This window comes from Camelina sativa, chromosome 6 (assembly GCF_030686135.1).
Source record: "Camelina sativa cultivar CO46 ecotype springtype chromosome 6, ASM3068613v1".
Lineage (NCBI taxonomy): Eukaryota > Viridiplantae > Streptophyta > Magnoliopsida > Brassicales > Brassicaceae > Camelina > Camelina sativa.
The window spans coordinates 18090315-18349844 of NC_141885.1; the positions used below are offsets into that span (position 1 = coordinate 18090315).

A 259530-nucleotide genomic window follows, 5' to 3' on the forward strand; every position below is an offset into this window, starting at 1 on the left:
GTGACGAGTCAAATGTGATAAGAGAAGTTGAGAATATGTTGAAGTCATTGCATTGGGATGTTCATTTAACCTTCTCCAAACATCAAGAAGGAATATTAAGTGCCCAAAAAGGATTCTGGAGACCAAATACTTCTCAATGACAAGTTCTGAATCTGCATTTGAAAATAGCAGAAGCATGCATCAGCAGCATTATAATACATTTATCACACCCATATATATCTATGATCCCAAAAATATTCTTGCTTGTTGCAAGAATTGGATAAAGAATTGTCCAGTATAAGCAATAGTGTTTAGTCTTCTTAAACTATATAGACTAATTAGAACAACTTTTTTTTTCCGGCTTCTACACATCGTTCTCTTTAAATATGGTTACGATGATCTTCTTCTCTTGTTAACTTCTCTTGTTAAAGGCTATGACTTTGAATCATTCGGTGGGAAAAAGTAAGAACACAAACCAAATAGTAAATGAAATTTGTTCCAACAAGTAGAAACATAGCAGTCTTGAGTATGATGGTTTATATATAAACTGATCAAGATTTTTTATCATAAGCATACCACAAGCCATATTGACACCAAATTCAACATATTCTCAACTTCTCTTATCACATTGGACTAATGCATAAACATATATAAGGACTAAAGCAGACATGAAACCAAAATTTTTTTAATCTTAAGAAGACCAAATATTAATTCAGTAGAGAGGTAAGAAAGAAGAGAATATGACAGAAATGGGCAGTAAGAGTTGTAGAATACGGTGTTCTGTACATTTGAAGCTTCTTCGTCATTCGCAATCGCCGAGTACTGACTGTACAACCCGTTTGAACTGAAGAAGACGGTATGCGAAAAGCCATATTGTTTGTTATTGAGAGGTTTAAAGTCGTGAAATTTCAAAAAAGCCCAGCCCAATAATGGATGTTATTGGGTAACATAAACTTAAAAAATTGTGAAAACGGTACAGTTTAGTTCGTATTCATCTCTAGTTTCCCACTTTCCCAGTAAACGTATACGTTTCGAACTAACAAAAAAAAAAAAAAAAAAAAAAAGTACAGATTTTTTATACGTTTTAGCCGGTTGGGTAAAAAACTTCTCCACCAAAGAATAATAATTAACACTTTTTTAAAAAAATCTTTAGGAAAAATTGGTTCTTGGGAAAAGAAAAGATTGAGAAATAAAGAAGAGAAACGAGCACTTTTGGTTTAGTAAGTAGAGAGGGGAGAGGGCTTGGGGGGCACTACCTCATATTCAATGCTTTACCAAACTCACCTCTTCTTCTAAATATTCACACTTTACCACCACCACCACTACTAGTCTACTACTACCCTTCCCTTCTTCTTCACCGACTTATCTCATCTCCTCTCTCTCACACTCTGTGTCTCTCGTCTCAGGTAAATTCCAATTTCTTCTCCAATTTTTAGGGTGAAAATGAGATTCTTGCTCCAGAGGGTTATTATTCGTCGTCGCATTGTAGTAGTAGTACCCACTGGTTTGAAAATTGACATGGAAAGAATAAAACTTTTACTTTGTTTCTGTCTTGTGAGAGACTTAGTCAAAAATCATGGTTCGTTCTTTCCAAAGTTATGGCTTTTCACTTTTTCATTTTATTTTTTTTTCTGTTTTGAATTGGGAAATTAAAAGGAACGGGTTTTTTTTTTTCTTTTTCGGGGGGAGTTTTTAAGTTTTAAGATAAAATTTTGGTGAGAGTTTTGATATCTTTGAGGAGGAAAGAAATTAAAAAAAAAAATTAGGTTTTTTTTTTTTTTTTTTTGGTAATAGGGAAAAAAAATGGAGAGTGTTGTTGAATTGGCGTTGAAGAACAGTAGTATAACCCTCACCAACGGCGGCGCTCATAATGGCGATGATTTCTCCGTCGACGATTTGCTCGACTTCTCTAACGAAGACGAAGACGAAGACGCTCTCGTTGAGGATGAGACTGACTTGAAGAAATCCCAACGAAAAAGAGGACTCTCGTCTGACGAAACTACCCTTCACTTGACCAACGATTTCTCCGCCGTCGATTTCCCCACCACCGAGCTCGCCGTTCCGGTAAAATTACAATTTCTTTTCTTTTTTTTTTTTTTAAATTTTTCACAAACTTTATCCGTAAAATTGAAAATGTTAATTTCTTTGTTTTTTTTTTTTGGGGGGGGGGGTTTAGATGGATGATTTAGCGGAACTTGAATGGTTATCAAATTTCGTAGACGACTCTCTCACTCCGTATTCCTCGTTGGCTCCGACGAAGAAACCGGTTTGGTTAACCGGGAATCGAAGACGTTCTGTACCACCGGTTAAGGAGGAGACCTGTTTCAAAGCTCCTCCTCCACCTCCGGTTCAAATCAGGCCCAAACGAGCCAGAACCGGAGTCACCTTCTGGTCTCATGGTTCGCCGTCGTCGTCTTCGAGCTCTGCGACGTCGTCCTCGTCTTCCTCTGGTCCTCCTTCGAGCCCTCTATGGCTCTCCGGTTTTGAGTTGGATTTGCTTGATGAACCAAGGGTTAAGAAACAGAAGAAGATGAAGAAATTAGCTGGTCAGACGCAGACGCGGCGGTGTAGTCATTGTGGCGTTCAGAAAACGCCTCAGTGGAGGGCAGGACCAAAGGGAGCGAAGACGCTGTGTAACGCGTGTGGTGTGCGTTTCAAATCGGGTCGGTTGTTACCCGAATACAGACCCGCTTGTAGCCCGACGTTTTCGAGAGAGCTTCACTCAAACCACCACCGTAAAGTCATTGAGATGCGTCGGAAGAAAGAGACCTCCCAAGAAGAGGGTGATGATGATGATGAAACAACCGGTTTGAACCAAACGGTTCAGGCACAGCCTGTGCCGAGTTTTTGAAGATGTATTAGACCAGAATTAGGATTCGACCCGGTTCAGATTTAGCACCAGTTTAGTTTTCTCATTAGCTGTTATTGCGTTTATGTTAAAAAGGATTTGACTGATTATGTATGCTTTTTTTGTTTTTTTGTTTTTTTATTTTAAGTTGGGCTTTGTTCGTTGTTAGTCGCAGTAGGTTTTTAGGAATTTAGTAACTGGTCAGGGTTTAATACTTTTTTAAACTCTTAAGATTGTTACTTAATGATCTCGTTGGTTTCTTTTCTATTTTATAATCTTTGGTAGACGACTGATGATAATTATCAAAGCTCAATTTGAAGCCCTAATGAAATTTTGAATGAGAGAAGCCAAATTAAGAGGAGGCTGGAATATAGGGTTAGTAGTAACTCCATAAATTTTGTTGTTGTTGTTACTTGTTATTAGCCATCACATCTTTTGTATTTATAAAATTGACATAATATGACTGAGAATTGGAAAATGAAATTACTTTTTGAAAATCGTACTGGGCACACTCTCTTATTTTTCTGGCTAATTTATTACTCTGCGTATTTTTGGAGGTTGAATACGACTTCCAGTGACGTGCAATATATCCAATTTTTGCAATATAATAAGATTCGTTGACCATATCTTTTGAGATTATCACAAAATTACCCAAAATATTAGTAGACTTTTTATTCGTTTAAATTAGCAAGCTTTTACGTGTCTCGGTTTTTTGAATGTTGCATAATACATAATACAGTAAAACCACTATAAATTAATATTCTATAAATTAGTAAACACTATAAATTAATAAATTTTGTTGATCCCAAGTCGGCCAGTGTAAAAATTAACAATATTCGATAAGATAATAAAATAATAATTTTTTCAAAATCTCCTTATAAAATATGGTCCCAATAATATCATAAATTAATAATTATGTAAATTTATATATATATATATACTGATATAATAGTGTATGTTTCTCCTAAAGCTCAATTCTATAGAACAATTGTAATGTTGTATTTTCAACCTATAATAATATCTCTAAAATATTTTATAACATGTCATACAAATAATTAAAATTTAAAGTTTTAATTTTTAAATATGCATCATTTACAATTTGATAATTTGACAGATTATTAAAATAGTAGAATTGATATTATTATTCATAGATTTGAATTTATGTGTCTCATGTGTATAAGTCAATTTGTCTATAATATTTGTAATTTATTGTAAATAGTGCTTTCTAAATATTACAAGTTCAATTCATAAACCATAAAATTTATAACATCCGAAAGTTTAATCTTATTTTGCTATAGTTGTTCCAATTCATAATTTTTTAAAAAATAAACAATTAAAAATATATCTATAAATTAATAATTATTAATTTATAGATAAATTAATATCACTATAAATTAATAAAATGTGTTAGTCCCAACATTATTAATTTATAGAGGTTTTACTGTATGTAACTTTAAAGTTAATCAATTATTTTATCAAATTATTAATAATGTAAGCTAATGGAACGCAAACTTAGGTTCTAGTTTTGTGTGTATTGCCGTCATATGCCATTCGATCTCTAAATGGGATCAAACGTACATAACGCATTTGAAAATATTATTTTGTACAAAAAAAAAAAAGCAATTGTCATCAATACCACTAAAACTAGTTTTTATTTAACAAATACCACAATTTAGTTTTTTTCCAGAAATACTATTAATATGTAATTTTTTCCAAAAATACCACATAATTGAATTAAAGTTATAATACTAAAAACTAATCTCTAAATTCTAATACTAAATCCTATCCCTAAAAACTATACCCTAAAACTAAATGTGTCAATCCAAACCTTAAAAAAAAATTACATCTTTAAAATTCAATTTTTGTGTTTGTGGTAATTTTGGAAAAAAAAAATTTGTGGTATTTTTGAAAAAAAAACTAAAATATGGTATTTTTGGGAAAAAAAAAAACTTTTTTAGTGATATTTAAAGGAATTTCTCAAAAAAAAATGAAAGAATTAAAACCCAAATTAATTTTAAATGAGGGATATGTTAATTACAAGCATGGAAATGAATTGCTGAGTTTTTAACAAAACGTGTATGAGCTAGCGGTGACGTATACACCTTCAACGTAAGTACAGTAATTTAGAAGAGACTATATGATCTATTGATCTCTCACCCCATGTTTTCATCTTTGTGAAGGAGAAGCCTGAGACGTGTGTTAAGGTTTTTCACCCCCAAACACGTAATAATGCATATTCCACAAGGAAGCTTCCTGTGCTAGTACCCATTCCCAAGTTTAGTGGATGTAGAATAAAGATGTAGCTAGGGGGCTTAAATTCTTTGATTAGATGAGATGTGGTTCATCAATTTAGTATTGATATATACAACTAGAAGTGTAACATTGCCTTTGTCACAAGAGAGTTGTATAAATATCAGATAGAAGTGTCACATCTCTAAGAAGTTAAAACCTTCATTGTCCTTTGCTTCCATAGTTCCACTAAACTTGGGAATGAGTAATTGCAGAGATGTTTCCTCCCCAAAGTTGCACTGCGTGTTTGTGGAGACCAATCCTATAACATGTGCTTCTCCTGCACAACGATGGATCTTACTCTCTTTTAATTTGCTAATTAATTCTCTTACAAGAAATCACAAGTTTGTTCTTATACATACAAATTATACAAGGAGCCAGCATAAACAAGGTTTTTTTCCAAAACTTTGAGAAATTTACTAATAATTATCCGTTGAATTGTATTATACATTTTGTTTATACACATATCGTTTCAATTAACCATTGGGAACAAATATTAATTAAGACGTTGTGCAATGCGTTTCAAATGGGGTCGGTTACTACCCGAACATGTCCCCCAACATTCTTGAGTAAACTCTCCATTCCAGCACCGAATGAAAGATTGTGAAATCCCCTTCCGGAGGATGATTGTATTCACAGGCTTTAAATATCCATAGAGGTTACAACGGTGTCCTATATACTTGGGATACATGAAACAATATTAACAATATAAACAACAAAATATTCTATCACCCTCCCTCAGTTGAAGCTTCGGGACTCCGGATGGTTAAATTGGCTCTAAACTCATTGAAAAGGCAGGTTGGTAATCCTTTTGTGAAAATGTCTGCATATTGAAGAGAGCATGGTACATGTATAACTTTAACCTCGCCAATGGCTATCTTCTCGGGGACAAAGTGGATATCAAGCTCTATATGCTTTGTCCTATGATGTTGAACCGGATTGTTGGCTAAGTAGACGGAGCCTATGTTGTCGCAGTACACTAGGGAAGCTTTTCTCAGTGGTAAATGTAGTTCCCGTAGTAGATTGCGCAGCCATGTGAGTTTGGTAACAACATTTGCTACTCTTTTGTATTCTGCTTCTGAGCTAGACCGTGAAACTGTTTGTTGCCTTTTGGCTGACCATGAGACAATGTTCGAACCAAGAAAAACGCAGTAACCGGATGTGGAGCGTCTTGTATCGGGACAGCCGGCCTAGTCTGCATCTGTATAAGCCGTGAGAGTTGTAATGTCACCTCTTACAAGCTGCAAACCATGTTTCACTGTCCCCTGCAAGTAGCGGATTACACGCTTCAGAGCATTCATATGTGGGATGCGCGGATCATGCATGTAGAGGCATATTTGGTGGACTGCATAAGCTATGTCTGGGCGTGTGAATGTGAGGTACTGGAAAGCACCAGCCAAGCTTCTGTAAGTCGTCGGATTTGGTATTGGTTCCCCATCAGCAGCAGAGAGTTTGGACTGAAGATCCACTGGAGTTGCGCATGGTTTACACTCAGTCATTCCTGCACGATTGATAATGTCTTAAGCATAGCTTGGTTGACTTAAAAACACACCTTGTTTGTTGTAGTCAACCTTGATGCCCAGAAAATGTCGTAGCTTTCCCGCATCAGACATTGGGAATTCATCTTTTAGCTTGTTTATGATTCGCTTGAGGAGTGCTTCAGAAGAAGCAGTTAGCATGATATTGTCGACGTAAAGCAGGAGATAGGCAAGGTTTGAACCATTTTTGTAGACAAACAAAGAGTTTTCCGCCTTGCTCATGACAAATCCTATCTTGGTTAGATACGTTGTAAACCGTGAATTCCATGCCCTTGGAGCTTGCTTTAACATATAAATGGCCTTATTGAGCTTGCAAACATGATTTGGAAATTCTTTGCTCACAAACCCTGGCGGTTGGTGCATGTAGACTGTCTCATTCAAGTCCCCCTGAAGGAATGCATTCTTTACATCCAGCTGATGCATAAGCCAGTTCAAAGCAACACCAACATCCAACACGGCTCGTATTGTTGCAGGTTTGACAACCGGACTGAAAGTCTCGTCATAATCAACCCCTTGTTCCTGTGATTTCCCATTTGCGACAAGTCTTGCCGTGTGGCGAGTTAGAGCTCCATTGGCATCATATTTGTGTTTAAAAAGCCACATTGAGCGAACGATATTGACCTTTTTGGGCCTTTCAACCAAGTTTCAACTTCTAGTTTTAATCATGGCACCATATTCATCAGTTATAGCAGGATTCCAATTAGGGTCTTGAAGGGCATGGTTGTGACCTTTTGGAAGTGGTGATTTGGTTGTAACATTAAGAGACATAACTGGTTTTGGTTTAGCTATGCCTGATTTTGATCTGGTGGTCATTGTATGGCTAGGATTGGTTTTTGATGTTGTGGTTATTGGTGGAGGGGGAGCTGGAGTTGGTGTTTGTTGGTGAAGAGGTGTTTCCAGTATTTATTTGAAAATTGGAGGGGTATCATCAACAACATCGAGGAATGTGTAAGAAGAAGGATGATGAAGCTGTGTATCTGCTGCTGGAAATGTATCCTCGACAAAAAGAACATGTCGCGAGATAATGATTCTCTTTGTTTTCAAATCTAGACAGCGATATCCCTTGTGTTGGGTAGGGTAGCCAAGGAAAAGACACGGGGTTGATCTTGGTGAGAGCTTAGAGAGATTGTTATTGTTTAAGGAAGGGAAGCAAAGACACCCAAAAACTCTAAGATGGTCATATGTGGGAGGTTTGTTGTACAGCAAAGTAAAAGGAATTTTGTTCTGAATTGCCGAAGAGGGGAGAATGTTTAACACATGAACAGCAAAATTCAAAGCTTCTACCCAATAACATGGTGGTAAGCGAGCCTGAAAGAGGAGTGCTCGAATAGCATTATTTATTGTTCTGATCATTCTCTCAGATTTACCGTTTTGTTGAGAGGTATGAGGACAAGAGAACCAAACTTTAATGCCATTTTTCTCAAAAAAATCTTGGAATTGATTGTTATTGTACTCACCACCATTGTCACATTGGAAACTTTGAATGAAAGCATCGAATTGTGTTTTGAGCATATTTGAAAAGTGTTTGAATTTTGTGAAGACATCACTTTTTCTGCGAAGTGGATACACCCAAAGGTGATGAGTGAAAGCATCTAGAAATAAAACATAGTATTTTATCCCACTTATGCTAGAAACAGGGGAGGTCCAGATGTTGGAGTGAATGATCTCAAACGGTCTAGAAACTGTGGAAACAGATTTAGCAAAAGGCAATTTTATTTGTTTTCCCAAATGACAAGGTTCACAAGAGTGAGACAACTTTGTTTTATTACAAAAACCGAAAGACTTTGAAAGAAAAGAATCAAGAGAAGCCGATTGAGTATGAGCTAGACGTTTATGCCAAAGAGATGGAGTTGAAGCAAGGAGAGCTGTTGAGTTGGGCACTGTTTTATTGAGGGATGCTGGAAGGGGGTATAGGTCACCTTGGCTATCACAGCGGAGAAGAATCCTCTTGTGTTGGAAGGTCCTTCACAGAAAAGACAAAATGATCAAATTCAACCGTACACCAATTATCAGTGGTAAATTTTTGAACAGAAATTAGGTTTTTGACAATTTGAGGTGTAACTAGCACATTATTGAGGTTTAGAGGACGGGAAAGGCTTTTGATGGAGGTAGAACCCATACAAGTGACCGGAATTTTAGAACCATTGCCTACTATGACTGATTGAGTGATGTTATGACTAATGCTAGAATGGAGGTTACATGGTGTGGAGGAGAGATGAGCAGTCGCACCTGTATCCATGATCCAGGGATAAAAATTCGGGTCCGAGATGCTCGCCGTCATCGGATTCGCTGGTGGGAGTTCAGTAAGGTGAGCTTGCTGGTACGACTTAGCCGAAGAGGATGGGAACGATGGTCTGTATTGTTTTTGTGGCCATTGCCCATAGTAGTTGGGCCAAGACGGGAATGAGCCATGCCAAAATGGTGGTGTGGCCCAATTAGAAAAATTAGGTCTTGACTGATTGTTGTGTCGATCGCCTCCTCTTGTTCGATTATTCCGGCGATTACCTCTGTTGTTGCCAAAGTGCTGTCGTGGATTTACTGGAGATGAAGGACGAGGTTCCGAAGGTGGGGCTGTGATGGTGAGAGCCGTTGTTGAGGACGAATGATCAGTATGCGTGGAGATGAGACATTGGTTTTTTTTAGACGTGATTCCTCAAGTTCCAGCATTGATTTCGCTATTTCAAAGGTAGGGAACGGGTCCTTGTGTTTGATTACATTGATTATGTAATCAAACTTTTCATTGAGACCATTCAGCATGTACATGACCAAGTGACGTTCATTGACCGGAGCCTCGACATTGGTGAGTAGATCGACAAGGGATTTGATTTTCTGACAATACTCCTGAATTGAACGATCGCCAATGACCATGGTGCGAAGCTCGTTGTCCAGCTGAATTGCCCTGACCTCCTTGTTGTTGCGAAATTGATTTTCAACACGTATCCAAACATCACGAGATGTCCTACCAGTTTTGAAAGAAGAACGAAATAAATCTGGTGCTAGAGTACCGTAGATCCAGAGTTTGACCAAGCCATCATGCTTGTACCAAGCAGCATCGTTTGCATTAGTTGGACGTAGGGTCCCGTCGATGTGCCCAAGGACATCAAACGTTAGGCAATGAGTGAGGAAAAGCTCTCTCCAGGCGTCGTAGTTGTGGTCGTCGAGGTATAGTATGAGCCGGATGTGAGACTTGATGTTTGTAACACCAAAGGCATGCTCATAGGGACTTTGAGGAGCAGCCATAGTTGATAAGAAGAAGAAAAAAAATGAAAGAAGAAACGAGAACGAGAGAGATGGAAAGAGAAAAGAAACGGAAGCAAAAAGGATATCAAGAGCAAACAGGCTCTGATACCATGAAAGATTGTGAAATCCCCTTCCGGAAAATGATTGTATTCACAGACTTTAAATAGCCATAAAGGTTACAACGATGTTCTATATACTTGGGATACATGAAACAATATTAACAATATAAATAACAGAATATCCCTATATTCTATCACCGAATTTAAACTTGATTTCTGTTCGTGTACGTAGTTGTTCAGATTTTAGTAACTGGTCCAGCTTTAATTTAAAAGTCATACATATATATCATTTTGTTTTACAATGTCATATATAAAACATATGTAACTCTCTTTTTTTCAACTAACAGTTTGAATTTTTGAATGGATATGGTACCATGGACCATGGAGTGAATATGAAACCGTTCGAAATTATAAATAAGTGACACTAAGACATGGGGACATTCGACGACACCCATTGATCTAATTCATTATTTAAGTTTGTTAATATTACAACGCCATGATCTCGTTGGTTTTTAATTTGTAATAATGTATCCTCGATAATTATTGAAAATCTGATATTTGTTATCTAATAAAATCTATTTTGGTATAAAGACTAATAGTTTTCATTTATCAAATATGTAAACACAAGATTGATCGACTTAAATCCGTAGTTATTAGAATGGAAATGAGGAAATCCAAATTTACATGGAAGCTTTATTTTAGAGCTAGCTAGGTTTTATTGTTGTTACTTGTTTCTACCTAAAAAAATTGTTGTTACTTCTTAATAAGTGATAACCATCACGATCGTTCACATTTTCCCTTGTATAAAACTGACGTAATATAAACTGAAAAAAAAAATGAAACTACTACAAAAACGTACTGGGCACACTCTCTCTTATCGACTAATTTTATTACTCTGCGTGTATTTAGAGATTGAATGCGACTTTTAGTGACGTGCAATATATCCATTTCTTGCAATATAAATCAAAATGTTGAAATATACTACTGGAGTAAGTTTTTATATTTACCATATTTCTATAATAAACCTTGGGACTGGTTTTGGTTGACTAAGCTGTTGGAAAAATTAAAAAGCTTTTACTTTTCTCATTTCATGAATGCCGCATAACATGTAAACTTAGAAACTGTACAATTCAAAACACTAATTAATTGCGAAGTTAGTATTAAGTAGAAATGTAACTTACTGATTTGTGCTAGTGTACATTAACTGTTTTTCTGTTTTAGGGTCGTTATTGCACTAGATATATTGCCACTACCTGGATTCAAGCTAGCATAATGTATTTAGTTGATTTTTTTTTTGTTAATACCAAAATATTAAAACTTCCAAGGAAAAAATACAAGTATTCAAAACTAGGCATAATTTACAAGCACGGAAGCTAAATGCGTGAATATTAACACATTTTGAAGATATTGGAACATCTTCATACAAAGATACGAAATGTGGAATGATGTCTTACCAAATTGCTATACTTTGAACATAATTGTTGATAATTGAAACTTATAAAAAGAGGACAAAACCAAAGAGAGACGTGGGGGAGTCACGTGATGAGCATTTCCCACCCGATTCAACTATTTTAGCTTTTATATTAGTGTGGTCCATTGCCTGTAATTAGTTCTCTTATCATAAAGTTTCAACAAAACAAGCTTTAACACTACTAGCTATAATTCCACATAAAATTGGTAGATTTTTAAAAGTTCGACTATAAAAAGAGAGTAATAGATAGATTGGTTCGACTCGAGTTGTGTGCCCAATTGTTGGGAGACCCTTGATCCAAACAACACATGTCACATGTGCCTGTGCCACTTTCTCATCTTTGACATTATTTCTTTGGTTCGCTTTACGTTTCCACGACTCTCTCGTCTATTGCTAAGTAGTCAACACAACACCCAAAACTCGCCTAATCTATTGACTTTATAAAAGGCAGTAGTAGTAAATAAGCAGTACACGCCTTTCCTCTAGGCTACTTTCATCATCGCATCGCAGCCCTTGGCTCTAAAAGCTCTCGTCAACGTCGAGTATGATTTTCTTTTCTTCGAGAGTTATCGACTTTTGTTATGTCATGAGGGAGAACTAACAACTTATACATCTCACGGGACTTGAGCTGGCCCCCTATACATTAAGTTTGTTGCCTCTGTCCCATTGAAGTCTTTTGTGACCTTTTTCCCGTGAAAGTACATCATTTACGTGAAGGGTTCAAATTTACTAGACTGGGTTAGTCTTTATTTCTTTCACATAAAAAAAAAGGAAGAAATAAAATTACATCAAACATACAAATAATGAACAAGATATGGAGCACAGACCAACATTTCATCTCGTGATTAGAAAAAAAAACAGCAAAGATGATGAGTTGGTCTTAAAACCGGCACACCGTCGAATGAAGTTACATGACGATCCGGAGGACAGCAAGACCTACGGCTGAGATGGAAACAAGTGTACCAATACAGTACTTGATCACCTCGTACTTGGCTGCTTCCAGCTGAGCTCTCAAAGTGTGAATCTCCTGAGAGATTGAAACAACATAAACAAAAACATAAACACTTTTGCTGCCATAAACAAACAAAGGCACAGAAACTAGAGATGAGAATACTGACACGGTCAAGCTTGTTTGTAAGGTTACAGGTTTCGGCGTTTTGATTTTGTAACTCATCTCTTATCCTCCTGCGCCATCATATAGAGACATGTCACAATATTAGAAAATATAATAACCTAAGAACAACCTTTAAAGGAACAAAGAAAGAAGGTAGTTGTTTCTCTGACCCTTTTTCAAGATTTAGGTCCAACCGTTGTCCTGCTGTGACTTTGTCAATCTCGTGTCTGCAATGTTACTGCAATAGTCAGTGCACTGATCGACGTCTATAGCAAGTCAAACCTAAGAGAGCTGACCTTATATCAGAGCGGATTCGCTCTATGTCATTGCGGAGTTTCTCATTCTCATGTTGCAGCAAAGAGAAATGGTGGTCCTATACATAACAATCATTCAGAAACAAGGTGTCACTATAAGAGGTAGAAGAGCAGCGGTACCATTTGAAGCTTAATTCACAGATTGAGAGCACAATAAAATTGTTCACTGAAAAGTGAAAACACAACTTACCAGTGAACTGTTAATCTCACTTTTGAACTTGGATAAGTTTGATTCCTGCGTCATTTCAGCCTACCAGACGCAAGAAGATAACAATTAGACCGAATAAAGCTGCTATAACCAGGTCATACTCTTTGGAATTGATGAGTGAACAGAGCCTTGTCATAACAGAAAAAAACTTACTTTCTGCATCTCTCCCTTGGAGACAACCAACTGTGAAACAACACCTAAGCTATCGTTAAGAACTTCAGTTATAGCAGCGGTTATTGCCTCGGCTTGCTTTGAAGGCAGGCCTTGTGCTTCTAAGCTCCTAACCTGATAAAATCGCATACCAAATTCCCCTTTGAAACTATATCTAAAAATAACGACCAGACATTTTCATCCTAGGGAACTCTGTGAGTCTGGTCTTAAATCCAACCATTCTATTGTCTCATTTCAAAAATGAAGGAAGATACACAAATTGTTTCACAGAAAGTTCCTGTAAATACACAATCTTGCCTAGAAATTGACTAAGAGATCAGACAATTCAAAGCAATTTTGTGTTAAAGAGAGACCAAGAAAGGGCTATATTACCAAGGTTTCCCATTGGTTTTGATAAGTTGAGATATGAACTATATGAGTCCGGTCTAGAATATAACCATACTATCGTCTCATTTCAAAATGAACCAATTATAAAAATGAATCGTTTCACAGAGAGATCCTTTGTTCCACAATCTTGCCTAGGAATTGACTAAAATAGATAAGACAATCCAAAGCAATAAGACATGGCAAACAATAATGATCTAAGAAAGATTCAGCAGATCACCATAGGAAAGTAAAACGAACAGAGCAAGAAAGGGTTATTACCAAAGCGAGTGTATCGACAAGAAACAAACGCTTCCCATTGGTTTTGATAAGTTGAGAGATGAATCTGGCGTGGAATTGTCTGTATGGTGAATATGATACTAACGGCGAAGAAGAGGAACGAAACTCGTGGTGATCGAACAGAGTCTTGTCAAATGTCGGGTTTGGAGAACCACCGATTGATCTGAGGGTCGACAGGTTTACTACACCTGAACTAGTTCCTCCGAGTCGTGCTAGCCGGAGATAATTCGCGTAAGCAGCCATCACAAACAAAACAAAAATTAAAAATTAAAAATTTCCCAAAATTGATTCGCAAAATTAAAACCTTTCGATGTTAATCGACCCCAAATTTGGATCGGGAAATCGCTGTTGGAAGAAAGATCAATAAGAGTTTCCCAATCGGGGTAAGCATGCAATGGTCAAAAGGAAAAGAAGAGAGAGAGAGAGAGAGAGGGAGAGGGGGAAAGAAGAAAACTTGGAAGATGGGTTTGGTTGGTATTTGGTCTTAATGAATATTCTGTTCTGTTCGTGGTGTCATCCATGGAAATCGCAGCACCATCAACAGAAACAGACGGACGACGATGATAGTTAGAGAAAGCGTGAGAGCCTTTGTCTTTTCCTAAATGGGCACTTTTCCCAACTCAACCTCTCTTTTACTTTACTTACTCCACGTGCTAATTTATCTCTTAAGTAAAACTTCCCACACTTGACCAAATAAATTGTCTCATAAGAAACTGATAACCTACTAAATTCGGCATTACCTTAACTTGGTTGTTATGTTCACATTTGAGAAAAGAGATAAAGTATTGTTGCAAGAGTTCAAATCTTATGTTTAGTCTTAGCAATCGAATCGTTTTGAGTTTCTTCTATCCGGGAGAAAGGTTGCATATGAATATTATCAGTAAACCAAAACTGAAGAAGGTGTACACGTTAATGTTCTCGTAGCCAGAACTAATCACTTTGGGGAATGGCCTGCTTAAAGATATCAATACAGCCATTTTTTTTTTTGTTGTTGCTTTTATTTTTGATAATTTGAGAGAATCCAAAAAGTGTCAAAATAAGATTCATATCCTGTCGTCTGTCACCTGTGCTTTTTTTTTTTTCTTTTCGTTTTTTGGATTTGTCTCTCTCCACATCTAATGTAAAAAGGTTTCTTCATTTTGGTCGCTTTCGATATGGGTCCAAGGAATCGTCCACGGTCTCTTTCACATAGTTACCAACTCTCTTCATGTTCTTCATCACCCCTGATGCTACCAGGCTTGCGTTTCTCGTGAACCTGATACATTCCCACGGAAACGAATATTGTGTGTCATAAGCAATGCCCATTTTATGACTCACATACAACGATCTATGGTAGATAAGACTAATTACTGTAGACCTAACGAGTTATCTAACTTTGAGGTGTAGTATTCACGCACAATCAATTAGGCAGTCAAGTCAAATACCAATGCCATTACCCATTAACCAACAATAAGTCAAATCTTAAAGGTAGACCATCTCCAGCTAAAGCAAAAAAGCTCTTCTTTGCTTACCTGGTTAAGAAACCGTTTTCTGTGTTTGTGGCCGGCGCTGGTTTATTGTTCTGGTGTTGAGGCTTTTGAGGCAGATCCCGAGATTCTACAGAACAGAAACAAAAAATTGATGAGCATATAAGAAGAGGCAGGACTCAGTTTCATGTCGTAAACTGGTGAATAAGAGCAGATTCGGTGTACCGTTTCTATTTTGAACACGGGCTGGAACTGGAACAGATGAAGTATTGCCAGCAGCTGCTCTTCTATCTGCTAGTATCTGCAATGAACATAAGAAAAATCGATGGAGAAAACAGAGATTGCAAACAGTACCAAGTAGACCATATTCCTTGCGAGTGGAGTTTATCAAGTTCAAAATATGTATTCAGTTTTTGCAGAAGATGATACTGTCTTTCAAAATAATGCTTACATACACATGGACCAACAAAAAAAAAAAAAACAAGCAGAGAAAAGAAACTAAATAGATTGACAACACAGCCTAACCATGGGCATAATTATCTAACTTTCAAAAGCAATGTAATGAATACTAGAGAAAAGGGATATGAATGACAAACCTCAAGGCCGACACAAACAGGAAGCTGAGTCTTTGTATGTTGCTTAATGGCAGATGAGTCTTTCTCAGTCATGTAGACCGAATACCCCAAACAGCCATAGTAAAAATCTGCTAGAGTCCTCCCTTCTTTAGAAGCTTCAGCTTCAGATTGTCCAACAACGTAATCAGGAACTACAAAGTTTATGAAATATAGTCATTATTACTAAATGCATAAAAACCATTGGAGCTAAAAAAATAAAATTGCAAAAGAGTGGTAACAAAACACCATGTCAATTCCGAAACCGTGATTAAAAAATGAACAAGCTAAAGCTAATAATAAAGCATACACGGCTTTGTTCTGAATCAGAGAATCTATCTCTTAACCAATTCATAGCCGTAAACTAATTTCGCGATATAAGTAAAGGATTCAATTACATGAACACTAATATAGCAGAAGCAGCCATAGATGATTCTCAATTTTACAAAAAAAAAAAAAAAAAAATACCAAATTAGGGAAAAAATTAGAGAAACACAGCGATCAATTCAATACCTTGACGGAGAGTGCGAGGGATACCGACGCAGCGAGGGTTCTTAGATTTGGATTTGAGAGTGGAGGAGTAATAGAGATAGCCTTTGCACGATCTTCCTTTCTCCAGAGATCCTCTCTGCTCCTGCTGCTGTTCCGGTTTCTCTTCCATAACCGTCCTCGTCACTTCTTCGCTCGAGCCTTCGTTCATCGTCTCAAAAACTTCACCTTCGTTTCTTTTTCGCAAAATCTCTCTCTCTCTCTACCTCTTGCTCTACCTCTTGCTCTACCTCTTGCTCTGTGTCTCTCTATCTATCGCTCATCCTCTCAAATTGTCGTCCGATCTGCTCGCGGGGTATTGTATTACGGCGGTGCCCTCCATCTTCTCGTTCCCATTTTTTTGTTTTTTTCTTTTATTTTCTAAAATTAATTATTCATTAAACTATTTTGACATGTTAAAATAAAAATAATGGGCCGAGATCCATTAAGACATTGATTTCGAGATATCCGAAGTTATATGCAATCTGTGTATTTCTTAGCTAAGTCTGAGTCGAGCTTGTTCACTTCACCTGTCTTAGTTGTTGACACTACGCCTCTCAGCTTATGATTAACTTTGATCTGCTTCTCATCAAAGTTTCCACTAATCCCAAGGTGACGACAGTTGAGGCCTTCCGGGTTACAGAAGGAATCATTCTTGGCTATATCGATCACCAAATCACGAACCATCATGTCATGAATCTTGCAAGTGATGATGGTTCCGCTATATATAGGTTTTGTCAACAACTTCTGTTAGACACCTGTTTGTTTATGAGCCCCCGTAGAAAGAAAGCAGTCTTCTCCAGATTCAGTTGCAGATCTTCCCTTTCTCAACATGACAAACCCTTCTCCAATCCATCCGTTTACAAGCTGCTGTTTTGGCGTATAACACAGTCTTCTGGATAGAGCGAGAGCGTGAGAAAGCATGATTTAAGATGGCAAGAGAGTTCGTCGCAACTCAACTGCAGAGAAGACATCACATTGTCAGTTTCCGAACTGTTTCCTCTTAGTTCATCTTGAAAATGCTCTTGCTATTCGTCTCCATTCATGTCTAATAGACATGGTCCTTGCAGTTGTGTTTAAGTGGCTAGCTTTGTACCATAAAAATCGAATATTGATGGCTTATATATGTGTTCATTTAGGCTTCATTTTTAGTCCGGGGTGCATTAATTTGAACTTTGTTTTTGAAATCGGTATGAGTGTCGTGTGATTCAGAACGGAGCTAGTGTAATCTTCATAGGGGTTTTTGTTTATGCTGTTCGAACATTTTATCATTTTGTGAGTTTAGTGTTGATCTCGTGTAGCATAATCACTGGAAACTGATTTTGTTAAGCTCAACTTGTGTTGTTACTGAAGAAGTGATATATAGCTAGAGAGATTCTGTGGTTGGTAAAATGGTATTGCATAGATGTATAGCAGATTTGAGGAAAATGCAGGTCCGTATGCATATGTTCGAACTTGCTATATCTCACTCAGCCCGCTCTTGACATGCCTCAGCTGCTATGGAAGGCATACATTTATTTTGAGGTATTACAAGGGGAACTAGACAGGACACAAGCGGCTCTTGGACCGTATAAAGCATTACAAGGTGTGGCTTAGTTTTGCAAAGTTTGAAGCTTCTGCTGCTGAAGACAATGTTAAAATTGAACACTCCAGAGGGATTCCCGACAAAGACAACCATACCACAATGTTTATCTCAAGATTCTTGAAGCTTAAAGTTGTTTTGCTTTCTTACTACTTTGTACTTCCTTGCTCATCTGTTCGACAAAGCACTCAATTTAAAAACATATGAAGGATCAGATTGCATTGGTTTTACTAGTAAATTTACACAGAGTTTATAGGTCACCCAACTAGCCTGCATTTTATTGAAAGTCTTGCTGAGAGGTAAAGAGCAAACAAAGAAGAAAATGGAATATTCCAACTTTTCCATACGTATAGCAGAATCTTCCTCGTGTTCTTCCTACATAGACTAGAGTCTGGAGACAAGACGGAAAGCACAGTATGTTTCCAACAACAACAACAAAAAGGGTCATTCTATGGAGTGGAACAGAAAACCGTCATTCTACTGGAGTCTGGTCTGCTGGATTTTGCACTTGGACGAAGCTCTCGGAAGCTTTAGGAGATCACTCATGAACTCTTTTCTAAGCTTCTTCCACGAGCCAACCTGCAGCAGTTGCAGAGATGTCAACTTACCCAAAAAATTCTTAAGCTGCTCCAGTTCAGCCACTGTGCCTCCCTCCGCTAAGTTTATCTTCAAAACTTCTATATTTGATGAAGGTAGACAAGAATAGTTTGACAAACATCGACAGACATAGCCATAGTCAGGCTCTTCCCCACAATGCAACCCTCCCTGTAGAAATCATTCATTTTCTGTTTATATGGTTCTCGGGGAAGGTTATAGAGACTGGAGAATGCGTTTTGGATCAATAGAGTCATACCTTGATGATGAGAGTTTTCAAATTTGGAGCCTTCTTCAGCAAGAAAGGAAGAAATTGCCAGCAAAATTCAACGTCCACATGGTTAAGGATCAGCAGGTTTAAGCATTCATATAGTGGGAATGATCTGTGGAAGAAGTTTAGTGCCTGAAACAATACAAAACAATTACGTAAGTTCAGGAAAAAAAAAAATATGTTAACTAACAAGAGAGAGTAAGAAAAAACAATTAACCTCAAAACTGAAAGAAGAGGATAACTCGAGTATCTTCACATGTCTTATCCCTTTGATAAGATTTGCAGGATTGCTGGAATAGACATCCTCATCATCTGGATATAGTCCATCCCATTGGGGATTTGGCACCAGTCGAAGATTGAGTTTAACTTCAACAAGTGAGTGGAAATTAACAGTAGGGTACTCATGCGGAACAAAATCACTGTAGTCCAAGTAGGCGAGACTTGGAGTGTTGAAAGAAATTCTCTGATCATGAGGCCCAGCAAACTCAGGGGAGAAGACACGAGTGATAGAAAGCCTCTAAAGACTCTGGCTGGACAAAGTGCCTGACCATTCCCAAGTTTCCCAGTACATACCATCTATGATTAGTTCCTTAAGCTCAGGGGAAGCAAAAAGAAGCGCCTGGAAGGCACAATCATGAAGATCATAGAAGCGAATAGAGTCAAGACAGAGAGTCTCAAGGGCTGGTAGCCAAGCATTCTTAGGAAGAAAATCGATGCCAAAATCTGTCCCCAGTTTCATCTTAATGACCGTTTTGCAAGTGAAGACTTCCAAAGGCAATGCGTACACGTTTTCACCATAAATCGACAACTGTAAATCCATTACACCGAGCTCTAAGACGTGTTTTAAACACTTGTTGAGAAGAAGAAAGTGGCCCTCTGAATCACTGTGTTCTTCCAGAATTAAACAGAAACGTCTAATCCGTGTGCCGATTACTGGGAGCGATAAGATTCTATCAATGAACTCTCTGGAACTTTCTTTCTTTATGTCGAATTCAGCATTCTCTAATATTGAGAACAGGTTTTGGAAACCTTTTGACACGACCGAAAGTCTAGCCGCCTCTTTTGCAGACAGAAACTTTACAATTTATTCCGAACAAAATCATCCGGTAGACTGCTGATTCTATCTATCTTTCCCCCAAGCTCCAGCAAACTGTGTTGAAAATATATGCCCATTAGTTTAAATGGAACAGAATTGAGAATATATGAATGAGAGTCAACAAGAAAACAGATGACTGATACTTACTCGTCTTGACAATACTGGATTGTGTCAACAGCAGAAGCTAATTCATCTCTTTCTCTGGTCCACGGTAGACTCTGGCAAGATATATTGTAATTTTCATTTTTGAGAGCAGCATCTACTTCTGCAGGTGTTTTCACATTTTCTGGTAGAATATTCTCCCAATATCCAATATCCAGTCTCTCTAATCTCAGACAGTATATCTTCTTTTAGCCTTCTTTCTATGATTTCTACCTGCAATGATGATAAAAACCAATCAATGAGACCGCATTTGCAGATTATTATTATTACTACGTGTGATTTGTGTCATACCATTGGACCAGTTATTCCAACATGCTTGAAGGTATCATCAACAGGTTTACTCAATCCAAATGGAGTTCCATTGATGTAAACAGTTGCTTCTTCTCTTTTTTATTTCTGCTGAATCCACACTGTCTTCATTAATCTGCAAACGACTTGGATTCCTTTGGCCAGGGGAGCACATTTTAAGTGTAGAACCTTTTCCCAAGACAGGACCACACCGTTTGTTGAAAACTGACTCCATCAATGCATCCCCGTGTTGTGCCTGCAATTCCTCCTGCACGGAAAATATTCAAAGATGTAATGTGAATATAAATAAAGAAAACATTTACTGTATTCAAGCCTGAAATAACTCACATGTACGGTAAAAAAACAGTGCGCTCCTCCACTTCTTCATGGCTTGCAGCACCTCAGGTTTCTGATGATGCAACCATTTTTTAAAGCTTCCGTCAAGAGTTTCTTTCCCAAGGTATGCTGCAAAGGCAATCAACCGGAAGTATCTCTCCAAGTACTCAGTGCCTCGGTTAAATGCAGCACTTCTTACTCTTGGCTCATAATTTTGTCGGTTGAAAACCTTCCTGTACTGCAGAACAGCTTCACGGATATTTTGTATATCGGAACATCTATCAATCACAGCATCTAACGCCTCACGAGATTCAACTCCATTATCGAATAGTCTGGTGATTTTCCACAGCAGAAGGAAGTCGTCTATTCCAAATACACGGTCGTCTAACTCGCGTACCTCCTCAGCTCTTTGTTCTGAACTATAAGTTCTTCTTTCATCATCCACAATTGGATAGGCAATATAAGTAGTACCATGCAGAACCTTAATAGGTCTTCCAGAATTGATGCGGAGCTTCACTAGACAGGCAATGACAGTTCCAGTGGTTGTTCTACCATTCCCCATCTGTGAATGACATGTTGAAGTGAAAAAAGGAAAAAAAAATTTGTCAAGTCGAACAGAAAAGCTCAAGAGGAATAATAATACTTAGTATAAAAGAAAAAAAAAATACAAAGGCAGATTTGGAAACTCAACCTGGCAATTGAAGACAAAAGCAGTGTCGCTAGCAGCAGAAGCAATATTCGATGTTAAGGTGTCAAAGTCTGAGCTTTTGAGCGCTTTACCATCAGTTATAGGTACACGCGCATACTTAATCGGGAAACCATCAGCCTCCAAACGTTTGTAGACCTCGAGGGGTGTTCGAATAGAACCAGCATCCACACGTTCACATGAGTAAAGAATTTGTCCATCTTCGGCTTCGTGAATGACCATTATGGCACCCTTATATCGCTTGGCTTCTGTCAGAATATCCTCTTTCAGACTAGCCTCCATTCCTTCTACTGTCTCCCGATCAATTCTCTGAACAAAGGTATATCTCTAAGCTTTTCAAGCAATTCATAAGAGTTAAAATATACAGAAAAGAAAGAAAGAAAAAAACACACACAGATTATATTACCTTATATTCTAGCATGTTCTTGTATGGCCTTTCAATGTGACGTACAACAAACGGTTTACCATTGATATACACAACAGGTTCTTCCCTCATGTTGTGCCAATAAACCGGCCGGATACCTTTTAAACTCCAAAACCCTTTTAATGACGGGCCCAATACCAGCTATAGTTGGACCACCATATATAGGGAATCCTCATGAATCCTCTCTCGTAGACCACCAAAATGAGAAGCAGAACAGTAATCAATCTTGAGAACGGTTTGACTTGACAAAACTGTCCCATTTCTAAGTGCAGCAAGGGCATGAGGGCGGCCATCAGTAGCTGCATATCCAAGGGCACCAACAGGATCTCTCGAGCAACTAAAACATAAGGAAAAAATAAATGAGTTTTCTTGAACTGCTTCTGCGAGACCTGAGGCACAACCATATATACAAGCAAGCAGATGGGTACCTGAGAAGAATGCTATAAAGCTCTGGCCTAGCTCGCATCCAATCAGTAAAACTGACACTGACATGGCTAAGCGAACCAGATTGGAGGAAATCACCCTCTGAATGCAGATATACAGCAAAACATATAAGGAAGTAATATCTTTCCAAGTACTCAACAAAAGATGTGAGTGATGCATCTATATCTTCTTTTCATCGAGGTGATCCCCTATGAGTCGACGCCAAATGCGATCGTGATAGACTGCAATTTGCCTCTCGTAAGTTCTGTAAGGTGATTAATGAATAAAATTAAGATCTTCTATCTTAAGTGAAAACCTATACGATGTTACAAAACCTACAGATTTTCTGATACTTGGACATACAAAATTAAAATAAACAAAAGATACCTGCACGGAACCACATTTGTCGATGACTTGGTCAACTAGCCTTTTGCCTTCTACACCACCCTGGAGTCATGAAAGCTGTAAATAGTTAGGGCAAGTAAGACGATCAGGTAAAGGACAAAAAGAAAGGGACAAAATACCTGTAAGACTCGCACCAAACTTCTAACAACTGCATATTCCCCACAGCGGAGGTCATACACAGAGGGGGGCAGATTAATAGTTGATTTTTCACCGTCGTTAAAGATTCTCCCAGAAGAGTTGTTTCTTGGGAATCTCCGATCTTTTGTTCCACAATAATATACCAAAGAAAGAAAGAGAAAACGACAGGTTAGTAGAGTCTTGTACAATAATGCACCAATCTGTTGGGACTCGTGTCTTGTTGTTTACGGATATGTTCCAGAAAAGGAGCCTCCTGAATCTTACATAAATGCATATATATAAGAACAACAGAGTATGAGTATGGGAGAAGACTAGGGTTGAGAGATGTGATTATTTGGCTAGTCTATACTGTTTCATTTCTTTGTGGAATATAAAACAACTCGATAGAATCGACATTCCAAAAGGCATCAAAAGTAAGCAATTCAAAACTTTGGTAATATTTGTTTCAAACGAATTTTTTTTTTTTTAACAAAAAAAGAGAAATTAATTATTCATAGAAACAGTATTTGAGTGAGACTCTCTCCTCATCTTCTTTGTAAGTTCAGTGGTCGGAGTAGATGAAGTACCTGATGCTCCAATTCGTTTGTAATAGACGAGCGTTGCAATAACCATTCCAGTAGTTGTAAGTCCACTTCCCATTTGACAATTGAAAACGATCTCTGTATTATTGTCAGCCGCCTGACATATCTTGCTAAACTGCAAGCACAAATGCATATTAATATATATATATATACAATGGCCAGGAAGATAGAAAGTGATGCACCTAGTAATGGAATGGAAAGAGATAAGATCATAAAAAAAATAATGATACGAGTCGGAGGAATCTCAAAGACTGGCCAAAGTTACCCACAAAAATGCTCTAAGCTAAGGCTGAAAATGTACCAAAGCATCAAAATCAGTTTCATTTGGTGACTTTTCATCCGTTACGGGAAGGCGTTCATAATGGACAAGGTAGCCTTCAGCTTGCAGTTCATGGTAAACCTGGATCCAGAGAGTGAGCGAGCGGATAAGCAAAACAAAAAAAAAAAAGAGAGAGAGAGAGAGAGAGAGAACAATGATGGGAACCTGTGGAAAAGTCATTTAAAGCAAAAGATAAAGGGGTGCATTCTCTGTATGATACACATAAGATACTTCATACCAATACCAATGGCGTACCTCAAGTAGCGTATTCAAAGAATCAGGTGAGACTGGCTCCCATTGGTCCAGCATCTGACCATCTGGCAGTTCATCAGTGACGAGTATCTTATTCCCACACCTGCAAGGCAAAAAATAATGGTCAAACACATGCCAAAGCAAGAAGAATGAAGTGTGCAAGGGGAAACAAATGTAGTAGACCTAGACGACTCCATGAGGATATCTTCTTTCAAATGTGCTTCCATTTGCTCTAGACTTGCCCTGTTCTGTTGAATCCCTGATCAGAAGCATAAAAGCAAAGATTAAAAGCAAAAACAAACAAAAGGTTCAGTTCCATCACGACAAAGGGGAAGCTCTTTTTTGGTACCTTGTAGTCAAGTTTGGTGAAAGGTTTCTGAGCATCACGCAGAGCGCCCATTTATGTATATCACGGGTTCATCCCTAAGACAAATCCAAAGAACTTTGCTTTCTCCGATATGCCTTAGAACTTTTCTAATCTCAGTCTCCGATATGCTCTCAACCCCATGTACAGGCACTATATACGATTCTAGAGAATCGGATGCTCTCAACCCCCAAATCTCACCTGAATCAAGAATCCAAAAGCAAGGGGGATCGGATCAGAGATCGGAATCGGAATCGGATCGGACATCGGAAAAGCATAAATTGATCGTGAACCTGGCGGTAGTTCGGAGCGGCTTCAGAATCGCTCAAGAGAATCGTTGACACTCCCTTCGTCGCGAGCATCGTTCTTTCTTTTTTTTTCCGTTGTTGATTGTAGAATTCGATGACTATTAGAATTCCAAGACTGTCACACGCTTATATTTCTTTTTTTTTTTCTTTTATTCCGAATCTTGTTATGTTTGCCTACGCCTCGACAAAATAGCCTCATCCGAAAATCCAGTAATTTATTAGTAATATTTATAATTTTAATAGTATAAATGTCTCAAATATTAACATTTTTAGATATTTTATATATTTTTAAGTATTTAAACTTTTTTTAATAGATTTGGATAAAAAAATACTCTAAATATTTGGATAGGTTGGACATTTTTGAATAATTTAGACAAATTTGGATACTTAAATTTTGAGTTTTGAAAACATCAGATAATCCGAATCCAAAATATCCGACCAAAACCCAAAATCTAAAAATACTCGAGTGGATCCTATATATCTCTAAAGCCAAAAAATCGAAAATCCAAAATATCCTATATGAACCCAAACAAGTATCCGAACGCGAACGGATATTCGAACCCAAAAAATCGAAAATCCATTCTTCCTTCTTTCAAAAATAATGAAATAAAATAAAGATACACCACTTTTTGTCTTTGTTTTATTTTTTTCATGTGATTCACCTTTTAAGTTTTTACAATGTTTTTAAAACCGGACCGGAAGGTGAACAAGAAGTCTTTCGGGTCACTGGATCAACCGGTCGGACCGGTTGAACGACGGGTTAATTAGTTCATTGCTTTGTTTACATTTTATAAATATCAGATTTATTAAAAGCACTAGTTCAATAATACTACAAGGTTTTAGACAAGCATTTAAAAAAAAAATCATGATTTAGTAACAATTGGCTTGTCATTTTAACACAAACCAATCCAATTATATTATATACACCCTCTTACATATTTTTTACATCTGATTAACTACATTCAGTTATTTGATTCCATATACTCATATTTTAACTCATACATATAAATTAACCAATAATGCTATTAAAAAAACAAATAAAAACAAGACTTCAGTGATAAAATATCTTATACAAATGATTTAGGTAGATTTGGTTAATTACTCTTGGTACTAGATATTATCAAGAAAATCAATACTATATATATAATTAAACACTCATTTTCTCTACTTAATTAACGCTATTGCCTTTGCCAAAATCAATTTCAAACTTATTAAAAGAGGTAATTAAAAATATGTGGTTGAATACATCCTCTAATCATCTTTTTAGATTTAGATGATTTTAAATTTTTTTCATCCTAATTTTTGTTGATTAATGATTACTTTTCATATACATAATGCACATAGCATGTACATAAACATCGTCAATTTTGGTAATTTTTCACGTAGTATTTACCATAAAGTATAGAGAGAAAGAAAAAAAAACTATGTATTTTTCCCTTTTATTTGAGCAAAAAAAATGATTCCAATATGTTGATTGAAAATACCCACTTATATATATTATTTGCGATTGTTTGACATATAACTAAATATTCGTTCTTGGATTGTGAACAATTTGGATGATAAATTAGTAAAAGTTATTTTCAACGGAAAAAAGCTATGTATTTGGTTATTAGATTCTCAAGTTTCTACAAGAAGAGTTTTTGTTTTTAGTAAAAAAAAAAAATTATTTGTATTTGAAAAACATGTATTTGAAAGACGATGCAATGAGAGGTGAAGTACGAGTGCAAATTCTAACGGAAGCTCGAGAGACGCAAAGGCAATAGCGTTAATTAAGTAGAGAAAATGAGTGTTTAATTATATATATAGTATTGATTTTCTTGATAATATCTAGTACCAAGAGTAATTAACCAAATCTACCTAAATCATTTGTATAAGATATTTTATCACTGAAGTCTTGTTTTTATTTGTTTTTTTAATAGCATTATTGGTTAATTTATATGTATGAGTTAAAAGATGAGTATATGGAATCAAATAACTGAATGTAGGTAATCAAATGTAAAAAATATGTAAGAGGGTGTATATAATATAATTGGAATGGTTTGTGTTAAAATGACAAGCCAAATGTTACTCAATCATGATTTTTTTGAAAGAAGGAAGAATGGAAGAATGCTATGGAAGGCATACAATGATTTTGAGGTATCCAAGGGGGGGAGATAGACAGGGCACGAGCTTTGTATGAGCGGCTCTTGGACCGTACAAAGCATTACAAGGTGTGGCTTAGTTTCACAAAGTTTGAAGCTTCTGCTCCTGCTGCTGGAGACGATGCTATTCTTGAACACTCCAGAGCCATTCTCGACAGAGCCAACACATACTACAAAGAGTCTAAACCGGAGCTGAAGGAGGAACGGGCTACACTGTTGCAGGATTGGCTGAACATGGAGAAGAGTTTTGGTGTGCTCGGGGATGTCAGTGCTGTTCAACTCAAGCTCCCGAAGAAGCTCAAGAAGAGAAAGGCTATCACAAGAGAAGACGGTTCAACAGAGTATGAGGAATACATTGATTATGTCTTCCTCGAAGAATCGTAGACGACCAAGATTCTTGAATCTGCTTACAAATGGAAGAAGCTTAAAGTTGCTGCTTTCTGAGGATTACGATTGGATTGAAGCTTTTTTTTCTTCTGTAAGTAAGAGTTGTTCTGTACATCCTTACTTTACTCATCTGTTCCAATATATAACAGTAACTTTAATCATCCAAGCAAAACTCTAAACGATTTGCTTTCTGTTTCTGTTTTTTTTCCAAGAAAGAGCCAGCCACAGCTAATTTATGTTTACAAAAAGGATGTTCGAGATGTATTAAATAACAAATAAATACAAAATACAAGAAATTCAAGGGTGCCAAAAACTACAAGATGCACCCTTTTTGCAGTTTCCACTCTCATAGAATTTACAAATTTTCAGCCCTTTGGGCGGATGAGCTGCGTACGAACCTGATCCATGGGCATAACCATGGCTATTGCTGTATGGCCACTGCCGGTTATTATGACTGTTGTGACCGTTGTTCAACCACTGCCGGTCCCTGCTGTGTCCGCTGGATCTTTTCTGCTGGCTCCCTCGTGGACTGCGCTCGGTGTTTCCTCGGGCTGAGTCATGATATGACAGTGCCCTAGGGCTTAGTTCCGAACCAGACTTGAGAAGCCTCTCGACCACTGGTCCAGCTTCAACTGTGGTTTCTGATCCCAGTCTGAGAGCTGTTGTCGTTAGAGTCAGGTCGTGAGTTATTGAAGCTGGAGCTGGCGCTGGCGGTGCAAAAAGCAGGAGCTCTGGACCAGCGGTTCCACAGTGGCTGAAGGGAGTGTTTACTTTTTCTTCTGTGCCCATTGAGCTTTTCCCGGCAGAGACATTTTCGAGAATACTCGCCTGAGAGACATCCATTCTGCATGTTTCAGGAGCGAGGGACATGCGTGCCACAGGGTTAAAGAAATCTTTTTCTGGTCCTTTTGTCAAATCATCGTCATCATCGCAGTGAAATGTTGAGGTAGGTGAAGAGGGCAAACCGTTCTGCTCCATTGCTTCAACTTCTGCTAATAGATCTGAAACCGATTCATCACACTCGTCAGGGTCAGCAACAATGGCCGGCCACCCAGATGACTGAGCCACTTGGGTGTTGTCTGAAGTCTGAGTAGTTGTGGCATGATCAGCTACCAAATCAATTGGCTTTACAGACGGTGCAGCTAAAACAACTGCATTCTGCTGAGTTACTTGAGGAAGCTGTCCTCCAGTTACCACAACACTTGACGTCGTCGTAGCAGAATCGGTGGTAGATGTGGTGGTGGTGCTCCATGTGACACCAGACGGTCCTTTGACCAGGACACATGAAGACAGAGACTGAATAGTCTCCGCCGCTTGAGCTTCCAAGTCTTCAGGGCTCGACTTAGGTGTAGGACTGGGGAAATCAGGGAAATGGCTTTCTTGATTCAGGTTTGGTGCATGAACAGAACCGTTTATGTAAACAGAACCACCATTTGATCCATCCTCCACAGTATTAGTTGTGCTATGGTTACCATCTGCCCGCACAACATTGAATAGATCAGATCCTGGAGTTTCTCTTACGTCAGGAGTAACCACGTGTCCTGTCACAACAGACATTGACGCCGGACAACTAACTTGAGGCTGGGGACAAACAGAATTACCATCCTCTCCAGAGCAAGCTACAAGAGCCACAACTTGTTTCTCTTTTGGATCGTCAAAATGGGCACTGACAGTGTAGGGAGAGGAGGTTGCACTGGTGTTAACTGGCGTATGATTCTTCTGAAGACAGTTCACATCCATGCCAGAATCATGCGGAGACGGTTTTGGTTCTTGGGGAAGAGAAGAGGAACTTGGCAAAGTACTTGCTTTATCAAATCGTCCGGCAAGAGCATCAGTCAGAAGCACAGACTCGTCTTGATTCTCATGCGCTTTCCATATCCTAAGATAAGGGGGAAAATGGCCACTAGATTTCCATCTGCGGAGCTGCACCATAGAAAACGGCCCCTGGGTCTTTCCTGTTGGATCTCGATAATGCCATATTTCACTCTCTTCGTCATCTTTACCAGTTTCCTGCAGTACCCAGAAATTTACATGACGTGAAACCAAAATAGAAAATCATGAGAGGTTACGTTACGAATGTAAGGTGGTATGTCAAACCTGGATATTTGATGAGTTGTTGTGGACCTTAGAACAATCATCTTTCTCACTATGCACAGAATTTCTGCTTCGCAAAATTGGTGCATCATATTTTTTTTGTGCATTATTTCCCATGTTGTTCAAGATAGCCCCTTTCTTGAGTGGACCTTCACTTTGTGCCGTTATGTGATTATCTGCAAATAAAAAGCATCGAAGATTGTAAATAGCATCCAACAATCAGGAATATTCATTATAATAATGAACAAATAGCTGTTGACATCCTAGGTTAAGGTGGGAGACCTTGATTCCTTGTACCCAACCCTGCATATTCTGATGATGCATGACTTGGATCCATGCTTGGATCTGTATGAACTTCTGGGACTTCCTGCAGACGCCGCTGACGTTCCTCTGGTGATTTTAGAAGCTCTAGCTTTTCTACACATTCTCTAAGCGTGGGTAATAGTTAAGAAAAAATTGATAAAACGCATCATTCCATGCAATCAGCATCAAAGTCTAAATGGGAAGACCGGGGTATTTGTCAAGTTGTATACTACCCAAACTGAATTATTCTTTGCGCGTATGAGCAGCATGGTCACTTTTCAATGAATAATCAACGACTTCTCAAAATATTATATATCAAGCAAAATTGCAAAGAGAAATAGCGCAATGAAATGCAACAAATATAGTATAGCAAAGTTCAAAAAGGATATTCCTTTCTATGACCCTTCTCACTGGCCCGATCACGAAGATGATTGAGCTTTAATGTCTCAGCTTCCAGAGACTACATCCACAAAACATCCATAAGAAACACGGTAGTGGACAATAAAGAACTATGATAATGAGGATCTTCAATATTTAATATGAAAGATATATGCTGTTTTTAATGAATCTACCTCGCTGATTCTCATGGCTTGCAGTGTTGCTGCCGTCTTCAAAATGTCACCCTGCCACCAAAACAACAAACACATGTTTCCAGCTTAGGTAAAATACACAATTTTAGGACGAGAAGATATCATGTGTGCATTCCTACCACAGTCAGACGTTTATTGAGGCCATTTTTTATGCTCTGTCGCAGCCGTTTGCACTCATCCTGAAAACCATGGTTATAAGTACATTAACGATAAAATTTAAACGTAATTACTAGAGCTACCTTATAAGATGGGTTCTACTCTTTATTCACAAGCAGAGAAAGATAGAGAAATCGATATTTTAGAGACGACTATATTCACCTCTGTGACATTCTGGTCCGATAATTGATCAATCGAGATGACTTCTCTCTTGTCTAAGTTCAGTATTTCTAGCATAACATCTGTAGTCTTTGGGCCAAGTTGGTAGGATGTTGTTGCCTTGCTTGTACCTGTTGGATAAACACAAAATCAGATGAGATGTTACTATTAAAACATTTGGGTCACTAATACCCATTTTCCTTAAGAAAGCATTAATATGACCATTAATCAAGTACCTACAACTTGAACGAGCCTGTGAATATCCAGCTTCTGATCGCTGCCAGATACCTTAATTCTCAAAATTGTGCCTACCACCTTTTCGTGAACCTTGTTGATATCATCAAGCAGAGACTCCAAATATTTACGTCTTAAATATATCAGGTTGATATTGTGAACATCAATGGCTGCATGTGCATCCAGATTTTCATTTTGTACTCTGCCATCAGTTTTCCTACGCATCTTCCGTCTTCTATCCTCTATTTGGCTAGGTGCAGTATGAGTACTTTCACCATTCGTGGTTTTATCATATTTCTGGTTCTCTTGAATAAGGACGTGAGACTCGAGAAGCTTGAGCATTTCAAAGTGACCCACTCGCGGTTTTCCAAACAACTTCCTAAGCATCGGGTCACAAACGACTTGGGACTTCTGAAGAGGATCTCTAAGATCTTTTTTCTTAATATAGTCAAGCACAAGACCCTGTACATCGAACTGTGAAAGAACAGATGTATCGCCATTTTTCATGAACGACACAAACTCGAGGAGTTCTTTTGTTGCCCAGCAAGTATCTCCAGGAGCCTTCTTTAGGATATTGTTTGGCTTTTTTCCATCCACCTTGCTGGGTAAGGTGGGGGAATCACTGGTCCTTCTTCTTTTCGTTCCGTTCACTGCTACATCTAAAACCCTGTTATTGGTCGGATCATTGCGTGACTCCACTATAGGAGCAGTGTTCGAAACCTCCTTCCAAGGATTATTTGCTCTAGTAAGCTCATCGACAGTTAGAGACAGATCTTCCTTCAGGCAAAGCCAATATACCTTGAATAGATACTCCCAACTGAGCTTGTCATCAAAATCCACCTTAACCTAAGAAAAAACGGAAACAAATTTAAGCTGCATACATTATGAATTTATGATAGAGTAAAGAGGATAATACAAAAGACAAACACTCAACTTTCTTAAGAGTATTAATGAAATACACCCGATTATCCCAACAAACCCTACTGCCCTTGTAAGAGTTAATTAAATAGGAAGCCCATGACTAACAACTTTGGAAAAACTCCCATCAATTTATTAGATAAGAAATCAATCAACCCCAAATCTCTAAATCTCCATGAGTACTGGCTTGTGATTGATTGCTATCATATTACCTATTGTGTCGAAACGTACGAGTGTCATGTGCACGACAAACTACGAGGGATTGTAATCAGGTTAATATATATGGAAACCCTTAGTATCTTAATAAAGAACAACCAAAGAAATGTAAAGCCCAAACAAGACTTAAATCAAGAAACCATATTCCTCGTTTCTTAATAAAGGTAACTGTGGCAGGTTGACAAATATTTAACTGGCGCCCGAGAAAATTATGCGGCTATAAAGTATTGAATGGAAACTATAGATTTGTGGAGGACTGTCTTACCGCTTCATTATCTCCTTGAGCAATATTCTCAATCAGCATGACAGGCTTAATACATGTGCCACAAAGACCCATGTTACCTCTCACAATCACATAGTCGGCATCTTTAATGCACCGCTTACAAACAGAAAAAGTGCACGTATAACACATGTAACTGGAAGCCTTCTGGCATGTACCACATATGTGCCAACCTGAAATGAATGAGCGAAACATCAGATTCCGAAGGATGTTCACGTCATTATGTATGTACGGTGTTTATAATAAAAAAAAAATGTCAGAACAATCAGTCTCTAGATTGCAAAGACAACATAGTAACATCATAGACTATACGGCATACCACAATTCCATTTCGCCGTTGTTCGAAAGAATGCCTCGTCTCTCTTAATACAAGCTGGATGGTATGCCTTGGGGCAATTCCTGGATGCACAAAACAAATCCATCAAAAACTTGTATATAACTCAAACCCCGTTGCTAAAGCCTTCATAAAAAGCTAATAGAACCCTCTTGCTTGCTTATTTAGCAATTGAGTAGCTCTAACCTATGACATTAACCAACACATAATCGATAAAAGGAATCTCAATGATGAGATAAAGAACATAGTTATTGCAAATCGTTAATATACCATAAAATGTCCAATAAAACTTAACTAAATTGAGTTCTTCTTAGTGGTAACTTACTAAAACATACGCCGAGGCTCTAATCTTCCTATGGAGCATACTATCTAACAGAATTAATAACTGTAAAGTGATAATCACTTACCGGCGATCACAGAGAACGAGGTCTCCACCGTCGAAGCAAATAAAGCAAACATCCTCTTCCTTGTCGTCCTTCCGCACGGGCGGCGGCGGCGGCGGCGGTGGCCGATTATGCAACGGCGTATTAGCCTGAGACCTTGGAGGACGCCCCCGTTTTCGTTTCACAGGGGCAGCTTCATCAATAACTTTAACCTCTTGCTCAGTGGACACAGGAACAGCAACCGTCCCAGAAACCGTCGAGGCAGATACAGAGAGAGTAGAAACTTGGTTAGCAGCACCGATCTCATCACATTGATCAACTCTCATAAGATCGATCCCCCTGACGGAACTCTCTTCTCGACCAGCCAAAGAAGCCAACTCCGGCACGCCCCGCTGGAGTTGCTTCTGCTGATTCTCCATGATTAGTCACGAATTCGAAAAAATTATGAGCAGTACTTGCAGATCAACTAGTGAAATAGAAACCCTAATCTGAGGTTCTTTGGGGATTTTGGCGATGATGATGACGATGATGGAGGAGTATGGGTGATGTGTTTAGAAAACGAAGACTAGTGGGGGAGAAAGAAAAAAAAATGAAATGGACTTTTGTTTTTGCTTTCTTTTTTATCTTTTTAATTTTTTTTTTCTTTCTTTCTTTTCCACTTCGTAGTCCTTACATGTGTTATGACCATTTTTTATAGCTAAAATGTGGTCACTTCTTTCTGCTTTTAGAAAATTTCAAAAATACTAGATTCCAAAAAACTATAATTCCTACATACCAAAAATGCTAGATTTTTTTTTCTATATTTCAATTAAATTTATTAAATCCAGTGTTGGATTTCCTAATTTAAGCCTTCAAATACCAAATAACATTGAGTTAACAATTTACAGCTAATTAGGTAGACAACTATTTTATTTTATTTTATTTTGACACTGGTATACAGCTAATTTATTTTATTTTGACACTGATAGACAACAATTTATAGTGTTCCAAGTTGGCATGACCAGTTCAAAGTACTTTCAAAATATTCATTTTTTCACACAAAATAGAATCCCATGGGTGAAAACAAGTACCCCAACCAAAACATGTATTTATGGAAAACATAAAATGTAGCCCAAAGGAGTGTAAATCCCATAGGATATTTCATGATTTGGTCATCTATGCTTAAATAACTTCATTCACCACACTTACATGTTATTGTAGCCAGGTAGGCTTTGTACCTTTGTTGGGCATTGTTCACGTGCCTTTTGTTATAAAGTATCGAACTTTGATATTTTCTTTTAAAATAAATATCCTTTTTGTAATTTCTAATACGAAATGTTACATAGACAATACGAGATACGAAATGATACATAGTCAATTATCGGTGTGATCTTGATTATGTTAAAAAGAAAAGAAAAAAAAAAGACATATATTTCAATATTTGGTAGAAACCGGTATTATAGACCTTTTGGCATGAAGGAAAACTGCATTATGCATATAATACACCATGACAGTCCATGCTTTCCTAGGTTTTTCAAGTTTTGGTTAGTGATTTCAAAATTTGGTTAGTGATGTTACTACTAAAATATGCAGCCAATTATGTAGTATCAAGTGTCCACCGAAGGAAGGAGGTCATATATCTCGATTTCAGGCTCTAACATGTTTTGGTAAGTGATGTAACTACTAATATTTTTTCGACTACGTGAAAATTCACTACGAAATTGAATAAATTTCTATTACTTATATATTCAAAGATTCAAACAAAAAAATGAAAGAAGTATGTATACACTGTTTTAGTATTGCTTATAACAAAATGAATCAATGAGAGATAACAAAAACATTGAAACGATGTGTCATGGTAGATCATATATTTCATAAATAATTGAACAAATCTATGTACAACCAACCATGATTACGTTAGATTGAATGGTCATTAGCAAAATTAATTTTCTCATAAGTTTATTATAGGTGTGTAGTGCTAATTGGTGAGAAAGTAGTACTATGCGTATATTTTGGGTGATACACGGACGGGTCAACAACAGCCCAAACCCGACCCGGAAACCCGTGAAACAAAAGTTTTTAAAAAGAAATGTGCGAGACGAACTAAAGTGGACCCGACTAAATTCAGAACTTCAGAAATCCAAAAAAAAATATATATATTATTCTCATTCTCTTCAAGAAACCGAATCCAACAAATGAAGGATTACTCAAAGATCGGCGATAAACTAGTGATGCAAAGACCTAGACGACGATGCGAAGGAACCGCCATGGGCGCCACCGTGTTCGATCTCCGTCCCGGCGTCGGCATCGGACCTTTCTGTATCGGTAATTGCAATTCTCTCCAAATTTGTAATCTCTGCTACTTTTCCTTTAGTTTCTAGGATTCGAAACAGAGTTTATCATCTACGCTGTGTCTATTGGAGTTGGAAGATAGCAAAATCGATTTTGCGATCGGAGATTGCGTGTTGTTTTGGGAATTGTTTGATTACATCGCGATGAAGTTCTTTGGTTTGGAATATACGATAAATTGCTGCGTTGTTTGATAACTGTTGGATCATCTTTAGTATTTAGCAAACGTTGTGTTAGCTTGGGTTAGTTCTTTAGCATACTGTTTCGTCTTCCGATCAGTTTGACCGACGATCATAAGTTTTGTCGTGTTGTTTTCAGGAATGCCGATTTGTGAAGCTTTTGCTCAGATAGAGCAGCAGCCTAATATATATGATGTTGTTCATGTTAAATACTACGATGAGGTTTGTTACTAATTAATACTAATCCATTGCTTATATTCGCCAATTCTTTCAACATATCTAAACTTATATCTGTGCTGGGGTTTCTATGATTTTGTTGCCTCATCCAGGATCCTTTGAAAATGGATGTTGTTATTAGCTTCCCAGATCATGGGTTTCATCTTCGATTTGATCCCTGGTCTCAGGTACAATTCTTTCCGTGATCGGAGATTGCATGTGTATGATTTAACCAACTTCACCGCTTTATAAGCTCGTGGATACAACTATTTAATAGTAGAGAACAATATCTTCATGTTTTTACCTACAATTGAGTATATTATTAATTGGAACATGCTTAGCTTTGTCTTCTGCTGTCTGTTAAAGAGACACTCTAGTTTATTATTCTTCCAATTTGTTTGCAGAGGTTACGCCTTGTTGAGATATTTGATGTTAAGCGGCTTCAGATGCGCTACGCCACTTCTATGATTGGGTGAGTCAAGGAATATTAATTTCTGGGTTTGGTGTAATTTACTGTTGTAACCACTGTCTGTTTGCTTGTACTTCAGGGGTCCATCAACACTGGCCACTTTTGTGGCTGTTTATGCACTTTTTGGACCAACCTTTCCTGGGATTTATGATAAAGAAAGAGGGATATATTCTCTGTTCTACCCGGTTAGCAAGAAATAAAATATGATCACACTGTTTTCCCGTAAATGTTTGAATCATGCTATCAATGTTTTAACATTTTTACTATGGCAGGGGCTATCCTTCGAGTTTCCAATTCCTAACCAATACACGGACTGCTGCCATGATGGAGAAGGTATGCTCACATAGTTACCTGCCTAGATAAATTCTGTTATGTTGATTACTTTGTTAGGTACCTAACTTCCTACACTTTATTTTCTCCTATACATAGCGGCACTACCATTAGAGTTTCCAGATGGCACCACACCAGTAACATGCCGGGTCTCTATATATGACAACTCAAGTGACAAAAAAGTTGGTGTCGGAAAGCTGATGGATAGAGCATCTGTCCCTCCTTTGCCATCTGGCAGCTTGTATATGGAAGAGGTCCATGTCAAGGTTTAGCTTATATTCAGATAGTTACTTTCCCTTTGTCTGTGTTTAATAGCTCTTAGTCTAACATAATTGGCAGTAGCCGTCTTCACATGACTTAATTAAATATTTATGCAGCTTGGCAAGGAACTATACTTTACTGTTGGAGGCCAGCATATGCCTTTTGGTGCATCACCACAGGTAAAATTTGTACCTTATCCTATTGAGCTTCTTCTTTGGACCTAATTATTTCATGCTCTGAGCAGGATGTATGGACCGAACTAGGTCGACCATGTGGGATCCACCCAAAGCAGGTGACTCTCTAAACTTGTTTGTATATGGTGAACAGATGCTTACATTAGCTTCTCTTACTATGGTGCCTGCATTAGCTGTCAGTTCAGTGCCCAATTGGACATTTAGATTTCTTATTCTGAATGTCCTTTGTGTTCCAGGTAGATCAAATGGTTATTCATTCCGCGTCAGATCCACGACCAAAAACAACTATATGTGGGGATTACTTTTACAACTATTTTACTCGTGGTTTGGACATCCTCTTTGACGGAGAGGTAGGAAACTCATCAAAGTTATATGTTCCCTTCATATGTTTTCGTTATTCATGGCTCTACCTTTTCTGCAGACTCACAAAGTTAAAAAGTTTGTTCTTCACACCAACTATCCCGGTCATGCTGATTTCAACTCATACATAAAGTGCAATTTTGTGATTTCTGGTACGTAATGCAAATGAAGCAGCTCATGTCAGTCAATTATGCTTTACTCAGATATATGCTGTCTTACTTTTCCAACAAAACTACGCTCTCTTGTTGCTTTGCAGTTGGGGAGGATGCGGCAGAAGCAAACAGAGGTGGAAACAAGATCACTCCAAGCACTAATTGGGATCAGGTTAAGGTAAATTAACTTCAGACCAAAGTGATATAAACATAACAGAAATTGAATGATAAAGCTAGTCTATGTTAGGCCTTGACCAATTGTCCCTAAAAGTTTTTATTGGTGTAAAATATCTTAACCAATCCCACCATTGCGGGATCCTATTGCATAATGGAAAGAACCTTGTGGGGAAGCATTGAGGAAGTGATCTAATGGATTATTACTTTCAGCATAATACATGACTGAACTGAATCATCAGTAAAAGTGAGAATCATAACAAATTGAGGAAAACATTTCTCTCATGAAACCTGGCTTTCACCTTTAGGAAATACTTGGGGAATGTGGCCCAGCAGCTATCCAGACGCAGGGGTCAACAAGCAACCCTTTTGGATCGACTTATGTGTATGGCTATCAGAATGTTGCTTTTGAGGTGAGGCATTTATTAGTAACCTTATATCAGTAAATTATGATCCTTGTTGTATATTTGCAAATTGTTAAGTGACAGTTTATGTTGGGTAAAAATATTTGCAGGTGATGAAGAATGGTCATATAGCCACTATAACTTTGTTCCAGTCATGATGTATCCTGGTGAGGTATGTCGATCTTGAGTTTGCCCATACATATTAATATTGCAAAGTTATGATATTGTAGACAAAATTGGCTCAAATTAATTTGTCTTGTGTTAGTTATATGCTACTGAATGAACAAAGCTTCTCACATGTGGAATATCAATCAATGTCTTTGTAGGGGGCTCAAGATCTTCCATCAGACTCTGTAAATCTAACGTCACAAGAAGCTACGAAACTTATGGATGATACCAAAAAAACTACAAATGTCGGAAACAAAATGTTGTACAGTAGTACGTTTGGCTAGTTACTATCACGGTTATAATAACAGTTACTCTGGTTTTATTCAGACTTTATGACTATATCCATTTAGTCATCAGTTGAGTGTCTTGATAAATTGAAGATTCAAAAAATGACATTGGAAAAAAAAACAAAGACCAAAAACCAAAAAATGACTCCGTCGCCGGGACTCGAACCCGGGTCTCTCGGGTGAGAGCCGAGTATCCTAACCAGCTAGACTACGACGGATTGTTGACTGGTATTGTCTTAAGCTTTATATAACTTATTGGTGTAGCTAAGGTTTCTTCTTGTCCGATATCTCTTCTATCCGTTGCGGTGAGTCGTGACAAAGGTTTTGTGAATGGTTCCAGGAAGGAAAGGGGAAGTGGAATTGTGGATTGTATTCATCAGCGATACGTCTCTTCTCCTCTGGTACTCTTCTCTTTCTTTCTTTTGATTCTCTTCTCCTTCCGTTTCGTTTCGACTTATGTAGAACTCCTAAGCTGCTTTTTAATTGAGAATTGCCTTTTCGTTCAATCCATGGGGATGCAAGTACTTGAATTCTCAAATAGTTCCGATTTCTCTTTCGTTGGATATTAGTTATTCGTTTTTAGCTGCGCTAATTTGATTTGGAATGCATAGTAGTAGTATTGGCGATTGGTTTAGGGTTTATGCCTAATTTTTGTTTGATTTTAGGGATTGAGAGTTGGTGGTGTGAGGGAAAGCTTCGGTATAGTTAGAGATGAATGCGTCCGGGTTAACTGTTACTCCGCCCAGATTTCACCTTCGATGGCGTTCAGATCGTTTTGGCACAACTCAGAGAAGCTCTCAAGCTTTTACTGTTCTAAGTAAACTTGATAATCGAAACTCAACTTGGCGTAATCTTAAAAGGTTAGTGTTTTTCTTTTTTTAGGGGGCAGTTGTTCGAATAAGCATATGCTAGTTCTTTCTTCATGGTTATCTGAAATGCTCTTTTGCACAGTTCTTGTTTGGCTCTTCCTACACAACGAAGCAATGCTATGATCGTCCGTGCCATGAGTGCTTCCTTTGGTGATATGGCAGATGATTCAACTGGTTATACATTATTCTGAGCTCTGCATAATGCTAATTTAAGCTTTCTAGTTATGGCCACATACTCATTACGCGATAATCTTGGGTTAAGCTTGTAAACCGTGCTTTTGTGTAACTTAGTAGTGATAGATTGGTTCTTTTGAATTGATCTAGCTGTCTATAGACGAAGCAATACCTAGCTAGCAATGAAATGCGTAATTCGTAGTTAAAAACTTGAACTTGACAGCAATGATTCAAGCCAGTATGATTAATGTTCCCTGCTACTTTCATTGGTTCAGCTGTCTTTCCTCGGATCAATGTGAAAGACCCTTATAAACGGCTTGGGATAAGCCGGATGGCCTCGGAGGATGAGATACAAGGGGCGAGGAACTTTCTCATTCAGCAATATGCAGGGCACAAACCCAGTGTTGATGCAATCGAATCAGCTCACGACAAGATTATCATGCAGAAGTTTCATGAGCGTAAAAACCCGAAGATTGACATATCGAAAAAGGTCCGCCAAGTGAGGCAGTCCAAAGTGGTTAACTTTGTTTTCGAAAGATTCCAAACTCCTGCCACTGCAGTCCTTGTCAAAACAGCAGTCACGTTTGCAGTTCTTGGCGTTCTAACCGTTTTGTTCCCTACTGAAGAAGGACCGACCTTTCAGGTTGCGTTATCACTAATAGCTACCTTTTACTTCATCCACGAAAGGCTGAAGAAGAAGCTCTGGACTTTCCTTTACGGGTAAATAAGCTGATCTAAATCATAAAAACCTTTGCTGCTACCTTCTTGATTTAAATTCGCACCTGATCAGATTGATGTTGTGAAACAGGACTGGAGCTTTCATCTTTTCCTGGCTGGTTGGGACATTCTTGATGGTATCTGCGATCCCACCGTTCATCAAAGGACCAAGAGGCTTCGAGGTCATGTCTTCGCTCCTAAGCTACGTTTTGCTTTGGGTGGCTTCGAGTTACCTCCGGTAGCGTTGTTCTAGCTCTGTTCTTTTCCCCTTGTTTGGGTCGCAAAAATCTCAAATTGTTATCTCGGATTAAATCAAAACAGACACAAAAAGAGAAAAATGCATCATCTTCTTCTGACATAGAGAGTGATATGACTTTTTTTGGTCTTGGAGTTGTTATTTCGCCAACTTTGTGACTTGCGCTTGCCGACTAATTTATTCAAGTCTCAGTCTCGATAGGGGTAATTGTTTGTCTTATTTTAGCCTCGTTCCATATTTGAGATCGTCCGGCAATGAGATTGAGATGAGATGAGAAAATAATGTTTTGTTTTTTTGGTAGGGAGATGAGAAAATGATGTTTCACTTTATGAAAAGTGACTAACATAAAAAAAAGAACTTTAGTTATTGACAGAGAACAAAAAAGTTATTACTGTATTAGTCATGACGTTACTTTTCGTTGATTCCGGAAATTAGTATGATTTGTAGTACTACTAGTAATAGACTCTCTCTTTGTTAAATGAAAAATTGGAAACATCGCCTCAAACATGTGCTGTCTCATAATAACTATGGCTGCATGGGTTTGGCCTGATCCATGGCCTCATTATGTGCATGATGAAAGGAAGGGTGAAGAACTCTAGTAAACCAAAAAGATGCGGCTCAAGATTATTACTTTATTGCATAAGAGCCTTGTTACTTCACATTGTAGATATATATACGATGAGAGCTAGGTTTTATAAGTCTGATTGTTCCCTACACATGTCATCATCTGCAAAGAGTTGGTGATCCAAGGGGAGCGTATCTTTTCTTTACTTGTATCATAGTGTGAGCTATCACACTTGCCTTGACTGTACTATCAGCTTCACATGGTGACAAGGGCAGTACTCTGCTACCGTTGGAGAAATCTTCTTTGCTTAAAATCTTGATGGACTTGATATTGTCAAGGCCCACTCTATTCCTTTGCTGGACCGAAACAACAAGTGATGTGTTGTTGTTGTTCAGATCTTCAAACACTCTGAGACCACACCAAGTTTGTACTTCAGATCTTCAAACACTGGAATAGGCAGGGACTTGGTAAAGATATTTGCAAGCTGATAGGCGGATGGGATGTGATATACGGTAAGGGAGCCTTTTGCAACTTGTTCTCGGACATAGTAGTAATGTGTCTTGAAGTGTTTGGACTTTTTGTGCAGAGTGGGGTTCGCTGATAGATAAACTGCAGACAAGTTATCACAATAGAGCTCTGGTGTTTGTTTAAGAGGCATACCAACATCTTCAAGCAAATCACGTAGCCAGTTTACTTCAGCGGCTCTGTTAGAAAGGCACTGATACTCTACTTCGGTTGAGCTCCGAGAGACGGAGGTTTGACGCTTAGCCAACCACGAGATGATGTTGGTACCAAGAAAGGTACAAAACCCGCCAGTTGAACGACTAGTGGTTTGGCAACCACCGCAGTCACTATCACTGTATGCTCGTAGAGTATAGTTAGTGTTATGAGTGAAGGAGAGACCATGATCGATGGTACCTTTTATGTATCGGATTACACGCTTTAGCAAACTGAAATCAGCTACCGTTGGAGAGTGCATCCTCTGACATACCAAATTAACTGCAAATTGGATATCTGGTCTAGTCAGAGTGAGGTACTGCAGTTTACCTGCTAGACTGCGAAAAAAATTGGTTGATCAAACAGTTCTTCTGACCCTTGACCTTTTGTAGTTCAGTGGGTAATGGTGTGGGAGCAGGTTCACAATCAGTCATCCCAGCTGCAATAAGAAGGTCCTCTGCATACTTGTGTTGGTTGAGGAACATGCCGTCTGGATGATGATGAGCTTGTATCCCAAGAAAATAACTTAATTTGCCCAAATCTTTCATACGAAATTCCTCACTGAGAGATTCCAGGAGTTTGTCAACCAGAGTAGGATTGGTTCCAGTTAGTACCATATCATCCACATAGAGGAGTAAGACCATAAGATCATTATCTCTGTTGTAGACAAAGAGAGAAGGGTCTTTGAAGCTGCATTTAAAGCCAAACTGTAAAAGGAACTTACTGAATTTGTCAAACCATGCACGAGGGGCTTGCTTTAGGCCATAGACTGCTTTGTGAAGTTTCCAGACATGAGAAGGATTGACAGTATCAACAAATCCAGGAGGTTGTTGCATGTAGCCCGTTTCTGTTAAATCTCCATGAAGAAACGCATTCTTCACATCAAGTTGCTTAAGTGGCCATTTGTTAACTATTGCCCCATGAAGAACAAGCCGGACTGTTGCAGTGCGAACCACCGGACTATATGTTTCAAGGAAATCAACTCCTTCCTCTTGATCATATCCCTTGGCTACAAGACGACCTCGAAGTTTGTCCAAGCTGCCATCTGTATTGAGTTTCTTCTTGAAGATCCATCGACATCCAAGAACATTCATATCTGGTGTTCGTGGGACTGAAGAAAAGGTGTTGGTTTCTACAAAAGTGTCAACCTCTTCTCCCATAGCTCCTGTCCATCCTGCATGTTTGAGTGCCTCAGCTACTGTTTTAGGCTCTTTAACAGTGTTGTGAGTAATTGTAAGAGCATATTTGGTTTTCTAACACCATCTTTTCTCCTGGTGACCATGGTATGATCATTAACAACAAGTGTGGCAAGTGGAGGAAAGTCATCCTCAGAGAATAAAGGTGCTTCATCACTCGAGTCACTTGTACTTGTTGAGGTTGTTATCGGAGACTCTGCAGTTTCTGGAGTTTCTGCAGGTGACTCTGCATCTGTGGATTCCGAAACAACAGGAGCTGTGTTGTTGTTGTTCTGTGTTGGTTCGAGTTCTGGAAGTGACAGAGTAGGAGCTGCTGGAAGGGGAACTGCAGAAATTGTAGAAACTGCAGAAACCGTTGATGCAGCAGGTTGAAAGCCTTTCTGCCATGCAGATAAAAGAGGTGATGTTGCAGTTGGAACTAAGTGAGCATAATCATCAGCAAATGGAAACACCTGCTAATCAAAGAGAACATGTCTACTGATATAAACACGTCCAGTGGGAGGATAGATACACCAATATCCTTTGTACTTGTTGTTATATCCGATGAAGACACATTTCAATGATTTTGGATCAAACTTATTTGCACCATAGGCTCGAAACGTGGGATAACAAACACTCCCAAACACTCGCAAAACCGAATAATCAGGCTTGAGTTGAAACAAAGCTTCATAAGGGCTTAGAGAAGAAGCAAGTACAGATGAGGGGAGAAGATTACTCAGGTAATTTGCTGTGAAGAAGGCTTCAACCCAGAATTCTTGTGGAACCTTACTCTGAAACATCATGCTGAGGCCTAATTCAGTTAAATGTTTGTGCTTCCTCTCTGCCAAACCATTTTGTTGAGGAGTGTGAGGACAAGAGATCAATTGCTTGATTCCACATGTTGCAAGATGAGTTTCGAAGTGTGTGCTAACAAATTCACCTCCACCATCACACTGAAACATCTTGATTTTCTGACTTAACTGATTCTCAACTAGATTTTGGAATAGAATGAAAACAGAATAAAAGTCTGATTTATTCTTCAAAGGATAAAACCAACAATAGCGAGTGTAGTTGTCAACAAAGATAACATAGTATCTAAAACCTTGAGCAGAAGTGATTGGAGCAGGACCCCACAAATCACAATGTATCCTCTCAAGAGGTTTACTAGCTACAAACAAAGAGGAAGTAAAAGGTAGCTGAGCACTCTTACCAAGCGTGCAAGACTCACAAAGCTTGTTGGTGTGCTTGTTTATTGTTATTGCTGCTGTAGAAGACAGATGCTGAAGTACTTCTGCACTCGGATGTCCCAAACGTTTGTGCCACACCTCATCACTACTTGCTAGCTGTCGATTTGAATACAAGGCTTCGAACGATGGATTCCCGAGCACATAATGATCTCTACTCCTGCTTCCGGTTGTGAGGAGCTGTTTGTCCTTTACACGCACACCATCAGAGTCAAATTTAACAGAGCAAGGATAGTCATCACATAGCTTAGAGACAAAGAGAAGAGACTTAGTAACATTTGGACAGACCATGACATCTTTAAGTGGGAGAAAATTACCTGATGTCGTCTGCAAAGGAACTGATCCAATGTGAGTGATGAGCCAGAACTCACCGTTTCCAACCATTACTGAGTCTTGACCTTGATATGGTTGAACATGATGCAGGTTGGTAGTGGTGTGAGTGATGTGGGCAGTAGAACCACTATCAGGCAGCCACTCATTTCCTGTGTGGTGATCTCCATCAGAGACTCGCATAGCCGCTAAAGCAGAGGGTAAAGACTGAGCAAATTCTTCATTGTGACCATATTTCCCACAAATTTGACAGGTTGGTCGAGTAGAGGAACCTCCGTTTCGGTTCTGGTTGTTGTTATGCTGTTGCAAATCTCGACCTCTTGTGGAGTAGTTTCCTCGACCTCTGAATCCACCACGTCCACCTCTGCTTCTGTTGTGCGAACCTCCTCTGTCGAAGTGTTGTTGTTGTTTCTCAGCTTGAAAGGCAAGATGTGGAGTGACAACAGGCGCAGTAGAGTACGCTTTTAGTTTATCATCAAAGGCGATAACTTTGAAAACAACATCTTCATAGCATGGAGGAGGAGTCAAATCCATGGAGTGTTCAATCACAGTAGCTACAGTCTTGTATTCTTTACCAAGGCCAAACAGTAAGCCATGGATTTTCTCCAAATCACTCATAGGGAATCCTATCGAGTCAAGCTGATCAAACACTTGTTTGAGTTCACTAAGATAGTCCTCCATAGATCTACCAGCCTTAAGACAAGCACGCAATTTGTTTTGCAGTTCAAACTTCCTAGAGGTAGAGACCCTATTGAATTTCTTAGCAAGAGCAGACCATACCTCTTGAGCCGACTGCAGACCGTAGACAACTCTGATGGCTGCTTCAGACAGAGACCCCAAGATCCGTGCCATGACCAGTTGATCATTACAAATCCATTTTGAAAACTCAGGGTTTGGTTCTTCAGTGACCCCTTCAGTACGAGTAACAAACCGTGTTGATGCTGGATGAGGGATTGAGCCATTAACGTAGCCAAGAAGCATTTGAGGAGACAGGAAAGACTCGAACTGAGTTTTCCATTGAAGATAATTGGACTCCGTAAGCTTGAGAGTCATAACCTGAGAGATAGATAACGAAGCGGAAAAGAAGGAATCTTCTGGAGCCATAGACCGTATTACCGGCGCTCTGATACCATGAAAGGAAGGGTGAAGAACCCTAGTAAACCAAAGAGATGCGGCTCAAGATTATTACTTTATTGCATAAGAGCCTTGTTACATCACATTGTAGAAATATATATGACGAGAGCTAGGTTTTACAAGTCTGATTGTTCCCTACACATATCATTATCTGCAGAGAGTTGGTGATCCAAGGGGAGCGTATCTGTTCTTTACTTGTATCGTAGTGTGAGCTGTCACATTTACTTTGACTGTACGATTAGCCTCACATGGTGACAAGAGCAGTACTTTGCTACCGTTGGAGAAATCTTCTTTGCTTAAAATCTTGATGGACTTGATATTGTCAAGACCCACTCTATTCATTTGTTGGACCGAAATAACAAGTGGTGTGTTGTTGTTCTGCCTTACACATGACCGTCTTATTTAGTATTTCTGTCTCTAATTTATGTATATCTCCTCAAAAAAAAATTAAACACATTTTAGATGAGAACATTTGTCAGCGTCACGATTAAATACTTGTTTTGTTATCTACATGTGTATAATCTTTTTGTGCAGTGTACCTTCCAATTTATTGAACGTTTTAAAAAACTTATAAAGTTTGGCCATCGCAAAGGTTAGTCGTTTCAAATATATATATATATACGCTAATATTATCTACTTTGACTAGATTGGATTATTGGTTTAACGACGACTGGTCTATAGACGATCTTTTTTCATCAAACCACTTTTTATATGTACTTAAGATGTTAGTAAGAAAAAGCAAACGCACATGCCTTCATGTGCTCTGCTTTTATATTTATTTTATTTATGTAAACTCATCAATAGTTATAGTGAACTCAAAATTCGTTTTCAATAGCTTAAAAACTCGAACAAAGTAAATAAATGATGATATTATTATACAAACTGTTGCTTAGAAAATCATATAATCTCTTTTGTGGTTATGATGTGATGTGCTATAAAGATCAAAAAATAATAATGTGTCTTCATCAAATAGCCAATAGGTGATGTTAATGATGCAAATAATCAACAACTTTAGACTGATGCTGGTCTTGAATATTATTACTAGCTATTCCCTTTTCTTTTAATTGATGTTTAAGGTTTTTACATATAAATTTTAAAATATATATTTATTTTTAATTTAGTTTTTTACATAAAAATACCATTTAATAAAATAAGTTCAACCAATAAAAAATATAAAATAAATTATGACTGGTCAAAAGAAAATTAAATATATTTTTTTGTATGTAAAATTGAAAACATTATTTAAAATAAAAATATATATATATATATATATTTTTGGTTAAATCATCACTTAAAAATGAAGAAGTATTAGAAAATTATAATTTTTCCCCGGACCCTTAAATCAAAATCAATGTGCATTATTATTATTATTATTTTGGAACAATAAAGAAATGGCCTAAAAATACTATTCTTATTCTTTATTATTAATAAAAAAAAGTCTGTGGGTAATAAATTGAGACACACATTTGTTTTTTCTTATTAAAAGATCTTAGATAAATTGTCTAATTTTTGCTCAAAAATAAAATAAAATAGTCTAATTAACCAGCAAACAACATCAACAACAGAGGAAAGGAGTCTACCAAAAAATCATTAGCCTGCTGCTCTCTACATTATGCTTTCTTTAGCTAATTCCTTAATTTTCACCAATGACGAATGAACAAAACCCAAAAAAAAAAAAAAAAAATAGCCATTAACGATTTAAACAGCTGCACAATTCCGAAATTTTGTTTTTGAAACACCTGAATTTTTTATTTTTATTTTGCTTTCGTAGGCTAAGCGAAACAGGTCGCCTGAGATAATCTCTGCTTTCTCCGAATCCCATCGTTTCCTGTTTCCTCCGTCGTAAACACCGTCTCGTTCACCTTCGCTTCCGTCATTGTTCTTCATCCCCTCGCGTTTGCTTCTAATTAATTTCCCCTACATCCTTCGCCGATTCGTAGGTGAGAAAATCCTCGTTGTTGATTCCTCTTTACATTTCTCCTCGATTCGTAGTTTTGGTTATGAATTTTTGCGAGATTCGTTGATTTTGAAGTTCTCTACTGTGAGTCGTGTGAGCCGGTGGTGTTAGGGAAACTTCGGTTCCGACGACGCAATGTCACACTATTGAAAAGAATTAAGAAAAATCTGATGATTAGTGCTGTTGCCTCGTATTGTTTTTTTATTAATTATAATTATAATTACTTCCTTGGATCTTACGGCTAAATTTGTGTTTGTTCTTTGTTGTGTTCATGTAGGCAGGTGTAAGTTAGTCAAAAGCTTTGTTTTCATCTCACTGCTCATGGAGTTTACTAAAGAGTCTTGGCACCACATTGAACATATTCTGCAGAAACGGCTGTGAATAGTATAATATCTAAATCTCTCTGGAGGTAACTGATTTCTTTAGTTTGGTCTTTGTGTGATTGTCTGGAATAAAAAATATAAGCGTAGCTGCGTAGGCTTGAAACTTTTTTTGACAGACTGTTTAGGATGGGGACCATTGTAGAAAACACCAAATCCTCTGCACAATCTTATTATGAAAGTTCGTTTTTTTATGTCTCAGACAATGTTGAAAACGAACCACGTTGTTGTTGATTTTGGTGTCCTTCTTTGCTGACATGTTTTGTATATAAAACACGTAGATAGAGTCAGAGACATGAAAATATACAAGTTGACTAAACTAGACTCATGATATTCAGTGATTGAGTTTGTCCTCTTAAAACCTGTTCGCTCTATATATATGTATGACATTGTTGTTATTCTTGTCCTGGTTTCTTTTGGAGTAGGATGCGTGAAGGGAGGTGACAGGTGAAGATGGGTATAGGAGAAGATCAGATGCAAGGACCAAGTGGTAGGGAAGAAAAGATTTTTGTTTCTGTTCGTCTGAGGCCATTAAGTGTGAAAGAAAGGGTTAGGAATGATGTGGCAGACTGGGAATGCATCAATGATGAAACGGTTATATACAGGAGCCATCTTTCTTTATCCGAGCGTTCTATGTACCCCACTGCGTATACATTTGGTAAGGCTTGCTCACCTTTTCAGCTTCTTGATTAAAGTTAATCCTCAGATTCTATCTTACTGAGCTTTCGTATGCCTCTAGACAGAGTGTTTGGCCCTGAGTGTTGTACCAGGGAGGTGTATGATCAAGGGGCGAAGGAAGTGGCTCTCTCTGTTGTTAATGGGGTTCATGGTAAGGAATGTCTCGTACTGCTTTATTTTTACAGTCTTTATCCACTTCGACTCATGTTTAATACAAATGGTTACAGCTAGTGTCTTTGCATATGGGCAAACAAGCAGTGGAAAGACATACACTATGAGTGGAATTACTGATTACGCCTTGGCCGATATATATGATTACATTGAGAAGGTAAAGTTAACAATGTCGTAGTCTTTATAGTTATCTTACCTCATTATTTCCAGTTCATTCAGTAACTGTCACCCTTTTCAATTTTTATGTATTTTCTGCAGCACAAGGAAAGAGCATTTATTCTGAAGTTCTCAGCCATGGAGATCTATAATGAGTCTGTAAGAGACCTCTTGAGTACAGATATTAGTCCACTCAGACTTCTAGATGATCCTGAGGTAAATGTTGGCGTTGGCATCTTATGGAATTGGTTATGCATAATCTTACTTTACTGGTCATTTACTTTGGGACAGAAAGGGACCGTTGTTGATAAGCTCACGGAGGAAATTCTGCGGGACTGGAATCATTTTAAGGAGCTTTTATCAATCTGTATTGGTATTGATTTTCCAAATGTGTATCTAAATTAATACCTTTGATGCTTTGGTCGCAAGTTTGACTAAGTATTATCTAATCATTGCAGCTCAACGACAAATTGGAGAGACAACTTTAAATGAAGTTAGTTCCCGCTCTCATCAGATTCTGAGATTGGTAAGGCATTTTGCTGTTTTAGATTAACGATGCAACACTGCAGTTTTCAGGCTGCCTTTGGGAACTTACTTTCGACTGATATCTTTTACAGACAGTTGAAAGCACAGCACGTGAATATTTGGCGAATGATAAATTTAGTACACTCACAGCAACAGTGGTATGTACTTTGAATCTTCCATTTTGTATTATCCTAAAACAAAAGATTCATAGACAAACTAATTATCCTGCAGAATTTCATTGATCTTGCTGGAAGTGAACGTGCATCTCAATCATTATCTGCTGGCACAAGGTTGAAAGAAGGTGGTCATATAAACCGAAGTTTATTAACACTAGGGACTGTCATTCGAAAGCTAAGGTTAGCATGTGTAGCACCTTTAGCTTCAATGAAAATTCCCTGACTTGTGCCACCTTCGTCTGCTCTTTATTCTTTCCCTGTATTTAAAAAGGGTTGAGCAGCTTTTCATTGTCTTTGAGAGTTGAGTTCCCAAGCTGAAATATAGGGCTTTGGCCCAGTAGCGCCACTTTACCAAGTTATTACTTCTTAGCAGATTGCTATTATTAACATCTAATGTATGCATTGTCCATTAAGTGGGTTCTTTTTACGTTACTAAATTATGTGGCTAGCTTAGTGCAGTAAAGGAAAAAATGGGCACATTCCATTCAGAGATTCAAAGCTGACACGCATACTTCAGACCTCCTTGGGAGGAAACGCCAGAACTTCCATAATCTGCACACTGAGTCCTGCAAGAATACATGTTGAGCAATCAAGAAACACATTGTTGTTCGCAAGCTGTGCTAAGGAGGTGACAACAAATGCACAAGTCAACGTTGTCATGTCTGATAAAGCTCTGGTTAAACATTTACAGAGAGAGTTGGCTAAATTGGAGAGTGAGTTGAGCAGCCCTCGTCAAGCTCTTGTTGTGTCTGACACAACTGCATTGCTGAAGGAGAAAGACCTCCAAATCGAAAAGGTAATGCGGTTTACTTCAGTCAACCTGCCAACATATCTATAAACCAGCTGCTGTATGAGAGTTCACTTCCCCAATTATATTTTTTTGACAACCAACTTTTGTATTACTAGTAGCTCATTCATACTGGTGATCTGACAATATGTATCTTTTTTCATGATCCATTCACTATAGAGACTTAATGTTCTTTTCATTACTTACAGCTACATAAAGAGGTATTCCAACTAGCACAAGAATTAGAGCGGGCGTATTCTCGGATTGAGGATCTTCAACAGATTATTGGAGAAGCACCACAAAAAGAGATATTATCAACAGACTCAGAACAGACAAATGTACGTTAATTCTATTTTTTTTTTACCAAAAGCACGATAAACCTATCAATTGCCCCATTTATATTCTTGTTTTTGTATTCCTCCAGGTGGTTCTGGGACGTCAGTACCCCAAGCTGCGGGTGCGTAGTTCATGGGAGTCTCTAAATATAACACCAGAAAGCCCTCTATCAGCGCGAGCATCCATTATGATGTCCCCACAATCAACCGAGCATGGTTCTGACGAGAATGTTTTCCAGCTTTCAGACTTTAGGTTAAATTCTGGTGCAAGTAGTCCAGCCCAACACCTTCCATTTGTAACTCCTGGAAAATTCACTAAAGTTCGACTTAATATTCGTGGGGCAGAAAGTAAAAACCAACCGCACAGTCGCAAGAGGGAATCTGCAGATCAGTCTCATGGAGACGAACCAAGTGAGGTAGATTCTGAAGATACGTGCACGAAACTTCGATGCGTAGAAACAGAGAGTCCCTGTATCATCATGTATCCAGAGCCAAACATGCTTCCAGACCGGTGCAAGGCTGTGAGTGTTCTTCCAATATGTGTACCCGAGTCAAAGAACTTAAGACCACCAACAGAAACTGAAGAAGAAGAAGATGATGAAAGAGTAAAGGAAATCAGTAGTGTCTCTATCCAATCAGCGGAAAAAAGTGAACCCATCAAAGTCTCTCCACACTGTGTTTTGTCACCTACTGACGAATCATTTCCTCATCAGTCTTCTAACCTCAGAAGAGACCCTACAGATCAAGATTTTGTCACTCCGTCTCCTGAAAAGCCTCTAGCTAGGAATCTTGAGAGAGATTCACAAACGGCAGGAGGCTTGGGGCTTACTAGAAGCCGAAGCTGCGGGGCAAGCTTTGTATCAAGCTCGTTCTTTTCTGTGTCTGAGATAGATGCTAACAGACCACCAGACTGGTATCAGAATGAAAGAGCTGAGAGCAACCTGAAATCGTACAACAACAAGAGGCCGCCATTGGCAAAGCATATTAGCCGGATGAGCATGCCAGCAACTTGGTTCGAGAAAGAGTTCAACCCCACCCGAAGAATGCCAGCTGCTTTAGATGGTGTTAATAAGAGAAAGTCATCACTGAATGGATCACAAGTTTCTCCCTCTAAATCTCATGTGTATGCACGCCAGACAAGTGGTGGAACTTTACTCAGCCAAGGCGAAGGTGAAGAGACTATTCCTCTGAGGGACAAGCGAATCATTCATCTATCGGTTAGTTTTACTAACTTGGTCAAGCAGAGCTTGCTTTCGTTTTCCTGTACTTGATACGACCTTTAAATATTGTCTTCATTTTGAGGACCACCTCTATCATGTGGCAGATGGAGGAGATAGAGCAAAAGTTCTTGGCTCTAAGATCGTCAAAAAGTTTCAAGGACGCTGCGGTTGACCCCATACAAGATTATTTAACCATGCCATTGGACTGGCCGTTGGAGTTCAAGAGACTCGAGATGGAGATAATAGAGCTATGGCATGCTTGCAACGTTTCCTTGTCACACAGAAGTTACTTCTTCCTTCTCTTCAGAGGAGATCAGAAAGATTGCTTGTACATGGAGGTCGAACTCCGCAGGCTAAAGTACATCAGAGAAACCTTTACCCACAATAGCAAGGCTATTGAAAATGGACGCACCCTTACATCAATGTCCAGGTATAGACAGTATATTCACCCAAAAGCACATTACCTTTATTTGACTGTTTAGATCAAGAATGTATTCGTTTTAAAAACTGTTTGGGCCGTGAAACAAAATAGCCTGAGGGCGTTGAACAGGGAGAGGTACAAGCTGAGTCAGCTGATGCAGAAGAAACTGACGAAAGAAGAGAGAGAGAACGTGTTCTTGAGATGGGGCATTGGGCTGAACACAAAGCACAGGCGTCTCCAATTGGCACATCGTCTCTGGTCAGAGAGCAAAGACATGGATCATGTCCGAGAGAGCGCCTCCGTTGTGGGAAAGCTCATGGGGTTCGTGGACATGGATTTGGCGTCCAAGGAAATGTTTGGCCTCAACTTCTCACTTAGACCCCGTCCTAAGAAATCTAGCCTTTGGAAACGCAGTGTTTTGTCGCTCTCTAATTTGTAATTAAATATCAAAAATCCAAGTGATTCATTCTTGAGCACTAAATTGAAAGTGGTGTGCCTTCTGTAAGAAATACATTCACAAATGTAAATTGATTTGGTTCTGAGACTGAGATTGCGCAATACCAAGTCTAAAATGGCAAATGGCAAAAATCATATAAAATATGTTTGTGCCCTCTAACTGTTTAGAGTCAGGTGACATCTCAATGAGGAAAGCTCTTGTGTTTGTCTTCCGGTTGCAAAGTCCATGCAGTTACTTGTGTGTCACATTTTCATTGAACTAAGAATGCTTCACACTTTCTCTCAAATGCCTCGCCTTGAACCTGCCCTTAGACTTATATCCCTTTTCTCTGTCAAATGCTTCATGTTCTGTGTAAGTGATATCTAAGTAACGTTTGTGTTTTGTAGATTAAGAGCCAAATCCAAGGGCAGAGAGAAAAAGAGTCGTTTCTCTGTTTAAAGTTCGCTTAGAGAGAGAGATTCATGAATAGAGAAGAAGAGAGGTAACAATACTGTTTTATAAAAGATTCTTTTCGCCCTTTCATACAAAATTCACTGCGCTATATCCTCAACTCATTTGAGGGGAAAGCAAATTGGATAACTTAAAAAGCAACAAAGAAACTAAAACATCGGAAAAAAAAAGAAAAAACAACAAATAATCATCAAAGCAAAAAAAAACGAAATGTAACTGATTAATGTAAACCCCTCCTCTTTGTATATTTTTTTGATCAAATCAAGGTTGCTGCTGAGCATCCATGTAACCAGCATCAGCAAGCACTTTCTCCCGCTTAGCAAGCTCAAGATCTTCATCAACCATCATCTTCACAAGCTTCTCAAACCCTACTTGTGGTGTCCACCCCAAGACTTCCTTTGCCTTGCTAGCATCTCCTTTGAGGTTATCTACTTCAGCTGGCCTAAAGTACCTCTGGTCAATCTCAACATGGTCTCTCCAATTGAGTCCCAAGTACCCAAATGACACCTCAAGAAACTCTTCCACTGTGTGTGCTTCCTCTGTTGCAACAACGTAATCGTCTGGCTTCTCTTGCTGCAGCATCAACCACATTGCCTCCACATAGTCCCCTGCGAATCCCCAGTCCCTCGCCGCCTGCAAATTCCCAAGGAAGAGCTTCCTCTGCAGACCAACCTTGATCCTTCCCAAGGCTCTTGTGATCTTCCTGGTCACGAAGTTCTCACCACGGCGCGGTGACTCGTGATTGAACAAGATTCCGTTACAGGCGAAGAGACCGTACGCTTCTCGGTAATTCACAGTGTACCAATGAGCAGCGCATTTGGAAACCGCGTAAGGAGATCTGGGATGAAACGGCGTCGTCTCAGATTGTGGAGGTGGAGTTGACCCGAACATCTCCGAAGATCCGGCTTGGTAGTACTTGATGGTCCGGCCACTGTCGATGGTGTAAGATCTGACGGCTTCAAGGAGACGGAGAGCACCGGTGGCGACTACATCGGCCGTGTAATCAGGGATCTCGAAGGAGACAGCGACGTGAGATTGAGCAGCTAGGTTGTAGACCTCGTCAGGCTTGATCACATCGAGCCAACGGCGAAGGGACGAAGCGTCGGTGAGATCAGCGTAGTGGAGCTTCATCAGAGCTTTGTCGACATTGTGTGGATCGATGTAGATGTGGTTGATCCGCTGGGTGTTGAAATTGGACGATCGACGGATCAGGCCGTGGACTTCGTAGCCTTTTTTGAGAAGGAACTCCGTCAGATACGATCCGTCTTGGCCGGTGATTCCGGTGATCAGAGCTACCTTCCTCGGCTGAGACGGCGGCATTTCAACGGCGGTGACGGCTTCGGAACTGGATCCGTTGTTTTCTGACGCCATTGTTTTGGGTTTTTCAGATCTGGATTCAGAGAGAGCTCAGCTCTGTGTTGAATCGAGCTGTTGAGTTTAGTTGGATTTAAATAGGAGTCAGAGAGGTTGAAGACGAAGGGGTGTTTTGGTAAAATCTATTGAGTCTTTGATTTCATTATTGACTGATTAAGAGATATTTTTCCTTGTTTATGTCTAACACGTTAATGGTTTACTAATTTTGTGGTCAATGCCATCAATATATTACTTATAGAATTTTCTTGCAAACTATTCAATATTCTATATATTTTTCAATATATTCATATCATTTGTAAATTTTCCAAAACAGCTACTCAAAACTATTTAACTTTTATTTTGTCACATAATAATTGCAAAAAAGAAAAGTAATGGTTTACTTTATTTTGGTGGTCAAAGCCATCAATATATTTTGGTTTTTACTAGTATTAGAATTTACTTGCAAACTATTCAATATTCTATATATTTTCAATAAATTTAAATCTTTTGCAAAGTTTCCAAAATATTGTTAATCAAAATTACTTAAAATTTTTTTTATCACATATAATATAATAATTACAAAGAAAAATATTGTGAAAACAGTCCAATTAAATATTTAAATATTACATTTTAATAAAGAAAGTCCCAAAATTGATACGTTAAGAAAATATGAAAAGCGTCATATTTTTGTATTGAGGAATAAAGAAGTCGGACTGTTTTTATTAATTAATTTAATGCTAAATATAAGTCCTATTTTAGTAGAGCTTTTAAGTATTTGTATACTGATTTGAAAAGATTTTTAAAAACATTATACAGTATATTGAATACATTTTTAGGCTTAGCAGTGTAAGTGTTGGTGTGTTGGATTGTGGAGGCAAATAGACTTAAAGTTGCAAGAGATCATGGATTAATATTAATCGACTCGAACTACACAAGAAGTTGTTCCACATATTAGAAGCTTTATAATATTTCTCGGCTTATATACGTTTATCCTAGTTAATAGACAAAACCTAAACGTGTGACAATTGATTGTTGTGTGGTTATAAAAACAAGAGAATATATATAGTTACTTCTCGTATATAAGCCGAGATATATACATTATTAGAAGCTTCTCGATGCATGGTACCATTTCTATCAAGCGTCGTTCCTACTGTTATGTTTGGTTCATTGCATGTTAAAACAAAGAAAAGTAGTTTATGAACTTAGCGGAGTCTCTAGTCCTTCAAAAACAAAAACAAACTCAGTGACAGAAATATAACATACTAGTCCTACTAGGGTACTACTACTAAGATTCAATCAGCATCACTCTCTTCTCCAAATCCTTCATCTTCTTCCTCTACATGTTTTTTACCTTTTTACCTTTCTTCGGCTTCTTATTCTGACTCTCACGTTCTTCCCTCTTCCTCTTCTTTTCTTCCCAATCCTTATACCGGGTACCTAATCATCAGCACACTTGTTAGCTGGTTATTTAAGTTAATGTTCATGTAATGTAAAAGAGGATCCTTAATTAGGTACTAACCTTGTTTACCTGTGGCATCAAAATACTTTTTGTCCATATCAATCAGCTTTTTCTTATGTATTTCTTCCTTTGCCATCTTCTCTTGTTCCCTCGCCTTATACAGGGGACCTCGTTTACCCGTGGCCTTAAAATACTTGTCATCCTCCTCAATCAGATAATTCTGATACGGCTTACCTAATCATCATCACAATTTCACAATTGTTGGTTAATTACTTGGTTAATGATCATAACAATTTCTCACAACTGCATGTTGGTAAGTAAATTTTCACGAAGATTTACATAAACTCATCACCTTGTTCACCCTTGGCGAGAAGTTCCCAGTCTATTGTTTTCTCAACCGCTCCAGTCAATTCTTTCTCGGCGTTCTTGTCGTGAGCGAGGATTACGGTATACTTCGATGCAGTCAAATCTCGAAGGCAAGTGGCACAGCGGACATCATTGGATATGAGAAGAACAGGGATTTCGGGGTTCTCGAGACAAAACTTATACATCAGCTGCTTGATAAGCTGATCCGGCCTCCTTTTCTCTGAGATATGAAAACACAGTAAATTATCAATATGGAAAAGCTAAGGGGAAGTATTGGTTTAGGATTTAGAAAGAATTTTAATGACTTTAAAAGTTAGGTAAAATATGTTGTTATTCAATCAAGACTTTTAAAAATTCTTTAAAAATTTGGTGTTATTGGTTGTGGATTTGTAAAAAGTTATCTAAAATCTTGATAAATCTAGTGTTATTGGATTAAGAGTTTTATAAAGTCATTAAAAGTTTTATGTTATTCAAGTAAAACAAAAGAATCTTGGATTGTTAATGAATTCAAATTTTATGTTATTGGTTTAGGATTTTTTATCATTTCCTTCATAACAAAAGTCATGAAAACTCTTTCATCAAATAGAAAGATTTTACAAGATTAGAAAAAACAAATCATCAAGATTTTAAAAAACTTCCTAAACAATCTCTTAGAATCCTTCATTTTTAACTTTCAATTTTCTATGATTCTAACAATCAGCAAAAACATAAAGTCATTAAAATTCTTTCTAAATCCTAAATAAATTCTTTCTAAATCCTCCCCCTAAGATTATAATGAGAATACGAGTTAATTTACTTACGTTTTCCTTCTAAAGGAGGGTCAGCGGAGATGACTGTGATGCGTCCTTTTACCAGATCTCTCCGCTGATTGATCTTCTTTTCAAAAAAATCAGGCTTGTGATAAGCCGTCATGTCCAACACACCGGCAAAACCGACAAGCTTAGGCAGTAAGCTGTCTATATGATTTCTAAGTTTGAGGCAAGAGGTAGATGATGGAACAGGACATGAACCTATGTCATAGAAGGTCTGTTTTTTTGTTACTTTGTTACTGCAACAGCCTCTTTCTCTCTAATCTCAAAGTTTCCTTAACTTCATTAAACACCTTCCATCACATATTTATACTTAGGTTAACACTTCAACCTATAATTTGTAGAATAACAATAACCCATTAACATGTGGGCTTAATTAACTAAGACAGACTCAATAATAAAACCATTAACCCTTCTTCTTCACTCACGACTTCTCTTCCGATCAAACACATCAATGACTCTTTCTTGATTCTTCTTCTTCCAAACTCTGATGATACTAATTTGTGGATTAATCAAAGATTGACTTCCAACACTCCCTCTCAATTCTTTCGATTAATCCCCAAATTCGGCACTAGTTTTTTTTTTTTTTTTTTTTTTTTTTTTCTGTTTTCCTCTGATTGCTCCCATTGATTTTTTTGTTCCACCACAATTCTCCTTTTCACAACATCTGCATAGCTCACAGATTTGTTCCCTTGCTCCCTCGTCAACTTACTCTTCATACTCTCATCAGAATTGATCTGACTCTCCACTTTCTCTGATGTGACTCTTGGCTTGATTCCTTCTTTATTCTTATCAATCTTAACTGAAACTTGATGTGTTTTCTTGTTATGCAGATACTCATGCGGCTGATTCAAATCATTGATCTCTTCCCTCACAGATAAATGATCTTTCTTCCTCATTGTTCCATTTCTCAATTGCATTGTTGTTCCTTTTGATTGCGTCACTTTACTTGTACTTGCTCCATTCTCATCTGCCTTTTGCTTTCCTTTGATTTTGATTTCCTGAATCTTCTCTTTTGTATGTAGGTTTGCTTCCTCTAGTGAAGCTTGTGTCTGGTCTCTCTCAGTTGTTCCTCTTTGGTTTGGATTTTGCAGTACTCCAAGTTTGAATCGTAGATATTCAAAACGCCTTGTCTCGAGAGGCTTGGTAAGAATGTCTGCAGTTTGTTCTTCTCCACTGCAGTGTCTTAGACTAATTACTCCATCTCTGTTTGCCTCTCGAACAACATGATACTTTATTTGAATGTGCTTGGTTCTCTTGTGGTGCACATGATTCTTCCCAATTGCAATAGCTGAAGTGTTATCGCAATAGATTGGAACTGCCTTGGTGGTGTCAACTCTCATTTCTCCCAACAGTCTCTTCAACCAAACTGCATGATTTTGTGGCCGCACACAACGCCATATACTCGGCTTCTGCTGTAGATTGTGCAATGGTGTCTTGCTTTTGCGTCTGCCAAGTAAACACAGCACTTCCCAAGGTAAAACACAAACCTGTAGTACTACGCATATCTTCTTTGCAACCTCCCAAATCAGAATCAGAGAATCCAATCAACTCTACTTGACTGGTCTCATGAAAACTCAATCCATAATCTATAGTGCCTTGTATGTATCTTAACACCCGTTTTGCTTCTTGTAGGTTATGTTCAGTGGGTTTAGATAAACTCCTAGACAAGTAAGACGCAGCAAAAGCAAGGTCAGGCCGAGTTGCTGCAAGATACAAAAGTCCTCCAACCATGCTTCGATACAATCTTGCATCTGGAAGGAGTTCACTTTCATCTTGGTCCTTTCCATTTGGTTTAAGAGGTGTACTCACATGATTGCAGTTGCTCATTCCAAATTTTTCCAACAACTGCTGAGCATACTTCCTTTGGCTCAAAAACACTCCCTCTTCAGTGTAAGTGATCTCAAACCCAAGAAAGTACTTGAGTTTTCCCAGGTCAGTCATTTCAAACGTTTTATTCATATTCTCCTTGAACTGTTTAATCATTTTCTCACTGCTCCCTGTAATAATAAGATCATCAACATAAAGACTGATAATCATAATGTCACCTTCGCATTCTAGTGTGTATATTGCTGCATCACAGTCACTTCTCTTGCATCCTTGTGACATAAAATAAGAGTCAATCTTACTATACCATGCTCTAGGTGCTTGTTTCAATCCATACAAAGCCTTCTTTAACTTGTAGACCATATTCTCTGCTCCCTCTATCTCAAAACCTGGTGGTTGTTCAACATAAACCTCTTCTGTGATTTCCCCATTCAAAAATGCTGACTTCACATCCACTTGGTGCAGGTTCCACTTATGTTTGGAGGCTAAGGCAATTACAGTTCTAATTGTGTCGTGTCTGGATACTGGAGCAAACGTTTCACCATAATCTTCTCTGTACGTTTGGGTAAACCTTCTTGCCACCAGTCTTGCTTTTAGCTTCTGAATCTGACCACCTTCATTTGTTTTCACCTTATATATCCATTTGACAGAAATCACTTTCTTACCTTCAGGTTTATTTACAAGCTCCCATGTCTCATTCTTGTTTATGATGTAAATTTCATCATCCATACCAATCCTCCATTCCTTGTTATTTATAGCTTCTTCAAAGGTAGAAGGTTCTTCCCAAGTAAGATAACACGTTTCTGCAACATGACTTACATCTTCTTCTTGTTCTTCTGTATCATGATACACATCACCCAATCTTCTGACTTTGTGAACGATTCGTGAAGAGCTCCCAGGCTCAGTTTCTCCTTCACTTAATTGAAACGGTATGGGGCTTATGCCTTGTCTTTCATCTCTGATATTTGTTCTGTTTTGTGGACTGGTTTCATTTCTCCTTGGTATTTCCTCATCCGTTTTCTAAGATGGACTAGCCTTATTGGGGGAGTTCTCACTTCTCTCTTCTACTTCTTCTTGAGTTTTCCAATTCCAACTCTTTTGTTCTTCGAAAACTACATCTCTTGAGACTTCTATCCTTTTGTACTTAGGACATACACTTTGTAACCCTTACTTATGGTGCTATATCCCATAAACACAGCTTTCTCTAATCTGTCATCCAATTTTCTTCTTCTGGCTGTAGGTATCCACACATGACAAACACAGCCAAAAACCTTAAGATGACCGACAGAGGGTTTGTGACCACTCGAGGCCTCAAGAGGTGTTTTCTGGTTTAGAGCCTTGGTGGGGAGTCTATTTTGAAGATAAGTTGCTGTAAATACTGCTTCAGCCCAAAACACATCTGGCATTCCTTTGTCTTTTAACATGCTTCTTGCCATGTCCAACAGGGTCCTGTTTCTGCGTTCTGCAACACCATTCTGCTGAGGTGAGTAGGCCACTGTGAACTGCCTCTCTATGCCGTTTTCTTCTAAAAATCTTGAGAATTTCTCTGATTTGAATTCACCTCCCCTATCTGACCTAATTTTCTTTATTCTTTTGCCAGTTTGAGTTTCTGATATGTTACGGTTTTGACTCACTTTGATCCCGTTTATTTGATAGTTTTGTAGTTGTTTGAGTCCTTTTCAGGTTATAATACGAGGCTAGGAAGCTAAAAGCAAGGATTGGAACAGCAGGAGCAATCGGAGCAGAAAGGAGTTGAATTGGAGCAGAAAAGCTGATTTTAGACTCAGGAGCACATGCTCCCGATTTCCGAGCACATGCTCCCAACTCTACGGTTTCATGACGACACGTGGCAAGCATCTAGGCGCCGATTTCCTGCCTAATTCTCCTTATTTTAGGCGATCCTTTGTGAGAGAAAGAGGGCTGAGATCGTTTTTAATAGGAAGATTTGAATTTAGATTCTTTCCTTATTTTTCTCTACTTGTATGCTATTTAACCTAGGGTTTTTAGGAGAGATAGGATATACTTTTTCTTTTTGGTTTTTGAGCGACGTTTTGTGAGGGAGAGGAAGAGCGGCTACGTTAGAGAAGCGATTCTGAACCCTTGTAATTTTTATATTTTTATGCTATTGAATTTCTCACCTATGTTGGCTATTCATTTCTCTATGTCTGAATAGTTTTCTTTGCTAGATTAGGGGTTTCAAAGGGGTTTCATGGGTTAGCAACAGAATACAAATAGGGCTTTATATAATCGATTGTCTTCACTATTGTTAGACTTAATGCTTAGGTTGATTTGATCACCCAATCTATGATTCTAGGTTTATCTATTCATCAAAAGTGTAATAGGTTGCTAGAAAAGACATTAGTGGGCAAATTATCCTAGACCTGCGAAAGTTGATGTGTAGGTGATTTGTGAACTTATCATTCATGTTCTTTAATGCTTGTCTGCGATTCTGGGTTCAAACGACAGTTTAGGGTTTATGGACCGCCGAGCATGTGCTCCGGATGTCTGAGCACGTGCTCCGCGTTTCCGCACAAAATTGATCAGATAGAGTTATTGATACCACGACAGTGGATCAGTTTATATTTATGTTTGAGTTCTAGACTGGTACTTAATCTATGCCCTGAATAGTTGTTTAGTTGCTATCTCTGAAATTCCCGAGAATCACCCCTGATCTAGTGTTTTGCTCATTGCCTTTTTATACCGTTTTAATCGCGTTACTGTTACCAAACAAACCCAACTTTGAATTGTCTTAGCTTGAAATTGAACCAATAGAACCATAGAGTAAAACTTGGTCTTCGTGGGATTCGACCCCTAAGTACTACTTCTTTGCTGTGCACTTGCAGTAGGAAAATAGGGTTTAAAACTCTGTGTATCAAGTTTTTGGCGCCGTTGCCGGGGACCAAATTTTTACCTTTGGTTTTCGGCTAGATTACTAGACTAAGACCTTACTGATTTGTCTTTCTGCTTCTTCTTTGTGTGTGTTTCAGGTGCATGTCAAGAAGATCTACAAGAAGAAACAACACCGAAGAACTAGTTGCTTTGTCAGCCGCAGAGCTCTCTTTAGCAGAAAGAACAAACCGCAAGAACAGAAAGTTTCAATCCGTCAACATGGGTGACAACAGAAACAATGAGGATATGGCTGCCGAGTTGCAGCAACTTCGACAACAGTTGGGGCAGTTGCTCCGTGCTCAACACGAAAGAGCCGCGCCGCCGCAACCGTCCATTGGGGACAAGGACAACCCGCATGTGTCCTACACCAACCGAGCGACAATTGTTCCTCCCACCATCCCGAACCAAGATTTTGAGATCAAGCCACAGATGATCTCTCTAGTGAAGCAACACCTATTTCACGGTCTCCCAGCTGAGATTCCGATGGACCACATCGAGAATTTTGAGGAGATATGTAGCACCACTGGTTCAAATGGGATACCGCCAGGCTTTCTGAAGTGCAAGCTCTTTCTCTTCTCTCTTGCGGATAGAGCTTCACGTTGGCTGAAGTCATTGCCACCTGGGTCTCTAACATCATGGGAACAGTGTAGGTCTGCGTTTCTGGACCATTTCTACACCAAGGCTAAGACCGCTGCCCTGAGGAACAAGATTTCATCGTTCCAACAGCACACTGGAGAAGCCTTCTGCGAGGCTTGGGAGAGGTACAAAGAGTACTGTAGAGAGTGTCCGCACCATGGATTCAGTGATGAACAGATTCTGGGCATTTTCTATGATGGAGTTAACTGGGACTATAGAAACGTTCTCAACTCGACCAGCAATGGGAATTTTATGACGAAGTCTAAGGAAGGAGCATATCAGTTGATTGAGAACCTAGCTGCAAGCTCCAGCAACAAGGCTCCTGAGTATGACAGGTCCGTGAAGGTCAACAGTGTCGATACGCAAAAGATTGACGAGTTGACAGCCAAGGTGAACCTTCTTCTGAAAGGGAGCCAGAAAACTGTCCATTTTGTCGATGAGACTGGAGACATGCCGCTAGCTCAGGAGATTTGTGATGGAGAGGATGAAACAATGGAGGTTAATTATGTGAGTGGGCAAGGTTTTGTGCAGAACAGGGGTTTCAACCCGAACTACAGAAGCCATCCGAATTTGTCCTATAGAAGCACCAACATGGAGAACCCTCAGGATCAGGTGTATCCGCAGCAAGGAGCTCAGAATCAGATGGGTTATCAGAAAACCTTCTCAAACAACATCCAAGGCAAACAGTTTGTGCCCACTCAAAACCGTTTCCAAGGGGGGAACCAGCAGGCATATACAAGCGCTCAGCAAGCACTGCCTTACACCAACCAGCAGTTGGGACCTTCATCTGCTAGCAGCTCTCAGGATGAGCTGAAAAACATGATGCAACAACTCTTGGTGAATCAACAAAAAGCTTCAGTGGAAATCAACACTAAGGTCGATACCATGTACAATGACCTTAATGGGAAGTATGAGGCAGTAATGTCACATGTGAAGAAGCTTGATGTTCAGGTTGCACAGACTGCTGAAGCCGTGAAAAGAACTCCTGGGACTCTGCCTGGAAAAGGGGAAGCAAACCCGCGGAACGAGTATGTCAATGCGATTGAGCTAAGGGGAGGAAAGAAGTTACCCCCTAGAGAAGCACCATCCGCTAAGATTGACAAGGGCAAGGGTATTGCTGAAGAATACCTTCCTCAACATGCTGCTGAGACTCCACCGTTGAGTCAAAAAGAAGCCGAAGCATCCGGCGAGCATGTGCTCCCACCCAGCGAGCACGTGCTCCCGACTCCCGATCAGACCGTTCCTACTGAGGTACCTCCTGCACTCGTGTACACCCCTAGGGTTCCTTACCCTGTTCCTCTTAAGAAATCTCGCAAGGATTTGGAGGATGCAAAGTGCAAGGAGATGTTGAGAGAATTGACGGTAAAACTACCCCTAGCTGATGCTGTTCAGATGATACCTGCTTTGAAGAGATATGTGAAAGGGTTGGTTTCTGGGAGAGTGTCAGAGGAAGAGAACGTGATGATGGTTTCAAGAGAGTGTAGTGCTGTGCTGCAAAACAAAGTGCTAAAGAAGAGAGATGAGACGCGGGAGGCAATCCTGACTGCGGGATGCGAGATGCTCGTCTGGCTGGCCCTGTTGGAGCGGTAGGGCTCCGACGATTCCGACGCCTGATCGCGGTTACACACACCATCATTGTCCTATCCGCCTTATTTTCTTTTCATTTTTATTGTTATCTTTATTTTTCTTTTTATCTAGGTCTCTCTTTGGCTTATTTTCACATCGGAGACGGTGCGAAGTAAGTCCGGGGGAGGGTCACCTATGACATTTGTTTTCTTTATTTTTCTTTTTATTGAGTCAGTTTGTCATGTGAGTCGAACCAAAACTTGTGGGAATTAGGACCGAAATCTGTGATGCTTTTAACCATTTGTGAGTTTGACCGTTTTTCCTAGTGACCATTGTTGCAGAACTAAGCGTACAAAGACGAGCTAATACCTCTTCACATTCGGACCCTTCTCCTGGCCAGAAAAGCTTCATCCCGTTAAGGTTTCACCGGAAAGACTTAGACTCTACTTTATTGGAACCTAACCGGATTTAAATTCTTCTCGTTTTGGGCATTAGGATAGGGAACGTGTCACATATTCAGGACTTCTTATTCATTTTGCCAATCTTGCTGATCCTGAATAGCTAGCTCATTTTAAGTTAGTACCCACCCCGAGCCTAACCTCCTTTCAAACCACTTGCACTTGTATTTTTGTTTTCTCATTCTGTGCAGCTATGTGCAAAATGGTCGGGGAGAGCAGGACTGACACAATCTCTAACTCGCTCTTGCTGGAGAACCAAAGAGGAAAAAGCCGGACGGACAGAGCACGTGCTCCAACCCAGCGAGCACCTGCTCCGAAATTATATACATCCGAGTCCGCAAGTTGTTTTGAGCAGAGAGAGAGCCTAGGATACGGTCCGCATGCTCCTGGGGCAATATCAGAAGAAGATCCGCCATCATCCTTCAATTCACCAAAAAAAAAAAAAAAAAAAAAAAAAAAAAAAACGTTTAAGGATGATGGAAAGGGACCAGAGCTAGTGTTACACACCCCCGAGCATGCGTTGTACCCTGAGGAGAAAAGAGAGGCTGAGTTTGAGAAGATAAGAAGAGGAGAGTGATTAGAGGTTGTGGACATCAATGAGTCCACTCTCCCTTACCATTTTGTGCGATATCCTGCATCTCTTTCGAAGTAATGGTAACCCCTAAAGACTCTATAGCTCCACCATTAAAACAGTCTTTCATCTACCAAGCCTTGATTTCACTAGCTTAATGCCCTTAATGAGAAGCTCACGCCAATTTTAATTGAATGTAAAGAGTCTTTGTCTGGAAAGTGATCTTTTTCTGGGTTTGATTGCCAATTATGGTTCTGGTTTTGGAGATGTTTGCTGGAGAAGTTTTTGGTATAGCTTGTTCTAACACATGTGGTCTGCAGGTCATGGTCTACTCACGGTTTCTGAGATTTTTGCGAGTTCCCACCTTGGCTCTCTTGGCGCTTGGTTTGAGTTTGTTTGAGGACAAACAAAGATCTAAGTCCGGGGGAGTTGATATGTTACGGTTTTGACTCACTTTGACCCTGTTTATTTGATAGTTTTGTAGTTGTTTGAGTCCTTTTCAGGTTATAATACGAGGCTAGGAAGCTAAAAGCAAGGATTGGAACAGCAAGAGCAATCAGAGCAGAAAGGAGTTGAATTGGAGCAGAAAAGCTGATTTTAGACTCAGGAGCACATGCTCCCGATTTCCGAGCACATGCTCCCAACTCTACGGTTTCATGACGACACGTGGCAAGCATCTAGGCGCCGATTCCCTGCCTAATTCCCCTTATTTTAGGCGATCCTTTGTGAGAGAAAGAGGGCTGAGATCGTTTTTAATAGGAAGATTTGAATTTAGATTCTTTCCTTATTTTTCTCTACTTGTATGCTATTTAACCTAGGGTTTTTAGGAGAGATAGGATATACTTTTTCTTTTTGGTTTTTGAGCGACGTTTTGTGAGGGAGAGGAAGAGCGGCTACGTTAGAGAAGTGATTCTGAACCCTTGTGATTTTTATATTTTTATGCTATTGAATTTCTCACCTATGTTGGCTATTCATTTCTCTATGTCTGAGTAGTTTTCTTTGCTAGATTAGGGGTTTCAAAGGGGTTTCATGGGTTAGCAACAGAATACAAATAGGGCTTTATATAATCGATTGTCTTCACTATTGTTAGACTTAATGCTTAGGTTGATTTGATCACCCAATCTATGATTCTAGGTTTATCTATTCATCAAAAGTGTAATAGGTTGCTAGAAAAGACATTAGTGGGCAAATTATCCTAGACCTGCGAAAGTTGATATGTAGGTGATTTGTGAACTTATCATTCCTGTTCTTTAATGCTTGTCTGCGATTCTGGGCTCAAACGACAGTTTAGGGTTTATGGACCGCCGAGCATGTTCTCCGGATGTCTGAGCACGTGCTCCGCGTTTCCGCACAGAATTGATCAGATAGAGTTATTGATACCACGACAGTGGATCAGTTTATATTTATGTTTGAGTTCTAGACTGGTACTTAATCTATGCCCTGAATAGTTGTTTAGTTGCTATCTCTGAAATTCCCGAGAATAATCCCTGATCTAGTGTTTTGCTCATTGCCTTTTTATACCGTTTTAATCGCGTTACTGTTACCAAACAAACCCAACTTTGAATTGTCTTAGCTTGAAATTGAACCAATAGAACCATAGAGTAAAACTTGGTCTTCGTGGGATTCGACCCCTAAGTACTACTTCTTTGCTGTGCACTTGCAGTAGGAAAATAGGGTTTAAAACTCTGTGTATCAGTTTCCACCATACTCTTGAACTTCTTGAAGGTTGCAAAAGTATATGACTTCAGCCTCAGAAAATAAACCCATAACATATGTGAGAAGTCATCTGTAAAGGTAAGTATATACACACTCCCATTACAAGATGGAGTTTGCATTGGACCACATATGTCTGTGTGAATTAAGTCTAGCACTCCTATGCTCTTTGTTTCTAAAATCCTAGGAAATTTTTCTCTGCATTGTTTCCCTTTTACACACGCTTCACATACCTCCTGAATTACTTTGAAGTTTGGTAGGCCTTTAGCCATTTGATTTGCCTGCAGGTTGTGTAAGTTGTGGAAGCCAGAATGTCCGAGTCTTTTATGCCAAATTTCAGACAAGTTCTCCTGTTTGGCCATCCTTACACTCTCCTCAGCTAACTGCATGCGCAACAAGTAAGCATTTCTTACTCTTTCTACTTCTGCAATCTTTTCCCTTCCTTGATTGTAGATTGTACATTTGTTGTCTTCAAACACGACCTTATAGCCGTTTCTTGTCATTTGTGGAACACTTAGAAGATTTTTGTCTATCTCAGGGACAAGTAGAACATCCTTGATAGCTCTTACTCCCTTCTTGGTCATCACTTCTATGTCTCCCTTTCCTGTAGTCATTATTCTCTCTCCATTTCCAATCCTGATAGGAATTTGAACACCTTTTGTCTATTTTTGTAAATAACCTTTCCTCCTTGGTCATGTGGCTCGTTGCACCACTGTCTATCAACCATATTTCATCATTGTTTGTATGATTTACCTCCTAAACTGCACTAAACAACCCATACTCCTCTTCTACTTCTGGTTGTATTAGCTTTTTCTGACATTCTCTTACTATGTGACCATGTTCTCCACACGCAAAACAACCTCTCCTTGGTCTGAATTGTTTCCTAAAGAACTGGGATCCATAGTTTTGAGAAAGGTAGCACTCACCTTCATTGTGGTTGCTCTTCTTACATATCTTACATTGTCTTCTCATGTCCTTCATTTGCGTTGTCATTTGTTCCATGAAACCTTGTAGAAACACGCTCACAGGAATCGACCATGCTCTGATACCATGTTTTTTGTTACTCTGCAACAGCCTCTTTCTCTCTTATCTCAAAGTTTCCTTAACTTCATTAAACACCTTCCATCACATATTTATACTTAGGTTAACACTTTAACCTATAGTTTGTAGAATAACAATAACCCATTAACATGTGGGCTTAATTAACTAAGACAGGCCCAATAATAAAACCATTAACCCTTTTTCTTCACTCACGACTTCTCTTCTTCTCTTCCGATCAAACACATCAATGGCTCTTTCTTGATTCTTCTTCTTCCAAACTCTGATGATACTAATTTGTGGATTAATCAAAGATTGACTTCCAACAAGGTCATGGGAGAGTTTTCGTTCAAAGGAAGAGGATGATCTCGGTGAGGAAGAGAAGGAGGCTGCTGTGGGACGGAGTCCCCTTGAACCAGTTTGAGGGCAGGACAACTACAATTATCCATTGAACAACCCACCACTCCGAGAGGCACACAGAAGAATAGACAAGAGATTTTTGGAGATCGATGGTGGTCACTTTTAGGGTTTTTCAATTAATATATTATACATACTAGTGTTATGGCAATAATTTTTATTTTTACTAAAGTTAATAATATTTGAGTCACTTTTGTTAAATGTGGAACGACGTCGCGAAAAAAACAAAATTCTATGGATTTCTCTTCCAATTATGGCCCCAAAAAATATAAAAAACCCCATAATATATTATAGTCTAATAATGAGAGAATCGTTTCTGAAACAGGGAGCCGAAGCAACGTATAAGGAACGATACGTGTCATATTTCGGTTGTAGTACGTACCAATCTGGGGACTTGACAAATTCAGACAAAGCAGTGGGTGGAATATTTGGTTTTGTCTTAATCAATTTGTTCTGTTCTTTTGATACTCACTAATCAAGATTTTGATTTTTCCTCACTAATCAAGATCACTAATCAAGATTTTGATTTTAAATCTCTATTAAGAAAGAGTAACACAAAAAAGCTGTGTGTATGTTGCAGGTTGCAGAGTTGTTTTTATCGAGCCATGGCTAAAGATCTTTTTAAATCTCTATTAAGAAAGAGTAACACAAATCTCATCCCTATTTATTATTAAAAAAAAGCTGTGTGTATGTTGCAGGTTGCAGAGTTTAAGCGTCTTCTTGGTGTTAAGCCAACACCGAAGAAGCATGATCCGTCTTGAAGCATTTCTTAGGTGTTCCTGTTGTTGCTTATCTGTCTTCTTGAAAATGAAGCTTGATCATTCTTAGATATGAGATGGAGTTTGGGAAACCTGCATTTATACAAGTCACTGATGCTGAGATGGGATTCAAGAAGATTTGTTAAGATTGCTCACTCTCGTAGGGGTAAGACTCATTTCGTTTAGTGTTAGTGCAGACTGATCTTGTTGGTGAGCCAGAACTAGCTTCAGTGATGCAGCGGTTTACTAATTTCTTATTACAAGTCATTCTGAATATGCCATGATCCGTCTCTATAGTAGCTCTATGCATTTGTTACGGTTTATTGTGGTTTAGCTCTGGTTTATTGCTGGTGGCTAACTGTTTTTAGCTGTTTCAAGATGTGAACGATTAGCTCAACAATTGATTTTATCATCTGATGAATATGGATTCTTCAAATCTGCTTTTATTATGAGTCTAGTGATCATATTAATTAATGATGAAGGATAACTACACTGAATTGAAATCTTACACAGAGTGGGTATGGTGATAAATCTTTTGTTACTGAAAACTCTTTTGTTTTCCTTTTTTCTAGATGAATGGTGATGACATCGTTGTGTTTATTGAATGCTTGCAGGTTAACCTTTGTTTTCCTAGCATTTGATGTGTTCTTTGAAATCTTTTGTGTTGTGCTGGCATGTCTTATCGGAATCGCACTCTGTTTCTGCCTCCTCTGCATTATTGCTCTTCTTTACGCAGTTGTTGGGCAGGTATGTCATCTGGTTTCTTGATCGAGCCATGGCTGATTTGTTTTTATCCAGCCATGGCTAAAGTCTCACTTTTATATCATCTGGTTTCTTGATCGAGCCATGGCTGATTTGTTTTTAAGCTTGATATAAATCTTAACTGTAAAAATGTTGTCACTTGGCTATATACAATCTTAGGTCTATGGTTGGGGAAGAGGAGAACATGCAAGGCTCGGGTTAGGTGACAATGGCAGAGGTGACAGTAGCCAACCATGTAGGCCGATTTGACTGGAGGGTAGAGGCTGGTCCAAATGGGGATGAATCTGATCTTTCTGAAGCCATTGGTATCGATGTTTGCCGCAAGTTTCCTCTCATTGCGTTTCCATCTTCTGTTATGCAAAATGCTTTCTCTTTCACCTCGTTTTGTAACACTAATAAGAAGAGTTGTAAGAATTGACAAACCTTCATTTTGGAATATAATTAAGCAATTGTTTAAGAAAAATTGAATTAGGATGATTAAGCAACTTTGATAGAGTTTCTCTAGTGGAATAATTATATGATTAGTTTAATTTAAAGCAACTTAATAGAGGTTCTGGAGTGGAGATGGTCTCACAACGTCTGTTCCGCCATTTCCATCTAAGAACCCAAAAATTACATTCTCAACTTCTCATTATATTGCTATCTTCTGTGAAACGACGTCGACTGTTACGTTCGCGTGATGAATTTTGTAGAAAACATGGAACAAGCAAACTGATAAACATGGAACAAGATATACATAACCATGTTGAAATTCATGAGAGCACTAAATCTGAAAATGTTTTTTTAAATACTTGTGAGATATATCCGGATCGGGATATTACGCAGCTGAACGACCTGGTTTAGCTCTCTACAAGAAACGCTACTACAAAGTTAGATTGTACAGTCAGATCAGGACGCATATGCTTAATAGTTAAACTTGTCATTTAGGACAACTTTTTTCTCCTTACACAAGCAAACACAACAAACGGTACCTCATAGCATTTCTATATTCTTCTACATAAATCTTTGTTTCAAAAGAGTATCGAATCTCTCACAAACACAGACACACCCACACTCACACATCAGACACGACACGAATGAGAGTAGTCGCTTATTCGGCAGAGCCTCTTCCCCCCTTGCTTGCCTTAAGACCACACAAACTCTCATCCCTTCTTAGTAAACATACATTTGGATCCGACTCAACCCTACGCAACGTGGCATTTCAAGGTTGATTGTTTCGGCTTATGGAGAACCAGCTTGTTCGCAGAGGTCTAGCAGATCCAATGTCTGCAACAAACATAACAGTCAACACATAATCAAGTCTCAATAAACCTCTATATGTAAAGGATCGTTACTTATATCAGTTGATGATGATCATAATGCTTCTACAAGAGCTTAAATAATTTAGTTCCAGTCCCAGTTCCAGGTTCCAATTCCACATGATGAAACACAATATAGACTTTTTGTTTTGAAGAAGGTTAAATATCACCGTTTAAAGAGGACATGACTTTTTGCTTTCTTTTATAATATGATATGTAACAATTCAATCATTATTTATATATGTACTTATTTTACTTGTTATTGACATTCACCATAACGAATATGGACACACACCTCAGGAAGAGAAAGCTCATCACTATAGATATCCAAATCTACCAGTAGTTTATTGGTGCGCCAGACGTTCTTCGAACCCTAGTCCCTACCCTTTAACAACATTTTCACAGAACAAATTGTTACCACAGTGATGAGTTAGGATCGATGCCCTGCAGGACCAGCTTGGGCTCCATTGGGACGGCTAGTGGTGGGCTAGCAGGGTCCACGAACGGTCCGTTGGGGCGGCTAGCGGGGTCCACGGGATGGGTTGTCACATATAAGCTCCTTATGGCGTCCACATAGGATTTTAAACAACCTATCGGGATTTGACATGTCACTGATTAACATTTTCAAAATTTACAGGATTTTCTATATTATAATTTTTAAAACGACCAATCAAAATCAGATATCTTAATATTTAACATTTTTGAAATGATGTAAATTTTTTATATTAAAAAACTGATAAATAAGTGTATGTACAACATCCCACATTGGCTATAAAATTTTTAGACAATGGCTGAGAACCACTATAAATAATACTAATATGCTTCCTACTACGAATGATGATGCGGACATCAACCCTACCGTCAAAACCGTTGAACCAGATCATGTACCACATCCTGTACCAGAAGTACGAGAAGGCCCTGTGACACGATCAAAGACTAAACAGCTAAGGAAGAGGTTTAACCTAGCTGTTCAAGACATTGTAAGCTCCCTAGAGCTGAAGGACGTCAACTGGTCTGTACCACCATCATGCCACCACAACCGAGATGACCACATTGCTGAGGAAGAGCTTGCTGAAGCCTTCACCCAAATGAGCCTGGATCAAACCAGTTCCCCAGGTATGAAACCTCTTTTGGCAGGTCAAGGAACCTCAAGAATCCAAGAGAAGACATCGGAGCTGCAAGAGACGTGTGATACAAGCTACACCTCCGAAAGCAATCAAGAGAGTGAAGATCAAGACCAAGCCATAGAGGACATGGACGAGCATCAAGAGACTGATCAAGATACTCTAGAGGAACTCCAGGAAGACCCCTACTTCAATAAACAAGCCAACAATCAAGTACAAGACAAGAACCCTGAAGTAGCACATCGAGTAGTACAAGAAGTGATTCAGAAAACATCAATTGGGCCTAGATCGCATCCAGGTAAGTCTTATTCAATATTATCGATCCTTGCAGGTCCCACCAACCCCAACAACGGCTAGAAGACTTGCTCATCAAGAGAGATCAAGTCTACTTTAGCATTTTTTTTATTAGTTATTTACTTTCCAAAAACAATGGCTTTGTGTTTGATTTTATTTGCTTTCCTTTGTTGTATTATTTTGCATTTATTTTCGGCCTTAGGGCCAGCTGAAGTACTATTATAAAGTCTCCCTGTAGCAGTTGTACGAATTTCACCTTTGATATTAATAAAACTCTGAATTTTCTTCTTCTTCTCTTTAAGTGTTCTTAAGAGAATAAGCTTGTTCTTTGTCTTGTCTTTGTCTTGTGGGTTCAAAACCTAGTTTGATATAAAAGTTAGAAACTATAAACACTCTAAATTGATTTGTTATATCAATGTCATTAATATGTCACTATAATATGAAAGAATTTACAAAAACCAAGTATATTAAAACAAAAAGTATAACAATATATTAAATTACTCATAATATAATAACTCGCTTTTTAAAAACTAAATGTACAAAATTATGTCTTATAATGACATTCAAGTCAGGATGTAGAATGCACATTGTTGAAAAACTTCGCATACATAAACTAATAACATATCAAAATTTTATTTTAAAATATAAAATATATAAAATATTGTATAAAATAAAATTTAACCAGTGTTATAGCACATGTACGTATATAGAATCATTAACAATATAAAATTTACAAAATATGTATATTTTTTCAAACAATCATGTTTAGCAAATGATTTTATTGCATAATGTTTTATCAAAAAAACTTTTTAAAATAATCACATAAATTATATTTTATATAAATTAACAATATAAATAAAATGAATTTTGATGTGTGATAGAGCACTCGTCTTAATCTACAAATATATAAAACGTGATAAAATTACAACAAAATAATATACTATTTGTTTTCTTATTATTTGTTTAAATATATATGGTGGCATAACACACGTAATTGAACAAGTAAATTGCTTCCCTAAATCCTCTTCTGTAGACATCACCACCGTACTTACAAAAATACATAGAGAAGAAACAGTTTTTTTTTTCCTTTTTGGGCGAAGAAGTATCTTTACCTCCCCGCCGACGTCTCTTCTTTCTTCTTGTCTTCTCTCTCTTTCATCGCTTTCTGATCCTTCTTTTTCCATCATCGTATTGACCAACTCTGTAAACGAATCTCAAGAAATCTGTAGATTTAGCCATAAAAAAAAAAAAAAAGTAACTAACAATTCGTATTAGATCGGGGGGCTATTTCTCCATCTCAAATCTGATTAAACACGATCACCGATTGAATTTGTTATTAATAATAATAATAAAAAAACGAATTTGGGGGTTTTAAGAAATATGAAGAGATCGAAGAAACCAAGGGTTTCATGGCCACCAGGTCCTAAGCTTTGTCAGGTACATATGTAATCGTATGTTCCAATGTTTTTTTTTATTTATTTATTTATAATCCAGCTTTGTAACTTTCAATCTTGATTACCCAAAATTGATCCATCCTTCCAATCTCGATTACAATTTATAGCCAAATTTTTGGAAACTTAAAAAAATTTGAATTCTCTTATCGAATCTCGATTTTGAAACTTTACATTGAACCCAACGAATTGATACGTACGATCTTGATGAATCTGTTTAAAATTGATTATCTCAATCCAATTGGAAGATAAAAATTGAATAATTGGAATTGTGAAAGTAACCAACTTTGGTCAAGACACAAGTTTGTTTTGGATCTGGATGTATAGTGTGAATCTGCTGCATCAATTCCATTACTCTGCGCAACTAATAAATTTACAATCTTTGTGGTTGTTGGATTAATTCATTCATTCATTACCTAGGAAGCATGAGAGTGGTTTAGTTAGTTAACATGATTTTGATAACACAGAAAGAAAGATGATGAAGATTCTCTCAGCTTTTCTAACTAATGTTGTGTGGATGTGGAATTTGGACAGGTTAAGATGTTTCGAACTGAGCAATGTCCGGCCAAAGTTGCTTCTCAGCCTCTACGTCATCTTAAGCTATCATCATCTCGAGGACCACCAGACCTTCCACCTGGTTTTGAAGGAAACCACTATGCTGTTAAGCCTAATGTTTCAAACATTCCTCGCAGCAAATGGAAGCGACCTCCTCAGGTAAAAATAAAAATAAATGAAATATATATATATAATCCAGAATCAGCGGTAGAATCCCTTGTAAGCAATCGTTTGTTGTATCTGATATTATTATGTGTTTCTTGAACAATAAAACAGTTCTCTCTCAGTGATGCTTGGCTTGTTGGAGGTGGTGGTGAAAGCACAGAAATACGTACTGAAAACTTGAGGATTTCTAAACTGCTGCAAGCTATCTATCCGCACCGCTCTGCTATCCCTTCTCGGTATTTTCATTTGCCTTCTTTTTTTCTTGCATTTGAGGCCTCTTAGGTTATCCTGCTGATCGTATTCTGTTTTTCTTTTCACGCAGACCCTCTGTTTCACCCGTTGTGGAAGCTGAATGCTTTGATGACAGCAAAACTCCTGCCATTCGTCTCACTCCCATTGAAGACGAGTCTGAATCTTCAGAGGATTCGTCCCACAGTACGGTTGAATCCGGTTTTACCGCAAATAAGCAAGGTCAGTTGGAGACCAAACCACCCTGTTCAACCCAGGAACGGGCTACTGGTCTTGCACCAGACTTGAGTCTTGCTGCTTCTGCAGCTCTGGCTGCACTGATGAAAACCAAGGAACAGGGGAGTATGGTTGATACTGATCTACTTATCAAGTTCCTCAGCAACCCGAAAATTATCAAGAATCTGATCACTGACTCATCAGGTAAATCCTCTGAAACTAAGAATCCGCCCGTTGACACTAACATCAACTCGACTACTAGACTTGTTCCGCAACCTGTCCCCGCCTCATCCATGGCTAGAAAGCCGCAGCCAGTAATGATACCGCAAGAACATAGTGTTGCAGCGTCTCCCTTTTTTACTAACCCTCAGAGACGAGTATCTCCTCCCAAGCCTGGAACTGGAAACATATCCCCACCTAAGCCTATAAATGTTGAACCGTCTAGTATACCAATGCCCGCTCATTTTCATGTCAGTATAGCTAAAGAACAACCTCTGCCTGCTCGGTTCCCATCGAGTACTCTGCCAATGAACCTTAACCTCCACAGACCTCAAAATGTTTTCTCAGAACCAAAGGTAATAGTAAACCCTCAACCCCAACACCAACCCAGTTACGCATTCCGTACTTCTGAAATGAACAATGTTCAATCATCAATTGGACTTGGAAGGGGTCCTCAAACCGGTTTCAATTCTTATCCAATTAATATAAACCGGGGAGATGCTAATGGTAGACCTAATCCGGTAGTACAACCCATGAAGGGTCTAGACTATTTCAAGAACCTTATAAGGGAACATGGGACAGATAATCATGAAACTAACCAATACATTTCACAAACTGGAATATTCAATGGACGCATTGATAATAATAAGATTCAGAAACAATGTATCTACTTTGGCACTGCGAGTGGATGTACGCTGGGAGATAGTTGCCTCTATGTTCATGACCGATTTAGGCCCAACTTTGAGGCAGAGGCTCCGACGGCTAAGAGAATGAAGTTTGGAAGGTATGAGAAAAATGGTATTTGAACATAATTTTGACTCTGGTTCATTCCAAATCACAAAAATAGATTGCACTCTCTAGTCTATGTCTATCGCTGATTCAGGAACAAAAAAAAACTGAGGTGATACCCACTTTCAATTTTGATCAGTGCACCAATTTTTGATTCATTTAAAAAAAGATGGTTCTGTTTAGAGCACCAGTTTAATGATACACCAGTCTAAGAGGTTGAGAAAACATTCATTTAAATCATGATTACAACATTAATTTGCGTCAGGATTATTTGAGAATTATGTCCAGTAATTATTAAAGAAAGAACTGATAACTAGAGTTGAGTTTTGTAATCGCTTAAAAGTGAAAATGATGGAAGAATATAGCAAGAGATGTACTGCCATTGCAAGAAATAGTAGACCTCGATAAGTAACAATTATATGTAGTAAAAGAAACACCATCAAGATGACCCCAAAAAAATCTCATAAATTAAATAATTCAAAATTCTACCTCTAAACGGCAGATTCAATACGAAGCTCATAAGCTTTCAACAAAAAAAAATATATACTAAACGTAAACGGCAACAATGGAAAGGGGTGTTAAGACTTTAACAGAAATAAGCAAAACAAAATCAAGAAAGCAGAGAAGAGTGTGTGTGTTTCAAGTCAAGTCTAGTAGTCTGCCTTGGCTGCTAGTGTGGCAGCTGTACCTCTGCGACGACCAGTTCTCCTTGCAGCAATTTGACCAACCTTAGCACCAGCAGATGTATCACGCCTGACCGTACTGGCGTGACCAATGTGCTGATGGTTTCCTCCTCCGTGGGGATGTTCCACTGGGTTCATGGCAACACCACGCACAACAGGCCAACAGTTCCTCTTCACTCTGTACTTGTGGTATGCATTTCCAGCCTTGAGAAGTGGCTTCTCTGTTCTTCCTCCACCCGCAACTTGCCCGATCATGGCTCTGCACCCACTTGGCAAAACCTTCTTCGCTCCAGAAGGAAGCTTAATCCTTTTTATATATGGTAAAAACAGATCAATATATACATCAATGTTATTAAGTGCCACTCAAGTCAAGTTATAAAATGATGTTCCAGTAATATAATTAGGGTTTAGACATAATATAATAATAGTACGCAACTTAAAAATGAAGATTCCGATTTTAACAAAGGTTTCAAGGAGAGTTCTTAACTTTGCATTTGGAAGCATGCAAACTATTAACTGATTTGGAGAAATTACCTGGTGGTTTTGCTGTCAGGATTGTGAGCAATTACGATGGCGTAATCACCAGAAGCCCTAGCAAGAGCACCACGGTCGCCGACATGGAGCTCGACGTTGCAGACAACAGCTCCCTCCGGGATAGATTCAAGCGGAAGAACGTTTCCGACCATAAGATTAGCCTTCTTACCACAGTAGAGGTATTGTCCGGTGTACATACCTTCGGCGGCTACGAACAGCTCCTTCTGCTTCATGTAGCGGAAAGGATGACGAAAAGCGACGCGAGCGAGAGGAGCACCACGGCCAGGGTCGTGGATGATCTCCGTCACCAATCCTTTGAGGTAACCATTGCGCTCGCCGTAGTCGAGGCTCCGGAACTTAGCTGGACCCTTGCGGTGGTGTGTGTGGGACTTGAAAACGGAACCAGCACCCTTACGCTGAGCCCTAATCACACGACCCATCTTCCTTACCGCCACGTAACCTACTTTTTTCCCTAGGTTGTGTAGCCTAATTTATAGGGATGTTCTCATAACAGAAACCCTAATTCTCCTTAGTCGTGGGCCTCCATGTAACCTTAGTCTAATTAAAAAGCACAGGCCGTACTTATGTTAACCCAATTTGGTTATTAAAAATGTTTGCTTTTTACGATTCTTATTTATTTTATTTTATTTTGCAAAAGTTTACTTTAATTTTATCATGTCAGAAAAATCAGATTATTTGCATTTGAATTTTCGAGTATTTTCTATTAAGGGCATGCAAGGAGAGGAGCTAGAGCGAGCTATCTCTATATGTCAACACTACAACTCGTTTAGGCACATAGTTCATTTCATTAATTTGTTGTTTAATCTTTGTGTCAAACTCAAATCTAGTATCTCCTCCAAAAATTATAGTCTGTCTACAGTCTACACCATGGACCTCTTAATGTAACGTTAATTACCAATTATATATTTGGCTGACAAGTGACAATATATGCAAAATTAAGAATTAAATAGCTTTTTTATAATAAGTTATTTCGATTTTGTCCAAAAAACATAAGTTATTTCGATTATATCTATGTATAGTTGTTTATATATGCTTAACTATCAGTTAGCACCGCCGGTATACAAGTATAGAAGTATATTACAAAAAAAAAAGTATAGAAGTATTGGATTATCAAAGCTAACACATACGTAGATCGTCAATCGCAGGGCATGCCATTTTAATAAATCAACTTGCATGCTGCTTAACAATATACGCATGACTAATGCTAATTTTTTTTCGTTTAAAAAGGATGAGTTGTTCAATCATAAATTAAAACCAAAAATACTACAGGATAAAATATTTGATAAATATATAGTATAGTCATGTAGGAAGCCCATTTTCATGCTTGTAGTATGTCATATATTCCATAGGCGCACCTGCGTCGCGTTTACTTGTTTTGTGTGTTTATAACACTGATTAAGATCAGAATTTCTCCACCTAGTTTGTAATATCGTTAATTACTATGTTATTTTCTCAGCATATGTAAAATAGGAACAAAATTAAAAGTTGGATGTAAAATTTGACATTCAGATCGATATATTGTGGCCCCATTATAATATGACTCATATCGTTTCATGAACCATGAGTAATACTAACACTGATTATAACATGTCAAAATTTGACATTTTGTTATTAGTTCATGATGAAATTTCAATGTTTTTATTTATTTATTTATATGCCATGTTAAATGCAAAATTACAGAACTTTTTGAGAGGTATCTTTAGTTTCATGATCACTACGTACGATACATTCATATAAATAACTAAATTGGTATGCGATCGATGTCAAAGAAAAAGTCTAAGTCAGTATAGTAACTAGTAAAGAATATTTGTGTGCATAGAAGACGTAGTACGTTTTGCGATATGTTATCTTCCTTATACCCATCAAGCAAAATTAAAGAAGCATATACATAATCCTCAGTAATCGAAACTCGAAAGTTACACGGTTATATATGTAAACTAGACCAGATATATATAGCTCCAGTTACGCCTCGATCATGAGTGAGTGTATATATTGTAGATATAGCCATCGTTAGACACAAAATTGAAGAAAGGTGGAACACAACAAGATAAGCTATCATCAACATAAACTTCTACATTAATTGTATTGACTTAATCCTCTCATCAAGTGAGGAAGAGTAAGAGGCTCAAAGTATAACTAAGACTTAGCTAGTTAGTAAGATGTGATGGAGTCTAAGAGAGAGAGAAATATGTTTTGGTCACAAGGAATGGTGAGGCCTCCCTCTTGCCTAAACCCGAACTCTTCCTCCGCTGCTTGCAGCATTATCTTGAAGGTTGGGTGATTGAGGAATGTGATGGGGACGACGTGGCGATCTCTGGAGTGGCCCACGTAGACAGCAAAATGACCCTTCTTAGGGACGTGTTCGCTGCTCTTCTTCCCCAAGCTTGAACATCTCTTCAGCATCTGCTTCAGTGACTTACTTGCTTGCTTTATCTCCATTGTATTCTAATATATATACTCTCGTTGTTTACAATACTAATGAATGAGAATGTCTCCAATTATGTTTCTGTTATTTTTGACTCCTAGAGAGAGAGATAGCTAGTGCCGCAAATACACATAGGATATATATACTGCAGATCGAGGCAAGTTTGACTGGATTAATCCTGCGTTCGGAATTGGAACATTATTTTTTTGAAAACGATGGCGAGTTTTCTAACACCAAAACCGATTGATTAAGAAAATTAAGTGCTCTAATTATTTAGTATTATGCCCTAATTAATACCTATTACAGACACACAAACATCATCACGTACGTTACCATAGAATATACAATTATTTTGTGCAGGAATTAAAAAACTACAGAAGACGTATAGTGATATATATAGACCAAAATGAATGAAACATGTTACATAAATATTTATTATATATATTCTGTAAACGCCAAAGAAAAATAAAATAAAATACATATGTAGTTCAAAAAATGGTTAGGGCTTAAACGTACGGGCCACTCAATGCGCGAACGCCTAAATGCCTAATTCGAGTTTATATGATATGATTCTAGCTACGCACTTACAATATAAAAACATATAATATATATTTGCTATTAGGCTATTATTAGCCTTCCACAAAACTACCAAGGGCCAAGGGGTATTGGCTCCCGTTTGAAATATGGAGTTACTCGTGTGGATATATGTAGGTTAGGGACTGATGATTTCTCTAAATGCTTGAGGACCAAATTTTCATCTCGTAAATTGGTCATCCTCATCCGTATACGCCTTTTAGCAACAAAACCAAGTTTGGATAATCTAGGACTGGGTTTGGCCTTGGGATTTTACTGTTAACATATATAGAAAAAAAAAAAATCACAAACTCTCGTTTAAATCAAAATTTAATATATATCCCAACAAGACATTGTGATAAGTAATTGTTTAGTAATATGTAACAAAATCTAAGTTGAATGAATCCCCCCCCCCCCGCCCCAAAAATTAAAAACAATGAATTTGGGGATATTATTTCTTTAACTCGTAAGGCACGCATATAAGTACTAAACACGAGATGAGGATCTCGTAAGTGGTTAACTAGACCGGTTTCTTGCAAAGAGCCAAGAAGCCAATGGAGCCAACTGCTTCATCTTCTTCGTCTGTTTCTTCACCATAGCTTTGCTTTTCTCCTCTTTTCCCACAATCACCTTTGTTAACAATGGTGGGTTCGCAAACTTCACCGAACGCCTCTTCTCCAGACGATCATCGTATACTTCATTTTGATCATACCGGTTCGTCTTGATCTCGGTTATGCTGTCCCGTTCGTTAACCGTGGATTCCTCTATGAATTTGAGGTCATCATCTTCGACTTGAGGATGTTCTGGGAATTTTCTGAGTGAGTGGTTAAGCTTTTCCTTAGTGGTTTCAAGCTCTCGTGTGAGGGTTTCGATAAGCTGAGACAAAACCTTGTTCTCTTCCTCAGCTTTCTTAAGACTCTCCTGCGCTTCAACCAGCTCTTCTTGAATGCTTTTATTACAACTGCTTCTCTATAACCACACGGTGGAAAATTATTGCAAACAAAGTTAATCATTGATATAGAGATAATCATGTCTTATACGACTAATATATGCAAAAACTATGCATTTGCTTATAGATAAGAGACCTCTACGTAATTATCTCCGAGAAGGATTCTCTCGTCGAAGAGAGTGACGGCCTCTTTAACAGACCTGAAAGGAGCCCCGGTTTCGATCTCTGCGCGAACCATTACAGCTGATTAAGTGATATATGTTTATTGCTTTAGTTTTTGTATGAGTTGGTCCATGTCATGAAGAAACCTCGATCAGCTTTTTATAAAGAGAAAACCAGTCACCAGTTTCCAAAAAAGATTGCACCTGTTGGTTGTTGTCACTTAAAACGGATGGTGACTAGATTAGTGGACTAAGATGAAACTGACCACGTTAATGACTAAATCAATTTAAAAAGAAGAACAAAAAGCACCATAAGAAGTTGTTCTTTCAAATTGATTGTGATATAAAATCGTAATCAAAGATCTCATTCCATAGCTTATATTATGTGATGGTTCCACCATTACAATATATTTATCATTTTATTTTAATATATGTAACACATTACCGACGAGAAAAATTCCACTAAATGACAAAAAAATGATGAGAAAGTTGTTAAGTATATTTTCGTGGTGCTTACTTTTTTCTTTATTATATTGAAATTAGAACCAAAAATGTCTTGGCGTTTACTTCACACTAAAGAAGAAAGTTTTTGGGTAAATAGAACAACAAGTAGAGAGAAAGGTTCGTTGGAACGTCCTTCTTCTGTTTTCTCATGTGTTCTGTTAGTTTTCTTTTTTAACTTGCTAGTTGCTACCACCACCACCAAATCATTTCATCTTCATCTCGACAACGACTTGTCTCCTATTTTTTCACTCACATAAATGGGCCTTTTTGGACCTAGAAATTACAGATCACTACTTCGTGACCGATACAAAGCAAAGCCCAATAAGAATCAAGATTACAAATGCAACAGCACTTCTTTGACCTCTACGATCTTCTCATCATTACTGTTATACATCAATCTGCTACGTTTCCTTGCAAATTCAGCTTGAGTCTTCTTCTCTCCTTTACACAGTCCATCAACATCTTCTTCTGACTTGTCCGTGGTGAAGTCAAACATCAAAGAACGAGTAATTATGCTCATACTCTTCTCTTCTTTCTCTTCAAATATCAGAGAGGTTCTCAAGTGTTCAGCAACAATCGGGGATGCGATCTTAATCTTGACATCGTTACTATCTGAAATGTTTGGGGATTGGGGAGTGTTTGCTGGAGTTGGAGCGAGAAGTCTCATTGGAGAAGTGACTAGGTGGATAAAAGGACGAGTCTTTATTGAATGGATAAGCTCTGTTTCTTCTTCTTTAACCTTGTGCAAGAGGGTTTTGACTTGTCCTCTCAAAAGGGCTTCACCAGACCCAGGCGTGTTCTTGATTCTGCTGCTTCTCCGTTTAACCATGAAACCTGAAGGAGGCGTCTGCAACGCTAGACCCACGATCGGTGAATCGTTCGTTATGTCGATCAGCGCAGCATAAGACCTATCTTCCTTGTTTCCTCTGTTCGAATCCTCTGTTTTATCTAAGAGCCAAAAATGAATACAGAGGGTGAATATGAAAACAACAACTGATAAGAAGACTAATCAAGAACAGGAGATAAAGAATCACTGGTTAATGGTTCAAGGCTACAAGAAACGAAAAATAGAAATAGAAAGAGGAAACATACTTGATGAAAAGGGAGTTATAGATTCAGAACCAGAGTTGTTGATTGCAAAGATAGCCTGCGATCTAGTGACTCTTCTCGTTGCTGATGATGATGGAGTCTCCATTGGATAATTTGGACTTCTTCTTGTAGACAGACAACAACGAAGACTGAATTGAAGGAGAGAGAATCTTTGAAAGAACTATGATGAAGATGAGAAACTTGTTTAGGTCGCAGTATTTTTATAGGCATGTCTGATAAAAAAAATGTTGCCGTTAGAACGTGTTTTTTTTTCTTTCTTTTCTTTAATAGACTAGCCGTTGTGTTGTGGCTCCTCCTCCTCTCTCTTAGGAAGTGGAGGTCCGTTTTCTCATGGCAAAAAAGTAGCCATCTTTGTTATGCTGTATGGGCCTTTCACGAACTAAAAGGGCTGCAATGATTAAATTAGCCCAGCTCTGTTTATAATTAAGAATAAAAAATTAAAAAGTCAACTTAGGCATCTTAAAGTTTAACCCTACATTGGTCAAACACACATTCACTACTTATATTTATCCTAGCTAAGTAAAGTTATGAGCAGGAAAATTTTATCCTGTCTGGTTTAATTTCTAAACATACAACTCACCCCACATTAAATATCCAAGTTGATAAACTGGTAAAAACTAAAACCCAATACTCTCTACAAATCCCATCATTTTACCTTGTCAGCCCAAGGAAAAGTTTGTGATAAAATATAGGTTTAATTCTCTCCTCATTCCTCAATGGGATTTAGTAATAGCCATGCAAAAATTAATGATGATTGGGATTTTTTTTGTAACGCAAGCCCCGTACCAGAACATGTGTCTCGGCCACGTGACTTCTCCACTGACCACACAGCCATTTCTCAGACGTGGCTTTCTATCTACCGTTACAAACGTAGATGTATACAGTCTACTTTAAGGTGTAAACGAAACTCTGACGTCCGTATTATGCAATAATAATGTGATACATTTGAATGTAGCTAGAAAACATAAAGAGATTTTGAGTTTATAATTCTTTTCGTTAGAAAAAAAAATGTAAATACATGATGTCTTCTTTTTATTTGAAGATACATACAATGTAGTTGGTTGAGTATAACTTGTGTTCTAGAAGAGAAGAGAGAGTAGTACCGTGGTAGGTAGCTAGCGACCTCCTCGTTCGTCAGTGATCACAAGCTTTGAAAGGTTTCTCAGCTACCACTCTCTTCTTATATATTGATTACATCTTCTCTCTCTCTCTCTCTCTCTATTCGTCTCTTAATATAGTCTTTTGTCTTGTTACTAAAATGGCTCCAGGAACTCTGACTGAGCTCGCCGGAGAGTCTAAGCTCAACTCTAAGTTCGTCCGAGACGAAGATGAACGCCCCAAAGTCGCCTATAATGAGTTCAGCGACGAAATCCCGGTGATCTCTCTTGCCGGTATCGACGATGTTGATGGTAAAAGAGGAGAGATCTGCCGTCAGATCGTGGAGGCTTGTGAGGATTGGGGCATCTTCCAGGTGGTTGATCATGGCGTCGATACCAATTTGGTGTCGGATATGACACGTCTCGCTCGTGACTTCTTTGCTTTACCTCCGGAAGAGAAGCTCCGGTTTGACATGTCCGGTGGTAAAAAAGGAGGATTCATCGTCTCTAGCCACCTCCAGGTACGACCCATATATATAATCTTCTAGGTGAAATACGTAATCATGTTTTAATCTTGTAGTTAAATACGAAATAATTAAACTGTAAATGCAGGGAGAGGCTGTGCAAGATTGGAGAGAGATTGTGACGTATTTCTCGTACCCGGTGAGAAACAGAGACTACTCACGGTGGCCAGATACGCCGGAGGGATGGGTGAAAGTAACTGAAGAGTATAGTGAGAGGCTGATGGGTTTGGCTTGTAAGCTTCTTGAGGTTTTGTCTGAAGCTATGGGTCTTGAGAAAGAGTCACTTACCAATGCATGCGTCGATATGGACCAAAAGATAGTTGTTAATTATTACCCAAAATGCCCTCAGCCTGATCTAACCCTGGGACTCAAACGCCACACTGACCCTGGAACCATCACTTTGCTGCTACAAGACCAAGTCGGTGGATTACAAGCCACACGAGACGATGGCAAGACGTGGATTACGGTTCAGCCTGTTGAAGGAGCGTTTGTCGTCAATCTCGGTGACCACGGTCACGTCAGTATACTTTCTCATCCTCTCTTTAATTATTATTTTTATTTATTTTTATTTTTCTCTGATTTGTAGTTTTGACTTGGTCAAATTTGATTTGTCTTGATTTTAAGTTTCTGAGCAATGGGAGGTTCAAGAACGCGGATCATCAGGCAGTGGTGAACTCTAACTCGAGCAGACTATCCATTGCCACGTTCCAGAATCCAGCTCCCGACGCCACAGTGTATCCACTTAAAATAAAAGAAGGAGAGAAGGCAATCTTGGAGGAGCCAATCACGTTCGCAGAGATGTATAAGAGAAAGATGGGAAGAGATTTGGAGCTAGCTCGCCTTAAGAAGCTAGCTAAAGAGAAACATGACCACGAGGAAGCTGTCGACCAAATCTTTGCTTAGAAAATCTTTTATTTCTCGGTTACTCTGTTGCGTTTGGTTCGTTCCGGTTCTGTTTTGTTCGTTTGGTGTGTGTTTTTGTGGTAATCATATTTTTAATGATAATTAATGCACTTTTATTATTATGACTAAAAAAAGTGGTAAAATAGATTGAGATGCGTGTGGATTCAATTTTTATTGTTTTAAACTTTAACCACAAATCCTATTAACTTATGTCTCCCTCGAAAATAAATAAATCTATCAAACCCGTTTTGTTCTAATCAACGACGACCGCGACGGAGATGAATCCTTCACACGGTGGTGACGAGAAGCAACGGCCGGTAATCGATCAATCAATTCCTGATAATCCTTTTGCTCAGACGAATCCTTACCCTTCTTCCCCTCACCTCTATCCATCTCTCTCGTCGCAAAATCTCGGACCTAATCTCTTCCCTCACCACGGAGATGCATCCGGAAACCAGTCACCGTCTGCTCCGCCTCAGGCGACGGAGGAGGTTCTCATCCGTGTCCCCGGGGCTATTCTCAACCTAATCGACAAATCCTACAGCGTCGAACTCGCGTGCGGTGATTTCACCATCGTTCGAATCATCCAGGGGGATAACATCGTCGCGGTTCTAGCCAATGTTGGGGATGAGATTCAATGGCCGTTGACGAAAAACGAGGTTGCGGCTAAGGTCGATGGATCGCACTATTTCTTCTCGATTCATCCGCCGAAGGAGGAAGGACATGGATCTGGGTCCGATTCGGATGATGATATTCTCAATTACGGATTGACCATTGCTTCTAAAGGGCAAGAGAATGTGTTACTTGTGCTTGATCAGGTTTTGAGAGACTATAGTTGTTTCACAGAGCAGAGAATGTCTGAAAAGGCAAAGGAGAAGGGTGAAGAGGTGCTGGGAAGTTCAGTTGTGGCGCAGACTTCGCCGGAGGAGCTTAAGGGTGAGAGGAAAGACGTTGTGGAAGGTCAATGTGCGGCGTATTGGACTACGCTTGCGCCTAATGTTGAGGATTACAGTCACAATACTGCTAAAATGATAGCTTCCGGGTCTGGTAAGCTGATCAGAGGGATACTGTGGTGTGGGGATGTAACTGTGGAGAGACTCAGGAAAGGAAACGAGGTTATGAAGAATAGGCTTAGTCGTGCTGAGAAGGAGAAGGATGTTAGCCCTGAGACACTGAGGAGAATCAAGAGGTATGGTGATACTTAGGAATTTAGTTTCTTTGACCTTGGAAATAACTGGACAGGAATCTAGTAGGTATTTTATCTGCTTCTTTGTTTCATGATCATTAGAAAACTGAGTATGAAAAGACCAGTTCTTAAAATTTTGAACACAGTGTGCATTCTTCATGGTATTATTTCTTGAATGAACGAGTTTTATGCCTTTGCTAATCTCCCTTGTGTGGTTTCTATGTGAAGGGTTAAGAGAGTGACACAAATGACAGAGAAAGTTGCGACTGGTGTTCTTTCTGGTGTTGTCAAAGTCTCGGGATTCATCACTGGTTCAGTGGCTAACTCAAAAGCTGGAAAGAAGCTTTTTGGGCTTTTGCCTGGAGAGATTGTTCTCGCATCCCTCGATGGATTTAGTAAGTACATTACTTGTTTTGGTTTTCTCAAATTTTATGTGCCATGCTTGGAGGGAGAGTCATGGAAATTTCTTAGTTCGCGAGTTGCCTTGCTTTCTTTCATCTCACCAGCATTTAGAATTACCATGATTCCCGAGTCTTTTTGAATATAGCTTTTTCCAGCAGTTCATTGATATGGCATTTGGGTCTGCTTCTTGCCTTGAACATTGTTAAGGCTAATTCCCATGAACTTTATTCCTTTTGGGGTGTTTGAGTTAAAAGTTACAAAGTGATTTGCAATCCTTCATTTGCCGTATACGTCGAGTTCTATTTCTTCTTTCTTTAGTTATGAGCATAGATTTTGGGCTCTCTTCTAATAACCTGTGATATACACTCAAAACCTGCTGATTCTTTTGTTGAGGCCAATGGCATTAGTAACATTGCCTTTTTTGCTCCCGTGTTTAATCACCTGTTTACTTTCTGCAGGCAAGATCTGTGATGCTGTTGAAGTGGCTGGGAAAAATGTAATGTCAACTTCATCAACTGTCACAACAGAACTCGTCAATCACAGGTATTGATTAGTAAAAGCATATGAAAACAGTCATTTTTCTCAGCAGGTGATCAAAGTTACCTAATGGATTTTTGTTGTGAGACTACAGGTACGGCACAAAAGCAGCAGAGGCAACCAACGAAGGGTTAGACGCAGCAGGACATGCTTTTGGAACCGCATGGGTTGCTTTCAAGATCCGAAAGGCACTGAACCCCAAAAGTGTCTTAAAGCCTACAACATTGGCCAAGTCCGCTGTTTCTGATTTAAAGGCCAAGAAAGGGTAGTAGGGAGCCTCACTTCAACTGCTCATCCATACTTTGCATTTAATTTTCCTTATGGAAAAGTATATGAAGATTGACTAATGTACTCAATATTTAGTTTTCAATGTGTATATTGTGATTCTATGTAAACTATATAAACAGTTTCTTCTAATCTTCTCACATATATATACATCGAGAAGAAATATGCTGCTTTAATAATAGTTATTGAAAGCTGTACTATTTCATACCTCTACGGCGCTACCTCTTATCTCTTTTGAATTACGACATTGTTTACTGTTTTCTAATGATCATGAAAAACCATGTTAGGAGTTTGAACAATTGGGCCATGTTTTTGGGCCTTGAGGCAACTAATAAATCCAGTGATAATTTTTGTGATTGGCTGGAAGGTGTATTTTACCGTGGACCTGTCCGCAGGTGATTAATCTAGAACTGGGGATCTTGGCTTGTCGCCTAAGTTGGGAATCGTTGTTAAGCAACAAAAAAACGAAAGAGAGGTTTTGAAGAAGGGAGAGAAAGAACGAAACACTCACAAATACCCCCAGAAAAAAAAAAAAAAAAAAAAAAAAAGGAGAACAGAAGTGAGAGATGGCGAGATACGATCGAGCAATCACAGTGTTTTCCCCCGATGGCCATCTCTTCCAGGTCGAGTATGCCCTGGAAGCCGTCCGCAAGGGTAACGCCGCCGTCGGAGTCCGCGGCACCGATACTGTTGTCCTCGCCGTCGAGAAGAAATCCACCCCTAAGCTCCAGGATTCTAGGTATAGTTCCGATCTCTTCCGATTCAATTACTTTTTAGTCCATTTGAATTGAGTTCCACACTTTAATTTTGACTTCTATTGCTTTCACCTGGATCGCTTGATTTGCTCAATTGCTACTTAATCTTGTTGTCAATACTGAAACCCTTCTGAGTGATACCCTGAATTTGGGATGCTGTATCACTTTGTAATTGGGAATCTAGTAATGTTAGATCGTACAATCAGAGCTGAAACCCTAGTTGAAGTTTACGAGTGTTGATTCATTCTGTTTCAACTATGTCAGATCTGGCTGATGGTCCTTCCTAATCGCATGAATTTTTATATATTTATTGTTTTTTTTTTTCTCTTACAGATCAGCTAGAAAGATTGTGAGCCTTGATAATCACATTGCATTGGCTTGTGCTGGGTTGAAGGCAGATGCCCGTGTCCTGATAAACAAAGCGAGGATAGAGTGTCAAAGCCACAGGCTTACCTTGGAGGACCCAGTCACTGTTGAGTACATCACTCGCTACATAGCTGGTCTTCAACAGAAGTATACTCAAAGTGGTGGTGTGAGGCCTTTTGGTCTTTCTACTCTTATCGTTGGTTTTGACCCTTACACTCGTACACCCGCGCTTTATCAGACTGATCCGTCTGGTACCTTCTCTGCTTGGAAGGCTAATGCTACTGGGAGAAACTCTAACTCAATTAGAGAGTTTCTGGAGAAAAACTATAAAGATTGCTCTGGCCAAGAAACTGTGAAGCTTGCTATCCGTGCTCTGCTTGAGGTTAGTTTATCCCATCATGTTCTATAACTAAACCAAATAGTTTTCTTCTAGGCTATTGCTGGGTGCCCTGTTGCTAAGTTTTCTTCTAGGCTATTGCTGCCCTGTTGCTAAGCTTGACAATGAGATCGTACCTATTGGTTTATTCCTAGCCTAAGCTGCTGATGTAGTGAGCAACATGCGATACTTAGAACCACATGTATAATTCTCCATTTTTGAAAGGTGGCTTTAGGTTAGATGCAAAGCTTACAAAAATTGACAGTGTTTGAGAATGTGAAAGTCTTCGAAAATATAGAAGATCTTACTAATTTAGTTGGATGATAATGTTGGATGAGCTTACTTAGTAGAAGCACAGGTAGTGGATTTTGTCTAAAGCTGATAGGCTCTGCATTTTACAGGTAGTTGAGAGCGGGGGAAAGAACATTGAGGTTGCTGTAATGACACGAGAGGAAGGTGTTCTGAAGCAGCTAGAAGAAGAAGAAATCGATATTATTGTGGCTGAGATCGAAGCAGAGAAGGCTGCTGCAGAAGCGGCCAAGAAAGGCCCTGCGAAGGAAACATGAACCAGTTCTTACTGAGTTGTAATGTTTGTTCAAAGTCAGGTATTCAAGGGTTGGAGAGAAATCTGGACCGCGTGAAATGGTTTGGTTTTGTTGGATTACTAGTTTATTTGACATTGTTGCTTTACATCATAATTAACAATTTAGCAGAGTACGAACTTAGCCATTTGTCACTAGACCTATGGCCTGTTCAACATGCTTCTTAGAGGATATTGCATTTGCATTCTACTAGCTTTTCAAGCATTGTTGTAGGTTTTCTCGTGGAGGCACGGTTTCTTACAAAACTTGTCCCTCTCTTCTCTTAATTTGTCAATTCTAGAAAAAAATTTCCCTTCATCCTCGTCTCTTCATTAACTTGTTCATCTGTAACAAATGAATAACATGAAGAGAACAACATAGCAAAGCGGAACCAATGAACTTAACCTAAACATTTTTAATAGCAAAATATCGTAGTCCTGAAGATAATAATGCAGAATCGCAATGTTGTTGAACCATAAGAAATGCCATAGGCAGTCAGCAGTAATACCTTCATCCTTAAAGGTATTCATAACTTTTACAATCAACCAATCTGGCAATCAATCACAGTGTCGTTATGACTTGTAATTTCGTTGAAAACAAAAAAAGTTCGCCGTTGCCGGGGATCGAACCCGGGTCACCCGCGTGACAGGCGGGAATACTTACCACTATACTACAACGACATTGTTGTTTGGTTTTCTACAAAACAATTATTATAGGATACTCATCCAAACAATTGGGTTTTTTTTACTCCACCAAAAACGCTTCTTCTCTCTGCCGCCGCGCGCTCTATCTCACTAGTCTCAGGTTAGCTTTTTTAGGTTTCTGCTACATCAATAGTTCCTTTCGCATCGTCCTTGTTGTTTCGTTTGTAGGTTTAAGTTATCTCCTTCTTCCAAGGTTTGTATTTCGATTGACAAAAACCTATTTTATCTCTCCGTCATAGTCGAAACTTTTAACGTAGATTAGTTACGATTTAATCGTATCTAGTCGGCATGTACTTATTGCGTCGAGGGCCATATTGATTACTTCAAATGTTAAAGCTTTGAACTTTGAATTGTTTCTTCGGGGTTTGTCGTCTAGGGTTTCGTTCAATATCACTTCTTCAATTTGAGTAATTTATCTTTATTAGGCAGGTTTGAATCAGAGTAGAAAGGGTCTTCTTACACTGAGTGAGTCGTAGAGGATGAAGCTCGACGTCAATGTGTTGAGATATCTATCGAAAGATGATTTTCGAGTTCTCACTGCAGTCGAGATGGGAATGCGAAACGTGAGTGGTCTCATTTTGCTTTTTATTTTATTCTTAAATTGAATGAATTTTTAAGGCTTCAGGTTTTATTGTATTACCTCTGAAAATACTCTGTTTTTCGTGTTTTGCAGCATGAGATTGTTCCTTCTGAGCTTGTGGAACGCATTGCTTCTCTTAAGTATGTGACTCAATCTTGATGCTTTTAGAATTTTTCTATTCTTTATTTAAGCTTACTTCTTCTTTTTGAAGAAACTTATTGTGTAATTGACATACCTTTTATATTCACAGACATGGTGGCACATACAAGGTCTTGAAGAACTTGCTTAAGTATAAGCTCTTGCACCACGATGCCTCTAAATGTGAGGAATTATTATCTCTGAAGGCATTAATAGTTATTCTTGATATGTGCTATGAGGTTAGGCAGTCTTAGAAAGTTGCAGAATCTCTAAAATTTATTGCTTTCTTTTCTTTTCTTTTGTTCTAGATGATGGATTCAGACTCACCTATCTTGGTTATGACTTTCTTGCTATTAAAACATTGGTCAACCGTGGTATATTTACTGGTGTTGGTCGTCAAATTGGGGTCGGTAAAGAGTCAGGTATGTTCCTTTCCGACATATTTTATTTATTGGTTTGACGAGAGATACTTATCGGTGACTGATTTATCTTGTTTATTTGTTCTTTACATATCATAGACATATTTGAGGTCGCTCAGGAAGATGGAACTATTCTGGCAATGAAGTTACATAGACTAGGGAGAACCTCCTTTAGGGCTGTCAAATCTAAGCGTGACTACTTGAGGCATCGCAGTAGTTTCAGCTGGTTGTATCTTTCCAGACTTGCGGCTCTCAAGGAATTTGCTTTTATGAAGGTTATATGCCTTGTTCCACTAATGTAAAACTATTCTTGTGGGTGTATCATCTTTTATTACATTTAACATAATTTTTGTTTGGTTTCCGGGTGAGCAGGCTTTGGAAGAACATGACTTTCCGGTTCCAAAAGCTATTGACTGCAATAGGCATTGTGTTATCATGTCCCTTGTGCAAGGTTACCCCATGTAAGGACCTACCTACATATTCACACAAATAAAGTTTGTTATGATTTTATGCTGTCGGTCACCATCTACTGATGTTCTTTGGCCAGACATTAATTTTAAGCTTTAGACTTAAGGATTTTATGCATTGGATTCAAGTTTTTTAAACACTCACTCACTAAGAAACATGTACAACCTTGCTGCTGTGAATCACATTTGTTCACATTTTCATTTATGACAGGGTTCAAGTGAAGCAATTACAGAACCCTGAGACAATTTTCGAGAAGATCATTGGCATTGTTGTTCGTTTGGCTGAGCATGGTCTAATTCATTGTGACTTCAATGAATTTAACATCATGGTAAGATAGTTCGATTTATCTAGTTGAGTAATGCCTTCTCTGCAGTTACTTGAAGCTGCATCGTTATTTAAGTTACTTTCTGTACATGTTCGTTTTATCCTCTGCTTCTTAACAATTTTCATTGTCACCTCTTGTTTTATATTTGTATATTTTAGATTGATGATGAAGAGAAGATAACAATGATTGACTTTCCACAAATGGTATCTGTTTCACACCGAAATGCACAGATGTATGTGATGTCTCATCTCTGTACCATGGCTCAGTACTCTCATCCAACAATTCATGCAGTGTTCTTGGTTTGCTTATGACTATTGTCTTTCAGGTACTTTGACCGTGATATCGAGTGCATCTTCAAGTTTTTCAGAAAACGGTTAGTTAACAGTTTGGTTTTTTTCTTAATACATAATCTGTTCACAATACCTAGTAGCAGATACTCTCTCCGTTGCTAAATCCATGTCATGATTGACCCTGAAATTTCTTGCATTTTTGTTTACTCTGGTTTTTTCTTCCAGATTCAATATGATTTTCCATGAAGATAAAGGTGAATCAGATGAGACGGAGGTGGATGAGAACAGCAGACCATCTTTCTACGATATAACTAAAGATGCTAATGCTCTGGATAGAGATCTAGAAGCTAGTGGGTTCACAAGAAAGGAACAGAATGACCTCGATAAAGTACGTGAGCCTATGACCTTAGCTATAACACAGCTTATATGTCTTTAACCAATTATTTCTTGGTTTTACTTGTATTTTTTGAATTTTATGCAGTCAAATGTGTCAATTGTGTTATATATAATATGCATCACTTGGTGATTTATTGAATGGAATATATAGAATGAACTCGTGGTTTCTGTCTTGTTTAGTTTATTGAAGGCGGGGTGGAGAAGAGTGAAGATTCTGATGAGGATGAGGATGAGGAATCTGATGATGAAGAGCAGACATGCGAGTCCAATGAAGAGGAAAACGTTGATGAATTGAAATCATTACAGTTGCAAGAGAAGGTATGAAATTTCCAAGTTCATGATATAAATATTCTAGGCTCACTAAAATCATTGTCAATCTCAATTTTTTTTTGTTTTTAATATCAAAGTATATTAAACTTGTGCCAAGTGGAGATGTTCTTACTTCTTACATTGGATGATTGGCATGATGTAGGAGCAGAAAAGTTCAGATGGTGTTGAGGCAGAAGTTAAGTTGGATGATACCGAGAAAGGTGAAAACAGTGAAGACAAAGATGATGCTGTAAGCGATGAGGTTAGTATCTTCCATGTAAGTAAATCAAGTGAGTATGAACTAATGGAATCACTTAACAAAATCAGTGTTACTTCCTTTGTTGTACAGAAGGAGGAAGAGGATGATCCAGAGCTGGTTAAACAATTGGGAAAGCAAAGACGCAGAGCCATGGCAGCAGCCAGAGGAGGTAGAAAGTCGCAGTCGTCAAGAAACTCATACAAGGACAAAGGAGGCCGATCCCAAAACTCCAAGATTCACAGCAACATGAGCGGCTGGTGAAAAAAAAAAAAACTTTTTACAGCAATTTTGATACACAACACTTTGTGAAAGATACGGTAAAAACTCCAAACTATGGGCTTAATGGGCCGTAGTATGGTGTAAACGAGCCCATCATAATCGTTTTTTTCTAGTGACTTTTCTTGATTCGTCAAGATTTGAAAATGGAACACAAACCAATGCACTGAATCTACAGATGGAGAGAAATCTAAACTGCAATGGATAAAATCATCTGAAAATCTTATTTTGTCCAAATTTGTTTGATTTTGTTTAGGCGGGGCGAAACCGGAAATACATGAAAGTCAAGGGAGTAGTAGATGATAAAGATAAACGCTCCCCCAGTAATTAGCGGAAATAGAAAATAATGCAACGCAACGGCTAGTCACCTCAACGGTCGAAAATTTTAAATCTTTTATAATATTTCGGATCTCTCTTGTCTCTCTCTCTCTCTCAACCCTTCTTAAATCTAAACCTTGATCCTACATTACTCCTCCCTCTGAGATTCCATTTTGTAATCTTCTTCTTCTTCCTCTTATTCTTCTTCTCCATTTGCTCTAAAGATGATGAGAGATGTATTCAGGCCGACCAAATCAGCCCCGTGTTCTCCTGCAAAGCCACTTGGTATCTCCCGTACTCAGTCTGAATCGTTTCATGCTATCCACAAAGTCCCTGTTGGAGACAGTCCTTATGTCAGAGCAAAGAATGTTCAGGTGATTACTACTCTATATAAACTTTGTTTAGATCTGAATTTGTGTTTTTTGGGTTTCATTTTGCAATTTTTTTTCCTGATGATGAGTTGTTTATGGATTAGTTGGTGGAAAAGGATCCAGAGAGAGCAATTCCTCTGTTCTGGAAGGCCATTAATGCTGGAGATAGAGTAGACAGTGCTTTGAAAGACATGGCTATTGTGATGAAGCAACAAAACCGCGCTGAAGAAGCCATTGAAGCCATCAAATCTCTCAGAGTTAGATGTTCAGATCAAGCCCAGGAATCTCTGGACAATATTCTCCTAGATCTCTACAAGGTTCGTCCTTTTACACATAATCCCTTTTTTTCCTCTGTTTCATTTTTGCAATTGGCTTTTATTTTGTATTGAAATGGATTTGTTTTGTTGTTGCAGAGATGTGGGAGATTAGATGACCAGATCGGACTTTTGAAACACAAACTCTTTTTGATACAAAAAGGTCTCGCCTTTAATGGTAAACGAACCAAAACCGCGAGATCTCAAGGCAAGAAGTTTCAGGTCTCTGTAGAGCAAGAAGCCACTCGGTTACTGGTAAGCAGCAATAATTCAAAATGTGTGTAATGTTTCAGCAATTGCCAATTTTTGTGTTATTCTTAATTGGATTGAGTTTGGTTTTGAAATAGGGAAACTTGGGATGGGCACTGATGCAAAGAGACAATTTTGTTGAAGCCGAAGATGCGTACAGGAGGGCTTTATCAATAGCACCAGACAACAACAAAATGTGCAACCTTGGTATCTGCCTTATGAAGCAAGGAAGGATTGATGAAGCCAAAGAGACTTTACGACGTGTGAAACCAGCGGTCGTGGATGGTCCTAGAGGTGTGGATTCTCATCTAAAAGCATACGAGAGAGCGCAACAGATGCTCAATGATCTTGGATCTGAGATGATGAGAAGAGGAGGTGATGATAAGGTTGAACAAAGAAGGCTCTTTGACGCCATCTTTGGATCTTCCTCTATATGGCAACCTCAGCCTTGTAGTGAGCAGAACGTGAAACCAAAAGCGAAGCCTGCTTTGAGCAACGATGGATACGGTGACGAGAACGTGAAGATGAGTGCGAATCCAGTAGTTGTAAACCCATTGAGGGTTGATGCGAAACCCTTCTTCTCTTCAAAGTTGATCATAAGTAACGAGAAGCTGAAGAGAACGAGATCATCGAGCCAAAACATGGGAGTAATGAGTGGTGGTGGTGATGATCTTGAGGTAGAGACAAACACGAAAAGGAGACTTTCGATGGAGAAGAAAGCAATAGACTGTGGATTACCAGACAACAAAGACTTCGAAGATGCGATCTTGGCTGCTGTTTTAGGGACAGAAACAAAAGTGGACAAGAAGAGGCTCAAGGTGTTCCAGGACATCACTCTGTGCATCAATCAGAGTCTCTAACCAAAAATCTATTTACTATTTATTTATCATTCTAATTCTTAAGTTTAGTGACTGAAGCAAAAAAAAAAAAGGAGATGAGCTTAATTCTTCTTTGGTAATTTATCAATGTTTTTTGTCAGCTTTAATGGTTGCTGCCATTTTTTTTTTTTTTTTACAATTATTGTCGTCGTTGATGATTAATAATGAAAGTTGAAGTTATTATATTATTCACTGCCTTCTACAACTATTGTTATTGACTGTGACCTATAATAGGTTTTGTAGATGCTAGAATCTAACGAGAGTAAAAAACATGCATGAGTGACTCTCTCCCATTAATCCATACAAATCTGATCACAAAAATTACCAGTAATCCAGTGGTTAAGTCTTTATTCTTTTGATTCACACACATCACTCATACAAAACTAGTGTGGTTAAGAGAGTAGAGAAAATAGGGGAAACTAGTACTATCCGTTAAATCAATTTTGGCCCCTTCTGCTCCCAAGTTATAGAAAGAAACGCTTGCCCACTTGTCAACCTCTTTTAATTTGGCGAAATACAGCCGTTGAAGTTGTCTTTACTTCCGGTTAGTACACCTTGCGCCCTTATTTTAACACGGCAAATGAAACGGTGTAAAACACGTAATAGTAATTTGTTTTTGCCTTAATCTCTCTCTCTCTCTCTATTTGAAATTAAGGCATTTTTGGTATTAGCATTAATTCGAGTCATGTACACTTTTGACTGTCAGAAAAAGGCAAAAAGTATATTATTGTAAACAGAATTTGATATATCTATAATCTATTATATGGTACATGGCTGTAAAAATTTGAAGAATTAAAGGTTATTGTGGTCAAACGAACTGTTTTTGGAAGAAAAGAAAAAAGGAAGTGATTTTAATTGGGGGGAAAGGGCTCTCCGACCAAAGCCAAATGTGAGTGTGTGAGGTTAAAACTGAAAAAAGAAGAATCTCAAATTCCAACTACATTCCACAGGGAAGCCAAAGTGGCCTTCACTAGCCATTTAAAAACAAACCCTTCAAAATCTAGAAAACCTTAACAACTAAATCCTAAAGTTAAACTCTTTGAGTTTTAGATCAAGACAAAGTTTAGATCTTTTCTTTTCTCTTTTTTCTTTTTTTTTTTGACACAAACGAGGTAAGCTCACTTAACAAAGAAGAAGGAAATGGTTTGTGGGTAGAGAGAGTGTGAGATTTGTTGAGATAAGAACGGAGAGAAAAGGAAGAGTTTTTTTTTATGTGTTTTGGATGCATGGTTGAAGAAGAAAGACCCATTTTTTCACTTTCATTTTCGGACAAGGAGAGTAGTTGAAGAGATGGGTTGTTGTCAGTCAAGAATAGATAGCAAAGAGATAGTGTCTCGTTGCAAAGCAAGGAAGAGGTACTTGAAACAGCTTGTTAAAGCTAGACAAACTCTCTCTGTTTCTCACGCGCTTTATCTCCGTTCTCTACGCGCCGTCGGCTCTTCCCTTGTTCACTTCTCTTCCAAAGAAACTCCTCTTCACCTCCACAACCATCCTCCATCTCCATCTCCTCCTCCACCACCTCCGCCGCGTCCACCTCCTCCTCCTCCTCCTCTTAGCCCTGGCTCAGAAACCACTACTTGGACCTCTACCACCAATTCCTCCGCTCTCCCTCCTCCTCCTCCGCCGCCGCCTCCACCTCCTCCTCCGCCTTCTTCTACATGGGACTTCTGGGATCCGTTTATACCGCCGCCTCCATCTTCCTCAGAGGAAGAGTGGGAGGAAGACGCAACCACCACCGCAACAAGAACCGCGACAGGAACCGGAACTGGTTCTGACGCAGCTGTCACGACTGCTCCGACGACAGCTACTCCTCAAGCTTCGTCTGTAGTGAGTGGGTTCTCTAAAGATACAATGACAACGACGACGACGGGAAGTGAGTTAGCAGTTGTGGTGTCGAGGAATGGTAAAGATCTAATGGAGATTATTAAAGAAGTCGACGAGTACTTCCTTAAAGCTGCAGATTCTGGTGCTCCACTCTCTTCTCTTCTTGAAATCTCAACCTCCATCACTGCCTTTTCTGGTCATACCAAAGCAGGTAACAATCAAGCTCTTGTTCACGATTACTATTGCCACTGACTGAGTGATTTTGATTTGTGTGTGTTTTGTTTGTGTCCATCTATCTCCAGGGAAAATGTACAGTAACTACGAATGCAATTTGAATCCTACGTCGTTTTGGACAAGGGGATTTGCTCCCAAGTTTAACGAATACAGAACCGCAGGAGTAGTAGTTGGAGGAAACTGCATTGTTGGTAGCCATTCCTCTACAGTGGACAGACTCTATGCTTGGGAGAAGAAACTTTTTCAAGAGGTCAAGGTATTCATTCATTTCATTGATTAACTTTTAATCTTTTGAACAATTTAGACTTTGGATGTATTTGTGTGGATGTTTAGTTTCGTGGAAGTATGTTTTATTCTCCAAATTCAATTTTTTATTCACTTTGAAGTTTGAATCTTGAAATTGGTTTGCTTAGTTTTTCCATCCAAATATGGATAAATGTTTTTTTTTTGGAATTTGTTTGATTCATGTGTGTGGCATTAAAGGCTTGTGGTGGGTCCAAGCGTGAGCAGATAGTGTAAGAGACCCACGTGTGTACTTAATTCTTATAATGAATCTTGTGACACTGACACAAATATATTGCCAAGCAGAGTCAGTGATTGAGTGAGTGTGTTTGTTGTTCTGTGAATGTGGGTTGTTGCAGAATGCAGAGGGCATAAAGATGGAGCATGAGAAGAAACTGGAGCAAGTGAGGAGGCTTGAGATGAAGAGAGCTGAGTATGTCAAGACTGAGAAGGCTAAGAAAGACGTTGAGAAGTTAGAATCTCAGCTCTCAGTGTCTTCCCAAGCCATCCAAAGTGCCTCTAACGAGATCATCAAACTCAGAGAGACCGAGCTTTATCCTCAGCTCGTCGAGCTTGTTAAAGGGTTAGTTGTGTGTATACCATTGCTTCATTTCCCTTCATTTGGTCTATGTTGTGAACAAAGGTTCTTGTATGATGTACTGTAGGCTAATGTGTATGTGGAGGAGTATGTACGAGAGCCACCAGGTTCAAACTCATATTGTTCAGCAGCTTAAGTACCTCAACACCATTCCATCCACTGAACCTACATCCGAGCTTCACAGACAATCAACTCTTCAGCTTGAGCTCGAGATCCAACAATGGCATCATTCTTTCTGCAATTTAGTCAAGGCTCAGCGTGACTACATCCAATCTCTCACAGGTTGGCTCAGGTTAAGTTTGTTTCAGTTCAGCAAGAATCCACTTGTTAGGAGTAGCTACGAGTCAAAGATCTACAGCTTCTGTGAGGAATGGCATTTAGCTATCGATCGGATCCCTGATAAAGTAGCATCTGAAGGGATCAAAAGCTTTCTGACTGCAGTCCATGGAATTGTGGCTCAACAGGCTGACGAGCATAAGCAGAAGAAGAGAACAGAAGCTATGTTAAAAGATTTCGAGAAGAAGTCAGCTGCGCTGAGAGCGCTCGAGAGCAAGTATAGTCCATATTCAGTGCCTGAGAGCAGGAAAACGAACCCTGTGATAGAGAAGAGAGTAAAGGTTGAGATGCTAAAAGGAAAGGCAGAAGAAGAGAAGAGTAAGCATGAGAAGTCAGTGAGTGTGACTAGAGCCATGACTCTAAATAACTTGCAGATGGGATTCCCTCATGTGTTTCAGGCAATGGTTGGGTTTTCAAGTGTGTGTATGCAAGCCTTTGAGTCTGTGTACAATGAAGCTAAGAGCATCGGTGAGGATCAAGAGGAGGTCAAGAGGTTGCTCCCTTAGAGAATAACAAATCTAACAAATTGTTTTACCATTTGCTCTCTTTTTTTTTTGCCTTGATCCAAACCAACCCTTTGGTAAAATGTTAGGTTGCGTTTATGCTATTTATGATCCTTTTGAAAATGAGAAGACTTTTCATTGAATCATTCCTTGAAACTTCATCAAGACAACTACTTCTGATCCATGTACATTGATTGATAGAGATGTAACTAACTCTCAGCTTTGGTCACTACCATTGAAGCCAGGCCAAGCGCATGTCACATTTCAAAGACAAGAATGTCTCCCTTACACTTTGGTTATTAAAGGACTCGAGTGCTGCAAAATAGACATCCTCAGGTACGCCGTGAATCCGATCTAGCTCTCTGATACACTCGGAAAGAGAGAACCTGCTACTCAGCTGCATCAAAACAGTAGTACGCAGCTTCGACGCAGCTGCCATTTCAAATATAGCATTGGCAATAGAAGCCTCCACGCCTCTGCGCCTTCTCTTAGGAGTAGGAGAAGACACTGCAGCAGTATCATCATACTCAGATGAACACACTTCATGTTTCCCATTAGTCATGGAATTTTCTGTGAATATCTGGCAGAGCTGCTTGTAGATTGGACAACCAATTGTTCTTATGTCCTCTGCATCTGGATGCTCCTGAGTGTTAAGATACCAGAAAGATCAGCAAAACAGATAAGAGGATGAATCAAAATGGAGTATGAGCATATGGGTCAAAAAGACAAGACCTTTACATATTGGTCCCAAGCTTCATGAGTGGCGATAACAGAACCAGTTGATTCATCAACAATGAAGTCATCTCGAGATAGTAGTAACTTAACAAGTGCAAATTGGCGTTTGAGAATAGCGAATCTATTTTTGAGATGTTCTTTATCCCATTTAAGACCACTTTGTTTTGTAAAACTCAGAGGATATAAAGCTCCAAACTTTATTAGGGAGAGAATTGTTCACTCTGTTTCCTTTAAGGACTTGATCGACTAATAGATCTGCGAGTAGCTTCGTTAAGAAAGGCGTCCACTTTGGTTGCTGCTGCTGCTGCTGCTGCTGATGATGATGATGATACTGCTCTTCACCGAAGATTCGATTCGCCATTGTGAAATAGATTTAGCATCTGAAATCCCTGAAATCGCAATTGAGCATCTGATGAAGAGAGTGGCCAAAAAAAATTCAGAGAGGCGTTGGCGATGAAGAATGTCTGATTTGATTGAAAGATCCCTAAAGTCTTGATTATTCACATCATTGCCCCATGTACAAGAAGTGATACGAACCTCGTCCAAGAATGGTCATTGGTAGATAAAAAGCACTGGTTCTAATGGTCTTTGAATGGCTAGATAGATAGATATTGGTATCTGAAAACATTGATATCATGTGAATATGCTCTGGTATAATATGTTTAATCCTACAAGATATCCAAGCTGACCTAGCTGCATTAACTTATGCTATGAAAGTGAAACGATCATGTGAAAATAAGGCAAAGGTTGTGTTAGAAGACGAGAAAGATACTGGTTTGAGAGAAATTAACCTTGAACTTGGTATCATGTATTCGTCTATGTAGGCATCATATTATAGTCATGCATTCAGACTTTTTTCCTTTTTTTTATGTCACAGTGTTGAGATCCAAGGAAAGAAGTCTCTTCTCAGTCTTAGCTTGTCTATACTCTTGTCTTTGCATAACTTTTTTAATCCTCCTGAGTGATGCTTATCAGCCTGTTGAGTAGATTATACTCATTAGTGATCTACGTGACAGGCATAGCTTTCTCTACTTCTCTGATCCGTTGTTTTTGCAGGCCGCATAAACTGGCTTTGGATATAGAAAAATCATGAATGGATTATCCTCCTCTGAGTCGGCATCATTACTTCTTTAGGTTAAATTTAACACTGTTAGTTATACTCAGGTGACGGCCGTAGACATCCTAAAACAAGCTACGCTGCCTGAAACCATAATAGTGATTTGAAAAGAGTTCAAGAAAAAAAAAAGATTACATTTTTACAAGAAAACAGCAATGTCCCAATGCAAAAATGGTCATGTCAAATCATAAGGAGGTGACCTACCAACCTATAATTAACTTTGGGTAATTGTTTGTTTGTTATAGTTAGTTAGTGAGTTAGTTAAGGACATTGCTTAAAGAAGAAACCAAGTTTAATGATAAACTTAAACACTCACATGATTTGTATACGCAACAGAAGAAGAGAGAGAGAGAGAGAGAGAGAGAGAGAGAGAGAGAGAGAGAGAGAGAGAGAGAGAATTCGTTTGGGCGGCAGAAGAAGACAAGTCCCTAATTTAATTTCCCATAAATAAACACAAGAAAATCGATTGGTAAGTTTTGTAGTATTGTTTTGAAAAGCTATTAAAAGAGGAAATCCACAAATAGTCAGGTAAATAGAGAAAGAAGAGAAATAAGGTTTTGATTATTTTTGTGCCAGCAGCGGAAGGAACGTTTCAACTCCATTTTTCCCGGCCAAAGCTAACTAACAAACTCTTGTTTTTTTTCCGTTTCTGTCTTCTCATTTTTGTTTTTTTTTTGGTTTTGTTGCTTTTCCCCTCTTTCTTTGGGTAATAGGGTTTTCAATTTTTTGGTACAAAAGTCCGCTCCTTTCGAATCCGCAATGCCCAGATGGTCGATTAACACAAATATCAAGAATTTCCTATTCCAGGCCTGTGTTCTATAGTTCTCAAGATCTGAAAGGCTCAATCTTTTTGTTAATTTTCCCTGAAATTATAAATCTTTTGAGGGGGAAATGAGTGCTTCGAGGTTCGTAAAGTGCGTGACGGTTGGTGATGGAGCTGTCGGAAAAACATGTTTGTTGATTTCTTACACAAGCAACACTTTCCCTACGGTTATGTTCCTCCTCATCGTTTTATGTTTCCTTGTTTTTCATTAGCAGAACACCATCTCATGTCTCTTGGGTTTTTTTTTTTTGCAATATACAGGATTATGTGCCTACCGTTTTCGATAATTTCAGTGCAAATGTTGTTGTTAATGGAAGCACCGTGAATCTTGGATTGTGGGATACTGCAGGTTCTTGAATATAGCTACTATATCTTGTTTTGAAATTTCAAAAAATGGTTTCTTTTTTGAAATTTTGTTTTTGGATCTGAAGATTTTGAAAATTTTGGGTATGAAACAACAGGGCAAGAGGATTACAACAGATTGAGACCACTGAGTTACCGTGGAGCAGATGTTTTCATTTTGGCTTTCTCTCTTATCAGTAAAGCCAGTTATGAAAACGTTTTCAAAAAGGTAATATCAATCATTCTTTCATATTATTGGGATCTTCTTCACATAGTGAAATCGAACTCTCTCTCTCATAAAAGTCACGATGGTGTGTTTGCAGTGGATCCCGGAGTTGAAACATTATGCGCCTGGTGTCCCTATCGTCCTTGTTGGAACAAAGCTTGGTGAGATTTTTCACTTGTGTTTTCCTTCCTGATCTCAGCCTTTGCTTTTACTAGTTGTGACTGAGTAGTTTGTGTTGCTCCTCCTCTCCAGATCTTCGAGATGATAAACAGTTCTTTATTGACCATCCTGGCGCTGTCCCGATTACTACTGCTCAGGGAGAGGAGCTGAGGAAGCAAATAGGATCACCTACTTACATCGAATGCAGTTCCAAAACTCAAGAGGTATATATTGGCTAGTCTACTCTTGGGACAAATTTCTTATGCAATGTCAATGGCTCAATGCTAATGTTGATTATGTGAGCTTGCAGAATGTGAAGGCGGTCTTTGACGCAGCCATTCGAGTGGTGTTGCAACCGCCAAAGCAGAAGAAGAAGAAGAGCAAAGCGCAGATGGCTTGCTCCATTCTATGATTGGAAATCTCTGTTTTTTTATGTATTTGGTTTTGGTATATTAATGTTCTAACAATGAATGAATCAATGTGTTAATCGACAGACACCCAAATTTGATTGGTCTTTTTTTGTTCTTAATATAATGGAGTTTGTCTGAATCACCGTCTTTTGTTGCTTCTACAATTCAGTCCTATGCACAATTACACACACACCGCATTTTTTGAAAGCGTTTTTGAGTCATATTAATGTTTCAAACTTTGCAAACATGTTTATTGGTAGAGAGCGACTGTAACTAGGAAAAGAAAAGTATGATACAAGTTTTATTTCTCAAGATGATTCTTAATGCTTTTGCAACAAGATGAGAGAAGCCTAAAAGAATGCAGGAAAGAAGTTTATTCGAACCATTCCATTTTGATTTTCTCGTATTTCTCACTCATGCCACCATCTTGCTGTCTCTGAAACTCGATGTAACGTAGAGTGCTATTTATGAACGACTCTGCGCCTGACTCCACCTTCTTCGTCTCGCTTCTGATTAATTCAGCTAAGCTCTTGATTGTATCGCCTGTTACTTCTGTGTTTCCTTTCTCCAAGAAGTAGAGATACCTGCATTCACTCATAAAAACCATTAGGAGAAAGTGGTAGCAAAGTACTCAATTACACGCATTTTGTAGCATATACAGGTGCAACTAAAACGAGTAACTTACTTGTTCAGAAGTTCAACATATAGAGCCACCGACCCAGTGCTACTGGTACCACGGGATGCGTTGGTCATTTTTTGAACAGTATCTGCAATTCTTTGCGCCCTTTTCAAGCAAAGTACAACCCTGGTCTCCCAACAAAACCACTAACTCTCAGTATGCCTCAAATTTTCCCTTAAGTAATTCCGTACAGCTCCCAGTCTTAACATTGAGATTTTACAGTATACATTCATATGTACATACCTCTCTCCATCTTTCAGTTTCTCGCATTCATCAGTCCAGAAGAGATGCGCACATTCATAAACAGCTCTACACTGATCTGGCTTCCTAAGGAGTCTTGCAGAGTACTACAACAACATAATTTAGCCTTGTTAGTATTCAATGTAGCACTCACTTACTCAACTGGTTTGTCAGGAAAGATACCCCTGTTGCCTTGTGAGTCAGAATATCTCTGTTCTCAACATTAAATATACGCATCCGCTGGAGTGTCCCTATTATTAAACGTAGTGCTGTTACTTGTGCCTTTGAATCCTAAAACACCCAAAATTAAGCAACGTTAAGGTCTTCCTTGCAAAACGTTGCATGTAGCCTCCTAAGAAATATACTTACTGAAATTTCTTCTTCATACAGAAGATATGCCTTTGTGAAGAACTCATAAGTGACTGTTTCTAACTCACAGTCATTTGCTGCCTGGGGATTAAATAGCAAGAAATTTTTTAGCTCATCCACTACATCTATTGTTGGTTTTTTGAACTTTTGATAATGATACACCAAAGGATCATATACCTGAGCACACTGCAAGTAGAGGCGCAATGCCAAATCAGGTGCGGAAACATCAGATAGAGCTTCCACGGTCTGTAAAAGGTTGAGATTTCAAATCGACTGGCATCATTATTCTGGCAAAAATAAATACTATGTTTCACTGGGACAAAGCCAGTGATGTTAGCAAGGCACTGTCCTCACTACTTTATAACAGTCAATATGTATGTACACTTGCCTCACTTAAAAGCTGTAGAATTCTCTTCGGTGTTGCTGATGCATCATCCCCAAACGGGTTTTCATCTCCACCTCGCAGTCGCCGAATTAACTGCACATGTTTGTCAACACAATGTGAAAAATTTCAAATTCAGACAGAATGTCTATTAAATCCGTAAGAGAACCGGAAACGACACAATCATTCCAAAATTTTTTAATTGATCTTAAATTTTCCAATTTGGAGATGGAGTGAAGAAGTGATCAGTAAAAAATAAACAAACCTTGAGAGCGGAAAAGACAAGGGGTGGTATAGTTAAAGGCAAACGTTTAGGTCCTCCAGTCAGGATGTGCTTCCTTACTGTGAAAATAATCTGTAGTTGGGTACACGAATTTAGAATCAAACACACAGGCCACATTGATAGTAACACCTCAATTAATCATAACACACACCTTAGACATTTCTTCTGGATCATCACTGTAGAGCTTGTGAACAAGCCGGGCAACAAAGTTCTGCTCTTCCTGGAAGTCTTCTTCATCAATCTAGAACTCAACATAATTTCCAGTTTGAAAGTGTAAGTTATCTAAAGAAAAACAACTCTTTCGAGTGACTAGAATACTGTATATACAAATGCATTAAGAATTGACAAACAAAGATTCCAACACCTCATTATCAATCGTTCCGTCAAAATCCTTGATGAGACCCTTTGCCAGTTCAAACAATGCATCGACCTGTAACAAACAGTAAAAGGAAACTCCACATCAATAGAGAATGCTAAAAAGAAGAAACTGAATCGAGGAAGGAAACAAACACCTCATCAGCAGTAGCAATGTGAGTATTGTTTTTCAAAACGCTCTGAACTATAATAATTGTCATTGCTTTGTTTGTCTCATGGTCAAGGTATTCCATTACTCGAGGATAGTTGGTAAGCTTCAAAATAGTTACAACATTATTATACTTCTCCAACGGAGCGCTAAGAAATGCGACGATCTGTTTTGCTGCCTTGTCATCACAAAGCTTTCCTGTGGCAGCTAGTTGGGTAACACAAGATCCCTAAAGAAAAAAAGAGAGACAACAATGCGTATTAGCAACAATCAGAACTACTTTATGCATTTAAAAAAAGTACTACGCATAAATAAACTTAACACGCTTATACATGCTCAGAAAGCGTTATACCAAAACTTGGTCCACATAGTCCAGACGATCCGAATAGACATGGAGAGTAAAGTTCAGAAGAAACAAATACAATGTTACAGATCCTGCGGCTGGCAAGTCCACCTGTGCTTCTACAACCTGAATCATAATATAAGATGTAGAATCAATCAATCAACTGTTTATAAATGTGAAAAGATTATCAATGTGATACAATCAGAGGCAGGTAGGTAAACATAAATTACACAATTATATAACAACACCTTGGGGATTAAGCTAGATTTTTCAGCTGTTTCTAATACTAGCCACCCAAATAAATAAATTTATATTCAAGTGTCAATTTCAGTTATCCTTTTGACTTCAAAAATTAGATGCAAGATTTACCTTCCCAATGGCATAATTGAACTTTGAAAAGGCTTCTACTTGCAGGAAATTAGGCAATGCTTCCACACTAGATGCAGCATAGTTTGAAAGCCTTTCCATTAGACCAGAAAGGACCGTCTTGATATCAACAGACGGCTGAAAAACAAAATGACAAAAAGGAAAAAAAAGGAAACATGTTCCGATGGGATGAGGTTTATTAACAGTCTGATCTTTTTTCGTTTAAACTGCATATAAAGAAGTAGTCGATTAAATGAAAAGGTACCTGAAGTTGTGGACAAGCACCCAATAATACATCGAGAGTTTGAAGGTGGAAATCATCAGGAAATACTTGAATAATGCAATCCATTAGGTAGCACTGTGCAAGTTCATCCTTACAGTTGACAACCTTTTCAAACATAGTGATAAATAATTCATATACTGCAACACGTAGACGGAAGCTTGCATGCTGAAATTATCTTAAGGAAGAGAGAAAAACCAGACCTGCTCCAGTATTCTAGGAAGAACAGTATCTCTGTAGATTCCAAGGTCAACACCTTCCAACTGACTCAATACATGAAGGTTCTTCCCAACCTAATCAGGCAGTAAAGAGAAGAAAAAAGGTGTCTTTCAGAAAATAATTAGAACCATTGCTCGCAAAATTTCTAGATGAGAAGAATGAGCTACAAGTTAATGGTATTACAAGATCGCGTAGTTCATTCCTTTCTTTCTCCCGTTTCTCCTTCTCCCGACTAGATCCCTGGATACCAGAAAGTCTCAACTCAGGTTCAGGTCAGCAGGGAAAATTCACACAGAGTAGACAATAGCATGACCAGACATTGGACTCTCACGGCATGCAACCATATACATGATGAATATGAGAGCAGAAATATATCATTAGTATTCCAACCAACCTGATGTTGCATGCGGACCCATAATTTGTTCATCTCGGTAAAATTCTGAAGCACAAACTCTAAAGCATTCATTTGTGCATCACCATCTCTGCAGAGAACATCAAAACACTTGCCTCTTTTACATGTGTTTCCTAATTTAAACAAAAGAATCTGCTAAAGACTAAGTTGTGTGACCTTTACCCTGCCAACTCAGAACCAATGCTGGGTAACTTATCCCTAGTAACTTGAGCAAGGTAACTTCTCAAGAAAAGACCACGTAAAGGATGTTGAACAGCTCGACACATTTCAACAAGATCCTTAAGTATATCCGTAGTAGTAACGTCCTTGGATTTGATATACACAGATCCTATAGTACAGAGAAGATACCTGAAAATTCGATTGATGAGTATATAATGTATCTATACAGTTGATAAAAATCAGAGAGTGTATAAGACAAATGTATATTATATACTCTGAACTTACAGTCTTGGCAAAATGTTACCGGCGTGCTGGACTAACTCGTACAGCTCTGCAATAGAGCAACCACGTCCCGTCTCTTCCTTAAAGAATATCTCCAATGTCCCCAGTTCATTAAAAACTCGCATATCTGAACGAATCATATCGCAGTTAAGGAAATGAAATTGCTGATCCCCCAAATTGCAAAATTAGCGAAGAAGGTGAATTAACTCACAGAGTTCATAGTACTTATGAGGAGAAAGCTTGGAAGTACGAAGCTCGCTGAGCATCTGAGCAGAAAATTTGAGAGCGTCTTTGAGATTGTTGGAGTCCTGCGACAGTAATTGCGAATTCGTAAGATAACAATTCAGAATTTAGGGTTTCAATGCCGATGGAATAAATTGATTGATAACGAAGAGAACAGAGGAGAGGAGAGGTACGATAGCGCGCTGCATATAGAAAGCATTTTGTTTAACGGCGGCGATGTCGTCGGCGAGCCACTTCTCATCGTCGTCGGCGATCATATTTGTTTCTCACTACTTGCTTTTTAACTCTACAGATAAAAAGTCTCAATTTTGACCCAACATGTTTTTTTTAGAGATCTTAGCGTATACGAGAGTCTCCGTTTTTATACTTGTTCCTTTGTTCATATAACTTTACCCATTTTTTTTTCAACACTTCTTAAAATACATGCTGACAAAAAAATGTTGTTACTTTTCAATTTCGTAAATCGATCACATGATTCACACATACTTCACATTGAATGTGCTATAAAAAGCTTTTCTCAAATCTAAGAATTGGCAAATCTAACCCCAAAGAAAAGAAAAGAAAAAAAACAAAAAATGAGACAGGACCAGATACACTCTGATGAGAAACCATAACTTTCTCCTCTTTCCATTCTAAATCAGAAATTTTACTACTCTGTCTACAAAAACAGACCAAACTCATGCTCATTCCCAAGAACAGCTTTCAATTTTCATGACTTCATAGCCTGGAGGATCTGGCGAAAGTGCGCTTTGATTTGGGGACTAGCTTATTATTATGTCAGTAAATCACTGATTTCTCTAAACTAGTCTCTTCGATCACATTTTCTGCCTCTTGGCATCCTAGTCTTAATCCATGGACTATCTCCTTCAAGTCCACAAGGCCACACCCGGGTATCCGTCCTATTTTCCTTTCCTTCACGATCTCCCTCACTCTATCAACATCCTCCCACCGTCCTGTAACACCGTAGATGTTCATCAGCAAATGGTAATACTTGTAGTTCTGAGGATCCGTCTCTATGAGGGACTTGGCAATGCTCTCCCCTATAGAAGGATTTCCTGTGAAACGCGATGAGCTGAGCAAGTTAGCCCATTTTGCAGATTCTGGCGTCATGTCTTCCTCTGGCAGATTCTTCAGAGTTTCCACTGCTTCTTCAGGGAATCCGGCGCTGGAATAAAGATTTGCCATGCACCATTGGTGTCCAAAGTTTGGTTTGATCTCAAACTCATCAACCATCAGGGTGTAGTAACTTTCTCCTCGAGAAACAAGCCCAGCTCTAGCACAACCGCAGAGAACACCAACAAATGTTACTTCATCAGGCATGAGCATACCACTGATCATAGCTTCAAATAATTCGAACCCATCTTCAGGATTCCCGTGTAGACAATGTGCCACTATCATCACATTCCACGTAACTTTGTTCCTACGGGAGACACTATCGAATATCCTACGTGCTAAATCTACTTCCTTGCACTTTCCATACATGTCAATCAGAGCTGTATCAATAACTACACTCGAATTCAGCAAGGTTCTTCTTATCAATGAAGCATGAACCGACCTACCTTCCTTAAGTCTAGCTGATCTACCACAAGCATTCATCAAGGAAACCAAAGTACTCTCATTTCCTTGCAACCCTGCTCCAACCATCTCACGGAACAAACTAATGGAAACTCCAGGATTGTTAGCACCCAAATAAGCACTAATCATGATATTCCAAGAAACCAAATCTCTATCAGGCATTTCATCAAACAACTTGTGCGCATACAAAAGATCACCATTCACCACCGCCCCCTTGATTACCGAGTTCCAAGACACAACATCTCTCTTAGGAATTTCAACAAACAGCTTCTTCGCAAGATCCAAAGCGCCGCAACAGGCATACATATTAATCAACGAGTTTTGAACATTCAAAACTCGATCGCATCCGTGCTTAACGGCTTGCCCGTGACACATTTTGCCAGAGTCAATGCAAGACGTCTTCTCGATACAACTAATCAATGAAACGAAGGTGTAACTATCAGGAAAAAAACCAAATCTCACTACATCGAAGTAAAACCCCAACGCTTGTCTCGGAGCAGAAGAGACCAAATACGCCTTAAAGACGGAGTTAGTACAGTTGAGCCTCCCAATGCTGCGGTGTACCGATACGGTGTAGCTGGAATCGCCGAAACGCGAAGAACACTTCAACAATCTGATAGCCCAAGAAGAATCCCAGAAGTTACCAGAGGTGATAAGCCTAGCGTGGACTTGGAAGAGGTGTAGAATAGTACTGGAACCTTCGACAAGTTTGAAACCCTTAAGCAGACCCAGACCCGGAACAGGGGGGATGAATCTGGATGTGACGAATTGGCGAATAGAAGAAGCTTTTGCCATTCATCTCCAGCTTGGAGGATCCTTAGATTTGAGTCAGGGTTGGATTCAGAAATCGCCATTAACCCACGATCATAGCTATGTCAAAGGACACTCGAGGGATTTACACAAGGAGATAGAAGGTGTGTCATGTGTGCGGCGAAGGAGAAGAAATCGTTTAGTGTAAACAAACCTTAAAGAAAACCTTCTGAAAGAGCCGGAGTGTTCCGGTTTTGCCGGATCAAAGTCAAACTTGGTTCGCGTGGACTTGTTTATATGATTTATTATTTAAATAGAATTTGCCATAAGAAAAGCAAAATTCAGGTGCATATATGCAAATTTGTTTTAAAAGAAGAAAATGCAAGTTTTTAGGTTAAAAATGGTGTGAAATGAGGGATAAGGTACCTCATCTGTCGCGACCTAATTTTAGTTTAGATAGGAGTTTCAAATCATTTTTTTAAATGGGATACAGCGACATTTACCTATACAAGCGAAACTGTTTTTAAAAGCAAAATTGAGATTTATATCAATGGAGACTTCTTATCTTCTTGGTATTTCTTCTGTTGGAATCATCAATGTATATATATCTGAATCAGATTTGAGTTTTTAGAATGTGATGTGCATGAATAAAGAAAACAAAAGAAGGTGATACGTAGAGAGAAAAAGAAGGTGAGAAGTAAGGGTCTGGTGTTGGTGTGTGAACATAAAAAAGAGAGAGGTTGTGTTTAACGTACATTGTAATCCATTAAAGGCCTTGCAAATCACGCAACAGGGACGACCAACCCCTTTTTTTGTTTGTCTATCCAAAACACACACGCCTCTCTTCACTCTTGTTATATTGATAACACCAGACCAAACTGCAGAGAGAATTAAACAAAAATAGAAGATGAAGGTTCTAGAGAAGTGGTTGGCCTTGATGTACCCAAGAGTGCAAGAAGGAAGAGAGGAAGAGTGCTGCAGTGTGTGTCTGATGAGAATGGAGGAAAAAGATCACGTCAAGTCTCTACCTTGTTCCCACGAGTTCCATAGTCTCTGCGTCGACACATGGTTCAATGTCAGCCGCAAGATTTGCTGTCCTCTTTGTCGCTTTTCGCCCGCTACCATTCTCCTCACGGATGAACTTCTCCTCTGGTTCTCTTCTTTCCATTTCTGATTCCTTCCTGTTTTTTTTTTCTTCTTCTTGGGATTTAACACCTTTTTCTCTATGTAATTCCCCTTGATTCTCAGAAAAAAAAAAATGAGAAAGTCTTGTAAATAAATTGTTGATTGCCAATTTTACCTCTTCTTGATCACAACAAAAGATATGTGATAAAAAGCAATGTGAATCACATATCACATATCTTTTGATCCAGATTTCTACTCTCTCTTGTACTGGAGATCCTCTGCTCCAGAAAGACGAGGACTGTAAATGATTTGTATCATGTGATCATGCAATTCTATTTCTCTCTTGTAGTCTACAACCATTCACTTTGATCCACCTTTGCCGACTCTGACTTATTACCTTAAAAAGTCAGTAAATTATTTGGAAAGTAGAAAGAAAAGGAAACTTTAAAATTTGTTATGATTCTATTAGTGAATCTAAGTTTCCAATTTCTATTATGTATATATATATATATGAATTATCTCTCTCTTGACAATTAGGATTATTAGGTCACACGATCGACGATGTCGATGAATCTGCTTCCATCTGATTTGGAAGAGGAAATCCTCTGTAGAGATCCATTCAGACGTCTTGCCAAGTTCAGATCTGTATGCAAGCTTTGGAATAGTATGATTTTGGACGAGAGAGTCATCCTTAAGAACATGAGCTATAGCGGTGAGCATGGGTTTATAATCACCCATAATGCGATTCTTTCTTCTTCCGTGAGCATTAAGGAGCAGCAAAACGTGGTAGATTCTCCTCCGTCTTTGGTGACCAAAAACCTTAGCCTTAGAAAATTTCGTCCAGCACAGTCTGTTAAGGTGTACAAGATCGTGCAATGCGACGGTCTCTTGTTGTGTGTCATGGACAACCAACTTTTGGTTCGGAACCCTTTACTGAAAGAAACGAGTTGGGTCAAATGCGGCAGCGACTTTCACGCATACGATGATGCGTACAGCCTTGGATACCTCAGCCCTTGTGATTACAGGATCTTACGGTTTCGATGTACTAGTAATTCAAGAAACAGACCTCCAAGAGTTGAGGTCTGCCAACTCGCGTCTAAGACATGGAAGGTTATAGATTATCCGATCAGCTGTACTTTTGATTGGGTCCTTAAAATACCCTTGTCGATACTCTCTTTGAGAGGAACTCCTTACTGGATTGGTCTCCGAGAAGAAGAAGACCATACAACAACAGCCTTCGTACAAAGCTTTGATTTTGCCAAAGAGAGGTTTCAACCGATAGATCAGCTACCGTTCAGGTATGAAGAGTTGAATCCTATTGCAATGGAGATATTTAAAGGAGACAGGCTCTCAGTGTTGGAGCAATGTCACAAAACAAGGAAGATATGCATATGGGTTAAGCATTGGCTCTTACCTTCTTGGAGTAGATTGATGGTCGTGGCTATACCACATTTTCCGCTGTTACATCCACCATCAAGTCGTGTTTCCACAGATTTTTTTCTTGACAAAAACGGTAGGCTCGTCGTAATTTGTGTTGAGTTCAATGTCAGTGATATGTATAACATTTACAGAGTCATGGGCGAGAACAACGACGAGTTACAAGTTTTTGAAACAGACAATGCTGCGGAAAATAGTATTTCTTGTTCATGCAGCTTCGTTCCGAGTTTAGTCAGGCTTCCAGGGTTTTTGAAGCAAGACACAAGTCGGATTCGTTGGAAAAAAAATAGATTCAACTAGTCTTGCTTTTTGGTTGTCCTTTTTGCTGGGTTTTGTGCTTATTGTTGCTAATTCTGTCATTTAAAAGTTATGATTGGTGTATTTACCCTTTCAAATATTCTCTAATCAGATCATTTGGAACATTTTGAGAAAGGCTAAACAGATCGTCAAATTTCTGAGAGATTTGTAAGAACCAATAGACAAAACATAGTACACTGTAACAGGGATCCAAGATTACCACTCTTAAATGATAGACCAATGAAGATTGTTTTGCTCATCAAAAGAATATTATTATACGAACATAAAATGGTCAAACCAACACAAAACGAAAGGTTTCTGTGAATCAGAGGAAGGCCAAAAGAGGTAGGAGAAGTAGGAGTTCAGCTGCAAAAGGGCTGAGGTTGGCTGCACCGCCTGTGCCAGGGTTTCTGGTGGAGTTACGAGGATCGATCAGGGGCGATGGAGCAGAAGTAGCAGGAGGAGAAAGAGTCGGTGGTGGAGTGGATACACTTGGTGGAGGAGCTTCGACCTGTGGTGGTGGAGTTGTAGATTCCAAGCTTTCATCTTCAAAACCTGCCATTAACACAAAACAACGCTTCATTATCAATGCTTCGTTCCTAGGTATATACAGTCACTTACTGATTTGATCACTTACAATTAGACCGCTTCCAACCCAAAATCATTCTCTCCCGGTCGAATACAATGCGGTAGCCTGACATCAAGTTCTCTGAAACCACCAATATGTGAAAATGCATTCAACACATACTCTTTATTTATCTCTCTGCTTCAATTATAAGCATTGAATGCGTTGCCGCGTAAAACTCAGTTTTGGGAATACTTACGTCCGATAATGTTAAGCTTGAAATCCACGCTCTTCAGGATAGCCAAGCAGTACATGGCGGAATCGTCCTGTTTATAAGGTTGAATACAAAAAGCAAATGTATATGAATACGCTAATCCATGAAACTTGGTGAAACTGAAGGAATGATAAACAATAAATATCTTGCCTCATTCCACACTGTGAAAAGCGGATCTCTTAGAGTCATTTGGGATCCTCCAGCAAAAGTCATATTTACTCTAGGGAATTTAAAGCTTGTAGTATTTGGACTGCATGCAAAGAGGAATAACATCAGAATGCATATGTGAAACAGAGACATGCTATTTTACAGATTACTTAGCTTGTTAACTATTACAGACACTACTGTTCTCTTCTACATTCAATGTCCCCCTATTTCTTATTTTATAGGCGTTATTCGTTAGAAGTCCAACACATTTTACTGAAACGGGTTAAAGCATATGACAAGAGTGCATGCATGACCTTGTTTCGTAACAGAACTCAAATGGAATCTCAGGATCAATCGGGCGTCGCTTGTCCTTGACATTATCGTGAAACTACAAAAGTAAACGAATGAAAGGTCATTTAATGTAACAAGCGCAAGCTTGGAGGAATGACGCCCACTAAAAGATTACAGATACGAGAAATCTAATGATTTAACGGCACAAAGTTTCTTGAAGAATAAAAACTTCGCTTAGATACGGTATTAGTACAATGAATCTGGCCAGACAGCATTATAGTCGATAATTAGTCTGATCTAAGGCACTTACAGCTTTGGTAATAAGACCGTATGCTGGCTCCAGTAAGTGTGTAAATGATGTGCCAGTGTCGAAGAGAGCTAGCATCTGAACCCCGAGAACATCTCCCCCCACTGATACTTCGGTCACATTCACAGCATATGTCGGACTAAAGAAAATCACAGAAGACAGAAAACAGAATCGTTATAGATAATACAACAAGTTGAAAAAATTTTAAGCCTTGTCAAATCAAATTGGAATTGACAACGTACTTTGCTTTAATAGGAACTAGTGGTGTCTCTAGCTGGTCTGTGTAGCCTCTGTCACCAAAGCTTATTCTTCCGGTAAAGTCAACAATATTCCCGAAACACATTGAGAAAGAGTTTGCAGTGATATTTGCTTTTGCCAGTACACTCGGAACTGAGTAATCTTTCATACCAAGCCCAAGAAGACCATTCACAGCCACACTTCTCCGATACAAACCTGTCTGATTCTGACCGCAGCTGCATCACAAACCCATGTGAGTTCCAAAAGAGGCAAAAAAAAACCTTTACTTTTTAATTTTTTTTCATTGACCAGCTTTCAAACTAAGTTCAATCTCATCGTACCAATATATAGATTGCTTGACGGATTATTTCACGGCTTTTAACACGAAATGAACATATCTTTAGAGGTTAAAATAGCGGCAGAAGGGTTTTTGTTAAGAAAAGACATATAATAAGGAAAAGAAAGTGATTACTTACCCAAGCGTGATATTAGCTTTGACAGGCTCTAAACCCTCGTCCTCTGTGACCAAATGCAATACATCCTGTAACAACGTCCCTGTCGTGACGGTGGTGCTAGAGTAGGGAATCTGATAAGGGCAAATACTTGTAGGAGAAGAACATCCTCCTGATCCAAAACAACGCTTGTCACTGCATCTAATGCTTGAACTTGTAGAAGATGCATTGGGACTGTATAGATTGAGTGGTAGACTCTGTGTCAAAGAAGAGACAGTTAGGGAATAAATAAGTTAAAAATGAGACTCTATAAAATAAAAGTATTTGCTTTCGAGAGGAGAAAGGTACCTGTGGAAGCCCAATGTCCTCCAAGTCACGGATACAAGAGGAACCGCAATTGCAAGGCAACCAAAACAAATCGCTGCCAGTGTCAAGAGCCACAAGGAACCAAGTGGCCGGTGTTCCAACAGAGACATTGGCGTAATGCAGGCTGAAGCCACATGGATATACAAATCATATTCAACAAGCCAACGAGTCAAAATATGGTTGCATAAAAAAAAAGAAAACGAAAGGAGAAGAGGCATTACGATCCGAGAAGGTCGATTGTAATCGTGCGGTTACCCCGCATGAACGTGACAGGAGGTTCTTCATTGTTGGAGGCAAGACCTCGACCTCTGATCAACCGATCGCGATGGGCCAAAAGCTTGAAGTAATCCAAACTTCCCTTTTCCGGAACTAAATCGCCAAACCCAAGAGTTTGCTTGACCGTATCAGAGAACATGTGATGAACTTCGAAGCTGAACTTCCTAGAGGCCTCACATCTCTCCAAACCCCAACACACCAGTAACACAGACAATAACACAAACACTTGGCGTGCAACGTCCATGACTTCAATCTCGGAGCTTTTCCGAGAAAACAAAAACACCTCCGGAATAAAACTCCGGTTGCTTTCTCAGGTAACGAAATACAACGGGACAAATCCCGTATATGTAAGGAAACCACAAAAAAAAAAGTCAAAAGCTTGACTAGTTCGCATTGTACCAGACATGCTGAGAGAAGGTGATTTGATACTTTGGAGTAAAAATACTTGTTTAATCGGAGTAGTAGCCATTATTTGCATCTTCGTCTTCTTTCCCTGAAGCTCAAGGTTGACAAATGCAGAGTCTTTTATCCGGAGGGAGACGACTTCTGGACTTAGCCGTTATAAAGTCAACTCTTTCTTTTTCGCGGAAAAGTCCCACTAGTATTGTTATCTTTTACTTTACTCCTTGATTCCGTATCTAGTACTTATAAGACTAAAATGAATGTAATAATAACTTTAGGGATCTCATTGTAAATACTATAACCCTAGTATCCTCTGCAACTGGCCTATATATATATATATATATATATATATATATATTTTTCCCTTAAAGACATTTTTATTATATAATACAATATAGAATGGAACACGGGTGGAACAGTTTTGAAATCTTAAAGCTGGAAGAAAACAGAGATATCTCCCGAAGCTCTCCTACTAATATATATATATATATATATGTAAACTTGCTCTTTATCAATAATATAAGAAATATTCAGAACCTATAATAGTACTGTCATCAATCATAGCACTATATGTATATGTTCTAATCAACGTATGCGCAACATTGACTGCAGTTTGTATATCCGGTCAATGTCAAATGAAAGTTTACAAAATCACCCTTAAACAAATCTTCTAATACACTCCATGCACTTTGACAATCTATATATAATAGCAAACCCACTTTTGGGAGTCACAGATGAGATTGTTTCTATTATCTTATTTAACGGTTTAAAATTATTGATGATTATGATAGTTGCAAGCTTTTTTTTCCAATAATCGTGTTTTTTCGTCGTACCCCATCTTTTAAAAATCGCACCTATTAAACCTTTTGTTAATGATCTCAAAAGTTGCAATGTTTCGGTCCAACAATTGTGTTTCTTCGTTGCACCCCCATCTTTCCATGTTGGCACCCGTTAGTTTTCACACCATTTTTTTTACACCTATTTATTTATATAAAGTTGCAATGTTTTGATCCAACAATTGTGTTTATTCGTCGTACTCCTAGCTTTCAATGGTTGCACTTGTTAGTTTTCACACTTTTTTGTTTCACACCTCTTTGTTTTCACACTCTTTGTTTTGATATATATACAGATTTTTATGGACTTTGAAAAAAGTTTTTGTTCTTTGAGTATTGTTAATGATCTCAAAAGTTGCAAAGTTTCGGTCCAACAATTGTGTTTCTTCGTTGCACCTCCAACTTTCTATGTTGGCACCCGTTAGTTTTCACACCCTTTTGTTTTATACCTCTTTGTTTATATAAAGTTGCAATGTTTTGATCCAACAATTGTGTTTCTTCGTCGTACCACTAGTTTTCAATGGTTGCAATTGTTAGTTTTCGCACCTTTTTGTTTCACACATTTGTTTCACACTTCTTTGTTTTCTTTGTTTTTTTTTCCAATAATCGTGTTTCTTCATCGTACCCCCATCTTTTAAAAATCGCACCTATTAAACCTTTTGTTAATGATCTCAAAAGTTGCAATGTTTCGGTCCAACAATTGTGTTTCTTCGTTGCACCCCCATCTTTCCATGTTGGCACCAGTTAGTTTTCACACCATTTTGTTTTACACCTATTTATTTATATAAAGTTGCAATGTTTTGATCCAACAATTGTGTTTATTCGTCGTACTCCTAGCTTTCAATGGTTGCACTTGTTAGTTTTCACACATTTTTGTTTCACACCTATTTGTTTTCACACTCTTTGTTTTGATATATATACAGATTTTTATGGACTTTGAAAAGAGTTTTTGTTCTTTGAGTATTGTTAATGATCTCAAAAGTTGCAAAGTTTCGGTCCAACAATTGTGTTTCTTCGTTGCACCTCCAACTTTCTATGTTGGCACCCGTTAGTTTTCACACCCTTTTGTTTTATACCTCTTTGTTTATATAAAGTTGCAATGTTTTGATCCAACAATTGTGTTTCTTCGTCGTAACACTAGCTTTCAATGGTTGCACTTGTTAGTTTTCGCACCTTTTTGTTTCACACATTTGTTTCACACTTTTTTGTTTTCACACCTTTTTTTTATATATATACAGATTTTATGGATTTTGAAAAGAGTTTTTATTATTTAAGTATTATTAATGATCTCACCCTTTGTTAATGATATCAAAAGTTTCAAAGACTCGATCCAACAATTGTGTTTCTTTGTCGCACCCCCAACTTCCCATGTAGGCACCCGTTAGTTTTCACACATTTTTGTTTTACACCTTTTTGTTTATATAAAGTTGCAGTGTTTTGATCCAATAATTGTGTTTTTTCGTCGTACCCCTTGATTTCAATGTTTGTACTTGTTAGTTTTTGTATCTTTTTGTTTCACACGTCTTTATTTTCATATTTTTGCATCTTTTCGTCGTACCCCCATCTTAAAAAATCGCACCTATTAGTTTTTCACATTTTTTTTTATCCTTCTATGTTTTACACCTTTATATTTTACACCTCTTGGTTTATTATATATAAACCTTTATGGGATACAAAAACAAGTTTCGAATTTATTGTTTTCTGAGTATTTTTTATACTTACAAGTTAATAAATAATATCATACATTTATATGTTTATATATTATAGCAAACTCACTGTTAGGGGTCAATTTAAATATAACTGATGAGATTATTTTTATTATCTCATCTAACTTTTTATATTTGTTAATGATCTTAAAAGTTGCAATATTTTGATCCAACAATTGTGTTTCTTCGTCGTACTCCCAGCTTTCAATGTTCACATTTGTTAGTTTTCACATATTTTTGTTTCACACCTCTTTGTTTATGTATATATATATATATTTTTTATGGACCTTGAAAAGAGTTTTTGTTATTTGACTATTGTTTAATACCTCCAAATTTGAAAATTCTGAGTATTATTTTCTTTCAATTTATTAATCAACATTAATTCACTCATCTTTATTAAAAAAATTGGATTGTTTTATTTATTGATTCATTCATCTAACTTTTGTTTGGTGTCGTTTTCCATCTAACTGTATTGATCATCTCTTTCAAGTATTAATTTAGGTAATTAATTGTGGTTTCTAATTTTTCATAGATTTATCTTTTTAGTTAATTTTTGGTTGCAGTTGCAGCTATGAGCTCTTTCTCCCTGATTCTCTTATTATTTTTTTTATAAATTTCGATAGAATAATGATTTAAATTTTATTCTATGTGATTATCTTTGAAAATTGATTATCTGAGTATGATTCGGTAAATCTAGATTTATATATCTTTAACATTATTCTCTTATTGTCACTGAAACGATTTTTCATTTTTCTATATATAATAAATATTTTATTTAACTAATTTGGTTAATTCATCTTAGTCATTATTTATGACTTTTATATTATACAGTTAAAAATTTTACCAGAAAGTTTTCACTCGAAATGTGAAATTAACAATGTTAATCATTTCAAGTTTTTACTTTCCTGTGCGGTAACGCACGGGCCAACATCCTAGTTTACATAACAACAATGAGTCAATAACATACTACATTGTAACAGGAAGATAAGCTTATTGAACATTGTTTTGCTCAACAATCAGGTTTATTATTATTATATGAACCTAATAAAGTTGTCAAACCAACATAAAAACAGTTTCTGTGAATCAGAGGAAGGCCAAAAGAGGTAGGAGTTCAGCTGCAAGAGGGCTGAGATTGGTGTCACATCTTGATTTGGTCACTTATTACAATTTGACTGCTTCCAACCCAAAATCATCCTCTCCCAGTCAAATACAATGCGGTAGCCCGACATAAAGTTCTCTGCATTCCACTAAACATATATACTCTCATTATATGCATACACAAATATAATTGTGCATCGATTTTTGAGATACCTACGACCAATGATGTTGAGATCTACACTCTTCAGAACATTCAAGCAGTAAATCACACACTACAAGAAAACAAGCCTTTTGCGAGGACACATTGCGACGGAGTACAGCTCTCGCAAATTTGCGATAGATTTGCGAGGAATTTAATAGGAAATAAAAAACCGTAGCAAATCCCTCGCAAATTTGCGAGGAACAACTCCGTCGCAAATCCGCTGCTCATTTGCGACGCATTTACGACAAATTTGCTGGGAAGGTCCCTTTCCTCGCAAATCCCTCGCAATATTGCGACGATTTTGCGAGAACAACCTCCATAGCAAATTTGCTAGGAATTGCGAGTAATTTGCGAAAGCCATAGCAAATTTGCTATTACAAAACTTAATAGAATTATTCTGAAATACATTTGAATGTGTTCATAAGGTGAATTTAGTAACTTTTAACATTATTTTGATGGTTTTTACAAATTAGATATTCAAGGTTTGCGACAAATTTGCGACTGATTTGCTAGAGCCATAGCAAATTCGTCGCAAATCCATTGCAAAAGACCCAAAACATAGCAATTCCCTCGCAAAAAAAACTTTAAACCCTTAACCCTAAACCCTAAACCCTAAACCCTAAAGACTTATTACATTACTATTAATGATTAAAAAGGATGAATCCAAAATTGTTAATCAAAGATAGCAGTGCAACACAAAATTGTTAGAGAATTGGATAATTTGGCTAATTTGTTACAATTATTTTGATGGTTTTTGCAAATTAGATATTCAAGGTTTGCGACAAATTTGCGACTGATTTGCTATGGCTTTAGCAAATCAGTCGCAAATCCATTGCAAAGGTCTCAATACATAGCAATTCCCTTGCAAATAACAACCCTAAACCGTTGAACCTAGACCTTTAAGACTTACTTTGCGAGGGATTTGCAAGAGTCCCTCGCAATTTGGTCGCAAAAAACTGTTAATAAGAAAATTTATATTAATTATTGTTTGCGATGCTTTTGCGAGGGACTCTAGTAAATCCCTCGCAAATTTTGCGAGGGAATTGTGACGCCATTAATTTCTTATATAAGTAAAAAACCTAGTTTGAGCGAAGCTCAAACCATCACCCGCAGCCGGCAAACCCTAAAAACTTCTCTTCTTCTTCCGATTTCATTCTTCTCCGGTTGTCTTCTCCGGTTGTCTACTCCTCGTCTCATCCCTTCTCCGGTTGTCTACTCCTCCTCTCATCTCTTCTCCGGTGTCTACTCCTCCTCTCATCTCTTCTCCGGTGTCTACTCCTCCTCCCATCCCTTCTCAGGTTATGCTACTCCTCCTCTCATCCCTTCTCCGACTAATCTCCTCCTCCTCTCTCTTCTTATGTTGTTTTTTAGATGGGTTTCGATTTAGGGTTTGTCGATTTAGGGTTTTTATTTCAATTTTTGGGTTTCGATTTAGGGTTTTCCGATTAGGGTTTCGATTTAGGGTTTTCCGATTAGGGTTTCGATTCGATTAGGGTTTCAATTAGGGTTTCGATTCGATTTTAGGGGTTTTAATTCGATTCGATTGGGATTAGGGTTTCGATTGGGATTAGGGTTTCGATTGGGATTAGGGTTTCGATTGGGATTAGGGTTTCGATTGGGATTAGGGTTTCGATTCGATTGGGATTAGGGTTTTGATTGGGATTAGGGTTTTTAATTCAATTCGATTGTGATTAGGTGTTTTAATTTTTGTTTTTAATTTAGGGTAATGATTAATTTTACATATTCTCCTTCTCTTCTCAGATGTCTTCTCGAGACCAAAACGGATCTGTCAACCAAAACCATTACTCAAGGTTCATATCTTCACAAGGATTATCTCCTCCCGTCCCTTCTCGAGGGGTACGCTCTACTGGTTCTGCTCAAAGGCTACATTCTACCGCCTCTTCTCAAGGTACCTCACCGGTGCAAAATGATCTTCCTCCTCTGCAAAATGATCCTCCTCAGCAAAATGATCCTCCTCAGCAATCAACGTCGTGTGTCAACGGTGCAAGTGCCTCTCAAGTGTTTTTCACTTTGGAAGAGTTACTTGCAAGTCCCGGGCGTGCTGGCTTACCAAAACTGGATCCTAAGCGACCTCCGGGTACTATGTGGTGAGAATGTTATGTATCTAACATAGAGTTTATCTTTATGTTTTGTATTTTCAATGATCCTAATTCCTTTTATCTTATGTTTTGTAGGTTTGACCAGGATTCTTCGGTTGCTGCTACTGTCCGGGCCATTTTTGAAAGAGATTTCAAGTCAGCTCATGCCAATTGGACCCAAACACCAGGTCCGGTTGTAAACCGGTGGTTTGAAACTTTCGCGGTAAGTTACAAATTGTTGTTGTGTTTAAATTTGAATTTGGTTCTGATTCTGTTTCTGATTCATTTTATGTCTTTACAAGCAAACATACAATTGGGATGCGTCATTGTTTATGTTAATGTTTGTGTTTGTGTAAACACTTATGGTGTCTATATGTTTTGTTCGCAGGTTGCTCCAAAGAAAAAGAACCGGATATATGGTGTTGGTAACATGCAAGCAGAAGCATCTTCAGCTCATATTGTTCAACCGCCTCCTCCTTCTGAAGATCCACTTGTTCTAGCTGCGAAGCTTGCTGCTGCCGAAGCTGTTCTTGAAACTCAGGCAACTCAACTACAGGCCAATGCACAAAAGATGCAAGAAAATTCAGAGAAGATGCATAGTTATGATGCATACTTTGATTATCTTGCATCTAAAGATCCAGAGTTTGCTGCTAGATTTCGCCGAGAGGATTTACCGGCCAGACCTGCCACCGGAGATGGAACCACCGGAGATGGAACCACCGGAGATGGAACCACCGGACAGTAAACAATGATGAACTTGTTTTGTAAACTTAGTACTCTTTATCCTCTCATATTTAGAACAATATCGGTTATTATGTTTTGTTATTGTAAACTTAGCACTTTTAATTTGCTTAAGTATAAAGTTTAATTATAATTCCAGGTTTAATTTTAATTACATGTTTAATTTAATTACCAAAATGAAAATTCTATTTTTTTTTACAATTTGCACCGAAATTTGCAACGGAAATTTTAATTGCAAAAGCCTCGCAAATTTGCGAGGGATTTACTAGATCCAGAATTGCTAGGATTTTGCTAGAATAGTAGTTCCTCGCAAAAATGCGTGGGATTTGCGAGGGACAACGTTTCCTCGCAAAAGTTGCGAGGGAATTGCAACGTTGACCGATTTGCGAGACGCGCTTTGCGAGGAACGGACTTTCCTCGCAAATTTCTCGCTTTTGTCGATTTGCGAGGGATTCGCGATAGATTTGTCCATCGCAAAAGACGTGTTTTCTTCTAGTGACAGTACCCTCCTGCTTTCATACTCCCGTATAAAATAAGATAATAGTATTTGTAAAGTAAATGTCCCACTTGGTGAAAGGTTTACAAAATACCCTTTTGGTACTGCTAATCTATATCTTTTCCTAACGAGACAAACAAACATGCTTGACAAAATACATAATCTCCTTCCTGCAATTGTGCCACGCACTAATATATCCAAAACACTAATGTAACAAAACCATACATATGTAACAGGGAGATAAGATTACCACTCTCAAACCAATGAAATATTGTTTTGTGCACATCAAACGAAGATTATTATTGAAATGAATGAACATACAATGGTCAAGCCAACACAAAACAAATGACTTCTGTGATTCAGAGGAAGGCTAAAAGAGGTAAGAGAAGTAGGAGTTGAGATGTGAGAGGGATGAGACTGGCTGCACCGCCTGTGGAGTTGCGAGGGTCGAATGGGGGTGGTGTAGCAGAAATAACAGGAGGAGGAGAAGTAGGTGATGGAGCGGATACAGTTGGACTTGGTGCTACAGTTTCGATCTCTGGTGGTGGAGGAGTCGTTGATTCCAAGCTTTCATCTTCAAAACCTGCCCATGACATTAAACACATCATGGTCAATTATATTTCTATTCCAAGGATATATACAGCCACTTCCTGATTTCGTCACTCACATAGAGACGGCTTCCAACCCAAAACCATCCTCTCCCGATCGAATACAACGCGGTAGCCAGCCAAGAAGTTCTCTGCAATCCACAAATGTTCTCATTATATGTATATGGATATATACAGAATTCGTGCATCAGCGTTGAGATACTTACGTCCAATGACATTATTTTTGAGATCTACGCTCTTCAGAACACCCAAGCAGTACATTACATTACCCTCCTGTTACTCATAGTTCATATCCAAAAATCAAAATGTAAATAGATACGCTAGTACATGAAAGAAAGAAAGAATTAAAACCATGTCTTACCTGAGTTCGTGCCGTGAAAAACGGATTATTGAGAATGATTTTGCCTCCTCCTACAAAAGTCATCTCTACTAAGGGGAATTTTATGCTTGTGGTGTTTGGGCTGCAATGTGAAGATGAAGAGCATCAGTATACAAATGTGATACAAATTAGTCCATCTTACAAGTTACTTAGCTGCTTTCAATTCCTAATACTTTAATATCTGTTCTATAAATTCAATCCAGCTTGCGTTAAAAGTCCAACACATTCTACTAAAATAGGCAAAAGCATCTAATAACTACGCTGATAAGAATGCGGGCATGACCTCAAGTCGTAACAGAACTCAAAGGGAACCTTGGGATCAACTGGGCGTCGCCTGTCGTCGACAAGATCGTCAAACTGCAAAAGTAAAAGAACGAATGTCATGGTGATGTAACAAACACAAGGTTGGAGGAAAGGATTTTCTTCTAAGAAATCTTCATCTTAATATCCACTGCAAACGTTACTGATATATGTAATGATTTTAACAGCTCAATATTATCTAAGAGGAAGAAAAGTTTGTACATACAGCTTTGGTAAGGTCACCATATGCTGGCTCCAGCAAGTGTGTAAATGATGAGCCAGTGTCGAATTTTGCAAAAAAGCCAACGTCAACAGGATCTCTCCCTACTGATACTCCCGTCACATTTACACCATATGCCGTACTAGTTTTCATTTTGGATCAAAAATGTCAAAAAGAAAACAACGGGGGAATCGACATCAAATTAAAAAACTATAGGCACTGTTTTGACTTCGTACCTTGGTGCAACAGAAATGAATGGAGTCTCCTCCTGGTCTGTGTAGCCTTTGTCTCCAAAACTGATTCTTCCGACAATGCCAATGACACGCCCGAAACACATTGAGAAGGAGTTTGCCGTGATATTAGCTTTTGCCAGGAGGCTAGGAACAGAGTAATCTTTAATACCAAGCCCAAGAACACCATTCACAGAAATATTTCTCCGGAGCAGACCTGTCTGCTTCTGACCGCAACTGCATCAGAAACACGGATTCAGTTCTTTGGCATTTCCTTGGTTGCTTCAGAAGTCATTTCTCAAACAGAGGACAGTTGATGGAGCTATCATGAATGCTCAGAAGACCTCAACATTTTTACATGTCCGGATTTCACACTATATTCAATATTGGTTTTGCTATGCACACCATAGTGTTAACAGGACATGAACAGTGTTTTAGAGGTGCGATAGCGTCCATGAAGGTTTTTCGGTTAAGAAAAGACAGAGGATAAGAGTCATTTACTTACCCAAGCGTTACATTAGCTTTGACAGGCTTTAAATCCTCATCATCTGTGGCCAGATGCAATACATCCTGTACCAATGTCCCCGTGGTGGCTGTGCTGTTAGAGTAGGAAACCTGATAAGGACATATACTTGCAGGAGAAGAACACTTTCTCGATCCAAAACAACGCTTGTCACTACATCGAATGTTAGAACTCGTAGTAGATGCGTTGGGAGTGTATAGATTGAGTGGTACACTCTGTTTCCAAAGAAGAGAAAACAACAAGAGTAAAGAAAAAAAATAGTTTAAAGAAAACATGTCAATCTGCTTTCAAAAGGGGAAAGGAACCTGTAGAACTCCAACATCTTCCAAGTCGCGGATGCAAGTGGTACCACAGTTACAAGGCAACCAAAACAAATCGCTGCCTGTGTCCAGAGCCACCAGGAACGAAGAAGGTGGTGTTCCCACAGAGATATTAGCGTAATACAGGCTAAAACCACATAAATTCACAAATCAAACTCAACAATGAGTGGATTCAACATAACATATTGCATTACAAACAAGAAAACGAATTGTTGAGAATTCAAGATGAGAGAAAGATGCATTACGCTCCCAGAAGCTTGATTGAAACCGTGAGGTTTCCTTTATCAAAAGTGATCGGGGTTTCGTCATTGTTGGAGGCAAGACCTCGACCCCTGATCAAACGATCACGGTGGGCCAAAACCTTGAAGTACTCCAAGCTTCCCGTTTCCGGCACTATATCGTCAAGACCAAGACTTTGTTTGACCTTATCAGAGAACATGTGGTGTACTTCAAACCCGAACTTCCCATAAGCCTCACATCTTTCGAAACCCCAACACACCACTAGCACAGACAATAACACAAACACTTGGCGTGCAACGTCCATGACTTCAATCTCAGAGCTTTTACAAGAAAACAAAAACACCTCCGGAATAAAACTCCGGTTGCTTTCTCAGATAAAGATATATACTCCGCGCGTATATGTAAGGAAACTGAAGAATTGAACCCAAACAAAAAAAAAGAGTCAAAAGGTTGACTCGTTCGCATTGTAGCAGACATGCTGAGAGAAGGTGATTTGATCCTTTGAGGTAATACTTGTTTAATCGGAGTAGTGGCCATTATTTATTTTTGTATCTTCGTCTTCTTTCCTTTAAAGGAGAAGGTTGACGAGGGCAGAGTTCTCTCTTATCAGGAGGAGAGGAAGAGAGAGAGAGAGAGACGACTTTTTGAATTTAGCCGTCAACTCTTTTCTTTTTCGAAAAAGGTCCTTTTACCCATCTTTTTTTTTTTGCATTGAACTCCCTTTATTATATAATTTCTTGGTTATTCCCTCGTAATAATATAGTTATACTCAATTAACACTGTTTGTATTGTAGCTGACCTTTTTTAATCATGCCACATTAGATCAGTAGTGTATATATACGTATACCTAATTTAAATAAAAAGGTTGTTGGCTTATATTACAAACATTTGTTATCATACTAAAACTCGACTTACATATAACTAGGAATGTCAAAATGATTAACTCAACTCAAATCAACCCATTACCTATTGAATTTAGATGGAATGAGTTAATGGGTTGATCCAACTCATTTGTTTAAATGAGTTGGGTTAACCCATAAGCTCATTAATTAAAGAGAAAATTGGAGTTTTAGTACATTTTTAAAACTTAATTGAAGAATTAGTACATTCACTATTTAAAATTGGCAAAACCCACACTTTCACCATTTACTACTATTTGAATTACTTTTTAATCCTCTACTAATCATTTTATTTACAAATGTGCCATTGAAATTAATATATATATTAAATCACCCCTTGAATCTAATAACTAAAATATTATTCAATATATCTATATTTTTAATTTTTTTACAGATACAAAAAAAATCTATGTTTTTTCTTTATAATTTGATATGCATTTTGTGTAATGATTATATTTGATAATGTTAAATATTTTTTATAAATTTTGTATCCGTACACCTTATTAAGTGTACAGGTGTTTGTACACATTATAATATATACAGGTGTCTGTACAGGTGTATAATGTGTACAATTATTAAGTTTACAAATAAATAATAATACACAAGTTTAACCTGTACAGTTCATTTAGTGTACTTATATATATGTTAATATACATGTTTTTATCCGTACAGCTGATATATAATATATTCAATATGAATGAAATAAAAATATTTAATATGTGTGTAATAAATGTGTACACTAAATATGTTGTACGGATATCTTTTATGCAGCTACCCTTTTATAAGTTTACACTACTACACTATACCCCACTTTCTTATATATCTCATATATCTTCTATTACACAAATAGTAAAACCCATCTATTTCTCCAATTATAAATAGTAAATGTACTACAATTCCAATTAAGTTTTGAAATGTACTATTTTGCCAATAAACGAGTTAAATGGTTAAATGGTTAACTCAACAAATTACATTAAAAATTAAACCTGAAATTTACGTATCAATGATGATTTACACAAAACAAAAAAAGAATTCTCTCAGATCTTTGTTCAATCAATCTCTAACACATATAACAGTCCTGACATAAACCAGTGTAGACTTGATCGACATAAATTTACAAGCATATAGAGATACATTCATGTTCAGCAAAATGGCATCAAAGGAACACGTGACTCTTCATTTCTTGGAAAAGTTACAGAGAAGTGAGAAGAGCAATTTAGCAAATATATCAAACATGTTAAGGTTAAAACTTAAAAGCAATCAAATCCACTGAGTATATATCAACATCCAACACTAAAACAATATACTAATATGAAACATACGATTGAGAAACGACTAAGCCATTGACAAAAAATCTGACTTTAACCATTTGCAGAAAACATGTTTCTCCCCCCCCCCCCCCCCCCACCACCATATAACAAACTGAAAAAGAAAAAAAAAACAAGATAAGCTCTTTTTGTATGAAGTCAACGGACTAGGATGGCATTATGAACCATGCAGTCGTATTAGACAAGTTGAATCATTCTTAAGTCTTCTAATTCATCATTAGTTAAACATTTCAAAAATTCCATATTGGACTTTTGGATATTAAAATTTGGGAGAGGAATAAATGTTCTGAGCTCACATGTTCAGATATTGTATTTATAAAAATGTCCCACTTGGGTGAAAGGGAACATGGGGCCAGAAGATGAGAATTTACAATTTCTAGGATAGATTAAATAATGTATGAAACTTATTAAAAGATAGGAAACGAAAATAAATTAGCTCTTTGCACAATAGATGTTCACTATCACAAGCACATAAAAGAAATGAAGCAAATGATGAAAAGTGAAGAAGCAGCCAAAGGGTTTAAACGGGTGGAAGGGTTAACGGTTCTTGGAGATGGCGTTGGCGGTAGCGATGGCGGTTTCGCTGGAGCGCTTGGTCCCTTGGAACCAGAACCGTTAGCATCTTTACCTGAAAAAATGTCAAGAAGTAACTGGTCACCAACATGAATATTTCTTTTTGGTCAAAATAATTAGGGAATTAAGTTTGGACATACAATCAGATTCTCTCCATCCCAAGATCATTCTCTCCCGATCATGGACGATTCTGTAGTTGGTCATGAAGTTTTCTAACATAGTGGAAAAGTTGATGTGGTTAATTAGGAATTGGTTAAAAAGATGTGCAAGAAGATGTTTTTGGTTGAAGGAAAAGAAAAGTAAAAGAAACGAACGTCCAATGATGTTGAAGTCTGCATTAACTTGCTTCAAGACGGCCAAGCAATAGACTTGAAAACTACCCTGTAACGTAAATGCAATGGAGATTCATATACTTATATAGTCAAAATATGATATGTAATATATAAGATGAGATGTGTGTACACTGGAGGTGTCGAAGACAAGTATTGGGCTGAAAATATCATAAGCAGCTCCTCCTTTCATCACAAAGCTAATTGAAGGAAGTTTCTCTTCATCTGAACTGCAACCAGAAATACACATGCATCAAATATTCCTTAAAGTTTTCTTCTTTGATCATATGTATAGCTGAAGATAGCTAACGTACGTTGATGTAATAATGTAGCAAAACTCAAAGGGGCTATCTACATTTGCCGGAAGTCGTTTGTCTGGTACAGAGAGATGAAACTGCAAAAACACAACACATTAATAACTAACTAGCTATAGTGGACTAATGCCTCGGTTGTTTGTTTCAGACACAATTTACGCGTTTGAGGTTGTAGGTTCACTTGGAGCGTAATGCACTATAAATGCAACCATAAACGCAAACAAACAATCTGTGCATGAATCTAAAGAGAAGTTAATACAGTTATGTAGGTACATTTGTGGTTAGAGAAGTGTAGTAAGGCTCCAGCAGCCATGTAACCGCGGTCCCGGAGTCAAATATCGCGCTGAATTCTGTTTCTACCGTCACACTTCCTACCTTGAATTTGGTGATGCTCACATCGTAAAACGGCCTGTGTTCAGATCATGTTAATGTACGTTACATATGAATGTTCTTATTGGAAAGAATAAAAGAAAAAGGTGTAATCAAAGGAGAGTTTACGGAGAGAGGGTGCCACTCAATGGAGTCTCAAGCTGGTCTGAGCTGCCTTTGTCTCCGAAACTGATTGTTCCTTTCCCTTTGAGACCAAAACACATTGAGAAAGAATCTGTGGTCACTCCGGCTCTAACCAACATGTTTGGAACCGCTAGGTTGTCTATTGCAAGTCCCATTATACCATTTACAGCCACCTTTTGGAACAACCCTAGTTGGGACTGACTACATCTGCCACCATTTACGTATTCTATTTTGTTAGTTAGTGTTAGAAATTTCACATATATGAAAGTAAGAAAAAAACCAAAAGTAATATATAAAAAGACAATAGTCAATTAGTTTTGAGCTTGAAGACAATGCATGAAGTTAGAAAGAATTACAAACCCGAATGTGATCCGAGCCTCTCTAGCTTCTCCTTCTTCTGTGCTCATATGGATCACATCCTCCACCAACACACCTGTGCTTCTGCTTCCCGGCGAAAGATATCGAATTCTGTAAGGACAATCACTGTTCGGAGATAGGCATCTGTTTCTTGATGTACATAGTGTGCTATTGCATGTAACCTTTGAGCTTGACGTTGATATGTTTGGGTTGTAGATGTTAAGCCTTATCCTCTGTGTATACATTGATTTCTTTATAAAAAAATGATCGAGTTTTAATGTTATAACGAATAACATTCCAAGATAATATAGTACCTCGCCTTGGTCAGTCTCCATGGTCCGTATGCAAGTAGAATTGCAATTGCAAGGCAACCAGAACAAATCACTTCCCGTGTCTAAGGCCACCAAGAACCATTGAGGCGGTGTCCCTACCGTCACATTCGCATAATGTAGACTGATCATTAAGAATAAAAAACCATATAATCAAAACTCTATATAGTACTACCTACCATTGAGAAAACAGAGGAGTTTCAAAAAGTTTCATACAAATTGATTTCTTGGGTGGAGTTGCCTTGAGCGAAAGAAATAGTTGTCTGATTGTTATTGGAGGTTAGCCTCCGACCTCTATCCCGGTGAACCAACGCCTTGTAGTAGTCAAGGCTGCCCATTACAGGCAAGCCATGACCACCTAGAACGGTCTTGACCTGCTCTGAGAATCTATGATGAATTTCAAAGGAGAAGGATCCTGAGACAGAAGAAGCCCATCCCGAACTCATAACGCAGAAGAATCCAAACTGAAACATCCATCTCAACTTCCCACTAATCCAAACCATTCTCCGGTCTTTCTGTCTCTCTGTATGAATATAAAGTTTAAGAAAAATTTAGGAAGAGATGTATGATTCTTGCTAGTTTGAATTTCTTTTACTACACGAAACTTTCTTCGTTTCCATAAGGTCAACGTTTTGTCTGGTGCTTGGTCTTTGTCAACGGGTTTTAAAGATCTTCATTGAAGGATTATGTTGCCAACGAAATTTTCGTATTTAATTCAATTTTTTGAACATCAACTTTCCTATTTAATTATTAGGATAGAGAATTATCATAATATTTCTTCTTTTTTCTTACTCTTAACTCTTAATAAAGAAAACCACAAGTAGTACTACATTGAATCGATGTGTGTTGTGTTGTGTGGCTATTTGTATAATTATTTGGTGGAATTGTGTGAATAGAGAGACGTGGAGGGATGTTTGTTTGTTCCATCAGTTTGGTGCAGCCGGTACACATTATTAGGCTATGGTTTAAAAAATGTTTGTCTATAAGGAAAACAACGGGGTGATTTTGTCATAAAATATAAATAAGAGGATGGAAATGAAAATACTGATAGATTCATCCACACGTGTCAGGTATTCGTCATGCACGACTCGAATTGTTTCTTCTTATTAATCCGGCTTTCTATTTTTGATGAAATGAGATGAGAGCTCTCAAATTATTTGGTTACGAAAAAACTGTTTTACTACTTGGTAGATCTTGAACCAAAATATATTTAGTTGTTGAGAAAACTGATAGAGAGAGTACGTATAACTCCGGCCGGAACTTTACACATACGATTATTATACGAACAAACTACGAGCATCGGTAGATAATTGGAAACACAAGTCATGTATAAAATTAGACGAATGTTTAGAAGACAGAATAAGGCTTAACAAACTAAAAAAAGAAAATAAAAAAAGAGAGAAAATGCTAGGAAACAACCAGTTAATATATTATAAACATCCAAAATCCTATCCACGTACGTATATAATTTACCATCCTATATATATAAGTCTCTGCATTCATTGTGTACGTAGTTAATTAGTGCCCTTGAACTCAGTGAGAATTCTCTTCTTGATCGAGAATATATCCAATTACATATGTTTTAGGATTTTGACAACCCACCTATCTTTACTCGAAGATCGATTGATATGGCAGTGTAGTAGTACTGTACGTAAGGAGTTGTTGTTTTCTTTTTTTCTTTTCTTTGTTTTGTATGTGGCTGATAAGGTACGTAGCCATGAAAGATGTGAATGTCAAGCCTTGGTTCTTGATAAATTGGGGAGAAGATCGAGGCAGTGAATGAAACGTAGGTCGTGCACAAGGGGATTCCCTGTTCTCCTAGGTGGAGACCCTGCGTACCACATTGACTCTACTGTTCCACCTTCTATCGGCTGCACCTACCACAATTAATATTTGTATTTACTTAACACTCAAGATCCATGCATGCACGTTTGGAAAGATCCAATATATCTAATACTCCCTCCGTTTCAAAATATACGATGTTTTAGAAAAGTTTTTTGTTTCATAATATAAGATGTTTTCAAGTTTCTATGCAACTTTTAGATTAGTTTAATATTTTATATTATGCAGTATTGTTTCTGATTGGTTGAACTTATTAAAAGTAAAGACTTCTTAATCTACATGTTTTAGTTAAAACATCCTATATTTTGAAACGGATGGAGTAGAAATGATGGTGACCTTATCGATTATGCTAATAGCGCCGCTTCTTCCCTCCGTACTTTGTTGGCTGATTAATGCACAAACATGTATATGAGTACTGAATCATCGTGATAAATTTCAAGAATCATAAAAATAAGTAAGAGGATATAGGCTTCGATTGTTTTAAAAGAAATGCATATTTGCATTTAGGTTTATAAAAAAAAGGAAATTTAGCAATTTAAAACATTCTTATGTAAATCATATTAACCACAAACGCCAAATGTAGAAACACAAACTAACGAAACAAGAACTAGAGCATATATAATGTTACCAGGTGGAGGAATGCAGAGAACACGAGAGAGGTTTGAGAAATTCAGGAAGAGAAGGACACACACGGCGAGGCTTAGGGCAAAGAGGCTGCTTCACTTCCGAATGATGTTGCATCGTTTCTATATATTATCTTATTAAGCCGGTTCAAAGAACAGGTAATTTATTTAAACTGATGTTTTTGTAATTAACTGGAGTCTGAAAAGTGATTATTGAGTGTGAATCTATATATATACAAATGTATAGTTCGTTAAAGAAAGAAAATGAAGAATTTGTAATGATGAGTGAGAGCCAGGTTTGGTTATACTCGGGCAAAACTTTTTTTTTTTTAAGAAAACGTGATCAATTTACATGTGGGGGTCTTTCTATGATTCCTTCATTTCTTGGTGAAGAGTGAAAGTAGGGTTGGTGTTCTTGACTACTCCCCCTCTTTTTTTGCCTCTTTTTTCTTAGAAAGTAATGTTATTATGCACATTAATTATTTTCTATTAGCAATTAATCCATATATATTAATTGCTAATAGAAAATAATTAATTAATGTGCATAATAACATTAAACATTAAAATATTTTTGTGATATTTTATTTCTTCAAATGTAAACTAAACCTCAAACTATATATTATACCTAATTTTTTATGTATTCAAACAACTCTAAAAACATATATCGTAGTACACACTACACACATCCACATGTTACCAAATAGAGGTTATTAGTTGGTTTTTATCTTCAAAATGCTTGCTATCTATCCTTACCATTTATAGTAAGTTGGTTATAAGGCCCAACATACAAATCTAAAGGCCCATTTTCGAAGAGGGAAGAGGAGGATCGGGGGAAGCACATGGGAGAGAAGTGAATGGGAGGGAAAAGAAGTGCAGGTGAAGGTCAGGTGCAGGTGGAGATGTTTATGTATGAGTGCACACGTATGTCTTATTTTAGACAGCTAACGTTTTTTAAAATCATCTCATTATATCACGTGTCCCACTTTCATATCACTCACAGACATATATCTTTTTTTTTTTTTTTAACCATCCATCTTCTTCCAATCTAACCAATACATTACAAAACAAACACTTGTCTTTCTTTCTTTCCTCCTCTTTCATCTAATCTAATATCTGCAACACTTTTTTTTTCTTTAAAAAGCAAGCATTACGCCTCCAAGTTATAAGGAAGAGCCGTCGAATTCAGAGTTGGAATGGGGTTAATAGATAAAATTATTAGTTAGTGGGGGATAAATCGTAAGTATTAGAAAGATAAAGGATCGTTTGTGAAAATAAAAGGAGGTAAGAAAAGTCAATTAGAGGAAAAAAGAAGGGTTAGGTTTAGAAAATCTGATCCAGTAATTGAGAGATTGGATTGTCTGGTTAGAAGCAGTGGAGCCCTTTTTTTTTTTTTTTTTCTTTCTTTCTTCTTCTTCTCTTCTCTCTCGCCTTCTTCTGGAAGAGAAGGTCGACGCTACTACTTCTTTCTTTCTTCTGGATCTGATTTGGGAATCCATCAATCTCTCTTTCTCTACCATCGATCCTTTTAGATCTCACCTGTAACTCTAGTATCGTTCGTGTTTTGCCGACCTTTTCATTTACTAAAACCCTTCAAATCCTTTTGCTTGGATTATAAGGTTTGCTTCTGATTGAGATTCCCCTTTTGAAGAGTTTATCTGTTGACTGGAAAAGTCTGCGACTTTTTCTTCTTCTTCTTCTTCTTGTTACATCAGCTTCTTCAGAATCTCAGGTACTACTTTTCTCCGGGTTTGAAAAAATAAAAGTTTGGATTTTGTTCTGATCTTTGTTGAATTAATTATTCCCTCTTGCTTATCTGATCCATTGACCAATTGGGTTTGCTGATTTTTTTTGGTTTAAAAGTTGGGTTTTTGATTTCATCTTTTACTCTGATTTTTGTTTACTCTGTTCAGATCCTTACTTGAACTCTGTTTATTGCTTTTGAATTGCAGATTCTTAAAACCTTAGGATTGTTTGTCTACTTTGTTTGTGTTTCTGTGCATCCCTTTGACGGATGTGGAGGACAAAAAGGGTTGCCCTGATGAAATGAGGGATGTTATCTACGTTAATGAAACTCTTGAGTGCTTGTCTGTGGCCGTCTTCTTCTTCCTCGGGCAAGTCCTCTGATTCGACAGGAAAACAAGATGGATTGCTTTGGTATAAAGACTCTGGTCAGCACCTCGTTGGTGAATTCTCCATGGCTGTTGTTCAGGCCAACAACTTGCTTGAGGATCAGAGCCAAGTTGAGTCTGGTCCTTTGAGTACTCTTGACTCTGGTCCTTATGGAACTTTTATTGGTATTTATGACGGTCATGGCGGCCCTGAGACCTCGCGTTTTGTTAATGATCATCTTTTTCAGCATCTAAAGAGTGAGCGCTACTGAATGATATATGCATACAATACGAGTTTACAAACCAGTCGTGTGGAAACTAAATAATCTTATTTGAATTCTGTAGGATTTGCAGCAGAGCACGCTTGTATGTCTGTGGATGTTATTAAAAAAGCGTATGAAGCGACTGAAGAAGGGTTTCTAGGTGTTGTGACAAAGCAGTGGCCAACTAAGCCACAGATTGCAGCTGTTGGGTCTTGCTGCCTGGTCGGTGTTATATGCGGAGGGATGCTTTACATCGCTAATGTTGGGGATTCCCGTGCTGTTCTTGGAAGGGCTATGAAGGCGACAGGAGAGGTTATTGCGCTTCAGCTATCCGCAGAACATAATGTGAGCATAGAGTCTGTTAGACAAGAGATGCACTCCTTGCACCCGGATGACTCGCATATTGTCATGTTAAAGCACAATGTGTGGCGTGTTAAGGGACTTATTCAGGTATGTTTCTCAATGTGTGGCGTTGAGCATTAGATTTTAGGGTTGTAGGATTTAGATTTTTCTTTCAGGTACATGAGTATGTTAGTAAATCATTCGTTAAATTGATATGTTGTTGTCTTTTGTCTAACTAAGACAAGCCGGAGAAAAACTGAATTAAATGGCCTCGAACGTCTTGCTGGTTTCTTGAAGCCAAGACGCTTGAATTCTAATCGAAAAGAACACGTTTTTCTTACTTTTATCATGTCAACCATTTTTTCCTGTATGGAGATAAGGTCTATCCATTGAATTAGACTGTACACCCAAAAGCCTAGATTTGTAGTTACTTTGACTTTGACATTGCCTACCAAACCCACCAACCCAAGAAAGTCAGAGCTTTAGTTGAAATTGAAATTTGTGGTAACTGTTGAATCTGTATCTATATCACTGCATGTAGACACTAGGCACTAGGTGCAAACGCCTAAATATGTTTGTTCATTTGCCATGTCAAGATAAACTCTGGAGATACGAAGTTGAAAAGGATAAGATATGTTTGTTTGCTCTGTAGATATCTAGATCCATAGGTGACGTGTATCTTAAAAAGGCGGAGTTCAACAAGGAACCATTGTACACAAAGTACAGACTCCGCGAGCCATTCAAAAGACCGATCTTGAGTGGGGAACCAACTATAACGGAGCATGAGATCCAACCACAGGATCAGTTTCTGATATTTGCTTCTGACGGACTATGGGAACAGCTGAGCAACCAAGAAGCTGTTGACATTGTTCAGAACCACCCACGAAACGTGCGCGAGACCCATTTCTTCTTTCTTTTACCGTTTCAATATAAACCTATTACAAAACCAGAGATTGACTGACTCCGTCTTTTGTTGTGGAATTGAATGCAGGGGATAGCACGGAGACTAGTGAAAATGGCACTGCAAGAAGCGGCAAAGAAACGAGAGATGAGATACTCTGATCTGAAGAAGATAGAAAGAGGAGTGAGGAGGCATTTCCACGATGACATAACTGTGGTCGTCATTTTCCTTGATACGAATCAGGTGAGCTCTGTCAAAGGACCCCCTCTCTCCATCCGAGGCGGCGGTATGACCTTCCCCAAGAAACTCTAAGATACTCTCCACTTTTAGGTTCCATCTTTTGTAGTTATATATTAAAAAAAAAAGTCACTCTTGTTGGTATAAGAATGTATAATTTTAACGTGAAAGCCACACACTACTGACGTTTGGAACTCATTCCAGTAATTATTAATTTTTATTTATTCTGCGAAACTTTGTGTAACGATGTAATTGTTGTTGATGATGAATGAATATGAATGTAGGCCTTCTTCCGTCATGTATTTTGTATTTTTATTTTACTATACAGAGGTGCTTGAAAGTGATTTGTATTCTAAATATGTGAATGAAGCCAAGAATCAGTTTATAATGAAATCTCAATTCTGCAATAGACATGACTACAGATCATCATCATCCTTCAGAATACATATGTTCCCGCTTCAGGTTTCCCCATTTTTACACTCTAGAACTTGCACCTTATCAGGTTGTAACTTCTGCTCCTGTCGAGAAAATTCTAAACATGTGGCGACATTATATGCATTGATTCACCGTAAGAAGCCATACATGTTGCACGTTTTTGTCAGTTTACTCTAAAAAGAAGTTGTTAAATTCGCTTATCCCTTTAATTGTAGCTTATTCTGTTCTACTTGTTCTGATGGCAAGTTAAAGCTTTATATCTAAGGAGCTTAAAGTAAACTAATGAGACATTGACATCAGTTTACTTATGTAGGCATTTACTTTTCCTTTTGGTTTTGGCGATGGAGAAACCTAGGTACGCTGTAGATCATGTTCTGCAGCCATATAGAGAGAAAGGTGGCCCGAAAACTCGGCGTGAGTACTATTAGCTTCTTGTACATATTAGTAGCTTAGTGTTATTTTTAATGCAACAACACTGGTATCAAGCTACTCAATGGTAACGAATCATAAAGTGAACTATTGTAAAACAGTGATCTAGAGATATGATTTGATTTTGTAAGTCAAGAAAATATAATTGGGTAGAGAGAGAGAGAGAGAGAGATAAAGTGTGTCTTCTGCATAAAATTTATGGCAATGGTGGACCGGAGGGGTTAATGTAGTAGCATGAGAGAGAGAAGTAAATAAGGGTGCAAAAGTTTTTGCCTTCCCACCAGTCCTAACCAGACAAAAAAGGGTGTTCGTTTTAAACAACAAGCTCTGCTGTTACAATGTGACATTAAAACTGCGAATCTTTTCTCTTGAGAATCATCAATGGAGAGAGAGAGAGAGAGTGAAGGGTCATATTAGGGTTCATAACTTGCTTAAGGGGTTGTAAAAAGCAGAGGAAAGAGGGGGACCTAGAAAGAAAAGATAAAAAAGCAGTAAGAGACTATTAAATGTTGCAGGCAGGCCAGCCAGTGTCCCCTCTCTTCTGCGAGATTCCCTCAAAATTTATTACAAAAGCATCTTCATCGATGTTCTTTTAATTCTTCCTCAAAATCCTTTTTTTTTCGTTTTTTCTTTTGAATTTTGTTATGAACCTCCTCAAGATAGAAAGACAGAGGAGGAGACAAAGGAGTATAGGTTCTCATTGCATAGCCAATTTAGTTTTGAACGATGGATATATGAAGTATGAAGAGAGAGAGAGAGAGAGAGAGAGAGAGAGAGAGAGAAGAGTGTGAAGTAGGGAGTAAAGAGGGTGAGCCAGCTTTTTTGGTGCTTTGGTAGTAGATGAGGTTTTAATGCTCCATACCTTCCATTTCCTTCTCTCATACCCTAATTTAATTCCTCTCTCCCTTTATAACTCCCCCACAGACATTCTCACTTCTCCTCCTCACACTTCACATCAAACTAACACACTTCTTTCTTAGTTTTTTTTTTTTTTTTTTTTTATCATTTTACAAAGATGGCTTCCTTTGATGATCAACACTTAAGCATGATAGAGTCCCTTTGATATTGGCCTGGTTCACTCAGATCTTCGTGAACACCACACACGTACATTCTATAGATTATCTGATTGAGCCGCGCCAATATCTCAGTGCTCTCTCGTAACTCTCTCTTTTGGACTTTGTCATCTTGTTGGTAGATCGACCTATATGATTTTTGCTTATCTTTGTTGATTCTTTAAGGTGACTGATCTTGCTTATAACTTTCAGATTCATAAAAATCAGACAAAGCAGTGCGTCTCAAAGGAAGCCTTTCCCTTTCTTCTTTTCCAAGGTACCTATCCAAATACTCTATATACGGATCTTTGTAGAATGTGTATATTGTCTACTACTTACTCATCATAATTTTGAGACAGAATGTGTCAGCAAAAGTGATATTGTTTATTAGTACAAATGCAGGGTGTTAGAGAGTTAGCTAGTAAGTACATATACAACAAAGTCACAAACCGGTGAATTAAGTAGAAAGGACAATGATGTATAAATGTCACAATCACAAGAGGTTTTTTGAAAAGAAAAAACAAAGAAAAAAACAGGGCAAAAAGCAGAGAAGAGAATCAATGGGAGAGAAGCTGACGAGCACGAACCCTAACCTGCAAACGAGCAAGAGCATGCATACAATGTAAGGCTATTCGAGCTTGTCTCCTCACAAGCACTCCTCTCGCCACCGCTTGTAACTTGACAAGACTCTTCAATGCTCTAAACGCTCTTCTTGCCTGCGCGCAATGCTCAACCTTTTTTTTAGCTTTTACCAAATTTATAGAGATGAGATATTAAAAGAAATTGAGTTTGTTATATATATATATTTTACCAGGTGACCTCTGAAAAAAGCTTGGATTTTAACAGCGGCAATATCTTCTTGTCGAGTAGTTTCTGGAGCTGATGATGATGAACGAATGATAGTGATTCTGCTGTGAGATCGCCTGAGAAGTTTCCTCCGTACAACGCCAAACAATCGTTTGGAATTGCCCATTCGATGTTGTCTGCTTCCTTCTTTGGTTTGGTTTTAAAAACAGTAAAGGTGAAACAACGTTCAAAGGAAACGTAAAATGTGAATTAAAAAAAAGAGTGAAGACGGTGGCTTTAAGGGAAGGACATGATGTGCTCTCCTCATATCCCCTCTAACTAACGAACGTGCTCGCATGCTCCTCCTCCTCTCTTCCCACTTGATTTCGTTTTCTTTATTACTTCTCAAGAGTCAAAACAGGAGCGTCTTACATGTATCATCGAATTTATAGATAATATATGTCACAAATGAATCACAATATTTAAGAAAAATGTCTTTTGCCAATTTTGTACCCAAAAAGAAAAGAAAAATGTCATTGGTATATATTATACTAGTAGTACTTACTCTATAAGTATAACACCAATGACCCACCCTACTACAACTATACCAAACAATACATCATACTCTTTTTTTTGTTAAAAGGTATTCAATTTATAAAATATAATGTCCAATGAGCTATTTCCGGAATAGGCCCATACAAAAATTCCAAGAGGTCCAACTCATTTACATCTAACCAAATTAAACCGATGAAAAAACAAAACCGGTCGGGTTCACGTACCAGACTAAACCGGGGACCGTGAAACCCTAATCTACAAACAAAAAACTCGTTTGCAGCCGCCGTCCACATATGCGGATACTCAACCAGAATAGGACCTCCGGTGAGCCTGGACGATGGTAACCGAACAGAAATGGTAATCCAAGATCCGTTGCCATCCCGCCACCGTAGAACCGTTTTGAGAAGGAGGAAGAGATCTGATCTGTCCTTTGTCGTGGAGGTTTTCATGCTCAGTCGTGAGAGACAGAGAGGTAGCAGGGAGTAGATAAGAAGACCTTCGACGGTGGCTTAGCTTCGCCGGATCGGAGACTACCTCCCCTATCATAACCGATCCCGTGAAACCTCCAGAATCTCTGGTCTCCTGATCTATCTACTTTCTTCTCTCGTTCCTCGCCGTGAATCTCCCTCTTCCACTCCGCGTAGCAACATCTCCGATAGAGCTCTTACCATCAGCATCTCGCAGATTCTTCTCCTCTCTACTGCTCCCTTGATTTCGTCTAACAGCTTCGCCGGGAAGATGCAATGAGTCGCGAATAAAGAACCATGGGCCGAGGGGTCCTCACCGTCATCGGAATCATACTCTTCTAACAACGTTCTTTGATCATCACTTTATCTAATTCAATTTAGACTTTGAGAATGTAATCACACATCGATTGCTCATTATTATGCTAAGTTTGGGTCTTTTGACCCGCGGATAAGCGCAATTATGGTTACATCCAGCTCTTGTTGACTGTGATAAACCATAAGTGGACATATATCCCAAAATCTTCTAACATACCAAGTCCATTACACCTTCTATTAAGTTGGAAAAAAAAAAAAAAAAAACCTTACAAACACTCTTAGGCCCGAGGTTATTATTGGGCCTAAGTTTACAAAAAGGCCCAACTAAAGACAGTCAGTCTGTCACTTCCTTCCCTACCTTTTGTCATCTCCTTGCCACTAAACAGTAATTAAATTAGTCATTAGGCAAATAATATGTGTAATTAAATCTCTCTCTCTCTCTCTCTCTCTCTCTATCGCTTCTTCATAAACTATCTTCTTCAAAGATTGCATTTTTTTTTTTTGTTGTTGTTGAAGATCTTCTTTTTGGCTTCTTCTTGCGCGATTTCTAATTTCACTGTCTCTTCTCTCCAATTCCGCCCAATAATGTTTGCTTGAGAAGGAAAGACAAAAAAGGAGAGTCAAAAACGATGGGCGTATGTTGCCCATTCCTTCAACCGTGGGATCGAGCTCGTGACCAATTCTTCATCAACCTTCCTTGTCTCTCCGATCCTGGTTTTACCCCAATTCCCTCTCTTTTGTTTTTAACGATCCGTGTTTCTGATTTCTGTAAACTAATTTTGTTTATTTGCTTCTTCCATCTAACCACACCAGTTCGAAGATCTTCTCTGCTTCTGAAATTGGCACTAGTGTTGCTCCACCTCGTCTTTATCGCCTTTCTCTTCTTTTTCGATGCAGAGTTTCTCGAGAAAACTAAGCGAGATCCATGGTATCATCTCCTTCCTTCCTTCTTCTTCAATCACTCCAAAACATTCTTCTTCTATTTAGAGAGCTTAATATCGTGGTTCTGCTCTCTGACAGGTACATGGCTTCTTATTTCTTTCTGTTTTCTGTAACGCTTCTGCAGTATTTTGTAACTTCTGGCTCTTCACCTGGGTATGTATATCTAAATAAATGTGTTTCATTTTTGATTCTGCAACTGAAAAATTTTGACTTTCTTTTTTTGTTTTGTCTTTGTTAGGTATGTTGTTGATGCAATGAGGGATGTTTGTGAGACTAGTGCAATGTACAGAAGCCCACCTACCACCACCTCAATGTAAGACTTGTTATTTTGTTCTTGTCCTCGCATGCTCTTTTTTGAATTTGATGGAACAAGTGTGAATAGACACTGGGGTTGTCTGTATTTAAAGGAGAGTGATGATAAAGTAAGTGAGGGTCTTTTGACCATTTGGTTAGTAGTAGTGGGAGCCTTTTTGCTTGGGGTTCTTGATTTTGATTCTGATTCTGAAATATAAGAAATGCAGTTTCGTTACTTGATTCTTATCAAAAAGTGATGGAATTGAATTCTACTTAACTGTGTCTCACTGTTGTGTTTATGCTTTTATTATTATTTAAGCGAAGACAACATGCTTCCAGAAAAAGTGAGAGCTTAGTAGTTACTGTGGAAGGAGGATCAGCCTCAAGTGTCAGAAGGCCTCCAACGCCTTGGGGGAAGTTAGTTGTCGACTTGTACCCTCCAGGAACCTCCATAAGGTACATATAAACTGTGTGAATCCTGAAGAATCAGCTTATAACTAAGAACAATTAGTAGAAAGGAGTGTACTGAATTGTTCCGTTTGTAACTTGCAGAAATTTAACATGCGGCTATTGTCATGTGGAGCAGGTAACATTTGAATCAATTGGCCACTGTAGTTGTTCGTTCAGCTTGTTTTTTACCTGTTAATTCAAGTTTCTCCTCCCTTAATCTTTCTCTCAAAACACATAATGCTTTGCAGCCTCCACGAACCAAACATTGTCATGATTGTGATCGATGTGTTCTTCAGTTTGATCATCACTGTGTTTGGTTAGGAACATGTATAGGCCAGAAAAACCATTGTAAATTCTGGTAAGCCTGCAAAATCTGAACCAGTACTGTTACATTGTTCAATAACTCGTACAGTTATGCATAAGAATTTTTGGTTTTGAAACCCCGTTAATACGTTTCTGTGATATCAGGTGGTACATCTGTGAAGAGACAACTCTATGCATCTGGACGCTCATCATGTACGTTGACTACCTGAGTAATGTAACAAAACCTTGGTATGATACTTTCTCATCTCCCTTCCGTGTTTTGTCCAATTTCTTCTCAGGCCCTTTAGCCACTCCAACTAATTAAATCATGAATTTTAAATGGAAATGTGAACAGGTGGAAGAATGCTATTATCATACTGCTGCTTGTCATATTGTCGATGTCCTTGATTTTTGTGATGCTTTTATTGATTTTTCACAGGTGGGTATACATTTTTTGTGTTATTTTTCACAATCTCATATCTTTCTGTTTTTTTTTTATTGTTTAACTGTTGCAATACTGATTTCTTACAGCTACCTAATTCTGACAAATCAAAGCACCTATGAACTTGTGAGACGAAGACGTATTCCATACATGAGGTATTCAACCCTTTTTCTATCACCTAGTAATGATAATCAGGTTGTTTAACAAAAAATAAAACGAGAAAAATTGGCTCTTCTAGTTACTTTAGGGATTGGTTTGTTTGTGTGATACTAAAGCTGTTGGTTATTCAGGAATATTCCGGAACGAGTGCATCCTTTTAGCAAAGGAATTCGGAGGAACGTATACAACATCTGTTGCGGAAACCATAATCTAGACTCACTTCCTACTGCGTTTGAACTCGAGGATAGATCAAGACCTTATACTTGCATCGATATGTTGAAATGTCGCTGCTGCTAAGTTTTTTTTATATATATAGTTTTATACAGTACAATTACCTCCATTGTTTCAGTGTCCAAAATCTATGTAAGGTAACATGTTTCCTCTAAAATTTGGATGATGTTGTATCCATACATGGAATCCTATTAATGAGTTAATCATAAATGCATAGAGAGTATGTTCAATAGTGAAACTCTAGCTTGGATCATACGCCTGTACAATCTTTCAAGGGACTCCTCCAGATCTTCAACTGCAACATATACGTTATCCAAGTTGGTCATCATAGACTTGATCCGATCCTTCTTTATCTCTTCTGCCAAGCTGAATCTTCGCAGTTCTTCATCCATCATCTGGAATTCGTTTCTGTGTCCAGTCCGAACTTGACCACTTGTACTAGCAACGTTCTTGATCACCAGTTTGGTTACCAAGGCCCATTTGGAAAGCCTGGGATTTGGTACAGCTGTAGATAGGGACAACAAGACTGTCCTAAAGGAACGGCATGTTTGGGAGCAAACTTGTTGGAGCAGTGTGATCAAGGGATGAGAGGACTCCGTGGAGGAAAGGCCGGTTTGTTTGAGCAACAAGAGTAGCTTAGTAATGTCCTTGTGAACAGATTTCCTAGAGCGTATAAAGGCTTTGACGTGGCAGCGTATGGTAGAATCTCCACTGTGTCTCTTCCGCCTGAAAGCAGAACGGAGGTCGCGGAGGCCATCCTTGATACGGCAAGTGATGTCTCTTAGCTTGGAGCACAAATCAAGATGTAAAAGGGAGAGATCAAGAAGGTTGGTGAAGAAAGAGTGATGAGGGAGTAGTAGTGAAGAAGGTGAGTCGTTGAAGAGATGAGAGACAGAGTCGTAGAGATGTGAGAGAAGCGAGAGACTGTTGTTATTATCAGCAGGAAGCTTATTGAGGAGTTGCAGAATCTGGTTGAGACCATGTGGGTGTATCCGAGCTGGCAAGCTACAAGACCGGACGTGGTAAGAAGTAGCCATTGATGATGGTTTTTTTTTTTTTTTTTTTTTTTTTTTTTTTTTTTGAGATGGAGAGAGAGCTTTAGCTAGAAAGAAGTTGAGTATATATATAGAGGAAGAGATGTAGAAAGGTCAAATGAAATAGGAGTAAGGGTTATGAAAGTAAAAGCCACGTGAAGGGGATAATGTTACCATTGTTCCATCAAAACCCACTTCATGTTCTTTTTTATGCCTTACTCTCACTTAATTTATGATATTGACAGAGATGTCATTAGAGTTCGCTCAATATGTACCTAATGTGCTAATTTCATGTCTTTGTATATATTTAGAACTATTTTTTTATCCTTTGTTGAAGGAACAAATAATGTGATGTGCACCCACTTAGATCTTTGATTAGGCGAGAAGAATCAAAGTTAAGATCTTTTGTCATGCATCTCCTCAACTTTGGGCACTCGTAAACACCGTCATGCATGGATATGGTGATTTTTTCTAATTACTTAATTAGTGAGCATATCTTCTCTCTTATTTGTGTGATCAAAGGAAGATATAACACATCATCTAAACACCAAATAATTTTACATTGAAAATGATTGATGAAAAGATGGTGGTTGGATAATACTAAATATGGGACCGTGTGCACGAGTGTCTTGTTGAAAACTTCCAGAGGAAACGATATCAATATATACACATATTAATAATCAAATCACAATCAAGCACCGCTTTCCTTTTCTTAACTAACCTGAATTCATGAACTTGACTTGTCTCTATCAAAGTACAGCCTGCAACTACACATCTCTCATCTCTAATTAGATTACATATTCCAAATATCTCTACTCTTGTAAAATATCTAGCTACTACTCCTAACTATTAGGCTTTACATAATAATATCTCCCGTGTCTTATATGCAACTTTATTTGGTGTACAAGAAGATATTTCATTTGAGATATTTTGTTCGATGCCATGCAATCAAGTTCTTGGTTTATACGTGTATAACGAATTAAACTCCATGCACACTAGCCAACTAACTTTTATCCCTTGTTTTACATATTCAACCACTATAATAACAAAGAAATATGTAGAATAAGTTGACACTAAGGTATCATCGAGCGACGTTGTAAAAACCGACAACCCTAAGTTTAGGTATTGCAAGTTAAACGACGGTAGACAAGAAAAAAGTTGGGCCATGTGAAGTCACGTTACTCTTGGATGGACCCTTCATTTACATAAAAATGGCAAAACTATTAGCATTACACTTGTTTCTCATTATTGTTTTGTTTGGGGTTTTGTCATTTTGTGTAATTATTGTGCCACCCAATTGCCATAATTAGTGAGCCAATGCCCCCATCACCTCACCTCTCTATTGCCTTCTCTTTCTCTACTGTCTCTTCCTTTCTTCTTCAGTTCTTCTCCAACTTCAATAAAATATCAACAATATGATATCATGATATTATGATAGAAAATTAAAGAGGTATGAAGAAGCCAAATGCTTTTGTTTCATGCCCCCATGTTTTTTTTTTGTTTGTTTATTATTATGCTCCATGTTTTCTCTTATGTATTTGGGTGATAGAAAAGAAAGACCGAACTTTTGATATATATATGCCCATTCTTTTCTTAGTAAGAAAGATGAGTAAAAGCCATGATTCCAACTATAATATAATTGTGTACCTCCATTTGATACTAAATGCCGTTTAAGAAACTTTTATTTAACATTTTCAATTGATTCCTACAAATTCAAGATCTTGATTAGGGAAAAATAAATATAATGTACTAATATAAGATAAATACATACTATTAATTAATCGTAAAATATGACATCTATAATGAGACATAAAATATAATTTTGTATTGAAATGTGTTAGTTGTTTATATTTATTACTAGTGTTTATATTGTTTATAACTTATACATGCATCTTATTAGTGAAAACAATATTGCCAACCAGGTTGCAAAAAAATGATTTATTTATAGTTTTTGTTATACTTTTCAAAATATTCTAGATTTATTATTGGCTTATGATTACTTAGAAGAAGAGTACAATATAAAATTGGAATGGGGTCGGCCTCGTAGCAGCCTTGTACAGTTGCCTGTGTATCGCTGTGTGGGGACAAGAAGAATCAAAGATCCACTCCTCTCTCTTTTTTTTTTAAAAAAATCATTAACAAATGAAGGGGTTAACTAAATCACTAGCCCATCCGTAATTAAAGATCTTGATCATGTTTATGACGACTTTATCATCATTGGTTGTATCAAAACTCAATTATTAAAAAAATAATGTGCACGGGGGAGGATACTTCTACGCCAATGGTAGACTGACGCATCATCAATATTTTCTCATAACATGTAAATGTACGGACACAAATCTAACAAAGTTCTTATCGTACCTTCCTTAACTTTGTTCTGTTGAGTTTCTTAAGCATTTAAAAGTGTCTGATTATTGTAGCTAAATGATTTGCTGATTTACAAATACAAAGGATCCATTAATTTCTTCATTATAAGAATCTGTATGTATTACTATTTGTGTATTGTGTACAATTAGAGACTAACTAACAAAACTAGGAGTGTGTTGTAAGAGTGTTAAGCAAATAAACTCTATATTGGACGAGTGACTTGAAAAGAGAATCAAGTGCAGCTTCAAGTCCTTCTGTTCTCTCTTCTAATCTCTCTAACATCTTCTTCATTTCCTTGGAGTTATCCCCATCTGACCGTAGAATCACATCCACGTTATGCAACTCGCTCATCTCTGACGATGATGATCGATGATGACCACCACCGATCAGCTTGGAGACGAATTTAAGAGAACATGTCTTTGTCTTCGTGGCGGATGTAGTAGACAGAAACATGAAAAGAGAGCGGAAGATGGAGACAGCGAGCTCGGTGGTCTCAGAGCCTTCCAACTTCTTGAGGCCATGAAGAAGCTTGTTAGTCTCTTTCTTGGTCTTCTTCCTGAAGGCAAAGTATTCTTTGATCTGGACTTCCATGGATTTGTCTTTTCTCCTGAGTGCAGATTGAAGGCTAAGGAGATGCTCTCTGAGTGTAAGGATTAGGTTTCTCAGGGCGTCGCAGGAGTCTAGTAACGTGGCTGACACGTCAAGAGAACGTTCAGCTTGAGATGTGGGAAGAGAGTGATTGAGTTGGTTAAGGGAATGGTAAAGCTCAGAGAGGTTAAGCAATGAGACTTGAAGAGATTGAGAATCAGATGAGTTTTGGAAGAGATGAATTTGAGTGAGAGCAGCTTGAAACTTAGCAGAAGGATGGTGAATTCTTGATGGAAGACTTATAGATCTAATAGGCATTTGGAGTTTGGTTTCAGGAAATGCCATGTTTCTTGATTCTTCTGCTGAAGAAAACGAAAGATGAGAAGTTGAGTATATATATGAATGCGAGTGAAGGCATGTGCGTTAAACATGGGATATTATATTTATTAAATATATAAACAGTGACTGTTTCGTCAAGCCACGATGCACATGGAGGGTGGTGAAGGAAGCTTTCAATGCTCTGTTTTGAACGTGAAACAAATTCTAGAGGACCATAGATAGAGCCATAACTAGATGTTGCCTTTGTGATTCCCATTTGGATAGCCGGAGAGAGTGGGCTTGTCAGATGGAAGAGACATGGAAACATTTGTCGCAGAGACCATTATCAGATTTCAACTCGTTCTTGTTTCATCCAATTGTCAAGTTTTGTCTCTTATTATCTATTCACCATTGGTTCCCGTAACGGTTATGAAGTGGAAAAAGATGTCACAGCACTATAAAAGATACAATACAAAAAAAATAGTATTGTTTTACATTTGCAATGAAATAAATTAAAATGAATTCCAATTTTATTCTTATAAAGTGCGTTTTATTACGTCAAATATATAGAGAAATTTGCAGAGAGTTAAGTTACGTTACTTGGAAAACAACATATTGTATTGATAATTTTTTAAAAATGTCGTCTTAATTTGTGTGAAAAAAACAATTATAGAATGACACTTAATTAATTTAAAATCGACAAAAAAATATTATATTATGAATGATCCTAATCATGATTGTTTATACCACAACTGTACATACTATAATTTAATGTTGATTAGAATTTAGGAGGGCGGTTCAATGTTTTATGCGCCTTAATAATGGACGTTTTATTATAAAGTTTTATAAAAATTTGATTGCAAAGGCTGTCACTAGATTCGTGATCAATTGGAAACATTGTAGAGTGAGAGGGACAAGATTATGAATTAAGATAATGGTCTGTCTCCGTTACCAGAGTTATGCTTATATGATAAATTTGTTTATTTAGGAAACAAAAAAAGTATCATAGTGGATCGTATGTATACGATATAATGCAAAATCACGGGACGATGTAATGTACGGGGAAATCTTAAAACTAGTACGTCTCCGACAAGAGATCTGCATGGAATTTGATACATTGAACCTCTCGTCTCAAAGTGTTAATATCACACATCCTTCTCTGTCAAAGCCGCTGTTTGCGTAAAACTCAACTGAAACGTATGTATATCCAACAAAATATAGGGGCTGTTGGAAAATATAGTTATAAACTCCACGAACTTGTACTATCGAATGGACCACACGCATACTCTGGTCGGATCAAGAACTAGAGAGATTTGTAACGTATTCTCCCATTTTACATGGTAAATTTACAAAGTAGAGATTCTTGCTCGAAAATCGAAATTTTCTTCTCGATGAGAAATGAGGTGAGTGTATAGGAACATACCTGTTCATGAGAAATGAATTAAATCGGTCATACAGGTCTGAAACAATCATGAAGAAGAGGAATATGTAGCAACATCATCGAAATTTAATTTATTAGCATCTATCTAATCAGGTTTACAGAATACAACTAGACCTACTTTAATGTTGATTATAAAATTTAGGAGGGAGTGCTGTTCAATGTTTTGTCCCCTCATTCACCAAAGACGTCTTATCAATTATAACTTTTTTTTTTAATTTATCGTTCGATTGAGTGCTTCAAGGCTGCCATTGGATTCATAGTTCATATGATCAATTGAAAGCATTGTTGAGAGAGAGAGACAAGATTATAAATCAATATCATGGCTTGTCCCCGTTTTAAAAAATTGTTATGGCTGTATATATAAAACTTGTTTATATAGAAAAAATAGATCATGTACGGGTAACTTTTATTATTGTACGTTTCAGACAAAAGATCTTCATAAAATTTGATACATTGAACCTCATCTCAACGTCAATCTCCACCACATAAAAGAAAAAAAAAAAAAACTACTCATTCAGAGAATGGGTTTGATAATGTAGGCCCAAATATTACTCTTTGTTTTAACGGTCAAGAGAAAACGGGTCCATATAATCAATATTGGGCCAATGTTAAAGCCCATAAGATTAGACTAATCGAACGGTGGTTATTTTAGTTACGTAACAATTACATACACTACTATCAATGAAACGTGATCTTGATTCTTGAACCACTTCAAGATTTCAGTGTTACATTGTTTTTATTTCCACAAACAAACCCAATCCATCTACAATGCTTGTGTTCTTCAGTGTTACATTGTTTTTAGTTACGTAACAATTACATACACTACTATCAATGAAACGTGATCTTGATTCTTGAACCACTTCAAGATTTCAGTGTTACATTGTTTTTATTTCCACAAACAAACCCAATCCATCTACAATGCTTGTGTTCTTCAGTGTTACATTGTTTTTAGTTACGTAACAATTACATACACTACTATCAATGAAACGTGATCTTGATTCTTGAACCACTTCAAGATTTCAGTGTTACATTGTTTTTATTTCCACAAACAAACCCAATCCATCTACAATGCTTGTGTTCTTCTCCATCTTCGTCCCCTTCCTCATCTCCATCGTTCTCTACCAACTCGACTCATTCGACCCGGTTCATTTTCCCGCTGACTCACTCATCTCCTCTGCTTCCTCAATCCCATCGCTTATAAATGACAGATTTCTCACCGGAGCTGAGTTTATCGGCGTTGGTCGTCTCAATAGCCCTGAAGATATCGCTTACCATAAGGACTCTAATCTCATCTACACTGGTTGTGCAGATGGATGGGTGAAACGAGTCAAGGTCCACGACCCGGATTAATGACTCTGTTGTTGAGGATTGGATCAATACAGGAGGTAGACCACTCGGTATTGCTTTTGGACTCCACGGTGAAGTCATTGTCGCAGACGCAAACAAGGTTTTTGGGGATAGTTAATGTGGAGAAAAGATCCCACATCTGATAGTGATAGATGTGAAGGGATTTGAGTAATATATAACGGGTTAAGGCCTCTCCACTCATTGCCAATTGGTTTTGAGTTGGAAGCCCATAGTAAAGCCCGAGTTTAACATGGTATCAGAGCCTACACACGTTGGCCCGTTAATTAATCCGGCCCGATCAGAGGCCCGATCACCCCATTAATTGATGGCCCGAAAGAAGGCCCAATTCCATCGAGATAGCTAAATAAAGAGCATTATCTCGAGGGGGCGTGATGGATTCTGTCGAGATTAACGGCTAGAATAGCCATTATCTCGAGGGGGCGTGTGGAGAAAAAATCCCACATCTGATAGTGATAGATGTGAAGGGACTTGAGTAATATATAACGGGTTAAAGCCTCTCCACTCATTGCTAATTGGTTTTGAGTTGGAAGCCCATAGTAAAGCCCGAGTTTGACAGTTAATAACCTGAAATCGAATTTTTGAAAAAATCGAAACTCAGGTGAGTTTGTTTGTGTGTGTTTAGGGATTGTTGAACATAAGTGATGACGGGAAGAAGACGGAACTGTTGACGGATGAAGCGGAAGGAGTTGGATTTAAGCTGACGGATGCAGTCGTTGTTGCAGATAATGGCGTTTTGTATTTCACTGATGCTACTTATAAGTACAATATCCATCAGTTTATCTTTGATTTCTTGGAAGGCAAACCACATGGCCGTCTCATTAGATTTGATCCTACCACACGTGTTACACGTGTCCTCGTCAAAGACCTCTACTTTGCTAATGGCGTATCCTTGTCTCCTGATCAAACCCATCTCGTCTTTTGCGAAACCGTCATGTATGTGTGTTGAATTAGCTAAGTTTCTTACTCAAAAATCATTTGGTAATTATGAGTTGATTTATCGATATCTCTGTTTATATAGGAGAAGATGTAGCAAGTATTACATCAATGAGTATCGTGTGGAAGTTTTTATTCAAGGCTTACCAGGTTATCCAGATAACATTCGGTATGACGGAGATGGACATTACTGGATTGCATTGATTTCGGTAATTTATACAAATTTTGAAATATTTTCTTTTATAGTTTTTGTTTGTATCATCTTGTTTTGATAAATGTGATGTGAAAAAACAGGAAGTAACAACACCGTGGAAGCTCTCGATGAAATACACTTTCTTAAGGAAAATCATAGCCATAGCGGCAAAGTATAGCGTGGAACTACTGTTTATAAAGAACGCAGGCGTTATGCAGGTGGATTTGGAAGGGAATCCCATCGCATTGTACCATGATCACCCATTCTCTCACATAACAAGCGGAGTCAAGATTGGGAACCATCTCTATAGTGGGAATCTTTTGCATTCCTACATTACAAGACTCGATCTCTTGAAATATCCTGCACAAAAGAAGCTATGATGATTACATCCAAGTACATCATGTTTATAAGGAATAAGCAACTTTTAAAATTTTAGGAGTATTCACATCACATGTCACAAAATGTAAAATCATCGTCCTCTCTCTCTGCTATTAGTAGCGTGAAACAGTATATACAAAAACCCATACAAAAAAAAAAAGAAAAAAAGTTCTACACATTCGAAACCGGGCCTGACGACATAGGCCCAAATATTAGTTAAAAGCCTACGAGATTTCAAACAGAATGGTTAACGTAAACGGACCGTACTAACTACTACGTAACACGGAACAGAGTAGTCAACGATTCCAGATTTCTCAACAACGATTTGATCAGCCATCATCAACGTGTTTTGAGATATTTCTATAACTACTCCAAAATTTGGTGTTTTCTTCTTCTTCCACCAATTTTGTCAACAAATAACCCAATCCAATTGCACAATGCCTGCTTTAATCTTCTCCTCTCGGTTTCTCTTCTTCACCGTCACCCTCCCCTTGCTCGTTTCCATCGCTCTCTACCGACTCGACACCTTTGACCCAGCTCATCATCCCGCTGACTCACTTGTCTACTCTACTGCTTCACTCCCGCCGCTTATCAACGACAGATTTCTCACCGGAGCTGAGTTTCTCGGCGTCGGTCTCCTCAATAGCCCCGAAGATATCGCTTACCATGAAGACTCTGGTCTCATCTATACTGGCTGTGTAGATGGATGGGTGAAGCGAGTCAAGGTCGCCGACTCGGTTTACGACTCAGTCGTTGAGGATTGGGTTAACACCGGAGGTAGACCGCTCGGTATCGCTTTCGGGATCCACGGCAAAGTCATCGTCGCAGACGCTTACAAGGTTTCGTTGCGAATTTTTTTTTTTTCATTTTCGAAATCGGATTTTGAAAAGTCTCAAAACGTAGATTTGTTTTTTGTATGTAAAGGGACTGTTGAATATAAGCGGTGACGGGAAGAAGACGGAATTGTTAACGGACGAAGCTGACGGCGTTAGATTTAAGTTGACGGATGCAGTCGCCGTTTCAGATAACGGCGTTTTGTATTTCACAGATGCTTCGGATAAGTACAATGTCCATCAGTTTATTTTTGATATCTTGGAAGGTAAACCACATGGACGTCTCCTGAGCTACGACCCCACCACACGTCTCACACGTGTGCTACTCAGTGACCTTTACTTCGCTAATGGTGTCTCTTTGTCTCCTGATCAAACCCATCTCATCTTTTGTGAAACCCCCATGTCTCTTTCTCTCTTTCTCTAGTACATCTCTCTCTCTCTATCTGTGTGCAGTAATTGAATCCTCATGATCTCAATTTGTATTTTTTTTTGTTGTTGTTGTGTACAGAAGAAGATGCAGTAAGTATTACATTAATGGAGGGCGTGTGGAGGTGTTCATTCAAGGCTTACCCGGTTATCCAGATAACATTCGGTACGACGGTGATGGGCATTACTGGATTGCAATGCCTTCGGTATGTGTGTCAATTGAAGTCCTTTATTTAGAGTCAGTTAATTGAGTTTGGTGTAGGTGATATGTCTTGGTCATATTCGGTATATGTGTGTGTACTTTCTCATTTGTCTTTGGTTTAGGGAATTGTATATAAACCATCATTAGATTTTAGACCAGAGGACTATAAACCAACTAAATATATGACGATTATGTATCATCTTTTGTTGATCACTGTTGTTATACCCTGCAGGGAGTAACAACGCTGTGGAAGCTTGCGATGAAATACCCGTTCTTGAGGAAAATCACAGCCATAGCGGCCAAATACGGTTACGAACCTATGTTCATGGAGAATGCAGGCGTTATGAAGGTGGATTTGGATGGTAATCCCAACGCATACTACCATGATCAGACACTCTCTCACATAACCACCGGTGTCAAGATTGGGAACTATCTCTATTGTGGAAGTCTCTCGCATTCACACATCATCCGACTCGATCTCCTGAAATATCCTGCACAGAACAAGTAGCTTTGAAACCACAAAAGGTTAAAGTAGCCTTTAAAAATGAATACAAAAAGTTATTAGGCCTGTAATGAATTTAGTTTTAAAAGCCCACGAGGTTTCCACTATCGAAAGGTTTAGTAGTTTACCAAACACAGAAGATTATTGTTGAGTCAACAAATGATCTGCGATCTCATCATCGTCAAACCAACGTGTTTTTAATTGTTTTTTTAATTATAATCTTCTTCATCATCAATCACACTACAAGTTTTGGCGTGTTTCATCATTATTGTTCCCACACAAACCCCAAACCTGTGTCTGTCTACAACAATGCCTGTCCTCTTCTCCTCTCGTTTTCTCTTCTTCTCCATCATCGTCCCTTTATTTATTTCCATCGCTCTATACAAACTCGACACGTTCGACCCAGCTCCGGTTACTTCAGATGCATTCACTTCCTCTACTACTTCACTCCCGCCGCTTCTCAACGAAAACTTCCGCACCGGAGCTGAGTTCATCGGCTTCGATGTTCTCCATAAACCCGAAGATATCGCCTACCATAAAGACTCTGGTCTCATCTACACCGGCTGCGTAGATGGATGGGTGAAACGAGTCAAGGTCGCCGACTCAGTTAACGACTCGGTCATAGAGAACTGGGTCAACACTGGTAGTAGACCCCTCGGACTCGCTTTCGGACTCCACGGCGAAGTCATTGTAGCAGACGCCTACAAGGTTCGGATTCGGATCTTGATTTTATTACAAAGACTAATCTTAAATCTCAAATCTTAGGTTTGACTTTTTGTTTGTTGTGTAGGGACTGTTGAACATAAGCGGTGACGGGAAGAAGACGGAACTGTTAACGGACGAAGCTGAAGGTTTGAGATTTAACTTGACGGATGCAGTCGTCGTTGCGGATAACGGCGTTTTGTATTTCACAGATGCGTCTTCCAAATACAATCTCCATCAACTAAATCTTGAGATGTTCGAAATGAGACCGTATGGTCGGCTCTTGAGCTATGATCCCACCACACGTGTCACACGTGTTCTTCTCAGAGACCTTTACTTTGCTAATGGCATCACCATTTCCCCTGACCAAACTCATATCATCTTCTGTGAAACTCCCTTGTATGTGCACTTTATTTTATCAGTTTAACACTTTCATTCTAGTTATAAACTGGCAATGAGTTGATTTTTGTTGGTATGAGCATTATACAGGAAAAAATGTAGCAAGTATTACATAGAGGAGGAGCGTGTGGAGGTATTCATCCAAGACTTACCAGGTTATGTAGATAACATCCGTTACGATGGAGAGGGACATTACTGGATTGCAATACCTACGGTAAACAACAACTATACAAATCCTTTCTCTTATGTATAACTTAAATGGATTGAGAGGAGCTGTTGTATCATATTTGTTTTGGATTTGTTGTTGTAGGGAGTAACAACCTTGTGGAATATCTCGTTGAAGTACCCTTTCTTAAGGAAACTAGCAGCTATGATGGCTAAGTACGGTGTGGACATTATGTTTATGGTGGATGCAGGGGTTATGCAGGTTGATTTGGATGGTAATCCCATCGCATACTACCATGATCCGAAACTCTCTCACATTGCTACTTGTGACAAGATTGGGAAATATCTCTATTGTGGAAGTCTCATGCATTCTCACATTCTCCGAGTCGATATCCAGAAATATCCTGCACAGAAGAAGCAGCTTTGAAGTATCATGTTTTTTTTTACAAATAAGGAAATTTTCCATTTTAGGATATGAGTATACCACCCACTGTCACAATATGTAAAACTCATCGTCCTCCAGAGAATTAATGATGATGATGATGATGATGATGATGATGATGATAGAATCTATGACATTAGTTCCAAAGCATATTTTTTAGTGTGATTGTGACTTGCGTTGATTTTTCTCTTTTCTTAAAGAATGATTTGTGTCTAAATTAAACTTGATCAGAAGATTATTGTTAAGAAGAGACTTAGAGTATCTCCATCAAAGCATCTTAAAGTAAAGTATCTTAATACAGATTTTATTTTTAATTTTGAAAAAAGTGAAATTAAGAATTTCATAACAAACTTTAATATTTCATAGGTTCATTGAAAGTTGTTAAATTTGAGGTTCTTAAAAATATCTTTCTTAAAAATTTGAGAAATAGAAGAGAGGCCAGTTATATTGAAATTCAAGTGCCAAAACATATAGATTATTACAATGACAACTCATGGTTAATTGTCTTGGATTGATCTGATCATTTCTTTGGATAAGTTTGACGGTTGGTTGGTTGTTGATGGCGCCATCGTAATGACTATGAAATACAAACTAAAGAAGAGAACACAACTAGAATCAGTCTCAGACGACTATGAGAAAGATAGACAGGGAGAGAGATATATTGAACTCTCAAATGCTCAAAACAAAACTATGACATATGCAAAATCCATGCGTCAAACAAACAACAACAAGCTCTTCATAATCGATTTACATGAAACAAACATCATTAGACTCAACTTGTGTTTTTTTCTTCACAGCCAGGACAAGCTTTGCAACATGAGTTCAAAAACACCACTCGAGATAAACCAGATCAATCAGTTCTTAGTTATGATGAATTCAAAAAACACAAGTAAGAATCAGATATTTCCAGTAGGTAATTCTAATTCGATTTCAAAGGTGGTTTGCCAAAAAAGTCACAATTAGTGAATCCTACAATATACTATCCACGAAAAGCCCTGAATCCAGTATCATGTCGATATAAATTCAAGAGGCCAGTTATGTTAAAATCCATAAAACTAATGATTCATATCGATCTACTAATGAAATCAAAGAGATTATTACCTAGAGAAACGATTAAACCAAACAATTCGAGAATTGACCACTTCAATCTCCGATTTGGTGAAGCAAAAACCCTCTCCAATTGATGAACCGCCACCGTCGATAGTGCCGCAGTCGATCGAGATGATGATATCGCCGGTGAAAGACGCTTTGCCCAGTGTTATACATCTTTTCTCAAGCTTTTCCATTCTGATATATCGATATCGAAGAGACGAGAGAGGAGAGACAGAGAAACGATTAAGGAGAGAGAGAGGAGAGCAAAATAAAATCGGGAAAGAAGAAAAAGAAAAAAAAAAATTTTTTTTTACTCCAACCAATCACAAACCAACATACCCATGGTTCGTAATGATCCTAAAACATCTAAGCTAACAATCAATTCTTAGCAAAATTAGATTATTTTTATTATAATTAATCTGCTTTTTTGCTAAGCAATTTGTAAGATATTCACTAAGATGCTTTGATGGAGATACTCTTAGATAAGAATCCGAGTCTAATAAATAATTAAGTAACAACAATCTGTGAAATAGTATCATAATAAATGGTAGGAAGTAGGAATCGAACCGATGACCTGTGAGAATCTAGCTGGCTTGGAAAGGTACATCAGTACATGTGATGTGGTCGCGCACTAATTAGGAGGATTCAGGGAGTCATCAAGACTTGATCCAACGATTAAACGCTAAAAATCATTTGCACGTTCTACGCAAACTCCATAATTTTCAATTTCCTCTTCTTCACAATTTTGTATACGTTTCTCGACGAAGCTTCAGATCTCCCTTTTCCCCAAGCTCAGGTAATCTTCGCGGTTCGCTGTTAGAGATTCTCTTCTCCTTAGCTTTCCCCTTTACGATTTAAGATTTTCCTGTTTAATTTTGTAGTATGGAGGTAGCTGATTCTCGGAACAAATTGCATTCCCGGCTACGTTTATGGGAATTTCCCGATCAGTATGTTATCGAGCCAGCTGATGGTTCAGGCGCTCAATGTTTGGATATTAGTCGTCTCGATGCTTCCATGAAGCTCATCGGTTAGTTTTAAATTCTTGATTCGTTTTTTTTTTTTTTGTTTTTTGTTTTGGGGTGCTTTGGTTGATGATGATGTCTCATCCTCTTTCTCTTTGCCCTTAAATGCTTAGATCAAGTTCCAGAATGCAATTCCGTGCGTGTCCCTAAAATCCATGCCATATATGGTGTGGTTGGTATGTTGAAGCTCCTTGCAGGTTAGAAACAATTATCATGTTGAAACGATTCTGTATATAGATAGACTTGTATATGCTTCAGGTGTTTCTGGTTAATTTCAATTTTTAGATCTGAAACATATCTATACAAGAGCTTCTTTTTTAAAAATTAGATTGCATATTCTTTCACTATAGGATCATACTTGGTGGTTGTAACCGAGAGTGAACGTGTTGGGTCGTTTCTTGGCCATCCTATATTCAAAATTACAACGCTTAAGGTTCTTCCTTGTGATCATTCACTTAAAAACTCTCCTGAAGAACAGGTAAAACCATTTGCGCCTGTTTTTTTTCTTTTTCTTTTCTTGTTGAGTATGTAATGATGGATATCAAAATCTCAAAGTATTGTATCGATTTCGACAGAAAAAGCTGGAGACTGAGTTCTCCAAGCTGCTAAGCGTGGCAGAAAAGACAACTGGTCTCTATTTCTCATATGAAGTTAACTTAACACTGAGGTAATCTGCTCATCTTCTTCCTTACGATGTTTTGTGGTTGCACATTGATGTTGCAAATCACATATGTTGTATTTATGTACTAAGGCATGCTGCACAAACCAGTTTTATCTAAAATACCTGACATTACTCTGAAAGTCAGTAGTTATTTCCTTCTAGTTTGATCTTTATTTTTGCGATTTCAGCTCACAACGCTTGCATGATTTGGGTGTTGAGTCTAAGTCACTTCCTCTGTGGAGACAGGTGACCAATATATCTCCTTTTGTGAAAATTACCAAACTTTGGAAGCATTAGTTAGTCTTTACTTGCTGAATGTCCGTGGCAGAACTGAAAATAACTTCTACTGGTGTTGCTTTCTTTTTGACAGGCTGAGCCGAGGTTTCTTTGGAACAATTACATGCTGGAAGTATTAATCGATAATAAGGTGTGTCTCCCTGAGGTTCTTTTAATTTATCACATCCCCTTGTTTTCCTACTTGCAGAATATCTTACCCTTGTTTTCATTTGTTCTCTTAAATTTGCAGCTTGATCAGTTCTTGCTTCCAATAATTCAAGGGAATATCCTTTTTTCACTCCCTTTTTCAACAATATCCCTTGTTTTCATGGTTACATTTTATTATAAAATGAATTTCCTTAACCTGTAATCACGCTTTAATAGTTTTGAAACTGCCATTGGACGAGATATTGTTGATGTTACTCTCATTGCAAGGAGATGCACAAGGAGAAACGGTACATATCTCTATGTGCTATTTTTACTCTTTATACTTTGATTGCAAATTGTTTGATAGGTTTTATTATTCTAACATGTAGCGTGAATGTGCAAGTAGGTTGCTGGGACTTCAGTTATTTGTTTTACTACTAGGACCTTTTTACCAGAATTATGCAAGAAACCTAGATATTGACAGAACTTTCTGGGACTTGTTATGAGAATAGGAAAGTGCGATGGTTGGCACCTTAACATCAGTTTAAACTTTTTTCTATTAGATAGATAGGAGACATATATGTCCTTGGCTGCAGGAAATTTAGATGATGGGTATTGTGTTGTGACTGTTTCACCCTTATATCTTGGATCATTTACAAGGTACGCGTATGTGGCGAAGAGGAGCTGATCTTGATGGCTATGTTGCTAATTTTGTGGAGACTGAGCAAATTGTACAGATGAATGGATATTCGTCATCATTTGTTCAGGTGGTTTTTACATGCTTGCATATTCTATTTTCCCTTGTGCTGCAAATCTTTGGTCATTTTGTAGATATATTATTCACATACTTTTTTGCATTCTATAATTATCCCCCGAGATTGAGTTATCCACGAGCCCACGATTGAATTCGTAATGTTATTTCAACTCCTGTATATGCAGGTCAGGGGATCCATACCTTTTATGTGGGAGCAAATTGTAGATCTGACTTACAAGCCGAAATTTGAGATTGTCCAACCTGAAGAAGCTGTAAGTACTAATTAACTAACCACTTGCTCTTTGGGTACTTTAAATAACTTGTATTGGGTGCTTCTCTTGCAGACACGGATAGCTGAGCGGCACTTTTTGGACCTAAGGAAAAAATATGGATCAGTTTTGGCAGTTGATCTTGTTAATAAGGTACAGTTATGTGACTGAAGGTGTGGTACAACCGTACAGGTCATATTTGTGCATTGCATAAATCTACTTTAACTTTTATTCCTTAATATTTCTCTAATCAGCATGGTGGCGAGGGGCGCTTAAGCGAGAAGTATGCTAGTGTTATGCAACACATAACTGGGGATGATATAAGGTAGTCAATCTGTTCCTCTAATGTGCTTTTAGAAAGTTTGCTTATTGTCTTCAACTCATTAAAGAGGGTGCCTTATCTTGTAGATATCTGCACTTCGATTTCCATAAAATCTGTGGGCATATCCATTTTGAGCGCTTATCAATTCTGTATGAGCAGATTGAGGGGTTTCTCGAACAAAATGGGTATGACTTTCTTGGACATTTCTAGTTAATTAATCTTGAAATCTGAGTAAGTATAAATAAAAAATGGAATGTCATTTTGAGTTACCTGAATTACACAGGTACTTTCTGTTGAATGAAAAGGGTGATAAAATGAAGGAGCAGCTTGGTGTTGTCCGATCAAACTGCATAGACTGCTTAGACCGTACAAATGTCACCCAGGTTAGTCATAATACTATGCTGCTGCTCCTCTGATCTCATTAGCATTTGCTCATCCATGCTGCATACTTCCTGCCAAGTGCAGAGCATGATAGGTCGAAAGATGCTAGAACTTCAACTCAAAAGGATCGGTGTTTTTGGTGCTGAAGAAACCATAAGCTCACATCTGAATTTTGATGAACGCTATAAAATATGTCAGTCTCCTATCTTTGTAGGAAATCTGATATTGCACTACTTAGATGTAAAGTTTGAATTTATACGTGTTGCTTATGTGCTTTTCGCCTTTCAGTGTGGGCTAATCATGGTGATGAAATCAGCATTCAGTACTCTGGTACTCCTGCACTTAAAGGAGATTTCGTCAGGTACTTTTGCGATATGTTTAATCTAGGGGTGTTTTCTAGATATACTCTACATGCCATCTAATGTGTCTCTAACCGGCTCAATACTAGGTATGGACATCGGACTGCCCATGGCGTCGTTAAAGATGGCTGGAGCTCCCTTGTACGCTATTACCTTAATAACTTTGCTGATGGAACTAAGCAGGTCAGTGGCTTTTCATTCTCAGCAACTATACTTGTATCATATAATTATGTTCAGTTGGATACCTAGAACTGTGTGCTACTACTTGTGGTATCACTTACCTCTGTAACTGGAATGTGTCCTGACTCTAGTTAATATGGCTGTGTGAAACAGGATGCGATTGATCTCCTGCAAGGGCACTATATAGTTGCTGTGAGCCGAGACATGGCACCTGTGCCTCAAAAGGGAGGCCTTGAGGCTGTAGCAGTAAGCATTCATCAATTAACTATTTTTCAATTTCTTAGCGCACAAAGAATATATAGTCTTACAACGAAGTTATTTCATTTCTCAGAACTTCCCAGTAGCATTGTTCGTGGTTCTGATCAGTTTCTGGTTTGCAACAATGTCTCTGAAACAAAGTAAGTATGATCTCTCTTTTGATGAATAAATAGATTTTCTTTCAAACGTAACCTAAAACTGTGTAAATTTCTGAGCAGCTGGGAGTGATTATAAGCATAAGCACTTGTTCTTCTCATTGCTGTGGACGGGGATTTGTGTGGGCGTAGCTGCACTAGTGAGGGCCAATGGTCGGATCTTCTGCAACCGGCCTCGTCTGCACAAGCCCAGATCCTGATTTATTTAATTTACTGGGGTGACCATTGTGATCACATGGAGCTCAAGTCAGAGCCAAAAGTTTTCTCTGTTTGTTATTTCATTGTATCAAATTACGTTGGACCTTGGGACGCCAGCTAGAGGCAATTGTCTCAGGTGGATATCCCTTGAGATTTCAAACTCCCACAACCATCAATTACTCGATACAATTACACATGCTTCTTCATATTCATTCTTTCTATGCTTTTTCTCGGTCCTAAAAATGGTTTTCCAACATCTCCGAATAAGAGCAAGACGACGAACAATTAATTAATTCTATCTGGTACACAATGTGCTGATTCTTCATGAAAGAGTGGTTTGAGCACGAATATAACATTCAAGTTCCCCGCCAAACCTCAGCTCTCTATTTTCAATTTTTGTTCATTTTGAGTTTCTGAGCTGACCTCTGTTGATCATCTGATCCTTGAGTGACTTGTCTTCTTTGACCATGCTCTATCTCCTCCAGTTATTCAATGATTCTGACTTTGACGAGTGGCTCCCTCATTGCAGAATTTATCATGCTGCGTGATAGACCAAGGGCAGCAGACTCAGAAAGTGCCTATCGTAGGTTATTTCTGCCGTTTCCTATGCGCATCTTTGGATCTTTTCTGCGTTTGTTTCTAAGAGGTTTTGGTACTGCATTGGTGCTTGATCATATTTTGATATTTGTTTTAACATTTATGGTAAAAGCTAGAGGGAGGAAATTGGGAAAGAACACCAAGGATCCAAACAAACCAAAGAGGCCTCATCAGTAGTTCAGGTAGCAGTTCAATGAAGCAAATCCAGGCAATAACCATATCTGAATGATTTGCTTCATTTGTTACTTATGAACCAAATATGAATCATTTAAATATGGTAAGATCTACAGTATAAAAAATGGGTCAAATTCCTTACAAAAAGAATAATGGAATCAATCAAAACTTGGGAAAACCAGAGAAAAAAAAAAGCACACAACCTCTCTTATCTCTGACTTTCCTATCAAAAGAGGAAACAAAAAAAGAATAAAAGCAACTCTCTTACCTTTTCTCTTAACTTGCTCAGTTTCCTTCACAACTCGTTCAAAACGCCTTTGAGGAGATCCAACCCCTCCGCAGAGATGCTCCTCCTCTTATGCGACTTAGGGATCTCAATCCGAGGTGGCGGTTCGAGCGAGAAACAGACAACAACTACAGTAAGATTGTCGCAGCTGTTGCGTTGAAGTGCCTCCTTGACCAGAGCTTGAGAGCATTTCTCAGGATCATTATGCTGCATCAGCTCCCTTCTCACCATTGTCACAGCACACTGGCTGCTCATCACATCCCAGAGTCCATCACATCCCATTATAAGAAACTCATCCTCCTCAGTCAGCACAATCTCCTCCAGCTCAGGCTCACAGCTAAGAGGACATAGTGAACCTTTAGCTCCCTTAATGTGCCAATCTCCTAAAGCTCGAGCCACAGAGAGCTGCCCGTTAAGATAACCATCATAGATAACACCACCAAGCTTCTCAATACGTAGCCGCTCAGAAGTACAGTTCGGTTTGTGATCTTTTGACAGCTCAATGGCTCTGCCACGTTTCCCCAACACCGCTCTGGAGTCACCAGCATTCGCAATCAACATGGTCTTGTCCAAGATGAGAGCAGTGAGTGCAGTTGTGCCAGATGATCTATCGAGACAAGAAGCATCAGCTAAAGCATGATCAGTCTTGACAAAAGCACTCCTTGTTGCCTTCTTAGTGCTGGTTGGGAAATGTTTGTCTTCCATTACAAGCTTCATAATGTTATCCTTTGTGAATGATGCAGCATCAACACCTCCATGTCCATCAAACACCTTTTCATAACCACAACCACATTTAAAAAAAAAAACAGAGCATATTTTGGAATTTGATGATGATACAGATCTTTATATATATATATACCCCATAGAAAGCTCCAGTGGATGAACCAATATGCTCAGTGAGATCATCCACACAAATGAATTCATCTTCCATAGATTGCTTCGGTCCTTTATCAGACCAGCTTCCAGATCTGAACACAGGCTGGAACGTTGAGTTTACTCCTTCAGGAGATTTTGCACCAAATCTCTCATCTCCTTCCTAAGAACAATCATTAATTTTGATAATGTAAGCTAAACAAAAGATCCAATGAGATCCGATTTCCAAAAGATTCACGTCTGATCTGTTTGTGATCGCGTAAATACAATCACCAACGGAATCAAGATTATGAAAAGAAAAAGAAAAAAAAAGCAAAGAAGAGAATGAACCAACGGAATCGATCAACCAAGCAGTGCTATTGCAATGGCGCATTGCAGAGATGTTGTTCCTAGGAGGCTTGCCAGAGGAGCTGAGGTTAGCCATTTTGTCATCTGTAACATCCAAAGTGTTAATCATCGGAGAAACTTCAGTCACCGGTGCCATTTTTTTCCAGATTCCGATCAAAAGCTTTCTTTTTTTGTCAAAATCAAAATCATCTCTTTTTTAAATAGTAAGTATAAAAATAGCATTTTTATTCTTTCCTTCCTCCTTATTTTACTCGCCAGTTAGCTCTCTGGCTGCCACGTGTGCTTTCAATTCCATTTTTTAATATTTTTCAATAATTTTTTTTATTAGTTTCCTTCATATTCTTCTGCCGTCTCCTCCTCCCTCTGCATCCCCAACACAGAGCAGTGTACTGTGTTGCTTTGAGCGAAAAGATGAAGGCTTTAGTCTGGGTCTTACTCTCTCAAGCAAACCCATTTCTTCTTGGCGTAATTGGCATTGGATCGTGGTGGAGTTTTGACCAGTTCGTTTTCCAGAACCCTAATAGTACTCTTCTATCTCGGTCTCTCTCTTTTACATTGCTTCTCCGATTTTTGTTTGTTTATTTCTAATTTACAGAGGATTACAACATTTTTTTTTTTTTTTTTTGTGAATTTGGGTCTCTTTCCTAGTACAATTAGCCATTAAACAATTGCAAAAGCTCGCCTTTTGTAGGGTTATTTTAGATAGCAAAAGGTGTTGACTTTAAAGTACAAATTAAAAACAAACAAAAAAAACTGAGAAAGGTATTGACTTTAAAGGTTTGTTTATGGCGCACAACTCGATTGCGTTAAAGTTGAGATTTTCACGTAGCTGTTTGGTATTTGAAGGAGCTTCCGACTTTGATTTGGAAAGATGAATTGATGGTTCCACTGAGATAGATGGATATGAGTGAGTGAGAATCTGTGAACACGATCTCCACTTTGCACCTACTACAATGGATGGGCACTCTCAATTACTTACCGTTCCCTCACCCTTGATGAGAAAGCGAAAGGTGAAGCATATCTCTTCTCTCAACATTCCATTCATTAGTAAAGTTCTGATTATGGTTTGATTTGCTTTGTATGGTGGTCATTTTAGTGACTCCATAACTTGACCTTCTTTCCTTTCACGTTGGATTCTGCTTTTGAAGGTGGAAATGCTACCCTCAGCGTTCTTACGACCACTCCATTCAGGACCTGGACCATCATGGAACGTAAGTGAGACTGCTCTGTGATTGCTGGATGATTATTATGTGTGACTGCTCCTTTTTGTATGTTTCGTTCATCGATAGTTAAATCAGTCTTTTTATATTTACTACGCTTGCTGATTTATTTCCGTGCTTGGATGGTTCCGCTATTTACTTTAGTTTCTAGTACTACAGCATGTAAGCATCCTCATGTCCATATTCGGTTTACTGACTGATTGGTTTATGTTTCATATTGGAAGCACTAGTGCACTACAGTTCATGGAGCCATAATTGGCCCTCAAAATTCACCCGTGTAGTAGCTCACGTGGCAGAGAGATTCCCTGGAGGCTTGTCTGAGGAGCTGAGATTCGCCATTATGTCATCTGCAACCTCCAAAGTGTTAATCATCGGAGAAACTTCCGCTGCCATTTCCAGATTCCGACCAAATAGCTCTCTTATATGTATATAAAATACCTTTCTTCCTTCTTCCCCCTTTATTTTACTCACCAAGTAGCTCTCTGGCTGCCACACGTGCTTCACATTCCACTAAAGTTAAATAGTAAAATTATTCGTTTATTCGTTTCCCGTTCTTTCCGTTTCCTTCCCCTAACATAGAGTAGTGTAAACACAAGCTTGTGTAAACACATAGAATAATGAAGGTTGTGTCTGGGTTTTATTCTTTAGCAGACCCATTTCTTAACGTCGGCATCGGTGGAGTTTTGATCAGCCTTTATATCAATTTCCAGAACTCTAATGGTACACCTTCATCTCTGTCTCTCTTTCCATTGCTTCTCCAATTTGTTTTGTTTCTTTCTAATAAACAGAGGATTATGAAAGTTTGATGTTGTACAATTACTCGCTCTACCAATTCCTAACGCTTAATGAAAAAGTGACAGGTCTAGCATATCTCGTTCCCTCAACATTGCATCACTGCTTTCAGTTCTGATCATGTTTGCTTTGTATTAGTGGTTATTTAAGTGTAATGGTCGTCGTTTAAGTGACTCCATAACTTGACCTTCATCTCTTTTTACGTTGTGAAACAGGAAGCTGCTGAATTTGAGAAGATGAAGCGGTTTCTGCTTATGATCATCATCTGCCGTGCAGTTCCTTTACAAGGACTCACCACAAATGTCTCTGCGAGACCCCAAGTTCTGAACATCGGCTCGGTTTTCACATTCAATTCTCACATCGGTAGAGTCGTCAAAGTTGCTATGGATGCTGCTGTTGAAGACATAAATGCTAGCCCTAGCGTTCTTAACAATACTTTACTCAAGATCATCATGCATGACACAAAATTCAATGGATTCATGAGCTTCTTAGAACGTAAGTGAGACTGCTCTGGGATTGTTGGATGATGATTTTGTGTTTGTCGGTTAAAAGTTTTATCATTTCCTTTCTTTACTTTGGTCATGCATAATCAAAACCGTCTCTTCTAATCGTCTTTAACTTTGATTTCATCCGTTTTATTATAGCTGATTCATTTTTCTGTCTTGGATGGTTCTGCTGTCTAGTTAAGTTTCTAATACTACAGCATGTAAGTATTCTCATGTCTAAATTCTGGTATTCGGTTTCCTGACTGATTGGTCTATGTTTCACATTAAAAGCTCTACGGTTCATGGAGTCCGAGACAGTGGCCATAATTGTCCCTCAGAGATCAACAACTGCCCGTGTAGTAGCTCACATTGCAACAGAACTAAACGTTCCTATACTATCCTTCACTGCCACTGACCCTGCTATGTCTCCTCTGCAGTTCCCTTTCTTCATCAGAACTTCACAGAATGATGTCTTCCAGATGGCCGCCATTGCAGACATTGTTCACTTCTATGGCTGGAGAGAGGTGATAGCAATATACGGGGATGATGATTATGGCCAAAACGGGGTAGCTGCTTTGGGCGAGAAATTGGCGAAGAAGCGCTGCAGAATCTCATACAGAGCAGCTTTGCCCCCCAAACCTACCAAAGAGAACATCACTGACTTGTTGGTTAAGGTAGCATTGAGTGAGTCACGGGTCATTGTCGTTCACGCTTCTTTCATCTGGGGCCTAGAGTTGTTCGATGTGGCTCAGAATCTTGGTATGATGGGCACTGGTTACGTGTGGATTGCTACCAACTGGCTCTCTACAATCATAGACACAGACTCTCCTCTGCCATTGGACACAATAAATAACATTCAAGGGGTCATTGCCGTGCGCCTGCACACTCCCAACTCTATCATGAAGAAGAACTTCGTTCAAAGGTGGCATAATTTAACTCATCTCGGACTGAACACTTATGGAATGTATGCTTATGATACTGTATGGCTGCTTGCTCACGCCATTGATGATTTCTACCAAAAAGGTGGAATCGTTTCCTTTTCGAAAAATCCTATTACATCTGAGCTTGTGGGTGGAAAATTGCACCTTGATGCTCTGAAAGTCTTTGATGGAGGAAAGATGTTTCTTGAGAGCATCTTACAGGTTGATAGAATTGGCTTAACCGGTAGGATGAAGTTTACTAGAGACAGGAACCTTGTAAATCCAGCATTTGATGTGCTTAATGTCATTGGCACTGGTTACAGGACCATTGGTTACTGGTATAATAATATAGGCTTGTCTGTGACGCCGGCTGACGAGCTAGACAACACATCTTTTTCAGGACTGAAGCTTCATAGTGTTGTCTGGCCGGGACAGACAACAAAAGTTCCCCGTGGATGGGTGTTCCCGAACAATGGAAGGCGTTTGAGGATTGGAGTTCCAAAACGTTACAAGTTCGAAGAGGTTGTCTCAGTCAAAACCAACGGGATGATCTCTGGCTTCTGTGTTGATGTCTTCATTGCTGCTCTCAACTTATTACCTTATGCAGTCCCGTTTGAGCTTGTAACTTTTGGGAGTGGCCATGACAATCCAAATATCTCTGAGCTAGTGCGCTTGATATCAGCTGGGGTGAGCACATGAGCACTCTTTAAAACTTGTTTTGATGATCGCTCTGTTTGATGGGTTTTTAATTACATATTTTGTGGCTCAAACATCATTTTCATAGGTCTATGATGCAGGTGTTGGTGATATCACCATTACAAGAGATAGAACCAAAATGGCAGATTTTACTCAGCCGTATGTGGAGTCGGGGTTAGTGGTGGTGGCTCCTGTTTGGAAGTTGGGTTCCAGTGCTATGGCGTTCTTGAGGCCGTTCACACCTCAGATGTGGCTTATTGCAGCTGCGTCTTTCCCCATAGTCGGTGCTGTCATTTGGTGTCTGGAGCACAAACAGAATGACCAGTTTCGAGGCCCTCCTCGTAGACAAGTCATGACTAGTTTCTGGTGAATAGAATAAGCTTGAACTGGACGTACTCAATTCCAAACACTATACAATTGTTTCAGGTCTTTTCTCTGAAATATTTTGCTGTCTTGCAGGTTCAGCTTTTCAACTCTTTTCTTTTCGCATAGTAAGTATGCTCCTTCATGCCCCCTTCTTTTTTCTCTGTTGCTTTCCATTTTTAAACTGGCAAGGTGTCCAATGTTCTCTGCTGACTTTTTGCAGGAGAAACTACCACCACCAACCTTGGAAGAATAGTTTTGATACTATGGCTATTCTTGGTTCTCATAATCAACTCAAGTTATACTGCGAGCCTCACGTCAATCCTCACAGTCCATCAGCTGTCTTCGCCAATCAAAGGCATAGAAACTTTGCAAACAAACCATGATCCTATTGGGTATCCAAAAGGCTCCTTTGTCAGAGATTATCTGATTAACGAACTCAGTATCCATGAATCAAGACTTGTCCCTCTCGTGTCTCCAGAGGAATATGATAATGCCTTAAGAAGTGGTCCAGGAAAAGGTGGTGTTGCTGCTATTGTCGATGAACGTGCTTACATAGAGCTTTTCCTCTCAAACAGATGTGAATTCGGCATAGTTGGTCGAGAGTTCACACAACACGGATGGGGATTTGTGAGTATCTTTCTGAGTACTGAATTTAAACAATTCTCAAGGACAAACAGTAGCCTGTAGAATATATATATAGAATTTGATAACGTGATAGTGATGATACATATTTGTCACTGTTCAGGCATTTCCGCGTAACTCGCCTTTGGCTGTGGACGTCTCTGTGGCGATTCTGCAGCTATCAGAAAATGGAGATATGCAGAGAATAAGAGACAAATGGTTGCTGAGGAAAGCTTGCTCTCTGCAAGGGGCAGAGATAAAAGTACATAGGCTGGAGCTTAGTAGCTTTTGGGGATTGTTTGTGATGTGTGGAGGGACATGCGTTCTTGCTGTTGCGGTGTATACAGTGTTGATGATACGTCAACGTCCTGAAGAGAGGGGTTGACCGCTAGAAGAAGCATCCACGCCTTTCTCTCCTTTGTGAGATAGAAAGAAAAAGACGCCAAGGCTATGTCATCTAGGGAGAGGCAGCCTGAAGATATCTCTGTCAGTGGTCCGAGTGGCTGCAACTAAAGTGTTTCCAGCTCTAGTACGTAACTATATAATACCTCTTTGTTGATAAAAATTGAGATCAAAGTTCAAAACTGTTTGTAAATAATAATCATCATGTCGATTAATGGATGATTATGATGTGTTCTATTATCTCTACTCTCTAATAGTCTTCTTTACCTTTAATTGTAAAGTTTCAAACACTACACTACAACACTACAAACTGAAAATCTGAAATCTACCTATTCAAATGATCAATTATAGAGCGTTGTGTGATTGGACATAAAGGTTAAATCTTTGATCCTAATGCCCTTGAATGAATTAACTGAGTGTTGTGTGATTGGACATAAAGGTTAAATCTTTTACATTAGTTTCGTTTCGTCTCTTAAATATCTTCCTAGTAACATAGTGCAGTACTGTACACAAAAGCTTGAGCGAAAGATGAAGGTTGTGTCTGGGTTTTATTCTCAAGCAACCCCAAATTCTTTTTGGCGTCGTCGGCATCTGAACGCAGTGGAGTCATGATCAGACTTTGAATAATTTCCCACAACCTAATGGTACACTTTCATCTCTGTCTCTGTTTCCATTGCTTCTCCCACTTTTATTTTTTTGTGTCTTTCTAATTAGATTAGATTTTTTTTTGTGAATCTTTGGTATCTATCTTACTACAATTAGCCAAGAAACAATTGAAAAACACTTGCTTTTTAGGGTTTAGAAAGCAAAAGGTGTTGACTTGAGAAGTTTTTTTTTGTTGTGCACTAACTCTAATTCGCAAAAGCTGAGATTTTTCTATGTATCTAACATCTGAGTGGTATGTTTGGTATTTGAAGGAGCTTCTCACTTTGATGAGGAAGTAATCATATGATATTGAGAGTGGGTTGTGGAAAGATGAAGGATATAAGTAAGTGAGAGTTGAATCTGTTGAACACCATTACATAAAGTGGATCTCCACTATAATGGGCACTCGATTACTTGCTCCACCATTCCCTCACGCATAATGAGAGAGTGACAGGTCAAGCATATCTCTTCTCTCAACATTCCATTTCTGATTATATTTTGCTTCGTAATGGTGGTTAATTTCAGTGACTCCATGTCTTGACCTTCCAATCTTTTTGCACTTTGTGAAACAGGAAGCTGCGGAAATTGAGAAGATGAAGTGGGTTTTGCTTATGCTCATCATTTGCTATGCAGTTCCTTTACATGGTCTAACCAAAGTTGTCTCTGCTAGACCCAAAACTGTGAACATTGGCGCGGTTTTCACATTCAATTCTCTCATCGGTAAAGTCATCAAAGTTGCTATGGATGCTGCTGTTGAGGACGTAAATGCTAGCCCCAGCATTCTTAACACCACTACACTTCGGATCATCATGCATGACACAAAATTCAATGGATTCATGAGCATCATGGAACGTAAGTGACACTGCTCTGTGATTGTTGAATCATTATTATGTGCTTTTCTGTAGAAAGTTCAATCATTTCCTTTTTATTTCTTGGTCGTGTTTAATGCAAAAAGTGTCTTCTCTTCAATTCTTCCTTACCTTTGAATCAACTTTTTATGCTCGCTGATTCATTTTTATGTCTTCCGCTGTCTACTTTAGTTTCTGATACTACAATATGTCAATATGTAAGTATCCTCATGTCAGCTATCTGACTGATTGGTTTTATGTATCATATTAACAGCTCTACATTTCATGGAGTCTGAGACAGTGGCCATATTGGCCCTCAGAGATCAACAACCGCACGTGTAGTAGCTCATGTTGCAACAGAGCTAAAAGTTCCAATACTATCCTTCTCTGCCACAGACCCTACTATGTCTCCTCTACAGTTCCCTTTCTTCATCAGAACCGCACAAAATGATCTTTTCCAGATGGCCGCCATAGCAGACATTGTTCAATTCTATGGTTGGAGAGAGGTGGTAGCAATATACGGCGATGATGATTATGGCCGAAATGGGATAGCTTCCTTGGGAGACAGGTTAGCAGAGAAGCGCTGCAGAATATCATACAAAGCAGCTTTGCCCCCAGGACCTACCAGAGAGAACATCACCGACTTGCTGATTAAGGTAGCTTTGAGTGAGTCAAGGATCATTGTCATTCACGCTTCTTTCATCTGGGGCCTAGAATTGTTCAATGTAGCTCAGAATCTTGGTATGATGAGCACTGGTTATGTGTGGATTGCTACCAACTGGCTTTCTACAATCATAGACACAGACTCTCCTCTGCCATTGGACACCATAAATAACATTCAAGGGGTCATTGCGCTACGCCCGCACACTCCCAAATCTATCATGAAGCAGAATTTTGTTCAAAGGTGGCGTAACTTAACACGTGTTGGACTGAGCACTTATGGACTGTATGCTTATGACACTGTCTGGCTCCTTGCTCAAGCCATTGAAGATTTCTTCCAAAAAGGCGGAAACGTTTCCTTTTCGAAGAATCCGATTCTATCTGAGCTTGTGGGTGGAAACTTGCACCTTGATGCTCTGAAAGTCTTTGATGGAGGAAAGATGTTTCTTGAGAGCATCTTACAGGTTGATAGAATTGGCTTAACCGGTAGGATGAAGTTTACTAGAGACCGGAACCTTGTAAACCCAGAATTTGATGTGCTTAATGTCATTGGCACTGGGTACAGGACAATAGGTTACTGGTCTAATCATTTAGGCTTGTCTGTGGTGCCGGCTGACGAGCGGCAGAACACATCTTTTTCAGGACAGAAGCTTCATAGTGTTGTTTGGCCAGGACAGACAACAAAAGTTCCCCGTGGATGGGTGTTCTCGAACAATGGTAGGCATTTGAGGATAGGAGTTCCAAATCGTTACAGGTCCGAAGAGGTTGTCTCAGTTAAAAGCAACGGGATGATCACTGGCTTCTGTGTTGATGTCTTCACTGCTGCTCTCAATTTATTACCTTATGCAGTCCCGTTTGAGCTTGTAGCTTTTGGGAATGGACATGACAATCCAAGTAACTCTGAGCTTGTCCGCTTGATAACGACTGGGGTGAGTGCAAAATCACTTTTGTGGAACCTGTTCTGTTGCTGCCTCTGTTGGTGGTTGTATTTTTACATGTTTTGTGGATCAAACTATTTTTTACACAGGTCTACGATGCAGGTGTTGGTGATATTACCATCATAACAGAGCGAACCAAAATGGCAGATTTTACTCAGCCGTATGTGGAGTCAGGGCTAGTGGTTGTGGCTCCTGTTCGGAAGTTGGGTTCCAGTGCTATGGCGTTCTTAAGGCCGTTCACACCCCAGATGTGGCTTATTACAGCTGCGTCTTTCCTCATTGTCGGTGCTGTTATTTGGTGTCTGGAGCACAAACACAATGACGAGTTTCGAGGCCCTCCTTGTAGACAATTTATCACAACTTTCTGGTGAAAGCAGAACAAGCTCCAACTGGACGAACTCTATTCCAAACACTCTACAATATTTTCAGTTTTTTTCTCTGAAATATTTCGCTGTTTTGCAGGTTCAGCTTTTCAACTCTCTTCTTCTCGCATAGTAAGTGTTTAATTGTTTTCCATTCTTAAACTGGCAAAGATGGTGTCCAATGTTCTCTGCTGAATTTATATAGGAGAGACTACCACCAGCAGTCTTGGAAGAATAGTGCTGATAATTTGGCTATTCGTGGTTCTCATAATCAACTCTAGTTATACCGCGAGCCTCACATCAATCCTCACAGTTCATCAGCTGTCTTCGCCAATCAAAGGCATAGAAACTTTGCAAGCAAACCATGATCCTATTGGGTATCCAAAAGGCTCCTTTGTCAGAGACTATCTGGTCCACGAACTCAGTATACATGAGTCAAGAATTGTCCCTCTTAGCTCTCCAGAGGAATATGATAAAGCCTTGAGAGATGGTCCAGGAAAAGGTGGTGTTGCTGCTGTTGTTGATGAACGTGCTTACATAGAGCTTTTCCTTTCAAACAGATGTGAGTTTGGCATAGTTGGTAAAGAGTTCACAAAAAACGGATGGGGATTTGTGAGTATCGTTCTGAGTATGTTGTCACTGCATATAAAACATCTCCCTACTTGTTTAATGACAAAGAGTAGCCTGCAATATATTTCTGAATTTGATAAAGTGATAGTGATGAACTGATGATGATATGTATTTTTGTCTTTCCTACTGTTCAGGCATTTCCGCGTAACTCGCCTTTGGCAGTGGATGTGTCTGCGGCAATTTTGCAGCTATCAGAAAATGGAGATATGCAGAGAATTCGGGACAAATGGTTGCTGAGGAAAGCATGCTCTCTGCAAGGCGCAGAGATAGAAGTGGATAGGCTGGAGCTTAAGAGCTTTTGGGGATTGTTTGTGGTGTGTGGAGTGGCATGCGTGCTTGCTCTTGCAGTGTATACAGTGTTGATGATACGTCAGTTCGGAAAACAATATCCTGAAGAAGCAGAGGGGTCTATCAGGAGAAGAATCTCACCATCCGCACGTATCCACTCCTTTCTCTCCTTTGTTAAAGAGAAAGAAGAAGATCCCAAGGCTCGGTCCTCTAGGGGAAGGCAGCTTGAAGATATCTCTGTTAATGGTTCAAGTCGCTGCAACTAAAGTGTTTCCAGCTAATTAAATGCAACCGAGAGATCTTATAATGGCTCTAGTATGTACTAATCTCTCTTTTTGTTGCTACACGTGAGATCGAACTCTGTTTTTTTTTAATGTCATGGTGACTTTGAGTAATATATCTAACAATGTACAAAAACTAAAGACTTCTAAATGTCTTCTTCTCATCTCATGGTTACAAAGGTAAAAAGCTTGCAATTTGCAGCCTTGCAGGTAAAGCACCAAGAATATAGCGAAACTTATACAGACTGAGGAAGCATTTATGGAAGCCCAAGCTAATGGTATGGAACTGTTCTTATTAATGTGTTCATCAAATACAGTAGGAACGTTGAAAAAGGCAACAGAGAAAAGAAAGTTCATCCATCAGAGAGAAACGAAGCTGCAGCGTCTTGCTGTTTTGCACCGACAGAGAAGAACTCGGAGATAACTTCAAGGGGCATCCCCTTTGTCTCTGGTACCTTGAGGTACACAAAAACCCAAGCGACAGCACAGACAACTGCATAAATGCCGAAGACTCCCGCGAGGCCAAGGGATTTGAGCATGACGGGGAGAGTGTAAGTGACGATTATGTCACAGATCCAGAAAGTGAGGGCACAGATGGTGATGCAGAGACCGCGCACAGAGGTAGGGAAGATCTCCGAGCATAGGATGTTTGGGATTGCTCCAAAACCCATCACAAAACAGCTTAGGTACACTGTAACGCTTGCTGTAGATATCAATGCATTTGTTGTACCTCCAAGCTTCACCAAACTTCCTATCACCAGTGTTACCAGTGACAGTATTAGAACAGGGATAGTGGAAAGCAGCAGAGACCTGCAATCACGCTTTTGGTATTGTTACTTTTTCAAATTATACCATTCAGCTGAAAAAATGAGAAGGAAAAGCAGAGAGAACTCGCCTTCTGCCAGCTACATCCATTAACCTCATGGAAAAAAGAATGCAGGGAAGCATCAAGAGTGTGGTCAATGCGCTAATGAGGAGCGATGCAGACTCTGCACCTAAGCCAAGGTTTGTCAAAAGACTTGACACACCTGTTTCTTTTAATATTTGAGGTGTGTAATACATCACTCCATTTATTCCTGCAAACTGCAAACATGCTTCGTTTCCTTATTTGTTTTGCGTTTTAAATTTTTTACAGACAAAAAGGTATCAAAAAACATTACCTGTTGCAGTATCTGAAGCCCAACTCCAACTATCAAAGCTCTCTTTACCCCTGGCTCCATCAGCTCTCTCCAGCCTGGACCATCCTTTACCTTCTGTGGCAACATTGCAGTCTCTCCTTTACCTCCAGGCATCATCGATGCTTGGCTCACAAGTGCAGCAGCCTGAACGTATCCATTCTCCTGATCAGGAACATCAGCTTCTGGTTGGAAGGAGAGAAGCGATCCACGTCGTGAAAAAGGAATGTTGTTGTTGTTGTTCTTGTTGTTTGCAGTTTCCTCGTGTATATACATTCTCTGTAGCCCTCCATTGACTATTTGACCATCTGCACCAACCTTGTCATTATACTTCCACGCCAATTGCCATCCACCGCCTATGCTTGTAGCTGTCGCTGTCTGACCCACGTTTGCCATAAACAAGCTGCTCTGTCGCCTCTGCATGGTCCCAATGGTCCGCTGGTTGCAATCATCCGGCTCAGTGGTTGGCGAAAGCAGAGGGCTATTCAAGTTTTCATCTTGGTCAGAGCTATCATCATTGTTTCTCTCTGGATCCCACTGGCACTCCTGCCTTCCCGTCAATCCAAGTATACTTCCCATATTGGGGAAGACCATGCTGCGCGTTGAGGCGTTCATGTTCTCAGAAGGGAGTTTTTCATGAACGCTACCAAAGAGAGTGACAAGGGGGTCCATGAGGGATCCACCACGCTGTAACATGCTGCCGTGTTGGGACGCCAATGCGAGAGAACTCTGTCCTTTCACTGGCTTAGCCATCCATGACTGTCCATCCTCTGGACCGTATAGTTTTATCTGATCTTTCCTCGGCAGTTCATGTCCACTCTCGCATTCCTGGTTGTCCGGTCCAATAACATATTCTTCTATCGACGTGTCTTTTCCCACACCAAGCCCTTCAACCAGCAGAGCAAGCTCGCCTAGAATCACACCCCGAATTAGTCTAAGTTCAAAGTCGATAATCTAGAGGGTCTTTAGTGTTCATCAAGACAAACCTGAAACATCTTCTCTGCCACGGAGTCTCTGCAAAACCTGTCTAGCTTCATTCATCCGGCCTTTGCTAACGAGCCACCTTGGAGATTCAGGTAAGAAGAAAGCCGCAAGTACAAAGTAGGCAATGGACGGAATTGACAAAACCCCGAGCATGAGCCTCCAGCTCGGAGATGCTTCAAGGGACATCCCAAACACAAGACAATACGACAAAAACATCCCACCAGATCCACAGAATTGTGGGAAAGTGTTGAGTAACCCTCTGATCTCAGAAGGTGCGGTCTCAGAGATGTAGATTGGGACAAGAGTGACAGCTAGACCGATCCCAAAGCCATCAAGAAGCCTTGCGAAAAGGAGGACATAGACATTGGGAGACCAAAACATAACGATGCTACTGAGAAAATAGAGAAGAGAAGAGAGTATAAGCATGGAACGCCTTCCTACTTTGTCAGAGACAGGACCAGAGAAAGTAGTGATCAAAGTGGCTCCAATGAGAGACATTGCAACGATCAGTCCTTCTATCTTTGGTTCTTTCTCCAAATGAAATTCTTTCTTTATGTAAATTACAGCTCCTGCCACCAAAATAGAAACAACATCAACCATTATTACACACCTGCTTTCGTATAGTTCCATGTTAAAAAAACAAAGATTGGAGAAAGAAAGAAAGAGAGACACCTGCAATGGTGGCATTGTCCCAGCCCTGCAACATATTCCCTATTGCAGCGGCTAAAGCAACAAGAACTACACTCCTCATCTTCTTTTTAGAGTGATTTTACTTATAATTGGGATCAATAATAACCTTGTTGATAGAACATAATGCGTGTCTTCCTCTTCCGTGCAGAACACTTTAGTGTCCTAATTTCATTTCTTAGGAGAAATAACAAGACTTGTTTAATCTGATGGTTAATAAAACGAGTTGTTGGATGGTTTGTGTGTTTGATTCTTTTGAAACAGAACAAAAAGAAAAATAAGTATTAAAGTGATTTAACAAATACATGCAGCATTTTGAGAAGTGGTCTTGGTCAAGAAGAGAGATCAAAGGAGAATGTGACATTTCTATTTTTGACCGCTTCTTCTGTGTTTTACAGTTCACGTGAACTTCAGTCTGTGCAGTGTGCACCTCTAACTGTAGAAATAACGGGCCGAGTAAAGCGCAAGGCCCATTTAACTATTGACTCATCTTTAAAATCGGACCGGATATTAAACCGGGGTTTTAACGGGTTTGTACGGTTTGAAGTCGATGCCGGTTCAATAATAACATAAAACCCAAACCGACGACTCATCGTCTTCTTCATCCCGCAACTTCCATTAATCTACTTTCCCAATTCTCTCTCTTCGTCGGAGAAGGTCCTGTGGAAGCCCTAGACAAATCGCAGGTAAGTCTCAAAGTGAGATCTCGATTTTTTATACTTGATTCTCTTCTTTTGAAGGGAGATCATCATATTCTGTGGTTTCGTTAATGCTGTTTCGGGTTTTTAATCTTGTACGAAACTAAAAAAAAGCTCAAAATTTGATGATTTTGTGCAGAGATGGAAAATTCGAAGGTTCCACCTTTTCTTGAACCAAAGAGAAAGAAGATTCCTACTCCAAAACAAGCCTTGACCCAATTACCACCACCACGAAGCGTGAAAAGAGCTTTCACGAAGAACAAATCTGAACAGGTTTATGCAATTTCAAATCAACTAGAGATGTCTCCTAATTCAGATTCATCTCCAGGAAACGAGTACAGAGCACTGAGACGCAAGTATTTGCTGCTGGAGGAAGATAGTTTCGCATTGGAGAGAGAATTAAAGGAAGCTGAGGATGAGGTTCAAGCACTTGAAGATGAGAAACTTGAGCTCTTGGACAAACTCGTTGTTATGGAAGGTTTAGTTGATGCTCCTTAGATTCAAAATCCTAGCACTTTTCTTTTCTTGTTATTGGCCTCCTATTCATATGTACAAGCCCCCGCCTTATATATAGTAAGTAGGAACATTGTTTCTGATTATATAAGTTGTTGTGTTTGGAGGTTGGTATTGATATCTCTGAAGCTCACTTTGCTGTGCCATTCAAGGTGATCAGTCAATACTAATACAATGGTTTTGGAACTAAAGACATAAAACTTTTATACTAGTCTTGAGTCAAGAATCCATTTTGATTCATTCTGTTTTCTTACCAAGACTGAGTCCCAGAGTTTAGTTTAAATTTTGGTGAAATCCTCCTGACTCTAGTGCTAAAATAACCCCAAACCGTGACCAAAATGTTGTTTGCACCACGTGTCCTTCATCCACGTAAGGATGATGATAGATTAGATATTTATATTCAAGAATTGTAACGTGTGGCTGAAAATACGATTCACCGCTTCAGACTCTGTTTTAGAACAAAGTCGAGTGCTTTTTTCTTCTCGTTGGACTCCTTTAAGGGCATACATACATGGCCGCGTCTCTAACATCTCTTCCGACCACTTTGGGTCTGAACCATGGTGATGAGTGTTGCAACCTTTCACCCACCAAATCACCATTTCCACGCCATCATCTGGCCGCGAAGAGGAGCGTAATTGGTCACTCGTTGCATTACGAACTTAGTTCAGTGAGGAGATTGGTCGTGACGGCGGCGACGAAAGGATCTAAAAAATCTAAAGAAAATGAACCGTCTTGGGCGAATCCTGACTCGGATGAGCCACCTCCTTGGGCTAGAAATGAAGGTAGTTCTTCTACGTCCCAAGAGAGCTTTGAGGTTCCCTTCTATGTTTATCTGCTAGCCTCCGCGATTACTGCCATTGCTGCTGTATGCTTCTTCTCTTTTTTTTTTTTCACTGCCATTTTGTCTTTTAATTGCCGATTCAATGTCAAAGATGTTATCTTTATGCATCTTTTTGGTCACTGTAGATTGGTTCTGTTTTCGAGTACTCAAGCAAGAATCCAGTTTTCGGGGTCTTGGATTCTGACAGTATCCTTTATACTCCTGTGCTTGGATTCTTTGCTCTTACTGGAATCCCCACTTCTGTGAGTTCCTTGTCTCTCTCCTTTCTTGTGTCCATAATTTGAACCTTGTGTTGTTTCGTCAGCTGAAATAGAGTTGGTTTTTTTGCGTGTCAGGTATATCTGTGGTTTAAATCCGTTGAAGCTGCTAATAAGGAAGCTCAAGAACAAGATAAAAGAGATGGCTTTCTTTAAAAGAGACCTTTGTGTGTGATTCTGCAACTCATACTGTGATTGTTGTCCTCCAAATACTTTGAATATAATTCTTCATTTTCAATGGAGCTCGCTTCTGTACACTATTTATTGCCTCTTAGCTTATTATTTTCTCAACAATATGCCATGTTCCATTGAGTAAATGCTGCAGCTAAGTAGAGTAAACTAATGTGGAAGTTGCCTGCAATTTAATGCTCATCTCAATTTCCCAATGTAAATGGATGCATCTTGGTTTAGACCACATGGGATATGGATCAACAGGCAATCAAAGAGTTGTATATGCGATCACTGATCACCCTGCGATTAATATGTCTGGAGCTGATGGTAAGTGTCACTTCTGTTTGCCTTAGTTTGACCCTCCTTAACAATGAGTTACTAAAGAGATCCAACTTGTTATGGAAAAGATGTTGCTCAATGCTTACTTTCACTGGAGTCACAATATCAGTAGAATCCTTGGCGCTTGAAGAAAGTATCAGGTGAAAAAGAGGGTTTGTGTGCTTTGTTTGAGGCTTTGAGCAAAGGCTCTTTCCGGGAATGATCACACACAATCTCATGTGTTACCAGTTGAACCATTGTAAGGCAAAGCACTAGGCTCAACTAAGATATCTATTGGTATGCAAAAGCTGTTAGAGCATACTTAATCAAATAAATGTCATTTGGCCCAAAATAATTACTAAGAAGTACTTACGATGACCTACAATGCAGCCTTAAAGTCTTAAACTTTGAAAACTCCAACTAGGCAAATTATTACGGATCAATCGAGAAAGGATGAATCTTGTCGGGCTCTTTAAAAATGTGTTGTTTTAAATAGCTGAGTGGTTAAAAGATTTGGTCATTTGGGCTCCCCCAAGTCAGAGAAGATTAGATAGATCTGAGTAGAATCTTCGATTCATCGTCGTGTTCATCTGTGAAGCGGACAAACCAAAGAATCCGCCGGAACTGGAGATATGGGTGGTTCCAGAGAGTTCCGAGCTGACAAATCTTCAGACCAATTCCACTCCACCATCGCCATGGCTATCTGGCTTGGCGCCATTCACTTCAACATCGTTCTTGTTCTCTTTTCTCTCATTTTCCTCCCTCCTTATCTCTCTCTCCTGTATATACCCTTCTCTCTCTCTCCATCTCTCTATCACTGCTTTCACAGGTCTCAAATTGAACTCTTTTGAAAATCCTCTGTTTTCAGGGTCTTAAGCTTGCTGTCTCTGTTTATCTTCATCCCGATCGATCATCGTAGCAAATACGGCCGTAAGCTCGCTAGGTACTTCTTCTTCTTCTCTATTCCTTATATCTTATGATTCAATCTCCGATCGTTCTTGTTATTATCGAAGTCATCATCTTCTGGTTTGACCAGGTACATATGCAAGCACGCATGCAATTATTTCCCCGTCTCTATGTACGTTGAGGATTACGAAGCTTTCCAACCTAATCGTGCATATGGTTTGTCACAATCTTCTTCTTACTCCATAAAGTATCGAACTTTAAGATGGGTTTGTGATATCGCTGACTTGTTGTTGAACTATGATGCAGTCTTTGGTTATGAACCACATTCGGTGTTACCGATTGGAGTTGTTGCGCTTTGTGATCTCACAGGGTTTATGCCTCTTACTAAGATCAAAGTTCTTGCTAGTTCTGCTGTGAGTTCATGCTGCTTATGTCTACTTGTGTTTGTGTATTCTTAGGCTTGTCACTTAAAACTAATTGTTTTTCAAATTTTGTTTTTAGATCTTCTACACTCCCTTTCTAAGGCACATATGGACATGGTTAGGGCTCACCCCTGCTTCTAGAAAGAATTTTACTTCCCTTTTGGATTCTGGCTACAGTTGTGTTCTTGTACCTGGTGGTGTGCAGGAGACTTTTCATATGCAACATGATGTTGAGGTAGCTTTATTCTAGCTCACTTAGTAGCATTCACTTTTGCTTTGATAAAATCATCTTCTTCTTAAGAAATTTGGATTTCTTAGATAACTATTCAGATTGCTGATCTCTGATATATATATAATAGAGTTTATAAACCGTAGAGGAAAGGGTGTGTCTCCTGAAACATTCTGTTGATTTGCTTATTGAGCTGTATCTCAACATTGCAGAACGTCTTCCTTTCATCGAGAAGAGGATTTGTGCGCATAGCCATGGAACAGGGGACACCTCTAGTTCCAGTTTTCTGCTTTGGTCAGGTAGGGAAAAAGTGTTTTCTTCACAAGGTGTTATGCTCTATCTAGTTATCTATCTTCATGTACCTGAAACTCTCAAACTAATTAGTTTAACGTTTCTAGTACTTTACATTATGTTTCATGTATTTGTTTCTTCCACAGTCACACGTGTACAGATGGTGGAAGCCTGATTGGGATCTCTATCTTAAACTATCTAGAGCAATTAGGTTTACTCCGATCTGCTTTGGGGGAGTTTTTGGGTAAGCGTAAACCTTTTTGGGTTAGTTCCTTATACGTATAACTTTCCTATAAAGATCTTGAAAGAGGTAAACAATTCCCATTCTGTTTTGTAGATCCCCATTACCTTATCGACAGCCTATGCATGTGATAGTTGGTAAACCGATAGAAGTTACAAAAACTCTACAGCCAACTGATGAAGAGGTTAGTCATCATCTTGTATATTGTTTTTGCAGCTTCTTAGAATGATGTAATTGTCGACTCTGGTACTAGCCCGTTACTGTGTAGAATGCACTTATAAGTTTAGCATTCATCAACTTATAGTGTTATTGTGCATCTCCTCAGATTGCTAAGTTTCATGGCCAGTATGTGGAAGCGCTTAGGGATCTGTTTGAGAGTCACAAGGCCCGAGTAGGCTACCCTGATCTTCAACTGAACATTCTTTGAACAAAATCTCCAATGGAAATTGCTACTTGTGTATTAACATTTTGTTATTTGTTACCTTGGAGCTGGATTTGGATTTAATATACACATGACCCCATGTATGTCTTTTAACATACTGTTGTAGTAATGGAATACGTTTCTTGCTATAAAGCCTGTAAATTACATGTTATATTGTAGAAAAGTAGCAACGAGCAAGTGGTGTCATTTTAGGTGGATGCCATATAAATAAAAGGAACTGATTTATCCAATGGCTCTTGTTGCTTGAATCTTAAGATGAAGACACCATCCCAAGTATTGAACCAAAGTAAATCAAAGTAAACAGTTAACCTAAAATATATTACTCATATGTTTTTCTTTGGCATCTGACAAAACAAAACTAATTTGATAATAAAATCCCTCTTAAGCAAATTAAACCAAGATGTAGTAAAAGCTCAAGTGACGAGAATGAGTCTTAAGTGATCATTCGAATTCAAAAACAAGGTGACATGAACTGGAAGCCCTGACCACACCATCCAATTCGTTGCGCATCCTTCGTCTTCTTGCCAACTTACAGAGCCTTTTCGATTCAATGGGATCCGTGGAGAAAGTTGCCTTCTTCAGCTGTCTTCCGTTCCTTAGAATGTAAGTAGCCACTTCTTTCTCTTCTTCTCTTCCCCAATTGCAATTTCTCCACACAAATGTCTCGAGATGGGACAGCAAACATTCAGGGACATACTTTGGTTGATTCCATTTCCCTTGGTCCGAATATTGTTTGTCAAATTCTACATTATGCTGACGAGTACAATGCTACCAAAAAGGGAGATACAAAGTGCATTATTATCAGTGACTTCAAAATTAACCCAAACAAGAGACCATCAACAATAGCTAGCTAACTGATAATGAAATTTCTTACATCAACGAGCTTGAGGACTTGTAGTTTAGGAGAGCTATCAAGCATGAGTGTAAGTAGATTCCACCACTCCAATTTCTGTGTATACATCTCTAGATATACCAGCTGATAGTACATAACTTCAGTAGGGCATGCAATCTACTCATGAGACAATTGTTAGTATCTACAGAAACAAACAAATAAACATCAACAGCGATTAAAAAGAAGAAAAAAAAACCCGCAAAGTTACCTTCAGAGGTGACAAGTCCAAGGAAAGACGTTTGACTGACTTGACAGATCCCAAAATCTCCTCATTGACTATGTCAGAAACGTTTCTAATACTGGCTTCAACTAGCTCGGATGCATTCTCAATCAGGAAATACTCATAACCTTTTGAATCTTCAATTTCCAAGTATCTCAAAGAAGGAGCCTTTATCACATATCCCATGTTCTTTCCCGCCCTATAGGAATCGTAAAGCGATAGGGTCTTCAAAGATGGTGCATCAATGGTGAAACGCTCTACAGAATCATTAGAGTAATCTCGATGGACGACCAAATGTTCAAGATTAGGGCAGCTAGAGAAAAGGTTACGAACAGATTCATCGCCTTTGTAGACCACAGATCGAAGGTGAAGAGTTTTAAGGGACTTCATAGAAACCGGAGAAGGAACATCAAGAAGAACGTAATTCATGAGTTTCAAGGTCTCAAGTGTATCAAAGCAAAACAAGCTACTTGGAAGTCTGACTCTCTGGCCATGGTGATCGAGTACGAACTCACGGACATGGCGTGCAAATGCAATCGTAGCCCATACTCCGATATAAACACCATCAAACTGATCTCCAACTTTGAGATGCAAACTCTCTAGAATCGGAAGTTCATGTGAAAGCAAAGACTTTGTAACATTTTCAGCAAATTTGTATATGTTTCCATTTCCATATGATACAACAAACTCGAGCCTTGGTACCAACTTCCAAAGAGAACGCCATCGTTTAGACAAAACACTTGTGGCTATCACAGTTTTTGTTGGAAGCGAAGAGAGTATCTTGAGAAGCAAAGCATCAGGCAACTCATTGATCCTGTCCTGACTCACAAAACCTAACCTTTTCGAACTTTCACCACTATCAAAGAAGAGAAGATTTAAGAGTTAGGGTTTGGAGCTTACATTACTAAAGAACAAACAGTTCATAAAGGATGGATGAAGCAGAGTAAAGAAACAAACCCTTGTTCCATTAATTGCTCTGCCTTTCCAGGTTCGTTCCCAATGCTATCGTATTACAAACACAAACGCAATCGCAATCCTAACAGTTGAAACTCATAAGGCTAGCTCTCTTGGAATCAGAGTAACACTGACTGAATCTGTGAGACATACGACGACGAGATGATTAGAGGGAACAATGGCGACTATTGAGAATATTAGGGGTTTTAATTGAAGAAACCGGTTTTGTTCGGGTGGAAGTATAAACCGAACCGAATTCAACAGGATCAGTTAACCATGGTTACTTTCGGGTTGGTTTTTGAAATCCAATTCAATCAGCTCTACAATAATGATACCGATCCGGTTTAATCAGTAGTGGCATGAATGTGAAGCTCTAACCACACCATTCATCTCGTTGAGCATCTCATTCTCAAAACCTCTCTTTGGATTCAATGAGTCTATGAGACCGACGAGCAGAGCCAGGGCTTGCACCCATTGTTGTGAATTAATATTTTGCATGGACCAAATCAAAGCAAACCGAACAAAGAAAAGATGATTATTAAAACAAGTGTAACAGTTAGATAACTAACTTATTTCCGTGCATCATATCGTGACACGTCTGTTTCCACGTCATAAGACGATCAGGCTTTAGTTGAGTTTTCTTGTTCACATTGGGTTTCAGTTTAAAGTAAATTTCAAGAAAACGACCTGAAAACTAAAACCACACGGAATGAAAAATGCCTCTTGAAGCTGACTCCCTTTATAAACTAAAACACAAACTACCCCCCACCCAACCTACCGTATCCCACCACTTTCTTACATCTCTTTCACTCTTTGTCAACTCTTTTTTTAATTATTCAAAACCAATATTTTGAAACATTCTCTATCTCTTTCTCTCTTTGTTTGTATCTGAATTCTGTTTTCTTTCCTCTGTTCTTTGCCGTGTGTTTTAAACCGTCGATGAGCGATCGGAGTCTGAAAAAGTCTCTCACCGGAAAAAGCAATCACCCGGCCGACGAGAATTTGGATCTCTTCTCAGTCAACCGTGAGGCCTCTTTGGATGGTATGATCATCTATCATTAATTCATTACTCCATTGACTTGTCTTTTTCTTTTCTACAACGCACAAGCACACATTGAATTCGTTCTTCTTGTTGTATTTTGATTGCTGTCACGCTTTAACATTCCAAGAAAAACAATTATGTAGTAATCTCATTCGATTTTCCACAATTTACTAGGTTTATGTGAATTAGTTATTGAGACCGGAGGATGATATATGTTTAATCGATGATTCACCAATAACAAACGACCTTCTATGTATTCAATATTCAGCTTTCAATCAATTACTATTGTTTCCATATTTATGCGGTGTTCTATATATGTGGCATGCAGTTTTGCTTAAACTAGGAAAAGAACAAGCTAAACTTGCTAAGCCTGAAGCTCATGATGTGAAGAAACATGAAAATGACTCGTAAGTTACTTTTGTGTAATAATCCCTCGTTGAATTTATATTGTTGCTTTTAGTCCATTGTCAACAATTACTATTGTTGCTTTTAGGCTTTATAACATTTTCGAAGTTCCATTGGGAACTCTCTCTCGATTGGTTCTAGAAGCTAGAAACACAACTTTGAAGCCTCAGTCCATTTCTACTACAAGGGCTGTCTTAAGGGTAATGATGCACCAAATTAAATTAGCGAGCTATTTACCAAATTATCATATATTTAAAGAGGTTCATATAAGATTTTTAACTAATCGCATTCCCACAGAACGAGAGCGACCCATCTTCAAGACCAACGAGAAGCGGTTCAACTATTCGTCCCTCCAACATTCCCACGCTCAGATCCTCTTCGGTCCCCAGGAAGACGACAGCAACAACTTCAGCTTCAGCTTCAGTTTCTTCTCCGAAGAGAACTGTCTCTCGATCTTTAACCCCCATATCACGCAAAACACCTTCACCTTCTTCAACTCCTTCAAGAATAAGTACAACTACTTCAACCACTCCTTCCTTTAAAAAAACTGGAGACGCTCAAAGATCAAGATCGTTGACTCCAAGGTCAAAGCCTGATCTTGCAGCAAATTCAGCTCCACCTTCAAGTAAGACCAATGTGCGTTCTGCTTCTGTGTCATCACGTGGATGTGTACGTCGTGATAAATGCATCCCAGTTTCAACAACACCTCAGACACCACCAAGACAAAAAGAAACAGTCACTCTAGCGTTTGGTAGACCAGTGGGGAATGTAATTAGTTCGCCAAAACGGAACACTTCCCCGGATGTTACAAGAACAAGGCCTAAAGGACGCTCTGCTTCTCCTTCTCGGATTCCGACTTTTTCAGGCGTCACGCATACAACAACAACGCCCAAGTCTGTAAAGCCATCTGCAACTGTTGCAGATTCAACTAGGTCAGGAAGGAGATTGTCAAGAGCTTCGGTTCAAATGGCTATCAATCACTTGGTAACGTTCTCTTGTCATTGTTTATTAGAGCCGAATACATTTGTCACTTAAAACGTTTCTAGATAGTAATAGTGTCACTTCAAATGCAGGATGTGACACGAAATGGTAAAGTTGGAAAAAATGCGTATTCAAGCACAATGTTGTACCCACACAGCATCAGAACTTCTTCTTCGGGTTTAAGAAAGCAGTGTGGTAGTAGTACTGAAGGAAGCTGCAGCAGCAGCAACCATGAAGAGGAAGATGGAAGAAGCTTAACCAAAGAAGGAATTAACACAGAGAATAAGAACGACAGTGCTCGTTACGATGCACTCTTGAATGTTAAAGATGTGAAGGATACAAACTGGCTACTCAACATTGATGATGAATCTCATCATTCTCTCATCTTCGATAATGCTTTCGACTCTCCTCCTGACCTCTTCTCTCCTCTTTGACTCTTTTTTTACTTGTTTGTTTTAATTTTAAAACGAGAGAGCTGCTTGGAAAAATAATCTTGTTTCACTCTTTTTAATTTTTTTATGCAACAAAGAGAAAAACAAATATAAAAAAGGAGTTATTCTAGTAATTGTTTCTTTGAAAGTGTTGCTTGTATTGGATCAACAGAAATAATGTATAAAATCCATATAAAACAGAGAAGTGGTGGTTGATGCATTATGTTACATTTTGTATCGCAATTTATTTTACATCCATTTGGTTTCACACTTTCACTCTCGGTTCTCATAAGTGGTTCGTCTCATGTCTGGTTTGTTCACATCACAAGAGTTGTAACTTGTAATGGTTAGTAACGAAGCATCCATTACCAAAAGCGTTATAGACAACAAACCAAATAGTACACTGATCAGATTCATGTTTAATGTTTTGTAGAAAGAAGAAAAAAAGAAGAAATACATTATTTTTTACACTCTCCATCATGGTAGTATCATCAAATACACAAAATCCAAAATTCTAAATAAATAACAGAAAAGAGAATTATAATAAATAGTTAAAGAAAAAAAATATAAAAGAGAAACGAACCCGCCTCCATTTTGGATGGAGCCAGTTTAGAAAGGTAGGTAGTGTGTACCGTGTTTTAAAGACTCTCTAACGTCCCTTAGGATTCATGATCTGAGAAAACACAGCACTTGGAGTGAGTCCATCTGAATCTTCGCTGGCCAAACTCCGACCACCGATGCTCATGTCTATTCCACTGCTCCTCGAGTCCGTTACATTCCCTTCATACACATCAGAACTCTTGTCGTTCTTCCCTTTACAGTTGCCATCATCGTACTTAATCTCATCCATGTCCATGTCACTGCATATTCCTTTCCCGCTCTCCTCTGCGCTTTCTTGAAGTTGCAACGCAAATTCCAAGTTCCACAGAACATCTCCCATCGATGGTCTCTCAATGCCCTGGTCTAGTACACACTTCATCGCGGTTTCAGCAAACTTTTTGAAGCACTCCGGTGTGATCTTGCCCTTGAGATATGGATCAACGATCTGGTCAAGCATGCCTTTCTTGTAACAGTATGGTGCCCACTCAGCTAAGCTCACTTGTTCCTTTGCCAGTGTCGGGTTCAAGGCTGGACGCGCGCATAGGGCTTCGAAGAGAACGACGCCAAAGGAGTAGACATCGGATTTCTCAGTCAGTTGCTGCCGTCTGAAATACTCTGGGTCAAGATAACCGAAACTTCCTTTCACGACTGTGCTCACGTGTGTGTGGTCTAGTGTAGGACCAGTCTTCGATAGACCGAAATCAGAGACCTTGGCCACCCATTTCTCATCCAATAGAATGTTTGTTGTCTTCACATCTCTGTGGATGATTGTGTGTTTTGCACCAGTGTGTAGATAATGTAAACCTCTTGCTGCTCCGATGCATATCTCAAGACGTTGCTTCCACGGAAGAGGAGAATTCTGAGTTTTGTAGAGATGCTCTCTCATTGTCCCATGAGCCATGTAATCATACACCAGAATCATTTCGCAGTTCTCTTCACAGTATCCAATCAAGGACACAAGGTGACGGTGCCTAAGCTTCGAAAGCATTTCAATCTCAGTCTGGAACTCGTGTACACCTTGCTCAGACATCGGGTTGCCTCGCTTGATAGCTACCTTTGTAGTTCCACCATCAATTTCTCCTCTGTAAACCTTTCCAAAACCTCCAACACCAAGCACCCTGGACTCATCAAAGTTCTTAGTAGCTGATTTGATCTCAGCAAACGAGAAGTGACGGCATAGATTCGACGGAAGGGATGATGCATAACTTCCTGTTGTGTTCGTCTTCCCCGAGCCAGCAGAATGTGAGTTCCCATAGAGAGACAGTGGAAGCCACCCTGATGTTGCATCACTTGCAGGCTGGTAATCACCACGCTTACGTCTGCGGTAAGCACCAAACACACAGAAACCAATGATAAGTGCCAGAACAAGCGCACCACTGGCTGCACCAGCAACAACAGCCGTATGACTCTTTGATTTCCTAGAACGCGCGGGTAGGACTTTAGATGGATCAGCAGTCACCTGTGGACCAGGTATAGGATTAGGACCTGCAAGATTACCATCAGAGGTATTCATCTTGAATATCTCAAGTCCATTAAGAATAACATCATAATACTCAGGCTTGTTAATCGTGTTTGGATGAAGAGCAAGCCACAGATCTTGCTGTCCCTTCCCATCAGGTGTGTTCACCACGTAATCCTTGTGATACGCAATCCCGTTACCAGACGTCCAGCCAGCCACATCAGCTTCAGGCTCAGCTGTTTGATTGTTGAGGTAGATTATAAACACACGTTGGTTGATCTTAGTGATGTTGGGAGAAACCTCACAGAAATGGAGCCTGACTAGGTAACTAAACCCAGAGTCAATACTGAAAATCCAAGTCAGATTGTAGTTTTGATTGATCTGAGCAGTCGGACCCATAGACCTAGCCGTTGAATAAACATCCACAGGAGCAACATAAGTAGGAGTACCCGTAGGGTACTTAATGGTCATGTTGGGATCAGCAGTCTCAGGAATCCCAAGGCCAGCACCAAAGATATAAGGCTGATCATCATACCAAGACCTAAACAAACCCGTATCAGCAGAAGGAGAGATATCATTCCCTCCAACGTTAAGCCTATAAACGTTCTCAAGAGCAGTACTGTTATCAATAGTAACAGCACCAGACGATCCAACCATGGACAAAGTCCCATCAGTACTACTATAAATATCAGGCATCGAAGTAACCTCAATCCCATTAACAAACGCATAAGCATTAGCCGGACTCGTCTCCGGCGTGAACGTCATGTTCAACGTTCCACCTTCAACATTGACAACAAACTCCTTGACGATGAAAGCGTAAGTCAACGCCTCAGCGGTCTGAGCAGCGCTGAAGTTCTTGAGAAGAGTGTAAGGACCAGAGGAGACGGAGAAGAGCGAGTTTGTAGCGTTGAGACCATCGTAAGAGTTAGGGTAGAAGTAAAGACGAACGAACTTGCGACCTGACGCGACGGGGAAAGTGTAAGTGAAAGGAGATCGGAAAACTCTAGCCGTCATGTAAGGAACTTCGGGAACGGAAGGATCTTGTGTTAACGCCGGAGATGTTTTCGAGTCTCCTGAGGGAGAAGACAAGAATTTTGATTTGACATCGGGGATCCATGTACGTTTATCAGCGTCGTCGAGATCAGAAGCGCCACCGCAGTTTAACAAGATCTTCTCTGTTGGAGAGTAATCGATAGCTGAGATTAAAGAAGTAGTTGCAGAGAACAGAAGAAGAGGAAGAAGAAGAGAGAGACGGAATCGTCCCTCCGTGATCTTCTTCATCGATCAAGAACTTCTTCTCAGATCTATCAATGAAGACAAGAATTAAATCAAAACTAGGAAAGTTTCACAGATCTAAAAATGGAAAGAGTTATGTTCGTTTGATTACGGATATTAAGGTTAAAAAATTGAAGTTTGAACTGAGTAGTAAGGAGAGTGAAGTGAAGAAGAAGATGATGATGATGAAGAACATACCTGAAGAATCGGGGAAGAAAAAAACCCTAAGCGATGAAATCGGAGTTTTTTTGGAGAAGACAGATAGAGAGAGAGAGATGAAGAAGAAAAAAAACAATTAAATGAGTGGGAGAGGTTAGTATTATTATTATTATTATTTCGTTATGACGGACGACAAAACGGACAGCATTGTTGCCTCCCTCTACGCGTTTTACGTTTTTTTTAATCTATAAGATTAGTGTATAAAGATTAATTTAGATACAATACTACGATATAGTCTTCTATAGGCTTGGTTTTTATAATTAATTGACGCCGGCCTGAGGAGAATGTTGAAAGTGACGATAATGACCCTTCCTTGGGGAAGAACAGCTGGAATTACATGTCCGAGACCATCGTAGGATAATGTTGATTGCTATGGTGGTGTGAGATACTGGATGACAGTGCATAATTTAAGATAGATAATTTTTTTTTTTAGAAACGCGTATGTTTTTTTTTTGTGTTCGGTGGTGACGATTCGCTCGTGGCTGAGCTGGTTCTCTTTCTTTATATAATACGACTAAAAAACGGAAAGAGAGAGTGGGGTTTGTTTTGATTGTAACTCTTTTTGTTTGTTTACGTAATCATGGGCTTTTTCTTTTATTCCTTGTCTCAGTTTTACCTCATTTGGCCCGGATAAATGTGGGCCTTCTTCTCTATCTAAGTTTCTTTGTACTGATATAGAGACATATATATAAGAATGTACACAATCTTCTTGATGTTATGATGTATATATAGTTCATGAATCATCATAATAAGAAGTGTTGTTACAAAAAAGTTTCCAAGAGAGTGACAACACTGGAAAAAGAAGGGAAAGTACAAAAAGTTATATTAAATCTGTTCGTATGCATGATACAAAATTTTGAAATTAAAAAATTGGAAACACAACACAGGTTTTTTTGTTTTGGAGGACTCTAGTACAAAATTTGACATTTCAACTTAGTAACGAAAAAAATATATTTATATAGGTGCTAAGACTACCTTCATTGGGAGGTACTCTCATGATCTTGGGCCCCAAATTTTGAATAAACAATCCATTTCAGGTCCAATAAACTGAGAATCAATTCTTTAGGAAGCACTTTCAGCAACGCAAGAGAACCGCGACGTGGCTAATTGAAATTGGCTAATGAAAAAATTTAAGACATATATATATATATATATATATATTTTTTTTTTTCATTTTTCCTTTCTTTCTTCGCCGATTTTCTCTCTCTCTCTTCTCTCTCGACACAGAACGGCGACTCAATGGCTAATTAATTCTTCTGGTGAATTTTGCTTGCTTGATGTTTGATTGCTTTCTTTAAGTCTTAACTTGTACCATTCAATTCTAGGGATCCTATGTGAAGTTTTTTTTCAGAACTCAATTGAAATTGGCATTGACTGTTCTCCGTTGGTATGATAGGATTACGTTGGGCTAGGTTGGTGTTCGATGTAGTAAGGGGAAGTTTATGAGAAAATGTATTATGAAGTTTATTAGATATGATTCTCACTTTCTCAGCACCAAAAGTGTTAAATTGCTAGACATGAGAGCGTTGCATTATATGAATTTGCATGTGTTCTTTAAGATATGTGACAGATTCTTCAGTTATCATTTGTATTTCTTTAGTGGTACCTTCAGCTGTTTTACTATCCAAGATTTATGGAATTGATTCCCATCTTTTTCATTTTCTTTTTGTCAACTTGGCTTCTGTTATATAAGTTTGATTGCTTTACACAAATACTTTTGCACTTTGTTATATAACAAGTGTGGAATCTTGCATCACATGGTAATTATTCGTATGCTTCAGCATCATAAAAGCATTTTGCAGTTGGGATCCTTTATTTTGCATATAGATGATGATGATGATGATTCGAAGAGTGAGAGTCTTTGGTTTAATTTTTATCTAAAATTAACTGAAGATCCTTTCTTTGTAATTTAAGTGGAGGAGAAAGAGTGATGGACTCATCAAAATGGTGGTGGATTGGAAATCACAACACTACTAATTTCTCTCCTTGGCTTCATTCTACTCTCTCTGGTATTTATCTTTTTTTCTTTATTTTCTGATTTGGTTCTGCTCATGTCAATTTCTTAAGTTTTGATTTTGGTATATGTGTGTGTGTGTGTGTCTGTCTATTGAATTCAAAGGTAATTTGTTATGATGTTCTGTGACAATTGAGTAGTGATAAAAAGGTGTTTAATCTCATTGAGATTTTTGACATGGTGAAGTTTGCTTTTGCTAATGTCTCCATCCAAGTGTTGATTTTGGTCTATGGTCTGTGTGGTTTATAGGTCGCAAAAACCTGTATTATTACGAAGCTACAACAAACGAAGGAGATTGTGTCTGCTGCTTTGTTTGACATCATCAGGTTCCAATTTTAAACACTATTCTCTCAAAATTTGGGTTGGAATCTTGAACTGTGTTTTTTGGTGTCAAGGCCCGTCAAATATGCCATGTTGCTCTGAAACGGGATCCTGAGTTCATCAATTGTGTTCAAGAAGGTACTGGGGAGAAGCACCAAAAGGTAAAAGATTTCTTTAGGTTGATTTGAGTGAATGACCTGTCCTCTGATTGGATTTATCGGTTTCTTGTGTCTGTTATATCTCTCAGGTCACACAAATGTACACGATTGCATCACTGGATAGACATTTCTCGCTTCTATATGTGCTTCTTAAAGAAGACATCGCTGATAATGTGGACTATAAGGTAACACTGTTTTAAACTGCAGGTTCTGTTTTTTGTTCCTCCAGGTTTTGGTTTTGAAAACTGTAATTTCTGTTTTGATTTAGACTTTGAGGGAAGCTTTGCAGCTGGTGCATAAGCCTGAGAATGTGGAGTATGGATTCTTCAGCTCCACATCTTCTTTCTCATTCATTCTTATTCTTATTTTCCTGCATCTCTTGATTCTTCAATATATGGTCTATTAATGTCTGTTTTGCTTGTTTTTGATTCAGATTCTGCCAAAAACAATAGCTTCTTTGATCATTACACAACATTTAACTTTTGATTTTGTAGTTTAAGCAATCTTGCTAGTGGAAGGATATTTTATGTAAATTTGTTAATAGGTTGCTTACATTAGTTTAATATTAATTATATGTTTAATTTAATTATGAGCAACCTAATGCAAGTTCTCTAGTGGAGATGCTCTAAGTAAATTTGGTGCTTTCTCGTCAAAACATATATAATGTATATATATATAGTGTTTGACCCTAACAATTCATATAAATATATATATATAAGGTTTATCTTGGATGAGATCAACGGTCTCTTTGTATAATCCCGTGATTAAAAATAAAAGCACGGTGATGCATACATAGATTTTAAGAGACGTTTCTCTCTTCCTGACGCCATAGAAATCTTAAGGGTTAATTGCAGTCACATCTACTTTGGGTTCAACTTGTTGCACCCACACCTACTTTACAAATTTGATATACTTTGTTAAGTTTTTAGCTTAGGTGTCATTGTTAGTTGGACAATTTTGCCCATTTCTTCTTTCTCTCCTCATTTTCTCTATTTTTCTTTTTTTTGTTATTAACCCTTTACAATATGTTATGATTATATATACAATATGTTATGATTATATATATATAAACAAATGTTATGATTATATATACAATATGTTATGATTATATATTTTTTACATTTTAAGATACATATTGCTATATTTTTTACAAATAATGTATCCACAATATTGTATCCACAAATAGTTATCCATGTGGACAAATATCGTATCCACAAATTGCACTATAACCCCATATGTTTCGATATGGATATGTTGTCATAGTCACCTGAATTGATGTGTATTACTTCTATTTTGTATGAAGAAACACAAGTAACTATCTATTAACAATACTGCAATTGACTATCCACTTATCATTGAACATATGTTCAACGACAAATGGATACGATATTTGTCCACATGGATAACAATTTGTGGATACATTATTTGTCAAACTTATCAAAATGGATAATCCAGATCGAATTTCATATAATCTAAAGTGATAAGGAAAAAGATCTAAAAATTTCACCTTCTCTAGATTTCCACCATTATTGGAATGGTTTTTAAAAACTTTAGAAAAGGAATGTGAGAGAGAAAGAGAGAGAAACATAAATAAGTTTTTCTCTTTCAATGGATGAGCAAAAGCAAAACAATGAAGAAGAAGATGTATTGTTTGGTTGAATAATTGAGAGAGAGAGATAGAGAGAGATAGAAAGAGAGAAAAAATAGAAGGGGTTATAAGGAGTGAGGGGTAATATGTAATTAAACTTGAGAAAAGTATATGAGTAGTAGAAAGTGGGTGTGAGTGTTAATACTTTTGGAGAAAGTGGACGTGGGTGCAAAATTCCCAAATCTTAAACACATGTTTTTGACTGACAAATGTTCCCTACCGACAAGACAGGAATAATTAACTCCAAAATAATAGGAGTAAATACTATAGTCCTAAATAAATGCCTCCGAAGGTTGCAACAGTCATCACTCCCACATGCTCTTTTGATCATCTGGGAGAGACAGAGCAAACCAAACGTGTGTGATCATCAATCAATTAGTTGCTAAGTAGAAAGAGAACATCTCAAGACTTGAAGAAGCTGCTGTCTCATTCTATTTCTTATTCACAAGTCTTCTCTGAGTCTCTGAACTACTAGGACCAAGAGATTCGTCTTTGGTCTCAACAATCTCCATGCTCGCTGTTCTGTTTCTTCTGTTTCTCCTCTCCTGCCATAACATGAAGATTTTGTTTGAATGAATACAGAATTTATAACAATTGTTACAGCTTTGGACCATCATATGTACCTTGTGAAAAGGGTGTTCATCGGATTCAAGGATCCGTGCAACCTGACTCATTCTTGGACGTTTCTCTGCTTCAGGATCGACACATCTAAGGGAAACCAAAAGTGCGCGTTTCAGAGCACTTTTACTAGGTCTAGGTTCAAGTCTTGGATCCACAACTTCTTCAGCTCTTCTTGTTCCAACCATCATCTTTAGCCATTCAACAAGATTCACCTGCCAGCCAATACACAGACCGATTCATGATATTCTAGAAACCAACATACTCATAACCAAGATTTTCAAGCAATGTACAAAATCTATACCAGTTTTAATTAGTACCTCATTAGCAGGACGGCCATGATCAGTTACCGCTTCAAGAAGCAAGACACCGAAGCTATATATATCGCTCTTTGTAAGGACATCATCTGAGAAGATAATAATGATAACCATGGGTACAAAAAATTTGGACTTTACCCAAAGGTACCCATGACTCTGGTTGTGATATGACTCTCACTCGAGTCCAAGAGCTTGGCCAAACCAAATGATTCAGCATTTGGAAACAGTTGGAAAACTTTTCCCCGATAATCAAGATTTTAAAGTCTACTAGCTTCACTTGAGCTGCAATTTGGTATGGAGATCCGCTGCTCTAGATAACGACTGTATCGATACTGGATAACCCTTTCCCATCTGCAAAAGCAATTCTTTTAGGCTTAATGGATTCCAAACGTGTTTCTAGAAGGAGACATTAGGTTTGATCTACAAGCTTAGTGGAATGCATTCACATAGCCAGCATGTTTTGAAGCTGCAGAAAAAAAAAAAAAAAAAAAAAAAAAAAAGCAAAGACAAGTACTCTCTAATCAGCCAAACAATAATCTCTCACCAAAAGTTACAAGTTCACGGTATGACTTACCCTCTTTCAATCCGGCTGGCTTTGCTAGCAAAAGGGCGTTCATGAAAGCACTCGTAAAGCGTCTTAAGGAAAGCTCATCTGGTTTTCAGGATAATGAAAGTCAGATAAACTTCAATTCTTTGGGAAGAGATGTCACCTTTCCAAGTGGCACATGAAGAATAAAAGTTTTATCCATTCTAAATTTGGTATGTCCAGCTTTTGCGTCTTTGACTGCTTTCGTAACAACCTTGGTCACACTACCTTGCTACACAACAAGTATAATATTCCTTCAAATTAATTTAAGGGCAAGAGGTAAGCATACCAACTGATAAATTAGAGTAAGATGCTGAGTGAAAGAATCAAACTCACTTTGGGGTTTGGCATCAAACCGTGATTGTTAAGAATCCTTGATATCTGCAAATAAGCAAAAACCATATGTAATGTGAGAAGATGTCGCATCCTTCATGTTCCAAAGAATTTTATATAAGTGCTCATATCCAAGAACCTTGTAAACACGGGGCATCATTTTTGGAGTTGCAAGACATCTATCAAAGTCGATCTTGCCGCTTTCTGCAGATGGAGTTAAGTACAGATAAATTAATCTGCTATTGGAACACAATTCAACAAAGAAAAAGATTGTCTCGAGAAATGAGATACAGAGCCAAATGCAAGCATGTTCAAATAGATATCAGAAGTGAATTATCCGAGGAGGCTGAAGTAAAATGCATTGGTACCTCCTTACTCAAGATTTCTTCAATGAGCTCAAGACCACCAACGACATCAGCTCCCTCGGCAAAGAAAGCCATTATTTCTTGTATTATATAAGTGGCTGGTAAACAGAAATTCCCATTATGGATTAGAAAGACGTTCTTTTTACCTTCTTAACAGAGTGGGGTAGAGCCAAAGTACCACGAACTATCTGCAGTTTAAATAGTGATATCAGTCAGTCTAGAAATAAAGCCAGGGAGAACAACTGTTTTTCAGATTATATGATTAGGAGTAATCAATCAAATGATAAAGACTGAGATCTTTGATTAAGAACAGGCTAGAGAGATTTATGTATTTCCAGAGAAAAGAAAAGCAACAAATACCAGCTCAGATCTGCCATTTTCAATGCCCAACCTCACGTGCGCCTCAAGGGTTTCATCAAATTTAGCCTTGGCATTAGCCTGAACCATTGATGAAAAACAACATCAGAACGGAAAAATATATGAATATAAGGGGATGCACGAATTAATGAGTCCATATTCACTGTTAAAGCTCGTTCTGTCCTCCCTCACTCTACTTGAAAATCAACTCAGCAACAACTATTACCAGTTTACAGAATCCACAACTCTCACAGTGCCACCATTAGACAAAACTTGCATGATCTATTTACTCGTTTGAAGCTCCCTACGTAAGAACTTAGCCCCTTCTAAACTAAACCACAGCTAGTACCAAAGCTTCCAAGCCTTCTATGTTTGATCGGGTCTCCTATGTTCACATTATCTAGTCAAATAATCCCAATGATCTTAGCATCCTTTATAATACTCAATTAAAGTCCCCTAGCTACGAAACAAGTAAAAAGATAAATCCTTCGACACAAAAAGTTCATGGAACCCTAAACAGTGTAGCCTTCCATTCTAATACAATGGCAGCTAAGTTGAGAAATCAAACATGTGGGTGTAAATTGAATCCAGACCTTAATCTCTCGAGCTTTTCATAGCTGCCATTGTTCTTCTCAGTTCCTTCACTCACTCGAGGTTTTTCGTGTGAAATGTGATTTTTTTTCTTTTTGGGTTGGGGGGATTTCTCAATTTTATTAACTTAAAAAGCTTTTTCTATAAATGTTGCAAAGCTTGAGGGACCAAATATGTAAATGATTTGGCGATAGAATTAGTAACTAGCTTATCCACAATTCGTACCCAAATCTCTTGTTTTCTCTCGAAAATGGAACTGTAGTTTCGTAAATTTAACATTCGATCATATTCATGGTTTTTTTCAAGCTAATAACAGTCGGTGGGTTATGAGAGTGAGATTTTTTCGGAAGAGATCAAAAATGGCTGAACTGTCCCAGCAATAAGTCGAACATGTCGTCAGGAGTTAGAAGTGTCGTTCCTCCAATAACAAACCTGACCAAGACCAAACCTTCCAAACCCGCTTTTTAAAAACCGTCCGACAGTAGAAGAATGGTATTCTAAACCAGGTATCTCTTGTTTGCTCTGCTCAACACTTTTGCTATAAGCCTGTAGAGTAGCCCTTTGTTTCCAGAAGGATCGCCAGAAAAGCTGTTTTCTGAAGCCAATGAGCCTTCTCTTAGTGGTAGATTCAGCTGCATATATCGTCATAGGACTCGTCTGCTTTACTATTGTCAACGTCTTCCTCTTCCTCGTCACCCCATTTTCCCCATGGATCATCATCAAGAGCATCAATGTCTAATTGATCATCAGCGGGACTTTCTTTGGTTTCCTCGGACTTGAGACGATTCAATCGGCCCTCAAGCTCTTCTGTCAACCCATTCAGAAACTTGAGATTTCCAACTGATGGATTCTCGAGAACAGCATCGACAATGGCTTCTTTTAGAAAATGCTCTTCTTGCCAAGAGAAAGGCCCACCTGAGCCAGATGTAGGGAAATTTTCGCCAGCAAGAATGTAACCAACAATTGTAAGGAGCAGGGCATCGCGAAAAGATAGCAGCCCTCAGCGATGAGGTATCTGCTTTCTCATTTTTCTTAGCTTGAAGTTCTGCAACAGCGCTTTTGTTAATCAGGCCACTAATTTGAGCAGCCGCAGCCAATCCCTGACTCGTATCACCGGCACTCACATTTAACATCATCTCCGCACTACTAAAAGTATCCCATTCGGCATTTTGAGATCCATCAAGAGCATCAGCTGTAGCTGCCCCTCTAACTGAATAATCCCTTTGTTTTTTAGCAAAGACGACTGGCTTTGGGAAAATGCTCTGATCATGGCCTGGAGCTCCGGTTTTGTAGCATAACCAGGACGAGCTCTCACGTTAACAGAGATATTTTCGCGACGCAGAGCCTCTTGAAGCCATTTCTTTACCAGTACACTTCCATCCTTTGTTTTCCTATCAATCATGGCCTCTAAGTAAGGTGTTCCTCTAAAACATTCAGTAGCTGTAGCGACAGGAGATCCATTTAGTAGTTCAGTTCAGTTGGTGGTAGATTTCTTGTCACACTGATTAAGCAGAACTACATTTTGTGGATCAGAAGTGTATGAATACCAGCCACGTAAAAAAGCTTCAAACTCCTACAGGAAAACCAGAATCCCGAATCTTGCTTGGTTCTTCATTAAGCAGTTTTCCAAGCGGCACTTGAACATCAAGAGAAGGACGATTAATGCTTGGGACCCCCTGTTTAAGCTGTTCTTGTGAAGAAAATCTTTCTGTCCGAGGCAAAGATGAAAAGATACGATGGAAAAGTGAATCTCCGTGACAGCAGGGAGTGGGTAAGATCAAGTGTGCGGTCAACAAGTAACAGGCCGGCAGATCGCTTACGTTACGACGCCCTACATCATAAAGACTTGATGACATGTCTGTCAGAATCTTTCCAACATTCTTTGATAGGTCACCAAGTGAAAATATTTCCAACTTCAATTCCATCTACAGTTTTTAAAAAGCAACAACATGGTCACAAACTTCAGAAAAGGTACGGAACAAGTTAAATTAATGACAAACAAGCGAAACAGATATCTTCATAGTGTTCTAGCTCACGTACTTCATGAACATCATGAATAAAAACGATTTATGCGTTGTTAATTACCTTAAGAGCCAGCTGGTAAAGGAAATGTGCGGTAAGAGTTGCACCAGGAGGCAAACCAAAACTAAGAGAATCCTAATGTTGATGGGAAACGGACGCTTCTGCGACTGATCCTTGGGAAGGTAAGACAAACGCTCGAGGAGTGAAAGGACAAATAATCAAGGGGGAGTGGTGCACCGAAACTACCAAACCTTCTATACCACCTGACGAACTGTCTTTAGATATTTTTGTCGCTTTCTTAGTATGTTCATTGAAATCCTGGACCTAGAGGCGAATCAAGGATGGCTGAGTGAGATCCCTGTACAACGTTCAAAATCAATAAAGTAATTAGATGATATATCTTCAGTAACGCAAGAAAACAAACACCTATTTTGAAGAGCCTTATATATGGAAAATTATTATGAAGGAAAGGGATCCGTAGTGCTGATAAGCCAATAGCTTATGATTGTACCATGAGATATGCCAATACAAATGTCAATTTTTACCAGGTAAAAGAAGGGATAGATAAACGAATGAGGCAAAAGATAGCGTTAATGATGAGCACCTCTGAAATAGACGTGAATACTGTGCAGTGCTGAACAGCTTCATGGGTGCTTAGAAATCGTAGCATCATTGAGAAGCCGAGATGTCATAGTCACGATTCTCTTCGCACAATCAGCCTTTGAATTCCAATCAGCCACCTAGAGCACAATGCATCAAGAAGTCACATCATCATAGGAAATAAATCAGAAGATATCACACTTTCTAGGTAATATAATGCCCTTTATACCAAAAGTATGGAATCGGGAAAAGCAAACAGAACAATTACAAGAAAAATAACTTCAGAAAGACAATCTAAGCGGTGCCTAAGCCATTCAAACTCAAATGCCAAGATCGCATACAATAGCGTCACAAAAATCAATTCAATCTTCCCATTGAGAGTTGATAAAAATGCAGAACGAATAACAGTTCTTCCATTTCTCTATCTAGATCCTCAATTATCATACACTAAACGTTAATTGATCACATCTTTCTATTAAACAGTATCGAGCTTACCGCATCTAAAAAAAAAAAAAAAAGTCATATTTTCAAGGCTGCAGACAGCTCGAGCACCAAAGGGAAAGCTCCTGCAAACTGGAAACTTTCTCTGCAGCCAGCATCAATATACACAACCGCATCTTTGACTTCGTTTTCTATCTGCAAAACAAACACATTTGACAGAAGAAACAAAAAAAATTGAGCAAGACCACACAAATAGAACAAACAAGATCATGGAGAAATCGTAATGATTAACGTGAAGCAGATCAAAACGGATAACATAATGAGACGGGGAAAAAAAGTGAATTCCGATTTTCTTACTTCGCGGATCGAGTTAAAGACAAGATCTCGCGACTTCGACCAAAGCCATTGGCCCATTGCTCTCAGCTACGTTAATCGCTAATTCAAGTACGAGAAATTGATACAATTGGTCGAGATATACTGAAATCGCCAGCTAGAATCAAAATACTACTGTGAGATGTGTTGTCTGAATCAGACTACTGCCTGAACCATCGGAGACGAAACGAATTCGCTTCGCCGGGAAATCTCTCACCGACGACGAGCATCGTAATCTTAGCTTTTTGATATCGTTCGTATGGTCGGTCGTATCACTTTGTTCGGCTTTTACCTCTTTGTGGGCTTCAAGCCATCTCTGATAATGGGCCTATTTAATTCTAAATTTATACCATGTTTTATTTAGATATAACTTTTTCATAATTATATGTCCAACTATGTTTAAAACAAAAATATTAACTATTTTGACATATGTCAACATCAGATTCATGATCCTGCAAATGGCAAACTTTATATAATAATTAATAAGATACTAGTAATTAAATTATTTGGATTCAATGTTGGTATATTTATTTATTTCCCTAAAATCTAAATAGTTAAACCAATAGAAAATAAATGGGAACAAAAAGGTGGAGATGAAATTAAGAAGTGGTGGGAAGTCATAAAAACAGTAGATTGTAAATTAAAGGTAAAAGCATACTTTACTATCTCTCAAAACCCCCAAATCCAATACAAAAACAGGAATTGAATCTTACCAAAAAAAAAAAAAAAATCACAAGCAAATTTGAAATGGCGGAGAACATCATCGACGATCCGGAGGTAATATGATTCACTGTTCCTATTGATCTCTCTATATGCTCTGATTCAATGTCTCATGGTACAAGAGAGTCTGATTTTGTTTGGTTTTGTTCATCAGTTGAACGTTGTTGTTGCCGCAACTTCTCAAGGATCAGGAATCCACCCTGAAACGGCTGAAATGGCGGAGACCATCATCGACGATCCGGAGGTAATTTGATTCGCTATTGATACGAAACTATATGTTCTGATTCAATGTCTCATGGTACAAGAGAGTCTGATTTTATTTGGTTTTGTTCATCATTTGAACGCTGTTGTTGCCACAATTTCTCAAGGATCAGGAATCCAACGTAACAAAGCTTTGTATCTGGTTGTCAGTTCAAATTGGGACTTAAAGGGATTTGAGAGAGCAAGTAAAACTCTCAATCATGCTTGTGAAACCCAATCTGGCGTGGGTTATGCCGAAGTTTGTGCCATCAAATCTTCTTTTCTCATGACCCCCATTAACCTCGTTAGTGATTGTTTTTCTTCTTCTTTTCTGAAGGAGGATTTTACATTATGCGGCAAGTGTCTTTTGATTATGCCTATTACTGATTGTGGTTGCTTGCTATGTAACGATTGCATAAGCAGTGAGTTTCTTTTGCTTGTGTCTACTTTCTAAGCTTATTGTTAATTAGTACTTATTTCTAAGTCTGTTTCGGAATTTGCAGCCCATGTATCTAATATGGTTAAAGAAGGATCTTTGCTTGCCCTTTGTCCCATTTGCATGAACTACTACCTAACTTCTAGGTTTCTTTTTGAAACACTCTTTCCAGTTGTGCGTAATGAGTGGACTAATCTCTTGATTGAAGACTTTAAAGAGAAAACAAAGAAAAACTTCATTTCTCATGGTAATGTATATAATTAGTAAAACTTTCACCACCTCTTTTATGTGTTTCATGGAACGCTTTCTCTCATATGATCACTTTTGGCCAGGTGTTGAAGTTGTGTGGAATCACAAACACATCATTGGTGCTTTCTTCTTTGCCTTATATGTGACCCCTAAGTCAATCGATAGTCTCCACACCATTGCCAACTCCCTTGATGAGTTGAAAACAACTTTTGTGGATGTCAAAAATGGACTCAAATCTTGGATAGAGGATCATCCAAGAACTGTGGGTGAATTGAAGACTCTGCAGGATCAGTTTGAAGATGGGGGCTCTCCTTCAAGCCCTAGGTTCTGGGGTAAATTTGTTAGGTCAATCTAAAGCCTCCTCTGTTTCTTTTTGCCAGAACAATGAACAAGTTGTATTTATTTTCATCTTATTTGCTTACTTAGATACAACTAGATTAGGACCCGCGGTACACCGCTGAGCAAAATTATTTATAACTAAAATATTTAACTTATAAGTTGTACTTGTTGGTTAAATAAGTTATAATTATATAATAATTTTTAAATAAATCATATAATACCGCAATATAATTTTTTTTTACATAATATTTATCTAATCAATTTAATTAGATATGTCTATTCTCTGATACCGACAATGTTAACAAAATAATGAAATGATGTTTTACCCCTGTGACACCGAATTAATGATATTTTTTAATTTATATAAATATCGATAAAACCCGTCCCACTATATAATCCCGTCCCGAAATATTTTAACTCACACTATATAATCTTAATTTTTAATATTTTTAACTCACATTATATTTTAACTCACATTATATCATCTATAAAACCCGTCCCACTATATAACCCCATCACGGTATAATATTTATCATTTTTAACTTTTTAAAAGTTTTAAATAGTTTTCATATTTAATCTTTTAAAAATCTTTAAAATAAAGAACCGGAATAAACCAAATAAAAGTTTTTAAAGTTTGAATGCCTGATAAATCAAGTATTCTACTCATTTGTATTCAGAATCATTTTGGTCTCTTTTATAGTATGACTCTGAACCATTGCCCAATTTTTTTAGACGATGTGGAATATTGTACCCATATATTTTTATTCATCTATTGAGTAATATATGTCCGTTTTAAAATTTTTGTATTACATCATATGCAGGAAAAAGCCACAATTTTTATTAACTAAATGTAGTATAGAATAATTCAAGATAATTTAAATAACTCAATATGAATTTAATATTGGGAAAATTACGTTTTAAACCTTCAAAGTGTCACTGGGTAGCACTTTAAACCTCAAGAGAATTTCACTAACATTATAAACCTTTAAAATGATTTTACTGACACTTTAAACCTTTAAAATGATTTTACTAACATTTTAAACCTTAAAACTAACTTTCATTTTTGTAGTGCCATTAAAAATAAAGAATAATAATATCCGTCAACGCGGAATAGTTAAACTATGTTGGTTTAATTTAAATTTTAATTAGTTTTAGCTTTTATAAATATATAGAAAGATAAAAAAATAAATTTATGTTCATTTTCATTGTAGACAAAACTTTTACAACGTTACTCTTCACATTACTAATCCTTTTAATAAATGCATCTCCACTGGATTCTGATTCAAATCGACTGACTTCTCATTGGAAACCAATGAATCTTCTAAATATATTGTCGTCTTCAATTTTACATTTGTCAAATGTTTTAACCTTACTTCTGATTCTTCATTTTTCATTTTTGCTTTGATATTTTTTTTTATATCAATCGTCATAAATAATTAAATTAATTAAATAAGTATTTAAATCAAATCAGTATAGTTTAACTATTTAATGTTGATGGATATTACTGTTCCGTCATCTTTTGTGGCTGTACAAACATGAAAGTTAGTTTTAAGATTTAAAGTGTTAGTGAAATAATTTTAAAGGTTTATAATGTTAGTGAAAATATTTCAAGGTTTAAAGTGCTATTCAATGACATTTGAAGGTTTAAAATGTAATTTTTCCATTTAATATTAGTGTTGACAAGTTTACTAGTGAACAAGACTAGTTCATAACTTCAATACGAATAAATTAAAAGTGGCTCTCACGATTATATATAAGCAAAATCTCAAGTGTTTTAATTTACACAACGCATACAACATTCACACAAGAAATCAAATCATAGTCGAGCCAACATGGGAAGAGCTTCTCGGTCTAGACAATTGGCAAAACCTATTCGAACCACTCACTTCGCTGACTTATCCTTCGAGCCGGCGACTTCTATCAAGCCACTTTACGACACTTTCATCAACGACCAAACCTCTATCTACTGTGGAGCCAACCGTTAATGGGCCTATTTAATTCTAAATTTATACTTTTTTTTTCCTAAAAAAAATAGATGTTAAAGCAAGGAGAAAGCTTGTCTTATTCCATAGACATAATAGAGTATATATAAAAGATACAACTTGGTGAACAAGCATTAGGTTATAATCTAATGGATTATTAATGGACCTTAATGGGCATCCACTAAATCATACATAACACTCCCTTTTGGATGTCCATTGTAATTGAATAGATGTAAATGCGCGTAAGATGCTGCCTCATTAAAAAGTTTACCAGGAAAATTCAGTGGGAAAAACCATGGTTAAGGGAAAAATAGTGCAGCTCGCTTTTACTCCCCCTCTTGAGTACATCACTTGAAATCTTCAAAATGTCGCAATCCAATATGATGAAGTAACTTCTTGAAGTAGTGGTTGAAAACGCCTTGGTAAATTAATCTTCACTTGAACAAATGTATAGAACATGTATATCACCGTACATCACCATTCTTCTGTAGGTTATTGGTCTCTTAAATGACTCATCTTGATCATTATCTTAATTTCTCATGGTCTCATCAGTGTATGTCAGAGACTTTAAAGATGATAGTCTTTCACCATTGGAATCATAATATTCCTCTCAAGATGTTTATCTTTTGTGTGTTCTTTGTTGTCTTGTTAAAAACCTTTCATGGAAAAACCCAATGGGATAAAAACCATGATAAGGGGAAAAAAGTACAACCACGCTTATGATCATATTTCTCCCCCTGAAAGCATCATCTTCAGGTTATTCATTATGACCATATATATCATCTTTTTTGAACTGTTATAAACAGAGCTTTAGTGTACAAAAGCACATATGAGCATCAGTCCACAATCCTAAGATTTTTCATTCCATTATGAGATCCATAAGATCAACAACAATGATCTACACCCAGGATTCTCACCTAAAGATAAACTCTCATCATTTTCTCCCCAAAGTTGTCAAAAGTCTACAAAACTTTTCTCGCTTTGACAACGTTCTCGAGGGTTATAATATATTGCTTCTAGCAATATAATCACTTTAAGAGATAGACTAAATCAAATCTTGCTCTTACGATCACAATCATAAGGGATCTAAATTAGTTGCTTCCACCAGATCTCTCATAAGTATTTTCTGATAATCATTGTACTACTATATGAGCACTTATGTCCCAATCATTTTACACTTTCAAGTGTAAGGTCTACATGTCCAAATATTATCTCTTCAAGAGACTTGAACTATTTCATAGTTACTTCTTTCAATGATTAACCAATCATTCTTTGTGTATACTTTTCAATAAAACTTTTATATTAACCGCGATTTATGATCCTCGATTTTTTTTATCCATAATATCATCAACTGCAATACTACATTCTTTTCTTTATGATTCTCAGGTACCTGAATCTCTTTGACTCATGTCTACATCTCTTCTGGAGATTTCCCATAACTCTTTGCTTCTTCGGTGCCATATTAATTCATGCTCCTTTTTTTTTCCGAAGATGCTTATATTTGGAACCATAAGTCTATCACACGTCATGCGATCTTTAGACTTACTAGCAGTTGATCTTATCCAATTCTAGGATATTAATTTCATTTCGAGCATAGCTAGTATGTGACTTTGTCACTCAAGGTCAGAAAATGCCTTCTATCATATTTGCTAAACTTTGCAAATAAATTATATTTTCAATTTCTAGTGCACATTTCAAAGTACGAGGATCCAGATAATTTTTCCCAATTTAGTTTCCAGCTGTTTATTTTCTCTCCCTCATGATGGAAAGATTGACTCACTGAAACAACAATCTCTGCATCTCGAGCCTCAATTTCTTGAGATATTCAATCTTCAAAAGATATTCATAGCCAACATATTTCCAACATTTTTTCAGATTCCATCTTATATCATTGTGGTGGAGCAACCAACATGTATAACACATTTAGATGGAATATATCTGGTTTCTCACCCAAACCAATTGTAATGGGGATTACTCATGATAATCTGTTGGCCCGATGCGAATTTATTGACATGTAGAATCATTTATGTCAATTACTTAGCATGGTTTCACCACCATTGTCAATTAACCAAATACTCTCGCAAACTCAAGATTGCATATTGATAACAAACATATATCGTGGATGATCAGTCCACAATATCTCTTTGTATACATACCAGAAAATTGACACTATCCAACTTCATTGGGTCGGTGAAAGTCATATGATCGGCTTACTTTGTAAAGCAGCACATATAAGAAATCACGAGGATAACTCTAATGAATCTTTTCAGAAATTTCTGATTATTCTTTCGCATCACTACTGAACCGGAATGGCTAAACCGGTCATGCCAAACAATGAGATTTTCACAAAGCACTATCTTCTAGATAATGCATGTAATCTCTAAAATAATTTTGTTGTCTTGGGTAATACTTATGATTTCAAAGTATTTTTCTTCGCTTATTGTCTCAACATGATTACGTTTCAAATCCTCAAGATTTGCTCATTCATATGAGTGATTAAACTCATTTGGGTGTGAACATAATCTTATATTTGTTCAAGCACCTCTGTATGTGGGATTCATGAACTCTCCCCCTCGAGATGATGACACTTCATGTCTATCAATCTCGATTTGAATCCCGCTCTGTAATTAATAACATTCTCAAATTGGGTAATGTAGTATATCTTAGACCCTTTTGACTTTGAGACTTGGGAGACTATAACACATTAATATCAAACTGTGTTTCCATAGACAATAGTATATATACTCTTCAAGAGCTTTCAATACTTTTTCTACTACTTCTTAATATTGTAGTAGAATAGTGGAAACCCTTTATAGCATAAAGTCATATTCACTTCAAGGAATATACCAGCCCAATATAATGTGATTCACATCAACATCTCATAATTTTACTCATTCACAAATAACAAGATTATAAAAATTTAAAAATATATCCTTCACTATATTTTTAAAATTTAATGTCACACATGACGAAATATTAGTTATCGGGTTTAGGGTGCATTTGTTATAATGAAGATATATAACTCAATATGAATTTAATATTAGGTGTTGACAAGTTTACTATTGAACAAGACTAGTTCATAACTTCATTATTGAGAATAAATCACTACAAGAATATTGACTTTTTGTAACGTCCAAAAAACGCTATCTAAAGATACTATAACGTTTTATGAAGCGCTCTATCATCGCTAGTTATAATAGGTTTGCCACTTTTGATAGCGGTTTTTAGCATTGCTATCGTATCTTCATTAAATATAACATTTTTTTCAATGCTCTCATATATTCAACCATAGCAATTGTAATTTGCTATTAATTGTTACAACAAATTTTGTATAAATTATAATTTACCAGGATTATTTTTTTTTGGTTTTTGGATAATTTGACAAATTAAAAGAGACAATACCATAATTTTATTCTATTTCTATAAAACAATGATACAAAATATCATTACAAAGTACAAATACATAATTAAAAAATATAACTCTTGTATTTAAACTTGTGAATATTCTACACTTGAACCCATAATCTTTGAAATGTTTTTGAAACCAACCACCTACTGCTCCAATAACCTTAGAACATGAATACTGGTGTTACTCATATAGTTACTCTTATTAAAAAAATAAGAAAAAGATGAGAGATAAAAGTAAAAAGAAGAGTAACCCTCCTTGCTGGAGTATTTTGAGAACGCTGTGAGAAACGTTCCTCGACATGTGGCGTTCATTTATTGGTACATATTTTTAAAAATAAATAAAAAATAAAAATGTGTAATAAATTTTTTACTTTTTTGTTTTCTGACCAACATTTACACATCATAAATTAAAGACTCACAAGATACGAGATACTAAAACAAATCTACATTATTTACATGTACCATGGAGCTTGTAGTTACTCCGATGTAACCAGCCTTTCAAGTCTTCATTCTCCTTCTCTATTATACTTAAGGACTTAAAGACCCAAAAGTAGCAACGTCCTGTACCCAAAAACATTTGTAAGAGCACATTTAAACAACATATATGGACATAAGAAAAGAACAAGATCATCAATAGAAACATACGAACATTACGCAATGATGCTATTCAAGGAGGTCAAAACTTTGAGAAGGTGGGCTTAACCCCTCATTCTCCATCTCTATTTTCATAACTGCAATGTAGCCACAACACTTACGGCCTTGTAGTCCCAACAGTAGCAACATCCTGCACCCAAAAATATTTTTAAGAACAGAGTTAAACAACACAGATGAGGAAAGAGTGGAGAGTTGTAGAAGACACTTACATGGGGGATCGACATATCCGCTTTAGATGAAGAACATCATAGCTGCTTTCTCTAGATCCATTAACCTTATCGACTTAGGTTTCTCAAATCCCTTTCAAAGAACACCAAGAAAAACAAATAAATGACAGCTAAATTTTTTTTTTTTGGTAAAAGGTTAAATTTATACCAAATTTTCTGATTTTCTCTGTACATGTTGATACAACTTATTTAAGGGAAATAAACTAGAAAGGGAAATTAATATAACTGAAATAAGAGCCAAGAAACAAGCTAGGGAGAGATAGAAGCCGATCCCTTAAGGACCGATCCAGGGTGGCTTGAACTGAAGCTGCTGGTGTTGATGTGTTGGTGAAGATCCTTGCATTCCGCTCCCGCCAAATGAAGTAACAAGCTGCCTGCAAGATCAGTTTGACGAGAGTTGCTTCCTGGGATTGAGAATTAGATCGTGCCTGGAGGATCTAGGGAGAAATAGACGAGAGATCCTGCGGAGGAGATGGGCAGACTCTAGAAGCGAAAGCGTCCCAGACAGAGGTAGAGAAGGTGCACTCGAAGAAGAGATGAGAGTGAGATTCAATACCAGAAGAGCAGAGGACGCAGCCTGCAGGTACCGTGAGGCCCCAGCTTCGCATTCTGTCCTTTGTAGGCAGTCTCCCAAGCATAGCAAGCCAAGTTATGAAAGAATAGCGTGGCACTGCTTCCTTGAACCAGACAATTTTGTACCAAGGCACCGTGGGAGAGTGAGGGCGAAGCTGCTCCCAAGTTTCCTTTGAAGAGAATAAACCTGCGTAAACTCCCGAAGACCGACGCCAGAGAAAAGTATCATCTCCATTTGAATCCGCAGGTGGGGAGATGGTAGTGAGCAACTCCATAAAAGATTGTTGCTGTTCAGATCGTGCTGCAGGCATCCGCCATTCCCCTTCCCTTACCGCATCAGAGATATGAGCATGTTTCCTGATTCTCAGTTGTCTTGGTCCATTAGCTCCAAGAAAATCGATCAAAGGAGATAGTGCACACCAGTTGTCATACCAAAAGGAGATTGTTCTACCATTACCAATTTCACAGTATAGAAAATCCTTGAGGAGGGGTTTCAGCTTTATCAGACCACGAACTGATCTGGAGAGTCGTTGAGAGTCTTCCATAGCCCAGTAGCTCTTTCGATGGAAAACATTCCCTCGTAACCAAGCAACCCACAGGGAGCCTGCGTTGGCAAACAAGTTCCAAATTAACTTCAGCTGAAAAACAATCTGGAAGTCCTCCAATCTCCTAATGCCGAGGCCACCTTCTTCCTTAGGCCTACACACATCTTTCCAAGCCACTCTCGCCCCAACTGCTGTTCCCACTTTGTTTTTCCATAGAAAAGCGGCGCAGAGTGAGTCCACCTTTTCATAGAAACCCTTCGGGAGGTTGAAGACAGAACTCAAGAAATTAACCATGCCATATATAACGGAGGAGATGAGCCTGATTTATCCTGCAAAGGATAATAACTTAATTGTCCAAGAGTGAAGCTTCAATTTGATTCTCTCTAGAAAAGGCTGAAGCGTAGCAAGCGAAATCCTAGCAGGGTTAAGCGGCAAGCCTAGATATCTCGTTGGAAAAGAGACTACTTTGATTCCTGAGAGAGCACTGAGGTCACCCACTTCAGCATCCGAGTATCCCCCAAAGAAAATTTCAGACTTAGCTGGATTCATGTCCAAACCACTGAACAATTTGAACTGGCTCATAACCTCTGCAACTCCCGTGAGAGAGCAGCTTGATCCATTTGTGAAAACAAGGAGATCATCTGCAAATAAAAGATGGGTGACCTGCGGAGAAGAGCACAGAGGGTGCAGTTGTATTTTCTCAGTTGCAGCAGCCGATTCTAGAAGCTTGGAGAGGACCTCCATCACCATTATGAAGAGATAGGGAGAGATTGGGTCTCCTTGTCTGATACCTTTCTTCCCAGGAAAGAAACCGGCCAGTTCTCCATTGATCGAGACAGAGAAACGAGGAGAGGAGATACATTCCTTGATCCACGTACAAAAAAGGGGGGGGGAAACCCCTGTGCTTCCAACACTTTCAGTACAAAATCCCAACAAACCGTATCAAATGCCTTGCGAATGTCTACTTTGATCATACAGCTCCTTGGGCACGAGGCTTTTTGATAGTCCCTTATCAGATCCGAGGCTAGCAACACATTGTCTCCGAGGCTTCTTCCTTTCAAGAAAGCAGCCTGGTTTGGACTGATACACTCGAGCAGAATCGGCTTTAATCTATTGGCAATAATCTTAGAAATGAGTTTATAAATCAGATTGCAGCAACTTATTGGCCGAAAGTCCCCTAGCTTGCTTGCTTGAGGCACCTTGGGTATGAGGGCTAAGATGGTAGTGTTAAAATCCTTTAGAAGACGCCCATTCCTGAAAAATTCCTGAACTGCTTCCACTACCTCATTACCAACGACATCCCAAGAAGCTCTGAAGAATTCCACAGAAAACCCATCTGGACCTGGACTTTTGTTCAGCGGCATTGCTAGGAGAACCGCTTTTATTTCCTCTGGAGTGATAGGACTTAAAAGCAGCTGACTTTGTACATCAGTGCAGCGGAAAGGTAGTAGCTCTCGCAACGTGTCAACTGTGGCGGGAGAGGTAGGCATGTCAGTTTGACCCAAGATACCTTCAAAGTAGGATGCTGCGTAAGACTTAATCTCATTAGCATTCATTATCCGTCTATCATTATGATCGCACAGCAGGTGAATATGATTCCTGGCTGCCCTTTCCATCACCGACTTATGAAAAAAAGAAGTGTTCTTGTCCCACAAGTGTAGCCAAAGAACCTTCGACTTCTGTCTGTAGAATTTCTCCTCTGCCTTAATCAGGACCTGCCAGAGAGTCCTTGCTTGATGTTCTTCAGTAGCAGTCTGCACATCTGGCGAGGAGAGAAGGAGTCGCTGCAGTGTAGCAATCTTAGCTGCCTGTGACTTGACTCGAACACTGATACCACTGAAATGTCGTTTGTTAAGTTTCCTCAAAACAGGTTTCAGTTTTCTTAGGGCCCGGACCAACTTGAATTGGGATGTTCCTTGAATAGACGAAGGGGACCAAACCTGCGAAATAGTCTGGTGATAATCAGGATGGTCAATCACATGTTGGAAGAACTTGAAGGGCTTGCGGATCTGCCGCCTCATCGCTGGAACTTGAAAAAAACAAGGCGCGTGATCTGATTGCTGAGGCTCCATATAATCAGCAAAAGACTCAAGGTGTTGAGAGGCCCATGCCTGATTGATGAGTGCATGGTCTATTTTCTTGGAGATGGGGTTGTGATCTTGATTATTCCACCAAGAGAAAGGAAGACCCTGAGCTTGAGCTTCGAACAACTCCGCTTCTTGCAATGCGATCATGAAGTCATCAACACCAGTGGTATCCACATCCTGAGAGAGATGATCAGAGTGATTTGAAAGACGGAGGATTTGGTTAAAATCACCCACCACCGCCCATGGGCAGCGGCTTACTGGAGTGGTATCATGAAGCCGGATCAGGTCCTCCCACAGTGGCAGACGGTCTTCCGGAAGATTGTGACCATAGACAAAAAAGAGTAATATTTAAACTCAAAGTTGAGATATATATACCGCATGTAACCAGTTGAGCAGAGGACTGATACACTAATACAGAGACTGAGGGGTCCCAACACACAACAATCCTCGCGGTGTTGTGATGGTCAAAATTGCCAAAAAAGTTCCAACCAACTGGAATAGCTCTTGCAACTCTGCTTGCATTATTCGACTGAATATGCGTTTCAAGGAACGCTCCAAAAAGTGGCCTATGGATGGAGATCCATTCTTTTATAAAGTCCTGACACCTGGTACTATTCAGACCTTTTATATTCCACACAAAAAACATCGATAAAGGGGATTAATGTGACAACATGGCCTTGCGGTCACTTCTCCTGTTAGAAACAAAGATAAACGGACCTTCTGACTCCTGCACGAGGTCTTGAGCAACCGTTGTCCCTTCGTCAGGCGGCTCAGATTCGACAGGGACTAGGTCCTCCACCGAAGCCATAACAGAGGTTGGTGCACGATAAATCTCTGAAGCCAGCCAATCCAAAATTTGATTTTTAACTCCAAACAAACAAAGGTTTTCAAATGTCGGTGGGAAAGAAATCCACAGATCTGGAGGCATCATAATAGTAAGAAGAGGAAGAATCAGAGGAACATGAGGGGTGCTGGCATCGACGGTGTCGTTTCGAGCTAAGACAGATCTTCTTCGGTACCTTGAGGATTTCGTCGAAGGAGAAGCATGGTTTCGAATTTGGGGGGAATGGGTGACGAATCAATACAAAACCTAGATCTCAACATTCAATTGGAAGAGAAATCGACCAGAACTACTTACCAACGACCTTGGCTTCCTCCGAACTCATCACCGGATCGTAGATATGAATCTCAGGAAAAATAATTAGGGTTAGGTGTGAGATAAAATCATAGCAACGAAGCAACCTCACAAAGAGAAAGAGAGAGAGACTATTCTCAATCTCATGTAGAGGGATTTAAATAAGTATTCGGTGAGGAACAGAGATAGTGAGAAAAAAGTTTGATAAGTAAAACAGTGGAGTCAGAGGGAGAGTAAATTAGGGTTAGTGGGTGAATAAAATTTTGAGAGCCGCTTCTTTTTTTCACTAAGTAGTTAGGGGGGCAAATATTTTTTTTTTGTTCGCGTGAATGATGCATAGAGTTTTAGAACTTACTAGTGCTATATATATATTACATGTCTTTAAAACGTTTTTAACATTAAAATCTGACCAACCATACATAGCGTTTGTACTTTGGCAAAGGCTGTCTAAAACAGAGAGATATACCAATTATAGCAGAAAGGTGTTAAACGCTATATTAATACTTCAATTTCTTGTAGTGAATTAAAAGTGGCTCTCACGATTATATATAAGCAAAATCTCAAGTGTTTTAATTTACACAACGCATACAACATTCACACAAGAAATCAAATCATAGTCGAGCCAACATTGGAAGAGCTTGATTGCTTGCGTTTCCATCAAAACATTATACATTGAACTTATATATTTTGACGTTTTTTTTTTTTCTTTTCTTTTTTACTTAGGTTAATTGCTTTTAAAATCATTTTTAATTCAGTTTGTTTGCGTATAAATGGTACGAGTAGATACAAGAATTGCTAGAGCTATACAAGGACGAGAAACCTAGCATAGTGTTCATAACTCTGCTTCTTGTAACAAACACAATAGCCGTCACTGGCGGCACATCGCTATCGCCGCTTGTAACGTTTTCCGCAATTAATTAAGGGACATAACAATGTGAGTGTATTGCATGCACGTGAATTATGAAATTGATCTCATCACTCGATATCCAGCTAAGATAATGGGATACGTCAACATTGGGACCAAACTCGAAATTGATACGAGAGTTTCACCTTTTCTTAAGGAAACTCATCATCCTGGTGATTGGCATAACCTTCAGGCAATTCATTCTATTCAATTTGCTTTATTTCAGGGTAAATTTGAATATAATCAGATTTTAAACAAACAAAAATAAAATCATCTACGTTTGCATTTTGCAGTAGTTTTTAATATTTTCCTAATGAAAATATTAATATTGTAGAAAATCTTGGTTGACTTGTTTTCACATAAAAACATGCATGCAAACACAAACGATTGACGTTTGAATTTGAACCATCTATAGTCACATGTAAGTAGAACCGACATTGGTGTTTTTGTTAACGGTTATGGTTTGGGGTGGGATGCGCAGGCGATGTTACATGTAGTAGCGGGATGGAACGGAAAGAATGGGAAGTTCGAGATGAAAGTGACCGAAACATAGCCTTGGTTAACAAATATCGTGTTCACTATTGAAAGAAGAATTAATGTTTGGTTCCCAAGTGTTGGTGGGTCGAGAAAAACCAAGGCATGCTCAAAACAGAGGATGGCCATTGGGTCATGGCCACTCTCGACGACGAAGACAAGATTGTTATATATGCCAATAATATTCCAACACCATGTATAACCTTTTCATCACCACAACCACTTGTATAAAGTAAAAAAAAAAGAAACTTAAATTGAGAAAGGGAAAAAAAAAATTGTTACATATAAAACCCAAGAACCAAGAGTCACTTATTATCTCCTTACTCACACAAATTTTCTCTAGTGGCTACAACAACATTATGGGAAGAGCTCTTAGGCTCAAAGAATTGGGACACTCTCTTAGACCCGTTAGACCAATCACTTCGTGAACTCATCTTACGTTGCGGAGACTTTTGTCAAGCCACCTACGATGCATGCCTTTCGTCAACGACCAAAACTCAAAGTACTGTGGAGCCAGCCGCTACGGCAAATCTTCTTTCTTCGACAAGGTCATGCTCGAATCCGCGCGCTTCTGAATATTAGGTAGCAAGCTTACTCTATGCCACAGCTCGCGTTGCTCTCCCCCAAGGTCTGCTTCTCAATTCAAAATCAGTCAATCACGAGATGCTTGGGACCGAGAGTCTAACTGCTGGTTTGGCTACATTGCAGTCACATCTGATGAACGGACTAAGGCTTTAGGACGCCGTAAGATCTATGTAGCTTTGAGAGGAACAAGTAGGAACTACGAGTGGGTCAATGTCTTGGGGGTTAGGTACACTTCAGCTGACCCATTGCTGCATGGTCCGGAGCAGGATGAATCTGGTGTAGTCGAAGGTACGACTTTTGATAGTGACAGTGAAGACGAAGAAGGGTGCAAGGTGATGCTCGGGTGGCTCACAATCTATACTTCTAATCAACCCAAATCGAAATTTACCAAGCTGAGTCTACGGTCACAGTTGCTAGCTAGCATCAAGGAGCTTCTACTGAAGTATAAGGACGACAAACCGAGCATTGTATTGACTGGACATAGCTTGGGAGCTACAGAGGCTGTTCTAGCCGCCTATTATATAGCCGAGAACGCCACCAAAGATGATGTTCCGGTCACTGCTATAGTATTTGGTTGTCCACAGGTTGGAAACAAGAATTTCATAGACGAAGCAATGCTTCACAAAAACTTGAAGATCCTACATGTAAGGAACACGATTGATCTCTTAACTCGATATATATATATATATATATATATATATATATATATATATATATATATATCCAGGGAGAATTTTAGGGTATGTGCACATGGGAATCAACTTTGTGATCGATACAAAGAAGTCACCGTTCCTAAGAGATTCAAGGAATCCGGGGGATTGGCGTAATCTTCAGGTAAGAGTCTGCTTCAATTTTGACTACAAAGATACAGAGACGAAACTTGTACATATTCCTTTTCCATATATGTGCATGCGATGCTACATGTGGTAGCTGGATGGAATGGGAAGAAAGGAGAGTTTAAACTGATGGTGAAGAGAAGTATTGCTTTAGTAAACAAGTCATGCGAGTTCTTGAAAGATGAGTGTTTAGTGCCAGGATCTTGGTGCATCTTGGTGGAGAAGAACAAAGGACTGATCAGGAACGAAGATGGTGAATGGGTTATTGCTCCAGTTGAAGAACCTGAATTCTAATATTGTATTTCTGTATTTTTTTTAATTTCTTTTAAAGTTCATGTTGAATCAACAATAAGCAGTTCTTGTATTTGGAATGATTTCCACTCTACATCCTTGTGAGGTCTTGGATTTGAAGATCAACAACTGAATGTGTTGTTCCTCTTGTTTCTTGATTAATATCCCTGCGTTTTCGTTAAAGTTTCACCGCGTCTCCTGTATGATCCTGCTCCATGAAGGAGAAACCACAATCGTTGCTTGTGGAAGAAGAAACAGAACTGAAACGCATCAGATCTTGGGAATTAAACCCGTCAAGAGATGAAGAGTTATACTCATGTTTCCCGGAAAGACCGTCTACAGTCCCCGGAAAGTTGTGAGACAATGAACAAAACAAGGCCAGGGGATATACTTACTAGTTTGGTCGACATTAGGCTGCTGAGATTATTAAAAATCTCCGACAACATATGATAAAAAGAAAGAGAGACCTATGAGAAATTCGAGTTATAGATGATAGTCCCTTAAGGACAAAAGAGGAGGGAGCTAACATGATCTTTTGAAAGTCAATGGGAGTCAAATCGAAGATCAAATAAATTTAACATGAAATGACAATTCGATATCTATTAGAAAAACAATCGCATATAATATTTTAGAGATAACAGAATATATTGTAGGTGGTGGTCTTCTCTTCCGTTAGACCAGACCGGTTCAAACATGTGAAATCTTTATAAACAAAACTATTCTGATTTGTACGTTTGCGTTGAAATGTGAGATTTTTGGTTTAATAGTAGTGAGTGTCAAACATAATTTGGTAGTACTATTCCATTAGTAAAATTTGAAATATGTAATATTTTATAATAGGAGTTACTATAATAATCAACCTTACAGCCTATGGAAAGGCCACTGGACAATAAATTAACCAAGCAAAGTCTTCAATCATTTTTGGAGATAAGGTGGAAGATATTGTCAAGTTGGAGATTCAAAACAATTTGGGGATTGTAAATGAAGGTGGAACTGGTAAGTATTTAGGCCTTCGTGAGTGCTTTAGTGGTTCAAAAGTGGAAATGATTAGTTATATAAAAAGACAAATTAAATGCTAAAGTGTCGGGTTGGGATGCAAAAACCCTTTCTATAAAAGGTAAGGAAGTATTGATCAAATCAGTAGCGATGACAATGCCGGTGTTTGCCATGTTTTACTTTAAACTGCCAAAGGCTACGTGTGCCAATCTGTCAAGTGCAGTCGAGAACTATTGATGTAGTTTGAAGTGAAAGTCACCAAAAAATCCATTGGATTAGGTTGGAAAAACTCTCTCTGCCCCAAGACTTAGGTGGCATGGGGTTCCGTGACATCAGTTTGTTTAACGAAGCCTTTTTAGCCAAGCGATCCAATTCCCCCACAGTCTTTTCTCCAAAGTTATAAAGTGGAGATACTACCCAAACTCTTCTTTGGTGGAGGCATGTTTATGAAAAAGGCCTTTTTATAGGTGGAGAAGCATTATATTTGACAAATATCTCTTTAAAAAATACTATATTAAAACGATAAATACAATTTATATCTAGTGAGAATTATGTTAAATAACTTATGTTATTTTTTTTAACTTATTGATTCATTATTTATTAATTAATAATTTAATATACATGCTTAATCAATTAATTCTTTTTTGTTTACATATGTTATATCTAATTGAGAACACACATATAATATAATTAGTGTATAATTGAAAATACATTGGTTTTTTTTAATTTTTTTTTAAAAAATTTAGGAAAAGAATTTTTTTTAGATGTAAACATGTAAGTTTTATGCAGATATAATTTTTTCATAATTATATGTCCTACCATGTTTAAAAAAAAAATTACTATGTTGACATATGTCAACATCTGATTCATGATCTTGCAAATGAGAAACTTTATATAATAATTAATAAGATAAGATACTAGTAATTAAATTGTTTGGATTCAATGTTAGTATATTTATTTATTTCCCTAAAATCTAAATAGTTAAACCAATAGAAAATAAACAGGAACAAAAAGGTGGAGGTGAAATTAAGAAGTGGTGGGGAAATCATAAAAACAGTAGATTGTAAATTAAAGATAAAAGCATACTTCACTATCTCTCAAAACCCCCAAATCCATTATGAGAAAACAGGAATTGAATCTTACAAAAAAAAAAAAAAAATCACAAGCGAATCTGAAATGGCTGAAATTGCGGAGATCATCATCGACGATCCGGAGGTAATATGATTCACTGTTCCTATTGATCTCTCTATATATTCTGATTCAATGTCTCATGGTACAAGAGAGTCTGATTTTTTTTGGTTTTGTTCATCAGTTGAACGCGGTTGTTGCCGCAACTTCTCAAAGATCAGGAATCCACCATGAAACGGCTGAAATGGTGGAGGCCATCATCGACGATCTGGAGGTAATTTGATTCACTATTGATACGAAAATATATATGTTCTGATTCAATGTCTCATGGTACAAGAAAGTCTGATTTTATTTGGTTTTGTTCATCAGTTGAATGTTGTTGTTGCCGCAACTTCTCAAGGATCAGAAATCCACCGTGACAAAGCTTTGTATCTGCTTGTCAAATTCAAATTGGGACTTAAAGAGATTTGAAAGAGCAAGTAGAACTCTCAATCATGCTCGTGAAACCGAATCTGGCATGCGTTATGCTGAGGTTTGTGCCATCAAATCTTTTTTTCTCATGACCCCCGTTAACCTCGTTACTGATTGTTTTTTTTTTCTTTTCTGAAGGAGGATTTTTCATTCTGCGGCAACTGTCATCTTCAAAAGGTCATAATACCTATTACTGATTGTGGTTGCTTGCTATGTAATGATTGCATAAGCAGTGAGTTTCTTTTGCTTGTGTCTACTTTCTAAGCTTACTGTTAATTAGTACTTATTTCTAAGTCTGTTTTTGAATTTGCAGCCATGTATCTAATATGGTTAAAGAAGGATCTGTGCTCGCCCTTTGCCCCATTTGCATGAAGTACTACCTAACTTCTAGGTTTCTTTCTGAAACACTCTTTCCAGCTGGGCGTAATGAGTGGACTAATCTCTTGATTGAAGACTTTAAAGAGAAAACAAAGAATAACTTCATTTCTCAAGGTAATGTTTATAATTAATAAAACTCTAACCACTTCTTTTATGTGTTTCATGGAACGCTTTCTCTGATATGATCACTTTTGGCCAGGTGTTGAAGTTGTGTGGAATCACAAACACATCATTGGTGCTTTCTTCTTTGCCTTATATGTGATCCCTAAGTCAATCAATAGTCTCCACACCATTGCCAACTCCCTTGATGAGTTAAAAACAACTTTTGTGGATCTCAAAAGTGGACTCAAATCTTGGATAGAGGATCATCCAAGAACTGTGGGTGCATTGAAGAATCTGTAGGATCAGTTTGAAGATGGGGGCTCTCCTTCAAGCCCTTGGTTCTGGGGGAAATTTGTTAGGTCAATCAAAAGCCTCCTCTGTTTCTTTTTGCGAGAACAATGAACAAGTTGTATTTATTTTCACCTTATTTACTTACTAAGATACAATATGTTAACGGAAATGTTAACTCTCCTTTTTTATTCTTGGTCGTATGCCTCCAACTTACGTTATCTTTTCTAGCCTATGCCATCATACCTTTAAGTAGAAAATATTATGATTGGGTTTATTTATGACATCTATTATACCGGGGTTGAGTGTATAAAATTGTCATAGATGCCATAAGTGTAAAATATAAAAGATCACGTAAGTTGGAGGCATAGGCTGGGATGCAAAAACCCTTTCCATAGAAGATAAGGAAGTATTGATCAAATCAGTAGCGATAACGATGCCGGTGTTTGCCATGTCCTGCTTTAAACTGTCAAAGGCTACGTGTGCCAATCTGTCAAGTGCAGTCGCGAACTATTGATGTAGTTTGAAGCTATGATGCACGGGGACGCCTGTCGACCACCGTCTCCCGTCCCGGATTCGTTACGGGGACGGATACCTGACGGGGACAGCGAAGAAACGTTTCTCAACCGTTTCAGAGACAGTAGGGACGGGAAGCAGAAAAAGGAAACGGGAAGGTACGGAAACGGGGACGTCTCCGAGTCGTTTTTAACATAATTGAAGTGTCCCCGTTTTAGAATAGGCAATTTAACCTCTTTTTTATAGAAAAACTCAAACAATAAAGGAATGATAGGGCATATTCTAGGGCATACGGCTTATATATAACGATTCACTTCCCTGCGCCCCTGTTTATATAAACGATTCACTAGTCTTTGACGTCTTCTCTGCTTTCCTTCACGAAACGTCAAAACCAGAACACATACGTCTCTTCTTTTCTTTTCTATTTTGACTAATATTATTCAATGATCGTTGTTTGATTATTTGCTATTCATGTGTGTGATCGTTGATAGACTGATCGTTTGTGATCGTTGATAGAATAATATTATTCAATGATCTTTGTTTGCTATTCATGTATGTGATCGTTGTTTGCTATTCATGTGTGTGATCGTTGATCGACATCGTTTGGTTACTTTCTTTGTTTAATCAGATGAACAATTCTCAAAGACCGGGTGAGAATATTGGTAGTAGTAGTGCTGCCGCTGGTAATGAATCTACAAGTTCTACGAATGAAAGTGATGAGGCTCCACTCTGGAGTTATGTGACGAAAATAGAGAAAGTAGGAGCAACAGGAGGCGAGGGAGACAAATTTTCTTCTATTTTGAGACTTATATTTATAATTATTATTTATGTTGAGACTTATATTTATAATTTTCTTATATGTTTATTGAAGTACCCATGCCATACCCGTATCTACTAATTTTTACTTTGACGTTTTCCGTCCCCGTTTCTATACCCGATTCCTGTTCCCGTACCCGTTTCAGTGCAACGTAGGTTTGAAGTGAAAGTCACCAAAAAATCCATTGGATTAGTTGGAAAAAACTCTCTCTGCTCAAAGACTTAGGTGGCATGGGGTTCCGTGACATCAGTTTGTTTAACGAAGCCCTTTTGGCCAAGCGATCCAGTTTCCCCACAGTCTTTTCTCCAAAGTTATAAAGTGGAGATACTACCCAAACTCTTTTTTCGTGGAGGCAGGTTTAAGAAAAAGGCCTTTTATAGGTGGAGAAGCATTATATTTGGCAAAAATCTCCTTAAAAAATATTATATTAAAATGATAAATACAATTTATATCTAGTGAGAATTATGTTAAATAACTTATGTTATTATTTTTTTAACTTCTTAATTCATTATTTATTGATTAATAATTTTTTTAGATGTAAACATGTAAGGTTTATATAGATATAATTTTTTCATAATTATATGTCCTACCATGTTTAAAACAAAAATATAATTATTTTGAGATATGTCAACATCTGATTGATGATCCTGAAAATGGCAAACTTTATAAAATAAGTAATAAGATAAGATACTTGTAATTAAATTATTTGGATTCAATGTTGTTATATTTATTTATTTCCCTGAAATCTAAATAGCTAAACCAATAGAAAATAAAAGGGAACAAAAAGGTGGAGGTGAAATTAAGTGGTGGGGAAATCATAAAAACAGTAGATTGTAAATGAAAGATAAAAGCATACTTTACTATCTCTCAAAACCCTCAAATCCAATCTGAGAAAACATGAATTGAATCTTACAAAAAAAAAAAAAAATCACAAGCGAATCTGAAATGGTTGATATGGCGGAGATCATCATCGACGATCCGAAGGTAATATGATTCACTGTTCTTATTGATCTCTCTATATGTTCTGATTCAATGTCTCATGGTACAAGAGAGTCTGATTTTGTTTAGTGTTGTTCATCAGTTGAACGCTGTTGTTGCCGCAACTTCTCAAGGATCAGGAATCCACCCCGAAACGGCTGAAATGGCGGAGACCATCATCGACGATCCAGAGGTAATTTGATTCACTATTGATACGAAACTATATGTTCTGATTCAATGTATATGGTACAAGAGAGTCTGATTTTGTTTGGTTTTGTTCATCAGTAGAACGCTGTTGTTGCCGCAACTTCTCAAGGATCATGAATCCACCGTGACAAAGCTTTGTATATGCTTGTAAATTCAAATTGGGACTTAAAGGGATTTGAGAGAGCAAGTAGAACTCTCAATCATGCTCGTGAAACCCAATCTGGCGTGCGTTATGCTGAGGTTTGTGCCATCAAATCTTTTTTTCTCATGACCCCCATTAACCTCGTTACTAATTGTTTTTTTTCTTCTTTTTTCTGAAGGAGGATTTTTCATTCTGTGGCAACTGTCAGCTTCAAAAGGCCATGATGCCTATTACTAATTGTGGTTGCTTGCTATGTAACGATTGCATAAGCAGTGAGTTTCTTTTGCTTGTGTCTACTTTCTAAGCTTACTGTTAATTAGTACTTATTTCTAAGTCTGTTTCGGAATTTGCAGCCCATGTATCTAATATGGTTAAAGAAGGATTTGTGCTTGCCCTTTGCCCCATTTGCATGAAGTACTATCTAACTTCTAGGTTTCTTTCTGAAACACTCTTTCCAGCTGTGCGTAATGAGTGGACTAATCTCCTGAGTGAAGACTTTAAAGAGAAAACAAAGAAAAACTTCATTTCTCAAGGTAATGTTTATAATTAGTAAAACTTTAGCCACCTCTTTTATGTGTTTCATGGAACGCTTTCTCTCATATGATCACTTTTGGCCAGGTGTTGAAGTTGTGTGGAATCACAAACACATCATTGGTGCTTTCTTCTTTGCCTTATATGTGATCTCTAAGTCAATCAATAATATCCACACCATTGCGAACTCCATTGATGAGTTGAAAACAACTTTTGTGGATCTCAAAAGTGGACTCAAATCTTGGATAGAGGATCATGCAAGAACTGTGGGTGCATTGTAGACTCTGCAGGATCAGTTTGAAGATGGGGGCTCTCCTTCAAGCCCTTGATTCTGGGGGAAATTTGTTAGGTCAATCTAAAGCTAGCCTCCTCTGTTTCTTTTTGCCAGAACAATGAATAAGTTGTATTTATTTTCACCTTATTTACTTACTTAGATACAATATGTTAATGGAAATGTTAGCTCTCCTTTTTTTATTCTTGGTCGTATGTCTCCAACTTCCTTGATCTTTTTTAGCCTATGCCATACCTTTAAGTAGAAAATATTATGATTGGGTTTATTTATGGCATCTATTATACCGGGGTTGAGTGTATAATATTGTTTTCTTACTTATGTTTTGGTTAGTATGGTTTAGGCTACGAAAGATCAAGATTAAAACTTCATTCAATTTCAGCTGAAGTATAGATAAGTTCCATGGAAACCCAATTCGAACTACACCTAATCGTTGTAATGTGTTTGATTTAATAATATCCCACTAAGTTACGAAAAACGCAAATGCTTTAAACCCGTACAATTTGAATTATCTGACCGATGTACTTGTGTTGACACACGTTGCATAGTGGACACACGTTGCATAGTGGACGCACGTTGATGAGAAAACTTTGGAGATTCATAACATTATTATACATATGATTTTTATTACAAGAATCTCGTACCAATAATGCCATTGCTTTCGCGCTTAATAGGTGAGGCAATGACTATCTTTTGAAACCTTAAAATATGCTCTACTCTAACAAAAGATATCGATTCCGTTCACATAGATTCTAACTGACAAGTGCTATAATCACTATGTCAGTATAGCTTAGTCCTAAATCCTTGTGTCGATCTTTGTCTCGTAATGGTCTTTGGAATTTATAATTTAGTAGTTGACCAAGAAAACACAACTACTAGTCCTTTGTTTTGTTTTGTTTGATTTGTTGGCTAAAAACAATTATCTGATAGACGGACTAAACCCAACTATTTGATTTTCGTCGTGTATTTCTCCATCGTACTTATAAATCATCAATCAGCCATTATCATTTAAAAAATTTCAGTTCTCCCTTCGAGTGGCTGATCCAGAACAAAATTTTATCTGGAGCACTTATAATTAATAATATAGTTAATAAAATATATATTTTTGTTTATGTTAAAGTAAATATTTTGTATTTTTAAATATATTATAAGGTTTGATTGTTTGAAGTCCAAAAAATGAGCCAAACTTTTTTAAAGTATTGTTTATACCGGTTCATGATGATGCTTAATTAGATACAAACTTATAATTCATTTTAAAATATAAATATGTTTAATATATTTAAATTACTTATCTTATTAAATCATACAAATTTAGAGTTTAAAATAATAAATTAACTACAAAAAGAGATTTTGCCCCCAAAAAAAAAACTACAAAAATATAATATTGTTTAATATTAGTAATTTACTAGTTTCTTACTTGTATTTTATTAAATTACGATATATATTTACTTTGCAATAAAGGAAACAGGAATTAAAATTGTTAAAAGTTAAAGTGAAAATAGAAAGAAAAAAAAATAGAACTATTCTCAGATCTTCTTTCCCTTTTTTCACTCTGGAGAGGATCCCTCGTGAGTCTAACGCAAAAGCAGATTGTTTAGCCCGGTCTTCAAGGACTTTAGTTTCTGAAATTTCTTTTGTAAACTCTTTCCCTCCAGTTTGGGCGACCAATCTCGGAATTATCTTTTAATTTTAAATGTGTGGTTGGAAAAAAAAAAAATAGAACTAAATGCATATAGTTTTATTTAAGGAAAAATGGGATAAGAAAATGCCTCACGTATTAAAATACTTAAAGAAGAAAAAAAACAATATAGCAAGTACTAGGTGCTAATCAAACTCGTGACCTAATGTTTTATCTTGGGTATAACTACCAACTGAGCTAAAGATTCTAACGGGCTGGTGTTAGAAGCAAAACTTTAAAAATTAGTGTGGGGCACGTGCCCCACCTCTTTGTAATGTAGATCCGCCCCTCCTCCCTTCATCTTTTGTAGCCTAAGCCATACTAACCAAAACCTTAAAGTAGAAAATATTGTGATTTTTGTTTATTTATGGCATCTATCATACCGGGCTGACTGTATAAAAATTTCTACGTAATTTGTTAGTATGGTTTAGGCTGGCTACGAATGAACAAGATTAAAAACTTCATTCAATTTCAGCTGAATTAAAGACCCTACAGGCTACAGGTATTATGTTTAAAAATATATTTTATAACTAGATTTTAACTCGTGGTGTATTTGTTTAGTGTATAAGATTTTTTATAATAAAAAAACTAAATTTTTTAAACATTGTATTTGTTAAGTGTTTAAGATTGTATAATTGTATTTTAAGTGTCAATTCTAAAATTTGGCCACCTGTATATTGCTGACATGACAGAACAACTATTAAGTTTTATTTATAATAATGTTACATTTTTACCGTATTGAATTTTTTATGGCTCTAAAAATTTATATTTTTAGTGTTTTTAGATTTAACCCGTGAAAAAAATTATTTTTATATTATTATATTTTAAAATTTTTAGTATTTTTAAATTTAACCCATAAGTTTAATGTTTTTTAGATTTAGCCCGTGAAAAAATTATATTCATAAAAGTTATTATGCAGTATACCGCAGATAAATTATATTATAAATACTTATATTTATTAGATTTAATCCATGAAATAATTATTTTTATAATTTTTTATCACCATCTTAAGAAATATTAAAGATTTTAATTCTTCATATCAAACAGTGTAGTTACTATTGAATATTTGAGATTTTAAAAGAAAATATATTGTATATATATATTTAGCATATGTTATTAAGTGTTATAAATTTCTAAATATATAAATTAGTTTAGAAAATTATAAACTAAATTGGTATAGACATTTTAGAAACGTAACATATCAATTTTTAGAGATTAGCTACCGACCCATTATAAGGTTAATTGTATTTTAAGAAACGACTTCTTGAAAAGCTATTTCACCTTAGCAACTTTTGTATTATACAGGATGACACTGATAGCAACTAACAATATGAAATATGGAAGTATGACCTAAACGGCTAAACGGTTTAGCCTAAACCCCAAACACGAATTAGCAGGTTAGTTAATTATAGGCAGATTAATAAGTGAATTGACATTCAATCAGTTGAATTAATAAAGTAGGTTGAAAATATTCTGAAAATACTTTATTGAATAACCAAGTGAACACTACAAGTTACACCCAAGTCTCTCGTCACTATGACATAAAAAAAAAAAAAAACAAATTTATAAATCTCATATATTTATACATAACTATTCACTTAAAACTCATTTTTCATCTTTCAATTTAAAATTAAGTTTATTAGCTGGTTTTTTGTTTGCTTCCGGGATCTCCCCAATGTCACCGACTTGTCCAATGACATCTCCTAAACAAATAACAATAATATTCAGTGAATATCATAATGATAGTTGGATCACATAATAAGCAATAGACTAATAGTAACGAATGACAGGATGAAAACAAAGAAATATATATTAACATATGAAACAAAGAAAATATAAGAAGTAACTGATCACATAAGAAGTAGCAAATAATAACATATATAATAACAATGGAGTAGTGAATTTTTTTTGCGTATTTGTTATGAAAAATTGAGAAATGTATTCGGTGATATTAGCTGCTGTAAACTAAACATATTTATAGTGTTTAAACTTTGATCGTAGGGTTTTTTTGCGTGAATATGTAGAGATAATCTTGGTGATCAAGTATACAATATCTTGAAAATATTACAATTTTGGAAGTAGTTATAATATATGCTAGTAATATAGTACGCCACTAATTATGAGTGTAGGTGTAGTATATCATGTTTCCGTTTCCTATTAAATCTTCATGTGTAGTTAACATATTGATAAGTCGAAGATTTGATGAGGATATTGTAATTATATTTAGAATATTAAATTATTTGAAGTATTAAAATAATTTAACATTAGAGTAGTGAATTTAACATTAAATAATATAAACAACTAAAATAGAAAGACGGAAGTATGGCTAATATTCTCATCATAAACAACAAATAAACATGAGATTTTTCTGTATGTCTATTTGAGTTGTTAAGAATATTGCAGAACAATATTTAGTTTCTAAAGGAGATATATACAGAAATAAATGTATTTCTTGCTTACAAAGTTATATATGTGCTAAAATTTGATTTTCTTAATTTGGATTATCGTGTTTATGAAAATTATCTTCGTCATAAGTATAATTGAGAATGTAATATTTTGTTTCTCAAAGTCCCTCGATTTACATTCAACTATCATAAAGATGTATTAAAATAAGTTTTGAGCATTTATTCTCGATCTCTTAAATGATGGTGTCATGCTGCGTATGGCAATAAACATAAATAAATTTGATCGATTAATATAGTTCCATTAATTGAGTTAAGTAGAAATGTTATTTTAGGAAAATCTATAAGGGTTAATTAAGTAGAAATGTTATTTTAGGAAAATGTGTAGGGTTAATGTTCCAAAAAACAAATTAAATAAAATAAACTTCAATGACATAAACCAAAATGTATTTCAAAAATGTTAATATAGATATGATATATAAAAATACGATTTAACAATATAATGTATAAAAATAATATTCAGAAATATGATGTTTACAAATTTATACTAAAGAAATATAATATATAATAATATTACTAAAATATGATTTATGGAAAATATAATATAATGCATAAAAATATGATATTTAAAACTTTTTAAGAAAAAATGTGATTTGAAAAAATAAAAATGTTTAAAAATATTATTCAAGATATGAATTATAAAAGAACATAGTCTATAAAATATGAATTAAATTTTGATTTTTAATAATATTTTAAGAATATGATTTATAAATTAGTTTTTGACTCTTTTTTTTGTTTTATCTGCAAAACCATCACAGCGGTTTAACTTACATTCTAGTTGTAAAATTAAAAATACATATATTATTAAAAAGCACTAACCGGAAAGATATATGAATCTAGGCTTTCGATTCTCCAATTGTATTTATTCATAGACCAGAATCCTCTCGCTGGTATACGCAAGAGCCATAAAGGCTGCACGAGGTCTTGTTTTAATAACTAAAGAGGTTCACAACTCTTATTAAATTATTAATTCAAAAATTCGTATGGTTTTGTCATCTTTCAATAAAGTTTTGTGAAAACCCGTCCCGCGGACCCCACTAGCTCACCGCTAGCTGCCCTAACGGACCATCCGTGGATCCCGCTAGCCCACCGCTAGCCGCCTAAACGGACTCCAATTTGGCTCTGCAGGGCATTGATCCTAACCCATCACTGTGGATATCTCAATTCACCAGTAGGTTATTGGTGCGCTATGCGTTCCTCGAACCCTGGTCTCCACCCTTTAACAACCTTCCCACATGACAAGTTGCCACCAATTGTCCGTGTGGTACGGCGTGTATGAGTGGGCAGCTGGGTCGTAAGGTGATCCCATAGGTGCTCGGCCTTGAGATGGTTGAGTGAAAGAACTGCGACAAGGTCGCCTAAGTGATGGTACTACGGTTGGTTGAGAGTGACCAATGCGTGAACCGTGCAACGAGTGGGCTTGCGGACCGGAAGGGTCTCCTTTCGTGGCTCGGTAAATCGAAATGAGCTCAGCAATAGTGAGATTCTCAAAATCTCCTGGGAGAGCGTCGAGGTTCATCCTCAAGGTCTCCTGAAACAATGAAAATCAAAAAGAAAAATTAAAAAGCAAGGTGTCCTAGACGTTACTCTAGTTCCTAGACTCTTGTAAACAAACAATCTCTCCCCGGCAACGGCGTCAAAAAGCTTTGATGTGTGTGGTTTTTCACTTCAAAATATTTTACCTTAAAAGTCCACACGACGGCTGAAAGTGCACAGCTAATCGGTAGTAGTATTTAAGGATCGATCCCACAGAGAGAGTTGTTGTTTAGAGAATCCGTCAGAAGAGATGTAAGGCTTGGACTCAATAAAATGGGAGTTTTGGTTGTCACGGTTGTAAGTAAGAAAATAAACGAAAATAAAATCAAGTAAATTAAATGAGACAAGCGTTGGGCATCAAGGGGAATCGTAGGAGTTCAATGATCTATCTATCTAGGAAAGTTTAGGGTTAGTTTGTTTATCTAAAACTCGGACTATGAAACACGAATGAACCGTCAACTTATAGTTCACAAGCTAACCGTCTAAGATCTCTACACTCTGTTACTCACCTGTCGCAGGCAACGACGCATAGATCAAAACATTTAAAACAGGTTCGATTCTAATCCATGGAATTCCATAGGTAAGGGGTATGTGCTTCCTATGACTCCCCACACATCTAGGCTAGGTCAAGCACACATGCAAGTTTTTGGCAAAGCATACACACTTTAGATCATAGTTAGTTCATGAGGCCAACTTAAAGCATTAAGCAAAGACTTAGAAATAAAACATAGAATAAACATAATTTAAATCTAACAAACCCTAAAAATTGCCACCTAAACTAAGATCATCTCCCCCTTTTGATTACCCCTTTAAACTCAACTAGAAAACCACTCTAGTATGTTTAAAATAATCATTAAAGCAAGGTTTAAACAATTCATAAACATAAAAGAATAAATAGTAAAAATAAGGTTTAAATATTACTTCTTAGAATCAAGTACAAGATGTAAAGACTTCTCCTTATGAAAACTAGTGTATCAAACGAACAAGAGAAAGAGAAAGAGTTTGTTGAACTTCAAGGCTTCAAGGATGAACAAGAGAGAGAGCTCTAGTTGTGGCTGCTTCTCTGGTCGTCGGCTCTAGGGGCTGCTTTGAGGCACTTTGAAGGCACTCTCTAAACCCTAGGTTTAGAAGAGTATTTATAGGGTTTTGTCTAGGTTTAGGGTTTTGTAAGGGTAGAGACGTCTTTTCTTGTTAAGTGCATGGCAAGGGGCGGCGTTGGAAGGTTCTAGAACGTGGTGGCTCCTCCGGGCCGGGCCGCTGGTCAGGCCTTCAATAAAAGCCCACTGGCTTATTGGTTTTCCTTACGTCGGTTTAAAATATGTATCGGTAAATCGGGCATAACTTCCTGGTGAGTGATCGGATTTACTTGATTTCACTTCGAGGAGAAATATGACTCTTCCAGATTTCCATAGACATCAAGTACGTCGAAATGTGAATTCTGGAAGTTCTTCAAAGTGGCCCATACTGTAAAGCTCTAAATATTTCCTAAAACGTATTTTCCTTGTCTTTTGGTCCATTTTGCTATAAAACCTGTAAAACCTTCTTGAAACCTAAAATACTTGATAATAGACATTAAAGCCTTGAAATCATACCAAACTCATCCTAAATGCATACTTACACTATTGCTAAAATGGGTAAAATAACTTTGTTATCAACTCCCCAGACTTAGACTTTGCTTGTCCTCAAGCAAATAATCAGAATAAATCATGGAAAAGACGTTTTGAAAATAATGGGAATTCACTTATCTTTGGGGATATTGTCTTTGCACTCTTCTTCGCCTTGACATTAGGAACTACCATTTGCAATCCACCATGAGTGTCACAATTCTTGATCCCACAATTCTTTAGAGTCTCCAGAATCTCCATTGTCATCTCTTTACATAAATTAAAGCAATAATAAAAAGTGAAATCTTACCAAGGGAAAATCGATCAGAGGCTTGTAGACTCTCTTCAAGCCAAGACTTTCTTCATATGATTCCTTTCCTCACTTCCAAGGGATCTATCTCTCCCTAATTTTTTTTTGTATTTTTTTTAATCAAAGGTGTAGGCGAATACTGGGGTCATCGGTAATTTACCTACCCCTCGCTTCCAAGCTTTGTGTGATCATTTGACTCAAGAGTAGAATAATGAGGTCACAGGTAATTTATCTACCCCTCTAAACTGATCAAAATCATCTCATCTTTTATTCACTCTTTTTTTTTATTCTTTTTTTTTAGAGTATTGAAGGGAAGAGAGAGGGGAACATACTTTTGAAGAAGTGCAATGTCTTGTGTGGCTTGAATGTAGAGATCTAGTCCAATGTATACCAATTCCCAGGGCTTGATAATTAAGTCCGGTTTAGGTCCTATAAAAGTTAGAGACAACGTTAGATCATCTAAATATCCATCGAATAGGGACTTGGGGATTGTTGAGTCGGCTCACAGCCTTTCCAAACTTTTGTTCTGTTGTCAAGCATAATCAAGAGTCATAAGAGTGTTAATCCAAATCAAATAAACCGTTAGAATAAGATCATAATCCCCTACTAGTTTTGACTCAATAAAAAAATATGTGACTCGATAAAAATGTCACAATTATTGATGTAAAAAGTGGAAAAAGGTCTCAAGTCAACAAGATAGAAAGTAGCATTAGTATAGGATGGAACATCCTTCCCCCCAGACTTAAATCACACCGTCCTCAGTGGGGAAAAAGAAAGAGTTGAGGATTAAAATTCATAAGGAAAAGTGTAGGGTTTAAGAACAATGTCACCTTGATGGAATGATGTTGTGTCGACTCTTAGACATTTTATGGTTGCCCAAAAATTGTCTTAGAGGTCGGTTGTGGAATGAAAGTGTGGTGACTAACCGTTTGTACTTCCTTTGGTTGCTTGACATCGATTATGAACTAGGCTAAGTTCAATTGAATTGTATGATTGATATATCTCTAAATGCATCCGCCTTGAAACAAAAACCTAAAACCATCAATAATAATGAGAAAATAAAAATCATAAAAACATACCTAAATGAAAGAATGGTGATTGTAGGTGGTAAGGATGGTGGTGGTTCAGAATAGTCTGGCGGTACATGATTGAACGGTCGCGGACAGCAGCAGCTGGTACGGTGGTGGTATGCGGTACGGTACGCGGTACACGGTGTGTGGTACACGGTACATGGGACAGTACGCGGTACACGGTGTGGTACGCGGTACACAGTGCGGTACGCGGTACACAGTGCGTGGTATTGGGACGCGGGACATGGTATTGGCTACGGTTGGTATGGCTGGTAGGCATGTCAATTAGGGCTAAAGCCCGCGGGCTGGTCCGGCCCGGCCCTGAAAAATATCGGGCTCGGGCTTAAATATATATGTGCAGAAAAAATCAGGCCTTTCGAGCTCAGCCCGTTTGGGTTCTAGGGTTTTTCGGGCTTAGCCCGACCGGGCTCGGACTAGTCCGGAAAACCCTTAAAAATATAGTAATTTTTAAAATTATTTTTATTTGTTAACATTTTAGTTTATCTACTAATTGACTTAAAACCCTAACCCTAGTTTTTTTAATGGTGTCGTACTATATAAATCTAAGAAAAAAATTGGTTTCGAACTTAAACTCATATCAATCAACCTTCATCGTCATTTTTTTGGGTGGAAACCTTCATCGTCATTGACAATACGTAAGTACACTATCTCGTTAATCATTTTAGTAAAATTATTTGTTTAATCATAAGCATGAAGATTATATAAGTTTGTCTATGTGTACATTTATTATAGACATGGATGATCATGATGTTCATGATGTTGAATCACACGAGTGTACTGATGAGGACATATCTCCTCAGAAGAAGAAAACGAAGATTAATGGAAAAGTTAAAAGAAGGACACGTCGCTTTACTTCACCTGTTTGGAATCACTTAGATCTTAATGGAAAGAACAGTGATGATCAAGAAACTGTTAAATGCAAGCATTGTGCTGGAATACTTGTAGTGGAAAAAAACCATGTAACATCAATCATGAGACTCCACGCAAAAGGATGTAAGAAAAGACCAAGAAATGGTGATGTGAGGCAAACATTGATCACATGAGGATGGTGATGATCCGTCGCCTTCAACATTCTTCGGTCACATTGAACATGGCCGGTCAGTAGGTGGTACTTGCCACTAGTCATAGTGTGCATAGCCAATCCATGGTCCTTCTTCTTCCTTTTTTTTGGCTTTTCTATTTTTTTTTTTTTTGTGTTTTTTTTTATTAACCTGAAATTAAAATGCAAAAATATTAAAAATAAAAGAAAATAAATTCTAAAAATAAAAACTTACTAGACATGGGTTGCCTCCCAAGAAACGCACTTGTTTAACGTCGTTGGCTCAACGTTAGCTTGCTTTCTCAAGCACGGTGAGGAGAGTGGGTTGTCCTTAGACAAGCTCTCTTGGATCTTTCTCCAATGTAGGCATCAGGTGGCTCTATTGCATAGTCTTCTTTCCTTGTTTCGGCAGTACTATTTGAGGTTGGCAGCTCCGCTTCTCCCTTTCCTCGAGCTTCTAGGTCTCGTGGTGGTGGAGCATAGGGTGTGGTAGTAGCAAAACAAACATTTGTATGGTTTGCTCCTTCTTCTTCTCGAGAGTGCTTGAGTGAGTTGGGGTTGAAGCTTTTGGTCTCTATGGAAATTTGTAGCTTGTCTCCCACGGTTTCTTCTTCAAGCTCTTCAATCTCTAGGGCAGCTTTTCTTTTATCGAGATATAGTAGAGGAGGAATAGCAGAATCTTTAAAATTTTGTTCCTCCAATCTTTGAACTCGAGCAACAATGTTATCCACCTTTCCCGAAAGATCAGCTTGGGCTTTGTCAAACTTCTCATGTAGCATCTTCATAGTCTCATCTTGAAGATCTGCTAACTGACTTATTAGGTTCAGCAACATTTCTTCTTCATCTTTTTGTTGTGTAGGCACAGGAAAATTGTCTTCAAAAACTTGGTGGGGAAATCAGATAAAATCAGGTTCTCGGTATGAGCGGTTTAAATTGGCTCCAGCTCTCCTTGGATAAGGTCTTTGAAAACGGCTTGGACGGTGACTTGGAACAGGTTCCCAATCTTCATAAATATCATAAGGTGCTGGAGATGGTCGAATTCTAGGGTTACCTCAGTAGAAAGCTTCCTCTTTGTGTTGAAATTGTTGAAAATTGTGATTTTCGGGAACTTCTCCATTAGGGATCTGATATGTCATGCAACAGTAGAAGTCTTTGAGATCTTCTTCTTCATCTTCTTTAGCAGATGATAGATCATAAGACTCATCATTCTCTCTTGGCAAATCTTTATATTCTATAGCTCTCTCCTCGAAATAAGCTTCTTCCTCAACGGTTGGGTAATCTTTTTCTCTAGTCCACTCCTTGGAATTGTTAGGATCGGTTGGAAACTCATGTGAGGCTCCATATCCTTCTTCAGCATCAGTAGGTTGATATAATTGATCATCACTCCAATTATTGCATTCACCGGATTTGTTGAATATGGCTTCTACTTTCCACTCTAGGCGGCTCTCGATGGTGTAGCCTAAGTTGATAAGCTTTGTTCCATGATCTTGTATATCCTCAAAAGTGTTTAGAACTTGGTTGTTTATGGCATTGATTTGTTCCTCCAAGCGTGTAACGTCTTTGGTGATAGTCTCAAGTTTAGCTTCAAACTCAATACTCATCTTGTCGAATTTAGCGTTTAAACCTTTATCAGCCTCCTCTTGACTTGATATAAGTTCTTCCATAATCTTCATGAGCTTGTCTTCAGTGTGAGAGCTCCTTGAAGTGACTGGTTTTTGATTGTCATAGAAAAATTTTTCTTTGAGATCGACATTCATGACTTCTTGCGGATCAAGGTACTGGTCCGTTGCGCAGCATGGCACGTCCGCGTGGTACGGCGTGTAAGAGTGGTCAGCTCGGCAGTAAGCTTGTCCAAGTGGTGCTCGGTCTTGAGGTGGTCGAGTGAAAGAACTGCGACAAGGTCGCCTAAGTGATGGTACAACGGTTGGTCCAGAGTGACCAATGTGTGAACCTTGCAGCGAGTGGCCTTGCAGACCAGATGGGTCTCTGTCCGTGGCTCAGTGGTGTGACATGAGTTGTGCAATAGTGAGATTCTCAAAATCTCATGGGAGAGCGTCGAGGTTCATCCTCAAGGTCTCCTGAAACAATGAAAAACAAAAAGAAAAATTAAAAAGCAAGGTGTCCTAGACGTTTACTCTAGTTCCTAGACTCTTGTAAAGAACAATCTCTCCCCGGCAACGGCGCCAAAAAGCTTTGATGTGTGTGGTTTTTCACTTCAAAATCTTTTACCTTAAAAGACCACACGACGGCTGAAAGTGCACAGCTAATCGGTAGTAGTATTTAAGGATCGATCCCACAGAGAGAGAGAGTTGTTGTTTAGAGAATCCGTCGGAAGAGATGTAAGGCTAGGACTCAATAAAAGTGGGGGTTTTGTTGTCACGGTCGTAAGTAAGCAATAACATAAATAAAAGCAAGCGTTGGGCATCAAGAGGAATCGCAGGGTTTGATGATCTATCTATCTAGGAAAGTTTAGGGTTAGTTTGTTTATCTAAAACTTGGAGTATGAAACACGAATGAACCGTTAACTTATAGATCTCAAGCTAACCGTCTAAGATCTCTCTACACTCCGTTACTCAACTGTCGCAGGCAACGATACATAGATCAAAGCATTTAAAACAGGTTCGATTCTAATCCATGAAATTCCATAGGTAAGGGGTATGTGCTTCCTATGACTCCTCACACATCAAAGCTAGGTCAAGCACACATGAAAGTTTTTGGCAAAGCATACACACTTTAGATCATAGTTAGTTCATGAGGCTAACTTAGAGCATTAAGCAAAGACTTAGAATTAAAGCATAGAATAAACAGAATTTAAATCTAACAAACCCTAAAAATTGCCACCTAAACTAAGATCATCTCCCCTCTTTGATTATCCCTTTAAAACCAACTAGAAAACTACTCTAACATGTTTAAGGGAATCATCAAAGCAAGGTTTAAACTATTCATAAACATAAAATAATAAATAGTAAGAATAAGGTTTAGATATTACTTCTTAGAATCAAGTACAAGATGTAAAGACTTCTCCTTATGAAAACTAGTGTATCAAACGAACAAGAGAAAGAGAAAGAGTTTGGTAAACTTCAAGGCTTCAAGGATGAACGAGAGAGAGAGAGAGCTCTAGTCGCGGCTGCTTCTCTGGTCGTCGGGTCTAGGGGCTGCTTTGAGGCACTTTGAAGGCACCTTCTAAATCCTAGGTTTAGAAGAGTATTTATAGGGTTTTGGCTAGGTTTAGGATTTTGTAAGGGTAGAAACGTCTTCTCTTGTTAAGTGCATGGAAAGGGGCGGCGTAGGAAGGATCTAGAACGTGGTGAAGACTTGGACTCGGCCGCAGTGGTGGTCGCTGGTCAGGCCTTAAATAAAAGCCCATCGGCTGAATGGTTCTCCTTACGTCGGTTTGTAACACGTCTCGGTAAATCGGGCATAACTTCCTAATAAGTGTGACGATCAAAGAACTGATGTTTTGGTAATAACCTCATCTCATGGTCGTCTAAGAGGCAACAAACGGTGTCTCGCTCGAGTGCAGAGGCTGAATATCTCAATGTAGCCAATGCTGTGGCTGAGCTCACTTGGCTGCGTAATCTCTTCGTCGAAATGCGGATCCCGGTTCCAAAGACGTCACTTGTGTTCTGTGATAACGTTAGTGCCGTATATCTTTCTACTAATCGGGTTCAGCATCAACGCACAAAGCATATTGAGATTAATATTCATTTTGTGCGTGAGAAAGTTGCATTAGGATATATCAAAGTCTTTCATGTTCCAACATCCCTCCAGTATGCCGACATCTTCACCAAAGGACTACCAACCACACTATTTTAAGATTTTCGGTCCAGTCTGAGTGTTCGGCTACCTCCAGCTCCGACTGCGGGGGTGTGTTAGATAGGATATATGAGAATCTTATATTTGTATATATCCGATATTGTTCCACATAGATATGGCCTTATGACATGTAACACTATATATGTTTGATGAATGCATAACTCTCCTTTCACGGAGATTCACACAATTACACGCTGCTTTACTCTACCTTGGACTTAAGGAGCTAGTGGCAGAAAAGAATGTGGAGACTAGGAAACAAGAGCTTGACAAAATGGTAAAGAAGTTTCAAAGAGAAGCGAGTCTCATGCTCAGGTCTGCAAAAAGATTCCTCAGAACATAGAACGTACAACAAGTAGTTGTAGAATAATACTCCATGATCCTAATGGTTATGCTCTCTTGGATTGAAATCAATCCGGTTTATGATTTGTAAATTTTAACACGTCCAGTTTTCAATATTTATAGGTAATCATTGTTAAACTCTTTTCTTAACCGAAACTTCTTTCAACATGATAAAATCCCAAAACAATAGTATCTAATTGTGTGATGTGTTAGATATATTCTTTCATTGGATATGAAGTGCGAGAGACTCCAACCTTAGTAAATTCTTCTCCGGATCGTCGTCATCCGAAGACCCAAAGACGAAACATTTAACCCGGTTCCTCAAAACCAATAGGTTTCTGATGGCCATATATACAAATGTATATAACAGTATCCGTGTCCCACTCTTGGATAATACAAAGTACAAACACACTGCTAGCTACAGTTACATGTTTATCTTTATTTTTAGGAATACATAATAAAGTTGAATACATAATGCGCCTATGGGAATGATGTTTTAGATAATAAATCGATCTTTCAAGTAAATTACGAAAATACGAAAATTATGACGGGCCGGCGGGGTAGTGTGAAAAGACATTGGTCAATATAACTTTATACATTAGTGGAGAAATAGACGAACAATAATTAATGAAAATATTTTAGAAATTTTGTACAAGTTTTGATTTTTGAGAGACACTTAGTTAAAGAAAATATTTATGTAATATAAACTATTTAATATTATAGAAATCATTGTTAAATATGTAATAGGAGTTGTGGTTATACTAAAGTCAAGACTTAGAGGATACAAAATAATGACGGAAAACTACAAGAGACACATATGCAGTGAGTAGTAAAGTTGGGATCTTTGGTCCGATGCTGCTAAGAAATTTGGAAATCCGCGAGTTTGGCATGTGACCAAGGCATGGATCCTGAAACCCGAATGTTGTTTTGGGAGGCAGCAGTGGGAGCCAATTCTCAATGAAAGGAGATATGACCAAAGTGTCTTTAGAGATGCAGCGAATGAGGTTAGTGCTTGGATAGAATTTCAACAATCTCTTTTCATTGTCATGGAAGAAAAGATTCCCTGGCTTGGAAACCGCCACCGGCCTGAAATGCACATTCAAAGGAAAAGGGTAAAGATTTGTACACGAGTATAAAGGTATGGAGTAAGTCAAGGTCCATCCATCTTCTTTTTGTGCATCCATGGTCAATATCTCTAGTCTCCAGGGCGAAGAGGCAGTTGTGGCTAGGGCTAGACGGTCATCAAGGTTCACTAGCTGGTCTGCGGATCTAGTGGAATACCTGCTTGAGGGAACATCACGAAGGAGGGGGACGGAGTGATCTCCGCCATTCACCAATATTGACATCAAGAACTTCACAGTAATGGTGAGGATCAAAGAACATCCTCACAACTTTAAAGCTCCCATTGACTTTGTCCCTACCAAATCCCATCGCCCAAAATGCTGGGAAAAAATTGCACCACTTACCTACGATTTTCAATTCTTCTAAACCAATCAATTCATAAACAGAAAAAAGAAAAAAAGAGTCGAATAAATTGTATATATATATATATAGAGAGAGAGAGAGAGAGAGTTCCTGGTTACCATAAAGGTTCGAGAATTGATTTAGTATGTCTGAATAGCGGCGGGTCACTGGATCAGGACCGGAAGGGAATCTAATGATATCTCCGGTGGAAGGGTTCAGAACATTGACCCAACCCGGTACGGGGATGCAAACTAAACCGTCACATGTCAGCGAAGGTCGTGTGACGTCGTCGCAGTGTAGGTAGACCACATCGACCTCTTCGTCACCTTGGAATCGCGACTCGCTCCTCCGTTCTACTCCTCCAGAAGCAAGGATTTGCCGGCGGCTCTTTCGAAGAATCATACGCGAACGCCTCTCCGCGAAACTCTTCGATTCCACGATTGATCTCCATCCTTTTGAGACGGCTTTGAATTTGCGGATGGATTTACACGGCAATCGAAGGATGATTTCTTCCTGTAGATCGGCAACTAGGTAGAAGATCATCGGATTAGGGTTTTGTTCTTCTCCCATCTTTTCCTCTCTCTATTATAATATAAAATAAAATATAGGCCATGAATGTTTACAAGTTTTTAAGTGGTTTTTGAATTCTAGTTTCTAGTTTTTAGATTTTAGATTTTGGTTTATGGTTTTTAGATTTTGCGTTAAAAATTTATGAAAAAAAAGAAAAACAGAAAAAAGAATTCAAATCACGCTTAAAAATGAAAAACTAATAAAACATAGATTTTGGTTTTTCTTTGAAAATTACCAAAAACCAACAAAATCTGGATTCCCTAATTTTTAGGAAATCTGATTTTTTCATAATCTTGATTGGCTTTAAAGTAGATTTTTGAAAAATCTAAAACCAAAAACACTTTTAAAATCTACAGTCATTCAAGGCCATAGAGTATATTCTTGTCCCAAACTCCTACAGTAAAACCTCTATAAATTAACTTTATAAATTAATAAACACTATAAATTAATAAATTTTATCAGTCCCAACTCGAATCAATATAAAAAATAACAAAATTCAATAAAATAAAAAAATAATAATTTTTCTGAAATCTCCATATAAAATATGGTCCTAATAATATCATAAATTAATAATCATATAAATTTACATATATATATATATAATATATATAAAGAAAAAAAATATAATATATATTTTTTCTAAAGCTCATATCTACAAAACAATTGTTATGTTGTATTTTCAAACTATAATGATATAATATATTTTGTAACATATCATAAATATAGCTACATTTTTTTAAGTTTTCAATTTTTATTTATCCATTATTTACATTTTGATAGTTTGATTGACTATTAAAATACAACAATCTATATTATTTTCATAAATTTAATTTTATGTATGTCATGTGTATAAGTGAATTTGTATATTGTATTTGTAATTTATTGTTAATAATGTTTTTTAAATATTACAAATTCAATTCTAATACTATAAAATTTTCACTACAAGAAAACATAGCAGTTTCCTATGGTCAAATTAGTCGGGAAACGGTCGGAAAGAGACATTTCCAACCATTTACTGAAAACGGTATTTCAGTCGGAAATCGCTGGTCGGAAATTTATTTGGTTAGAAATCGGTCAGGAATTTCCAACCAAAACGTTGGTTGGATTTTCGTTGGATAAAATCGGTCGGATTTTGGTTAGAAAAATACCGACTGATTGCCTATGGCGTAAGTCTGTCAAGACTATATTACCGACCATTACCCAACCATTTAAATTCCAACCGATATTTCGACCAATATTTCCCGACCAAAATATTGTCAAATTAATGTAAAATGTAGAAAATGAAAATTAACTAAAAATAAAAAAATGCTAAATTAACTGAAAATCAGAAAATACTAAAAATATATAAATATAAGATATTGTCAATAATACCACATTAATAGATTCTTATATTAACCGTAACTCACTTTCTTGGAACATCATACAACAAAACCAGCAAAGTTAAAACACTCTAATTTTGAATTTCATCATCATCTTCTTCTTCTTCCGGTGGACGACATTCTGGAAATTCGTTGAGAAGCTTCTCAGTAAACATCCTTCAAATACTGGAATGTCTTGGTATTTTCCTCTTTCTCCATAACTAACTCAGAAATCTGGCTGTATGCTTCTAACTTCTTGTCATTATCCAAGCTGGGTAGGAAAGGAGCATTTAACTCTTCATGGTCTGGAAGAGATCCAAATCCAAATCTGTGTCCTTTCTTTTTGGGTATTGCCTGAGAATCAATGTTAAAATATGGAAACATCATGTTATCAAAAGACTGAAGAAGTGTCCACAATCTGCTTAGCCTTCTTGTAGACAATCTTGCCAGTATTTTTACTTTTATAAACATCCTCAATGAAATCCAGCATATTAGGCTCCACTCCACCATTTTCAATAGTCTTATATACATGGAAAAAGAACATGAGTAATATGCATTGGAATGATAATTCTTAAGAAATGTAAAAAACTCAAAATTACCATCTCATCTTTACGCCTACATAATGATTTAGCTCCATTGAAGTGCACAGGAATTCCTTCACCATCTTGGTTGCTTCTCCTTTTTTGTGAGTTTGTTGCTGCCAATGCTGCCACTTTCTCATCACGCCAAAGATTAATGTACTCCTTCCATAAATCACCTGACATATGTTAGGTTTCTCTTTGTTGCATTTCCATTTTTGACATCTGTTTTTTGCATTCTCAAGATAGACTTTGTAATTACACCATATGGATCACGCTTAAACCTACATAAAACCAGTTAATAACATCAATAACTAACCTAATCTAAACTAAGAAATCTTACATATAGGTTTAACTTTTAATTTACCAAATAGCTCCTCGCTGCACTTTGGGATGAAGATACTTGAGAGTTTCACGTCCTGGAGCAATGAGAAGGTCCTCCACTGAAGCTGGTGGAACAGAACCGTTTGCATCGGCTGGTGGAACAGAACCGTTTGCATTGGTTTCAGAGTCTGGAATACTACCTCTCGGGTCTTCACTTATGAAAGGCCTATAAAAAGTGTCAAACTCTGGTGTTGAGCTACTAAACTGTTGTGACACATATTGAAGAAATGCATTACGATTGAAGTTCTACAATGAGAAAACAAAGCTGTCAATAAAAAATAATACAAATAAGAGAATTGAAAATATGAGAAGCCTAAGTCCCATAATTGGATTATAGAGAACAAATAATCTTACAGTGACGTTCAATTGCTAAGGTTTCTTCAAGAGTTATCTAATATCATGTGTAAAGAAACACAAAATGAAAGTGGAGCCTTAATCCAAATGGGAAGCGCTCTAAGGGTTTATCGATCTATGAAGAAACAAAAACTAACCGGTGGTGGGATTGGTGGGTTCGTCATGGCGGAGCGGCGCCGACTAAACGGTGAAACGACAGCAAGCAAACGCTGATTACGCGACAAACAACGGTGGATCTGCGAGGAGACTATGAAAAGAACGCTTAGGGTTATGAGAAAAGAAGAAGAAAGAAGAGACTGCATAGAGGAGTGGAATCGTGGAAGCTTAATTAGGTTTATCCAAATATTAGTGGCTTTAGACAATTAAAAAATGGGCTAAATCGAGAACACACTGGCCCATTAGAGGTTTTATACAATAAACAATGGACAAAATACAGTAAAACCTCTATAAATTAATATTATTGGGACCAAGACATTTTATTAATTTATAGTAATATTAATTTATCTATAAACTAATAATTATTAATTTATAATGTAAATTAATAATTATTAATTTATTGATATATTTTTAATAGTTTAACTTTTAAAAATTATGAATTGAGACTATTTTAACAATAATTTCGGATATTCAAAATTTTATGGTATTGGAATTGAATTTGTAATATTTTGAAAACATTATTAACAATAAATTACAAATACAATAGACAAATTCACTTATACACATGACATATATAAAATTAAATTTATGAATAATAATATAGATTGTTGTATTTTAATAGTCAATCAAAATATAAAAATGTAAATGACGGATATCTAAAGATTGAAAACTTAAAAAAATGTAGCTATATTTATGACATGTTACCAAATATTTTATATCATTATACTTTGAATATACAACATAACAGTTGTTTTGTAGATATGAGTTTTAGTAGAAACATACGTTATATATATATATATATATAAATTTACATGATTATTAATTTATGATATTATTGGGACCATATTTTACATGGGGATTTCGGAAAAATTATTATCTTATCGAATTTTGTTATTTTTTACATTGGCCTGACTTGGGACTGGCAAAATTTATTAATTTATAGTGTTTATTAATTTATAGAGTATTAATTTATAGAGGTTTTACGGTAAGTTTAAAAGTATATTTACAATCACAAGACAATATAACTGTCGGTCGGAAATTGGTAGGAAATACATAACCATTTACCGACGATTAAACCGGTCGCTTAAAACCGATGGATTTAATGGTTAGTAGTTTAGTCGGTAATTTCCTACCGATGTCCAACCGTATGAATGTGTCACTAATTTCTAACCGATTACCAACCGTATGAATGTGTCCTTAACGGTTGGAAAATGGTCGTAATATAACCCGACCAATATATCGGTCAGAAATGTTGTCAGAATTGGTGATGTTTTCTTGTAGTGTTTGAATATCCTAAATTGTTGTTAAAATTGTCTCAATTCATAATTTTTAAAAATTAAACTATTAAAAATATATCTATAAATTAATAATTATTAATTTACACTATAAATTAATAATTATTAATTTATAGATAAATTAATATCACTATAAATTAATAAAATGTCTTGGTCCCAACATTATTAATTTATAGAGGTTTTACTGTAGGTTTACTTTTAACTCTTAGTATTTTCCTTTTATGTTCGCACACGTCAAATACATTTTATTTTTAGTTAAAACTAAGCAAAAGAGGAAAAAGAAGCATTAAGTAAAGAAAAATACTTAGAGGGTGTATTAAACAATGATTTTGGAGGATTTGATGGGATTAAGGAACTTTGAAATTTTGATAGATTTTAGGGAAGTTGATACGATTTATAGTAAAATTCTTTCAAATTCCACCTAAAACCATGAGATTTGGATTTCTATATTTTTAACTAAACAAATCCTCTCAAATCCTCCAGAATCACTAAAACTTATTAAAATCCAAATCCACACACTGTTTTGAAGTGGATTTTAAAGTATATTTTTAAATCATCAGTTCAATAACAATAGATTTCATGAGACTTTTTAAAATCCATGATTAAATAACATAAGATTTGTAACTTTTACACAAATCACTTGAAATGTCAAGTTGAATACACCCCCTTAGGTTCACCCCTAGAGGTGAACCTTTGTATTCACCCCCTCTTCTCTCAACCAATCATAATTTTCCATCTAATATTTCATTTAAAAAATAAATCAAAATTAAATTAAAAAGTAAAACAATTTAAGTAAACAAATTATGTATAGTGGACCCTCAATGCATATCCTATGGAATGGAGAGAAAACAGAGGCCTTTCAGTCTGAGAGGGGACTTAGACAGGGTGATCCCTTGTCACCCTATTTATTTGTCTTATGTATGGAGAGGTTGTGCCACCATATTGAGCAGGCAATCGATTCCAAGGATTGGAAACCAATAGTATTATCTAGAGGTGGTCCTAAACTGTCGCGTATCTGTTTTGCCGATGACCTTATCTTGTTCGCAGAAGCCTCAATTGCCCAAATTAAGGTTGTTCGGAAAGTTTTGGAGACATTTTGCATTGCCTCAGGACAAAAGGTTAGCCTGGAGAAGTCCAAAATTTATTTATCTGAGAATGTGAGTAGAGACTTGAGGATGTGAATTAGCGAGGAGAGTGGGATTATGGCGACGAGAGATCTAGGCAAATATCTGGGCATGCCAGTCTTGAATAAGCGGATTAACAAAACCACCTTCACTGGAGTGGTCGAATGGGTGTCTTCACGACTGTCTGGATGGAAGGGACGTGTCTTGAGCCTAGCAGGGAGGATTACCTTGACTAAAACAGTCTTAACATCCATCCCTGTCCATACAATGAGCTCCATTATGCTTCCAAAATCAACATTGAGTGCCTTGGATAAGATCTCGAGAACGTTTGTGTGGGGAAGTAGTGGTGAGAAGAAGAAACAGCACCTTGTTTCCTGGAAGAAGCTCTGTTCACCAAAGAGCGATGGAGGTTTGGGTTTACGCTCTGCAGAAACTATGAATAAGGCTATGATCTCCAAGATATGTTGGCGGATTCTGCAGAACGATAATAGTCTATGGGGTTCTGTGTTACGAAGCAAATATAAGGTGGGGTGTTGTCAGTCTCCTTCTTGGCTTGTAGCGAAGGGTAGTTGGTCTTCGACATGGCGAAGTATATCTGTGGGGCTTCGAGAAGTGGTATTACCGGGCTTGAGTTGGATCCTAGGTGATGGGGTTTCTATCAAGTTCTGGACAGATCATTGGCTGGGAAAGGGTCCGCTTTTTGATGACGTTATTCAGGATGTCCCGATAACAGAGTTGGACTCGTGTGTTAGGGATCTATGGATTGACGGGGTTGGTTGGGATTGGACACGTTTAGCGATGTTTCTTCCACAACAGACACAACTGTGTCTTGCTGCTGTTGGGGAAGATACTTTCACTGGTGCAAAGGATAGAGTAACATGGAGAGCGAATCCGGATGGAGCTTTCTCTGTTAAATCTGCTCATTATTGCTTAATCAAGGACTCCATATCAAAACCGAATATGTCCTCGTTGTTTCAAAGGGTTTGGAAAGCTGTAGTGCCGGAGAGGGTTCAAGTTTTTCTCTGGTTGGTCGTTAGTGGAGTGGTTATGACCAATGCAGAAAGACGCAGGCGCCATCTAAGTGATTCAGGAATCTGTCAGATGTGCAAGGGAGGCGAGGAAACTATCCTTCATGTCCTGCGTGACTGTCAAGCTATGTCGGGTGTTTAGAACCGTTTAGTTCCACCTAGTAGGCGAGGTTTATTCTTTCAACAGACCTTACTTGAGTGGATTTTTGCAAACTTGGGCAGTTTGATAAATGCGGGAGGAACTCCTTGGGCTACTCTATTTGGTATGTCTGTTTGGTGGGCATGGAAGTGGCGGTCCATTAATGTTTTTGGTGAGACTGGCAAATGTCGGGACAGGGTGCAGTTCATTAAAGATAAGGCGAAGGAAGTATGTTCAGTACATTCTGCTATGCGAGGTGGGCATGGACATGTAACACGGGTAGTGAGACAAATTGCGTGGAAACCCCCACAGGATGGGTGGCTAAAGTTTAATACTGATTGTGCCTCCCATGGAGACCTGGGGCTTGCTACAGCGGGTGGAGTGCTTCAGGACAGTGAGGGGAAATGGCTTTTCGGTTTTTCCATTAACATTGGTTGTTGCTCGGCGATCTTGGCTGAATTGTGGGGGGTATATTAGGGGCTTTACTTTTCCTGGGCGCGGCGCATTGCTCGGTTAGAGATAGAAGTGGACTCTGAGGTTGTCTAGTGGTGGAGGGATAATTTTGATTAAGTTCTAAGTAGATTGCTTTAATTAGTTTAGTATTAATTATATAATTAATTAATTTCTGAGCAATTTAGGAGGGGTACTGGAGTGGAGATGCTCTAAGGTGCATTTTGAGTATACATTAACCTTTTGTAGTTTTCTGTCTTGTCTTCTTCTTTGCAGTTAACTGTATCCAAGTTGATTTTGACTTTTCTGTAGTAATAGTAGTAGTATCCACTAATGATTATAACACACAATAACTCTCTCTAGTCGTCCCAGTCATGATCCCATCCATCTCGGTTTGGAGCCCTTGCTGTTAAGCCGTTAGCAGAGATGCTGACACTCTTTGCTGCACCACCGGGGGATTTCACAGCATTATTCTCATCCCAATCATCATCCCAACCCTCGTCCCAGTCTGCTGTCTCCACATCATGGACCCCTGACTCGTTTCCCAAACCTGGCTCTCCGCTCAATTCTAGCTCCCGGTAAGGCACTCCACTGCCTGCTCGGCGATTCTTCCGGCACAGACACAATCCCCAAACTCCCCCCAGAATAACAACAGAGACTATTAAGAAATAGGCACCGTTGATGGGCGTCACTAGCTTGTCATATGATGGAAATCGGAACGGTAACGTGTTTGTTTCTGGTGGGTACATATGAAGCACGCACTCTCCTTTCCCTGCATCTAGTATGATCTTGTTTGTGTCTCCACTAATGGATATGTTTACCTGTGCAAGTGAAAAAAGATCGATTCACTTTTGTACCACATAATAACTAGACTGATATTTTGCATTGTATCATCAAAAATCACAAAAAAAGTTTCAGACTTCCAGAGATAAATATGTCAAAGGTAACGCTTTTTATCAATGGATTCAACTCGGAAGAACATCGAAAGACATACCCTTTGACTCTGGTGTTTAGGCAGTTTCAGCTCTTGTATAGAGTTAACCGGAAGAACAAATTTCGCTTTTAGAGATTTTTCACCTTCATTTTGAACTAGAACCAACCAGTTCGCAGAACCTGCAATTATTAAACACAACTTTAAAATGAAAATTCAATCAACCCAAGCAAAAACTAGTGTAGACAACAGACTGTGTAAAAAGGTTTCATGTTGTTGAAATCACAATCATTTACAAACTGACACAACGTAGTAATGTCAAACATATGCTAGGTTTTGTCGTTGATTCTGCAACGAGGATTTCCAAATAATGTAAAACATATGCTAATTTGATCCCTAATTTCATAAACTCTATGCTGAAAACAAACCTGCTATATAGCTTTGACTCAATAAGAAAACACGACTTATACCGTTGCATTGTTCAACAAACAGGAAAGCACCAAGGCAGAGATACCATAAAAGTTGAAACCAAGAGTACCAAAGTAAAAGACAAACTGTCACTACAAGATGGAGCAAAGAATACCTTTATCAATGCTCAAAGTGCAAGCCACCAACGAATTCTCAGTTGTACACATGTTAGAATTTCCTGCACAGGTCTCTACACTGCCAGACTCTGAGCTCCCCTTATTAACGTCATTCGCCTTTTCAGGATCTTTCGGCAAAGGTGGACTCACCTTAAGTGGCTCCGTATCATTTTTCACACTCTCCAAACTTTTTGGAGGCGGCGCCATTACAGCCGGTAGTTTTCCACTATCCTGGCTATTATCAGTTACGTTCGCTGGAGGCGGAGGTGGGCTTAAAGGCTCTGTTGTATTCAACACTTTTGTATCATTCTTCTCATTTACAGGTTGCAATTGCGGAGGAGGACTCGCTAAAACAGGCTCTTTCGGATTAGGATCCGTCGAGTTGCTAGCCGGTAAAGGAAGCTCAGATGAGGTAACATTGGGTTTAACATTAGGCAACGGAGGAGACTCCTGAAGAAGTAACATAAGAGTAAAGTCAAAATCACATTGTTCCAAAACCTTTTATAATGAGAACAAAAACAGAGAAAGGAATCGAATTTTTTTTACTTGTTTAGTGGTTGAATTTGAAGTATCCTTTTGTGTTTCTTCATCAACTAACTCACGAGGGTTCCCAAAAGACGTTACGTTGGAGATGAACAAAATCAATAGAAGAAGAAGTGACAAAACCCAACTTCTAGTTCTATCCATCGCACGCAATTAGGGTGGTCAAACCCTAAAATTTTATGATGACTCGATCGGTTGATTTGTTAGCAAGTGGCAGTTCTGATTCGATCCAAAGATACTTACCTGATTTGAAACTTTGCAACAGAAGCTCATTATTTTCAGGGTATCAGTGGTCTGGTGGACCAAAACGCATCGCAGATTCGTGGATCACACAGTTCGGGGGGGGGGGGGGGGGGGGGATTGCAAAATCACCGAGCTTGAAAATTTCACGCAGAGGATTGGTAGAACAATACAGTGAGACAGATGGATGATCGATGTAATCAGATTCGTTGTGTTGTTCAAGATCGATGAGGACACGAAGAGTTTGCTCTTGTCTCGTGTCGTGTTGGTCGTCGTGTGTGTGTCTGAAATTAAAATTTGGATCGAAATCGGAGTTTCAGTTTCACGATCCCTCCACTCCACGGAGCCGACGGAACAAAACATATTTGGGCCGTAATTTTTTAAGCCCATTATATTTTGTAACATGAGTTTATGAGGCCCGTTAATTAATTTACTTCATCGATCTAGCTTAACCGATCATATATTTCATCGTTAATTAATTGGAGAGTGAGTGATAATATTTGTTTTGAGTCGTTAATATTAAGAAATAAGAATGGCAATTTAGTTACAAACTCTTTGTTTGTTTATCTAATTATATATGTCCCTAAATTCAAGTCTTTCTTTGCCATTAACATGTCTTTGTCGAAACTTCAATTTTATCGACATATTCAACGTCTCGCCGCCTTGCCTAAATGATTTCCATTGGTGGATCAGCCTCTATGGCCACGCGTTTAAGTGAATTCTTCTCTAGGCTATCTATCCGACAGGCTAGCTAGCGCACAACAAAACATTGGGGACACGTGAGGTTAATTCTTTGTTTGCCCATTACAAAGTCTTTAATTTGTAAGTTAACACTAATTCTTTATGTGGTTGTGTAAATTTTGGAACTTCCTGCAACCTCTTGATCATATATATGTACGTACGATGTTACTATGTTAAACAGTAAACCTAGCTATATTCTGGTACATATATACGCATTATATCATTAACTTTCATACGTAAAGATCCTCGCTACGGTAAGCAACAACAATAAAACCTAGCTAGATTATAACCTTAATAAGCGGAATATCAGTTTCGAATATGCTTTTGGTCTTAAAACTTTCACATCTTTTTTAATTCCTTCTACACTGTGATTTCCATCCTTAACAAGGCTATTATTGAGGCGTATATATGACTGAAGCTGTTAACCAGCAATAATTATTTTCGAGTGGGCAAACTATTTTCAAGAGAGAGTGAGAGAGAGCGAGATCCGTTGTCGTTATTAATATATGAAATGGTTACATTACATAGATGATATAGATTAAAAAAAAAAAAAAAAAAGTTCTAAACTGGGAGATAACAGCAGAATTTAATTAGGTAAAAAAGCTGGCGCGGCAACTTTGATTAGTCGTACTTGTCCATCGGATCATGATAATCACTAGCCTCGTTTACACGGCAGTCGAGATACTGCAACATTCGAACAACCAAAACAAATATCTATCATCACTTTAGATTTACTAGACTCCAAATGTATTTACATTCATACAAGCAGCAGTTTTTAGAAAAGAACACCTTTGCCAAAAAAAAAAAGAACACCTTAATCCTTCTTCTCATTTTATATCCACAACATTTGAATTAGTTACAAAAAATATAATGTTGTTATATATTTGATTATGTCAAAAATTATTCTACTCAGCAGTTTTTTTATATGATTGTGAGTTATGATTATTATCAGTAATTTATGAATTTTTAAACTATTGTAAGAGTTTATCTACTTTGCTAAAAAATAATTTCTATATAAAAAACAAAGTGTTGTATTAGTGTTTGATTTTTTTAAAAAAAATAACTTCTAAATGTGTTTGTTTATATTTTTGTTAAAAAAAAAAAAAGAGAGATTGACTAAAAACTTTAAAAGAAAATAAAAATGATACATTCTACTGATTAAATAATTAGTTGAATTCATATTCACTCCTAGATAATATTTGGAGTCAAGTGTACAACAACATTTTACGGACCTTTCTTGAAATAAAGTTTTTAAAAGTATTTACATGCCAAACAAAACAATATCTAACATAAAACAAAAACGAAGCTATGGAGACGTACTTGTCACAATTGGTGCTGAAACTGATGGGGTAGGGAACTGAAACACCACAAGTGGTAGGAAGTGAGGCCACAAGGTCGGTATTGAGGCCTTTGATTTCCTTACCCGCTACTTTAAGGCACTCACAAACTTGTTTGCGATCCGGTGTGGTCTGAGCCATTTGATACAATGTCTTGACTCCCACGCAGCATGCGGATGGCAATGGGCCACTGTTGACCAAATAGTTCACGCACTGTGCAAGTGTGCTCGTCACTGTCCCACACTGGATGGTTGACTCCGTTGGGGGTATCATGTAGACTGTAAGGACAATGAGGCATGTGATGATCTTTGGAGCAAACGCCATTTTTGTTTTTATTGCTTTTACTTTGTTGACGTCGGTAGGGTTTTTATAATTGGAATAAACTCATGAAGGTCATGCGTACCCGTTAATTATGCTTAGTTCCATATGCATGTCAATTTAATGAAAATTATCTCTTTTTTTGTTAAGATTGGAAAATACACATATTCCAAAGTTAATATATACTTGTACGTTGCTTTCCCGATCTTCGCTTAGTTGAGTTTCGAGAAGATGTAACGTCAGAAAACTAGATTCAACCCGGGGCGTAATAAATAGCTATCTAGGCAAATTGGAAATCACAAATTTCCAACAATGGCAATATACCCAAAAAGACTAACTTATGGTTTTGTGTTAAATAATTTTCTTCTATATATATGAATATTATAATGAAACCGTCTTGTTACTTCGAAATCGTATATTATATATGATCAATACTCCTAGATGAATATTTTTGTTTCTGAAATAATTAGATAATAAATTCATGTAATTGAAAACTATTTATGATCAGCAAAGAAGAAAGTGGAAACATTTGCTTCTTTTTTACATCAAGCGGAAACATATAAGTCATCTCAACTAAATTTCATAAAGAGATGCAAAGCAGTGATTTTCATGAATATACATGAAATGTGTGTGTTAATTTTGGGGTTTAATCTACTATGGACTACTTGGACGTGGCTAAAAAAAGGTCGTAAGGCTAAGCACATACTATTTATGAAGCCACACGTGACACGATTCAAAGAGAGTAAGACAATCTTATGACATATATTGATGGAAATTGATCACTACAAGAAAACAATCAATTTGTTAGGAATATTTGCGAAAGAAATTATCTCTCACAAATTTGCGATAGAATTGTGAGGCATTTACTATAAACATAAAATTTCTAGCAAATTCCTCGCAAACTTGCGAGGAAGAGGATCCCCGGAAATCCATCGCAAATTTGCGAGGGATTTGCAAGGTAAGTTAACATTCCTCGCAAATCTATTGCAAATTTGCGATGGGTTTGCGATGATATTATTCATAGCAATTTTTCGAGGGATCTGCGATGGAATTGCAAGAACCATCGCAAATCTGTAGCAAATTGAGAAAATAAAATTCAAAAAACTACTTATAAAACTTAATCGGATTTTATTTTAAATACATTTGAGTGTTCTTAAGGTTCATCAAATAAATTTATATACCCCAAATCCTATACATCAAACTCTTAGCCTAACTCAATACCCTAAATCATAAACTCTAAAAATTCTAATCATAGAAATTAAATCATAAATCGTAAAACCAAAACCAAAACTTTTCCATTATATATACATAAAACCGATATTGAAAAAATAAACATATATATCTACTTTATATAAAATACAATCTTTTAAAAATACTATATATTTACTTTTAAATTTAAATCTCTAAACCTGGAATGTCAATTATATGTGACTGATTAATTATAGAAATTAAATCATAAAAACCTAGTACAGAACCTAAATCATAAACTCTAAAACTTAAATTTTTAAATTTTGGAATTTAGAAATTAAATCATAAATTCAAATATTAATATTCTCTAAAATCCAATACTTGGAAAAAAGTTCATGTATACAAAAAAGATATAAATATTTGTAAATATGTTTAACTCAAAAACTAAGAAAAATTAGTGAATATACATATATTTTAAGATATGTTTAACTTTAAAGCGAAACAAATTAATGAATTTAATTTACAAATACGTTTAAGATATTTTGTCTACCTTTAATATACCAAATAATACTCCAAATTACAAAATTAATAAAACAAAAGATATTGAGTCCCTATTGGTTAGTTCATAGAGACATGGATTGGTCTTTTAGCCTATCATGAACCGTTGATTAGATTAAATCTGACGGACACCATTGTTTCCCTTTTTTTTGTTTTCCTTCTCCTCTTCGTCACCTCTTCTCCTCAATCCTCATCCATCCCTTATCCCTAAACCAACAACATAAGTTACGAACAGAGATGAAGGATAATCATGGGTTTATACGCTTTTCTCTTATCCCTTATTCTTTATTCCTTCTTTCCTTTGTCACCTCTCTTGACATAAAAATGATGAAGGATAATCAAAAAAATCCAGAGATCTAAAGGAGACAGTGGCAGAGCAAAATCTAGACCTGAGTAGAGTAAAGTCCGCCGCAGACAGAGATTTGACCACCACCACGAAACAAGACAGAGCAAGATTTAGATCTGTTGCCTGAAGATCTCTGAATCCAAACTCCTCTTCTAGCCACCACTATAATTGAAGATGGAAACAGAAATCCGGCGACAGAAAAAGAGTGCTAAAGGAGACGGTGGCAGAGCAAAAGGCTTGTGCCGCGAGTGGAGCTAGTGCTGGTTCTTCCCCTTCACCGGGTTGAGAATCTGGTTGGTTTGAAGATCATTTTAGAGGGATTAATTGGCCAAGAGGCCGACATACTAGCAGCTGGCAACGGGGCTCGTTGGCAACAGGGCTCGTCGGCTGTGGGATTAGGGTTTTTTTTGTTTGTTGATTTTAGCCTTCGGTTCAACCGACAATTTGTGATCGGTTCAATTTTGTAACTCTTAACCAATTCCCGGTTTGGGTGGTTTTATTAATATCAATATATATATATTAATTTTAAAAAACCTGTCACTAAATCTTTAATTATATATATATATATATATATATATATTTATATATGCTAAATAAAATTTTAAATATATTAAATTATTTAAGAGAATAATATTTTTTTTAGTTTTTCGTTTTTATGTTTCCTTGCAAATCCATAGCAAACTTTGCGAGAGATATACTATGAACAGAACTGCAAGAAATTTGCGACCGCTTTTATTCCTCGCAATTTGCAATGATTTTGCAAGGGATTTAGTTCCTAGCAAATATTGCGAGGGATTTGCAATGTTGACCATTTTGCGAGAAACGAATTGCGAGGAATTGACTTCCCTCGCAAATCCCTTGCTATATTCGTTTTGCGAGGGATTTGCTAGATATTTTTCCATCGCAAATCGAGTGTTTTCTTGTAGTGGATGAGCAAGTTGGCTGTTCAAGAAAATAAAAGATAAAGAGAGAAAAAAATGCATGGAAAATGGAAATGGTCCAAGTAGAGATATATTTATGGACCAAAAACATCAAATGGTAAAGAGTTGGAGATATAAAAGGAAAATGACAATATAGGAAAACAAATACACGGCCAAAGACAAAGAGATTTGTATGTTTAATACTGAACAAGGACTCTTGGAGGCTATACGGTTACAGATACTTGGAGAAATCTACAAGTCGTACGTAGACTCGTAGGGTATTATCCGCACCGCATTTCCATTATAAAACCTTTTTCATGCTTGGAACAAAGGCTCTAGGAAAGATCGATTTTTTTTTTTTTTTTGGGGTAAGTTTTCTAGTTGTTCATTAAAAATAGAATAAAAATAACGTGCTCATTTACACTGCATGTAGCCCATGTAGGGTCGATCGACTTATCACATATATATGAAACACTCAGTCACTCATCACCGACGAAAGGATTACAAAGGAAACTAAAGCGTGAGAAGTGTAAATGAGCAAGTTGTGAGAGTGTGAAGAAGTAGATAAGGACTGATTAGAGAAAAGTGAGTCATGACGTTTTTCCTCATATACGATGATTTTGTTGGCAAACAAAAAATTTTGAGGATATTCTAGAGTGAAATTAACTAATGTAACCAAACCTTATTTCAGGGTATCTAAGTATATGCTTTTAAAACATACGAATTATAGTCTATATTGGACTATCTTACGATCATAAAGTATTATTTTAATCTATAATTAAGTCAACTGAAAAATAATCGTATTAAAAGAACCTAGTGTACGGAACTATTGCTGCGGAGAAGAAGAAGGGGATCGGATGCATTCAAAGCAGAACGTGACCAAAGTGAATGGCAAGAGTTTGAAAACAATACATATTGTAAATTCCATTATATCATTAGAGGAGTACATAACACAGACGACCAATTAAATGGACCGTCTCACTCGTATATAAAGAAAGACATGAAAACACAAATTCTAAAACACAGCAACAATAGTTCAGTAAAATGATACACTCATATATATAGTGACATCTTAATTATTTTTTTAATACTCTCTCATCGATTATATGAAAAGCCTTCAACGTCTATATCCCTTGTTGATCACCTGACGCTGCAACCAACCAAATATATTACGTGGTTAATATCACTCCATTATATATTGCTAACAAAAAATTACAACCTTAAGTAGAAAAATGTAATAACGAGAGTGAGAGAAGATTACGTGTTACAGTTGATTCTAGCGCTGATGGGGTATGAGATCCTAACATGGCAAGCACCAGGAAGACGAGCAGCACGGCCTGCGTTAAGTCGGGAACCCAAGGATCTAGCTGCTCCCTGGATACAACGACAAGCTTGTTGGCGGTCACGAGTGGTACGAGCCATGCTGTTGAGCCTCTGAACACCAGAGCAACACCCTCGAGGAATGAAACCGCCTCGGGTCAAGTAGTTGTAGCATTGACCCAAGTTGCCAGTGACTGCGCCACACGAGATGGCTGCGTCAGACGCCATTGGAGCGGCTACTAACATGCAGACGATCACCAACGTTGACAACTTCATAAGTCCCTCCATATCTTAAAACTTTTGATTTTTCTTTTTTACTTAAGTAAGTACTGAATTGATTGATGAATATTAATGCTAACGAAGGTTTGATTTATATAGAGAGATCTACGAGCGCAAATTCATGAAAGAAGAAGAGGTGAGGGTTAGTTGGTGGTTGGTTTCATTTATTGCAATGCTTCTCTTATTTATGTTCATCTTTGGCTTTTGTAGTTAAATTAATCTAAGATTCTAAGCCAGTGTACTACGTACTCACCGTTTTGTCAGATCTATCTATTTTACTATATAAAAATGGAGTTCGATTCTTGTATGCGCATAAATTTTTTTTTTTCTGAAAGACCAATCATTGTTCTACATATGTCCAAGTTAACAACGCGTCAACGTTGGTGGTAGTATTAGATTCAGGGCACTGAGACAGAGTCGCGATTCTCTTGTGCAGATATAAACTTTTTTCTTGGATCCCTCAACCTATAGACAATTTAGCACTATCAATCAGCTAGTCCAGTCTGGTCCGTTACGAATTTTGTCTGAGCATTTTGAAGTCTAGTTTGACCCGAGCAGAGCTTTACTTGCAGAACCAGTTCTTTCCTTTTAAACCAATACAATTCCGAACATTCATCAAATTATGTCTTTTAACAATTCCAGTAAATCAAACTGCGAAATTGAAAATTGAACTTATTATGAATTTGTCAAAGTTTCGACGTATGTATGTAGAACATGTCGTTCAACGTCTTAGAAATTACGAGTTTAAGAATATAAGTTGATGCAATTGATTTTGTAATCTAAATCACGAAAAGTAAATCTATTTAACCAAAATGTTACATATTACAAGGGCAAAAGTTTTTCTTTCGACTATTCATTTTTGATAAAAATCTCTTCTTTTCTCTGGTTCTGTTTTAAGTAAATCAGGTTAATCCTAGACAGAGAGAAAGTTGAAAGACCAATCCCAGTATCTAAAACTGCTGAAACATACATATACTTGACTATGACTCACTCACTCCACCTTGCCAAATTCTCCAACATTCGTGCTGCTGCTCTCCACCACCGTCTCTCTTACAAACCTACAACAACATTTTCAAGAATTAGGTTCAATAAATTGAGAGAGATATACATGTGAACTGGAGAGGACAAGAGCGCCATTACCGCGCAAGCTTCTCTCTTGAAGATTGTAAGACGTAAATGGAGAGTACGAAAGAGAATGTGAGAGCTGATCACAAGTGGACAAAAAAAAAGAAGAATATATGTATATCAGCTTATTATCCTTTCACTACTTAATTTATTAGCAGCAACAAAAAGAATTTACCTGAGCCAAAGAGGACATAAAATCCTGAGGATACATCAATCTCTGACTGCTCTTTCCTGCATCACAATAAAAGTGTCTC

At 38.0% G+C, this 259530-nt stretch overlaps 54 protein-coding genes, 5 long non-coding RNA genes, 3 other non-coding genes and 9 pseudogenes across 148 annotated transcripts in view; 34 read left to right on the top strand and 37 right to left on the bottom strand.

Moving 5' to 3' along the window:
• The window catches only part of LOC104791340 (putative methyltransferase PMT27), a 3614-nt gene extending 3279 nt beyond the window's left edge, over positions 1 to 335 (top strand). The window contains exon 7 of the mRNA XM_087453237.1: positions 1 to 335. This exon is cut by the window's left edge and continues 68 nt beyond it. Within this exon, the coding sequence (XP_087309363.1) occupies positions 1 to 140 (140 nt within the window). The 3' untranslated portion in view covers positions 141 to 335.
• Positions 336 to 1093: 758 nt separating this feature from the next.
• On the top strand, positions 1094 to 3094 carry LOC104791341 (GATA transcription factor 6-like). The gene is made up of 3 exons (XM_010517189.3): positions 1094 to 1385; positions 1774 to 2043; positions 2156 to 3094. The coding sequence occupies exons 2-3, from the start codon at positions 1783 to 1785 to the stop codon at positions 2828 to 2830; spliced, it is 936 nt and encodes a 311-aa protein (XP_010515491.2). The 5' UTR covers positions 1094 to 1385; positions 1774 to 1782; the 3' UTR covers positions 2831 to 3094.
• Positions 3095 to 12130: 9036 nt separating this feature from the next.
• Positions 12131 to 14537, bottom strand: LOC104791342 (protein FMP32, mitochondrial). 2 transcript variants are annotated; one of them, XM_010517190.3, is made up of 8 exons: positions 14199 to 14504; positions 13877 to 14106; positions 13214 to 13345; positions 13043 to 13102; positions 12835 to 12911; positions 12709 to 12765; positions 12543 to 12609; positions 12131 to 12451 (listed from the first exon to the last, which is right to left on the bottom strand). In XM_010517190.3, exons 3-8 carry the CDS (start codon positions 13220 to 13222, stop codon positions 12332 to 12334), a joined length of 390 nt encoding a protein of 129 aa, XP_010515492.3. In that variant the 5' UTR covers positions 13223 to 13345; positions 13877 to 14106; positions 14199 to 14504; the 3' UTR covers positions 12131 to 12331. The 2 variants fall into 2 exon arrangements, with proteins under 2 accessions (XP_010515492.3, XP_087309364.1); XM_087453238.1 differs by having other exon boundaries at positions 13877 to 14537.
• A 205-nt stretch (positions 14538 to 14742) lies between these two features.
• On the bottom strand, positions 14743 to 16899 carry LOC104791343 (uncharacterized). The gene is made up of 5 exons (XM_087453239.1): positions 16485 to 16899; positions 15957 to 16126; positions 15586 to 15661; positions 15406 to 15490; positions 14743 to 15149 (listed from the first exon to the last, which is right to left on the bottom strand). Exons 1-5 carry the CDS (start codon positions 16669 to 16671, stop codon positions 15029 to 15031), a joined length of 639 nt encoding a protein of 212 aa, XP_087309365.1. The 5' UTR covers positions 16672 to 16899; the 3' UTR covers positions 14743 to 15028.
• Positions 16900 to 18273: 1374 nt separating this feature from the next.
• On the bottom strand, positions 18274 to 19766 carry LOC104699067 (F-box/LRR-repeat protein At3g58980). Its single transcript, XM_087456178.1, has 4 exons — positions 19516 to 19766; positions 19164 to 19461; positions 18935 to 19078; positions 18274 to 18846 (listed from the first exon to the last, which is right to left on the bottom strand). The coding sequence occupies exons 1-4, from the start codon at positions 19764 to 19766 to the stop codon at positions 18559 to 18561; spliced, it is 981 nt and encodes a 326-aa protein (XP_087312304.1). The 3' UTR covers positions 18274 to 18558.
• A 419-nt stretch (positions 19767 to 20185) lies between these two features.
• On the bottom strand, positions 20186 to 24802 carry LOC104791344 (uncharacterized; annotated as a pseudogene). The gene is made up of 13 exons (XR_015560440.1): positions 24706 to 24802; positions 24260 to 24335; positions 24080 to 24179; positions 23807 to 23905; positions 23491 to 23620; positions 22906 to 23045; positions 22769 to 22828; positions 22387 to 22646; positions 21941 to 22295; positions 21520 to 21843; positions 20827 to 21390; positions 20496 to 20757; positions 20186 to 20417 (listed from the first exon to the last, which is right to left on the bottom strand). The product of XR_015560440.1 is annotated as an uncharacterized LOC104791344 (transcript).
• A 2656-nt stretch (positions 24803 to 27458) lies between these two features.
• Positions 27459 to 33638, bottom strand: LOC104791348 (zinc finger CCCH domain-containing protein 44). 2 transcript variants are annotated; one of them, XM_087453244.1, is made up of 11 exons: positions 32968 to 33638; positions 32546 to 32625; positions 32212 to 32399; positions 30815 to 31658; positions 30582 to 30709; positions 30383 to 30442; positions 30246 to 30296; positions 30063 to 30133; positions 29653 to 29804; positions 29374 to 29546; positions 27459 to 29286 (listed from the first exon to the last, which is right to left on the bottom strand). In XM_087453244.1, exons 1-11 carry the CDS (start codon positions 33360 to 33362, stop codon positions 27574 to 27576), a joined length of 3855 nt encoding a protein of 1284 aa, XP_087309370.1. In that variant the 5' UTR covers positions 33363 to 33638; the 3' UTR covers positions 27459 to 27573. The 2 variants fall into 2 exon arrangements, with proteins under 2 accessions (XP_087309370.1, XP_087309371.1); XM_087453245.1 differs by having other exon boundaries at positions 30819 to 31658; positions 32968 to 33605.
• A 1395-nt stretch (positions 33639 to 35033) lies between these two features.
• Positions 35034 to 38534, top strand: LOC104791349 (PHAF1 protein At3g51130-like). Its single transcript, XM_010517201.2, has 15 exons — positions 35034 to 35247; positions 35590 to 35672; positions 35780 to 35854; positions 36071 to 36138; positions 36215 to 36320; positions 36408 to 36468; positions 36565 to 36731; positions 36843 to 36905; positions 36971 to 37018; positions 37157 to 37270; positions 37342 to 37432; positions 37537 to 37610; positions 37915 to 38019; positions 38121 to 38182; positions 38337 to 38534. The coding sequence occupies exons 1-14, from the start codon at positions 35118 to 35120 to the stop codon at positions 38166 to 38168; spliced, it is 1233 nt and encodes a 410-aa protein (XP_010515503.1). The 5' UTR covers positions 35034 to 35117; the 3' UTR covers positions 38169 to 38182; positions 38337 to 38534.
• A 76-nt stretch (positions 38535 to 38610) lies between these two features.
• Positions 38611 to 38683, bottom strand: TRNAE-CUC (transfer RNA glutamic acid (anticodon CUC)). The gene has a single exon. It is a non-coding gene; the product is annotated as a tRNA-Glu (tRNA).
• Positions 38684 to 38690: 7 nt separating this feature from the next.
• Positions 38691 to 40688, top strand: LOC104791350 (protein CHAPERONE-LIKE PROTEIN OF POR1, chloroplastic). Its single transcript, XM_010517202.3, has 5 exons — positions 38691 to 38866; positions 39131 to 39325; positions 39417 to 39508; positions 39784 to 40228; positions 40317 to 40688. The coding sequence occupies exons 2-5, from the start codon at positions 39177 to 39179 to the stop codon at positions 40465 to 40467; spliced, it is 837 nt and encodes a 278-aa protein (XP_010515504.1). The 5' UTR covers positions 38691 to 38866; positions 39131 to 39176; the 3' UTR covers positions 40468 to 40688.
• A 6413-nt stretch (positions 40689 to 47101) lies between these two features.
• On the top strand, positions 47102 to 52996 carry LOC104791351 (kinesin-like protein KIN-7G). Of its 2 annotated transcripts, none has more exons than XM_010517204.3 (15): positions 47102 to 47586; positions 47881 to 48012; positions 48409 to 48641; positions 48727 to 48812; positions 48889 to 48989; positions 49091 to 49204; positions 49280 to 49361; positions 49447 to 49514; positions 49606 to 49671; positions 49745 to 49869; positions 50149 to 50485; positions 50686 to 50814; positions 50901 to 52028; positions 52136 to 52461; positions 52564 to 52996. In XM_010517204.3, exons 5-15 carry the CDS (start codon positions 48936 to 48938, stop codon positions 52889 to 52891), a joined length of 2757 nt encoding a protein of 918 aa, XP_010515506.2. In that variant the 5' UTR covers positions 47102 to 47586; positions 47881 to 48012; positions 48409 to 48641; positions 48727 to 48812; positions 48889 to 48935; the 3' UTR covers positions 52892 to 52996. The 2 variants fall into 2 exon arrangements, with proteins under 2 accessions (XP_010515506.2, XP_010515505.2); XM_010517203.3 differs by having other exon boundaries at positions 47142 to 47586; positions 48723 to 48812.
• A 389-nt stretch (positions 52997 to 53385) lies between these two features.
• LOC104791352 (GDP-mannose 4,6 dehydratase 2) lies at positions 53386 to 54874 on the bottom strand. Its single transcript, XM_010517205.3, has one exon. It carries the CDS (start codon positions 54728 to 54730, stop codon positions 53621 to 53623), a length of 1110 nt encoding a protein of 369 aa, XP_010515507.2. The 5' UTR covers positions 54731 to 54874; the 3' UTR covers positions 53386 to 53620.
• Positions 54875 to 62755: 7881 nt separating this feature from the next.
• On the bottom strand, positions 62756 to 62862 carry LOC147942774 (small nucleolar RNA R71). The gene has a single exon (XR_015560578.1). It is a non-coding gene; the product is annotated as a small nucleolar RNA R71 (small nucleolar RNA).
• Positions 62863 to 68284: 5422 nt separating this feature from the next.
• On the top strand, positions 68285 to 70470 carry LOC104791353 (uncharacterized). Its single transcript, XR_768896.3, has 3 exons — positions 68285 to 69385; positions 69834 to 69966; positions 70141 to 70470. It is a non-coding gene; the product is annotated as an uncharacterized LOC104791353 (long non-coding RNA).
• A 1627-nt stretch (positions 70471 to 72097) lies between these two features.
• LOC147942775 (uncharacterized) lies at positions 72098 to 72760 on the top strand. The gene is made up of 2 exons (XM_087456179.1): positions 72098 to 72639; positions 72733 to 72760. Exons 1-2 carry the CDS (start codon positions 72098 to 72100, stop codon positions 72758 to 72760), a joined length of 570 nt encoding a protein of 189 aa, XP_087312305.1.
• A 912-nt stretch (positions 72761 to 73672) lies between these two features.
• LOC104791355 (zinc finger CCCH domain-containing protein 45-like) lies at positions 73673 to 76800 on the top strand. Its single transcript, XM_010517210.3, has 4 exons — positions 73673 to 74134; positions 74683 to 74862; positions 74980 to 75104; positions 75191 to 76800. Exons 1-4 carry the CDS (start codon positions 74078 to 74080, stop codon positions 76356 to 76358), a joined length of 1530 nt encoding a protein of 509 aa, XP_010515512.2. The 5' UTR covers positions 73673 to 74077; the 3' UTR covers positions 76359 to 76800.
• On the bottom strand, positions 76787 to 78209 carry LOC104791354 (large ribosomal subunit protein uL2y-like). The gene is made up of 2 exons (XM_010517209.2): positions 77559 to 78209; positions 76787 to 77331 (listed from the first exon to the last, which is right to left on the bottom strand). Exons 1-2 carry the CDS (start codon positions 77996 to 77998, stop codon positions 76992 to 76994), a joined length of 780 nt encoding a protein of 259 aa, XP_010515511.1. The 5' UTR covers positions 77999 to 78209; the 3' UTR covers positions 76787 to 76991.
• A 1521-nt stretch (positions 78210 to 79730) lies between these two features.
• On the bottom strand, positions 79731 to 80053 carry LOC104699068 (protein SMALL AUXIN UP-REGULATED RNA 16 pseudogene; annotated as a pseudogene).
• Positions 80054 to 80891: 838 nt separating this feature from the next.
• On the bottom strand, positions 80892 to 81949 carry LOC104791357 (WEB family protein At3g51220-like). Its single transcript, XM_010517216.3, has 2 exons — positions 81663 to 81949; positions 80892 to 81546 (listed from the first exon to the last, which is right to left on the bottom strand). Exons 1-2 carry the CDS (start codon positions 81762 to 81764, stop codon positions 81094 to 81096), a joined length of 555 nt encoding a protein of 184 aa, XP_010515518.1. The 5' UTR covers positions 81765 to 81949; the 3' UTR covers positions 80892 to 81093.
• A 448-nt stretch (positions 81950 to 82397) lies between these two features.
• Positions 82398 to 83689, bottom strand: LOC104791358 (uncharacterized). Its single transcript, XM_010517217.3, has 2 exons — positions 83284 to 83689; positions 82398 to 83139 (listed from the first exon to the last, which is right to left on the bottom strand). The coding sequence occupies exons 1-2, from the start codon at positions 83384 to 83386 to the stop codon at positions 82526 to 82528; spliced, it is 717 nt and encodes a 238-aa protein (XP_010515519.1). The 5' UTR covers positions 83387 to 83689; the 3' UTR covers positions 82398 to 82525.
• A 515-nt stretch (positions 83690 to 84204) lies between these two features.
• On the top strand, positions 84205 to 86058 carry LOC104791360 (naringenin,2-oxoglutarate 3-dioxygenase). 2 transcript variants are annotated; one of them, XM_019226926.2, is made up of 4 exons: positions 84205 to 84458; positions 84570 to 84919; positions 85011 to 85439; positions 85547 to 86058. In XM_019226926.2, exons 2-4 carry the CDS (start codon positions 84812 to 84814, stop codon positions 85823 to 85825), a joined length of 816 nt encoding a protein of 271 aa, XP_019082471.1. In that variant the 5' UTR covers positions 84205 to 84458; positions 84570 to 84811; the 3' UTR covers positions 85826 to 86058. The 2 variants fall into 2 exon arrangements, with proteins under 2 accessions (XP_019082471.1, XP_010515520.1); XM_010517218.3 differs by lacking the exon at positions 84205 to 84458 and having other exon boundaries at positions 84510 to 84919.
• Positions 85982 to 88442, top strand: LOC104791361 (senescence/dehydration-associated protein At3g51250). Its single transcript, XM_087453247.1, has 4 exons — positions 85982 to 87014; positions 87240 to 87406; positions 87872 to 87956; positions 88045 to 88442. The coding sequence occupies exons 1-4, from the start codon at positions 86104 to 86106 to the stop codon at positions 88217 to 88219; spliced, it is 1338 nt and encodes a 445-aa protein (XP_087309373.1). The 5' UTR covers positions 85982 to 86103; the 3' UTR covers positions 88220 to 88442.
• A 155-nt stretch (positions 88443 to 88597) lies between these two features.
• On the top strand, positions 88598 to 90631 carry LOC104791362 (proteasome subunit alpha type-7-A). The gene is made up of 3 exons (XM_010517222.2): positions 88598 to 88974; positions 89324 to 89738; positions 90134 to 90631. Exons 1-3 carry the CDS (start codon positions 88802 to 88804, stop codon positions 90296 to 90298), a joined length of 753 nt encoding a protein of 250 aa, XP_010515524.1. The 5' UTR covers positions 88598 to 88801; the 3' UTR covers positions 90299 to 90631.
• Positions 90632 to 90921: 290 nt separating this feature from the next.
• TRNAD-GUC (transfer RNA aspartic acid (anticodon GUC)) lies at positions 90922 to 90993 on the bottom strand. Its single transcript has one exon. It is a non-coding gene; the product is annotated as a tRNA-Asp (tRNA).
• Positions 90994 to 91011: 18 nt separating this feature from the next.
• On the top strand, positions 91012 to 94624 carry LOC104791363 (serine/threonine-protein kinase rio2-like). 8 transcript variants are annotated; one of them, XM_010517225.3, is made up of 14 exons: positions 91012 to 91117; positions 91443 to 91580; positions 91691 to 91737; positions 91848 to 91918; positions 92044 to 92157; positions 92254 to 92429; positions 92527 to 92615; positions 92833 to 92950; positions 93106 to 93179; positions 93273 to 93320; positions 93463 to 93625; positions 93814 to 93951; positions 94106 to 94204; positions 94292 to 94624. In XM_010517225.3, the coding sequence occupies exons 2-14, from the start codon at positions 91497 to 91499 to the stop codon at positions 94460 to 94462; spliced, it is 1392 nt and encodes a 463-aa protein (XP_010515527.2). In that variant the 5' UTR covers positions 91012 to 91117; positions 91443 to 91496; the 3' UTR covers positions 94463 to 94624. The 8 variants fall into 8 exon arrangements, with proteins under 8 accessions (XP_010515527.2, XP_087309377.1, XP_010515528.2 ...); XM_087453251.1 differs by having other exon boundaries at positions 94112 to 94204; XM_010517226.3 differs by having other exon boundaries at positions 91041 to 91117; positions 91447 to 91580.
• An 87-nt stretch (positions 94625 to 94711) lies between these two features.
• On the top strand, positions 94712 to 96795 carry LOC104791365 (protein POLLENLESS 3-LIKE 2-like). The gene is made up of 4 exons (XM_010517228.3): positions 94712 to 95169; positions 95271 to 95483; positions 95580 to 95735; positions 95828 to 96795. Exons 1-4 carry the CDS (start codon positions 95020 to 95022, stop codon positions 96587 to 96589), a joined length of 1281 nt encoding a protein of 426 aa, XP_010515530.2. The 5' UTR covers positions 94712 to 95019; the 3' UTR covers positions 96590 to 96795.
• A 747-nt stretch (positions 96796 to 97542) lies between these two features.
• Positions 97543 to 104335, top strand: LOC104791367 (rac-like GTP-binding protein ARAC11). Of its 5 annotated transcripts, XM_087453255.1 has the most exons (9): positions 97543 to 98642; positions 98734 to 98921; positions 99307 to 99530; positions 99613 to 100366; positions 103321 to 103408; positions 103521 to 103630; positions 103725 to 103788; positions 103880 to 104010; positions 104097 to 104335. In XM_087453255.1, the coding sequence occupies exons 1-9, from the start codon at positions 97898 to 97900 to the stop codon at positions 104196 to 104198; spliced, it is 2406 nt and encodes an 801-aa protein (XP_087309381.1). In that variant the 5' UTR covers positions 97543 to 97897; the 3' UTR covers positions 104199 to 104335. The 5 variants fall into 5 exon arrangements, with proteins under 5 accessions (XP_087309381.1, XP_010515536.1, XP_010515535.1 ...); XM_010517234.3 differs by lacking the exons at positions 97543 to 98642; positions 98734 to 98921; positions 99307 to 99530; positions 99613 to 100366 and adding exons at positions 102543 to 102764; positions 102950 to 103226; XM_010517233.3 differs by lacking the exons at positions 97543 to 98642; positions 98734 to 98921; positions 99307 to 99530; positions 99613 to 100366 and adding exons at positions 102543 to 102705; positions 102950 to 103226.
• On the bottom strand, positions 100499 to 101611 carry LOC147942777 (L10-interacting MYB domain-containing protein-like; annotated as a pseudogene). Its single transcript, XR_015559179.1, has 2 exons — positions 101117 to 101611; positions 100499 to 101027 (listed from the first exon to the last, which is right to left on the bottom strand). The product of XR_015559179.1 is annotated as a L10-interacting MYB domain-containing protein-like (transcript).
• On the bottom strand, positions 104290 to 109449 carry LOC104791368 (vacuolar protein sorting-associated protein 35C). 2 transcript variants are annotated; one of them, XM_010517235.3, is made up of 21 exons: positions 109150 to 109449; positions 108945 to 109041; positions 108737 to 108860; positions 108455 to 108640; positions 108275 to 108362; positions 108064 to 108120; positions 107865 to 107954; positions 107647 to 107769; positions 107385 to 107519; positions 107025 to 107141; positions 106662 to 106901; positions 106514 to 106579; positions 106301 to 106390; positions 106132 to 106221; positions 105873 to 105962; positions 105662 to 105730; positions 105485 to 105565; positions 105299 to 105406; positions 105119 to 105222; positions 104882 to 105001; positions 104290 to 104780 (listed from the first exon to the last, which is right to left on the bottom strand). In XM_010517235.3, the coding sequence occupies exons 1-21, from the start codon at positions 109231 to 109233 to the stop codon at positions 104570 to 104572; spliced, it is 2370 nt and encodes a 789-aa protein (XP_010515537.1). In that variant the 5' UTR covers positions 109234 to 109449; the 3' UTR covers positions 104290 to 104569. The 2 variants fall into 2 exon arrangements, with proteins under 2 accessions (XP_010515537.1, XP_087309374.1); XM_087453248.1 differs by having other exon boundaries at positions 107005 to 107141; positions 109150 to 109372.
• Positions 109404 to 112064, bottom strand: LOC104791369 (pentatricopeptide repeat-containing protein At3g51320). The gene has a single exon (XM_010517236.3). The coding sequence runs from the start codon at positions 111344 to 111346 to the stop codon at positions 109754 to 109756; it is 1593 nt and encodes a 530-aa protein (XP_010515538.1). The 5' UTR covers positions 111347 to 112064; the 3' UTR covers positions 109404 to 109753.
• Positions 112065 to 112208: 144 nt separating this feature from the next.
• On the top strand, positions 112209 to 112595 carry LOC109125294 (uncharacterized). The gene has a single exon (XM_019226939.2). It carries the CDS (start codon positions 112209 to 112211, stop codon positions 112473 to 112475), a length of 267 nt encoding a protein of 88 aa, XP_019082484.1. The 3' UTR covers positions 112476 to 112595.
• A 203-nt stretch (positions 112596 to 112798) lies between these two features.
• LOC104699070 (putative F-box/LRR-repeat/kelch-repeat protein At1g11620) lies at positions 112799 to 114295 on the top strand. Its single transcript, XM_010414419.3, has one exon. It carries the CDS (start codon positions 112988 to 112990, stop codon positions 114161 to 114163), a length of 1176 nt encoding a protein of 391 aa, XP_010412721.2. The 5' UTR covers positions 112799 to 112987; the 3' UTR covers positions 114164 to 114295.
• A 72-nt stretch (positions 114296 to 114367) lies between these two features.
• On the bottom strand, positions 114368 to 117654 carry LOC104791370 (aspartyl protease family protein 1). The gene is made up of 10 exons (XM_087453249.1): positions 117021 to 117654; positions 116782 to 116923; positions 116458 to 116690; positions 115987 to 116217; positions 115748 to 115883; positions 115461 to 115534; positions 115150 to 115249; positions 114985 to 115051; positions 114798 to 114869; positions 114368 to 114715 (listed from the first exon to the last, which is right to left on the bottom strand). The coding sequence occupies exons 1-10, from the start codon at positions 117317 to 117319 to the stop codon at positions 114486 to 114488; spliced, it is 1584 nt and encodes a 527-aa protein (XP_087309375.1). The 5' UTR covers positions 117320 to 117654; the 3' UTR covers positions 114368 to 114485.
• A 7224-nt stretch (positions 117655 to 124878) lies between these two features.
• On the bottom strand, positions 124879 to 128131 carry LOC104791371 (aspartyl protease family protein 1-like). Its single transcript, XM_010517238.3, has 10 exons — positions 127478 to 128131; positions 127218 to 127359; positions 126895 to 127127; positions 126396 to 126626; positions 126166 to 126301; positions 125923 to 125996; positions 125622 to 125721; positions 125467 to 125533; positions 125320 to 125391; positions 124879 to 125235 (listed from the first exon to the last, which is right to left on the bottom strand). Exons 1-10 carry the CDS (start codon positions 127774 to 127776, stop codon positions 125012 to 125014), a joined length of 1578 nt encoding a protein of 525 aa, XP_010515540.1. The 5' UTR covers positions 127777 to 128131; the 3' UTR covers positions 124879 to 125011.
• A 1928-nt stretch (positions 128132 to 130059) lies between these two features.
• Positions 130060 to 132792, bottom strand: LOC104791372 (aspartyl protease family protein 1-like). 2 transcript variants are annotated; one of them, XM_010517239.2, is made up of 10 exons: positions 132331 to 132792; positions 132100 to 132238; positions 131789 to 132018; positions 131414 to 131635; positions 131189 to 131324; positions 130916 to 130995; positions 130735 to 130831; positions 130587 to 130653; positions 130413 to 130484; positions 130060 to 130327 (listed from the first exon to the last, which is right to left on the bottom strand). In XM_010517239.2, exons 1-10 carry the CDS (start codon positions 132615 to 132617, stop codon positions 130161 to 130163), a joined length of 1497 nt encoding a protein of 498 aa, XP_010515541.1. In that variant the 5' UTR covers positions 132618 to 132792; the 3' UTR covers positions 130060 to 130160. The 2 variants fall into 2 exon arrangements, with proteins under 2 accessions (XP_010515541.1, XP_010515543.1); XM_010517241.2 differs by having other exon boundaries at positions 132100 to 132212; positions 132294 to 132681.
• Positions 132793 to 133519: 727 nt separating this feature from the next.
• LOC147942778 (uncharacterized) lies at positions 133520 to 134869 on the bottom strand. 2 transcript variants are annotated; one of them, XM_087453257.1, is made up of 3 exons: positions 134585 to 134869; positions 134293 to 134341; positions 133520 to 133985 (listed from the first exon to the last, which is right to left on the bottom strand). In XM_087453257.1, exons 1-3 carry the CDS (start codon positions 134695 to 134697, stop codon positions 133848 to 133850), a joined length of 300 nt encoding a protein of 99 aa, XP_087309383.1. In that variant the 5' UTR covers positions 134698 to 134869; the 3' UTR covers positions 133520 to 133847. The 2 variants fall into 2 exon arrangements, with proteins under 2 accessions (XP_087309383.1, XP_087309382.1); XM_087453256.1 differs by having other exon boundaries at positions 133520 to 133991.
• A 644-nt stretch (positions 134870 to 135513) lies between these two features.
• On the top strand, positions 135514 to 138728 carry LOC104791374 (putative protein phosphatase 2C 46). The gene is made up of 5 exons (XM_087453258.1): positions 135514 to 136308; positions 136529 to 136945; positions 137033 to 137400; positions 137945 to 138181; positions 138284 to 138728. The coding sequence occupies exons 2-5, from the start codon at positions 136630 to 136632 to the stop codon at positions 138503 to 138505; spliced, it is 1143 nt and encodes a 380-aa protein (XP_087309384.1). The 5' UTR covers positions 135514 to 136308; positions 136529 to 136629; the 3' UTR covers positions 138506 to 138728.
• Positions 138729 to 140559: 1831 nt separating this feature from the next.
• Positions 140560 to 141637, top strand: LOC147942779 (uncharacterized). Its single transcript, XR_015559183.1, has 2 exons — positions 140560 to 140623; positions 140749 to 141637. It is a non-coding gene; the product is annotated as an uncharacterized LOC147942779 (long non-coding RNA).
• On the bottom strand, positions 140710 to 141465 carry LOC104791375 (protein IQ-DOMAIN 20-like). The gene is made up of 2 exons (XM_010517247.3): positions 141158 to 141465; positions 140710 to 141062 (listed from the first exon to the last, which is right to left on the bottom strand). The coding sequence occupies exons 1-2, from the start codon at positions 141317 to 141319 to the stop codon at positions 140904 to 140906; spliced, it is 321 nt and encodes a 106-aa protein (XP_010515549.1). The 5' UTR covers positions 141320 to 141465; the 3' UTR covers positions 140710 to 140903.
• A 1212-nt stretch (positions 141638 to 142849) lies between the features above and the next one.
• On the top strand, positions 142850 to 145528 carry LOC104791376 (protein S-acyltransferase 10). Its single transcript, XM_010517248.2, has 11 exons — positions 142850 to 143183; positions 143283 to 143397; positions 143490 to 143564; positions 143650 to 143724; positions 144030 to 144161; positions 144258 to 144291; positions 144404 to 144513; positions 144624 to 144707; positions 144814 to 144897; positions 144990 to 145055; positions 145191 to 145528. The coding sequence occupies exons 1-11, from the start codon at positions 143099 to 143101 to the stop codon at positions 145354 to 145356; spliced, it is 1026 nt and encodes a 341-aa protein (XP_010515550.1). The 5' UTR covers positions 142850 to 143098; the 3' UTR covers positions 145357 to 145528.
• Positions 145334 to 146327, bottom strand: LOC104699071 (uncharacterized). Its single transcript, XM_010414420.3, has one exon. It carries the CDS (start codon positions 146325 to 146327, stop codon positions 145494 to 145496), a length of 834 nt encoding a protein of 277 aa, XP_010412722.1. The 3' UTR covers positions 145334 to 145493.
• A 2382-nt stretch (positions 146328 to 148709) lies between these two features.
• LOC104791377 (uncharacterized) lies at positions 148710 to 149710 on the bottom strand (annotated as a pseudogene). Its single transcript, XR_015560235.1, has one exon. The product of XR_015560235.1 is annotated as an uncharacterized LOC104791377 (transcript).
• Positions 149711 to 151986: 2276 nt separating this feature from the next.
• On the top strand, positions 151987 to 154001 carry LOC104791378 (protein STRICTOSIDINE SYNTHASE-LIKE 4-like; annotated as a pseudogene). The gene is made up of 4 exons (XR_015559186.1): positions 151987 to 152485; positions 153029 to 153339; positions 153425 to 153548; positions 153634 to 154001. The product of XR_015559186.1 is annotated as a protein STRICTOSIDINE SYNTHASE-LIKE 4-like (transcript).
• Positions 154002 to 154189: 188 nt separating this feature from the next.
• Positions 154190 to 155980, top strand: LOC104791380 (protein STRICTOSIDINE SYNTHASE-LIKE 6-like). 2 transcript variants are annotated; one of them, XM_087453260.1, is made up of 4 exons: positions 154190 to 154749; positions 154835 to 155145; positions 155252 to 155375; positions 155604 to 155980. In XM_087453260.1, the coding sequence occupies exons 1-4, from the start codon at positions 154348 to 154350 to the stop codon at positions 155877 to 155879; spliced, it is 1113 nt and encodes a 370-aa protein (XP_087309386.1). In that variant the 5' UTR covers positions 154190 to 154347; the 3' UTR covers positions 155880 to 155980. The 2 variants fall into 2 exon arrangements, 1 of the variants encoding a protein (XP_087309386.1); XR_015559185.1 differs by having other exon boundaries at positions 154348 to 154749; positions 154835 to 155166.
• LOC104791379 (protein STRICTOSIDINE SYNTHASE-LIKE 7) lies at positions 155604 to 157798 on the top strand. Its single transcript, XM_087453259.1, has 4 exons — positions 155604 to 156581; positions 156664 to 156974; positions 157065 to 157188; positions 157285 to 157798. Exons 1-4 carry the CDS (start codon positions 156183 to 156185, stop codon positions 157564 to 157566), a joined length of 1116 nt encoding a protein of 371 aa, XP_087309385.1. The 5' UTR covers positions 155604 to 156182; the 3' UTR covers positions 157567 to 157798.
• A 60-nt stretch (positions 157799 to 157858) lies between these two features.
• LOC109125302 (uncharacterized) lies at positions 157859 to 159049 on the bottom strand. The gene is made up of 2 exons (XR_002032566.2): positions 158683 to 159049; positions 157859 to 158172 (listed from the first exon to the last, which is right to left on the bottom strand). It is a non-coding gene; the product is annotated as an uncharacterized LOC109125302 (long non-coding RNA).
• Positions 159050 to 159147: 98 nt separating this feature from the next.
• Positions 159148 to 163867, top strand: LOC104773981 (phosphoinositide phosphatase SAC7). The gene is made up of 21 exons (XM_087453285.1): positions 159148 to 159469; positions 159555 to 159700; positions 159809 to 159892; positions 160046 to 160173; positions 160271 to 160362; positions 160545 to 160602; positions 160727 to 160783; positions 160883 to 160916; positions 161007 to 161087; positions 161440 to 161546; positions 161719 to 161805; positions 161878 to 161955; positions 162057 to 162127; positions 162211 to 162309; positions 162408 to 162507; positions 162590 to 162698; positions 162794 to 162866; positions 162954 to 163047; positions 163198 to 163290; positions 163376 to 163442; positions 163521 to 163867. Exons 2-21 carry the CDS (start codon positions 159556 to 159558, stop codon positions 163655 to 163657), a joined length of 1794 nt encoding a protein of 597 aa, XP_087309411.1. The 5' UTR covers positions 159148 to 159469; position 159555; the 3' UTR covers positions 163658 to 163867.
• A 623-nt stretch (positions 163868 to 164490) lies between these two features.
• Positions 164491 to 166277, bottom strand: LOC104773980 (putative protein phosphatase 2C 47). Of its 2 annotated transcripts, none has more exons than XM_010498652.3 (3): positions 165920 to 166277; positions 165572 to 165748; positions 164491 to 165483 (listed from the first exon to the last, which is right to left on the bottom strand). In XM_010498652.3, exons 1-3 carry the CDS (start codon positions 166067 to 166069, stop codon positions 164722 to 164724), a joined length of 1089 nt encoding a protein of 362 aa, XP_010496954.1. In that variant the 5' UTR covers positions 166070 to 166277; the 3' UTR covers positions 164491 to 164721. The 2 variants fall into 2 exon arrangements, with proteins under 2 accessions (XP_010496954.1, XP_087309412.1); XM_087453286.1 differs by having other exon boundaries at positions 165916 to 166182.
• Positions 166261 to 171675, top strand: LOC104791384 (glutamate receptor 3.6). 41 transcript variants are annotated; one of them, XM_087453283.1, is made up of 12 exons: positions 166317 to 166456; positions 166780 to 166943; positions 167082 to 167144; positions 167378 to 167578; positions 167805 to 167873; positions 168161 to 168440; positions 168722 to 169352; positions 169751 to 170037; positions 170135 to 170412; positions 170506 to 170537; positions 170633 to 171039; positions 171158 to 171675. In XM_087453283.1, exons 8-12 carry the CDS (start codon positions 169897 to 169899, stop codon positions 171416 to 171418), a joined length of 1119 nt encoding a protein of 372 aa, XP_087309409.1. In that variant the 5' UTR covers positions 166317 to 166456; positions 166780 to 166943; positions 167082 to 167144; positions 167378 to 167578; positions 167805 to 167873; positions 168161 to 168440; positions 168722 to 169352; positions 169751 to 169896; the 3' UTR covers positions 171419 to 171675. The 41 variants fall into 41 exon arrangements, 24 of the variants coding, with proteins under 24 accessions (XP_087309403.1, XP_087309397.1, XP_087309388.1 ...); XM_087453284.1 differs by having other exon boundaries at positions 166334 to 166472; positions 167802 to 167873; positions 168868 to 169352; XM_087453282.1 differs by lacking the exon at positions 166317 to 166456 and adding an exon at positions 166557 to 166695.
• Positions 171676 to 171924: 249 nt separating this feature from the next.
• LOC147942780 (glutamate receptor 3.6-like) lies at positions 171925 to 176223 on the top strand (annotated as a pseudogene). Its single transcript, XR_015559187.1, has 8 exons — positions 171925 to 172079; positions 172353 to 172534; positions 172653 to 172932; positions 173203 to 174517; positions 174616 to 174893; positions 174989 to 175020; positions 175094 to 175500; positions 175653 to 176223. The product of XR_015559187.1 is annotated as a glutamate receptor 3.6-like (transcript).
• A 120-nt stretch (positions 176224 to 176343) lies between these two features.
• LOC104791383 (monosaccharide-sensing protein 3) lies at positions 176344 to 179295 on the bottom strand. Its single transcript, XM_010517253.3, has 5 exons — positions 178919 to 179295; positions 178249 to 178815; positions 177248 to 178173; positions 176983 to 177170; positions 176344 to 176897 (listed from the first exon to the last, which is right to left on the bottom strand). Exons 1-5 carry the CDS (start codon positions 178995 to 178997, stop codon positions 176441 to 176443), a joined length of 2217 nt encoding a protein of 738 aa, XP_010515555.2. The 5' UTR covers positions 178998 to 179295; the 3' UTR covers positions 176344 to 176440.
• A 477-nt stretch (positions 179296 to 179772) lies between these two features.
• LOC104791386 (uncharacterized) lies at positions 179773 to 180335 on the top strand. Its single transcript, XM_010517266.3, has one exon. It carries the CDS (start codon positions 179773 to 179775, stop codon positions 180127 to 180129), a length of 357 nt encoding a protein of 118 aa, XP_010515568.1. The 3' UTR covers positions 180130 to 180335.
• Positions 180336 to 180377: 42 nt separating this feature from the next.
• LOC104791387 (uncharacterized) lies at positions 180378 to 181536 on the top strand. Its single transcript, XM_010517267.3, has 3 exons — positions 180378 to 181009; positions 181111 to 181227; positions 181321 to 181536. The coding sequence occupies exons 1-3, from the start codon at positions 180656 to 180658 to the stop codon at positions 181396 to 181398; spliced, it is 549 nt and encodes a 182-aa protein (XP_010515569.1). The 5' UTR covers positions 180378 to 180655; the 3' UTR covers positions 181399 to 181536.
• A 469-nt stretch (positions 181537 to 182005) lies between these two features.
• LOC104791388 (diacylglycerol O-acyltransferase 2) lies at positions 182006 to 184413 on the top strand. Its single transcript, XM_010517268.3, has 9 exons — positions 182006 to 182512; positions 182600 to 182674; positions 182768 to 182853; positions 182944 to 183050; positions 183139 to 183294; positions 183501 to 183587; positions 183726 to 183823; positions 183917 to 184004; positions 184146 to 184413. The coding sequence occupies exons 1-9, from the start codon at positions 182364 to 182366 to the stop codon at positions 184245 to 184247; spliced, it is 948 nt and encodes a 315-aa protein (XP_010515570.1). The 5' UTR covers positions 182006 to 182363; the 3' UTR covers positions 184248 to 184413.
• Positions 184414 to 184553: 140 nt separating this feature from the next.
• Positions 184554 to 186524, bottom strand: LOC104791390 (F-box/FBD/LRR-repeat protein At3g51530-like). Its single transcript, XM_010517269.3, has 4 exons — positions 186332 to 186524; positions 185363 to 186230; positions 185137 to 185271; positions 184554 to 185030 (listed from the first exon to the last, which is right to left on the bottom strand). Exons 1-4 carry the CDS (start codon positions 186340 to 186342, stop codon positions 184704 to 184706), a joined length of 1341 nt encoding a protein of 446 aa, XP_010515571.2. The 5' UTR covers positions 186343 to 186524; the 3' UTR covers positions 184554 to 184703.
• A 580-nt stretch (positions 186525 to 187104) lies between these two features.
• LOC104791391 (uncharacterized) lies at positions 187105 to 189415 on the top strand. The gene is made up of 5 exons (XM_010517270.3): positions 187105 to 187370; positions 187699 to 187777; positions 187864 to 187975; positions 188073 to 188759; positions 188849 to 189415. The coding sequence occupies exons 1-5, from the start codon at positions 187268 to 187270 to the stop codon at positions 189188 to 189190; spliced, it is 1323 nt and encodes a 440-aa protein (XP_010515572.1). The 5' UTR covers positions 187105 to 187267; the 3' UTR covers positions 189191 to 189415.
• Positions 189416 to 189569: 154 nt separating this feature from the next.
• On the bottom strand, positions 189570 to 193243 carry LOC104791392 (receptor-like protein kinase FERONIA). Its single transcript, XM_010517271.3, has 2 exons — positions 192720 to 193243; positions 189570 to 192550 (listed from the first exon to the last, which is right to left on the bottom strand). The coding sequence occupies exon 2, from the start codon at positions 192525 to 192527 to the stop codon at positions 189837 to 189839; it is 2691 nt and encodes an 896-aa protein (XP_010515573.2). The 5' UTR covers positions 192528 to 192550; positions 192720 to 193243; the 3' UTR covers positions 189570 to 189836.
• Positions 193244 to 193863: 620 nt separating this feature from the next.
• On the top strand, positions 193864 to 195766 carry LOC104791393 (uncharacterized). Of its 2 annotated transcripts, none has more exons than XR_768899.3 (6): positions 193864 to 193999; positions 194655 to 194749; positions 195004 to 195080; positions 195150 to 195236; positions 195323 to 195418; positions 195502 to 195766. It is a non-coding gene; the product is annotated as an uncharacterized LOC104791393 (long non-coding RNA). The 2 variants fall into 2 exon arrangements; XR_015559207.1 differs by having other exon boundaries at positions 195150 to 195213.
• A 1204-nt stretch (positions 195767 to 196970) lies between these two features.
• On the bottom strand, positions 196971 to 200176 carry LOC104791394 (putative receptor-like protein kinase At2g42960). 5 transcript variants are annotated; one of them, XM_087453290.1, is made up of 10 exons: positions 200051 to 200176; positions 199461 to 199538; positions 199104 to 199288; positions 198875 to 198939; positions 198739 to 198783; positions 198391 to 198630; positions 197955 to 198167; positions 197820 to 197874; positions 197505 to 197714; positions 196971 to 197426 (listed from the first exon to the last, which is right to left on the bottom strand). In XM_087453290.1, exons 7-10 carry the CDS (start codon positions 197966 to 197968, stop codon positions 197313 to 197315), a joined length of 393 nt encoding a protein of 130 aa, XP_087309416.1. In that variant the 5' UTR covers positions 197969 to 198167; positions 198391 to 198630; positions 198739 to 198783; positions 198875 to 198939; positions 199104 to 199288; positions 199461 to 199538; positions 200051 to 200176; the 3' UTR covers positions 196971 to 197312. The 5 variants fall into 5 exon arrangements, 4 of the variants coding, with proteins under 4 accessions (XP_087309416.1, XP_087309414.1, XP_087309415.1 ...); XM_087453288.1 differs by having other exon boundaries at positions 198391 to 198634; XM_087453289.1 differs by lacking the exons at positions 199461 to 199538; positions 200051 to 200176 and having other exon boundaries at positions 198391 to 198634; positions 199112 to 199214.
• A 90-nt stretch (positions 200177 to 200266) lies between these two features.
• On the bottom strand, positions 200267 to 203666 carry LOC104791395 (sec1 family domain-containing protein MIP3-like; annotated as a pseudogene). The gene is made up of 5 exons (XR_015559206.1): positions 203469 to 203666; positions 203152 to 203306; positions 202675 to 202810; positions 202134 to 202428; positions 200267 to 201973 (listed from the first exon to the last, which is right to left on the bottom strand). The product of XR_015559206.1 is annotated as a sec1 family domain-containing protein MIP3-like (transcript).
• A 402-nt stretch (positions 203667 to 204068) lies between these two features.
• Positions 204069 to 205677, top strand: LOC104791397 (uncharacterized). 5 transcript variants are annotated; one of them, XM_087453291.1, is made up of 5 exons: positions 204069 to 204260; positions 204358 to 204447; positions 204781 to 204865; positions 204947 to 205126; positions 205212 to 205677. In XM_087453291.1, exons 1-5 carry the CDS (start codon positions 204231 to 204233, stop codon positions 205481 to 205483), a joined length of 657 nt encoding a protein of 218 aa, XP_087309417.1. In that variant the 5' UTR covers positions 204069 to 204230; the 3' UTR covers positions 205484 to 205677. The 5 variants fall into 5 exon arrangements, 2 of the variants coding, with proteins under 2 accessions (XP_087309417.1, XP_087309418.1); XM_087453292.1 differs by having other exon boundaries at positions 205052 to 205126; XR_015559209.1 differs by lacking the exon at positions 205212 to 205677 and adding an exon at positions 204578 to 204702 and having other exon boundaries at positions 204213 to 204260; positions 205052 to 205105.
• A 5532-nt stretch (positions 205678 to 211209) lies between these two features.
• Positions 211210 to 216442, bottom strand: LOC147942781 (uncharacterized). Of its 2 annotated transcripts, none has more exons than XR_015559177.1 (4): positions 216082 to 216442; positions 211721 to 211811; positions 211507 to 211641; positions 211210 to 211418 (listed from the first exon to the last, which is right to left on the bottom strand). It is a non-coding gene; the product is annotated as an uncharacterized LOC147942781 (long non-coding RNA). The 2 variants fall into 2 exon arrangements; XR_015559178.1 differs by having other exon boundaries at positions 211503 to 211641; positions 216082 to 216335.
• A 634-nt stretch (positions 216443 to 217076) lies between these two features.
• LOC104793797 (phospholipase A1-IIdelta-like) lies at positions 217077 to 219140 on the top strand (annotated as a pseudogene).
• Positions 219141 to 221262: 2122 nt separating this feature from the next.
• Positions 221263 to 222784, top strand: LOC147942782 (uncharacterized). Of its 2 annotated transcripts, none has more exons than XM_087453295.1 (6): positions 221263 to 221439; positions 221537 to 221626; positions 221722 to 221884; positions 221962 to 222000; positions 222137 to 222315; positions 222401 to 222784. In XM_087453295.1, the coding sequence occupies exons 3-6, from the start codon at positions 221847 to 221849 to the stop codon at positions 222601 to 222603; spliced, it is 459 nt and encodes a 152-aa protein (XP_087309421.1). In that variant the 5' UTR covers positions 221263 to 221439; positions 221537 to 221626; positions 221722 to 221846; the 3' UTR covers positions 222604 to 222784. The 2 variants fall into 2 exon arrangements, 1 of the variants encoding a protein (XP_087309421.1); XR_015559210.1 differs by having other exon boundaries at positions 221266 to 221439; positions 221962 to 222055.
• A 1896-nt stretch (positions 222785 to 224680) lies between these two features.
• LOC104791399 (uncharacterized) lies at positions 224681 to 226256 on the top strand. Of its 4 annotated transcripts, none has more exons than XM_010517277.3 (6): positions 224681 to 224908; positions 225006 to 225095; positions 225188 to 225349; positions 225430 to 225523; positions 225605 to 225784; positions 225870 to 226256. In XM_010517277.3, the coding sequence occupies exons 3-6, from the start codon at positions 225251 to 225253 to the stop codon at positions 226061 to 226063; spliced, it is 567 nt and encodes a 188-aa protein (XP_010515579.1). In that variant the 5' UTR covers positions 224681 to 224908; positions 225006 to 225095; positions 225188 to 225250; the 3' UTR covers positions 226064 to 226256. The 4 variants fall into 4 exon arrangements, with proteins under 4 accessions (XP_010515579.1, XP_087309419.1, XP_087309420.1 ...); XM_087453293.1 differs by having other exon boundaries at positions 224730 to 224908; positions 225191 to 225349; XM_087453294.1 differs by having other exon boundaries at positions 224745 to 224908; positions 225191 to 225349; positions 225710 to 225784.
• Positions 226257 to 240608: 14352 nt separating this feature from the next.
• On the bottom strand, positions 240609 to 242060 carry LOC104791400 (F-box/LRR-repeat protein At2g43260-like; annotated as a pseudogene). Its single transcript, XR_015559609.1, has 2 exons — positions 241530 to 242060; positions 240609 to 241412 (listed from the first exon to the last, which is right to left on the bottom strand). The product of XR_015559609.1 is annotated as an F-box/LRR-repeat protein At2g43260-like (transcript).
• A 1252-nt stretch (positions 242061 to 243312) lies between these two features.
• LOC104791401 (uncharacterized) lies at positions 243313 to 244987 on the bottom strand. Of its 6 annotated transcripts, XR_015559614.1 has the most exons (5): positions 244792 to 244954; positions 244655 to 244691; positions 244284 to 244546; positions 243938 to 244200; positions 243313 to 243858 (listed from the first exon to the last, which is right to left on the bottom strand). XR_015559614.1 is itself a non-coding variant. In XM_010517282.3 (3 exons), exons 1-3 carry the CDS (start codon positions 244954 to 244956, stop codon positions 244092 to 244094), a joined length of 537 nt encoding a protein of 178 aa, XP_010515584.2. In that variant the 5' UTR covers positions 244957 to 244987; the 3' UTR covers positions 243313 to 244091. The 6 variants fall into 6 exon arrangements, 1 of the variants encoding a protein (XP_010515584.2); XR_768908.3 differs by lacking the exon at positions 244655 to 244691 and having other exon boundaries at positions 243313 to 243692; positions 244792 to 244987; XR_768907.3 differs by lacking the exon at positions 244655 to 244691 and having other exon boundaries at positions 244792 to 244987.
• Positions 244988 to 249054: 4067 nt separating this feature from the next.
• On the bottom strand, positions 249055 to 251484 carry LOC104791403 (uncharacterized). The gene is made up of 4 exons (XM_010517283.3): positions 250908 to 251484; positions 250361 to 250811; positions 249841 to 249959; positions 249055 to 249667 (listed from the first exon to the last, which is right to left on the bottom strand). The coding sequence occupies exons 1-4, from the start codon at positions 251046 to 251048 to the stop codon at positions 249206 to 249208; spliced, it is 1173 nt and encodes a 390-aa protein (XP_010515585.1). The 5' UTR covers positions 251049 to 251484; the 3' UTR covers positions 249055 to 249205.
• An 872-nt stretch (positions 251485 to 252356) lies between these two features.
• LOC104791404 (non-specific lipid-transfer protein 12) lies at positions 252357 to 253597 on the bottom strand. The gene is made up of 2 exons (XM_010517284.3): positions 253206 to 253597; positions 252357 to 252569 (listed from the first exon to the last, which is right to left on the bottom strand). The coding sequence occupies exons 1-2, from the start codon at positions 253544 to 253546 to the stop codon at positions 252551 to 252553; spliced, it is 360 nt and encodes a 119-aa protein (XP_010515586.1). The 5' UTR covers positions 253547 to 253597; the 3' UTR covers positions 252357 to 252550.
• Positions 253598 to 257450: 3853 nt separating this feature from the next.
• Positions 257451 to 258325, bottom strand: LOC104791405 (non-specific lipid-transfer protein 5-like). Its single transcript, XM_010517285.3, has 2 exons — positions 257814 to 258325; positions 257451 to 257702 (listed from the first exon to the last, which is right to left on the bottom strand). The coding sequence occupies exons 1-2, from the start codon at positions 258158 to 258160 to the stop codon at positions 257693 to 257695; spliced, it is 357 nt and encodes a 118-aa protein (XP_010515587.1). The 5' UTR covers positions 258161 to 258325; the 3' UTR covers positions 257451 to 257692.
• Positions 258326 to 258921: 596 nt separating this feature from the next.
• The window catches only part of LOC104791407 (uncharacterized), a 2839-nt gene continuing 2230 nt past the window's right edge, over positions 258922 to 259530 (bottom strand). Inside the window, exons 7-9 of the mRNA XM_010517286.2 lie at positions 259452 to 259507; positions 259292 to 259355; positions 258922 to 259209 (exon numbers count right to left, since the gene is read on the bottom strand). Coding sequence (XP_010515588.1) covers positions 259143 to 259209; positions 259292 to 259355; positions 259452 to 259507 — 187 coding nt within the window. The 3' untranslated portion in view covers positions 258922 to 259142. The remainder of the gene's footprint in view (positions 259210 to 259291; positions 259356 to 259451; positions 259508 to 259530) is intronic.

What these genes read in the sequence shown, in the direction of transcription:
- LOC104791374 (XM_087453258.1), top strand. Translation starts at nt 136,630, where the DNA reads ATGTTATCTACGTTAATGAAACTCTTGAGTGCTTGTCTGTGGCCGTCT. An exon ending in GTGTTAAGGGACTTATTCAG is followed by an intron (nt 137,401 to 137,944) that starts GTATGTTTCTCA and finishes TTTGCTCTGTAG; the next exon opens with ATATCTAGATCCATAGGTGA. An exon ending in TTCAGAACCACCCACGAAAC is followed by an intron (nt 138,182 to 138,283) that starts GTGCGCGAGACC and finishes AATTGAATGCAG; the next exon opens with GGGATAGCACGGAGACTAGT.
- LOC104791367 (XM_087453255.1), top strand. Translation starts at nt 97,898, where the DNA reads ATGGGTTGTTGTCAGTCAAGAATAGATAGCAAAGAGATAGTGTCTCGT. An exon ending in TTCTGGTCATACCAAAGCAG is followed by an intron (nt 98,643 to 98,733) that starts GTAACAATCAAG and finishes ATCTATCTCCAG; the next exon opens with GGAAAATGTACAGTAACTAC. An exon ending in CTCGTCGAGCTTGTTAAAGG is followed by an intron (nt 99,531 to 99,612) that starts GTTAGTTGTGTG and finishes GATGTACTGTAG; the next exon opens with GCTAATGTGTATGTGGAGGA.
- LOC104791376 (XM_010517248.2), top strand. Translation starts at nt 143,099, where the DNA reads ATGGGCGTATGTTGCCCATTCCTTCAACCGTGGGATCGAGCTCGTGAC. An exon ending in AAAACTAAGCGAGATCCATG is followed by an intron (nt 143,398 to 143,489) that starts GTATCATCTCCT and finishes GCTCTCTGACAG; the next exon opens with GTACATGGCTTCTTATTTCT. An exon ending in AAAAACCATTGTAAATTCTG is followed by an intron (nt 144,514 to 144,623) that starts GTAAGCCTGCAA and finishes CTGTGATATCAG; the next exon opens with GTGGTACATCTGTGAAGAGA.
- LOC104791350 (XM_010517202.3), top strand. Translation starts at nt 39,177, where the DNA reads ATGAATGCGTCCGGGTTAACTGTTACTCCGCCCAGATTTCACCTTCGA. An exon ending in TATGGCAGATGATTCAACTG is followed by an intron (nt 39,509 to 39,783) that starts GTTATACATTAT and finishes TCATTGGTTCAG; the next exon opens with CTGTCTTTCCTCGGATCAAT. An exon ending in CTCTGGACTTTCCTTTACGG is followed by an intron (nt 40,229 to 40,316) that starts GTAAATAAGCTG and finishes GTTGTGAAACAG; the next exon opens with GACTGGAGCTTTCATCTTTT.
- LOC147942782 (XM_087453295.1), top strand. Translation starts at nt 221,847, where the DNA reads ATGCTCGTGAAACCGAATCTGGCATGCGTTATGCTGAG. An exon ending in CTGGCATGCGTTATGCTGAG is followed by an intron (nt 221,885 to 221,961) that starts GTTTGTGCCATC and finishes TCTTTTCTGAAG; the next exon opens with GAGGATTTTTCATTCTGCGG. An exon ending in GAATAACTTCATTTCTCAAG is followed by an intron (nt 222,316 to 222,400) that starts GTAATGTTTATA and finishes ACTTTTGGCCAG; the next exon opens with GTGTTGAAGTTGTGTGGAAT.
- LOC104791357 (XM_010517216.3), bottom strand. Translation starts at nt 81,764, where the DNA reads ATGGTTCGCGCAGAGATCGAAACCGGGGCTCCTTTCAGGTCTGTTAAA. An exon ending in TCGGAGATAATTACGTAGAG is followed by an intron (nt 81,547 to 81,662) that starts GTCTCTTATCTA and finishes GTGTGGTTATAG; the next exon opens with AGAAGCAGTTGTAATAAAAG.
- LOC104791394 (XM_087453287.1), bottom strand. Translation starts at nt 197,930, where the DNA reads ATGGTTATCATTATTATCTTCTCAGATGATGTCCTTACAAAGAGCGAT. An exon ending in ATGGCCGTCCTGCTAATGAG is followed by an intron (nt 197,715 to 197,819) that starts GTACTAATTAAA and finishes ATTGGCTGGCAG; the next exon opens with GTGAATCTTGTTGAATGGCT. An exon ending in ATGAACACCCTTTTCACAAG is followed by an intron (nt 197,427 to 197,504) that starts GTACATATGATG and finishes ATGTTATGGCAG; the next exon opens with GAGAGGAGAAACAGAAGAAA.
- LOC104791401 (XM_010517282.3), bottom strand. Translation starts at nt 244,956, where the DNA reads ATGCAGTCTCTTCTTTCTTCTTCTTTTCTCATAACCCTAAGCGTTCTT. An exon ending in ACCCACCAATCCCACCACCG is followed by an intron (nt 244,547 to 244,791) that starts GTTAGTTTTTGT and finishes TTCTCATTGTAG; the next exon opens with AACTTCAATCGTAATGCATT. An exon ending in GTGCAGCGAGGAGCTATTTG is followed by an intron (nt 244,201 to 244,283) that starts GTAAATTAAAAG and finishes GGTTTTATGTAG; the next exon opens with GTTTAAGCGTGATCCATATG.
- LOC104791370 (XM_087453249.1), bottom strand. Translation starts at nt 117,319, where the DNA reads ATGGACGTTGCACGCCAAGTGTTTGTGTTATTGTCTGTGTTACTGGTG. An exon ending in CTAGTTCCTATTAAAGCAAA is followed by an intron (nt 115,884 to 115,986) that starts GTACGTTGTCAA and finishes GATTTTCTTTAG; the next exon opens with TCCGACATATGCTGTGAATG. An exon ending in CAAGCTTAACATTATCGGAC is followed by an intron (nt 114,870 to 114,984) that starts GTAAGTATTCCC and finishes TGGTGGTTTCAG; the next exon opens with AGAACTTGATGTCAGGCTAC.
- LOC104791383 (XM_010517253.3), bottom strand. Translation starts at nt 178,997, where the DNA reads ATGAGGAGTGTAGTTCTTGTTGCTTTAGCCGCTGCAATAGGGAATATG. An exon ending in GGCTTCAGATACTGCAACAG is followed by an intron (nt 177,171 to 177,247) that starts GTAATGTTTTTT and finishes GCATGTTTGCAG; the next exon opens with TTTGCAGGAATAAATGGAGT. An exon ending in ATGGATGTAGCTGGCAGAAG is followed by an intron (nt 176,898 to 176,982) that starts GCGAGTTCTCTC and finishes GCGTGATTGCAG; the next exon opens with GTCTCTGCTGCTTTCCACTA.
- LOC147942778 (XM_087453256.1), bottom strand. Translation starts at nt 134,697, where the DNA reads ATGCAACATCATTCGGAAGTGAAGCAGCCTCTTTGCCCTAAGCCTCGC. An exon ending in TCTCTGCATTCCTCCACCTG is followed by an intron (nt 134,342 to 134,584) that starts GTAACATTATAT and finishes TGCATTAATCAG; the next exon opens with CCAACAAAGTACGGAGGGAA. An exon ending in CTATTAGCATAATCGATAAG is followed by an intron (nt 133,992 to 134,292) that starts GTCACCATCATT and finishes TAATTGTGGTAG; the next exon opens with GTGCAGCCGATAGAAGGTGG.
- LOC104791391 (XM_010517270.3), top strand. Translation starts at nt 187,268, where the DNA reads ATGAGCGATCGGAGTCTGAAAAAGTCTCTCACCGGAAAAAGCAATCAC. An exon ending in CCGTGAGGCCTCTTTGGATG is followed by an intron (nt 187,371 to 187,698) that starts GTATGATCATCT and finishes TGTGGCATGCAG; the next exon opens with TTTTGCTTAAACTAGGAAAA. An exon ending in AAATGGCTATCAATCACTTG is followed by an intron (nt 188,760 to 188,848) that starts GTAACGTTCTCT and finishes CTTCAAATGCAG; the next exon opens with GATGTGACACGAAATGGTAA.
- LOC104699070 (XM_010414419.3), top strand. Translation starts at nt 112,988, where the DNA reads ATGTCGATGAATCTGCTTCCATCTGATTTGGAAGAGGAAATCCTCTGT.
- LOC104699067 (XM_087456178.1), bottom strand. Translation starts at nt 19,766, where the DNA reads ATGGATTTACAGTTGTCGATTTATGGTGAAAACGTGTACGCATTGCCT. An exon ending in GAACTAATCATAGATGGTAT is followed by an intron (nt 19,462 to 19,515) that starts GTACTGGGAAAC and finishes GAGTCTTTAGAG; the next exon opens with GCTTTCTATCACTCGTGTCT. An exon ending in CCTCTTCTTTCAGTTTTGAG is followed by an intron (nt 19,079 to 19,163) that starts GTTAATTGTTTT and finishes GTATTGTTTCAG; the next exon opens with GCACTAAACTTCTTCCACAG.
- LOC104791368 (XM_010517235.3), bottom strand. Translation starts at nt 109,233, where the DNA reads ATGATCGCCGACGACGATGAGAAGTGGCTCGCCGACGACATCGCCGCC. An exon ending in ATTGGTTCTGAGTTGGCAGG is followed by an intron (nt 108,363 to 108,454) that starts GTAAAGGTCACA and finishes TGTTCTCTGCAG; the next exon opens with AGATGGTGATGCACAAATGA. An exon ending in ATCCAGAAGAAATGTCTAAG is followed by an intron (nt 106,222 to 106,300) that starts GTGTGTGTTATG and finishes ACCCAACTACAG; the next exon opens with ATTATTTTCACAGTAAGGAA.
- LOC104791361 (XM_087453247.1), top strand. Translation starts at nt 86,104, where the DNA reads ATGAATCCTTCACACGGTGGTGACGAGAAGCAACGGCCGGTAATCGAT. An exon ending in CGCATCCCTCGATGGATTTA is followed by an intron (nt 87,407 to 87,871) that starts GTAAGTACATTA and finishes TACTTTCTGCAG; the next exon opens with GCAAGATCTGTGATGCTGTT. An exon ending in ACAGAACTCGTCAATCACAG is followed by an intron (nt 87,957 to 88,044) that starts GTATTGATTAGT and finishes GTGAGACTACAG; the next exon opens with GTACGGCACAAAAGCAGCAG.
- LOC104699071 (XM_010414420.3), bottom strand. Translation starts at nt 146,327, where the DNA reads ATGGCTACTTCTTACCACGTCCGGTCTTGTAGCTTGCCAGCTCGGATA.
- LOC104791348 (XM_087453244.1), bottom strand. Translation starts at nt 33,362, where the DNA reads ATGGAGAATCAGCAGAAGCAACTCCAGCGGGGCGTGCCGGAGTTGGCT. An exon ending in GAGAAGGGTCATAGAAAGGA is followed by an intron (nt 29,805 to 30,062) that starts ATATCCTTTTTG and finishes ACTATTACCCAC; the next exon opens with GCTTAGAGAATGTGTAGAAA. An exon ending in GTTGGGTACAAGGAATCAAG is followed by an intron (nt 29,547 to 29,652) that starts GTCTCCCACCTT and finishes TTTTATTTGCAG; the next exon opens with ATAATCACATAACGGCACAA.
- LOC104791403 (XM_010517283.3), bottom strand. Translation starts at nt 251,048, where the DNA reads ATGGATAGAACTAGAAGTTGGGTTTTGTCACTTCTTCTTCTATTGATT. An exon ending in CAAATTCAACCACTAAACAA is followed by an intron (nt 250,812 to 250,907) that starts GTAAAAAAAATT and finishes TTACTTCTTCAG; the next exon opens with GAGTCTCCTCCGTTGCCTAA. An exon ending in CTAAACACCAGAGTCAAAGG is followed by an intron (nt 249,668 to 249,840) that starts GTATGTCTTTCG and finishes TCACTTGCACAG; the next exon opens with GTAAACATATCCATTAGTGG.
- LOC104773980 (XM_010498652.3), bottom strand. Translation starts at nt 166,069, where the DNA reads ATGGCACCGGTGACTGAAGTTTCTCCGATGATTAACACTTTGGATGTT. An exon ending in CTGCTTGGTTGATCGATTCC is followed by an intron (nt 165,749 to 165,919) that starts GTTGGTTCATTC and finishes GATTGTTCTTAG; the next exon opens with GAAGGAGATGAGAGATTTGG. An exon ending in CCACTGGAGCTTTCTATGGG is followed by an intron (nt 165,484 to 165,571) that starts GTATATATATAT and finishes GGTTATGAAAAG; the next exon opens with GTGTTTGATGGACATGGAGG.
- LOC104791404 (XM_010517284.3), bottom strand. Translation starts at nt 253,546, where the DNA reads ATGGCGTTTGCTCCAAAGATCATCACATGCCTCATTGTCCTTACAGTC.
- LOC104791365 (XM_010517228.3), top strand. Translation starts at nt 95,020, where the DNA reads ATGATGAGAGATGTATTCAGGCCGACCAAATCAGCCCCGTGTTCTCCT. An exon ending in TTCTCCTAGATCTCTACAAG is followed by an intron (nt 95,484 to 95,579) that starts GTTCGTCCTTTT and finishes TTGTTGTTGCAG; the next exon opens with AGATGTGGGAGATTAGATGA. An exon ending in AAGAAGCCACTCGGTTACTG is followed by an intron (nt 95,736 to 95,827) that starts GTAAGCAGCAAT and finishes GTTTTGAAATAG; the next exon opens with GGAAACTTGGGATGGGCACT.
- LOC104791399 (XM_010517277.3), top strand. Translation starts at nt 225,251, where the DNA reads ATGCTTGTAAATTCAAATTGGGACTTAAAGGGATTTGAGAGAGCAAGT. An exon ending in ATGTAACGATTGCATAAGCA is followed by an intron (nt 225,524 to 225,604) that starts GTGAGTTTCTTT and finishes CGGAATTTGCAG; the next exon opens with CCCATGTATCTAATATGGTT. An exon ending in GAAAAACTTCATTTCTCAAG is followed by an intron (nt 225,785 to 225,869) that starts GTAATGTTTATA and finishes ACTTTTGGCCAG; the next exon opens with GTGTTGAAGTTGTGTGGAAT.
- LOC104791369 (XM_010517236.3), bottom strand. Translation starts at nt 111,346, where the DNA reads ATGGCAAAAGCTTCTTCTATTCGCCAATTCGTCACATCCAGATTCATC.
- LOC147942775 (XM_087456179.1), top strand. Translation starts at nt 72,098, where the DNA reads ATGCTTCCTACTACGAATGATGATGCGGACATCAACCCTACCGTCAAA. An exon ending in CAAGACAAGAACCCTGAAGT is followed by an intron (nt 72,640 to 72,732) that starts AGCACATCGAGT and finishes ATCGATCCTTGC; the next exon opens with AGGTCCCACCAACCCCAACA.
- LOC104791349 (XM_010517201.2), top strand. Translation starts at nt 35,118, where the DNA reads ATGAAGGATTACTCAAAGATCGGCGATAAACTAGTGATGCAAAGACCT. An exon ending in GATTTGATCCCTGGTCTCAG is followed by an intron (nt 35,855 to 36,070) that starts GTACAATTCTTT and finishes ATTTGTTTGCAG; the next exon opens with AGGTTACGCCTTGTTGAGAT. An exon ending in TACGCCACTTCTATGATTGG is followed by an intron (nt 36,139 to 36,214) that starts GTGAGTCAAGGA and finishes CTTGTACTTCAG; the next exon opens with GGGTCCATCAACACTGGCCA.
- LOC104791362 (XM_010517222.2), top strand. Translation starts at nt 88,802, where the DNA reads ATGGCGAGATACGATCGAGCAATCACAGTGTTTTCCCCCGATGGCCAT. An exon ending in CCTAAGCTCCAGGATTCTAG is followed by an intron (nt 88,975 to 89,323) that starts GTATAGTTCCGA and finishes TTTCTCTTACAG; the next exon opens with ATCAGCTAGAAAGATTGTGA. An exon ending in CTATCCGTGCTCTGCTTGAG is followed by an intron (nt 89,739 to 90,133) that starts GTTAGTTTATCC and finishes TGCATTTTACAG; the next exon opens with GTAGTTGAGAGCGGGGGAAA.
- LOC104791405 (XM_010517285.3), bottom strand. Translation starts at nt 258,160, where the DNA reads ATGGAGGGACTTATGAAGTTGTCAACGTTGGTGATCGTCTGCATGTTA.
- LOC104791354 (XM_010517209.2), bottom strand. Translation starts at nt 77,998, where the DNA reads ATGGGTCGTGTGATTAGGGCTCAGCGTAAGGGTGCTGGTTCCGTTTTC. An exon ending in CCTGACAGCAAAACCACCAG is followed by an intron (nt 77,332 to 77,558) that starts GTAATTTCTCCA and finishes ATATATAAAAAG; the next exon opens with GATTAAGCTTCCTTCTGGAG.
- LOC104791392 (XM_010517271.3), bottom strand. Translation starts at nt 192,527, where the DNA reads ATGAAGAAGATCACGGAGGGACGATTCCGTCTCTCTCTTCTTCTTCCT.
- LOC104791351 (XM_010517203.3), top strand. Translation starts at nt 48,437, where the DNA reads ATGGGTATAGGAGAAGATCAGATGCAAGGACCAAGTGGTAGGGAAGAA. An exon ending in GACTTCTAGATGATCCTGAG is followed by an intron (nt 49,205 to 49,279) that starts GTAAATGTTGGC and finishes ACTTTGGGACAG; the next exon opens with AAAGGGACCGTTGTTGATAA. An exon ending in CAGACTCAGAACAGACAAAT is followed by an intron (nt 50,815 to 50,900) that starts GTACGTTAATTC and finishes GTATTCCTCCAG; the next exon opens with GTGGTTCTGGGACGTCAGTA.
- LOC104791342 (XM_087453238.1), bottom strand. Translation starts at nt 14,137, where the DNA reads ATGGCTGCTTACGCGAATTATCTCCGGCTAGCACGACTCGGAGGAACT. An exon ending in CCAAGGGAGAGATGCAGAAA is followed by an intron (nt 13,103 to 13,213) that starts GTAAGTTTTTTT and finishes TGCGTCTGGTAG; the next exon opens with GCTGAAATGACGCAGGAATC. An exon ending in GACCTAAATCTTGAAAAAGG is followed by an intron (nt 12,610 to 12,708) that starts GTCAGAGAAACA and finishes ATGATGGCGCAG; the next exon opens with GAGGATAAGAGATGAGTTAC.
- LOC104791387 (XM_010517267.3), top strand. Translation starts at nt 180,656, where the DNA reads ATGGCCGCGTCTCTAACATCTCTTCCGACCACTTTGGGTCTGAACCAT. An exon ending in CGATTACTGCCATTGCTGCT is followed by an intron (nt 181,010 to 181,110) that starts GTATGCTTCTTC and finishes TGGTCACTGTAG; the next exon opens with ATTGGTTCTGTTTTCGAGTA. An exon ending in TTACTGGAATCCCCACTTCT is followed by an intron (nt 181,228 to 181,320) that starts GTGAGTTCCTTG and finishes TTTGCGTGTCAG; the next exon opens with GTATATCTGTGGTTTAAATC.
- LOC104791379 (XM_087453259.1), top strand. Translation starts at nt 156,183, where the DNA reads ATGCCTGTCCTCTTCTCCTCTCGTTTTCTCTTCTTCTCCATCATCGTC. An exon ending in ATCTTCTGTGAAACTCCCTT is followed by an intron (nt 156,975 to 157,064) that starts GTATGTGCACTT and finishes AGCATTATACAG; the next exon opens with GAAAAAATGTAGCAAGTATT. An exon ending in ACTGGATTGCAATACCTACG is followed by an intron (nt 157,189 to 157,284) that starts GTAAACAACAAC and finishes TTGTTGTTGTAG; the next exon opens with GGAGTAACAACCTTGTGGAA.
- LOC104791343 (XM_087453239.1), bottom strand. Translation starts at nt 16,671, where the DNA reads ATGAACGAAGGCTCGAGCGAAGAAGTGACGAGGACGGTTATGGAAGAG. An exon ending in CTGTTTGTGTCGGCCTTGAG is followed by an intron (nt 15,662 to 15,956) that starts GTTTGTCATTCA and finishes TGTTCATTGCAG; the next exon opens with ATACTAGCAGATAGAAGAGC. An exon ending in GAAAACGGTTTCTTAACCAG is followed by an intron (nt 15,150 to 15,405) that starts GTAAGCAAAGAA and finishes GGAATGTATCAG; the next exon opens with GTTCACGAGAAACGCAAGCC.
- LOC104791358 (XM_010517217.3), bottom strand. Translation starts at nt 83,386, where the DNA reads ATGGAGACTCCATCATCATCAGCAACGAGAAGAGTCACTAGATCGCAG. An exon ending in TATAACTCCCTTTTCATCAA is followed by an intron (nt 83,140 to 83,283) that starts GTATGTTTCCTC and finishes TTTGGCTCTTAG; the next exon opens with ATAAAACAGAGGATTCGAAC.
- LOC104791372 (XM_010517239.2), bottom strand. Translation starts at nt 132,617, where the DNA reads ATGGTTTGGATTAGTGGGAAGTTGAGATGGATGTTTCAGTTTGGATTC. An exon ending in GAGGCTCGGATCACATTCGG is followed by an intron (nt 131,636 to 131,788) that starts GTTTGTAATTCT and finishes AAATGGTGGCAG; the next exon opens with ATGTAGTCAGTCCCAACTAG. An exon ending in TTGTCTTCGACACCTCCAGT is followed by an intron (nt 130,654 to 130,734) that starts GTACACACATCT and finishes TTTACGTTACAG; the next exon opens with GGTAGTTTTCAAGTCTATTG.
- LOC104773981 (XM_087453285.1), top strand. Translation starts at nt 159,556, where the DNA reads ATGGAGGTAGCTGATTCTCGGAACAAATTGCATTCCCGGCTACGTTTA. An exon ending in GAAGTTAACTTAACACTGAG is followed by an intron (nt 160,363 to 160,544) that starts GTAATCTGCTCA and finishes TTGCGATTTCAG; the next exon opens with CTCACAACGCTTGCATGATT. An exon ending in AACAATGTCTCTGAAACAAA is followed by an intron (nt 163,443 to 163,520) that starts GTAAGTATGATC and finishes ATTTCTGAGCAG; the next exon opens with CTGGGAGTGATTATAAGCAT.
- LOC104791352 (XM_010517205.3), bottom strand. Translation starts at nt 54,730, where the DNA reads ATGGCGTCAGAAAACAACGGATCCAGTTCCGAAGCCGTCACCGCCGTT.
- LOC104791390 (XM_010517269.3), bottom strand. An exon ending in TGGACTTGTCACCTCTGAAG is followed by an intron (nt 185,272 to 185,362) that starts GTAACTTTGCGG and finishes TCTCATGAGTAG; the next exon opens with ATTGCATGCCCTACTGAAGT. An exon ending in AAGTCCTCAAGCTCGTTGAT is followed by an intron (nt 185,031 to 185,136) that starts GTAAGAAATTTC and finishes CCTTTTTGGTAG; the next exon opens with CATTGTACTCGTCAGCATAA.
- LOC104791355 (XM_010517210.3), top strand. Translation starts at nt 74,078, where the DNA reads ATGAAGAGATCGAAGAAACCAAGGGTTTCATGGCCACCAGGTCCTAAG. An exon ending in CAGGTCCTAAGCTTTGTCAG is followed by an intron (nt 74,135 to 74,682) that starts GTACATATGTAA and finishes GAATTTGGACAG; the next exon opens with GTTAAGATGTTTCGAACTGA. An exon ending in CGCTCTGCTATCCCTTCTCG is followed by an intron (nt 75,105 to 75,190) that starts GTATTTTCATTT and finishes CTTTTCACGCAG; the next exon opens with ACCCTCTGTTTCACCCGTTG.
- LOC104791341 (XM_010517189.3), top strand. Translation starts at nt 1,783, where the DNA reads ATGGAGAGTGTTGTTGAATTGGCGTTGAAGAACAGTAGTATAACCCTC. An exon ending in CCACCGAGCTCGCCGTTCCG is followed by an intron (nt 2,044 to 2,155) that starts GTAAAATTACAA and finishes GGGGGGGTTTAG; the next exon opens with ATGGATGATTTAGCGGAACT.
- LOC104791388 (XM_010517268.3), top strand. Translation starts at nt 182,364, where the DNA reads ATGGGTGGTTCCAGAGAGTTCCGAGCTGACAAATCTTCAGACCAATTC. An exon ending in AAGTTCTTGCTAGTTCTGCT is followed by an intron (nt 183,051 to 183,138) that starts GTGAGTTCATGC and finishes TTTTGTTTTTAG; the next exon opens with ATCTTCTACACTCCCTTTCT. An exon ending in TGCTTTGGGGGAGTTTTTGG is followed by an intron (nt 183,824 to 183,916) that starts GTAAGCGTAAAC and finishes TCTGTTTTGTAG; the next exon opens with ATCCCCATTACCTTATCGAC.
- LOC104791360 (XM_010517218.3), top strand. Translation starts at nt 84,560, where the DNA reads ATGGCTCCAGGAACTCTGACTGAGCTCGCCGGAGAGTCTAAGCTCAAC. An exon ending in TCGTCTCTAGCCACCTCCAG is followed by an intron (nt 84,920 to 85,010) that starts GTACGACCCATA and finishes CTGTAAATGCAG; the next exon opens with GGAGAGGCTGTGCAAGATTG. An exon ending in ATCTCGGTGACCACGGTCAC is followed by an intron (nt 85,440 to 85,546) that starts GTCAGTATACTT and finishes CTTGATTTTAAG; the next exon opens with TTTCTGAGCAATGGGAGGTT.
- LOC104791384 (XM_087453262.1), top strand. An exon ending in ATTCATGAGCTTCTTAGAAC is followed by an intron (nt 168,441 to 168,721) that starts GTAAGTGAGACT and finishes TCACATTAAAAG; the next exon opens with CTCTACGGTTCATGGAGTCC. An exon ending in AACTCTTTTCTTTTCGCATA is followed by an intron (nt 170,538 to 170,632) that starts GTAAGTATGCTC and finishes GACTTTTTGCAG; the next exon opens with GAGAAACTACCACCACCAAC.
- LOC104791363 (XM_010517225.3), top strand. Translation starts at nt 91,497, where the DNA reads ATGAAGCTCGACGTCAATGTGTTGAGATATCTATCGAAAGATGATTTT. An exon ending in AGGAATTTGCTTTTATGAAG is followed by an intron (nt 92,430 to 92,526) that starts GTTATATGCCTT and finishes CCGGGTGAGCAG; the next exon opens with GCTTTGGAAGAACATGACTT. An exon ending in AACAGAATGACCTCGATAAA is followed by an intron (nt 93,626 to 93,813) that starts GTACGTGAGCCT and finishes TGTCTTGTTTAG; the next exon opens with TTTATTGAAGGCGGGGTGGA.
- LOC104791386 (XM_010517266.3), top strand. Translation starts at nt 179,773, where the DNA reads ATGGAAAATTCGAAGGTTCCACCTTTTCTTGAACCAAAGAGAAAGAAG.
- LOC104791375 (XM_010517247.3), bottom strand. Translation starts at nt 141,319, where the DNA reads ATGGGCAATTCCAAACGATTGTTTGGCGTTGTACGGAGGAAACTTCTC. An exon ending in CTTTTTTCAGAGGTCACCTG is followed by an intron (nt 141,063 to 141,157) that starts GTAAAATATATA and finishes CATTGCGCGCAG; the next exon opens with GCAAGAAGAGCGTTTAGAGC.
- LOC109125294 (XM_019226939.2), top strand. Translation starts at nt 112,209, where the DNA reads ATGAAGGTTCTAGAGAAGTGGTTGGCCTTGATGTACCCAAGAGTGCAA.
- LOC104791397 (XM_087453291.1), top strand. Translation starts at nt 204,231, where the DNA reads ATGGCGGAGAACATCATCGACGATCCGGAG. An exon ending in ACATCATCGACGATCCGGAG is followed by an intron (nt 204,261 to 204,357) that starts GTAATATGATTC and finishes TTTGTTCATCAG; the next exon opens with TTGAACGTTGTTGTTGCCGC. An exon ending in ATGTAACGATTGCATAAGCA is followed by an intron (nt 204,866 to 204,946) that starts GTGAGTTTCTTT and finishes CGGAATTTGCAG; the next exon opens with CCCATGTATCTAATATGGTT.
- LOC104791371 (XM_010517238.3), bottom strand. Translation starts at nt 127,776, where the DNA reads ATGGACGTTGCACGCCAAGTGTTTGTGTTATTGTCTGTGCTAGTGGTG. An exon ending in AAAGCTAATGTAACGCTTGG is followed by an intron (nt 126,627 to 126,894) that starts GTAAGTAAATGA and finishes TTTCTGATGCAG; the next exon opens with TTGCGGTCAGAAGCAGACAG. An exon ending in CAAAAATAATGTCATTGGAC is followed by an intron (nt 125,392 to 125,466) that starts GTAAGTATCTCA and finishes TGTGGATTGCAG; the next exon opens with AGAACTTCTTGGCTGGCTAC.
- LOC104791380 (XM_087453260.1), top strand. Translation starts at nt 154,348, where the DNA reads ATGCCTGCTTTAATCTTCTCCTCTCGGTTTCTCTTCTTCACCGTCACC. An exon ending in ATCTTTTGTGAAACCCCCAT is followed by an intron (nt 155,146 to 155,251) that starts GTCTCTTTCTCT and finishes TGTTGTGTACAG; the next exon opens with AAGAAGATGCAGTAAGTATT. An exon ending in ACTGGATTGCAATGCCTTCG is followed by an intron (nt 155,376 to 155,603) that starts GTATGTGTGTCA and finishes TATACCCTGCAG; the next exon opens with GGAGTAACAACGCTGTGGAA.